The sequence below is a fragment of the Lissotriton helveticus genome, chromosome 6, assembly GCF_964261635.1.
Source record: "Lissotriton helveticus chromosome 6, aLisHel1.1, whole genome shotgun sequence".
NCBI lineage: Eukaryota > Metazoa > Chordata > Amphibia > Caudata > Salamandridae > Lissotriton > Lissotriton helveticus.
In genome coordinates, this window is record NC_136067.1 from 133,097,898 (window position 1) to 133,386,255 (window position 288,358).

At 43.8% G+C, this 288,358-nt stretch overlaps 1 long non-coding RNA gene and 1 pseudogene across 1 annotated transcript; one reads left to right on the forward strand and one right to left on the reverse strand.

Annotated features, from left to right (window-relative positions):
• Window positions 1-7,665: 7,665 nt before the first annotated feature.
• Window positions 7,666-229,287, reverse strand: LOC144761246 (uncharacterized). The gene is made up of 4 exons (XR_013595643.1): window positions 228,164-229,287; window positions 70,325-70,586; window positions 44,368-44,613; window positions 7,666-8,503 (listed from the first exon to the last, which is right to left on the reverse strand). It is a non-coding gene; the product is annotated as an uncharacterized LOC144761246 (long non-coding RNA).
• Window positions 229,288-238,997: 9,710 nt separating this feature from the next.
• Window positions 238,998-239,140, forward strand: LOC144764716 (5.8S ribosomal RNA; annotated as a pseudogene).
• The last annotated feature ends 49,218 nt before the right edge of the window (window positions 239,141-288,358 follow it).

The window sequence follows — 288,358 nt, forward strand, 5'->3', positions numbered from 1 at the left end:
TCCTGCCTTCCGTGGCCAAAATCTGTTTGTGTCTTTGCTGCTTTTTAAATTGTTTCAAATTGTGATTTTAATGTTGAGCATGTTATGCCTGTCATTTGCATATAAAATGTTCTAATAATTGAATTTGAAGTGCTCCAGGGAGGTTGGAGCAGCTAAAATCTTTGGGGAATTTAGCGAGTTGTATTGGCCATTTTTTCTCCTTCAGGACATTAGGAGGCACCATTTTTAGAAGTGTGCGCTCTAGTTCCTGGCCTCATGTACTTAAGGAGAGGTGCTGCGCGGACCCAATAGGGTCTCCGTGCCTTCCGTGGCCCAAATCTCTGTTCATGTCTTGACTGCTTTTTAAATTGTGCTAGACAACTTCAGGCCAATCTCACTTCTTCCAGCATTCTCGAAAAATCTAGAAAAGCATGTTAATACACAGGTTTCGAGTTACCTCGGGGAATGATAACCTCCTGCACCTGACTCAACCAGGTTATTAAGCCAACTGTAACACTGAAATGGCCCTCATAAAAATAACAGATCATATTAAAGGTACGTTAGACAAAGGGGGTAAGGTCATCTTGATATTATTAGACCTATTGTCGTCTTTCGATGCCATCCCCCATGAAGGACTAATTGCTTGCCTTCAGGACATTTGAATTAAAGGCTTAACCCTGAAGTGGCTAACCTCACTTTTAAACAACAGGATTCAAGAAGTATGGAAACCTCCATATGCAGCCCAATTCTTGAATTGGCAGCTGGTGTCCCCCAGGGATCAGCTCGGAGTTCCACACTATTCATCATGTATTTGAACACCCTGGCCATGCTAGCAGAGGCTTTGGGGGTGAAAGTAATATCATTTGCAGACGACACTCAGCTACTTTTTACATGTGAAAAGGTGAATGAATTAGATGCAAGAGCCATTAAATCATGTCTTTCCAATGTACTCAATTGACTCGGTTACAGGTAGTTCAGAAGGCAGCAGCCAGGTTCATTCTTAAACTCACTCCAAGAACACATATGATCCCTCATTTGAGGACTCTTCATTGGCTGCCCATCAAAAAGAAGATTATTTTTAAGACATTGACCCTGGCGCATTAAGCTCTCTATGGGAAAGTATGGAACTGATAATCTGAGGAGGATATGTGCATATACCCCCTCATAGAACTGAATTCCTCCCATAGCTATCTAGCCAGGATTCTAAAAACCCATCTGGAAAGAACGGTCAGAAGATCGTTTTCTTTCTTGGGTTCAAAAACATGTAATAAACTTCCTAGAGAACTTTGGGCCATCCCAGAGCTGCAAGCTTCTGAGAAAAAAATGAAATACCTGGGGGTTCCAGTAAAATGAGTAACACGATCATCCTTTTTGGCAGATGGCAGGTTTTCCTCACTGTTCGGTGCAGGGACACTCCTTGGAGTATGCATGTTATATAAATGCCATTTCATTCATTCATTCATTGTTCATAAAGGAGGTCAGCCAACTGACGCTTTAAGTCACTCAGGTGGTCTTGGAATTGTGGAGCAGATCCAGTCATGCCTCTCAGAGTTCAGGGCATGCCTCAAACAACAGGACAATCCTTTCAGAGACAAGGCAGTCCTCACAGCAGGGCAATCCTCTGGAGAAGAAGGCAGGCCTCAAGCAGCAGAGCAATCCTCTGGGGAACAAGACAGACATCAATTGTAAGGGTGCTCCTCTGGGGAACAAAGCAGGCCTCAAGCAGGGGGGCAGTCCTGTGGGGAAAAAGCAGACCTCAAGCAACAGGGCAGTCCTCTGGGAAACAAAGCAGTCCTTCCATATAATGGTCGCATGTCCAGGAGTGTACTGAACAGTGGCTCTGGTGCCAGACTTTGAAGTGAGGGGATTCCCCCACATCTGGTTCTGGAAAGGTATTTCAAGGCTCCAATATGTCTGGGGTGGGAAAAGACTAATATCAGGTTCCTTTGTGTGTACTGGAGGCAAAGCCGTTTGAAATGTAAGTGGGGATGGCTACAATCTCCGCTGACCATCTTGACAGGACAGCCGATCCTTTCCACATCGAAGCCCCTTTCTGTCACTGTCTGGAAGGGATAGATAAAACCCAAAAGCTGGGCCAATCACATTCATGTGACCCAGAATACTGACAGAAGGCACAAATGGTTAGGATAAGAAAATCCCAAATTTCTAAAAGTGGCATTTTCAGAATTGTGACTTAAAATCCGACTTTACCATTAAAAGGCATTTAAATTACAATAAATTTGAGTCTAAAGGGCATATCTCTATCTGCTCCCAATCAAACGCTATCACTTATTAAATGTAATAATGTAACCCCATGTTCGTGTTAATTTCAGTGAATACGATGTCAATGCATGCCATGATATATGCACGCATAACGTCAATACCAGTAGAAACGATGCTGATGTACGCTTTGACAAATGCAAGCATATTAATGAGATTGTCGATAAATCTAATATCAATGACCACTATGTTATATATACACTTAATAACAAACTCACATCATTGCTGTTGAATTCACTTGAGATCACCTCCCCATCAACTCTGAGCCAGAGATATGTGGTCAGACTAGCCCTGCAACCCAAACCCAAGCCTACCAATAGATATGTCACAGGTGGGATTACACTTAGCCCGAAGACAAACATGCAACCAGGGAAAATCCTTGTCAATCCCACAGATAGGCAGGTAGACCACAAAAAGGATTGAGGAGATTGGCCCCACTGAAAGATGTTTGGCCAAGGACGTGCATTCCCAAAATACCACAAAGTCAGATGCCAAATGTAGTTAGGAACACATAGCCAATCAGAACACAGCATGCATACCACACACAGTGATCATGGACTCCCCATGCCAGATAACTGGTCACATACACACTGGTCCCCTCTAACTCTTCATGAGGTCGAGAGCCACATGTGTCATCCTTAACAGATGGTTGTCTTTATGGTTCATGACTAGGCCCGGATCTTTATGCTTTCTAAGAATGTGTAATTGTGCCAAGCAGAAACTAATTCTGGTATTTTATTGACCTTTACTGGTCGTTTTCTATCAAGACAGTTAAACAGAGGCAGTTGAAAAGAAAAAAAGTCCCTAATCGGAAGCAGACAAGTCCTAGGACTGATCTTCAGAGCCCACAAAGTACATACACATATAAGTATATACTAAAATATATATATAAGAGGTCTCAAATGCTCAACCTAAAAAAGGGTGATACAATTAGGATTCATATCACATTACAACCTACAAGGCCTGATAACCTGACAGCAGCTGCAGGAGAGAGGGGTAAAGATGCAGCTGCTCCTCAGTGCTCAATTTGTAAAGAAATAAGTGCCAGGGCCCTCGTTAGGAGACCACTTCAGCTTCACCACCCATAGCCCCTGCCAATTACAATACAAATACAACTACTAACCATCACATTTCTACAAGTGGGAACATTCAGACTATTCCAGGCCCCCAAAGCTATAAGAATGACTTGGATGGTGGGCAATAGTCATTTTCTATGTATATTGAATTTATAAACAACTGTTTTTGTGCTCATCTCTAAATAAATAAACAGCGCCACCATATGGCAGACTGTCATAGGTGACGGTGTTGACAATTAAGTGCCAGTGTCGAGCACAGGAAACCACCCGCTCAAAATAAGCACTGCTCCTCATGCTGTTAATAGAGGTGCATTAAATGTAGGGGGTGCAGCAGGCCTGGACATGCATACTGTGTAAAGTGGAACCATGAGTTTTTTTGCACTCTGTTAGGATGCCCAGCTGAAGACGAAGATGTACCACTTTTTGAAATGGTGAGGCAGATTCAGATCAGAAGGGTGGCAGGGCTAGAGACATTGCTGAGCGAAACAGACTATAATATCTGCTAATACACCTAGTAAGCTAGTCAAAGACTGGTCCAGAGACTGGGCTGAGGCCCAAGCAAAGGATTATGGAAAGGAGTAGCAGTCCATGTTACAAGAAGACTTCTTAGCCAATGATCTAACTGAGATGCCTGATCCAGTGACTTTATAATTATCACCACTCATGCAACTGCAACAAACACTAACTGGGCCAGACTAAGCTCTATGCACACAGTAATATCACCCACTCTGTCATCAATTTATAATCTGCTTTGCCCTCATAGAGAGGACTGTAAAAAGGATTCAGCTGCCCTAAAAACATCCCATTCAAAGATACAGATAGCAATATGACACATGTCTGCTATAAGAACCAGAGTATCTGAGGTAGAACAAAGGATTTCTAAATTAGGGGGTTAAGCACAGAGAGGGGCACACATGATTAGTTCTTCCCTCCATATAAGTGTCTATGAGCTGTTCTTATTACAAAGGGGGTTAAACATACTATCATGGAATGTTATTGGTCTATGATCTCCTACAAACATTTCTCAAATCAGGGCAGAGCTGATGTGAATTAAGTAAACTCAAAATATTGTGTCTACAAGAGACTATCCTTACAACGGTCATAGATTGTGATACATTTGATATGATTTTGGGTGTGAGGCAGGCCATGCTAAACTAACTAGCAGGAAAGCTGTCTTAACCTCTCATAATTAATGGACCTGTGTAAAAACTAAAAGGGATAACTCTGGAAAATGAGTAACCGCTTGCCTAAATAGACAGTAGCTATCTTTCACAATATGTGTGGTATTCGGTCCGAATAGCGATGACTACATCATTCCAACAACTTCCAATTGAACTGTTCAGCTGTGAGAACCCATCAATTCTATGCAGGGATTTCAATATGGCACTCTTTCTTCATATGGATTCTACTAATAAGGATAGTAGTAAATGAAAGCACCAAGTTGAGCTACCTTAATACATGCATATTGTCAAATAGTTGGCTCTATAATCAACCGAACGTGCTAAGGTTCATCTATAATAGAGCACCTCAAAACCGTTACTCAATGATTTGACATGATATTTATATTTAAAAGTTACATTCCATATTTCTCAACTTGTTTATATCCATGTATTCTATCAGATTACAACCCTTTGGCCATAACCGGACTGTAATGATAGAGTGTTAATGCATTTTTGGAAATTGTTTGTCGTGTCGTGTACCCCCTTGTTTCATATGCACTTCTAAGTAGATTGGTTTTCAAGTATATCACTTAATTCACCTGTTGTTCTGTTTATGTATTTATTTATTCTTTTTTCTGCATTACTGTGTATATTTTTTCATATTGTCTCTCCTTAGACGCTTGCCAGAACAATATGACCTTTTACTTTGTTATTGGCCCTCATCATTAAGGGGCTTATTACAATGTCAGTTGGAGTTGCCTCCGACCGACACCGTCTCGGTCTTGGGACCGACCGACTGACCTCCGGTCGGTTGTTCGAACCGCCTGATTATGATGTGACTGAACACTGTTCGATCAGATTCTCACTTTTCTTGATGGGAGCTTGTGTTAAGGCCGTAAACCGGCCTTAATACAGGCTCCAATAGAAAAATGGGTGTTTGTGTGAAACCTTGCACCCTATGGCAGTGCCTACCACACAGTGCAGGGTTTTACGGTGGGATACCCTAGGATCCCCCTTGACCACCAACCGTAGGCTGCTGATGCAAGTCACAGTTCGACAGTCTTTCCATGTCGGAAAGGCCGACACAGAAAGGCTGTGGGAAATGGACATCATAATCCTGACGGCGGTAATGCCATTCATAGGGGATTACCGTACTGTTCCGACCACATGGAAGACTCTGAGAGTCAGTTGGAAACCACATCAGAATGACTGGCCAGTTTATGTTCCAAACTTCAATATTGTAATCGGGCGCTCAGACCGCAAACTGACCATTTAGGTCAGAAAGGCTCCACACGTCGGACAGCTTCTGAATAGCGGTAGGAGGCTTTCCGACTGACATCGTAATTGGCCTGTAAGTATTTATACAATTGAGTTGAAAGGAATTTGAATTTGTTTTTTGAAAAACTTTCTTTGTCAGGTATTTACCTTTCAATAACCTACACTCAAGCTCACAAGGGGTTATTGGGTTGCCCATTGTTTGTATTTGTGAGGGAATGTACGGGCAAAAGCTGTCAGACTAGTATTCTATATCAAAATTTCAGCAGGATCCAAACATTATGATTTGGATGCTAATACCCCATCTGTTTAAGGTGGAATCTTTGTTCTGAAATAAGTGAGTTAGAAATGGCTATTTTTAAGGAAACCCAGAAAGAAAATAGCTTAAGCAAACTTGGGCCCTGCTGATTTTTCACCTTCCTTAACTTTATTTTTGTACTTTTGTATTTTATAACTTACCTGTGTGTGTGATGGATGTCATGAGAGCATGTAATTCATGTTAAATTATGGATTTATTTCTGTGTATCACCTGTATAATAAATATTTTTTCAATCAAAAACAAAAAATGATTGAATGTCTTTTTTCTTCATGAAGTGTGCATTTTGTCCCTCAAATACACATTAAGTAAATTCTAGATTCCCTTTTGTGCATAGAAAAGTCATTTTGCCTTTAAATAGGAACCCATTTTATATAATGCAATATTTGCTCTTAACATTATAGGACTGTTGCATGCTCTGTTAAAGTGAAACGTGACTCAAGAAGAGGGGATGCAGAAAACCTAGACTCACCTTAGGCATTAGAAATGGGTCTTTTCCAATCTTGTAGTAAACACTTCCTTCATAATGATATGATAAAGCATCAAAAATGTGAGCACAGAGCCACAAAATGTGGCTAATTTTACTGGCTCAGTAAGTCCATTACCTTGTGGAATTCAAGACTGATCAGCCTAACCAACACATTAAAAAAAACATTAAAGAAAAGCCTTTAGTCCAAGATTCTCACCTTTAGAAGCGTGGCTCAGTGGTTAGAGGCGGCAGACCCGGAAGCTGAGAGGAAGCTGAGATCAGCCGTGGACCAGGGTTCGATTCCCCGCCTCGGCGGGTCTCGGGCTCAAAATTCCACGGGCTCAACAATTCTTACTCCGGTGCCTACTCGACTCACGGGGTCACACTCTGCGACTCTGGGCAATAGCTTGCTTAATCTCCACTACGGCCCCTCGCGGCGGGATGCCTGGCTTTCACCTTGTGGATACCCTCCCTGGGTATCTCACAGGGGAATACCAGGACGCGTTCCCTAAGCAAGCGCCTTGATACCTTCGGGTGATACGTGCGCTATATAAGTTGCAATACAATACATTTACATTTACATTTAGAATTCCATAGACTCTTACCTGGAGGCAGTGTCATTGTCAGGATATCTTTGAGGTCTTAGTTGTGCTTTATAAATATTATTTCAATTCATTTTAATATTTAGCATCACTGAAACAAACGTTGAAAGCCAAACTTTTCAAAGAGGATTTTGACTTTAAATTAAGCTCTGTGGGATGATCCCCACTTCTTGTAAAGACCAAGAACCCACATAGCTACTGGCCTTCAGGGTGCCCCAACCTCAGGGCATTTGGTAGCTTACTTCAGCAGTCAGTGATGTTTTTATGGGGCCCCCAGGTTCTCTGTAGGACATTGGGTTACTCATTTAGGTTGTGAAACCCTACTCAACCAGGAAACATAATTTATGTCAGGTTCAGGACACAAGCAAACCCCACATTAACCTGTGATTTACCCTTTGGTAGCCTGGCTGAAACACATGCAGACTCATCATAGAGGCAGTGTGCATGGTATTTATGCAACACTTCAAACAGCAATAAGTGAATACACAACACAAGAAAAAGCGCACGTACATTTAATACATTATTGGACACCAAATGACAAATATCTAATCAGTAGAACCAGAGATATGCAATTTTAAAGATTTCTGTGAAAATAGTGCCTAGAAGCACAACGAGTCAACTATGGTCATGCCGAACCGGGACAAAGTCTGAAGTTCAGGCTGACCGCAGTGGAGCACGGGCAGGGTACATGGGCCAATTTAGGCCACCAGAACATAATACCTGAAATCCTGGTTTGCAGACTTTTGTGAGGTCATGCACCAAGTATGCATCAAGCAGCCCTGTTTCTGAGAAACTTGCTGGGCTCCGATGTTTAGTCCTGCGTCGTTGTCAAGGCTGCTGTCATGGAGGAGCTCGTGATGTGGAATCCTGCGTCGGGGATGCATAGGGTCTCAGTCGTTCTGAGGAAGCTGCGATGCAAGGTTGCGAGGTTCCGCTTTTGGGATGCGTCATGCACAACTTTTCTGATGCGGTTGCAAGGAGATGCATTGCACTGCATCAGTGCTGCTCACAAGACCACAGCTGGTCTGTTAGAGCATCTTCAGGCTCACTTTCAAGGGTCCAGGGTTGGGATGCCACCATTTGAGGAGTGCAACTCACAGCAGAGAGATACCAGGTGATGAGTTCAGGGCCATTGGAGCCTTTTCTGTCTCTGGGGCTCTGATCAGGAGGCCAGCCAATTAGCCCTTGGAGTCACTCTGGCGGTTCTGGGTTCAAGATGCAGGCCCAGTCCTTCTTACTCAGGCAGCAGCCCAGCAGGAAATAGGGCTACAGAGTAGCAGGGCAGCAGAGTAGCAGTTCTTCTTGCAGCAGAGCAGCACAACATTCCTTCTGAGTTTTCTTCAAGTCTAGAAGTGTAAAGAAGAGTTGGGTCAGAGGGTGCTAGCTTTGAAATAGGAGAGTAAGTAAGTAATTTAATTTATTTAGTTACTTACAACTATATCAATTTTTAAATAAAATCAGAAAAAATATCAAACTATTACAAGCTCCTTTCTTAAAATGACACATGATAAAACATTTAATCTAACATTAAATCAATGTGCACAATGGTTCAGTAACTACTCATATTACTGACCCGTAAAGTGCATAGTACAGGCTGGGGCTCCCTTGTTAAACACTGGCCATTAATTTGCCCATCCTGTGCCCCTGGGCACTTGCCAAAAAATGTTCAGCTTTGAAAATTGCAATGTGACATCCAGGGAAACCATGATATATGACTGTTAAAACTAAATGTAAAGACAACATTGCTTAAATCACACCCTTCTGTGCATTTGAAGTTCCATACAGACAGAACAGTCTTGTTCAGAACTTTGCAAACATTTCTCAGGAATTTCAAAAATATCATGGTTAACTGAACATGAAACCCACTTAAAGATGTTTCTATCGCAATTTGACATTGCCTAATTCCTAAATGACGGAATACTGGAATTAACCACAAATGCCTCAAATCCTTCAGCTTGTTACAGGTACAGACTACATGCAGCAACGCACAGCATGCAGTTTAAGGCCTCTGTCATTTTCAATCGACCGTATTTGTAGGCTTCTAGAGGTATAATCCTGCATCGTATCCTGATTGGATCTTTTTTCATTTCGAAGCTCATATGACTAGATACATGTGCGGTCCTCCTGTTCGACGATACTTAAATTTGCATGGGCCTTTGCTTAAAGATCCTGTTGATCATCATCAGCAGAATTTAGTTGTGCATGTTTAGTGAGTATTTTAGCACATAGTTTCAGTGGAAAGTTCAGGTCAATAATATTTCGGGCGCCCATGACATTGATTGGATTTGTCCCATGTTAATGTTTTTGAGCTTGTAAAGCGCACTGCTACGCGTCCATAGGTCTCCTGGCGCTGTATAACTCTGGGGAACCCGTCCTGGCTTTCCCTGTGGGACGGTCCCTTGCTGGAAGTCCCCAAGGTGGAGCCAGGCATCCCCGGAATTGGTGGGGCCGTGGTGGAGATTAGGCAAGCTAATGCCCAAAGTTGCCGAGTAGAACCCCTGATTAGAGTGAGCACCGAAGCGAGAATTATCGAGTCCGCTGACCAAGGTCCACAACCTTGCCGCGTCGGGAATTGAACCCTGGTCCCAGGCCGACTTCTGCTCTCGGACCTGCAGCCTCTAACCAGTGAGCCACACTACTCTACTATGCTCCCATATGCTCTCCATGAGAGCTTACTATCCTGTATACTTGACCAGATTATCTCCCTCAACAAGCCGGGTGGGCAGCCTTATGTCTAATATAATCGTTTGAGAATCCTATTTTCTCCATGGCCACTTGCTTGCCTAGTTTACATTCTAGGCCAATTTGCGATGACAGTGTGGCGTCTGGGAACTGGGATAGTCTCCTATACCAACGCCCCTGTGCCTTGCCCAGCCAGAAACCGAAAATGTCTTAAAAAAGGAAGGAGCCGTATGACAGTATTGGCATGAATTTGGCATGAATGACTTCACAAAATGCAGTCTGGACAGGTCTTCTCATTTGATTTAACACCTTTTGAATGCTTATGATCATTACAACCGTCATTCCTTTCATCACCTCAATTTTGCACATTCGGCAAGCTATACTGATTGAAATAGATGCCAAGATATTTCAAACTGGGTACCTGGTCAATATTTGTCTGCTGAAAAGTAAATTTGGTTTTCTTGATCTTCTTCATCCCAAACACGTTTGTTTTCGAGGCATTGATGGAGATCTTGTTTTTTGCAGTAGCGAGGCAAGGCCTACAACGATCATTGCCGACAAACAGCAGTGTGGTCAAATAAAATTGTGTTGTTGGCATATTGTAGAGATTGAAAAGAACACCCGCAAATTTAGGTGGAAATGTGTTCACTCCTGTTACGGTACCATTTAAGTCTGCCAATTAAAGATTAAATGATACGGGAGCCAATATGCATTCCTCTTTCAGCCGTTGGATTGTCCAGATCTTCTGCGACCTTACTTTTTCGGCAGAGACCTTGGGGCAGATTTATAAGCCCCTTTCGCGTCACTTTTCCCATGTTAAAAGTGACGCAAAAGTGGCGCACGGGGCTTGTATATCTGCCCCCTTGTCTCTTAACATACAGGCGCATGATGGCATTCAATCAACAATGTGGCCGGAATTCCCCACTTCTGGAGCTTCTGCCACAGCCTTGCTCCATCTACTCAATCCAAGGCACTGGTGTAGTCGATGAAAGCTGCATAAGGGGTCAGTGCTTATTTTATATTTGATGCTTCAGTCAGAGAAGAAAGAGTTACCAGGTTGTCTTTCATGCTTCAGCCATGTATAAAACCTGACTGTATGGTCGGTATTAATGCATTGACTGATGCCCATTCTTCTAGCTCTAATTTAAGTGCTTTAGCAAAGGATTTCCTGTCCACGTTGAGCAGGGCTATTAGCCGGAAAATGGCTGATTGACTTGTCGGGCCTTTTTAATGTATTTGGGATAATATGAATTCCCTTCAGCTATAAGGAACCTCATTTGTTATGATGCATTGTTTGAACAGCGGGCATAGAAATTGTGCAATTTTGAATATTGTAGCTGGTGTACTGTTAGGCCCCGGTGCTCCCGCCGAGTGGAGGGAGGTGATGACTGATCGTACTTTGTCAATATTGTTTTTGTTGGCCTCTCTTCCTGCATGGGTGGCCACAGGGGGCACCATACCAAGGGGCATAGTCTCATCGGATGAAGTTTCTGTGTTGCAGAATACAGGCTTGTAACATATTTAACCCAGTTTGCTGCTGATTTGGAAGGCTGTACTCCCAAAACGTTCCCTTTTGATCTCTACTGCACCTGAAGTAGGAGAAGGTTCTGGAGGTTTGCACCTTCAGACGTGCTTGGAATTTCCTGCCTCCTTGCCCCGGCCCCAGCTTGCCTGGGGGCACAAAAGACTAATCTAAACCCTTTGGGAGTTTGCTCAGGCAAAGGCTTTGTGATAAGCAAGTGTAGCAGGTGACACTACCCCCCTTCATCAAGTCATGGATGCCCCATCGTCCCAACAGCTATTCCCCCTTTATGCCACTGTCTGGGAGCAATACACAAAAACCAATTAAGAGATACTTGCAGTTTAATACTGCATACTTTACCTGGTAAAATAACCCTTTTTGACAGAACTAAATCTTTCTCTTATGTATGAATGAATGAATGAATGAAGAGATTTACACAGCGTGTGGTTACGCCGAGAGGTGTCTCAGCGCTAGAGGAGCAGATAAAACCTCAGGTACACACTACTAATGCACACCTTACTGTCCCACTGATAAAAGCCAGAATTTCTGTTTCCTACAGAAGGACGTCTTGAGGGCAATCAGACACATATCACATGGGAATTTGTTTCAGGCTTTGGCAGCCAGGAAGAAGAAGCCTTTACCTCCCTGTGGTCACATTTGAAGTGAGGAATCGATGGAAGGGAGGCAGATGAAGAGTGCAGCATTCTGGGAGGATTATACTGAAAAAGTATCTTCGCAAGATAATCCAAACTGGCCAGATACACTGCCCTATGAAGCACTGGCTTTAAAAGAGAGCAGTTTCCTGATAGGCAGCCAGTGGAGTACCTTCAAAGCTGATGAGATGGATGAACCACTAGGAAGACACAGAAGGAGCCTGGCGGCCACATTTTGGCCCATCTGTAGTTGGCTCACCAATGCCTCCACAGCTCCTAAATAGAGGATATTGGTCTGATCAAGATGTGAAGTGATAAACCCATAAATCACCACTCTCCTTGCTTGCTAAAGGAGGAATTCTTTCAGAGTACGGAGCACAGAGAAGCATTGGCCCACCTCTGCCAAGATCTGCGGGCACATAGAAAGAACAGTGTCCAAATTCATCCCTAAGTTTTGAACCACTGCAGCTTGAGGGGGTGGGACCGGCAGTATGGGAGGGCCAAAGAACTTCCCACCAGTTAGACCGATGGATGAGATCCAAATGGGATCATTTCCATCTTCTCCGAGTTGCATTTAAGTTGGCTACCCAGCATTCAGTCAAAGACAGCGTGCATGCAATCCATAAAGGAGGAGATGCATGGAAGTTATCAAACGCAAAAAATAACTCCTAGGTACGTCTCACTGGTATATTTAAAGGAAACAAACACAAAGAGATGATGGACAGAGCGCTGAAACTTTTCTGACAATCATCCCCAGTCACAGATCTGGGTGGAATTCATCATAGTTCTTTAGCTCACTTCCCCACCCCAGTTCAGACCCAGTTTTATGCAAATCAGCCTTGACCCTGTGCATCATGGGAACAGTCCAGCCAGAACTGCCAAGCCAGGTATTCCCTGGACTAGAATGAAGCATCCTGGGACCAGTTTGGGGGTAACACTCGTCAGTTGCCAGGCTAGCTTAAATCCAATGGCAAGTCAGCAAGGGACCCACGTCAGGGCATACCCTGCCAAATTAGGACAAACAAAGCAAATACAAGGAGATGGTGGACAGAGCACAGAAACTTATCAGAGACTCACCAGTCCCAAGATGCTACACTGATACTACTATATCTAAAACTACAATCTAATTGTTACGAATTTAAAACACAACCCATCCTTATCACACAAAAAAATAAAATAAGACCAATATTGCACAAATAAAGTCTTAGGCCCTTATTTAGATCTTGGTGGATCGAGTCCCCCCGTCACTTTTTTAGCATTCTGCCCGCCCACTGGCTTGGTGATCAGCCCTTCCTATTGAGATATTAGTGGGTCCATTGACTAAAGAACACAGCGGACCCACTGTCACCACCTGGAAATCTCAACCACGTTGACGGCGTGATAGGCAAAAGTGGATGTCGGAGGGAGCAATGCCAGTTTCCCCGACGGGCCAATCTCGATGTGCCTTCCAAAAGACGTGACTGTGGCAGTAAAACCTCCTCACCTGAGTTGGCAGAATGGAAGGGATATAAGGCGACACTCACCATTTCTCACTTTGACATTTCCTGATCCACCGTGGATCCGATCTTGCAAGTGCTGCTGCTTGATGACGAACAAAATCAACTCCGTCGTGGACACAATTGATGGTAAGCTCCACTTTTACCTGTTACCTATTGACTTGTTTGTTAACATTTGCAGAGGACTCATGCATTTATAAATCTCTCTTACAAGCAATAGCATATCAATGGGCAATGCATATGTCTATAATGCTGATGGTTAAGCAATTTGAGAAACACACTTGTATGATCACATTGTGTCTATAAATGTGTTGCAAGCTGCCTTAAAAAATGGACAAATGCACAATAAAAGATATTCAAAGAGAAATCAAAAAGTCAACATGCAGGTGTGTTTACAGAAATTTCTAAAATTCCGACATTAAAAACATATGCAACACACATCATAGGAATATGTGCAAAGAAACATGATGTAGAAATTGCACTAGATAAGGTGTAACCTTTATCTTAAAAATTAACAGTAAAATCAATGTTAGTCACAAATTATAAGTATTCAACATATACATTTATGTAACATTTCCCCTTGTCTAGTGCAAGTCTTGTACTGTATCTAATTTCAATGGTCACAAAATTGTTCATACTGATCAGTGGTTAAGGTGAAATAAACACACCTGTAGTAACACAATCAAAGAAATGTTGTAGCATCAATTAGTCTGTGCACGTGTCTATTTCTATGATGTATGCGTGCATGTAAATTCAAATGCAAATACAATAAGATGCTGGACGGAGCACTGAAACTTTTCAGACACTCACCCCCAGTCACTGTTAGACCTGGGTTGAATCCATCATCGTTCTTTTGCTCAATTCGCCACCCCAGTTCAGACCCAGTTATACGCAAATCAGTCTTGACCCTATTCCTCATGGGAACAGTCAAGCCCGAACTGTCAAACCAGGTCTTCCCTGGACCGGAAACAAGCATCCTGGGACCGGTTTTAGGGTAACACTCCTCATCAGCCAACCTAGCTTGAATCCAGTGGCAAAGTCAGCAAAGGACCCATTTCTGGACATACCCTGCCAACTTAGGGCAAACAAAGCAATCACAATATGATGATGGATAGAGCACTGCAACTTTTCAGACACTTACCCCTAGAGATCTGGGTTGAATCCATCATCATTTTTTTGCTCACTTCGCCACCTCAGTTCAGACCCAGCCATATGCAAATCAATCTTGACCCTGTTCCTCATGGGAACAGTCCAGTCCGAACTGACAAGCCAGGTCTTCCCTGGACCAGAAACAAGCATCCTGGGACCCATTTCAGGATAACACCCCTCATCAGCCAGGCTAGCTTGAATACAGTGTCAAAGTGAGCAGGGGTCCCACATATGGGCATACCATGCCAACGTAGGGCGAGCAAAGCAAACACAATAGGATGATCGACGAAGCGCTGAAAATTCAAATGATCATCAGATACTATGTTAACCAGTATATGCACTTCACAAAGTAGACATTTAAATAAACAGTTGTATTACCAGCCATCATGGTAAAGAAAAATAAGTACTTCACATTTTACTCAGAAAGACTACTGGGAGTCAAACAATTGATAAGGAAAATTAATGACAGGGCTAATTGGGTGAAATCAAAAGTGCTGATTAATTCCACAAAATAAGATAAGGTTCTCAAAATAATATTAAAGCCAAATGGCAACAGAAAAAGTCCGTAAACCGAATGGTGTGCAAGTGTCCACCAAACCTGAGCTGCACAGCCTGCTGTAATGCTCATTTAAAATTGAACCAAATAGTCCGTAGTAATCGATTGTCGCTTCTCTTTTATCATAGTACTGGAATGAGGTTTGGGATGAATAAGAGAGTGGATTGGAGAGAGTCAAAGTTTTTTTTTTCTTTTTTACAGTAGGAGTAAAGTAATATATATATAGATACATGAGTACGTATTACCTACTGGTGGTTGCCAGTAGGTAGTTATAGTTAGGACCAAGTTTCCATTGGAAAAGTATTTTTTGATTTGCTTATAACTTTAGCGTCGTTTGACGAATCTTTACGAAATTTTCCCAAAATATTCTTTTCCCAAATCAGCTCCTATCTTGAAAGTTTGGGGATGATTCATCAAGGGGGGGCTGAGAAAAAAGGGGGGTCCCCAAACGTGTTTTCTCATGCAATTTCCATTGGAACATTTAGACAAGGCTACAGGCCAAACTGCTGAACGGATTTACACCAAATTTGGCAGGGAGAAAGGTCTTGGTCCAGAAAGCATGTTTCTGTTTAAATGGTGTAAACCCATTCAGTAGTGTTTGAGAAATATCAAAATATACAGATATCGATATTTGAGAATTATGACATCTGATTGGCTGAGCCGTTATGAGCACAAGCTTGCGGCTCATTGGCTGTAAACGGCTGAAACTAGGAAGTGTTGGCAGTCATTTTGTGACTCAGTTGAAAGGAGTAGGGAGAAAAAAAGAGAAAAATTGTATAAGAGGGTATGGTAGGAACACTGTGGACTTAGTTTCAGCAGTCTATACGGTGCAGAGGCAGGGAGTTTGAATGTTGCATAGGCCGTGGAAATAACATCTGCAGAACAACGGTGTGCGGTATTGCGGCAAGGTTGAGTTGTCTCTGGAAATCCCATCGGGAAAACAATGCGCCATATTGCGGCAAGCAGTGTGTAGGGTGCACACACAGGTAGTGTGAATGTTGCTTAGGCAGTGGAAATCATGTCTGCAAAACAACGATGCACAGTATTGCTGCAATATTCAGTAGGCTTGTAGAAATCATATCAGGAAAACAACAATGCGCGTATTACGGCCTTCCTTTTATATAATGCTCAGTATTGTTTACTTATAATGTTGTGTTCACTTTTATAACGGATAGTGTCACTTTGTTAGAGGAAATTTAATATTATGTGGGAGGGTGTGTTCTGTCTCTGTGTGCAGAACAAAATTAACATTTAATTGGCTGAGGTGTTCCATTAACGAGCTTAATGTTCGTTGGCTGCGAACCATTGAAATTAGAAGTGTTGCTAGCCATTCCCTCCCTCTCAGCGGGGTAGCAAGGACATCTGACTGGCTCCCATGTTCCAAGCAGGACCTTCCAGAGCTTCATGTTCATTGGCTGCGAACCATTAAAAGTAGAAGTGTTGCTAGCCATTCCCTTCCCCTCCGCAGAGTAGCAGTGACATTTGATTGGCTGACGTGTTCCAAGCAGGACCTTCCCAAGCTTAATGTTCATTGGCTTTAAACCATTGCAAGTAGAAGTGTTGTCAGGATTCCCTCCCCCTCTGCGGAGTATCAGGGACATCTGATTGGGTAACGTGTTCCTAGCAGGCCCTTTGTAAGCTTAATGATCATTGGCTGTGAGGCATTAAAAGTTGGAGTGTTGGCAGCCATTCCCTCCCCCTCTGCTGAACACCATGGACAGTTTATTGGTACAAGTTTGCTCCTTATTGGCTGGGAACAGTTCACTGTTGTCAGCCATTTTGTGACGCACTTCAAAGGAGTACAGAAAAAAAAGTAGTGAAGGGTAGAAACATTATTAACTCTATACAGTGGTCACAAGGTGGTGGACTGGGACTGTAAAGGTAAACATAGTTTTTTTTATATATTTTAAGGGCCATATATATAATTTGCGTGGGGCCTACAAATCAGGGCAGGAAAATAACATAGTGTGTTGCTGTCTTCTTTTTATTAAGTCCACAGGTGGGACACTTCCCAGGAGCACTATTTACTTAGAATGCGGTGTTTACTTTTATGACGGGGAGGTGTGGTAGCGCTGCAAATATTTCAGCCTAGGTTTGAAACAGTTTTTATAAGGCCCTCACAAATATACTTTTAGGAAACTGACGCTGTACATATCAGAGATGTGACAAATAAAAACACAATTCATAAAATATCCCTCAAGCGTGGCCAAACCCTGCCTTTTTTTTGTCGCCTATAGTTTGTAAAAGTGTTGCCCCATATTCATCTATTAATTGCCGTAATTGTAAATAGAAGACATAAAAGAAATATTGTTCGGAATGGAAGAAAACAATATGTGCTAATATTTCTCTTCACTATGGTTTTAAATTTAAAAAATGCCAGTATTTTTAAAGCATACAGCAACCTCCAGAGAGGTGTCCCGGCGCTCAGGGGCGTCGGCAAGATTAAGCAAGGTATTGCCACACAGTGGTGGGCTAATGTGCCGCCACAGCCGGGAATTGATCCGTGAACGCTGTTGTTCGAAGTCAGGTATCATAACTACTGCATCACACTTTTTCCACACTTAGGGCCTCATTAGGATGGCGGGCGGACTTTGCCCGCCCGCCATCCTCGTGGTAAATGGAACCACCTGCCATAAGGGCGGGGGTCCCGTGGGGGGTATTAGGATGTGCCCGCCACAGTGGTGGGCACATCCTGTATTTTTAGTATTGTGGCGGGCGGTGCTCTCTGCACCGCCCGCCACAATACTAAAAATGCTTTGCAGCATTTACATAAACAAAGCAGCAGGCACCGCGCAGTGCCCGCCGCTTTGTTTGTGTAAATGTGGGGGGTACCACAAGTACCCCCCGTGTGCATGTCCCCACTCTGCTTCACTCTGGGGGCCCTCAGGGGGCCCCCGGAGTGAACACCGCCTGCCTTTCCGTGGCGGCATTGCCGCCGCGGAAAAGCATGAAACACAGCCCATGTTAATATGGCTGCCGGTGTCTTATAGACACCGCCACCATAATAATCATTCTCCGCCCCGGCTGCAAGGCGACCGGGGCGGAAAACAGGCAGGCGGTGTTTTCTCCCGCTGCGGTCTGAGGCAATCCGCCAGACATCCTAATGACCCTCTTAGATGGTAATTAGTGCTAATTAAATTTTAAACATAGTTAAATTATAACTTATAACAGACTACTGATACAGTTAGTTTTTCACTACAAAAAGTATGCACTGTTTTAAAAAAATTTATTAAAACAATATAGGTTTCAGGGACATTGTAGTTAGAAATTAGTATTTATAAAACCTTTGAAGTTCACTGAAAAAACCATAGGTTTTAAAAAAGTTATAGTTAGAAATTATCATTTAATAAAACCTTAGAAATTCACTGAAAAAAAACATAGGTTTTAAAAACATTATAGTTAGAAATTAGCATTTAAAAAACCTTAGAAATTCACTAAAAAAACATAGGTTTTAAGAACATTATAGTTAGAAATTAGCATTTAAAAAACCTTAGAAATTCTCTGAAAGAACCACAGGTTTCAGGCATGTTTAGTTAGTTGGAGTTTTCACTTGTACAAAACCAGAAAAATGTGGCCATTATAGTTAGTTCAGCTAACTATAACTTGCGCCCCTGCAGTGCACTGATGATGACGTCACATATTACATCATTCATGACATGGTCAGTGACATCACTGATGACATCTCAAATGACATCACTGATGACATCACTGATGACATTGTTCACATGAAAATCTGATGCACCTCCTCACACTCTAATATAACCTTTGATACACCCACTGTAAAGTACAGACTACCATTTTCAAAACCATCGACACATCAATACCAGTTACTACATACGCACTCACTTATTCCTAAGGTCTACACACACATCCACTCATTCACCCATACAATCACTCATACATGCAGTCACTCATCAATACAATACTATCATATATATACTCATACACCTACACAGACACTAACACACCACCACTCATCCAGAGTTACTCACACACCTAATCAGTCCTGTAAAGAATCAATCACACTTCCATGTACTGACGTATACAGTTATACACACACCACATCACTTATTCAAACAGTTACTAACACATACTTACTCGATTCGATTCAATTAACTTTATTTCGATTCATACATAGAATCACTAATACAAGTACACACACATCCATACAACCACTCTCACAATCACTGACTCTCATGTATAGTCATTTATATACTCCAACTCTCACATACACTGCCTTTCATATATGCAGTTACTCACACATGTACCACTGAGACATCCATTCACTCACCAACATACCCATACACACACTCACCCACCATACAGCTGTTTCCATATGCACTCTTGAACCCATTTACCCAGTGAATCAATCACTCACACATCGATTCACAGTCACATACCTTCCACCCACACACACATACACTCAGTCTCCCATACAAATACTCAGGCAACTAATTAATAACCCATATAGACACTCATGTAGCTACTGACCAACCCATGCAGCAGCTTACACACCAACAAAAAGAAAAAAGCCATTCACACAGTTTAGTTATTAACCCATGCATTCACTAAGACACATTTAATCATTCACTTATACAGTCAGTCATGCACCTATTAAATCCTCCATCCAGACACTTACATACGCACTCATTCTTTAATGCGCCTTGGCATATATATAAAACATATTAAAACTTTAAACAAACACACAGTCACTGGATGATGTCAACAGTGATGTGATCAGTGATGTCATTTGAGATGTTATCAGTGATGTCACTGACCATGTCATGAATGATGTGATATGTGACGTCATCAGCAGTGCATTGCAGGGGCGCGAGTTATATTAGCTGAACTAACTATAACTGCCACATTTTTGTGGTTTTGTATGAGTGAAATGTCCAACTAACTATAACGTGCCTGAAACCTGTGGTTTTTACAGTGAATTATTATATATATTTATATCATGAAATACACATCTAGATACATAAATATAATCAAGTTAAATGTTTATATAAACAGAGGTTTGCTGTACATTTGTGTTTGAGTATTGTGGTTATGAAGGAAATAGACAACTCTTGATAGTAATCTGTGGATTGGGGGTAATGAATTCCATAGTGTGGCTGCTTGAACGGAGAAAGATGTGCCACCTGTGTTTTTTTTGTTGTATGGTGGGATTTTGAGGTGAGGTGCCAATCTGGGGTGGAGGATCCTTTGTTGAATGTATTTGGTGATTTTGTTCCTGATGAAAAGCAGCCCTGTTAATGTACTGCTTTGTGGGTGATATAAAGCAGCTTGAATATGGATCTTTTGGCAACTGGTAACCAATGAAGGGCCCTCAAGGCAGGAGAGATGTGGGCTTGTTGCTTTACATGTAAGAGGGTGGGAAAATGAGTAGGCTGTTTGGCAGGAAGCTGGTTTGGGGTTTGAGAAATTGAGGTAGTGGCAGTGTCTGATGTGTATGTGTCTGTTGTGGGCGCAGGTGCCTGTGGGTCTGATGTATGTCGTTCAAGTTTGGGTGTGTCTTTCATAATAGATGTCTGTTGTTTGCTTGAGTATGGAAGTTTGAGTTTTTTGGGTGTGTATTCTAAGGTGTGTTTGTGTGGAAGGGTATGCTGTTGAGGTGCTGGGTGTGCTTGTGGTGCATGAGGATGCGGTGGTGCTTGTGTGTGTGATGGTGGGTATGGTCTCTGTGGGTGTGCTGGTGGTGGTTATGGTGAATGTTTGTAAGGTGGTGGGTGCAGCCTCTCTGGGTGTTCTGTGGTGGTGCATGTGGGTGTGGTGTCTGTATGTTTAGATGTGTGCCTGTGTTTTGTGTGGTGTTTGCGTTTCTGTGTGGGTATGCTGCTTGTGTCTGTTTGAGTGGGTGCGTGAAAAGTTGTGAGTGTGCTTGGGACAGGTCTGGAAAAAGGGAATTCGGATGCGGAAGGAGCAGGAGGTGGGACACAGGGTTGGGATGGTTGTGGGGCTGCAGTCAGTTAGGAGGCTAGACCTTGAAAAGACCTTTGCAGGCCGTACATAGCACTATGAATGCCTAACAGGTAGGCTAACATTTGTTGTAATTGGTACCCAAGCCCCTGGAAGGCATTCAGGGTTCCAGTCTGGCCTACGGAGATTTTCCAGATGAGGTCAATAGCCTCTTCACTCAGCCCAGTCATGGGGACAGTGGCAGGGGGTGAGGTGCCTGGAGTAAAGGAGATGCTGCAGCTGTTAGAGGGGCAGGGTTAGGTTAACTGGGGTACAAGAGGGATGGGAGTGATGGTACTCTAGATGGTGGATAATAATACAGTTGGTAGACTTCCTGTTGGGTCCGCCACCATTAGGAGTGCTCACTGGTGGAGGCCTCCAAACAGGATGTCATGGAGTGGCATCCTCCTTTGCACTTCCCTCACCCTTCATGCCTCTGGGTCTCTGGGTGTCAGTGGTGTCAGCACAGGAACAACAGGGACAGCTGCTTATCTGCCTCCACCTGCCTCTGAGGATGCTGACATTACATATACAATAGTTTTATTGAATCTTTGTAAACAGAACTGATCATGAACTTTGATCACAAGGCAGTTTCCAAGTTTTCATATATCACCTGCTTCAAGTCTCACAAACTTTGATTCTACATTAGCATACGCACATGCATGTATGCAACATTTTCAGAAACCGTTTGGACACAATTTTGTCAATCCCCATGATAGCTCCTATATCATGTATAATCTTGTCTCTTATCCATTGTTGTATCTCTCTAGGAACTGGTTAACTCTTCTGAATGATTGGCTTTTGTTGATCAAAATAATGAACTTATATCACCAAAATAGATTTCAACCGAAAATACCTTTGTAAAATGTTTTCACAAGGCCCAAAAGATATGCGTTATTTTCATTCTCAAAAAGTTTAGTATGAATAAATGTGTGTAGACAAATACTACAAGGTTGTACCAATATTTGTATAAACTACAAATCCTTTGATTGGGCCTTTCACAATGGTAACATTACTTCAAGTAACAAAAGTATTTGTCAAATGATAAAAATATTAAATGAATTGTGTACAGAAGTGGCTAATCAATGTATTACACAGTATGTAGATACCCATGCTGGTGAAGACATTAAGAAAAATATATTTGTGAGGATTGACAAATGACTTCGACAGCATAAGTGTACACATGGGCCTTGATACATATCAAATCCACTTCAGTACAGATCAAGAACATTTTCACATTTGGAGCCAGATGTAGGTGGCCAAATACCGATCGCTAACGCTGAAATTCAAAGAATTTCAGCGTTTGCGATCGGTATTTGGCTGAGAGCAATGTAGGTGAGTTTAAAACTACTAGCAAAATAAGGAATCTCAAAATTTGCGATTCCTTATTTTGTTGTTGCATTTAAGGAATCCCAAATTGCGATTCCTTAAATGCAATGTAGGTAGCACAATAGAATGTGTACTTTAGGACTAAGGAATCTCTAATTACCACCAACTTCAAGTTGGTGGTAATTAGTGATTTCCTGTAATAAAGCAGGTTTTTGCTTTTTTTAAAGTGCCATGTGGCACACATTCATGCCCTTAGGGCATGTATGTGCGCCACATGTGCACACATGCACATTTCAGGGGTGCAGCAGGTTGTCCTTTTGACTCCCGCTATTTGCGATTCTTTATTACCGAATCGCAAATAGTGAATATCCTCCCATTCATTCCTATGGGCCTCCTAGCCCATAGGAATGAATGGGTAGGTATTCCTTATTAAAGAATCTCAATTTGCGATTCGTTATTAAGGAATTTTAAGGAATCGCTAATATTTTAGCTATTCCTACCTACATTCAATTTAGCGAGTCCTTAATAGCGATTCGGTAAAAATCGCTATTAAGGACTCGCTAAATTGAATTTACCTACATCTGGCCCTTGGTTCCTAAATATCTCTTGTAATTTGACATTTGTACTCCATTGTGAAATTGGTTCACACAATATGCTGGCTTTCACTGCAGGAAATAATTGGTACAACATCACTGTAATTATTACATACACTGATTCATATATACATGTATACTTCAAAAATTCTAATGTAAATCACAATATGCAACATATTACACCTTGATGCCTTTCTACATTTGCCTAATGAGAAATGAGTTGGGTCTGATTCTGAGTTTTCCTGATAGGATACTCCTACATATATGTGATAGAACATTCCATATTCCAAAATCCCTTTAAGGTACCCACTTTTCCCCATCATTGATTTATCATCTGGACATGAAAAAGTACATTGAGAAATTGTTTTGGATATGTGTAACTCTGTCACCAATATGTACACAATCCTGTCTGTCGTTTAACAACAGTATGCCATTCACAATTAATTGTCCAAAAACAGACTGGCTTACACACACATATGTGAAGGAGTAAAACCTCATGTAAATCTGTCACTTTTCATATGTATGAAGCAGTATATCTGATGATAAACACAATTTGGATAGGTTTTTATTCCAAACCGTAACCATTCATTCTGATGTCACTAGTCATTTTGGATCAAATGCTCACTCCTGTTTCTGTAGAATCCAAAATTACCATTTGTCATTTGGTACATCCACTGTATTATAAGTGCCTATTATGCTATATGTCACATGTAATACTGGTCTACCATTACATCTTCCACAATAGTGAAGGAGCATCACACCTACCACAATAAAGGCTATAGGCCTGTTTGGTACAACTGTCCATCATGACATCAAATAACCTGATGTATATGTGGCTTATAGGCAGCCATGAGTCTGCTTAGAACGGTCATTTGGTTGTTAACAGTAATCAGGTGGGATCTTTTACAGCAAATTAATAGACAAAGCACATTATCATACACATTGTGCAAAACTTACACCTTCGAGAACTCTTCTTTGGCATTAGACATGGTTTACCCTTATTGTTGATTGGAAGAATACTGTCTATAATCAAAAATTAGTCAAGTATAATGTGAATCTCTGATAAGAACGTACCCCCTATTGCTGCTGTTGGACCCTAAACTGCCCATAAAACTCTGGCTAGGCCACTGAAAGAATGCAGGCCATTGTGGGGGTCAGGGTGCTGTTGTATGCGATTTAGAATACGAGTGAATTTTCCTGATTCATGCCCTTATATAGGTACAATTCACATTGCCCTAATATAGGCATATAAATCATTCCCTTATTTAGACATAGCCCATGCAGACCAAATACAGGCATGGCTACTTCCACCGTACCAAAACGTCACAACAATTTCTTGGAAAATCGGCTTAAGCAGTCAGGGACCTTCCCTTGCTTGAATATTGATTTGTCCAAGAACGCATGTACTTTACAAAGAACTACTATTCCCTTGGGGTTCTTCCCTGACATTATTATGCACGACTTTACGTCAAACTAGACACCTTCAAGGTATAAATATGCCTTCAGTTCCTCTAGCAAGACACAAAGGTTCGGAGCAATTCGACTATCTACTTGCCCGACGCAGCTCGCTACAGCAAGTGCCGAAGGAAGCTGACTCTTCATCTGACGCACTGATCAAGAGGCTGCATTTCTCTTGGCGAGAATCCAGCTCCAGTGTTTCCAAGCTCCCCTAGCGGGGTGTTGGGAAATCGAGTCCCGAGACTGAGATACCAGACAGCCTTTATTCTAAACTAAAGGTATGGGGATGATTAGAACCTAGAGAAACCTTGGCTAAATTCTTGGCAAAGAAAAACTAAACCTATGCTACACCACACGTACTCCTTTCCGCGTACTAGACTTAGGTTAGGTACATTGGGGTAGGCATATTTTAGAAACACTAGTTGAGTACTTTTAGCCATTGTTATTTATGTATATTTATATATGGTTTAGAAACCATACAATGCTCTTACAGTATTATTTTAAAATATTGTTCTCGCTGTACGCATTATACTTTGCAGTCTGCATTATGATTGTAGCAGTTCACTCTACTTGCATGAGAAAGAAGACTACTCAATAAAACCTTTTATTGAAAACGCCCGTCTCTCTATTTCTCTGCACCTCTGTAGAAACTAAGCATGCATGAGTGACTAGGTGAAATACTTATCTATTGTTTCCGCAACTCAGATACATTTCTTATTCTTGGGAAACAAAGTTGTCATGTATATGCGGTTGTCAGAAACTAATCCCTTCTTGTGAATTCGAGAAAGTTTCTAGTGACCTCTGACTAGCTGGTATTCACTATTAAGTTTAATATATTTGATAGAGACCTAGTTGATCTCAGTCCTACGTATAATCTATAGGATATATTATTCCAATGCGCAGAGCCTATTGGGAATATAGGAACTACATTACATGGCGCCCAACGTTTGGTAAGGCACTCATATAAAGCTAGATACTAAATTAACTCAGTCGTGCTTTTCTCAGAGACCCTTTTTTCCCGTAAAATACTCCAATAGACGTCTGGAGTGGGTAAAAGGATAAAATATCCGCCATAACTGAGAAGGACGAAAATCCTATGTATTAGTTTTTGTTTTGTTCAACGTTGAAGGATACAGTGTTCCAAAATATTGTGCACCTTATCTTTGTTTCCTTGAAACTTGATCTACAACTTTAATTAAACAATGTTGGTTAAGGGCGACAACAATGCAAACGGTGGAGCTGCAGCAGCTGCAGACCTACCAGGCTTAGACATTACAGGTTTCCAACAAGATGACCCGGATGCTATAATCATCCCAGAAAATTTAAGGAAAACCATCACTATACAACTTATAACAAATGAACTAACATCAAGAGGTGGTAGGGTAATTTTTGTTATTGAGACACACGAATATCTGCAGAGAGAGGTATTCTATTCATGGATTATCTTCCCTGATGCAAATTCAGTAACACATGTGTTTCACTTCTACAAAGTAGAGGAACATCCAACGGAATACATTCCTTTCGAGGATATTGAAATTCCACTAACTTACCAAGAGCATGCACTCTGGTTTAAAGGTGCCCTACAACATCAAAATCACATTACCAAGCTCGGCCCACTAGGTAGACCAGGAGCAACATGGCCGGTACTAGCCAGCTACATACCATATCCTGACATTGAAGAAATGACAGGTGCGGAACTATTAGTTCAACTAAAACAACTAATCAAAATACATAGACAATTGGTTCAATATGTCATGCGGACTCCAACAGTCCAACCTCCTATATGGATTCCACAACACACCTCTTACCAGGGGAACACAAATAAAATCACACCACAGACTATACAATCAGTCATTGGTAAATTATCCGCAAAAAATGGAGCAAATTTCATTCTGGATAGCTCAAAAAATTACTCAAATGGAGGCAGTATTTCCTGATACTACCCCTCATGAGAAAAACAGGATTTTTACAATCTGTTTACCAATGGGGATCGCACCACACCTGGAGGACTGCAGCACTTGGGGTACAGTCTTTGCTGCAATCTACACAAAAACACATGGTGTTCCGTCTATGGCGGTAATACCAGATGTCTTGAAACAGATTCAAAAGGGATACGGGGCAGAGCCTGCTTTAAATTTAGGTATGAAATTACTGAAAGATTTCAAACAGGTCTCAACAATAATATTAGCTAATATTAAAGGTGAAGCAGCATACGTGGTGATCTGCCAAAGTTAAGAGAATTTGATGTAAATGAGCAACCTCAAGAACTAGCCAGAATAATCTAAAAATCCTATGAAGAACTAGGTAGAGACAGTTTGGCTGGTAAACCAGTAAACCCCCAGCTGACAAAGTCCTGAAAAGTTCTTTAATAAAAACACTCTCACTGTTCCTAAAAAGAAGTGGGAGAACACTAAACAAACTTCTAAAGAGAAGCGTTCTCAATCCCGAGGTAGGTCTCCTCAAAAGGAGCCCTCTGAAAGGAGGTATAACCTCAGGAATAGGGATAATTTGAGAAAACCTGATAGATATCAGGATACTGATACACGTTCCTCTCGTACCTTTCAGACTTCATCACAGAAATCGGAAAGAAGAGGACGATCAGAACATAAGAAAGAACGCGTGAAGTCCAAAGACGATCAACACGTTCCAAGAAATAAGAAAACTCAATTCACAAAAAAGAAGGTAGCAGGCCTAAAAATCAGACATGCCGAGTATCTTGAGGATACAACTCAAGAACGGGGAGTGGGCTCATACAATGTTGGACAGCGCAGCAGAAGTAACCGTAGCTCACAAGATCTTGAAGGATCATCTGGAGACAGTGGACTTGAATGAGTACATCCAAGTTGAAACTGCTGATACCAGGGTCAGTGTCTCACACAAGTTATATGAAGTAACACTCCGGATGGAGGGGGACATAACTAGAAAAATAGGAGCACTCTTTTGGGAGAAGCTCTCTAAGGGTTATGACATTGTTCTAGCTGAACAAGACTGGCCACCTGAATTTGTCAGGGAGTGCCCACATGGCAAAGACATCATTATGCCAGCCTTTTCCAACCATATTCCAATTCATAAAAAATACACATATGCCAGGAAATGGGCAGTCGCCCAGGCACCTGCATTATATAAAAATCATGTGGGATGGGATGAGGATTCTCCCCAACATAAAATCCAGTTAAAAACTCAACCAACTGCACAAAGGCAGTATCCTGTTAAGCAAGAAGTTAAAAAACAAGTCAGGGAGATCTTAGATCAACTTGAATACCAAGGGGTAATTGAAAAATGCACCTCATCAATGAACAATCCTTTGTTTCCTGTATCCAAACCAGACAATACAAATTGTCTAGTTTTGAATTACAGACATTTAAACTCCTGTTGCAAAACCTTTGCAGTACAAAATGCACACAGTGCAGCACTAATAAATAACATTGTGCATAAAAAATATAAAACTACAGTAGATATTTCTAACGGTTTCTTCTGTCAAAATATTGCACCGGAAAGCAGGTATTTGACCGCTTTCTCAAGTATGTGGACACATCGTCAATTCTGTTGTCTCCCCCAGGAATTCAAGAATAGTCCAGGTTTATTTTCAGCCAGAGTAACAGAGTTGCTACAAATGTATGATGATGAAGTATTATCATATGTCGATGACATCTATCTAACAGACGATGACTTGGATAGGCACTTGAACAGGGTGAACAGCATAATATTGGGCTTCGCCACTGAGGGGTACAAATCCAATTTCGAAAAATCACGAATTGCCCATCTCAACATCCTGTCTCTAGGATATGAATTATCAAGTGCAGGCAAAAGCGTGGCAGCAAACTTTCTGGAGAAATGTGCGCTGCTCCAACCTCCAAAAAGGCTGAAAAACTTACAGTCAATTCTAGGTTTCCGAAATTTCGGAAGAACTTGCATTCCAAATTACGTAGAAAGGGTTAAACCTCTCTACGAATGAATCAAACCAGATTTCAAACAAATTAATTGGACTAAAAAACACACAGAAATTTTACGTTCAGTGCAAACATACATTTTAGCAACCACACATTTACAAACACGCGTAAACATACGCAACTTAGGAATCCGAATCATTCCAGGAAGATGCGGATTCACGTATTTAACCTTTAATGAAGGGGAAAAAGTACCAATTGCTTATAAATCACACTTGTACACACAAGCAGAAATTAAATTCACTTCTACAGAAAAAATTCTGACAGCGGTTCAAACTGCAGTAGGAAAAGAGAGAGCCCTCGCACAGGGAAAACGCATACTGGTCGTTACTCCTGTACCTGCTTTAGAAGCAGCTACAAAAGCGAGCATTCCAAATGCAAAGGCTTTACATCCAAGATGGATACAATGGGTTAATTCTCTTGCTGCATCAGACGTTGAATACGTTTTTGACCCGTATTTGAAAACACAAGAGTTTCTACAATACTAACAAGAATGTCCTCTGCCAGCTGAGCTTCTGCCGCTTGAACAGTATGAGTGTATAATTTATACTGACGGATCAGCACAACCCGCAATTGGGGGTAAACCAGCTTATAGTGCTGCGTGTGCGATCGTTAAGGTCACTGGCGCGATGGTAAATTCCACCCTATGGTCACAAAAACACAATCTCTCGGAGATTGTACAGCTCAGTGAGCTGAACTACAGGCATTCAAGATGGCGCTCGAAAATACAGATTCGAATTCCCCACACTCATAGTGTGCGATTCCTATTATTGGGTTCAATCTTATAATGAATACTTGCAGAACTGGATTGAAAACGGTTTCAAAGATGCAAAAGGTGGCACAATCAAGCATCTCGGCCCGCCTGACCCCAAAATGGCGGGCGATATCACATCCCTTCACACAGGAAGAGTGCAGGAGGCTTCCCTGTAGTCCCTTGAGGGTACGTGGAACTGAATTACAGCTACCTGGTGTGTTGTAGACAGTTGGGAATGAAGACTCAGGATCAGTGATACACAGGAGCACATACCCACTGCCTGACCTTAAGATGGCTGCCGTGTGACATTATTACCTCCAGGGGTCTTCCATTACAGGCAATACTACTAGATGCTTATTGTTAATCCTCATCCCTTTTCAGCCATATAGCCTTGGGCAGACTCTGACAGGAGGGCGCTTAACCCAGGGGGATAGGTGCGGAGCACACTAAACGCAATCTGATGCCTCAGGTAGCTCCCACTGTATCCGGGGGCACCCTGGGTGTGACGAGAGCCGAATCTCACGGGTGGGAGATGTCCATGAGAAAGCAGCAGAAGCCCCAGCAGGTCATCTCTGACTGCGAGACTCCACCGGCTCTGAGTATGGCACTACAGATGCCACCTATCAAGTTCAGGCAAGAGTCGCGCCGTGACCAGCGCCCATGATGAAACTTTTTAACGATGCCCCCCTAGGCAGAATCTAGAAACCTCTGTATGAACTGCGGTGCCCGAGCAACCTTTGGCCGATGACCGGTGGAGCTGCCCTATGCAGCTAAGAGGAGTTTGGCTTGGGTTCACCCCTCGGCCGTCACCTACCCAGCCGGACGTCGGATACTGTTTTTCCTCATCCCCCCGTTGTATTTCTTACCCCCTCCACCCTATGTTTATGCTATGCTTTTGTAACTCATGTAACTATTCTCCAGCACCTATTTGGCCGTCACCTACACAGCTGGTCTTCTGATATTCTTTTCCTCATCTCCCCGTATGTGTCTCCTTCCCTCCCCCTCCTCCTCCCTCTTTAGATCCTTTGATTCAAACTGATGTAGCTATATAACCCATAACTCGCTGATTCAACTGATGTAAATTACAAAACTGTTTGAACCTACCACGGAGCCTGAGCAACCGTGGCGGATGCCCAGTGGAGCTGTCCTGTGCAGCTATAGAGGAGTCTAGCCCCTTGGCTGTCACCTACCCAGCCGGTCATCTGACATTGTTTTTCCTCGTCTCCCCGTTATATGTCTCCTTCTCTCCCCCTTCAATGGAACAATGATGACGCCCCCTGGGTGGATACCAAATCTGTTTGTACCTACCGCGGAGACCGAGCAACCATGGCCGAAACACGGTGGAGCTGTCATATGCAGCTATAGAGGAGTCTGGCCCCTTGGCCGTCGCCTACCCAGCCGGTCATCTGATATTGTTTTCCTCTTCTTCCCATTCGTGACTCCTTCACTCCCCCTCCCTCTGTGATTCTTTGATTCAAACGGTTGTAACTATGTAACCTGTGACTCGCTGATTCATCTGATATAACTATGTATCCTGTAACTTGCTGATCCTCATGTAAAGCGCTCTGATACCTCCGGGTCTAGCCAGCGATATATAAAACTTTGCAAATAAAAATAAAGCAAATAAGTTGCTTTGGGAACAAGTAGTTCAGTTACGAAAAGAACTACAAAAAGCTCACGTGATCCATACACTGAGTCATCAACGTGAAGGCGTTCACGTTGCAGGGAATTCATTGGATGATGAAGTCGTGAAGGCAGTTGTGCAAAGGGCTTCCGTAGCTGCAATCACTCGTTCAAAAACGAAAATAGACAGCAAAATAATGCAAGCCGTCAATGCTTCAAGCAAAGATAGTGGTAAAACATTACCAAAAGGCTTTCCGCTCAAATACTCGTATATTACTGATGCAAATAATGTTCAGTTTGCTCAAATCCCTGGAGTGTGGGATAGAGTAATTCCAAACATGGAACATAGATTAGGACTAATCTTGGCAGCACATGAAGGGCTCGCTTCTGCACACGCAGGTGTTTCTGCTACAGTATCATTATTAAAGCAGCAATACTGGTGGCCGCGCATGAGGAAACAGACCAGAAACTATGTTTTGGAATGTGAAATCTGCCAAAAGATGAAAGTCTCTACAGTGAAACGCCCAGCGCAGACGCCCCTGTTAATTTCAGATATACCATTAGCTTTCGTTTACCTGGATCACTGCGGTCCCTTACAAAGGGATGGTAACTATAAATATATCATGGTCGCAGTGGATTCATGCTCGAGATTTTTTTGGATGTGACCCCAGCACTCGGCTGACGCCCAAACTGTTATAAAAGATTTGCGAGTCTTTATTGGCACATACGAAGTCGGCATGCTACATTCTGACCAGGGTCCTGCGTTTAGCTCAAAGGCTTACAAGGAGGCCATGGCCAATCTGGGTGTTGCATTGCGGTATTCTAGTCCATTCCATCCTGAGGGAAATTCGGTTGTGGAGAGAAAAAACCGGGACATAAAACAATCTATAACTGCTAGGGTACTACGCTCGGGTGACGGATGAGTCAAACATTTAATAAGTGTCCAACGTAGTCTTAACAACCGGCCAAGAAGTTCTCTAGGGGGAATCACTACATATGAAATCACTTTTGGAACTAGAATGATTGTCCAGGACCTTGATCGTCACACTTCAGTGGTAGAACAAAAACCTTTTGATATCAAAGACTGTTTGGCTGTTTTGCAGGACTTAAATGAAACAAGAAAAAGTCAAAGCAACGTATTCCTGAAGCCAACGACCACTGAAGAAAAACCACCTGTCCCAGCAAGGCCTGCCTGGATTCCAAAGATTGGGGATCTGTTCACAGAAAAGATCGCGGACAAGAAGGAATTTGAGCCTTCATACCAGTACCTGTTTTAGCAATTAACGGATCAAGAACAGTATTACTGCCACCCCTTGCTGGAAGAAAGGAGAACAGGTTTATATCCATCAAACTGGTAAAACCACATCATGTGGCCAATCATAAGTGGTAGGCTGAGTGGACTCCAAAGATGTAGCAGACGCCCGAATCTGGCTACAATCCAAGAGGTTCAGACTGAGAGACGGATAACATTCGAAGACTCTGCAGCACAAAGGACTATGTAACAAAGCCATGGAAATTGTGCCTCTTGATACTCAAATAAGAGTTCGTCAAAAAACACCTGTCTACAATGATATTGCATCTGAGTATACTAATATGACAAGTGATCAAGTGATTCCATCGATTTCATCGAATCCAGAAGCAATCCCTACAATTGACAGAACTGCCTCTGCTATTTCATTAACTTTGATACATTTTCCGAGGATCCGAAACGCCGCCAGCTAAAAAAACATTCAAAATACAAAAACAGATCTCTTTCAACAACTGGAAAAGATATATCTGGTTTTACCATGGGTTGAAGTATGGATTGTCTTAGGTGTACTTTTTATTCTACTATGGTTGACTATGGTATTTACCTTGGGAATGCTGGTCAGTGGGAAATATAGTACAAAGGACACAGTAAGAAAGAACATCAACTTCCTCCTCAAGCCGCATAAATCATCCCATCGTGAACAAAGAGACTTGTCAGCAGTAAACATCACAGCCATTCCTATACCAGGTGGTATAGCTTGGGACAGAACTGAATATGACATTCTTGGTCCGGCGGAGCTGCTGAAGATTGCACACCAATTTAAGATTTTCTTGAGTGATTTTGTATCACCCAGCACATTTACATTTTCTGATGATTGGGACTTTGAGACTGTTAATAATATGATGTCAGACTTAGAAATGTCTGGAAAATCATGAATACTTAGAAGGTTCATCAGATTATGAACAAATGTACTGTTATAATCACTATGGTCATCATTTCTTGCATAGATCTGCAAACCCTAGAAATGTTTTTACTTATAACCAATGGGAACACTGTCCAACGCCACCAAAAGGTAGCTCAAAAACATTTTATGACAAATTTCCGTACTTTTTGGGCTTTCATATTTCCAATCCAGAATCATTTTACTTTAAAAATGTTAATAGGACAGGAATGAAAACTATGTTGACAAATACAAAGCAAATTTATTCTGCGGCCTTTTATGCTCAGCTGTCTACATTAGGTTTTGACTTTTCGAAAGACATCATTGAGACAAAAACTGTCTAGGGCACAAAAGACTGGCAGGTGCAGGGCTTAGAAGCTTTATTTAGAGCCTGCATTATCCCAGAAGAAATAATGTTTTTGAATGATACTGTTCAACAGGCATCTTGTCTTGGATTAGCTAAGATAAAAGATTTAAACAAACCATCAGTACCTACACCTGAAAGCAGTAACACTTCAGAAGGGGTGGGCGACGTAAAAACTATTTTACTTAACAGCAGAACAGATCCTGATTGGAAAAAATGGTTAATCTGGCCCATGGACACAAACAACTGTCAAGATAGATTCCTGAATAAAACACAAGGGTTCACATTCACTAGGCCAGATCCAAGATATTTCCAGAGACATCATCCGGGGATAGTAGCATCATACAGTGTGGGAATACTGTGCCTTGAGTGGCTACAAAAATCTATACTAAAGGAAGTAAAACAACACTTATCTTTACTTAAAGATAGCTTTCATTTGAGGGACTTCTTACAAGGACCTGCGAAACCGCATCATAAACGTTTTATATGAGCCGATATCTATGCCATGAATAATGAAGCATGGAAAACAACACAAGCAGAGACTGCAGAACGGATACGGAAAATTGATCGTATTAATTTAGAGAAATCTCTCTCTGTAGTTGACAATAGGTTAACAACTCTGTCATCCAGAATATATTCTTTGGACAGCATAGTATCCTCTGCCATTGACATAATAGAACAGGACTTGGTCATGTTACAGCATGGTCAGTTACAATTGCGTTCTATAATGCTTTTAGGCTGGACATTGCAAAACCTTCGTTCTGGCTATGTGGTATGGCGTCTAATCAACGCCACGTCATTGTTTTCTGAGTTTAACCTTACAGATGAACAAATCACTTTGGCACAGAGAGGGGCAGACTATACGGTGCTGAGCATTGAAAAACTGGAAAGATTACCATTAATTGTTTCTGAGAAGCCAACGACAGAATGGATAATGCATGCTACAATCACTCTGCCTGTGACGATTTTCCATTTTCAGTATTATACCAGCGGGCGTATATGAAAGGTTGGGTAGAGAATACATCAAGACATCCTTGGGTTTACCTTATACACACAAATGTTGGAGTGGGGGAAAAGAAGTGTTGCTTAGTGGTACAAATTGGGAAAACACAAGTGGTTCACTCTTATGTCGGGGTATTAACTTACACGGGCCTGCGATGGTTCCTTGAACAACTTATCCTGCCACCTGCAAGGTTTTCCAGCTGCAGTGATAGATCCAATTTTTATGCAGCTTTCTAATGGGAGTTACATTATGTTGAATGATCACAGCAGTTGTGGCATGTCAGCCAGGGTCACTTGCTGTATGCAAGTATTGTTTCCTAAAACGAAGACAGACGCGGAGTCGCCAGTATGGCCTTCACTGAACATCTTTTCTATTCGAATTGATACTTTAAGCAGACTGAAAGCCATTCTATTACAAAAAACTGCACTACTGACCTCGGTCAAAGAGACGCAGGATCTGCAAGTTGCAAGGACTTTTGCAGAGATACATACTCTTTTATATACAAACTGTTTTCCCCAAACAATGACACTGACTTTTGAAGTTAGCACACAGTGTTCTGACTCTGAATTCGACCTTCACTTTCCAAAACATACTCCTAAATTTGGTACTCTATTTTTCTATGATTTGATTTTTTTCCAAAATTGCTTAAAGTAGAACTATTTCTAGAGAACAAGAATTAGTTGAATACTTCTTAGGGACAATATTTGACCTTGTCCACAAGCAAACAATTTATATATTATGTCATGGAATGGTCTCAACCTTTTTCTTCTGTACTTAAGAGCCATTTCATAAATGTATGTTCATGATTCATTTGGATAACGTTTTCGAAATTTCATTCATTTCCTTTGAATGAACCATTGCCTTTAAATGCGTACAGCACAAATGCTCTTTTTGTGTACAACCATTTTTCGAATGCCATTTTCTTTTGTTGTATTTAGGATGGGTTTTTAACACATCATGTTTTAGATATGTTTTATGTGTTGAGAACTTAGTAATATTGTACATAAATAAGTGGAGTGTGTGTTGTATGGTGTTTTAGGATCAGAGTGAATTTTCTCAATTCATGCCCTTATATAGGTACAATTCACATTGCCATAATATAGGCATAGAAATCATTCCCTTAATTAGACATAGCCCATGCAGACCAAATACAGGCATGACTACTTCCAACCGTACCAAAAAGTCACAACACATTCTTGGAAAATCGGCTTAAGCAGTCAGGACCTTCCTTTGCTTGAATATTGATTTGTCCAGGAACTCATGTACTTTACAAAGAACTACTATTCCCTTGTGGTTATTTCCTGTTGTTATTATGCCCGACTTTACGTCAAACTGGACACCTTCAAGGTATAAATATGCCTTCACTTGCTCTAGCAAGACACGGTGGTTCGGAGCAGCTCGCTCCAGCAAGCGCCAAAGGAAGCCGACCCTCCAGCTGACACACTGATCGAGAGGCTGCATTGCAGTGTTTCCAAGCTCCCCTTGCGGGGTGTTGGGAAATCGAGTCCCGAGACTGAGATACCAGACCTCCTTCATTCTAAACTAAAGGTATGGAGATGATTAGAACCTAGAGAAACCTTAGATAGATTCTTGGCAAAGAAAAACTAAACCAATGCTACACCACACTTACTCCTGCCCGCGTACTAGACTTAGGTTAGGTACATTGGGGTAGGTGTATTTTAGAAGCACCAGTTGAGTACATTTAGCCATTGTTATTTATGTATGTATTTATATATGGTTTAGAAACCATACAATGCTCTTACAATAGTTTATATAATATTGTTCTCGCTGTACGCATTATACTTTGCAGTCTGCATTACGATTGTAGCAGTTCACTTTACTTGGATGAGAAAGAAGACTGTGCAATAAAACCTTCTATTGAAAATGCCCGTCTCTGTATTTCTCTGCACCTCTGTAGTAACAAAGCATGCACGAGTGACTGAGTGAAATACTTATCTATTGTTTCCGCGACTCTAGAGAAACATTTCTTATTCTTGCGAATCAAAGTTGTCATGTTTATGCGGTTGTCAGAAACTAATCCCTTCTTGTGAATTCGAGAAAGTTTCTAGTGGCCTCTGAACTAGCTGGCATTCACTATTAAGTTTAATATATTCTATAGAGACCTAGTCGACCTCAGTCCTACATCTAATCTATAGGATATATTCTTCCAATGCGCAGAGGCTATTGGGAATATAGGAACTACACTACAGTGCAGCGCACGAGCTTCCCACTTTGGGAGGACTGACAGAGCTAGACTTCTGCTGACTTTCTGGTCCAGCAACAAAGGTTCTCACACCTGTTGTGGCAATGGATGCTGCACCGCTTGTATACCTCGAGGGTCCACACCTTCCTGGTGATAGCCTTCCAAATGCGGTACAAAACAAATGGATGTAACAAAATGTTTCTACATCTATCACTAGCATGAATCATACGTTAGCACGCAACATACGTATTGTCACATGCTGACCTAAACAAATATCTGAATACACAGTTTTGCAGTGGCCTGTTCACTACCCTCATATCATGTCATTGCCTAAACTCACTATTCCAGGCCTGGGATATCATCTAGCCTAGGGGGCTCCTACATATTTTGTAATGAGTCCTATTTCTGTTCAGTGCAAAAGATTGTCAACTATTGAAGGCTAAACATAAATACTTACAACATAGTGAATACTGGCCTCTGTGAGTAAGGATCCTGCTGTTTGGACATGACAACGTTGAAATGGGAGTAAAATGAAAGGAAGTGTTAGCTCAAGAAGATAGGTAACTCTCCCTCTCAACTGTCATCCATTTAAAAGCATGCAAGGCATATTTTTTAGCATTCCTCAAAATTTGACCTGGCAAGGATATATGTTTATGAGAGATATTCCTCAGTGCTTCAGTTGTTTGTCCCTGTGACTCAGTGCCAGCCTGGCCCATTATTTTTGAATGAGCACTGCTCATTGTCAAGCCTTGTTACCTGCAGCCTGATGATAAGGATGTCACCCGCACACAGTCTTCCCTTAACTTTTACATGAAACAATGCCCATCTAATAAATTACCTCAAGGAGGTGTGCTACTCTGAAGGGGTCTGGAAGATACTGTAGCTCCCATACAACTGTTTAGAGAGCCCAGATCTAGGCTGAGTAATTTGTGGGCGAAACACCTAGTTAATATCATTTTCATTTGGCTTGTACAGAAAAAAAATGTATGTGCAGTTGCAAAGAGTATATAATATATTATCTAATTTCCATGATATGAGTTTTCAACTTATCATGTGTAATTTAAACATATACATAGATATCTCTCTACATACACACCAATTAGAATCTAGGCCGTTAAACACAAAACACATACTAATGTTGTTTTTTAAACATTGTGAAGTGCTTAGAAATCCCCAACATCATTGTCCTCTGTAAAGAACAACATTTAAGACACTTCACATGGGGAACTACATTTCACTTAGGAACTCAAATGGACATTGTATCCTGTATTAATGGAAAAAACACAGTTAGACAGACTCAAATATACATTACAGACATGTGCCTGTTCCTCTGGCGTGCGTAGAGCTGGCCAAACAGGGAGCAGACCTCTTGCGACAGCAATTCCAGCTCCACTGGCAAGAAGGCAGGGGCCATCTGACCTGCTCGACCTGGCACTGTTGCTCTCAGAGGTGATAAACAGCAGCAGAGGAGGAGGTCTACATGGCAGCAGTGTTAGGAGACCAGTGAGCTCGTTTTTCAATGGCAGCATACATGTATGTGCCATGTACGATCATCAGCGGACCTGGACATAGCCAATGTCCTTTGTATGTTAATTTCCTCAATGCTTGCCTATTGCTGTGTCTGTCATGGAGTTTACTGCCTGCTATGGGGTCAACTTCCACCACACCCTTCTGATTTCAGATGTCCTATCGGCAAGTTAAGGCACCCACCATTTTAGAAGTGAAAAATAGTGTGTTGGTGACTGTTAAGTGCATCACCACCATTCAAAAGGGGTGCTAGTTTCTTTACATTTTTAAATGTGGATGATAACTCATTTTTTTAAAAATAAATATTTATATGTAGTGCCTTACTGTGCTGAATTGTGATATTTGTGTGGTGTTTACACCTCCGTTGACGGTATTTTGGAGGTAAAAATGTGTCAATAATACTTTTGAAATGTAATATTTACACTTCATTTATTTTAAATGTATTTATGGCCATAACTGTCATTTGTGAAGAATAAAGGACAACAGGTTAATGTTTGATAATATGCAGTAAAACCATATTTATTTTCTCAAACTACATGACTGTAGTGTTAATTATCAAATATGTTACTGTGGAAAATGTAAAACATTTTCAAATGTTTTTCCAATGCAGACATCCAAACCCTAGGTGAGTGAGAAGATAGCCTCAGATGTACCACCCATTTCCAGACCTTGCCACTATGGAAGAAAGTGATATAATCAAGAAGTTCAGATTGAATAGGCCATCCGATCCTTCCAAAACACTGTGTCAGTATCTGGTGGAATGTCAGTGGTGTGATACAAGAAGTTATACCTTCATTGATGAGATGCATCAACAGCTTCAACCAGTTTCCTCAGCAGCAGGATTTAGCCAATGTGAAGGGGGACTTTTACAATTTGGGCCACTTACCACATGTGGTTAGAGCAGTGGATGGCACACAAATTGCTTTAGTGCCACCTCACACCAGAGAACAGGTCTACTGGACTAGGAAACACTTCCATTCAATCAACGTGCAAGTTGTCTGCTTACCGGATTTGTACATCACAAGCGTTTGTGAATCTCTGCCCATGATTCCTTTGGACTATAGAACAGCTCCCTACCTATGCAAATGTCTCAACTCGATCTGAGAGGGCATGGCTTGTTGTTCAGTACAATCTTTCACAATATTGTTTGAGAAATTTCCATTAGAATAATCTGAAATTGTGTTACATTTTTGACACTTTTTTGTCTTCCTTCTAGGAAACTCAGCTTATCCCAACGGACGATGGTTGTAGGCACTGTTGAGGAAACCAACAACGCAATCGGAAGCTCACATCAATGAGATTCATGGAAGAACATGGCAACCAGTGTCGCTGACATTCAAGCTCTTAAATTTCAGATTTAATTGTCTGATAAAAACTGGTGGAGCTCTCCTCTATTCACCCAGCAAGGTGTGCCAAATCACAGTGGGCTGCTACATGCTCCACAACATCGCCCTGCGATGGAACATCCCTAACATCGCAGAGGATGGATACCATGAAGAGCCACCGGGTAAGGATCGAGAAATGGCAAATGAAGACGATAGTGGTTAAGCAGAAGGAGAGGACTTACCTCAACATGTCATTGATGAATATCTTCTCAAGAGGGTAAATATATCTTTACATATTATCATTTTCACCAACAATTGATGTGATGATGACAGAAGTGTGTGGTAGTAATTTTTTTAGAAGGGCAACATCAAGGAAATTCTGGCCAAAGGTGTTTGCTGAGCAAAGTTTAGGCAGATTGATTACTCTATTCAGTTACATTATTTATATCTGATTGTTTTGTGAAACTGTGTCCTCCAAAAGTTGACTTTGGAAAGTGCCTATTATGTAATGTTTGCTTGGTAATCATTTGTTCTGATCTGTTTTAGGTTCCTTCACTGTGTCAACTTAATTTGGACATTTCAGAGTTGTGACATTCTCAGGATTATGATGCTGTTTCGAAGTACAAAGGAACATGGGTTGATCTTTGGAAAGATAGACACAGACTTTGGATGTACAAACCCTATACCAAGGCACTGTGATTAAATGGAAGATTTCAATATCACATTGAACTTGTTCTATGTTGTATGTTGGCCCTAAGGCAATATGTGTGCCATTATTATCTCAAAACATGTGGTAACCGATCCAAATCATGCTAATCTCCCTTCACACTGGTAAAATCCTCATTGTGTCTCATCATTTTAGGACATATGTATTGTGACACACCACTGAAACATTGGTTGTGACATTCTACCAGATACTGGAACAGTGGATTGGAATGTGTAGTTCTGCAATGTTTTTGTCTATTTGGAATTATTGATGTGGGATTCCTTATGTGAGCCACAAGATCTGGCTCAAGCTAATGACATGAATCAATGATAATTTGGTTATCAAATCGTATTCTTTTGGCTATATCCCCTTCTTTCATATTGGCCAGGTCTGGAACTTGAAATGTGAAAACTGGCACCGAGTGTTAGTGTCATGTATGGATTGTTATGTTAGTTAAAAAAATGTTGACAGACAATTATTGGTCAAATGGAATAAACATAGTAGTAGATGATTTAATGGTGAATTTTTGGGGGCAGTCATGGTGAGGAACTTGAGAAAAACATTATCTACTTCCAAATATCTATGTTTACACAATCATTTGATTCTTGTCATTGTAAATATATAATTGAAGGAAACAAATGCTTTTATAGAGTTGAGATATAAATGTGAAGAAATTAAACAGGGGGAAAATAAAAAAGCAAGCCCAGTGGCGTAGCAAGGTCCGGTGGTACCCGGTGTGGTAAATTTCTTGTTACCCCCGGCTTGACAAAATGGCTAAAATATGTGTTTAAAACACACGTTTTTGTCATTTTGTCACCCCCCTCAGTGATGACACCCAGGGTGGCCCACACCCACGCCCCCCCCCCCTTCCTACACCACTGAGCAAGCCAAAAAGCGAATACACCAGTCATGGGGAATGAAACCATAGATGTAGAGCCAAAATTGTTTGAAATCCAAAGTCCAAAATACGACTGGCATCAAAAAGGTAAATGAATGAATGAATGAATACGCATTTATATTTATAAATGTGTCTATAAATAGTTAACAGAGTGAAAGGTAGTCACACACTGGAGGAAATTAGGGTTGGGGTTTCTTGCTGGTGGTGGTGGTAAAGTTATTGCCATCCTCTCCTCCTGATAATCTGGGGGGACGTCCCCTTCTGTGGGGTAGGGGTATTTATAGCTGCTGGGCCTGGGGGATGCAGGTGGTTCTTCCTGTGGCAGGGCCTCCCTTCCTGTGGCAGATGTATATGGGCCAGATGTGGCAGACCACAGCGAGGGGTACACAGTGCTGGGAAATCCCTTCACATATGGGTGTGAATCTCCTACAGTATCCCAGTCAAGGAGCTCATCTTGGACTTCTGATAATTAATCTCCCTCAGCAAACTACTTCATTTCCCGGAACTCAGTGAGTATCTGGCCCATCATGTCTTAGGACTGATGATAGGCTCCCAAGACTTAGTCAATAGTGGTCTGGGTGTGAGTGACCTCAGTGGCCTGATTATGCATGCCCACAGAATTCCTCCCACAGCCCCTATCCCCACTACCATGTGCCCTTAGCCCAGTGTACCCCATCCAACTGGGTCCTGGCTGAGCTAGAGCAGATGGTGCTGTAGTCTCAACATTAACTAGGACTGGGGGCACTCAAATGGTGTTACGATGGTAGGAACACAGAAAGTGAAGGCTTCAGTTAGCTGAGGTTTTATAGCTGGGGTGAGATGTGTCATTGTGGACACAGGGAAACTCACTGGAGCCGTCTGCCCAGGCTGAGCAAATGGACCATAATACTCATCGTCATACAGATTACCAGGAGTGTTGACCTCACTGAAGACTTGACCCTGAGCTGGAATGGAGGTTTCTTTAGTGGCAGATTCCTGGGAATGTGCTCTGCCAGTTGGACCTATTGAGAAGTGTTTTATTAGGAAAAGTGTGGATTATACATCCAAATCTATTGAGACAAACCATGTAGATACCTAGAAATAAAAAAGGTAGAGATTATTTTGTATTGCTTTCAATGGTATTAAACATAACACCCTAAAGGTTTGCAATTTCAAAAAGTACATCCTCAAATAAGCAGGTGACAATATGTCCTGAAATGTTTATGAAGTGATAAAGAAGTATACCAAACATCCTAAAAAACATTCAACCCAACACAGTGGATAAGTCTAATGTGTAATTGACAATTCCAAGGCTTAGCTGACTTCAAAGCACACATTTACACAACTTGGATGGATGGCTAGCAGTAGTCATCATGTGAACTGTGCAGAGTACATTTTTGCAATTCCCACTTATATTCAGGATAGAAATTTTCATACCCTCAAATTTTTGGAACAACACAATTTTATTTTTGAAACTCATGACATAAAGTCAATTGGTTGAGAATTACGAGATAACATTCCGTAAACAACACAAACCATTTTCAGAAGAGAGTATTGAGTAGGGATTGATCAATACATGACACTTTACCACATGTGGAAATATGTTAGACACAAGAAAATGAGCAATATGATATAGCAATATTCTTTTGACAAAACAGAAACAGGGCATCAGGGTTGTAGTAATTTCAAAGACAACTTCCCAATAGTAGCAAAACGGTTGGTGGGACATGCCTATGGACAATATGCAGTTGGACACGGACAGACACTTACAATATGACACATATATAGAAAATGGGTTATTTGGTGTTCTTTGGTAACATCATGTGACTTGTAATGATGATTGACACCTGTAATCTTAGATGCAACACAATGCATTTACACAAACAATTCAAATTAACTGATACTAATACTGTGAGATTTCTATGTTAGAAAAATCTGTGCAGAACATATTGGCAACAGCTGAGTTGAGAACAAACAGGACATTGAGGTTTCGTGAGACTTTGTAAAGTGTAACTTGCTAGACTCCACCCCACCTGGTATTCCTGTCAAGCCTCTAGGATGTAGAATGTGCAAGACCTTCTCTTCCCAGGGATGACACGGTGTTTGGGGCTTCGGAGAAACACCACTAGTCCTGTTGGCATCCAGGTGCTGCTTGGAGGCCAGGGAACTTACCCTCCCCTGCAGGTCATTCCACCTCTTCCTAATTGCCTCCTGTGTGCACAGGTTGTTCGCTACAGCATTCACTCAGTTGAATATTCTGCCCCACAATTGTCTTTCCTGAGATGGGATGTATTGTGGATCTGGGCTCCAAACAATTGTGGCTTCATGCACCATGCTTGACAATTCTCCCTCAGTTAAACAGGGATTAGGGGGGCCTGGCATTGTGCACAAAATCATGATGAAATCAAATTAATTAACCACAAGGAAATAAATGAAAGACGTAATAGGACAAGAAACTGTCAAAGCAGCAAAATTACCTCACTTTACTGGCAAATGTTCTGCTAGAAAATGTTGTGGTGCAGTGGAATGGCAAAGGATCATGGTCTGAAAAGGAATTTGTTTAATAGTGTGGTATGCAGGTGTTTCTATTTGGCCAATGGTTATACTAGCATCCATCCAATGGCCACAGTGATGGTGCTTTGTTAAATGTGTACAGCAACGGACTCCCTCTGTCAGGGAACCACCGCTAGTTGACCACCAGCACAACGGATGAATGATAGTACAACGCGATCATTTTGATCGCAGTACTTTACATCACGGATTTTACAACGCAAGTTGTTACAACGACTTGCGTTGGAGGGCGCGGATTGTGGAGTTTTATAATTTTATATTCCAACACCAGTCCACGTAACAGTAGGGAAGGTGTTGGAATATAAAATTACAATATTCCTTAACCAACGGCGCCATCCAGCGCAAGTCGTAGTAACGACTTGCTTTTTAATGGCAGCATGGTAAAGGTCGTGCGGTGTAAACCCCGCGTTGTAAACGACGTTTACCCAGCACAACTGTGAAATCTAATTCTGCTTGTCTGGAACCTGCCGCCCTACAATAATGAATCACTGTCGACTTCGTTCTTGAGAACACCACCACAGCGGCCTGGCGGTAAGACCGCCAAGATCTAAAACAGGCCTTAATTCTTAAATCTTAAATTTGTTGTGCACTACTATACAATGCCTCTTGGCATCTGTGAATTTAAATTTTTAATTGTCAGAAATGGCTGTTCATGCTTTGTAAATAGTTTTCTATGTTTAAGTCTTTCGGAGTTCATCATTATCATTTTGTACACTTTTTACCTTAAACCACTTCCTTCTTGGCTGCTGTGTTGCAGGTATTGGAGGATGTGCTACTGTTATTGCTGGTTGAGAAGGTGCTTCTGTTCGAACTGTTGTCAGTGCTGCTCCATCATGCCTTACAGCTCATTGGTCCTCTGTTGCTTTGTCGTAAATGCTGTGCATTTTTCGAAAGCCATGGGCCCAGGCTTGCAGTCTGTGAAAGTGGACTTATAGCTCTTTGCTTCTTTTGTTTATTCTCAAAATTGCCTGCAAAAAAATCAGATTTGTTAATCAACTCTGAACACAACCACCCTTACAAAGCATTTCTATGTACTTACTGACAGTAAATAGTAATTCTATGAAGAAGCATAACTTCTCAGCAGGCAGCCTATTTGCATTCTGCCCATCAACATGTAAATGCTTTTTGTGTACGCTTCTGCAAAAAGCATTTCAAAGGCTATACATTGTAAAATATTTATTAGTATTATCTAGAAACCTTGGCTTGCATTACATTTTTAATACAAAGTAGGTAAAAAATGTTCACTGTCATAAACTTCTCTATATGAACACATCTTTTAATTTTTGCGCTGAAGCTTGTTAGCATTGTGCATTTTCATGTTCAGAATTTCACATGCATGCCTCACATTAAGATAACCCTCAAACAAGAGCAAATTTGCCCTGTTCAATTTTACATTTCGTTAGAACTAATGCACTGCCTTTTGTTGAAGCATATAAACCTGATTAATAAAAGCCTATCAAACGTTTGACACATGTAATTAAGAATTATCATGTGCAAGATCAATCTGAGACAAAATTAAGTATATTTTTATTCTGTTCCTGTGAAAGTTTTAATAAAAAGCACAAACAACACAGGAGTGGCTAGTGCAGGTAAGAGTGGTGGGGCCGGGTTGGGGGGAAATTCGACAGATTACCATGAGGCAAAATTAAATAAATAATGGATTTTCCCTCATCGTCGTTGAAATCACCCCCCACCTGGCCCCTCTGCTCTTACCTGCACTGGCAGCAGCTGATACATCATACCACTTCTATGATATTGGTTCAGTGAGAGGCAAGACACATACACACAGGATTGGACAACTCATAAAATGAGCATCTCAGGAAATATTCTGCTAAACACTCTCCAACTGTACAAGCACAGAGGAACAATAGCACATGCTGTTTGTGACCTGTGATGAGGTGGATGTTTTGTTCACACCTGTATCCAGGACTGTGTTTCACATTTCAAGGCTCTCTTGGGTGACCTCTTGTGTAAAGCACCGGTCCACAACAATATCAAAGATTCATTCTCTAGAAGTGTTCAGCTGATCAAACTCTGTGACACCTGGACCCTGGCGTTTGGCCTCTGCTGGAGAGAGAGTTGGCACCCTAGAGGTGTTTTACTGTTTGTGGCAACCTTTGCAGTGTCAAATTTGAAATCTCCAATTACCTGTAAAAATCTACATTAGAAAGGCTTTTACCTCAGGGGGTGTGGCCAGCTATTTAAGATGGTGGACGCGTTTCAAATATGCTCTGTCTCCTTCCCCTGTTTATCCTGCAAAATCTCCCTGATCTGTATACTGGTCAGGACATCGGCGGCTGTGGATGCTAACCTAGCACAGCCGGCCTCGGCGATTACATTCCGGACCCCTCTGAAGAAGTGGCGGCAAAGTGGTGGCTCCATGCTGCATTGGTGTCTGGGCCCTGTTACTGCTGCGCTGCCATTGCCATCCTACCGCACCTACCTGACCTGGATGGGGGGGGGGTGGTAGCGTGAGTATCAACCATGCAGAGAGTGAAGGGCAGCCGCACCTGCCCCTCCATGCAGTAACAACCTGGATGAGGCCTGGGACTTATGGAGCCGTGCCCGATTTGAGGATCGGGACAGCAAGGCTGTCTGTGGCTGCACCCTGCCCAGGTGTGATGACTCGTGGTGCTCCGGGGTTCTGATCTTCAGTGTCCAGCGGACCGGGTGTGCGATTGGGTGTGCCCTGAGCCCGCATCCTGGTCTCAGACTACGGCTCACCCATCGAGCTCCTGAACTGGCTCCTAATTGCAGTAGCAGTGATGTTGAAGCCGCCACTCACCAGACATCTTGGCCCAAATGCCCTACGCTCCACACGAAGTGAGTCCTGCCCTGCCTGGCCCCAGCCAGAGGCCCGTGGGTGCTGGGTGGGGTCTGGAGGTCGATTGGGCCTAGGCCCCTGCCCACGCAGCGGTTGCGACCACTCTCGGGTTCCCTCCCCGCTGAGGCATGAGGCTGTGCTGCTAATAGCAAGAAAAATGGGACCCCCTCAAATTGCAATTAGGTCAGGGAAGGAGGGGAATGAAAAAAACACAGCATAAATAGATTTCCCTCTTAGACCATACTCATTTCAACACGAGATACTTCATCTGCTTGTCTCCAATAAGTCTCAGAAGTACAATGGTGACAATCACACAAGATATATCATTACAATGATTATTTATTCTGTTTTTATTTTTACAAACAATATTTATTCATTTTTACTATCAAGGCCTCACAAGGTCCAAACTATTGTTTGTCCTTTTTTTAAAATATGACAAGAGTATATTTCATTTTTTCTTTGATATCTCATTTCATTTTCATTACAGAAATAGCATAATTACATAATTCATATAAATAGAAAAAGAAAAAACAAGATATTATATACACAATATGCAAAAAACAAAATAACAATGCCCTCCCTGGATACACAGCACTCATCTACCAAACATACTCATACATAAGTTCACCCTCACCAAACACATTCACACACAAATCTGTACAAGGTTGAATTCTAATTGACAAAGAAAATTCTCTGTCAATGTATGTGTCATAAGACACTAGATGAATATCCGCACTTTAGAGTGGTCGACGCGCGTTTCGGTGGTACTGATGGAGCGAGGTTTGAAATTAAATTTATTTGGACTCGCAAAATCATACTTCCATAACATTGAATAAAAATACTAATGTTGTATGTTATATGTTAATTAACCCAACCTAGATTAAGTTTGCACCACACATGAACACGCGGGAATTAATTACATGTGCTCTTGTTGCATTTGCAAATCTGTTTTGTAACATATGATTAACATTGTTTTGTTTGTCATGTCTGTCCTATTGTCTTTGTCACTACTAAAATGCAGCTGATTATTCATGGCATGTGCTTTATTATATGTGCTTATATGTTTGTTATATGTTGTGATTGTCTGTCTGTGTATCATTTAATCATCTTTTAATTCTTTCAGATACATAAAGCTGGGCTATATGAAGAATGGTAAATATTTTATGTGCTGCTTTATTTGTTTGCTTCTGCTAGTTGTCATTTATTAATGGGATAATCACTAGCAGGGAAGGGTGGGGAACAGAAGGGTTTGTTTTATCTGAATTAATCACTCTTTTTGTGTTTGTTTAAATAATAGGCCTAAAAGTGATTTGAGGCCTAGCTTTGGTTCTGAATCTGAAGAGAAGTTGGTCGGCCTGTACGTGAGCAGAGTTGGAGCCAAGTGCAGTCATCTTGGAAACTTTCCATGGAGAGTTTTATTTTGCTTATTTCATTGAAAAGACTGTGGCTCTGACATTTGAAAAAAAACTGTGGTTCCTCTGACAATGGAACTTGTTCACGGACTGCTCAGGATGTTCTTTTCTTAAGGCCGAGGAAATGGCAGGGTTGATTTTGTCGAGCTCTGGTGGAAGTCAAGAGAAGCAACTTTTTAATTTGTTGCAAAGACACTCGGAAGCTGATGTCACTCTATGTCAATGGACAATGGCATGGTGACGCTCACACCCTGGACGTAGTGATTTTGGTGGACTGACAGACAGCAACCAATCAGAGTGCTGAACTTTTAGAAAGAATTACATTTTAGTTAGATTAGCGAGCAAATAGGGTATAAAAATTGGCCTCTTGTAGGGATCGGGGCTGACTGATTCCTGAGGGCGAAGTGCTGTTCGATTTCCCATGGGCTTGTAAGCATTCAACTGTTTATTCATTTATTTTCCCTTTCAGGTCAGAAAGCTAACTTAGGGTCTAGGGCTATGTTTTCTTTAATTCATTATTTTATGCTGAGTTAAACTGTCAGTTTTTGAATCAATGATTAATGCAATAAAGCTTACTTATAAAAAATTAAATGCTGATATTAATAAAAAGCTAATTGAATTTATGCAATTTTGAGAATTTTAAAATAAACCTTTAACATGACAAGCTGGTCTTGTTTATTGAAAAGAGTTTAAAAACAACATATTAGATCCAATTGCCTCATGTTTTAGCTGCTCTGTTGTTTCTTATGGGCCTGGTTTTGATTAGTAAGTGAGGTAGTAGATAGTGATGTCATTTATAAAGAATTTCTGTTGAAGCGCTACACCAATTTGGTAGCATTCAGACGGTTATATGTTGTTTTTGACATGCATGTTACATACATGTTGGTATAGACATAGGATCAATGTTTAACATATGTTGAGTTTTTTTTTTGATTTTGTCAAACTGTTATATGTAGTCTTAAGGAATTTTTCCAGTAGTGTGAAAAGTTCCTGGTTAATTGCCGGCAAGGTAGTGTGACTGGAAGAGTTACACAGTGCATTTGTCTGTTTCAAAATTGTGGTATAGAATATATCACGTGTTGTGGACGTACAACAAGTTTAGGGACCTTAGATTGCATGGTTGAATGTATAGTGAGGATTGCCTATGAAATTGTAGCATTAAGCAGAGGGACCTGGTGAGCCTGTTTTAAAACTTTCTGTGAAAAGAGTAGTAGGATTTATCCAAGCTTGAGAGAAGGGTGAGATAGCGTCGTCTATTCTTATCAACGCCTGACGTTTTCTGTGGTTGGTTCAAGTCCTGCCAAGAATCCGTGTATGCATGATTAGGGTTTTCTTGTTTGAAAGTGTATGAATGTTTTTGTAAACTGAAGGGTAGGGTAAGAATTACTCTATTGACAATTGAAACTATTCTGTGAGAATAGCGTCGTCTATTCCACACTAAGAATACTTGAATGAATGTGTAAAACTATCTCTCTGTTAGAGAAGCAGACAAATGTTTTGTTTCCATGTTGTTATTAATTGCGTTTTAAAAAGATAATTGGAAAGTGTTTTTGAGCCTTTATGGTAAAGAATACGCTATTTTAGAGTATTGCGCGTTATTTTAAACATCCTAAAAGCATTCTGCGCTCTTTAAATACATTTAAAAGTGCCCCGATCGAAAATTGTAAGGGAGGGGCTGTTTTAGGAGTGAAAGCGTGTGAGGAGAGACTGAAGCTGCAGCAGCTGCCTACGTCAGAATTGCCGCGCTCGGATTGGCTAAAGTGTCAGAATTGTTAATGAAAAGCTGCCCTCTGATTGGTTGAGGCGTCGCTATGCTGTAACAAGCTAAACGTCCACTTTTGCTCCCTTAGTTTTAATAATGCTGCTAAATTAAAAACTGATGCGTGTAGTAAGTGCACTGCTTAAAGAATAAAAATAGCTGTCAAGTACCCAAAGCGTCACAATAAAGTTACACTCCGATTAATTAAAGTGTTTGGAGTGTCTTCTGCCGAAAATTTTTGTTTAAATAAACGTCTTCGAAATAAATGCCCGCTTTATTTTAAAATTACTTCTTCCCAAACGCTATTATTTATAAAGAAGAGTATAGCGCGCTCTATTCAAAAAAATAATTTTTTGTGAGGGAGGGGTCGTTTATTGAGCGAGGAGAGAAGGGGAGAGCTGCCCCAGCTGCAGCGGCTGTCTACGTCAGCCGCCGCGCTCCCATTGATCCAGAGGCAGACGTGTCACAGATAGAGCCGCGCTCCTATTGGGCGAGGCTCCGTGAGCCCCGCTCTGATTGGGCGAGGCTCTCCCATTTGATAAAATATGACTGGAGTGTCTAAATAAAGAAGCGATATTATGGATTGAGATGCGATTAATATTGAAAATTTTGAAAGTGTTCCCTGTTTGAATTTTGTTTTTCTTTTGCAGACTGCGCTATTTTTTTTTTTAAATTATTGGTTAATTACATATAGTGAGCGTAGCGTTGTGAGCTCGTTTGCACTTCACTTTTAAACATCCTGTTCGATTTGATTTGTTAGTTACATGCTGATGTTTTAGATTGAAGCTAACTATCGCGCGAGCATTTTTTGTGAAGGAGGGGGGCTGGAGCGAGTGAGAGAGCTCTGTCAGCTGCAGCGGCTGTCTACGTCAGCCACCGCACTGTCATTGGGTAAAAGGCCGACGCGTCATACACGGAGCTGCGCTCTGATTGGGCGAAGCTCCGTGTATTAAGTGGAGACTGAACCTCTGTGTAGGTTGCATGGGAGAGCCGCGCTCTCATAAGGCGAGGCTCCGGCGAGGCCTTTGTGTATTAATAAGCTGTATTTCCTTGGCCTGCTCGCCTCCCTCGACATTAAAACATTTACGAAGGGGCCGCGCTGTGATTGGTTAAGGCCTTGCCAGATCGTACACCTATTGGCTATTGACGTGCAGCGTCACATAAGGGCTGCAACCTCATTGGCTGAGGCTCCGTGAGCCCTACTCTGATTGGGCGAAGCTCTCCCATTGAATCTCGGTGTCAGGGAGGAGTCGCGCATTAGATGGTCGTGACGTCTGCTGTCACGAGAGAGGAGCTGCGACCTGATTGGTCAGAGCTCCGTGTAGTTAGACTTCCTCTTCTTCTTTCAGAGGGAGTACTGGCGAGCGGGGACTGGCTTGGATGAAGATTGATTAGTCTGTTGCTATTGTGAAGCGCTCTGTAATGTCCGCGCTATAAAAAAAAAATAATGTTTTTTTTTTTTTTTTTGTACAAATAAATAAATAAATTCATTAAGAAAAGGCTTGCTGTGTCCTGATTGGCTAGGGACACTGCAGTGTCATACAAAGGCCGCAACCGGATTGGTTGAGGCTTCGGCAGATATTGTGGTTGGTTGAGCACTGTGTAACCACAAGCTGATTGGGTAAAAACACTCATATTGATGCACATTGTTTACCTTTTGTCGAGTACGCTAGTAAATGCCCAGAGGTTTATTTTAGTAACTGATTAACATTAAAAAGTGAAATTTTATAAAGCATTAAATATTACAGCAAGTAGGTATCTTGATTATTTAACAATAGCAACAAAAGTGAATAGAGTTTATTAAATAAAAGATAATTAATAAATAGTTATCATTAAAATTGTAAATTGAAAAAAAAAAAGTTATAGTAGAAACAGAAAAACATTGTGTCACAAACATGAGTTTTTGGGATGATTATGAGAAGAAGCCTTCATGGTTACAAAAGGTGAAAAATTATTTTAAGCCTGACAAGAAAATTGAAACACGTGGTGGTAAATTACTTCATAAGTATAAAACACCAGCAGCATATATGGAAGGCGAATATGGTTACCATACTGTAATTTGGTTTGATAATTGGATGCATTATACTAAAAATGATGGCGTACTAGCCTGGCCAGAAGATGGGTCATTTAATTTGAAGGTTTTACAAAATTTAAGAGGAAAAATGATGGATCTTGTGCCAAAGCCAAGACCTACACAATTTGAAGCCTTAGTAGAATGGGAGGTTGAGATGATGGAACTTGAATGTGAAAGTAAATGTACAGCACCTAAATATTCAAAATATGTTGTAAATAGAGAAACACATGAAGAAAAAGTAAAACGCTGGAGAAAGGCAAACATGTATGAGGGTTTGTATCCAGTGAGAATAATGATTACTGAAGATTTACAAGGAAAAGTAGCTGGTAAAAGAATTGATGAAGAATTAGATGATGCAGTTTTAGAAGATATTTATGCAACCAAAAGCAAACCGCCTCCTTATCAAGTAGGTTCACAATCTACCCCGAGAGTTTCTACAGAAACTTCTCCAAGTGCACCTCCTAGAGAAGTTGAAGAAGGTTCTCCAAGATTTTTGAAATTACCTGAAAGAATAGGATCAGTAAATAATTGTAGTACACCCAGAGAGAGCAGAGTCTCACAGGAAAATAATTTTGTGAAAAATCAAGAAAGAATACCTGTTAGTATTCCAGAAATTTCTAATTACAACAGAGCGAAAGAAGATTTAATTCAACAATTAACAAAAGGCATGGAAGCAGTGACAGTACCAGTTACTATTGGTCCTGTTGTACCAGTTTTTGAACAGGGAATAAATAGACAAACAGCTTTAACAGTTCCATTAAATACAGAAATTCAAAAGGTTGCTGAGAGATTTTATTCAGAACTTTCAGAGATTCATAGAGAAAAATCTATGATGCCAAATTTAACTTTAAATGAAAACTTGTCGAGTTCACAAGCTCCATCAGTGGCAGTTTCAGATTCAGGTTTGTCTGAGAAAAGTCTGAACAGAATGGAATCAACTCAGAATGGAATGAGTCCTGAAGTTCCTGATTATAAAAAACTTGATGTTGCTAAATTAAAAGCTGATTTGGAAGAATTAATCATTGGCACAATTGGTACTGACAATTTGAAATTATATCAGGATGATGAATTATTGTTCATCTGTAAAAGTATTCAGTGGAAAACAAAAAATAGGTATGAACAACTGGAGGAAATGGCTGCTGAATTAGAAATTGATTTGAGTAAACAGAAACATTTGCAAAAACATTACAGAGTGGATTTCTCTGAAAGGGACATTGACAATCTAAATATTGCAGGAAGAATGACACATATAAGAGAATTAATACGTTTTCTCAGAAAATTAGGGGAAATAGGTAAATGGAGAATGAAATGGTCTAAGAAGGATCAGGAAAAAAAATCAAGAGATAATGTTGTTTCTGAATTTCCAATGAGGGAAATAGCTGGAGGAGGGTATGTACATGTTCCTTGGTCTAGACAGGATATTCTTCTGTTTACTAATGATTTTCCAAGGTTGAGAGAGAAGCCAGTCGAGTGGTATCGACAGGTAGACAGATTTATAAAAGTATCAAAAGTTCTGTGGATTGATCTGGATGGATTCTTTGACATTGTTGTCCCATCAGATCTCTGGACAGAATGCAAGATTTCTATAGATTGGCCAAAAGAAGAACCTCCTCGAGATCCAGTTACAGGTGCACCAGCAAAGGATGTCATGGACATTTATAATAAAGTGATTTATTGGTTGAAAGGGAAAATTCCCCCAAAAGAAGTGGATTGGGTTAAAATTGATAGAACAAACCAGGAACCAAAAGAATCAGTTCATTCATTTTATGAAAGGTTACTGTTGGTCTTTAAACAGTATAGTGGTTATGAAAAATTAAGTGAAAAGGACATGAGCCACTTTATATACAGATTTGTATATGGCCTGAGACCTGAAATTGGAGACATGATTAGAAATGGAATTGTATGCTGGAAAGCACTTTCAGTTGATGACATTCTGAGAAAGGCAAAATATTGCAGTGATGAAATAGATGTGAAGCAGAAAAATCTCAAGGAGAAAGCGATGTGGGCACAAGTGAAGGTAGCAGAACAGCAACAACAACAGTTAACTTCCATGCAGCAGCAGACTCAAGGGAAATTCAAAAACAATTTTAATAATAATAAGCCAAAATTTAATGTAAATTTTGAAGAACTGAAACAAAAGCTCCCATGTTTTAATTGCGGTGAAATTGGACACTGGAAACGAGAGTGTAAAAACCCGTCCAGAAATTTTAAAAATAATTCATTGAATCCACAGGTGCAGTGTGAGTTAAATCCGCAGCAACAGCAACAGCTACAACAGCAATTAAATTAATTGAGTCAACAGCGACAGCTACAGCGACAGGTAGCGAATCAGCAGAGCCAAATACAGCAAGGCCAGTTTCAGCAGCAGAATCAGGTACAGCAAAATCAAGTTCAACAAAGTCAGATACCTCAAGCACCTTTTCCCGGTAGAGTTAACACACAGAGATTTTCTCCTGAAACAGGTTTCTGTGGAGGTAATTTGGTCAAAGATGTGTCAAAAGTTAACATGTCAAATGTTTCTCAATTTTGGTTACAAGACAAAAGTGAGAGTGATTCTTCAGAAGATTACTCATGACGGTGCCTGAGAGAGGAAGAAGAGTGTGTGCTTGGACCCGCTCTTGAGGTAGATCAGTCTGGTCCTTTTGTGAATGGTAAAGTGAATGACAAAGATATCACTTTTCTTGTGGACACAGGTGCTACCCGTTCTACTGTTAGATCAGCAGAAATAGAAAACCTTCCTCTCTAAGGTGAATCAATTCAAGTTGTAGGTGTAGCTAATCATCAAATTAAAACAAGCTTGACAGAACCAGTGAAAGTGGAAATAGGGAATTACAAAGACAAACACAGATTTCTAGTTTGTGACAGCAGTCCTGTGAATCTGTTGGGTCGTGATATATTATGCAAGATGAATTGTAGAATATATTGCTCACCAGATGGTATTGAAATACAGACAGCAGAAGAAGATGGGCTTTATAAATTAACTATGTTGATGGTTGAAGAAGAGAAAACTTCATTATTTCCTGTTTTTAATAAAATTGATTTGCCAGAAGAACTCAAAAAGCCAGTTAATCCAGCAATTTGGGACCTAACAGGAAATGAAATGGGTCTTATGAAACATATTGATCCGGTAAAAATCACTGTTAAGCAGGGAATTGATTTTCCAAATGTTCCCCAATATAAAATGAAAGCTGAGACAATAGAGGGTGTCATTCCAGTGATTGAAAAATTCATAAGTCAAGGTGTGTTAAAAGAAATTGAAAGCAGCCCATGTAATTCACCAATTATGGGTATTAAAAAGCCAAATGGAACATATAGAATTGTTCAGGACCTGAGAAAAATTAATCAGATTGTTGTTCCATGTTGTCCAATTGTTCCAAATCCTGCAGTAATTCTTTATCAGATTCCACATGATGCAGAATGGTATACAGTTATTGACTTGTGTAATGCCTTCTTTACTGTTCCCTTACACCCAGAAAGCCAGCAGATTTTTGCTTTCAGATTCCAAAATAAAATCTTAGCATGGTGTCGTATTCCTCAAGGGTATACTGAAAGTCCATCTATCTTTAATCAGTTATTAAAGAAATCTCTGGAAGATTTGGTGTTGCCAGGTAATTCCACATTGGTACAGTACATCGATGATTTGCTTGTGGCTGCCAAAACACGAGAAAATTGTGTTGCTGATACCATTACCCTGTTAAATCGTTTGGCAGATGAAGGACACAAAGTGTCACCTGCAAAGTTGCAGTTTTGTAAGCAAGAAGTGAAATACCTTGGTCACAGAATTGCAAAGGGAACGAGAAAAGTGACAGCTGAAAGGATAAAAATGATTCGAGCAATTCGACCTCCAACAACTCAGAGACAGATGAGAATGTTTCTGGGAATGGTTGGATATTGTCGACAATGGATCAGTGGATTTTCAGTAATTGCAAAGCCATTGCAGAGGTTAACAAAATCAGATGTAAAAGATCCGATTGTACTGAATGACATTGAGTTAGAAGCCTTTGAAAATCTGAAAAGATGCTTGTGTGAAGCACCAGCATTAGGCATGCCAGATTATGACAAGGGTTTTGAGTTATATTGCAGTGAAAAAGAGGGATGTGCCTTGTCTGTGTTAATTCAGAGACATGGTAATTTGAGGAAACCAATTGCATATTTTTCAGCAGTCCTTGATCCAGTTGCAAAAGCATTGCCTGGTTGCTTAAAAGCAGTTGCAGCAACAAGTGTTAGCTTGGAACAAAGTGAAGGGATCATAATGGGATTTCCTGTGAAAGTTTATGTTCCACATTCAGTTGAAATTCTTCTTACCAGAAGTAAAACACAACACCTTACGAGCAGCAGATTAACAAAGTATGAGAAAACTATCTTGGGAGCAGATAATGTGTCAATATCAAGGTGTGTGAATTTAAATCCTTCCACACTGTTGCCTGATATTAAGAATGTTGATGAAAATTTTGAGGAACATGAGTGCTTGGATGTCATGGAATATTGCACCAAGCCAAGGCAAGACATCAAAGATGTACCTTTACCTGAATCTGATTTGGTCCTTTTTATAGATGGTTCCTGTTTAAGATCAGAAGGAAGTGTATTAAAAGCTGCATATTCAGTATGCACAGTGGCAGAAGTTAAGGAAGCTTCATGTCTTGAAGGAATTCGTTCAGCACAGGTGGCTGAATTAATTGCTTTAATTCGTGCTTGTGAAATTTCAGAAAATTTGAGGGTTACCATTTTTACAGACAGTCAGTATGGGTACGGAGTTGTGCATGACTATGGACAGCTCTGGTCTCAGAGAGGCTATATGACATCAGCAGGTTCTCCTATTAAAAATGCAATTTTTATTAAAAGATTAATTGATGGTATACAGTTACCAAAGGAAATTGCTGTGGTAAAATGCGCAGCACATCAAAAAGGTGAAGATTTTATCACCAAAGGCAACAATTATGCAGATGAAATGGCAAAATTCTGTGGGAGGAATAATGTAGTTAAGGTGGAAGAAAACAAAGAAAGTGGTTCAAGTTCAGTGATGCTAACATCTGTTGTTGAAACATGGCAGGAAATTAGAGATTTGTAAAATGAAGCTGATGATGAAGAAAAAGATACATGGCTGAAAGCAGAGTGTAGGCCAAGAGATGAGGATGGAGTTTGGACATACAAAGATGGCAGGGTAGTCTTACCAAATTGTATGATTGCTGACATGGCCAGATTGTATCATGGTCCTGGTCATATTGGGAGAGATTCAATGATCAGACTTTTTAAGGAAACATGGTTTAATACTAAGTTTAGGACAATTGCAGAATCTCTTTGTCAGAGGTGTGCGACTTGCCAACAAATGAACCCAAACAGGAAATCAATTGTGGGAACTGGAATCATAGGTCGGGAGGGTGGTCCTTTCACCAGGTTATAGATGGATTTCATTGAAATGCCCATACACAACTGCTTGAAATACGTTCTGGTAATTGTTTGTTTATTTTCAAGATGGGTAGAAGCATTTCCTACACGTCATTGTGATTCAGTTACAGTAGCAAAGTTACTTCTTAGAGAGATAATACCAAGATACGGTTTCCCTGTCACTATTGAAAGTGATGGAGGAGGACATTTTGATAACAATCTCATGAAATTGATTTGTGAAGCACTACACATTGAGCAGAAAATACATTGTGCATACAGACCAGAAGCATCTGGGGTGGTTGAGCAGATTAATGGAACAATTAAGAACAGGATTGGTAAAATGTGTCTTGATACAGGTATGAAGTGGACAGATGCTCTTCCACTTGTTCTAATGATTTTGAGAAGTATTCCTGATAAAAAGACAGGTTTGAGTCCTCATGAAATTATTATGGGTAGAGTAATGAGACAGGCTTTTGTACCAGTGGGAAAATTGTTGAGCATAAATGACAGTGCTGTTTTGGAATACTGTAAAATTTTGTCTGAAATAGTAACTTCTGTGTCTGATCAGGTGGGAACTGAGGTACAATCAAAGGACAAAGTACAGACACACGATTTGAGACCCGGAGATTGGGTTAGAACAAAAGTTCATCGGAGAAGAAACTGTTTGGTACCGAAGTGGCAGAAACCTAGACAGGTGATACTTGTGACAACAAATGCAGTGAAATGTAGAGGATTGAAGAGGTGGATACATCCAAGTCACACTATTCCGATACCTACACCTGATAACTCTGATGAAGAGAGTGACACTACAGATGATTCAGATTCTGAAGATGAAACAGAGGTAATTCCAGATACTGAAGATCGACAAGGAGGTCGACATCTGGAAGAACAGACTGTGAATGGAGATTTGATCAGAAAGAATTTGGAAATCATTGAAATCAGTTCTGAAGGTGATGATGATCTGATAATTGTTGAATCTGATAAAGAAAGTAAACAAGAGAAAGAGACAATAAAAGAGTCTAATCAAGTTCAGAATAAAGACCTGGAGAGTATCGAAAGGCAGACAAGCTCCAAAGGCAGGAACGAAATTTCTGGATCTGGGAAGTTGAAGGTGATTGAAGAGGAGAATGAGAACGAATTACCAAGTACCAGTGACGGAAGGAAAAGTGATGTTCCTAATGGAGTGAAGTCGCTGACTAGAGAAGATTCCAGGTCAAAAGTTCAAGTTTCTGACAGTGACTCTGGAGATAGTGATCCAAATTCTTGGAAAGAAAAACTGAAGAGGTCGTGGAAATCGGAATGTAATGTGACTGAGCCAAAAAGGAAAATTCTGAGGAAAGGAGATAGCTGGCCAACAGAAAACAAAGGGTTGAAGGTCAGATTAGTGAAAAAGTCAAAGGAGCAAGTAAATGAGATCTCAAGTCAAGGAGATCCTGAAGGGAAAGTAGAGAAAGGAAGGAAAATAGAAGTGGTTTCTAGAAGAACAAAGAGAGTACTGAAACCAAATCAAAAATATAAGTCACCTGAATGGACTTATATAATAGTACCACCTATAATTGAAATAAGTAGCAGTAGTCAGGAAGAAGTAGAGGAAAACAGTGACAATGATTGAGACATTGATATGTTAGAATCTGGAGTTTAGGGTTAAATTTAGGTCACTGGCATAAGGCCGAAGAAATTGTGTTAGGAGACATTAGGTCGAAGATTGAAGAAAAAGTGTGACGCTAGGTCGAAGAAAACTTGTTAGAAGGGTTTAAAAAATAAATAAATAAATAAATAAATAAATAACATTTTTTAAAGGGGGGTGTTTAGTTACTTTTTGAAAGAAAAATATTAAAAAAAATTGTTTTCCATTTTTGAAAAAAAAAAAAAATGCCTTATGTTATGACACATAGTACTACCAAATGTTCAATCTTCAAGAGATGCTGTAAGATGACTCTGGTGTGTGTGCTCATGTTAATTCTGCTCTTATTAGTTTTAGCTGTTATTTTTCCTTTTGGAATTGATAAAGAGGGGTACAAGGTTAACATGACAAGCAAAGCTTCAGTTAGTCAAGACAAACATGGTGCAACAAACAAAGCTAACAAGATAATTGATCATAGACCTGAAATTCATCAAGATAGATCTGTTGGTGATTTTTCTAGCAATACATTTTCAAGGCTTTTGGGAGAATATGTTAAGGTTATGGGAGTCAAAGACTGCTATATTTGTGTAAAATTGCCTGCTTCTGTTTCTGAGGGAGTGACATACAATATGCTTCCTCTTACTTATGGCATAACTTGTAGTGTGATAGCTAGCTTATTTTATCAAACTGGTCGCCTGGAATATTATTATTCAAATTATGATGAAATCTTTGCTAACCTGAAAATAGAGAATGCTTTAAATAAACATAAGAAAGCTAAACAGATGAGGGAATTTTTCCTAGTTACTAATGAGCTCACCTATGAATATGCTTATAGAAATAATCTAACTTGCAAATTGAGGGCTGAAGAAAAGAATTTTCTGAACCCTGTTGAGGAGAGAAGGGCAATTTATAAAAGGAACGAGATGGTCAAACAGACTAAGTCAAAATTCTGGCAGAAAGAAGATGAGAAGTTAAATGGCAAATCTTTTGATAATGTTGCAATTCACATAGATAAACCAATTAGTGGTAAGCTTTGTATTAGAAGAGACAACACACTTTTTGATAATTATTTTGTAGGAGCTAGCAACTGTGAAGATACTTATCAGATTATGGGAGGATGGGGATTTAAAGGTGGTAAAGATCCAATTTTTCCTGGGATTTATTTTATTTGTGGAGATAAAGCCTATTATAATCTCCCAGACCACTGGTATGGGACATGTTTTGTTGGGCTTGTTTTCCCAAAGGTTTTCCATGTTGACAGAAATACAGAGGGGTCTTTTGAAATTAGTAATCATGTAAACAGATTTAAAAGAGAAAGTTTCACAGAGATTTTGGGAGATATTTTTGAAGCAGTGATACCCATAGTTGGTATAACCCTGAATGCAGGAAGAATAAGAAAATTGTCCACAATTGTTGATAGACTGTCCACTGACACAGCAGGTGGTTTCCAGTTATTAGATGTTGAGGTTATCTCGGTTAGATCTATGGTGATGCAAAATCGTCTTGCATTAGACATACTCCTAGCAAAAGAGGGAGGAGTCTGTGGCATATTACATGTACAGCACTGCTGTACCTACATACCAGACGAAAGTAAGAATATTGAAATGTACATTAGAAACATCACAGAGATGCATTCGGAAATAGTTCCCCTAGAAGAGAATGATTTTTCAGAACGTCTTTCAAAAATATTTGAAGCAATCAAAACCTGGTTTCAAGAAATTGGTAGTTCAATTCTTGGCAAGATTCTAACACCTTTGATCGTAATAATTTTTGTAATAATTTTGACAAAGATCAGTTGTATGATACACAAAAGAAAGAAGCAAATGAAGGAAAAGAGAAGGATTTACAAAATAAAGAAAGAACAAGAGAAGGAAATTGAGCTTGAGGAGATGCGCAGGGCTCGATATGAGAGTTGCAAAGATTCTGCTGAAACTAGCTTTTAGAAATACTAACAGAATGAAATTGAACCATTTTCTTTGAAATAAAATTTTACTAAATTTTAGGTATAGTGTGGTGATTAGTTAATCACCAGATGAGGGAGTTGATGGAGCGAGGTTTGAAATTAAATTTATTTGGACTAGCAAAATCATACTTCCATAACATTGAATAAAAATACTAATGTTGTATGTTATATGTTAATTAACCCAACCTAGATTAAGTGTGCACCACACATGAACACGCGGGAATTAATTACATGTGCTCTTGTTGCATTTGCAAATCTGTTTTGTAACATATGATTAACATTGTTTTGTTTGTCATGTCTGTCCTATTGTCTTTGTCACTACTAAAATGCAGCTGATTATTCATGGCATGTGCTTTATTATATGTGCTTATATGTTTGTTATATGTTGTGATTGTCTGTCTGTGTATCATTTAATCATCTTTTAATTCTTTCAGATACATAAAGCTGGGCTATATGAAGAATGGTAAATATTTTATGTGCTGCTTTATTTGTTTGCTTCTGCTAGTTGTCATTTATTAATGGGATAATCACTAGCAGGGAAGGGTGGGGAACAGAAGGGTTTGTTTTATCTGAATTAATCACTCTTTTTGTGTTTGTTTAAATAATAGGCCTAAAAGTGATTTGAGGCCTAGCTTTGGTTCTGAATCTGAAGAGAAGTTGGTCGGCCTGTACGTGAGCAGAGTTGGAGCCAAGTGCAGTCATCTTGGAAACTTTCCATGGAGAGTTTTATTTTGCTTATTTCATTGAAAAGACTGTGGCTCTGACATTTGAAAAAAAACTGTGGTTCCTCTGACAATGGAACTTGTTCACGGACTGCTCAGGATGTTCTTTTCTCAAGGCCGAGGAAATGGCAGGGTTGATTTTGTCGAGCTCTGGTGGAAGTCAAGAGAAGCAACTTTTTAATTTGTTGCAAAGACACTCGGAAGCTGATGTCACTCTATGTCAATGGACAATGGCATGGTGACGCTCACACCCTGGACATAGTGATTTTGGTGGACTGACAGACAGCAACCAATCAGAGTGCTGAACTTTTAGAAAGAATTACATTTTAGTTAGATTAGCGAGCAAATAGGGTATAAAAATTGGCCTCTTGTAGGGATCGGGGCTGACTGATTCCTGAGGGTGAAGTGCTGTTCGATTTCCCATGGGCTTGTAAGCATTCAACTGTTTATTCATTTATTTTCCCTTTCAGGTCAGAAAGCTAACTTAGGGTCTAGGGCTATGTTTTCTTTAATTCATTATTTTATGCTGAGTTAAACTGTCAGTTTTTGAATCAATGATTAATGCAATAAAGCTTACTTATAAAAAATTAAATGCTGATATTAATAAAAAGCTAATTGAATTTATGCAATTTTGAGAATTTTAAAATAAACCTTTAAAATGACAAGCTGGTCTTGTTTATTGAAAAGAGTTTAAAAACAACATATTAGATCCAATTGCCTCATGTTTTAGCTGCTCTGTTGTTTCTTATGGGCCTGGTTTTGATTAGTAAGTGAGGTAGTAGATAGTGATGTCATTTATAAAGAATTTCTGTTGAAGCGCTACACCAGTACAACGCCACCTTCTTCAGGACCTCTCCAGATTCAAACATGCATATCCCAGGGAACATACAGAGAAGGCAAGTAGCATCCAATATCCAAGATCATGGATGAAATATCTTGTAAGAAATAATTTCAAAACATCTCCTTCTTTCTTCACAACCGGTGATTGGGCTATCTTTGTAAATGTAAGTGCCTTCCGTTTGATTCTAGCAGCCGGTCTACTTTCAGCTGATGTAAATGAGCATCCACAATTTCTGGATTAAGAAAATTCCTTATGTATTTTAATCATTGCCAAGCCCGTCCAACGAATCACCTTCGGAGATGAATCTTATTTCAGTCTACTATAAGGCAGATCCCGACTCACAGGTATATGGTAACCTCCTCATGGGTAAACCGATCCAGCTGTCGTGTCAGCCGTCATATACACGCATTCGCCTTAATTTATGCTATGAGGCTGTGCTGCCCCTATGGCACCAGCCCTCCGCTCAGGCTGTAGCCATTTGCAATCTCCTTCGCTCAGATTTCCCCCAAGGTGGGGCGACTCAGGGGTGGTGTCGGGCCTGTAGTGACCTGCTGGACACGTTCTAGTTGTTTCACTATGTAACCCCACACTTTACACCCACCCACCACTGGTGTCACGAGTCACGTGACCCAGTCAATTGAAGTACCTAAATTTCACCAACCCCCAACGGATTATACTTACAATTACAAAATGTCATTCATCAATAATCAGTCGATTGGCAGTGTAGAAAGTTCAATCGTTTATTAACAAAAAATACTCTGCCAGAGGAGCTCCCAGCGACGTCACACCCCGAGGACCACCGAGAAGACTGCTGGCACATTACCAGGACAAAACACATATACTATCACATTTTGCAACCGTCTACCTAAGATGGAAAAGTACAAGTTGGTATAGGAGGTGGCAAGGGATATGACCATATATGGAACACAAAGCTTCTATCTGAGCCCAGTATAGCAAGGTCACGCTGGTCGACTCCCTTCTGGTAGTTTCAGTGAGAGTCCGTACAGCGCTTGCAAGAATGTGCTTATCTGGCCGGCCCCCTCCTATAACCTTGACAGGCCCAAAAGCAGAAGCAACTGCTTGCTACATATGTTAAGCTAGTTCTCATGAGAACAGGGAAACGTGAAAACGCAGAGCCATGGAAGATTTCAAACAGCATTACAGGCTGACTAGGCTTAAAAGGGCGCTGGTCCTGCTAAGCAGCGCTAACCTATTTACAAGGAGGGGTTAGAGTATGATTTTCATAAGGGATGGCAGAGTGTAACTAAAAGGGTTTCTTAGGCCATAGAGGCATACGTAGCATGCTAATTAGTTGCATCACGCTGAACACTAACTAAGAGACTACGATCTAAGTCCCCGTGAAAGGCCTAATTGAATTCCTATTCCTCAAACCCTACTTTAAGCGTGACGAAGCTAATAACAGAGGACACTAATCGTCGAAGAGATCTTCGTCGATTGCCATAAGTTCGTGTACCTCTTGCTGGAGCATCTGAGCTTTGGAGGGGGTCGAAGAAGGGATGACAGCCGCTGTTAATCTAGAGGCACAATAAGAACAGCACACAGGACCGCACTGTAGACAGAGACAGCAGGCGAAAAGGACACCTGCCGCTCCAACCAAAATCAGTAATACCTTCCATCCCCAAGTACATAGAAGACCCCAGAACCACCCAGACAGAGACCAGGACCCATTTTCTACATGCAATTCTGCTGCTATGCGATGGAGCTTCTGAATGGCCAAATGAACCGTAGGGGCGGAGTCTGGAATGTAGACACAGCAAGAGCTGCCGATCACCCGGCATGCACCACCGCGATCAGCTAAGATAACGTCTAAAACCATTCGATTCTGAAGAGAAACGAGTCTAGTAGCCTGAAGCTCCTCTGTGATGTTAGCCATTATATCAGTAGTGATGTTAATGACGTTTTCTACTACCCTTGACAATCTCCTAATCTCTCGGCTATTGAATATCGGACCCCAGAATGGAACCAATCCCTTAGTGAAATCGGTGAACTGTTGCAGGGAGGTATCTGTCTGATCAACTTCAGTCATTGTAAGCTGTCTTCGCTGCCTGTGAGGGGCCAATTCGGAGGTATACAACTGATGCGTTTTATGATAGTCGGATGGTGCAATGTAGACTGGGGCATACAGAAAAGACAAATAACACTGGCCCGCCCAACCCCGAGGTAACCAAATATAAGCATTTTCTCCACAAACAAAATACACATTCGGGGGTGACAGCAGAGGCGGGCTACTGAATATTTGCAGATCATACGTGTAATTACAAAGGCTGATACCGACTCGCACATGACCTGTACCTCTGATGCAGAAGGGGGAAGAGGTATTCAGGATAGGAATAGGCATAATACGTGTTAAGAAGGATACTCCACACAGGTTGAGAGAAGAAGAGGAGTTTAATAGAGCTGGATTCTTCAGTGCCAACTACTGGAGTGAGCTCCCCAACATTCCAATGCGAGCTTCACTCCAACATTCTACAGGAGGGAGAGACCAAGTAAGGGGAGAAGGGCAGGGAGGGGGAAAAGGGGCGTACCATGTTATAACACACCTCCCTCTGTAACACAACAATTTTGATAAGTGCCAAGAGGAGGTGAAATGGCAACAGCCTAACTAAAATTAAAAGGAATTATATTTGAGTGAAAGGTCCAATACAAGCAATAAAATACAATACATTGAAATTGCATAAAAAAATCACAGGCACAAACACCAGTAGGAGGAACAGCGGTGAGAGCACTGAAATATATACTTTACATGCTGTAGTCAGCTTGCCATGCCGGACACCTCCGTTGCCGTGCAACTCTTCCTATACTTGAATCACCCACCGCTTCGCCAGAGTCATCATTGCTATTAGATTTGGAGACATGAACATTAGTGCAACGAGCCAATCTATCCATGCTCCACAGATTGCCATCTTCTAACAAAACAGAGTTATTGTTTACCTTCCTTATTCTAAGGGGTTTAGAGAAAACGGAAGGTTTAGACTTCACTGGAGTGGGTTTCCTGACCACCACCCAATCCCCGACCATCCACTCTCTGTCCTTTGTACCCCATTTAGCATCATACTTGTCTTTATACTTTGCTTGATTTTCTTTCACCTTCTCTGAAACATAGTTCCTGTCAACCCACACAGGGGAACCTCCATTTAACCAATTGGGGGTGAGCTTTGAACCTGGGTTCCTGCCTTTAAGAGAGGTAAACGGGGAGACTCCGGACACTGAATTAGGTGTGATGTGATATGACCACAACATCTTCCTTAAACAGTCTACCACGGATTATTTTGTCGACACAGCTAGTTGAATGGTATCCTTCAGCATTCTATTAGACCTTTCCACTAACCCATTGGATTTTGGTGAGTACAATGGAGATTTGATGTGAACAATAGATAAGTCGTTCAAGAATTTCCTCATCTCATCTGAAGTGAATTGCACCCCATTATCAACTCACTGGGGATGCCCTCTTTTGAGAAGGTCTCTTTAAGAAACTCAATGAGAAAAGCAGTGGAGATGGAAGGGACGAACTTAGTGGTTATCCAATGGGAATGATAATCGATTAGAACGAATATGAATTTTTGAAAAAGATTTAACATATTCAATGGGCCAATAATGTCCATCCCTAGTTTGTCCCAAGGTTTGGTAGGCACAGTGATAGGAACCAAAGGAGCTTTGCGGACATTCTTGGATTTGTCACTAGTACCACACTCAATGCAATTTTTTACAAGTTCTTCAATTTGTGTGTCCATTTTTGGAAACCAATAGCTTTGACGAATTTTACTTTTCGTCAGACTTCGACCCGGGTGACCTTCATGCCCTATCCGTATGATGTGACCTATCATTCCAGACGGAGGGACTATCTTGTTACTCCTCCAGACCAGGTCTTCCACTATAGATAATTCATCCTTCACGCACCAGAACTCTTGGAGATCCTCTGGCACCTCCTCTTTTTTCTCCGGCCAGCCCTTTGAAATAATTTCTTTCAATTTGTGCAACACATCATCTTCCTGAAGTGACTTCTCCCACTCATCTTTTTTTATGGCCAGGACATCAACAGCAAGGATGGTTTCTTATACTTGGATCTCTTCAGGTTCATTTTCCAATACTGCCATACACGAAAGACAGTCTGCCAAGGAATTTTTTGAGCCAGGGACATGTACAATGGAATAGTTCAACCCTTGCAGTCCTAGAACCCACTTGGAGATGCGTGGAGTAGTATTTTCTAGCAGTTTGGTAGCAAATAGCGGGATCAAAGGTTTGTGATCCGTCCTTAAGCAGAACGGAATTCCCCACAAAAAGTACTTAAAATGGTGAATAGCCCTGTAACACGCGAGTGCCTCTTTCTCGATGGTGGAATAATTTGCTTCCGCAGCCTTCAAGGCAAGTGAATAGGAACAGTTAGGTCTTGTACATAAGGTCAAAATATGTTTGTATAAAAAATCAAGTGAAATGTAAAATAATTCAATGTGTATAAAGTGTTACTGAATAAAACATAAGAAGTAAGAAGAAAATAAAAATCCAAAAACATCTGGTTTTATTCCAATGTTTGCAGACTGAAGTGATTGTTGTTGAAACTGACTAGCATCAGCATCTTCTGTTGTTTCTCACAAGCTTGTGGCTAAGCTGTGCTACTGGTAGCCCAGACCCAGTGGTGGTATTTTTGGTAAGACTTCATATGCAACATTGTCCAGTAATATTTTACATTCAGGATATGCATTCACATTCTATTCACCAATGTTCATCACTTGAAAAATAATGTCCCCTTGCAACGGTTGGTCCAACTCTTGGACCACCATGTGAGTAGTACTTTTCTTTTCGTGGCATACCCTCGAAAAATGACCCCTTTTTTTGCAATTACTGCAAGTGACTCCCCTCGCTGGACACTTTACATCATTAGCTAGATGGTTTGGGTTACCACATCTGTAGCACTTTGGCTTGTTGGGCTGTGCACTGTGTTTATTCACCTGAGGTTGGTTAGACTTAATTTTAACATCTCTCTGAACTACTTTCTTCACACCATTGTCATTAACTTGTTTAACCTCACCAGCCTCCTTCATTTCATTCATACAGTAGCTTGTGTGCTCAATGCTGATGGCAATATCAATAGCTCTTTGTAAATCAGGGGCTTTTTCTAGGAGTCTCTCCTGAATTTTCTTTTCACATGTGCACCTAACTAATTGGTCCCTGATTAAGGACTCAGAAAGAAGAGCAAAATCACACGTGGCTGCCAAACCCCCAACACAGCAATATAATTCTTGACTTTCTAATTTTTTCCTTGAGCCCGCAAGAAAGATTTATGATGCTCAAGAACTATATTAATCCTGTCCCCAAACTGTTCTGCCAATTTTTTTTACGGTAGCCTCATACACATCAGGCTGAACCCCGCCATCTCCACCCACATTGGCGTTAGCACCGTCAACGGCTACTTCAGGTAAGTCTTCGAATACATCCCTTCCATATTTTCCCAAATTATGCAGTAAAATGTGTTGCTTCCTTAAAGATGAAAATCTATTTCCTCCTATAGCAATCAAATATGATTCAAACAAATTAAACCATTTTTTCCAGGGAATAATGGATCACCTGCTTCATCCAAAAATGGTGGTGGCTGAGACATATTTAAGGATGTCATGATAATAACTAGAGAGAGAAGAAGAGAAGAAAACAAAAATAGAGAGAGAACCAGAATGATGAAAATTGAACACCCAGTGTGGGTAGAAATTGAAAGGTAGAGGCAAAACCGTCACAATAGCTTACCACCTAGGATACACAAAATATTTTCAACAGGCCTAGGTAATAAAAACAGAATGGCAGTGCTGTGCCAATCAGTGAAGAAAACGCCAAATGGCTTCTATGGGTAAACTGAATACAGCTATATCTATACTGAATTGATGGTACCAAAAGAATACAGATTAGCGCTATGTAGATATTGTAAATAGATTACTTTTGCAAACACTACTGATTTATAAAGGAAAACACACAACATCAGTATTTACCACCCAGAACTCACTTCAATAATAACTCAAATGCACATTTGATTCGAGAAAACATGTGCACCCCACTCTCCTTGCAGGTCAATGGCCACAGGTGAAAACTTCAACAATTCCTGACTGACTAAAATGACATACCTATAAAAAGAAGGAAAGTCACAGTCTCCCTACGACATCAAAACGGCCGTCAGCCGTCGTGTTCCAGAAGCAAATTACCGTTCCCTTGACAGGAGCGAAGACGCCTTACAGTCATGCACCCATTCCTTGTCAAAAGGATAGCCCAGCAGACCGAAACAGTTAAGAGGGGGGAGGCTTCCTACACAATGTCTCCTACCTCACTTTTGCCCATCAACAGTAAGGGCTGGAAGATTACTGTTAAGTACGGAAACAAACCGGAGGATTCCGAGTTGTCACCGCTGATCAGGTCGGGATAAGTGGACACGAGCGCTAACTTTTCTCGTTACCTCAGGGTGGTTCACCAATGTGGAACTGAGGAACGAAGGGATCAGTCAGGCTGCTCCTACTATGCCGATGTCAATTTTCCCCACCACCTGGAGCTGAAAGCAATCCGTCACCGATCGCTGTCCTTCGCAGAGGAACTGACGTGACAGGAACCACACGAAGCGGAGCAGGCTCTCTGACATAGATTTCCCGCGCCGGCCACCAGTCGGAACAAAACAAGCGTCCCATTGCCGAGGAAACTCCGTTGGTAAGGAACTGACGTGACTGAAATTGCAAAAGGTCGTAGCAGGTTCACCGACGTAATGTTTCAACGCCGACACCAGGCAGAACGAGTTCAGCGTCCCGTTGCTGAGGAAATACCTTTACATCCCCAGTCACAGTGCTCATGTGAATGAGACGGCTGCTGCTTAGATGTTGAAACGACAGGGTCTCTTAATCTATTCCTGCTCACCGAAGTGTCACAAACTACGGATAAGCTCAATGGATTACTTCACAATGGTTGAACCGTGACAGGGGTGAATGGCGTGCCGCTACGCCTCTCTTATGATCGGTTGACTTTTGTAGTTGGCAGCTATAACTGGGGAAAGAATCCTAACCGTCCCCAGCACGGTATCAGTCGCCAAATTGTTAAGAAGGATACTCCACACAGGTTGAGAGAAGAAGAGGAGTTTAATAGAGCTGGATTCTTCAGTGCCAACTACTGGAGTGAGCTCCCCAACATTCCAATGCGAGCTTCACTCCAACATTCTACAGGAGGGAGAGACCAAGTAAGGGGAGAAGGGCAGGGAGGGGGAAAGGGGCATACCATGTTATAACAATACGTTCACTGGTAACATTTCTAGAAATAAACTGCTGAAAATATTGCGAATGGTTAAAGCTAGCAAAATCAAACAATTCATCTATTAGCCAAGTATCATTTATATTATCTGTATAGACATTCATACAGGCACTAGGATCTAAGGATCCTTCCCCGTGATTGCCCTCGGGATCAAAACCTTGATGTGTCTCAATGTAGGCCAAAACCATTTCATAGTCCCTCTCGGAGTACTGTTTAGGATGGGCCACATAATGGTTATACATAGCAGATAGCATCTGAAACCAGGCTTCACAGCTTCCTAGGAATGACATAGGCAAAGAAAGGAACAAATCGTGCTTATGCATAACGGATGGCAACAACCCACAGACCCAACATTTTGTCATATTCGTAGTACTGTGTGTCTGATGAAGCATTTCTATAAAAACATTCTTAGCATATGTCTGACGGTGTCTTTCTTTATGTGGTGCTAAAGTGAACATAAAGTGTTCAGGAGGAGCAGCAGTCGACATCATCATTGATTACTACTTTTATCCGAGTCTTTCCTCATCTCCTAACAGTGTCACCTGAGGTACTGTGATGTTTTCTTGGCCGCAGGTTGTAACGGACATGACCGGGCATTTCCTGATCAGGAAATAACAAAGGGGAAGGTGCAATACCTTCATCAGAACCACCGCCAACCAGATCAACATGGACAGGGCCAGGGGCGATTGCTGATTCTCCAGAGACTGCCCCGTCTGGCCCTGTCTTTCCTTCAGCTCCGATTTCACAAGCGTCGGAGAACGGTACCAATGCAACAGCTCTCTCACCCTCTTGGGTCAGGATTCCATCGGGGTGTCGCCGGTCATAAGGAAGTGGAAGAGGGATTCTTTTTAGATGCGACACATGGATCCAGTGTCGTTTTCCATCCACCTTGACCGCCGTCCGTGTGGCCAAGAGTACCTGATGTGGCTCAGACCACCTCGGAGCCAAGCTGGTGTCCCGATCGTATTTCTTAACCAGCACCCACTGGCCGGGTTCCAGGCGATGTCCAGGGCCCTCTGGCAGGGGTTGCAGTACAGACGCTACCTGCTGATGAATAGAACGAAGGTTTTTAGTCAAAGTATATAGGTAATCGCTCAACATAGGATATTCAACATCAGTAAATGATCTTGGTCTAGGCACACCCCATACATAGTGGGTCGCCCAAAAACTATCTCATAGGGAGACAAGCCAGTGCGTGAATGAGGGGTGACCCGTAGGGACATAAGAGCTAATGGGAGGGTGTCAGGCCATTTTAAACCAGTGCTCTCTTGGATTTTTGCCATTTTTAGTCTCAGTATTCCATTATATTTCTCAACTAGTCCTGCTGACTGGGGGTGTCTAGCTGCATGAAACTTTTGTTTTATCTGGAGCCCATTGCATATACATTGCACAAGGGCCCCATGGAAATGCCCGCCGTTATCAGACCAGATGAAGCGAGGCAATCCGAAGCGCGGGATAAACTCTTTTATCAGTGCTTTTGCTGTGGCTAGGGCAGTATTTTCTTTTGTAGGGTACGCCTCAACCCACTTGCTGAAGGCACATACCACCACCAATACGTATTTCAAGTTATTGACGCGCTCCATATGGATGTAGTCCATCTGGAGCACCTCAAATGGCAATGTCGGGGGTGCAAAATTCCCACTCAAAACAGGTTCTCCTTTCCCCGGGTTATGTTGCAGGCAAACCATGCAATATTGAACAAGACGTACAGCTGTTCTCTGTATATTGGGGTTATTCCAAACTGGATCCAGCAATGCACAAATGCCTTTAGCTCCAACGTGGGCTGGTCCATGGGCCATAGTAACGACAGCCTGCACCATGGCATTGGGCAGCAACCATCGCTGTTTGTCTGTCAGATCCACCCAACAGTTATTCTCATCCAATCTTCCTACTTCCTGTTCCCATCTGTCCAACTCCACTGAGGTTGCTTCTTTCTGAATTTCTCGCACACTTTCAATAGTATTATCGAACAAGTCGGACTCCCCCACCCACCTGGCAGAGGAGTTCACATACATAGAAGATACCATGGACTGGGCTGTTTGTTTAGCTACCTGGGAGCAGATTTATGTTAACTGGCGCATCCCCAGGGATGCGCCAGTTAATGTGCGCCACAGTGCGCCACAGCTCCGCCACCCATGGTGCGCCGCATTTACAATGCGGCGCACCATGGGGCAAAAACGGCACAGATGCGTGACGCATCTGTGCCGTAAAGGCGGCGCATTGCTGGAGTTGCGTCGCAAGCGCGACGCAGCTCCAGCAAGGCTCGGGGGTGCCCTATCTGACCAATGCTGCATCAAGACCTACGCCTGCTTCAAGCAGGCGCAGGCTTTTGACGCAGCATTGGCCTGAAAGTGACTGAGTGAAATCTTATAGAAAGTGACTGAGTGAAATCTTATAGATTTCACTCAGCCACTTTTGCGAGGCGCACCAGCCCCGGAACGCCCACCCTGCGCCTGAACGCCCACAAGCGGCGCAGGGCTTTACAACGTGACGCATCTGCCTAGATGCGTCACATTGTAAATCGTTCGTAGGGATGCGCCACGTTTACGCCGCCTTGCGTGACGCAACAGCGGTGTAAACGTGGCGCAAGGCCTTCATAAATCTGCCCCCTGGTCTGCAAAGGCATTACCCTCACCTACTTCATCCACCACTGTCTTATGTGCACCACATTTTATGATTGCTACTTTCTTAGGGAGAGTCAAAGCTGCAAGTAATCGTAACACCAAGGGGCCATTCTGTATCTTCTGACCATGTGAGGTGAGAAACCCTCGTTCCCTCCACAGCCTCCCGAAACTATGGGCCACGCCAAAGGCGTACTGGCTGCCCGTGAAAATGTTGACCTCTAATCCCTCACTTAACTCACAGGCTCGTAGTAAAGCCATCAACTCAGCGACTTGGGCTGATCGATGGGGTATTCGGAATGTTTCAACTACTGTTTTTAGAGTGGTAATTGCATAGGCAGCTGTCGTTGTGCCATCTGCTAATTTGAAACAAGAACCATCCACATACAATTCCCCTTGGGGGTCAGATAAGGGAGTGTCTGTGAGATTGATTATTTCCTTCGTTTCCTCCTCTGTCCTAAAAATACAATCATGGACATCATTCGCCTGTTCCCCCGAAGGGAGGGGCAACAGTGTAGCCGGATTCAACGTGGCACAACGCTTAATGGCCACATGCGGAGCAAACAAAGTCAATTCATAACCCGTGAGGCGCGCGCTCGTCAGATGCTGTGTCTTAGTTTTATTTAATAATGCTTCCACAACATGCGGCACCATCACGGTCAAATTAGAATTTAAAACAAGCCCTTCCGATTGTATGATGGCTGCCGCCACAGCCGCAGTGGCCCTCAGGCAACTGGGAAGTGCTCTGGCCACATTATCCAATGTGACCGAAAAATAAGCACACGGTCTTTGCTTACCACCAAAGCCCTGTGTCAACACTGAAAGCCAACAACCATCGACCTCGTGCACATATAGTACAAAAGGTTTACGGTAGTCAAGAGTACCTAAGACAGGGGCAGAACACAGAGCAGATTTCAGAGAAGCAAAGGCAGACTGACATTCATCAGTCCAAGGGTGGGGTTCATGCACATCTTTAGTGGTTAAGTGTAGCAAAGGTTTAGCAAGAAGAGAAAAATTAGGAATCCATTGGCGACAATAAGAGGTAATGCCAAGAAAAGCACGGACTTCACGTTGAGTGCAAGGCACAGGCATATTAGAGATGGTAGTAATTCGTTCAGGCGACAGACGCCTACCCTCCTTAGACAGTAAGTTGCCTAGGTAGGTCACTTCCTGTCGACAATATTGGAACTTGGACAAGGAAACTTTATTACCCCTGTCCGCCAGATGGTGCAACAATTTAACCGTGGCCTCTTTACAACCCTCTTCAGTGTCAGATGCTATCAATAAATCATCAACGTATTGCAAGAGCACGCTACCATCTGGCAAGGACAGGTCATCCAGGACCGCCTTAAGGGCTTGGCTATAGATGCTAGGACTTTCGGTATAGCCTTGAGGAGCGCGACAGAATCTGAAGCTTCGGCCAGATAATGAGAAGCCGAAGATCTGCCTGCTATCAGGATGAATAGGGATACTAAAGAAAGCATTCTTCAAATCGATAACAGAGAAATACTTAGCAGTGGGAGGTATCATAGTAAGGATGGTAGTGATGTCAGACACCACTGGGAATTGGGGCACCACTATCTTATTAACTTCTCGTAAATCAATTACAAAACGATAGACATCAACATTTTCAGATGTCCCTGTCTCAGGAACTTTTTTCAAAATAGGCAGGATAGGGCTATTACAAATATTTGATGCCGTTTCTTCCACCACCCCTTTATCAATTAGATCCTGTATAGTAGAAAGCAAAGCTCGCTCTCCCGCTGGGGAGATCTTGTATTGGGGTATGCGAGGTAGCCTAGCACCGGGCTTTCATATAATATGGACAGGAGGGATATCTAATTTACCGACATCCGCCTCTCCGGTTGCCCACAAACTGGGCGGTTTGCCCGCAAATTCAGGTGGCAATGGGTCATTTTTTGCAAAACACTGCTTCGTGCCTACATCGGGATTTTGGATTTTCAAATAAACACCATCTGGAGAACAATTATTTTAGCGTTCAGTCTTTTTAGCACATCAAAACCCAAAAGATTCTCCCCACAACTGGAAGTTAAAAGGAAGGGAGAGTCCATGGTAAACGGACCAATCATAAAGGGGAGGGGCTGAGAGATGGGGCTTATTACGGGATCTCCTGAAAATCCCACTGAGACGTTATTCTGCCCAGACAGAGCGGCCCCTGGGACCAACGAGCGAGCAACCGAACTATTGATTGCTCCTGTGTCAATTAAGAACTTATCGGTGGTCCCCATCAATTCCCCTGTCACATAGGGTCCTTGTTGAATGACCGGTATCGACACTTGGCCCCCACTCTGTCCTTGGCTGTCCTATACATCTCCGAATCTATCCTGATCTTCGTAACCATAATCTTCATTGTAGTATTGCCTACCTTGGGGTTTATCGAAATGATTTCGCTCGTGGCATCCCTGCACTGCTTCTTCTCTGCGCATATCACTATGGTCCGGGCCGCATCATCCTCGACCTGTGGAAAAGTAAATTTTGCCATGTTCTGTGTCCCTACGTGTCATCCATCATATGTTATGTGTGCATGATTAAATATGCATATGTACTCCCCATGTTCGATTAATGACGCAATTACAGTTGTGTCCACCTCTAGTATGCCAGTTTCCAGCCCTCGTGAATACTACGAATATCAGGCCTATGTAAAGCTACGTTGCCACGTTTCTCAGTGTGCACGTTATTCTATTATAAAGTCCCCGTTTCTAGGCCTCAAAAGGGCCTGGACACCAGATTCAGCTCCTGTCTCCTGAAACCTCGCTGAGGAGCGATAAAGCCCCCACCTGTATCCTCGACCCTTCACTTACTTCCTGCCTCGCAGTGCCCGGTCCAGCCTGGCTCAGCCTCTGAGTCTGCCAAGAATATGTTATGATTCCAGTTATCAGTTCAGTCCTCTTTCTCTGCATTCCTAAGCTACTGAACTGCATCAATAGTTTCCGTCATTGTCTAGCCTTCACGTCTCCACGTTAGAGAAATACTGCATTTAATGGTCATTTAATATTCTTCATTTCGCACTACATGTAGAATAATGCATGGTCCAGTCTTAGAATCAAGTCAGCCTTTCCTCTCCTGACTTATAGTTTATATCAACATGTTCTCTAAACACCAGATACTAGATACTGTTTAGGTACATGTCGCCCTGACTCTCCAGACTTCAGTCTCTGCTCCTAGCACAGAGTTCATAGCCCCCAGCTTCTCCTAGTAACGCGTCATTGCTAGTTTGCGCGCACCATCAGGTTAGAGGTCCCGGCTCCTTAGGTAGCCCCCTCCATGGTTTCCGCCCCATTCATGACATAATCTGTTACGTTTGCATCACATGTCTATGTATACGCCCTGTTACACCTACTTTCACCCTTATCTTTCGCGACTGCTACGCGTCACACCTTCTGCTCCACCCACTGCTACGCCTACTGCAATGTAATGCTATGTGTTTGCGTTATGTATATATGCTCATGTATTGTTATTAAAAGTCAGCGCGCTCATCCCAGATCCAGCCCCAGCAGCTGCTGGGCCCTGTCATCCTATTCCTATGCAGGTTGTCCTGTTCCTGTCCTTATGCTGTATTAAACCTGCAAAACTCCTACTACCTCGAATCTTGACTCTTATTTATTGAGCTATCTGTTATGATATATGTCTAGTCAAAAAGAGAGGTATTATTTATTTATTTACCACATAATGGCGCCCGAATAGGGACTTTCCCTAATACTTGACTGTGAACATAGGGACCTTCTTGATCTACAGGTATCTCGATGAGAGGCAAGCCTACCTCCCTCTCTAGGCTGTTTCATGAATACTGCTGGTACTCTGGATACTCCGACTGTGCATACTGGTACATCTGCGATGCAACATGCTGTGTTGCAGCAATAGGCTGCGGTGCGGTAACTGTCTGTGGTGCATTCTGTGACTGAGGAATCTGTGAAACTTGTTCTTGTCTAGGCGGACGTGGTCTTTCTTTAGTCTTACCAGTAGCTATGTTGTGTTTCAGAACTGCACACTCGTTTATAAAATGACCTGGCTGTTTACAATAATTGCAATTCCCTTTAACGGGAGCTGCAGGATGACTGGCTTGATTCGGACCCCTCTTCTGACTGTCTTGAGGAACAGATTGTGCAACTAGTACTTTCATTTTCGTGTCTTTCATACGTTTTCTCTCGTGTTCTTGCTCTTCTCTGATTCTATTCTGATGGTATTGAAGCATTTGCAACATCTGGGACGGGGTATTAGCTTGCCAGGTACTTTCGACTTTCAAAACTCGATTTTTAATTTGTGGACTTGAATTCTCGACTAATTTAGTAACAAAAAGGTGAGGGTATGACTCACTACTTGTCTTGAGGCCACTGTTGATGCTGAAACATTTTTCAAATCTAGAATAAAAATCACTAATATCCTCCTCTTGCTTCTGTTTACAGGCTGAGATTGCATCCCAGTCTTCTTTTCTAGTTGTCAATAATCTGGGTAAAACTTGTATTAATAATTCCGGTAATTCTTTACATTTATCTCCAAGACCGGTACCTGGTACTCGTGCCTTGTCTTCAGCTTCTAGAACTGCCCAATCGATCTTTTTCTCTCCCACCTCCCATTCTTTTTCCTTGAGCTTTTCATACACCCCTGCGGGCAGCAGAACCTTTAACATTTTAATTATATCTGGATATGTGTATTCACCCATACGGAGCATGTCTTTTAATTCTCTATGGAACCCTGCTGGATCTTTATCATGACAGGGAATTAATTTCTTCATCTCGAGGAGTTCCATCTTTGTTATTGGAGTGTATACAAACACTCGCTGCATTTCGCCACCCGTTCCTTTAACTGGGTGGACTTCTCGTAACGGATTCTGTCTCTCCATGTAAAATGGTTTACTTTCTGGGGGTGAGACATGAACAAAATGCGGGTTCAGAAACGTTCTATATTTGTGACGCTGTTCTAGAATGACACTAATTAAGTCGGTACCTAGACCTTTCCATCTATACTGGAGTAACTCGTTCAGGATATCATGTAACGGGCCTGGATCAGAGTGTTGACCCTCATACAAAGTAATGAGGTGCTGGATCATATACATACCCGCCAGCCGTTGTTCGGCTGGGGGCAGTTTCAGAAACATTTGTGCCACTATTTCGTCTGGAAAAGTGGTAGAATCAGTAATCCATCGGACTGCTGATCGGGCTAGTTCTTGTTCATGCATGGTACTTAACTCACTGTAACCGATTCGTGATTTCAGAATGTGATCGGTAGCTTGGAATACTTGTTCTAGGGAACCTTGTTCTGGTGCTGGAGAATGAAAAATAGACTTGTGTTCTAGGCGTAAATGGCGATCTGGAAATCTAGATTTTCCTACATACGCTATTCTGGCGGGATTCTCGTCCTCTACCTCTTCAGTATCAGAGTTACTTTCTTTCTCGCTTACTTGTGCTGCTTTACGTTGTTCGTGTATCTTTATTATTTCTCTACGGATTTTCTTGTACATACTCTCCACAGCACCGACGGTCTTGTGCTTACCCTCGGCTATATTATCACTCCACCTTGTCAGGATTTTCATTTCGGCTTGATCTTTAGACGGGTAATCTTGTTCTCTTATTAGACAATTGATCAGAAACTTTAATATCATGAGCTGGATCTCGGCTTTCCTTTGAGACATGGCCTCGCTAATACTTTCTGGATCATCCCCTGTACGGATGAAACAATATATTCTGTCTAGATCTTCTTTCATATTCGGTAAGGTGACTAGATACTCGGCCACCTTTCTTACGCGGAATGAATATAAAACCATATTATCCTCGCCTGGGACTGGATCATAACCGCATTCGGCAAGGGATTTTCTTATTTCTGCTACAGTCTGATGTCTGGGCGTACGCTGTGACGCTTGTGCATGTAATTCGGCTGTCGTTAAACGATTACGTGGCGGCGGGGTTTGAGGGGCTCCGCTCTCAGGCTCAAGAAATGTTTCCCTTGGATTTTCAGGAAAACCTATCGTAAATGAGATTTCAAAGCCAGTTACTCTAGAAGTAGGTCCATTGTCCCGCACTACTGATCTGTTACTTACTAAGTCATGTCCAGAAAATCTATTAGGCATTAAGACACTGAAAGAGTTAGGTGCAGTTATATGCTGTTCCCCAGAGGGAATACGATTGTTCCTACGTGACTTCAAGGGTCACTATGTATTACGTGATTTTGATTCAAGACTGTCCAATGTTCCGCAGCATCTATGGGCGCAAGGTCCAACTGTGACTACGTGTGACTCTCAAGCCAGGTGTAGTGTTACCACGAATCAGACAGTACAGATTGCCACCAGAGGCTGTAGCAGCCTTATCCAAAATTATTGACGAGCTCATGGCTCAAGGAGTGGTTGTAGAAACTGACTCCAATGTATGTAATTCTCCGATCATTCCAGTCATGAAACGTACTGATCCAAATGCACCCCCAGTATATCGATTAGTGATTGACCTACGAGAGCTTAATAAGTGTATTATTCCTCAGTACCCAGTTGTCCCAGACATCTCTTCCCTATTAACGGCCATTGATTCCGAAGCCACGTTCTTCACTGTCATAGACCTCAAGAACGCATTTTTCAGTGTCCCTATTCATCCAGACAGCCAGTTCCTTTTCGGATTTTGTTTAAATGGAAGGAGCTATATGTTCACACGAGCTCCTCAAGGTTTCACAGAAAGTCCTAGTATTTACAGTCAAGCACTCAAGAGACAACTAGACAACATTCACATGCCAACTGACACTGCCCTGCTCCAGTATGTCGATGATCTACTGATCACAGCCCGTTCTGAACGTGCTTGCGAGCAAGCATCCCTTACAGTTTTGTATTTCCTAGCCGAGATGGGGCACAAGGTGTCCCCTTCTAAGCTTCAATTCTGTGTCCAGCAAGTGGTCTACTTAGGACACTTACTGTCCAAGAGGGGTAGGCAGTTGACTCCAGACCGTATCCAGTTAATAGCGAGTCTTCCTCAGCCCAAGACCCAGAAGGAGGTACGTGCTTTTATCGGCCTCACTTCTTACTGCAGACAATGGATTCCCCAGTATGCATTTCTAGCCAAGCCACTGATACAGTTAACGACACAGGAGGCAGCCGTATCGACTGTCCTCCCTTGGACATCTGAACATACACTTAGTTTCAATGAGTTAAAGAAAGCCCTATGCCAAGCTCCAGTTCTAGCGACACCGAACTACAGTAAGCCTTTTACACTTTTCGTTACTGAACGTGAAGGTACAGCATTATCTGTTCTCACACAAGATCAAGCAGGACAATACAAGCCCTGTGCTTATTTTTCGAGCACATTAGATCCTGTAGCCCAGGCTCTGCCTGCGTGCCTCAAGTCAGTTGCAGCCACAGCCCTAGCTATCAGACAAAGTGATTCCATAGTCTTAGGACATACCTTGACAGTACAAGTTCCACATTCCGTGGAAGTTCTTTTAAACCGAACACAAACTCAGCACTTGACAATTGCACGTTTAACAGGTTATGAACTGACATTGTTCCAGCCACACATAGAAATCAGACGCTGCAACATCCTGAATCCTGCTACATTGTTACCATCAGTTAATTCAAATCCAGCCACACATGATTGCGTGGAAGTAGTTAACATTACGACAAAGCCAAGACAAGATCTGACAGATATTCCGTTATTAGATCCCGACCTGACACTTTATGTGGATGGTTCATGCCTAAGAACTAGTACAGGAGAACTAGTCGCCGCGTATGCAGTGACTACTGACACTGAAGTTATTGAAACACACCGTATTGATACCCTGTCCGCTCAAGCAGCAGAGCTAGTTGCTCTGACACAAGCCTGTATACACGCCAAGAACTTGAAAGTTAATGTTTACACAGATTCACGCTACGCATTTGGAGTCGTACACGACTTCGGAGTGCTCTGGCAGGAGAGAGGTTTCATGACTTCTCATGGAACCAAGATTCAGCATGGTCTCCTTATTCAAGCTCTGTTAGATGCCATACATTTACCGACATCTATCGCTATCATGAAGTGCAAAGCACATACGAAAGTTACTGACATTATTTCCCAAGGTAATGATCTAGCAGATCGCACAGCCAAGCTTACAGCACAGACTCCAGACATTCCAGTTAATCAGACACACACTCCAGATCCGATTACCTGTATGACAGTTAAGGACCCTACACAAGATGTCATAGACATACAGTTACATGCTACTCCTGAAGAAATCAAGAAATGGTCCGAACAAGGAGGGGTCCAGACAGATCAAGGATGGTTAACGAAGGGTAGAGCCACATGGTTTCTCCCCGACTCTATGGTTCAAGTCATTATTAATACCGCACATAGTCCAGCACATTTAGGAGAAAAAGCTATGTTAGACAGTATCCAGAACATTTGGTTCAACAAACATTTACGAGCTGCAGCCAAACAGAAAGTCCGTACCTGTATGATATGTTGTCAGTTTAATCCAGGTAAAAGTGTCCCGGTGGAACAAGGTGGATTCCAGCCCCCTGACCACCCTTTTGAAGTCCTCCAGATGGATTATATTCAGATGGAGCGATGTCGAGGTTTCAAGTATGTCCTTGTAGTTGTATGCGCTTTGTCCAGGTGGACGGAGGCATATCCAGTCCCAGATTACACAGCCGCGACCACTGCCAAGCAGTTGGTTCGTGAATTCTTCCCTCGTTATGGACTCCCTAGAGTCGTATATTCTGATAACGGTCAGCCATTCTCATCTGAACTCATGAAGCATGTTTCCCTTTTGCTAGGGTACCAGTGGAAGTTTCATTGTGTACGCCATCCTGAAGCAGCCGGTCTCGTAGAGAGACATAACCAGACTCTGAAAATCCGTATTGCCAAAGTGTGTAAAGAAAAAGGTGTGGACTGGCTAGTAGCTCTACCAGTCGCTTTATTTTATATGCGCATGGTCGCACATTCCAGATCAGGTCTGTCCCCGTATGAGGTCGTTTTCGGCCGCCCCCCCAACATGTGGGGTACTCCTAGACCCCGAAGTATTACCGATATTTCAAGTAATATGCTGACAGATTACCTAGCTTCCTTGATGTCTGCCCTCAACTCATGTCGTTCACAGGTTGCTGCCGCATTTCCAGACAATACCGAAGTGGTACCGCACGAAATCGTTCCAGGATCCATGGTGATGGTCCGCAACTTTGACAGATCAAGTCCGCTGGAGCCTCGTTGGAAAGAGCCCCGACAGGTCCTCCTCACCACCCGTACAGCCGTGAAGTTGGAAGGACGCAAAGGCTGGGTGCACCTTTCTCATATTAAACTTTTTAATGGACTGAAACCCGTCTTAAAGAACATTTCCCAGGATTTGAAGGATTGCCAAAACATTGTTCTCAAGGACTGTCCCGCAAAAGACATTGCTACAACCCCTCCCCTGTTAGAGAAAACTCCGCAACAGGAGTACAAGCTAAAACTTCGGTCTAGTAAAATAAGTCAGTCAGTTTGATTGTCTAAGTCCTCCCCTAGGTGAAACGGTTAGACTGTTTCTGACATGTATAAAATAGACCCCCATAGTGAGAGAGTTAGTCAAAACTCAATCCGATGTATCGTTTTTCTATGTTTCATATTGTTTCTCAGCATTATGATTTCCTGCACCAGTTATGCATTTTACTTGTATTTCCCAGTTCTTCATGTAAATAAGTCTGCTAATGCTACAGTAGAGCACACGTTTAGTGATCTGCCTCCTCATGAACTCTCTTACCGCCTCGCTATGCGAAACAACTCATTTATCCGCATGTTACATTACTCACACCAGACCAGCAATGCCACTAATTGTTGGGTGTGTGGTCGACTCCCCCCTTTCCAGACACCGAAGGGAGTCCTGCCACTTTTTCCTTATCCATTCTCACATAATGGTTCGTGTGGAGCATGGTCCACGTTAACGTCATCCTCAACAGATATGTCTTTTCTTAACAGTACATGTTTTCCAGACAAGCAAGGTCTTCCCCACAGAACAGGTTTAGATCTAGAAAATGAAGTGTATAATTTAGGTAACTATTCGTCGAATTTTATGGTCTTGAATGTTCAGTCTGATACTACTCCAGACTTACCTGCTATTTCAGTACTACCAGTCAGAGGCGAATTATGTGTCCGAAATAATGGTTCCGTACATGTAGGACATAGTGAATGTACTACTATTGTCAAGTATAGTGACAGTGGGAAATCTATCTTCAAAGCTTCACGTCATTCTTATTTTATTTGTGGTCAAACCGCATATGTTCGTCTGCCCCTCGATTGGGAGGGAACCTGTTACATTGCCTTCCTACTGCCACCTGTTTTCCTAGCCCCACCTGATTATCATAGAAATACACATCTAGTACACGTTAGACATAGAAGGGAGTCCCCAATTGTCGATTATACTGAAACTGCTCTAGAACAGTATACAGATTTCAACAGAGGTTTCTTTTTCTTTATAGGACCTATCCAGAATAGTAAACTGATCCGTAGGTTAACCAGAACCCTCGAAGCTGTAGTAAATGAGACTGCCTCTGCTCTAGGTAACTTAACCGAAGAGCAATCTGCTATGAGATTTGTCGTTTTACAGAATCGTCTCGTCCTTGACGTCATACTGGCCGATAGGGGCGGGGCCTGTAGAGTCATCGGATCTAGTTGCTGCATTTTCATTCCAAATAACGCGCCGTCTGTTTACTCAGCTATAACCAGACTCCATAAAATTGCCCATCTGATACACCAAGACCCAGGCACCTGGACATGGTCCGGTTGGTTCTGGAATATAATTTCCGCATGGGGATGGAAAATATTGTCCTTTCTAGGTATTGCAGTAGCGATCATATTTAGCTGCTGCCTCTGTATACAATGTGGCCCTGCGATTTGCGGCATTTGTGCTACCTCTTGTATTCCTAGTCCCAAGCCCCGTTCTAAATCCCGTTCCAGGATAATTCGAGACGAGCAAATGATACTGTACGAAATGATAGATGGTATCATGAAAATTGATGTTTCCTGATGGAAACGTAGTGACAAGGAGGGAATGTGGAAAAGTAAATTTTGCCATGTTCTGTGTCCCTACGTGTCATCCATCATATGTTATGTGTGCATGATTAAATATGCATATGTACTCCCCATGTTCGATTAATGACGCAATTACAGTTGTGTCCACCTCTAGTATGCCAGTTTCCAGCCCTCGTGAATACTACGAATATCAGGCCTATGTAAAGCTACGTTGCCACGTTTCTCAGTGTGCACGTTATTCTATTATAAAGTCCCCGTTTCTAGGCCTCAAAAGGGCCTGGACACCAGATTCAGCTCCTGTCTCCTGAAACCTCGCTGAGGAGCGATACAGCCCCCACCTGTATCCTCGACCCTTCACTTACTTCCTGCCTCGCAGTGCCCGGTCCAGCCTGGCTCAGCCTCTGAGTCTGCCAAGAATATGTTATGATTCCAGTTATCAGTTCAGTCCTCTTTCTCTGCATTCCTAAGCTACTGAACTGCATCAATAGTTTCCGTCATTGTCTAGCCTTCACGTCTCCACGTTAGAGAAATACTGCATTTAATGGTCATTTAATATTCTTCATTTCGCACTACATGTAGAATAATGCATGGTCCAGTCTTAGAATCAAGTCAGCCTTTCCTCTCCTGACTTATAGTTTATATCAACATGTTCTCTAAACACCAGATACTAGATACTGTTTAGGTACATGTCGCCCTGACTCTCCAGACTTCAGTCTCTGCTCCTAGCACAGAGTTCATAGCCCCCAGCTTCTCCTAGTAACGCGTCATTGCTAGTTTGCGCGCACCATCAGGTTAGAGGTCCCGGCTCCTTAGGTAGCCCCCTCCATGGTTTCCGCCCCATTCATGACATATTCTGTTACGTTTGCATCACATGTCTATGTATACGCCCTGTTACACCTACTTTCACCCTTATCTTTCGCGACTGCTACGCGTCACACCTTCTGCTCCACCCACTGCTACGCCTACTGCAATGTAATGCTATGTGTTTGCGTTATGTATATATGCTCATGTATTGTTATTAAAAGTCAGCGCGCTCATCCCAGATCCAGCCCCAGCAGCTGCTGGGCCCTGTCATCCTATTCCTATGCAGGTTGTCCTGTTCCTGTCCTTATGCTGTATTAAACCTGCAAAACTCCTACTACCTCGAATCTTGACTCTTATTTATTGAGCTATCTGTTATGATATATGTCTAGTCAAAAAGAGAGGTATTATTTATTTATTTACCACAGACCCCTTCCTCGGACAGCTCCGTTCTGTGCTAACAGCAACGGACACTGATCTCTCCAATGGCCCTCCTGTCTACAATACGCACACTGATTGGGTCCCCATCGGGAGGTCTGACCCCCTCCTCCTCCCCCTCTGGAGACCGGCCCGCTGGCCACGGGCCCTCTGGCGCCTCTTCCTGCCCCTCGACCCCTCATGACTTGCTGTAACAGCACTCGAGTTTTAAGGTCCTTAGCTTTCTTTTCAACTTTATCCTTACTCTCGTTTTCCCTGTGTTCATAATACTGAGCCATGCTTAATATGATAGAAGGGGAGGACGTAGTCCACGTACTTTCGGCAGCTTGCAGTCGGGCTGAAATCTCAGGAGTCAAATTTGTTACAAATCTATTTACAAACAATCGTATTCCTCCCTCGCTAGCGAGGTCCTGTCCACTGAAATCAATGAAAGTTCCCTCGAATCTAGTAAAGAAATCGGAGACACTTTCGTCTTTCTTTTGTCTACAAGCAGTCAGTTTATCCCAATCAACCTTTCGCGGAGGAATCAAGGTATGCATATAAGCTATAATCTTTGCTGGTAGGGCAATTATTCCAGCCTTCGGCTTATCCCCCGGCTTACGATCTTGATCCCATGCCTTAAGCTTTTCCCAGGTACCCCCCAACTCGGCCGCGTGGGGAGTATAATGGACTTGCCGCCATATATCTACGGGAACCAACAATCCGAAAAACAACTCAATATCTGCTAAAGTCATGACAGCGGAAGATGCTGCCTCTGTTAATTCCTTATAGTAGGCAGTGGGATTCTTGCGGGGGACAGGGAGTTGTGCTTTCAAAGCCAACACTTCACTTCGTTTCCATGGTGTGTACACCCATTGCTCTTGGAACCTGGCTTCTACTCTGTCCCGGGTTATTATATTTTGATCATTGCGCAGCTCAGGTATCTCGGGATGATAAATGGGGTGCACCTCCCTCATGGGGTGCTGAGAACCCAACTCAGGGAACCTTGAGAATAGTCTGCCTCGATAACTCACCAGTGTCAACATTCTTGTACACTTCTTCTGGGTTTAGTTCGAATCTATGGACACGGTCCTTAATGTCATACAGAATCTTCGGGGCCAATCCTGTTTCCCCAAAACACTGTTCCCAGATTTCAATAAGAAATCGGGACATGTGTCGCAGGGCAGTCTGCTGCATCACTGGCTCAAAATCTTTCATAGTACTCCATATATCGGGCACTGTGTATATATCCCTGTACATCCATCTAACTGCTTGGTCTGCTATTGCTTCCTTCTCTCCATTGCCCACACACCCTCTCGTAAATATTCGTCTGATGTGGGAGCCCTCTGGATCCCCAATCGGAGCTCGACTCCTGCTTTCGGGGGTCGTGCTGGCTGACTGGGAAGTCCCTATGGGGCTAGGCATTGTTAATACCATCGGGGAGGCACCCGCTGCCCCAAGGGGCTGCCGTGTGTCCGGGATCAGAGTGGCTAAGTTCCTAACAGAGGAAGCAACGGTGCCTGGCACATCTGCGGGAGCCCAGGGCGGGGCTCTCCCCTGAGCCGGCGCTACAGGGGCTGTGGGTGCCAAGAGAGGCACCGCCGGATATATACGCTGTGGAGCATATGGCGGAGGGGGGCGAACATCCAACAGATCTTCTATCTCGTCGTCGGCTTCCTTACGGGCAACATAACTCTTGTCTACCTGTAACCGAAATTGTCTATCTAGATACTCAATGTTCTGCTCAGTCTCGTTTTTGTCATACTCAATTGCTTTCTGAATAATGGTCTGTCCTTGCTTCATTTTTACTATTTTCTCGGCCCTCATTGTCCTGCGAGTGGCCTCATTCTGCCATGTCCTCAGGGTATCGAACATGGACTGCCTGCTGCGTTTCACAAACAGACGTTCCTGCAAATAACTGATCTTTTTCTCATCGAAAGACCCTGTTAATGGCCACTGCAATTCTACATTATCCTTGGTGTACTTATGCCATATACGATTAAACACCAAGGGTCCAATCCCGTGCTTACAGTACATGTCATGACTGGGAGTACCTTCCGGAGGGGCTGGCTGACTTTCATCTAATCTAGTGCTATTTCGGCTGGTACAGCCAAAACATAGTTTACTGAAGCACTGCATTGCTTTGCTATGTTCTAATTGTAGCTGTGGAAGGAAAAAGGCAAGTTATTATTTACCATACTCTGAGACACATGGCCATGTCCAATATTCACTCAAACACTCATTTCTATACTAATAGACATATGACAATCCTGAACACAGGCAAACACAGACAGAACACAGACAAAATACAGACAGAACGAACCAATACGAACCAATGCTAGCCCATATAAAAAAAACGGAGCCCGTCGACTCTCGTCTGTGGAGAACCGGTATATTCCAAAGTTTCAAAGCAAAGAACCAAAGATCAAAACAGCCTCACCATAAGGGCTGCCTAGAAATAGCCACACAGGTTTCTCAAAACCACAGACCGACCTACCGTCCATCCGATGCCTTCTTGGTTCACCTGCCAGACTATGCTGGCTTAGCCCACTTTTTCAAGCACCGCTCCAGATCTGTCCGAGTGCTACCCAAGCATGACCATCAGCATTTCAGAGGGCAGTCCGGCCAGGTGTGAACTCTTCACAAGTCACACTTAGGCGTCTGAGTCATATCTCTATCAAATACCAAAATAGGGGTGTCCGCCCGTGCAGTCTCACTACTGCCCCGTCAGACCCCCTTCCAAAATACCAAGATCTCCGTGGTCTATGACCACCAAATCCCAAACCGAATGCAAAAGGATATCCGACATGAAACAAGACAAAACACTCACCTGGTGCACTCAGGTCCGATTGCAAATTTCTCCACTGCCAATCGATCTGCTCTTCCGGGTTTCACCCATAGGACTCCGGCGTGGGGCCACTAGCAGCCAAGGCTTCTCCCGATCGGAAAAGCGGAGAAACCCTTTTCCTTCGGTCAGTCCACCCCCCGACCGAGAATACCCCTCTTAATGTCCCGTTATTTTCCAGATACGGAGGGACGACCCCAACGCGGAGTCCCGGCGGAGTCGCCAACTGAAGTACCTAAATTTCACCAACCCCCAACGGATTATACTTACAATTACCAAATGTCATTCATCAATAATCAGTCGATTGGCAGTGTAGAAAGTTCAATTGTTTATTAACAAAAAATACTCTGCCAGAGGAGCTCCCAGCGACCTCACACCCCGAGGACCGCCAAGAAGACTGCTGGCACATTATCAGGACAACACATATATACTATCACATTTTGCAACCGTCTACCTAAGATGGAAAAGTACAAGTTGGTACAGGAGGTGGCAAGGGATATGACCATATATGGAACACAAAGCTTCTATCTGAGCCCAGTATAGCAAGGTCACACTGGTCGACTCCCTTCTGGTAGTTTCAGTGAGAGTCCGTACAGCACTAGCAAGAATGTGCTTATCTGGCCGGCCCCCTCCTATAACCTTGACAGGCCCAAAAGCAGAAGCAGCTGCTTGCTACATATGTTAAGCTAGTTCTCATGAGAACAGGGAAACGTGAAAACGCAGAGCCATGGAAGATTTCAAACAGCATTACAGGCTGACTAGGCTTAAAATGGCGCCGGTCCTGCTAAGCAGCGCTAACCTATTTACAAGGAGGGGTTAGAGTATGATTTTCATAAGGGATGGCAGAGTGTAACTAAAAGGGTATCTTAGGCCATAGAGGCATACGTAGCATGCTAATTAGTTGCATCACGCTGAACACTAACTAAGACACTACGATCTAAGTCCCCGTGAAAGGCCTAATTGAATTCCTATTCCTCACAATAAAGAGGGCGGAGCGCACGTGCTCTGGGCCCATTCACTAGCCCACTATCCTGGTGTCCGTGTCTCATTAGCATTACCATAATGAGGGCCTAGGGCCGGTCATTACAATGGCGACGAGGTCGGAGCTGTACCCATCGTGCCACAGCTGAAAATCATGGGGAAAAGGGGAGAGAGCTGCAGGACGACATCGCGCCCCCCTCCCCCGCATGATCGCCGCCGGCCGCCGAGAGGCCCGCCGGGCGTGTGACAAGCCCCGGGCCTGGACAAAGATGAGGGAGTGATCGGGAGCCTGCCCCGCGCCTCTCCAGCCAGAGTGACGAAGTGCGGACCGACCAGAGCCCACCTGCGCCGGCCGCAACTGAGCCCCGTGAAGAGGCGTGATGCGCCGAGAGGCACACGGCGCGACCCGAGCTGACCGTGAGCCTACCCCGCACCTCGTAAGCCCGCCGAGAAGTGCCCTGGAGAAATCGGACCGACCGGAGCCCACCCACGTCGGCAGCAACAGTGTAACCCCGGCGAAGAGAGGCCCACAGGCCGAAGGTGAGCCGGCGCAAGAGGGGCGGCCCACAAATGAAGCAAGGCCAGCTCAGCCCACTCGCGGCCTGCCAGCTGCGACCCTACCCCCACCGCGCAGCGTGTGACTGAGGCTGCTGCGGCGGCGGGGTAGATGTGCCCGCTGCGTGTGGAGAGCTGCCGGGCACTGGCCACTAAAAGCGAAGCCCACCCGCATTGAAGTGCCGACGCTGCCTGCAAGGCGGGAGCCTACCCCGCAACCGAGGTGCCGACCGGTCGCGGGTCGAAGCATATGGTGAGAGGCGACAGCGGTGCTAAACCTCCCCCGCCACCGGGAAGCACGAGAATAGGGAAGCTGCTGTGGGCGGGGAGGAGAAGGCGAAGATAGCGTGTGGCTGTTAGCGTGCATTGAAGTGAGGAGGTACGCGGGCGCTAGGAGCGCCATCAGCGCCCCCGCGTGGCCCATGCAGTGAAAGGCCTGCCAAGGGTGTGTTGGAGGAAAGACAGTGAAGGTGCCACAGCAGGAGCCCACCCCGCTGCTTCCAGCCCCAGAGTAAAGAGCTGATCAATAAAGCGCCGAGTCTGCTCTAAGATAGCCGGCAGCGCCGTGGAGCACACGTCACAACAGTAAGGCACACGTGCAATGCCCGCAAAGAAGGGTGAAGAGACTCACCACATCAAGGGGAGTCCCACGAGGGTGCAGCAGTGGCCAGCCAGCGACAGTGTTTCCCCTGCCCCTTCCCTCACGGAGACTCAGGAACAGACACTGCCGGGAGCAGTAAAGTCAGGCAAGAAGATAACGCAACACTGCCATCTGGTGGACAGTCTCCATTGATGCAGAAAAGAAGGTGCAGACAAACAAGCATTCGACAAACCAAGAAAAGGTTTCCAGTGTTAAGACAAGCCTGCAGCAACATAGACCCAGGGCTGCAGCCAAGAGATCTCAGATAACAGCAACTCACCTGAGATCGCAGGCAGGGCGGATTGCAACAAAACGCCCTCCAGCAAAACAGAGAAAGAGTGCGAGACAAGCACAGACGCAGTCAATAGGGTACACTGGTGCCATATGGTACACAAGCGACAACAGCAAAGAACGCGCCAAGCGCAAGAGAGCACCAGGAGAAGGACGATGGAGCAGTGGCACAGACCACCGGACGCACGGAGTCAAACGCAGACCCACCAAAGGCGAAGCAACGACGCACGTTTAACGCCCCAAGAAGTTAAGACAAGCCTGCAGCAACATAGACTCAGGGCTGCAGCCAAGAGATCTCAAAAAAAAGCAACTCACCTGAGATCGCAGCCAGGGCGGATTGCAACAAAACGCCCTCCAGCAAAACAGAGAAAGAGTGCGAGACAAGCACAGACGCAGTCAATAAGGTACACTGGTGCCATATGGTACACAAGCGACAACAGCAAAGAACGCGCCAAGCGCAAGAGAGCACCAGGAGAAGGACAACGGAGCAGTGGCACAGACCACCGGACGCACTGAGTCAAACGCAGACCCACCAAAGGCGAAGCAACGACGCACGTTTAACGCCCCAAGAAGCACAAAAGCCTCACCGTCAGCGCGCGAGACAGCGTGCCCAGTGGGGAGAAGGTCCAAGGAGCGGTGACATAACACTCCGCACCCAATGAAGCACATGAAGAGCGCTGACAAAAGCGCGCCAACACAAAAGCACTGCAACGGGAAAAGAACAGTGATCACACAGATCACCGGACAGCATGAAGACTCATGAAGAGGAAGGAAAGCCGGCCACCCAGCCTGGTCGCAAGGAGAAGAAAGCCGGCCACCCAGCCTGGTCGCAAGGAGAAGAAAGCCGGCCACCCAGCCTGGTCGCAAGGAGAAGAAAGCCGGCCACCCAGCCTGGTCGCAAGAAGGTAAAGCCGACCACCCAGTCTGGTCGCAAGAATGAAAAGCCGACCACCCAGTCTGGTTGCAAGAAGGAAGCCCACCACCCAGTCTGGTCGCAAGGAAGGAAAAACAGACCACCCAGTCTGGTCACCAACGAAGATGAAGTCGCAAGGAAATAGGGAGAGTGTCCGGAAGAGGACCCGAAGAGACGGACGCAACACCTACAAGAACCAGAAGTAACAGGAAGCAAGAAAGATCGCTTCGACCGGTCCAGTCACAGAAGAGAAGAAGACAGTGTCCGAACGCCAGGACAAGACCAGTGGGAAACAGGCGGAGTGCACGCTGCCTGGAGAAGCCTGGTCAGGAAGACAAGGACAGCGAGATGACCAGACCGTTTCACGAAAAGGAAAACGGAGAAGAAGGGCACGACACCATGAAGGAAGGAGAAGAAAAAAGGAGTCATGTGGCAAGAACAACAACATCCAGAAAGGTGAGGAGAGGTGCGACAAGTCCACACACCCACCAGAAGAGGAGGTGACACGCACCACAACACCGCGTGCAGTGACCCACATGTCCAGGAGAACATAGATGGCACTAGGAACAGAACAGGCATCAACTTACAAGTTCCGCGACGACCGGTCGACTACAGGAGAGTACAGGCTGGACCATTAGTGACACCTACCTTTGGGATTGAGCGGAAGATTGGATGCGGAGAGCTCTCAAACGTCCGGCAGAAGGAGAACTGACCACTCCACACCAGCCCGTGGATATCCAAGGGGAAAAGGCCTCAGGGACACCGGTGGCAGAGGGTCCCAACAAGAGAGATGGATCCACCGCCGTCTATCCTGCACGTCCTGGGAAGAAAAGGAACTTGTGCGCAAAGGCAAGAGTCAACAGCCACCCTCCAGGTGGAGCCACGGACTGCGAGGTAGTAATCTCATCGCCTCCTCCATTCACACCCAGACTGTGGAGTTGGAGCAACGCTGCAGAGAACACCCAGCCCAGCGGAAACCTGAAGACAAGGGCCTCCGGGACATCTTGTGGCAGGAGAACACCCGCGAGAGGGGCGTCCCAGTGAGAGGGATGTCCTTCATCCACTCCCTCCTTTGCAATGTGAAGCCAAGCTGCCTACAGTGATGAAACCCGACGGACTAGTAGAAGACAACCTCCATCAAGTCTACCATCTGGTCATCCTGTTCGGCGTCACCCCAAAATCAAGATCTCAATGGACTGAAGAACACACTGCTATGGCGCAAATCCAGAAGAGCACGCCCACCGAGGACCAGGACGCCGAGCCCAAGAAAACAAACGTTTCAGCTGAAAGTTTCCACCGTCGTCATCTAGCAAGCAGCTGAAGAGACTCCTTCTAAAGTTAGGAGATTGCCTATTTTTATGTTTTTCCTCCCACAGATTCGGATTTTTGTTTTATCTCAACTTTTATTAAAGTTTAGGAGGAATGCAGTGTCCTGCTGGACACGTTCTAGTTGTTTCACTATGTAACCCCACACTTTACACCCACCCACCACTGGTCACGTGACTCAGTCAATAAAGAGGGCGGAGCGCACATGCTCGGGCCCATTCACTAGCCCACTATCCTGCTGTCTGTGTCTCATTAGCATTACCATAATGAGGGCCTAGGGCCCGTCATTACAGGGCCTAAGCTCCTGCTCGCACAACAGCCATAAGACCACCACAAGGTCTCCCCTGCTCGTTATATGGAGTGGCATAGACAATTCAGAACCAGCCCTAAGTCTGCACTCTCCAACACAAGGACCCTCACTAAATTTGGGGTGGCCCGGGGGTCGTGTTGGGCCTAGACCACCCCCTCCTTTCTTGTACACACAGTGGGGGATAGGCGGAAGACCTGAGCCTATAGGGCCTAGGCTCCTGCTCACATAGCGGCTGTGATTGCCGGCAGGACCCTTCCTCACCTCTAAACCGAACAGCACAGCTCCTCCGAAGCCAGCCATTATCTCAACCTGTAAGAATCTGCAGCCCTCCTACACACCATCCTTTCCCAGAGTGGGGGCGGCTCAGGGGTCGTGTCTGGCCTAGTCCACCCCCTCTTTTGCCACATCCTGCCTCCATACCTCATCTCGCTCTCCTGTCTTTTGCACATTGTGACGACTACCTGAGATAACCTACACCCTCCCAACCCTATTTTGGCCATAAGCAGTCGTACCCTCAAAACCATGGCCCATGATCTACAGTGAAGCCCTGCAGGACTACCATCTTCTGTGTATCTCTAAGCAGATCCGATCTCCCATCAAGTTCGCTTGGTAGTACAGAGCTGTAGGAGCCACATATGACTCTACTACTGCCGCCTAGCTCATCTATAACCAGCTGTGGTCACTAGACACTCACAAAACCTGCTGGTGACCCCTATGACATTGTTAATCCGCTCATGCATTCCCACCACCCAAAAAAAGCAGCTCTTCACAAGAATTAAAACTCTGCAGCTCTTTTGAAACTGAGAGGAATTAAAGTGTGCGATATTGGCTGTGCCAAACCAAATCTTTCAAGGTTTGGAAATATCATAACATAGTGAAATGAGGTGTAGGCCGTATTAAAGAAATGCTAGAATTTCTGTTAAATTGCATACGTAGGCTGTCTCTTAAAAAATTGCAAGCTGACTGACAGAACATTGTAAATGGTAGCTACACTCCTGACTTGCAGTAGCAGGTTAAATGGTTTAAGTGGAAATCCACATGCCTGTTTTAGTGTTCTGCAGTGTCAAATCACAGTCAACTGTCCATCCAATTCTCTTAATGCAAGGGCAGCTGCACTCTCCACGTCCATCGCCAACAAAGCTATTTCTTTTTAAGTAGGTTAAACGTTTTGTGTCGTTTCCATCCATTAAACACTGCTTTCATCCTACACACCAGCGTTTCCAAAATCAATGTACACAGTCAATCTAGTTGAAATGAGAACAAGGCAGACACAGGATTTGCGACTAAACAGTGTCCAAGCTATACTGCAAGTCTGACTATGTGCTCTTACAAAGAGTCGTCACTTGTTAACAGTAAATGAATATTCATGGAAAACACATTTCAAAATGTACTGAGCTCAATAAATTGATCATACAAACACAATAGTTAGGATTTACATTGTTGACAATCATAGATGTGCACCTTTCATAATTATGGCCCAGATCAGATTACCTTGGGAAGTTTTTTTTAGGACAATGTTTTTGACATAGTTCTAGGCAGGAAGCTACAAAGTAGAGCCCCAAAGCTGCCCCACAGTGCTTTAGCTTTTCTAGTGGTATTAATAGTCTGCACTGAATATCGAACAACATACTTTCCATTGTTAAAGTCTATAAAGAGAACTACCATGACAGAACATTAAAATAACTTGATGATATGGCATGAGGCCAGGGAAATTACCAGAGGCTGGTATTCATTCATGCATTCCTCTTACTACTTGTTTTTTTTTCTTCAGTCATATACCACAGTTTTGACTAGTATGCCCTACCATGGGCCCGGGGTTCCCTAAGCCAGAGGCCTCAGGGTGAACCTCGCTGATGAGCCCAAATAGGCCATAACTGGTCTTGGGTTCCATTTATGTTTTTTGTTACCATTTAGAGGAGTCCTAGCCTGGTAGGTTAGGCTGGACTGTTCCTATGGGAGCAGGACTAAGGCTAATGTGGATATAGTTGGTTTTTGTCTGCAATGTCATTGGGCACAAAATGAAAGACTGACATATGGCTTGAGTGAGTAATCAGAGGCAGAGATTATTTCAAGCATTGCAGTCACACATTTTTGTCTTTCCTTTAGTAAAACAGTGGGGGGAAAAATAAGATGGTAGCTCTTCACAAGGAGTAAAACTTTGTAACCATTTTTAAACTGTGCAGAATGAAAAAGTTCCTCACTGTCATAACAGAAAGTTTCAATTCTATTAAGGACTCGGAGGCGAGGATTAGGCTTTATCTTTCTCAACTTTTAATGATCGCAGCTACATTTCCCACAAAACACTGGGAATGGTAGAAACACAAAACTTCCAACAGTTCCACAATGCTACAGGTCCAATCAAAGGCCAGCAGTCCTTCTCCTCTGTCACCAACCCCTATTTTGTTTGGCAAGTCACCCTACAGCTCAGTTCCTAAGGATCCGATTTGCCATTGTCCATTACTGAGAACAACAAGGTAATATTCATAATTTGAACTCTACCAGGTTCGTAAGACCATTAAGTTGTCAGACATAACATACCTGCAAAAGCAGTTACCATGTAGCTTTCACATTATTGCAAAATTGCTATATCCTAGCCAACACAGTAAACATACATTTAAGGTTTAAACCAGAAGCACTGTATCATATACAGGAAGTCGAAACCATTACTTACTAGTTATGCAGAGGGTTTTCAGGATGCATAATCCGTAGATGGGATAATCCTCGCCTCGGAGTCCTTAATAGAATTGAAACTTTCCGTTACGTTCGCTAGGAAATTTCTCATTCTATGTCAGGACCATAGGCGAGGATTATGCTGGTTCAAAGCTTACTTACCACTCGCCGAGACATAGTTAGTACTGCCTTAAAATAAAACTGCTTAAAAGTCAAGATCAAAGACCAGACGAGCCCCAGAAAAAAAGCTTAAGACGCCATTGCTCCACGGGCAGAATGTGCCCCAAAAATCTTAAGGTCTATTCCCACTACCTGCATCACCCAACACATCCCGTGGGCTATGGTTAGAGAGGACACTGCCTTGCGCTGTCTACTGAGGGTGATTAGAAGCTGGCGTTCCCCCAGGGGCCGAAACTCTTCTGACATTGACTCATAGGCTTTGAGACACTCCACTACACACAACTTTGGTGATTCTGGAAAAGCTGGGTATTCAATGACCCTGGTATTATACTTTGTATGTCTAGTCACCATAAAGGCAACCCCTGAGGGAGAGAAGGATCTTCCCATGATGTCAAGGCCTAGAACATCTGACACCCTCCTGCAAGACACCAAGCAAAGTAACATTGGGAGCTTCGTAGATAACTCCTTCCTTGAAAGGAACCGATTAGTTTGCCATGAGAGAAATAGGTTTAAAACCTTATTAACATCCCAAAGGGCGAGTACCATGGTTCCGGAGGTAAGGATAGCCTGACACCCCATAAAAGTATGCACATAAAAGGATGTTACCCAATTAGGACCCCTTCTACCAGAACATGTCGCGCCAAGATCGCTGAGCAAAAGGTATTCATAGAGCGGTACGCCTGATCCTTCTGAGCCAGGTCAGCCAAAAAAATGTAAGACTTGTAGAACATCGGTGCACACGGGATTGATGTTCCTTTGCATACACCAATGATACCACCTGTTCCAAGTTTATCTATAGTGTCTGATTGTGCCTTCAGACCATGCCTTAGGCAGGAAGTTCTCAGCTTCGCCAAAAGCTCTGGGATTGACCAATGTCCCCTGTAATCTTCCATACTATGAGCTGAAGTGACCCTGCACGGACCATCTGATGTGGATTGAGCATGAGAGTCGGAAACAGGGTGAGTGGGATTGGAGAATCCCAAGACAGTTAAAAAAGAACCGGAAACCAAACTCGAACCCTCCAAATTGGGGTGATCAACCCCACATCTGCCTCTTGGCGTCTGATCTGGGCCGAAGGTCTGGTGATCATCGCAAATGGGGGAAACACATAGCCCCTCTATATGTGCCAGTCCGGCAGGAAGGCATCCGTGACTGTCGCCAGATGATCCGGCTTCCAGCTGAAAAATCTGGGAAATCTTGTGGTCCAACCTGGAAGCAAAGAGGCCACCAAGAAAGGGCACCATTTCCCTTGAAGATGGGCAAATACCCGAGGAGGAAGCTTCCAAAGACTGGAATCTCTGAAGAGGCGAGACTGCCAATTGTCCACCGTGTTCTCCTGCTCTGGAAGGAATTTGGCTGTGACCGATATCCGTTGTTCCAGCCAGAACTGACAAAACCTGATTACTAGCTCTGACAGAACCTTGGAACCTAGCACCTCTCAGTTGATTTATGTAACAGATGGCCAAAACATTGCCCATTTTTAAGAGGGCACATAACTGCACTCTGTCTCGTATCCAGCAGCACGCTGTAAATGAGCCCGCCAGTAGCTCTAGGCCGTTGACATGCAATTTTGCTCCTGAGGGGTCCACGAGCCGCCAGTGGAATATTCTCAGCATAGAGTGCCCCAGCCTGATCTGCAGGCATCGGACTCTATCACGAGGTCCAGGGAGCAGCCAAAAATTGCTCTGCAATTCCAGGCTTCCATATGGGAGAGCCACCAATGGATCTCATCAAGGACGTCCTCTGAAAGGGTTACCATTTGAGAGTACAACACTCCTTTCCTCAGGTGTCTCGCCTTGCTGAAGAGCACATTAGTGCAAAGGGCCTGAAAAAATTGGCTGGATGGATGAGGACAGCAGTCTCACCAAGAAGGCAATCTGTCTCAGAGACATTTTCTGCTTGACCAAAATACGCCTTAGCTTGTGCTCGATTTTGGGCACCTTCCTCGAAGAAAGACTCAAGGTAGTCTCTGAGGAGTCTGTGACAAACACAAGAACAACTCCGATTCGGTAAAATTACCGATTTGGTAAAATTACCGAATATGTACGTTTTTTCAGCCCCTACATCTCCATAGCCCAATACCAGTCGGAAACGGCCGATAATCGGTATTTTCGGCCGTTTCCGCCCGGTATTGGGCTACCTACATCTGGCCCCAGGTTCCTCATCGCAATGCAAACAATCTGGTTTGTCAATTCATTTTTCTTTAAATAATGTCATAGGAGACCAATAATCATTAAACACAACATAGACATTAGTCTGGCATAAAGAAGAGGGATACCTGCTATAACAATTACATGATCATTCCTGTAGTGAAAAATTTCCTTGCAGAATATGATTCTAAAATTCTCTTAATTTTGATAAATATGGAATGCCATTATATATCAGTTTTATATGCTTTAAATACACTATGGCAACAAATTCTGTTAGTGCTAATAAAAATGTCCTGGTCTGATTATTTAGCAAGTGAAATACAATACCCATAGGCACTTAATATAACATTACACAATATTACATTGATAAAATTCAGAAGAGGAAATATTACATTTGATCTGAATATTCAAAAAATAAAAAATACATTACTTCAACATATCTCTGCAATATAAAATATACCAGCTTTAATCCATTTTCAATTAAGAGACTAGTGTAAGCTATTTAATTGGAAGATTATACCATAAAGACGTTTTATTAGATTATGCAATTCTAGTATGAAATATAAAATCTAGTTCTGATAAAGTGAGTTTCGTTATATTAGTTATTGGCGGATATGGTCTAATTTTTTTAGTGTCCACAGCTAATGTTGCTAGTATCTTTCTCAATTGAAACCCATTTTGGTAACATATTGGAGTCTGAGTCACAGAGTCAAAACATACTTTGGGCAACAAAAGCAAAAACCTGTATGAAAGTTAGGAATACCAAATCATCCTTCCTTTTTTTGAATCTTGTAACAGTTTTTAGCTGATCCAATGGACTTTATTATTCTAAATACATTTGGTCAATATTTTATTCAGATTAATATAGAAGGAAAAGAAACACCATTATTGATAACAAATATAATACTTGGGAAGAAATAAACATTTCAACAGCACCCTATCCACCCCACGATGGAAAATTTAATGAAGACCATTTGCAAATTCCTCATTCATTTTTTAAGCTGTTGTTCTATAGTTGAGATTGAGTTCATCATTAATTGTCTTTGAAATATAAATATCTGAGTATTTAATATCCGATGGAATCTACAGTACATCAGCATTATTAAGCATATCAGCTGTACAATAAATATTAAGAGAAAAAATATTCAGTTTTGCTAACATTTTATGTATATCGTGATACGGATGTATTTTTCTTAATAATAATTAATATAACTAGAATGGTATATATAAGGTATTAATATATAAGAAAATATCATCTGGGTGAGCTGACAATTTAAGAACCGTGTTCTGTATATTAATACCTTTGGAATCTTCAGAATGACAGATGACATAACAATGGTTCAATAACTAATAAAGAACATGGGGGTATCCTTGACTTGTACCGCTATATAAAGATAAAAGAGATGAGGTAACACCATTAACATATTGATGCAGATCGTGATGAATATTATGCTTTAACCATCAAAATAAATCTTAGCATAAATTGTTCAATTCTGGTTAATTAACAATATTGGGTAAAAATTAGCTATTACTGTGTGGTCTTTTTCAGGTACGGGAAGAACAATGATTGTAGCCTCTTGACAAGAGACTTCAACTCAAGTATTACGGGTGAACATCTTTTATATCTTGACGTTTCCTATAGAGACTTAAGATAAAATTCCTGAATCTCTTATTTACTTCAGAACTAGGCCAAATAGGGCCATTTGAATACCTTAAGGCAGTATCTGTTTTTTATCTCTTTTAATATGCAAGGGTACAACCAATAGCATTGGCTTGAAAGTGTATTTTTTGTTTGTTAATAATGAGACTAGCTCTTTTACTATGGAGAGTGATATATTCCTAACAAAGGAATTGAAGTTGTGTTTTGAAATTATTTGAAGAATAGGTAAATAATTTCTCAATTTTAGCAGTTTGTTCCTCTAAAGAACTCAATTTAGAATAAAATATGTTATGTTCATGTGCCATGATGTTGATAATGACACCTCTAATAAATGGTTTCAAAGCATCCAATTGATTTTTGGAAGAATCCACATGTTTATTGCTTTTAAAATAATAAGTTGTGGCAGAGGGTACTCTTTCAATGTTCAGGTTATAATACAGTCTCAGGGTTCATTCTCCATCTATGGGTTCATTTTGGAATATAATCTAGTGTGAGTTTGAATGACATTAGGGGATGGTCTGGTATAGTAATGGGTTCTATAGTGGGCTGAGAAAGTATATATATATATTTCCAATAGATTGTAAATAGTCAAATAGGGAGCATGGGGAGTGAGCACTTGAGAAGAAAGTAAAGTCTTCAGTAGGGGTAGGTACGTTTACTACCACCAATCACTATATTATTAGTAAAGAATGTCCGAAGTAAACAAATGATTTTGAAGGATGAAATGTAACTTTAGAAATTCTATCTAAAAACTGAACTGAGATTAAATTAATATTTCCACCAATAATCATAGGAATATTAAAAATATTTAGAACATCTGATTTTATTGTCTGCTAAAAATTGGTGTCATCCTGTTAGGAGGATAAATGTTGCTTAAATGGAGGAAACATTTTCTTATCTGCTTATTTACCATTTTCCAATAACAACATGTAGCCATAGTATATCATACATCAGTATATAGTAGTATTACACAAACAAGCAGTCCAACCATTGAAAATCTCTCCACTCACTAGATGATGTAGTTCCTGTACACTCGGTTAGCAACAAATATCTTCGGATATGAGTGAAAGACTTGCACATCTCGTTTACACTATTAATTCTCTCATCTGGATCCTCCCCAATAGCATCACCACCAGATATCTTCTCAGAAGACTCCAACTATACCTTGGGTGAGACGTGACAGGGAGAAGCATATTATAGATCTCAAAGTGCACATTAGAGTGGGCCAAATAGTTAAAACAGGCCTCTACAGTATGCACAGTTATACCATTCCAGGTTATTGCCATAAGTCTCCCCCCAACAGCAATGCTATACAAATGTCCTACTGCTTTTGGGAACTTATTTCTCATGTCCAAAAGTGGCCATAGGGATTTAGCTACCACTATTGGCTCTAGTTTCTTACTAAGAGCCTTATGTTGTCAGTCGGCTCCCCAACAACCCGTCAGTGGCTGTCTGACTGCCGACAGCCCTTCAGTCCAATGACAGCATTAAGATACTGGTGGTCTGTCCCACAGCTGTCTCATGCAACACCACAGCCTCCGGGAGGATAATAGATTCTAACAGTGTGGTGGTTGGAAAAGCGTCCAGGAATGGCGGCACTACCGAGGCAGGCACTGTAGTCGGGATTGCAAAATCCCTTTCTGACAACCTTTGCATGGTGAAAAACCCTGCTATGAAAAGATTGTTGGAACAGGATCTGGGGCCCTAATGAGGGGCCATGGCCATTCTTGCCCCCCGTAAAGTGTCACGGGGGCACATGTATTCCCTCATTCCATAGCATTTATTTCTGTGCAGGAGGTGCTGCACTACGGCAGCATGTGCTGCAGCCCTTTTCCATGACTACTGCATGCCCCCGATGTATTAGCTCTGACTTCGGACCACCAACCCAGCGGTCCGATCATAATACGGCGGCCAGACCAATGCATGTTCATCGGGTGGTCTCCCGACCACCGTAATGGCTGTCAGCAGTCTGCCCACCAGATATCCTAATCGGGCCCTTAGTGTTAAAAATAGTTATTGCCAAACAGCAGCTATTTTTGGGCAGCACCAAGCCAAGTGTAGGAAATCCACCTGGTGGGCATAGTTTCCTGTAAAATCATTACTGCCCCTCCCTTCATATCTTAACATAATTACTAGTGTATGAAAGGAGTATTATATGCTGACCATTCCTAGACACTTCCTTGGATTGTCAACAGCAATATTCCCATTGCTCGTGCGGTATCTGTATTCCTAAATGATGTACCAATTGCACTCTTCCTCTATTATCTTGTAACTTCATAGTAGTCTGCACCATATCATACATCACTGTGACAAGCTACCTGAAGGCCGGTCCCTCACCTGCCAATGACAGCAATTTCCATTCCCAAAGTTGATATGGAAAAGTAGGGAGTGCCTGTTTGACCGAATCTTCAAACATTTGAAAAACTCGAGGGCATATGAACTTCCTCTTCTCATACAGTCAATCCTGGAAATAAACTGCTTGTTTTAGAGGCCTCCCATCCTAAAAGGTTTTCTGATCTGTAAGTTCTTAACCATAAATCTTTCCCTTGTAACAGCTATTCTGGAGTTACCTTTGAGTATATATGGTGATGTTACTGTCTCAATATCATATAACTGAACTAGTCTGGCCCATGCCCAAATTCTACAATGTGCAGTATGTATTTTACCTCTGAGTCTGATCGTTTGAAGCATGCATAGCTGGACACAAAAACATTATGGTTCAATGGCTTTGAGTATGTTCATAAATAAATACAACTGTGACAAAATCACCATCTTCATTAATGCTGTTCTACACACCATGGTCGAGGGCGGCTGAATCCATTTCTCACCTGTGGCTACTATTTTGCCCATAGTCGAAGCATATTTTCCTTAATCACTGCTAAATAGCTTTGGAATTCTATACAGAAATATCCCACTGGGTCATTTTGCCTGTAGCAGATACCCCACCCTCAGTTGTGTGGTGATGCTAGAAAGTGGCATCATTCCTGATGGTGTCCAATTTATACGCAGCCCAGACAGTTATGCGAAGTCTCCAATCTCATCAGTCAATGGAATTACATTTATATCTGGTTTTTTTTATCAACAATAAGATATCATCGGCACAAACCAATACTAGTATCCTGCAAGGCTTAAACTGTATAGCCCTGTAAACGTAAACATATAACATTAAAGGAAGCAATTTTTAAAGAGTATTGGCTAGTGTTAAAGCTGTCAGCCTCAGGGTGGTCTTCCCCCAAACCTCTTGCCTGCTTGCCTCCAATTTTGTATAATTCTAATTGGTGACTTTAGGACTCTGAGCACTTTACCACTGCCAACCAGTGCTAAAGTGGCTGGGTGCTCTCTCCCTGAAACATGGTTTGATTGACTTCCAAAATTAGAATATTTGATTTACATATAAGCCCCTAGTAGAGTACACTATATGTGCCCAAGGCCTGGAAATTAAATGCTACTAGTGGCCCTGCAGCACTCATTGTTCCACTCACACAAGTAGCACTTCAAACATGTCTCAGACCTGCCACTGCAGAGCCAGTGTGTGCAGTTTACACCACCATTTTGACTTTGCATTTAAAACCCCTTGCCCCAAGTCTTAAACTTTCCTTATATTACATATATGACCCTAGGTAGCACCTAGATAGCCCATAGTGCAGAAATTTGTGTAAACAAGAGGTAGGCATATACTTTTAAGTTTTGTGTGTCCCGCCTGGTACTGAAAAAACACCCAAATGTATTTTTCACTACTGTGAGGCCTACTCCTCTCATAGGTTAAAACTGTGAATTCCTTAGTACACTTTTAAGCTATACTTCCTGATTGAGAATGAGTAGGTCTGCCAGGTTTCATATAATTCGAATGGTAATAATAAATGCTCTTTACTGGTAAAGTTGAATTTATCATTACTTTTTAAAAAATGCCACTTTTAGAAACATGCAGAAATAGCAAATGATGGACCTGGCTTGGCAGTTCGAGCTGAACTGTTCTTATGAGGAGCAGGGCCAAGACTGATTTGCATATGGCTTGTTCCAAACTAGGATGGCATTGTGAGCAGAAGAACAATGGATTCAACCTAGATCTCTTAACGGGGGGTGAATTTTTGATGTGTTCAGCATTCTGCTCATCGTTTGTTTGTGCAGCATTTTCTGCCCTAAGTGGTATGGGTATGCCCACACTTGATTCCCTTGCTCGCTATGCCACTGGATTCAAGCTAGCCTGGCTGCTGAGGGGTGAGATCCTGAAACCAGTCCGAGTATGCTTAGTTCTAGTCCAGGTAGGACCTTACTTGGAGCTTGGATGGAGGACATCTGTGCACTTAAAAGGTTCTTCTTTGAAGTCACCCCCACTTTAAAAGGCACCACAGGGTATAAGAACTGGAATTCTCTTCCTACCACTTCAGTACACTACTAGACCTGTGAAGAACTCTGACAGAACGAAGGACTGCTGTGCTGCTACAAGGACTGCCACTCTCCTGGACTGCTGCTCTTGAAGAACTGTGTTTACACTGTGCTTACCTGCAGCCTGCTATCCTCTGCTCTGCTTAGAAAGGACTGCTTCCAAGTCACTTGAACCCAGACTGACTCCGAGGGCATTCTGGCTTGACCCCTGTTCTAACACTGAGGGACATCAAACGCTTCTAATGAACCTGCAAAAGCACCTAGACTTTGTTTGCTGCAAGTCTTCCAAGTGGGGCTAATCTAGTCCTAGGCCCTTCGAAGGGGGTATAAAGTGCTGCAACTGCAAGATTCCATGCATCGATAACGTTGCACTGACTGGAACCGGCACATTTCCCTCAACACCGACGCATCACCGATGCTGCATGGACCACGGACATCAAATCGCCAGTTTCCGATGCTTCTCCGTCTTTGTACGGTTCGGCACCAACACATTACGTTCAACCCAGCAATTAAAGATGATGATTTGCCTCCTTGCTCCACACATCCCAACACTGTCTACAACGCATCTAAGGTACTTTTCAGTGGTCAAGGCTGGACCCTGATTCCGACCTGCGCTCCATTGCGGTCGTCCAGTAGTTTTGGATTCACCCCGGTCTAGTGTGGCCAGATAGCTTCAGTTGACACTTTAAGCATTCAATTTTGATTTATTGATTAAAAAATTCTGGTTATACTTATGGGACTTTTGTCGTATCTGGCAAAAATAATTAAATAGGCTGTCAACAGCCACTTCGTCGCCTTCATTGAAGTAAATAACATCCTCAACACTTCCCAAATGGCATTAGGAAACACCACAGCACCGAAACCGCCATCCTCGCCGCAACATTCGACATCTGCTTTGTCATCGACAGAGGGGAGACTGTGACCTCTCCACATTCTCAAGCACAGTATCTCATTGCACCAAAGCCCACTCCCCGGCGCGAGGATCTGGAACAAGGCCCTTGACTGGATCCGCTCATTCCTCTCTGGTAGAACGCAGCGGGTCAGACTCCCAACTTTCCTCTCGGAACCCACACCAACCACCTGCGGAGTACCCCAAGGATCCTGCATCAGCCCACCCTGTTTACATCTACATGGTCCTGCTAGCACCCATTGTCATACTGACATTGTAACATTGTATCCTACTTAGACGACACCAAACTCATCCCCTTTCTCTCCAACAAACCCAACATATCTAAATGCAACTTTCAAGAAGGAATGGAAGCTGTCGCCAGGTGGATGAAGAACAGCTGCCTACAAAACAACTCGGGCAAAACCGAAGTACTCATCATGGGCCCCCACCTTGATGCCTGGAACGACACCTGGTGGCCCCTCTCCCTCTGGAAACCGCCCTCTCCCACGGACCATGCATGCATCCTTGGAATCATCATGGAGTCCAAACTCAAAATGGACTGCAGAATCAACGCTGTCTCATCCTCCTGTTTCCAAACCCTCTGACTCCTTTGAAAGACCTTCGTTTGGATCCACCTTGAACACAGGAAAACTTTAACCCATGCCCTCATCAGCAGCAGACTCAAAAATGTTAACACTCTCTATGATGGAGTCGACAAGAACCTCACCCCCAAAGTCCAGAACATCCAAAATGCCTCTGCCAGACTAGTCCTCAACCTACTACGCCACATCTCCCAACACTGGCTTCACATTGCGGAGATTATAACCTTCAAGCTTCTCACCCACACCAACAAGGCCCTCTACAACACCAGACCTGCTTACTTAAACCACCGCCACTCGTTCCACGCACCCCAGAGATCCCTCAGTTCAGCTCAGCTCTCCTTTCCTATAGGACCACACATCAAGAAGACTAAAACAAGACTAAACAGGAGGCCACTCCTTTACCTTCCTCGTGACCAAGGCATGGAATACCCTCCCACTCCACCTTCGACAGACACCAGCACTCTCCAAGTTCACGAAGGATCTCAAGACCAGGCTCTTCGATGGACCACCATTAACTCCCAGGATCCGTGCATATCCCCCCCCCCTCCCCAACCCACCCCAGCGCCTTCAGACCCTTTCGGGTGAGTAGCTGCACTTAACAAACTCATGATTGATTGATTGATTGAAATATAATCATAACTCTTGTTATACGTATTGGACTTTTGTCATTTTAGTCTTGTTTTGTTCATTAAATTAGAAACTATTTTTCTAAACTGGTGTAGAGTCTTTTGGGGGGTTTCACTGTTTGAAGTGTTGCACAAATACTTTACATATTGCCTTTAAACCCTGCCTGCTCTGTGCCAAATTACCAGAATGTGAACATAGGTTAATTTATGGTATGTATCTTCCTCACCTTGACTAGGATTGTGGTGCCTGCCAGAACAGGGTGCATACCTCTGCCAACCAGAAACCCAATTTCTAATGGTTGGCCATAACAGAAAGTCTGTGAACATTGAACAAACAAACAATAATTTGATACACAAACAAAACAAACAGCACATACAAAACATAGAAAAACTCGGGGGTGTGGCTTGAGCGCCAACGGGGATGGCAGCAGGCTGATCTCACTCTGTATCAAGATCAATTAAATCAAGAAGGGAGGCCAATGGAGTTGCTTCCCAGCGGCATTTGAAGTTAGACTCGGCCGTCGGAGTGTTCGCTGAGTCTAAGGACACCTTTTTAGAGTAGCAGGGATCCCGCAAACACCCGCAATTAACCTCGGAAATGCAGAGCGCTCCCTGAGAGGATCGCGGCCGCCATTTTGTGTGTATTGCGGCTCCGCATCAACTCGGCCGTTGGCACCATGCAGGTACCCCACATTTTCTGCACTTTGTGAACTGGACTGTTGCCTCTAAATTTTATGCCTCCACCTCTAAGTATCCTGCAAGTTAACTTTATTATGAGGTGTGATTCTTCAAATAAACATCGCAACCGCCATCTTGTGTTCCCTCAACCTTCTGTACGCCGGTGAAAATTTTCTCCTCACAATGTTTCTTTTTCTCAGGAGGTTCTCTGCGTAGTTAATGCTTTGAAAATGCTTTAGAATGCCAATATCAAGTCATATGGTATATTATTGCTTTGGCTTCTGCAATAATTTTTCTGACTGATATATTACTAGTTTGTGACTGACCTTTCGAAAAGTCTGCTATATGCCGGAATTTCTGGTCAGGTTATACCGCTCGCTATAGCTGTGTTGATGCAAGGTATGGAAATTTGACGGCTGCTGTAAGATTCATAATTTGTTTCTTTTGCGCTGCACATTTTTGAAGGTCTCAGTTTTTCAGTATTTTTCTATATATGGAGCCTTCTCCCTTGCCTGGTCAGAAATCAACTTCAACAAATATGTCTTCATCTCGTAAGGACTCTAACCTGGTCACTCCTGCTAACAGACTGTCATATAGCTCCTGTATATCCTTATATCGTGTTAAGTTAGCATAGGTACATTTGAGGTTTAAACGTCATTTTTCTTTCTTGCAACTTCTGCACACGACACTTAATTGTTGACTTAGCTTTCAACCTAGTAGTTTGCCGTGGTGTATGTGAGAATAATATGTTATTGCTCTGATATCAGCTTTGCTTAATAAACTATGTCTGCACGAAGAGTGCTGAAGTTTCAGGAACAACACGATATGGAATTGTTATGAGGTCTGATCTCCACGCCTTTATAGTCATAACACAAGTGCAGCCTTTGCCAACTCTGGCTTCAGGCGGGATTGATATTGCTTTGCACGAGGCACATAGAACACACTTGATGCGGTGCACATGCAGAGAGAGCTGGTGTATGCTGATGTGATTCCTTTCATGCTAGGACACTAAGGTATGGGCCCGCCCTAAAACAACCCAAAGAGACCTTCTTAGCTAATAATATAATATATGTGTTAGGGTGGGTGAGATATAAGTGTTGTTAACTCTTATTCATTACAGTATGTTAACATGCTGTCACCATTCGCTTTTTATGTCTTAGTAACTATGCTGGTAATTTTGCTACTGATAATAAGTATACTTGTATTATCTAAGATACTGCGCCTGAGAAGACGGCATTAGTAAATAAACATTTCAAATGCACATGTGTCTTCTTTACTCCATGTTCTGGTTTGTAATGATAACATAACGAAAGAGTGTTCATGAGTCCCACGTACCCTGAGGTACAGTAAGTTCATGTTCTGGTTTGTCTAAACATTGGGAGTTTGATATGTCCAATGAGACACTGTAGCTAGCTCGGTAAGGGGTGAGTTGGGTACTAAGGTGTGTTTTGGGTCACCCTAATTCGCCGAGGTTCCACTCCTCTGTGCACAGTTCTGTGTGAGAACAGAAACCCTGCGACATGGCGCCCAACGGTTTCGGTGGTCTTATATCATGACACTCGAGTAGTATATCGTTCATACCTTAACCCCTTCACCTTCGTTTCCAGAAAGCGGGGTGTCGGTGAAACCTACCTATTTTTTGAAATAGGTCTTATTCAAGCTTGATTCTTTCTTAAACGGTTTCTTTGAATTACTACCCAGTTGTGCTACAAAGTATTCTTTGTATTTTCTTGTTTCCAGTGTTGTCATGGCGGCGGTAGCCATTGCGCAGCATAGTCGCGTGGCGGTGCGCAACCATCTTCAGACGTACCAAGTACCGGTAGATGGGATGGCTGTGATTTTCGTGGTGTGTGCAGATCCGGCGTTCCCTTTCGAGTTGTTTTACTCTTGGGTTACGTTTCCGGCTGTGGACGCAACTTCTGGTTTGTTCCACTCCTACACCGCCTCAGCTGTCCCGGCTGAGTATACACCGTACAGGGCATTGGAAATACCTATTGATCATTGGCAGCATCGAGTTTGGTTTGATGGCGCCCTCCCCCACTCTTTGTCCGCTGCGAGGTTAGGTCCACTCTCAATTCCAGGTACAAATTGGCCTGCGTTGGGTGGTTTTACCCCGCACCCGAATCACGGCGCTTGTACCCTGCAGGAAATTCGTAGGCTACATGTTGTTTCCATTTCCGTGATTCGAGCATTAGTGCAATACATCGGTCGCCACCTGCCTGGTGGTCCCCAGGGGGGTGCGGCCGTTCCCATGGATCGAGGCGGAATGCGTCTCAATCCAGTGATGGTAAATTCGGTTTTTGGTGCACGTCCAGTTGACAACGATGACTTCCCGTTCTGGCTAGCAGAGAAGTTACTGGAGGCGGTTTTTCCGAATTCTACTCCTGCTGATAAGCATAGAATGTTGACGATTACTTTACCGAAGGATTTAACTCCTGAACTTGTTGACTGTAAAAGCTGGGGAAAAACATTTGCGGCCGTTTATACGAGGTGCTTCGGCACCCCGTCTATGAATGCCCTGCCTGACATCATTAAACGTGTTCAGAATGATCACGGTCCAGAGGCGGCGGTTGAATTGGGTGTGCGCCTGTGTGGTTCTTTTGAGATTGTAAGTGATCTCATACTCTCCAATGTTAAAGGGGATGCTGTGAACTTTCAGGTGTCGAACGCTTTGGCTGCTCTGCCCGATGCCCATAAACCCCGTCAGTTAGCAAAGATTGTTGTGGCCGCTTATAAGACGATTGGCCGCACAAGTAGAGGTCTGAAATATTTTACAGTAAAGGAGAAAAAACAACCTCAGGGACAATCTGCAGTTGCAGATGTCCAGCCTAAATCCAAAAAACAGAATTGGCCTAAAAAACAGACACAGGGGAAGCAATATAAGCAGGCTCAGGATTCTTTTCCTGCACTACAGACTCCTGCGCCGACAGAGAAAGTTTATGATTTGCGCGATCGCGCGATGATTAAATCACCTGATCGATTTCAGGGTTCTGATCAACGCTCTCCTCGTTCCTTTCAGGAAACATCGGCCCCGAAGACCGGTGGAGGAGGGGGTGGACGTGGACCTGGTGGCCAACAGGGACGTGGTCAGTCCCGCCAAACGGACGGCGCAGTGAAGCAGGAGGATTCTACGCCTAAGAGACCGCAGTTTGCGAAAAAGAAAGTCGCAGCCTTAACAGCGCATCGATATGCCACAGATAGTGAGAACGCGGCTTCGGAATCTGACGTGGGCTCTGACCTTGCTGGACAGCGCGGTGGAGATAACCATAGTCAGAGAGGCGCTGCGTCCACTACTGAGGGTGACAGCGACTGATGTCTACGTTGTGATAGAAACAGCGGATACAAGACTTGCTCCCCCAGAAAGACTTTATGAAATTGTCCTTTTAATTGAAGGTGACATACAGCGTACCGTTAAAGGTGTATTTTGGGAAAATCTGTCTTCTACGTATGATATTTTACTTTCGGAGGCTGACTGGCCCCCACCTTTTGTGCTCGCGGCGCCGTGAGGGGAGGAGGTGATCCTCCCCAGTTTCGCGAACACTGTCTCGAAAGAGCATGCGCAGCATTTTGCAGAAGAGTGGGCTCGAGCTCTCGCGCCGGCTCTGTACCGTAACCAATGTGGTTGGGATAAATTGTCGCCTTGCCACGAAATTCCGTTGCGGTCTCAGCCGCAGCCTCAACCTCAATATCCCATTAGGCGTGAAGCAAAATCTTCCGTCGCGGAAATCCTTGAACAATTGGAATATCAGGGAGTTATTGAAACGTGTGTGTCACCGATGAATAATCCCCTTTTTACTGTGAACAAACCTGACGGATCATATCGTTTGGTTTTGGATTACCGGCATTTAAACTCGCATTGCCGTAAAAGTGCAGTACAGAATACTCACGGCTCTGCCCTTGTGGATAGTCTCGTGCGTAAGCGTTTCAAGACAACGCTTGACATATCCAACGGTTTTTATGCCCACAGATTGGACAGCTTTAGCTCCCAATGGACCAGTTTTACGAGCGCTGGAGTCCAAAAACAATTCCGGCGTCTTCCAATGGGCTATAAGAATAGTCCTGGTATATTTACCGCTTGAATTGTCTCTATTCTGGAGGCACTCGACCCTGATGCTTTTTCGTATGTGGATGACATATATCTCACAGACGACGATATTTGGGAGCATCTGTGTCGTGTAAATTCTGTCATTTGCAACTTCGCTGACATGGGTTACAAATTTAACTTTGCAAAATCGCACATTGCGAACACACAGTGTTGTTTTTGGGCTATGAGCTCAACAATGAAGGTAGAGGTTTGGCTCCTCACTTCTTAGAGAAGTGCGCACAATTGCGCGCTCCTACAACACTGAAAAATTTACAATCTTTACTGGGCTTTTTGAATTTCGGAAGGACATACATTCCGGAATATGCCCAGCGTATCAAGCCGTTGTATGCATTAATACAACCTACTTTCTCAAAATCATGCTGGCTGCCTGAGCATTCAGCCATTTTGCAATCCTTGCAGGCTGATCTGCTCGCTTCTAAATACTTACTGACTCGTGATAACCACACCAACCTGGTGATAAGAATAATCCCAGGGGCGGTGGGTTTCACGTACCTGACTTTTAATGAAGGAGACACAGTGCCTATTGCTTACAAGTCACACTTGTACACTTCGGCTGAATTGCGGTTTCCCACTGTGGAGAAAGTTTTAACTGCTGTACAGATGGCGATTCTTAAAGAACGAGCTCTGTCACAGGGGAAGCGCATGTTAGTGGTAACACCCTGTCCTCATTTGGACGCAGTCACGAAAGCCAGTGTACCAAATTCTAAAGCTTTGCACCCACGGTGGATTCAATGGGCAGCGTCATTGACGTCCACGGATGTCACGTTTATTTTTGACGCCTCTTTACGGTCGCAAGAGTACTTGCAGTATGAGTTCGTTCATCCTGCTCCTCTGGCTATGCGACCTTTGGAGGACCTCCATTGCATCATTTACACTGATGGGTCGGCGCAGGTTGCGCATGGCTCTAAACATGCCTACGTTTCCGCATGCGCTATTGTGGTTGGTGCTATGTTGAACGATGAATTAATTTCCAGGGAGGTACACACTTTGCCCCTGGGCGATTGCACTGCACAATTGGCTGAGCTTCGTGCTCTTTTACTAGCGTTGGAGTACGCAGATCCAAGTGTTACTACTCTGATTGTAAGTGATTCTTACTACTGTGTCCAGTCTTACAATGAAAACTTGTTCTTTTGGATTCAAAATGATTTTCATGATTCCAAGGGTAGCACAATAAAACACAAAATGATCTGGGTTCGAGTGGCAGAGCTTAAGGCTATGTTGCCTCTCGTTTATGTGATTCATACTCTCGGTCATCAGCGCGTAGGAGTTCACGCTGTTGGCAACTCGCTTGCTGATGAAGCAGCGAAATCAGCAGTATCTACATACTTAGTTGCAGCGGTTACTAGGTCAAAAACCAAGATTGATAGCGACATCTTGGCGGCAGTTGCTGCCTCTGAGAAGGGAAGTAAGCATCCTGCGGGATTCCCTTCAAAGTACAAATACCACTTAAGTCCCGAAAAGGTTCCTTTTGTGACAATTCCTGACGTTGGGGAACGGCTGATTCCCAACTCGGATCGCAGAGCAGACTTGATTACAGCGGCACATGAAGGTGTGGCGTCTGCGCATGCGGGCGTCTCGGCCACTGTAACTCAATTACAACAACGTTTCTGGTGGCGGGGACTGTACAAACAGACGCGTGATTATGTCCTTCTTTGTGACATATGCCAGCAGATTAAACCTTCAACTGCTACGCGTCCGCCACAGACTCAGTTGTACATTTCTAATAAACCGCTAGGTTGTGTTTATTTAGATCACTGCGGTCCTTTTTCATCTGATACTGCGTATAAGTACATCTTAGTAGCAGTTGACTCATGCACACGCTTTGTGTGGGTATGGCCACATCGCAGCGCTGATTCACGGACTGTCATTAGAGATTTGCGTGTCTTTATAGGGATTTTTGCCTGTGGTACCTTCCATTCGGATCAGGGTCCGGCTTTCGCCTCTAAGGCGTATAAGGATGCCATGACTTTGTTGGGGGTCCAAGTCAAGTTTTCGTCTCCCTACAGACCTGAGGGTAACAGTGTAGTTGAGCGAATGAACCGTGATTTAAAGCAATCTTTGACAGCCCGAGTTATAGGAACTGGCAGAAACTGGCTGGCTCACCTCTATGGCGTGCAGCGTGCTCTTAATAATCTCCCTAGAAGGTCTCTGGGTGGGCGGACCCCATACTCTTTGGCATCAAGATGTTCGTCCCTGACCTTGACGGTCTAGACTGTGTGGTTCGCGCCACTAGCTTTGACGCAGATGAACATTGCACTGTTTTACAGAATCTACAAAAGACCAGAGACAGTCTTGCAAAGGAACATTTGCCCTCCATGTCGGATGATGCGTTGCAGATCCCGGTAGTTGGCTGGCTACCCCAAGTTGGCGAACTGGTTCGAGAGAAGATCGATAACAAGAAAGAATTTGGTCCTTCCTATCGAGCTCCGGTTCCTGTCCTTGGAGTGAAGGGCACAAGAACAGTCATTTTACCACCACTTCCTGGTCGTAAGGAAAACAGGTTTATTTCAATTGACAATGTCAAGATACACAGAGTGGCCGATTCTTCTTAGCATGACACCGGCTGTTTCCTGTCCTTCCATTGTGAGAAATTCAGTTATGCCCACTGCTTCTAATATTGAACCTGAAGTGGCCATCGAATTACCTGCTGTTTCCAGTCCGTTATTAAATAATTTACCCGGAACTAACATTGATGAGATAGACTATACCTACCCCACTTATTTGTCCATGCCTGACCTGCAAGCTCGTTTAGCCACGGAATCCAGATTTTCATTTGACTCTGCTTCCCTTGCCTCGAAGAAACCCTCTCGAATTGCAGTTTATGCTAGCCTGTTTAAAAAACATTTTTTGATACCCCCTTGGACATACATTTGGCTGGTCCTTTTTTCAGTTTACCTTTTTATGTCAATTGGTTTTGTGTTTTATTTTTTTCGAATCATGAATGGACACTATGTCGAGGAGAGAACTTGCATTACTCATCTGAATGGAACTTTGGCCCCGCTTTCCTCGTCCCATTCTACACACAGATTTAAAAGAGACTTGACTTTGGTTAACATCACAGCATGGCCTGTCCTTGATGGAATCGTGTGGGATGCAGTTCGGTTTCAGATTCATGGCCCAACGGAAGTCGTTAATGTCCCTAATGTACTTAGAGTGAATATGGGGGATGTGGTGAAACAAAACATTCGTTCTGATGACTGGGATGTCAATGCTGTAGAAAGTTTATTTTCTGATTTGCAATACTATGCTGCATTTGATGCTGAGGATTTATATTTAGAATCTGCTAATTATGGTGAATTATTCTGTTACCAACATTATGGCAATCACTTCTTACACAAAACATCCTCCAGAAGGGATACTGTTAACTTTACTCAGTGGGACCATTGCCCAGCGCCTCATCAGGGGAGTTCTGAAACATTTCTGAGAAAGTATACTTACTTCACTGACTTTAATCAGTCCAATCCCGAGTCCTTTTATTTTAAGTTTCGAAAAATGCCAATGTCCAAGGTTAGACTTACCGATACTAAATTGTTGTATTCGAAGTCCTTCCTTGATCAATTAGTTACTGGAGGCTATGAGTTATGGAAGGATACAATAGACCTTAAATCAGTTTGGGGTTCAAAGGCCTGGCAGGTACAAGGCACTGAGGCTTTGCACCGTGCATGTCTCATCCCGAATCATATGCTGTTTCTGAATGAAACAATTTCCCAGACCACATGCTTTGGATTGGCTACTTCTAAAAAATTAAACGCTCCTTCTTTCCCGGAGTTGGAGGAATATGATGGTTGGAGTAATTTTACTCAGTTGTCCATTAGAGAATTACAGACTCTACTTCTTAATTCCTCCTTTAACATTTCCAGTGTGAATCCTAAGGGTTGGCTGCTTTGGCACCGTAGTGCTGATTCTTGCCAACATAGATTTTTGAATTTAACTGACGGTTTTAAAACTGTTAGATCTGATCCCCGTTTTGACTTAGGTCATACTGTCACCTCGTATTCTGTAGGCAAATTGTGTCAAAACTGGCTGAAACATTCAACTTTACCTGCGGTTAAGAATCACCTTTCTAAACTAAATGCAGACGTGGACTTGAATGATTTCATTAAAGGCCCGGCTAGTGGCAGGTCGAAAAGGTGGTTATATGGGGTTTACAATGAAATTTGGAAGCTATCACAGATTGAGGCTGCTACACGCCTTAGGGCTATTGATCAAGCAAATCTTGAGAAAGTGCTTGCAGTTGTTGACAATAGCATTAATGTGCTTTCCTCTAGAATTTACACATTGGATAATATTGTGTCGTCAGTCGTCGATATTGTACATGATGAAGTGTCAGTATTATACCATGGTCAAAATCAATTACGATCAATCATGCAGTTTGCATGGACCCTTCAAACACTAAAAATGGGTAAAGTTCCCTGGGGGTACATGAACGTTTCTTCTTTATTTGCACCGTTTAATTTGACTGACAAACAACGCTTACTTTCAATGCGTGATGCTTCCTTTTCTATGTTACATATTGAAAGGTTGGAATCTTTACCTTTTTCCGTGGCTGAAGCCACTGCTGCAACGTGGCTTATCCACGGTTTAATAACGCTGCCTTTTGCTTTATATAAGTTTTCAAATTGCATGAAATATGTACCCATAGGTCGTTATGAACCTTTAGGTAGCGGTTTCCTTCATGAGGTCTGGTCACTCCCATACACATACAGATGTTTTAAGGATGACCAGGAATTTATCTGACAGGGGAGGAGTGCACTGAGACGCCAGATCATTCTTTAATGTGTAGACACATACAGTTACACGGTTCATGCAACAAGGACCGACCGAATATGGCTTGCGTTTTACAGGGCACGCCAGTTCCTGCTATCATCCCCACGTTTAAATTATTAGAGAATGGTAGTTATTTAATGCTCAATAATGAAAACTGTTGTGGGTTAATTAAAGGTATAGCTTTCATAGTAACAGTAAGTGAGCGGGTTATTTGCTGCACAAATGTGCTTTATCCTCCCACACGTGAACATAGGGAGTCTTCCATCTGGCCACAGATACCAACCTTGGGAGCAGAATTCAGCGGCATGGCAAGAATAAGGGCTCTTTTGTCCCAGAAAGAGGTGGCCTTGAGCTCGGCCCGTGAAACTTTCGTGCTTCACATTGCAAACACCCGTACAGAGGTTCGGGCTCTTTTGAATACTGATTTGCCTTTGCATTTCGGAGCGATGGTTCGAACTATCTTTAACGCATCCTCCACAAAAGGCCTTGCACATTTTTTTAAAGTTGTTAGCAGTGGTCTCGTGACTTCCTTTGAAAAGATTTTTGGAGTCATCCCTGCTTTCTTCCATTCTATTTTTTCATCCTTGTTTGGAGGGTTCCCATTTTTACTTGCATTAGCAGCTGGCGCGCTAGTGGTTTTTTGTCTCTTTAAATATGGATGTCCTTCCTGTGCAAGACCCCGCGCAACAGCTACTGACGCGGTTTCGCAACCGCATGCTTGAATATTATGGCACACTGCCGTTGGCGACATTGAGCACGGCATATGGATTATCTTTTCGATTCTCCTACTTCACCTGTGTCCAGCCTGTATTTCACTGCCTGACCTGTGATTTCCATTGGGCCATTGATTTGTGTCTCTGCGGACCGGTTTCTCATGACGTCGATTTTAATCAGCTGATGAGTCCTATCATTGCTCACGAGTTGGTTTGTTCTGACGAGAGGATTATGGCCTTAGCAGTGGAGCATGGACTAATGGGTCCCTGGGATATATTGTCGGCAGCACAGACTTTCTTGGAACTAAGTTTTCTTGAAAACCCACCGAGCTGTCCTCTGATGGTTATAGAGGATCCGGTGCTGGGAGAACACGTATGTTCCTTTCATCTTTTAAATTGGATGGCTGAACTATTTTCGGATGAGGACAGTGAATTCCTGTTAGAGGCAGTTGCTGCTTACTTTTCATATACAGTTTTATCATAGACACTGCCTCGGATTGACGCGCTGATTAATAGCATTTCATTGATTTTATTGACTTATTTGTCAAGAAATTTTTATTTTACTTGCCTATTGGCTTGAGCCACGTTATATTTTTGGGCTATTTTTTAGCATTACTTTTTAAAGTTTAGTTTCGATTCATGCTCGTTTACTGTTGAGTTCTGCTCTCATGTGATGGCACTTCTGTTGTGATATTTAGTCCGTTCTTGGATCATGGGGGGGTGTCATATAGCTCCTGTATATCCTTATATCGTGTTAAGTTAGCATAGGTACATTTGAGGTTTAAACGTCATTTTTCTTTCTTGCAACTTCTGCACACGACACTTAATTGTTGACTTAGCTTTCAACCTAGTAGTTTGCCGTGGTGTATGTGAGAATAATATGTTATTGCTCTGATATCAGCTTTGCTTAATAAACTATGTCTGCACGAAGAGTGCTGAAGTTTCAGGAACAACACGATATGGAATTGTTATGAGGTCTGATCTCCACGCCTTCATAGTCATAACACAAGTGCAGCCTTTGCCAACTCTGGCTTCAGGCGGGATTGATATTGCTTTGCACGAGGCACATAGAACACACTTGATGCGGTGCACATGCAGAGAGAGCTGGTGTATGCTGATGTGATTCCTTTCATGCTAGGACACTAAGGTATGGGCCCGCCCTAAAACAACCCAAAGAGACCTTCTTAGCTAATAATATAATATATGTGTTAGGGTGGGTGAGATATAAGTGTTGTTAACTCTTATTCATTACAGTATGTTAACATGCTGTCACCATTCACTTTTTATGTCTTAGTAACTATGCTGGTAATTTTGCTACTGATAATAAGTATACTTGTATTATCTAAGATACTGCGCCTGAGAAGACGGCATTAGTAAATAAACATTTCAAATGCACATGTGTCTTCTTTACTCCATGTTCTGGTTTGTAATGATAACATAACGAAAGAGTGTTCATGAGTCCCACGTACCCTGAGGTACAGTAAGTTCATGTTCTGGTTTGTCTAAACATTGGGAGTTTGATATGTCCAATGAGACACTGTAGCTAGCTCGGTAAGGGGTGAGTTGGGTACTAAGGTGTGTTTTGGGTCACCCTAATTCGCCGAGGTTCCACTCCTCTGTGCACAGTTCTGTGTGAGAACAGAAACCCTGCGACAAGACAGAAGCAAGAACCTAACTCGCCTACCAAGTACTTCCATTTTAAGTCATTACAATGGAAGACCTTATGGAGGAGATAAAGTTGTTGAAACCTTTTGTCATTGAGACTAATGCTACCCTTCAGAGGTTAGATGAGAAGTGGTCTAACTTGGACTCAAGAGTGTCTGCGATGGAACAGAGGATCAGTGACGATCAGGATTTGATACCTCAAGGAGCGGCCATGTCCAAAGAGATTGCCCTCTTCAAGAAGCAAACAGAAGACTTAGAAAATTGCAATAGGCACAATAACCTTCAAATTTATGCTATTCCTGAGGGTGAAGAGGGGTCCGACATGTAGACCTTCTTACAAACACACATCCCCAGGATTGTTGGTCTCAAGGATGGCACAAATCTCAATTTACGGCATGCCCATCGTGTCAGCCCTAAATCAGCAGATTCATCTTCAATATTTTCTGTACATCATCCTTTAAGGATAATTGGTTTGTTTTTGGAATACACTGACTTGTTAAAAGGTCCTTTCAGCAGCAAAGTCGAGGAAGCAGATGTTGTGGTCTGGTAAAAAAATGTTCTTCTCCCAAGAAGTGGCCTACGCCACTGCAGCTCATCGGAAAGACTTCCTTTCTTTTTGCCTGGCTCTGCGATCCATGAAAGCCAGATATGGACTAGTTCACCCTTGCTTTTTCAAAGTTACTATTCTTTTGATCGTCCTGAAGATCTGTGACAATTCATATCTCGCCATAAAGGTGACGATATGGAGTTTGGAGGGCCTTGAGGTGTATAGTTATTCTGTTATGTGTTTCTTTTTCTGAGATTAATATCTCTATTCAAACGTTCTGAAGATTCTTCTCTTTTATGTTGTTGTAGTTAATGATCTGATGTTGTTGGTCTTCCCTTCTTTTTTATAGTCTGGTGGCCTTTTTTCAGCTGATATTTCACATTGTGTTTTTCCATAGTTTTCCTTCATAGCTGCTCCTCCTCTTGTATCGATTCTTCTCCCAGATGTCTCCTTCCTCCCTGCCCTTTCATTCTGACCCTGAGGTTCACGGATTTCTCTTATGTTTGGTAAGTGTTGAGTATCTTATTGTTATCTTGGTCGTTGTTGTCCGCTAATTTTATTCCATTTTACGTTGTTGGTCTCCCATGATTTGTTATTCTATGTTAGACTTTTCATTTAATTATCCTATTCAATAGTCTTGATGGATCACAGTGCCGAAATGGGTTCTTTCTTCTGTCTTATCTCTCAGCTCCCTGCCTCCACATGTTAATTTCTTTAACATGGATATCTAATCCGTCGCTCTTGACTGAAGTCTCTCGACTTATAGTCAACTTTTCTTTCTATATCACTTGCTTCTTGTACTTTCTTTTTTCCTCTTCTCCTTTCTTCCATTTCATTCTTTCTCTTTTACCTTCTGGATTTAGTCCTTTATTTCTTTATTTTTGCATGTTTTTCTCTCATCCCCTTTCTCTCTTTTCCTCATTTTTCTCTTGACTTTTTCTCCCTTATCACCTTCTTCTTCTTGTTCATTTATCTTCACTATATTGCAATTATCTATATTTTTATGTTCATTTGTATATTTCTCAATGCATTCATGGTTTTGTTCTTGGTTTCCTTTAAACTGATTATATAATCTGGTTGAATTGTTTATTATTATTAATACTAGTACTGCCTTTATTTGATTTGTAATGACTGATAATGTTCGCATCATTTCATGGAATGTAAAAGGTCCGAGTAATCCTGTTAAAAAGAAACGGGTACTTACCCATCTATCTAGACTCCAGTGCAAAATTGCTATGTTACAAGAAACCCATCGTACGGCGAGTGATATTAATTCCCTTAAAAAGTAATGGGTGTGTCATGTTTACTATTCTCCCTCCAAAGACAGGAACAATGGTGTAGTAATACTCCTTCACAAATCCTTATCCTTCACGATAGAAAAAGAAGACAAGGATGAGGATGGCCGTTGGCTCCTTCTTCACACTATTATTAAGGGTACCCAGGTTTCCTCACTTAACATTTATGACCCCACAGGCACTGTCTCACAATTCTGGCATTCCACTTTACATATAGGCTCGAGCACTAACCTCATATTGGGTGGTGATTGTAACCGAGTCATGGATCCCTTCACAGATAGGAAATCCTCCTCTAAGTACATTCCCAATAAAATGCAAAAAAACCTGTGCTAGGACCATTTCTGGTGGATGCATGGAGAATATTCAATCCTGATAGTTTAGAAAATACATTTTATTCCCCTACTCATAACTCTACTTCTAGAATTGATTACATATTTTTAAGCCCACACCTTCTTTCAAACCTCATACATGCAGAGATTGGCCCTATTCTTATTTCTGATCACGTTCCTGTCCTGATAAGTTTAGATCTTCCTTCTTCGTCCCCCAAATCTCGTCGTTGGCATTTTAACAATTATCTTCTTTAAGATCCTACCTTTCTCAGCAGCTTTAAAGATTTTGTCTCTGAATTATTTCTTCTTAATTCTACCCCTGATATTTCCTTCCATACTGTCTGGGATTACTTTTAGCTACAGTTAGAGGTTTCATTATAGATTATGTAGCTAGAAAAGGGAAACAGTTTCGCAAAGAATCAGCGTCTCTACTTTCTTCTATTAAAAAATTAGAACATGCGTATTATTCATCTAAAAATGCTGACTCCCTTAAGTCTTTGATTCAAGCAAAACTCAACTTTAATAGGAAATCCACAGAAGAGGCTTTGGGGACATTGCTAAAAATAAACTCTAAATTTTATGATGGTTGTAACCGAGCTGGCAAATTATTTGAAGGTGAAATCTCAAAGATCTAGAGTTGTTAAGATTATTGTTGACCATGATATTCCCCGTTTCAAAGATGAAAAAATATTAACTTGTATTACAGATTTCTATAAGTCCCTTTACACTCCTGAATCTTCCCCTTCTGACGCTAATTTGGAGTCCTTTTTTGATTCATTACCTCCTCGCTCTTCCCCTCTTCCTGATTGCTCTATTTTAGAAGGGGATATTTCTTTATCTGAGATTAAATCTGATTTGTCTATGCTACCTAAGGATAAGGCCCCTGGTCCTGACAGTCTTACTGCTGGGTTTTATTCTTGTTTTTCGTCTGTTCTTCTGTCCCATATGTTATCTCTTTTTAAATTTGTAGCTCTTAATGGAGAAGCTAGAGGCTCTTCTTCTTGAAGCTATGATCTGCCTCATACCCAAAAAAGATAAAGATCCTTCCCGTTGTGCTAATTACCGTCCCATATCTTTGCTTAACCTTGATTGTAAGCTATTTGCCAAGATATTAGCCTTTCATATTAATCAAGTCCTTCCGGATTTAATTGGTTTTGAACAAACAGGGTTTGTTAAAGGAAGGATTATTTCTGATAATTCCAGAACTTTCCTTAATATAATTCATCTTGCCTCTAAGAGTTCTTCTCCTATAACCACCATAACATTGGACGCGGAAAAAGCTTTTGACCGTGTTCACTGGCTATTTATTATGCGCGCTGTCAAATAGCACGGTTTTAGTCCTTCTATACTATCCCTTATTGAATTGTTATATTCCTCTCCAACTACCACAGTTTTCGTTAATGGCTCTCAATCTTCCTATCTCACTTTACAAAGAGGTACTCGTCAGAGTTGCCCTCTTTCCCCATTACGCTTTATCCTTTCCCTTGAGTCCTTTCTTCACTCTTTACGACACTCCCCCACTTTGAGGTTTTACACACAAATCTGTTGAAATTAAATGTACTGCTTATGCAGATGATATTATGTTATAGGTGTCCAATCCCTCTATTTCTATGCCTGCTTTTACCGATCTTCTCTCCTCTTATGCCGCCTTGTCAGGCTATAAATTGAATTTTTCCAAATCTGAAGTGCTCCCTTTAAATAAATATTGTTTAAGAAGTATGTTTGAGGATATCGATTTTAAATGGAATACTAACAATATTATGTGCTTAGGGATTAAATATTCTTCTACTTTTGCAAAAACGATTCAGGTCAATTTGGAAGAGGTTTTATCTAAAGTTAAAAGTATAGCTGACAGATGGTCTCCCATCTTTTTGTCATGGTGGGGTAGATTAAACACTATTAAAATGATGTTGCTCAGAGTTATTCATTTTTATTTATCTAGGTTACTTGTTAAAATACCTTTGAGATTTTTTATAACCCTTAATAGTATTTTGAGTAAATTTCTTTAGAATGGTCGGAAAGCTCGTATTTCTTTGGCCCTTCTCTCTGCTCCTAAAAATTGGGGCGGTATCCAGTTTCCTAATTTCCGACAATGTCATTCCTCTTTTCTCATACACCAAATGTTACCATATCTATCTGCTGTGGATGGACCTATCACCTCAATATGGCACAGATTAGAGAAGTCTTTGATTTCTCCTTTCCATTTTTCTCTTTAAGCAAATTTTACTCATCCTCCTCGATCTTTTAATTGCCCAACGATTTCAAAATGTATTTCAACCTTTCATCCTATTAAATGTAAATCTCAAAGTCCTTTACAGATATTTTTGGATTCACCTCTTTGGCATAACAAAATCATTAAACTGTCCAATCGCACTATTTTTTGGAAGACATGGGCTGCCAAAGGGATTCTTCAAGTTAAACAATTAATACGGGATTTTCGATGTCTCTCCTTACAAGAAGTTCAATCCACTTTTGACTTATCTGCGTCCTCTTTATTAAGATATGAGTCTCTATGTTTGCTCTTAACAGAACAGCTCTCCCTATTTTTTTGGATCGTCTTCTCACTCTCAAGATCCTCTGTTAGAACCTTAACCCACTCCTCTTTTCATTAAAGCTTCCCAAGTTTACAAGTATCTACATTTTTCTTCCTCTAGCCGTCCTCAAAGTAAAGTTGAGCGCATATGGAAATCTGATTTACAACATACTCTTTCTGTTCATACTTGGAATTTCATCTGGACACGTATACATCACACGTCTTTGTAACTCCAGTACCACTCAGACCCTTTATTACTTTTACCATAGACTATTTTTAACTCCTTTATCAATCTCCAAACATAGGGGTCGATTAGGATCGCGGACGGACTTGAGGAGGAGGGAACGTCTGCATGGGCTGCGGCGTTCCCTCCGATCTGATTAGGATGTGACCGCCAGGGTGGCGGTCACATCCTCTATCTCTAACATTGCGGCGGGTGCAGCTTCAAGCTGCACCCGCCCCAATGTAAAAAATGCATGCACAGCATTTGCGTGCACAAAGCGGCAGGCACCGCGCGGTGCCTGCTGTATTGTGCACGCAAATGCAGGGGGGTACCATAGGTACCCCCCATGTGCACCCCCCACCACCCCTTCACCCAGGGGGCCCGCCACGGGCCCCCGAAGTGAAGGTCCGTATGCTTTTTCACGGCAGAAAAGCCGCCGTGGAAAAGCATAGAATTGCAGACATCCTACTTCCGACCGCGGCGGAAAAGCTGCGGACAGATTATCAGACCCACCAGCCATCCTAATTTGGTGGTGGGTCTGTGGAGGCTCCGCTGCGGTTTTCCCGCATCCTCCGGGCCGGCGGTGGCTTCCGCCGGCCCGGAGGATGCGGGAATTCCGCAATCATAATGACCCCCATAGTTCCAATTTATTTCAAATTGTTGGGTATGCCCTCCTACTCCCGGTTCCTTTATGCACTCCTTTTTTCTTTGCCCTAATATTGCTTGATTTTGGACTAATGTAGTGAGTTAATTTCCTCTATTTGTACTATTAACGTCCCTTTTAACATATATTCCATATTTTTGGGAAGTAACTCAGCAGACTGGTTTAGCTCTCGCAAGGTGGGCATATCTGTGGATTCGTTAATTGCTATTGCTTTTCAGGTAATTACCTCTAACTGGAAAGATGCCTCCAAGGTCTCCTTCTCCGCCTGGCGGAACCTTCTATGTTACCACCACAGACTGGACCGAGCTTCTCCCAAAACTTCTCAACAACTTATTTGTAAAGAAACCCTCTGATCTCCACTTACTAATTACTTATCAGCATTGTCATTACGTAATCAAGATACTTTCTTCGTTTATCAACCACCATGACTATTTTACTCCTTTCTTCTTCTAGTTTCTTGTCTTTCATTATATTATTTGTACAGTCATTATTCTGATTTTGGAAATCAAAGTGTTTAATTTAAGATACATTTTTTAATATAATGTTAGATGAAGATACTACTATATCTTCAGTTTCCTTTCACTTTCTTTTTCTTTCTGCTCTTTTCCTTCTTCTCTGTCTTCTTTATCTTTCCTACTTTTTCTGTTTTCTTTTTCCTTTCGTCCTTATTTAGACTTTTTCTTCCTCTGAAAAATAAAAAAATGTAAAATGCTACTTGCTCTTTAGGTACATGTTTTCCTTAATACTTTTTCCCCTTTGGCTTATCTTTGGTTTATGATAGCTTTATTATATTAGTTATTCAGCCAAATTATATTTTCAGTTTGCTTATTTAAGCTTCTTGTTTCATATGCATTGATATATATATTGAACCCATGCTTCTAATTACTTCAAAAAGGCTCTTTAAACACAAAAAATAGAACAACTCTACAAGGGAAGTGCATGGAGTAGAGTTGTGAGATAACAGAGGAACAATCCAACAAATGAGATACTATGTTAAGGCAACTTGCAGTCTCATGCTGATCTAAATACACAAATAAATCTGTAGAAGAACTGAATATTTTGGAGCAGTCATTTTTCCATATTCTCATAAGCGAGGGTTCATGAAGGCCATACTTATAGCCAGCCTTTCTAAGTCTAGGATTCAAGGCAGAGCATTGTTTTGCTTTAAGTATACTTGGCAAACTCTTGATGACTAAATATCTTATGGCCTTCACCCACTGATGCTGGCAATTTTCTGACTGGTTTCTGATGTTGTAATAATGTGACTATTATGTGCCTAGGTTTTGGGTGGTTAAGCTTCTGATGTGAGGACACATGATGACAATTTCAGATTGTTCTAAGAATTGTAATTTTTTTTTTTTTCACAACATATTTTATTGTATTACGCAGCACATCAAGGCCTGGTCGGCCTGCACATGAATATAGAATCAAGAGTAATACAAGACTCGATGATACCAGAAATATATATATATATATATATGTAGCAACAAATATTGTAGAATGTAATGAGGTTTATCCTCAGGGCTCAGTCCCATATGTCCGGATTTGAGAGTCAATCTGAGCTGTACTAGGCTTCACTGGCGCCATCATTATGACCCTGTATTCAGCCCAAGATGCCAAATCTTTTTTTTTTTTAAACATCTTTTTATTGAAAAAACAAAGAAAAGCCAATAACAGGTGACTTACATCGCGGAATGAAAGGATGAGCAATATACATACAGGGCATAATGGATAAAGAACTATCAATAAAGCATACTCACAAGCTACATCGGGTATGCGGCCGCACGACATTCAGGATAATCAAACAAATGCCAACCACCAACCCCACCTCCCCTGGAAACAGGATAAATATTGAGCAGAAGTCCAGAGTAGAAGGGAGGGGGGGGGCGCAGCAGTAAAAAGGTTACGAGACTACAGCCGCATCCCGAATACAATAACGGATGACGCAACAGTTGGCTAATTTATGCTAATAATACCCCCACCAGAGCCCATCCACCCAAAACACAAGTTCGCGCCTCAATAGGACCACCTATATCAGGATTCGAAAGGATTTCAAATATAAAAACTACAAACACTAACAAGACGAACACCCCTCCCCTCACCCTGCACCCCTGCATATGGCTTGCGCCTGTCCCCAACTAGCAGTGTGCCTGTCGCCCCATCTAACTAGGTACTAAAAGTAGAAAAAGTGGAGGAGGACACCTCAGTACGGGCCCCCGGTCCCCCCTCCCCCTCTCCAGAACCAAGAATCCCCCAGGATAAAACCCGCAATTCTATTAGAGCGATATAAAACAAAACAGGGGAAACAGTAAACACCACCCGACCTCCCGTAAATACAATGGTAGCGAATCCCACTTCAGCAAGTCCACGGTGCCAAGCCCCAACAATCAGTCTCATCCTTGACCCTTTCGATCAGTCGTGCAAGCCCCTTCCAGACGGACTGTCGCCTCCGCAGGATAGTCAAAATGCCGAAACAGTTCAGTAAAGTTCCTTCCGAGGCGAGGCAAAGTTTTCATCCCGTAGACAGTTCCCACCAAGAGTATCCGGAAAGGAAGCACCAATTAATCCACACACAGTAGGCAATGATGGTGGGCTTGACAATCCGTAGAGAGCACCGAGTACACGGTCGTCGGCCATCACACTGCCATGAAGCTCCGACACCCCTCGTGGCACAGGGCCCACTGCCATTACAAGGACCTCCGTGGGTGGTATAGGCCAATCAGGATATTGCACCGGATCAGGGTGCGGTCCCTCATGCCCATGTCCGTATGTGACCGTTATCATTTTCTGGACAATGGACTCCACATGGGAATGTAGTACCCCGATAGCTGTCCGTACAGTCCGCATCGGCGGTTCAGACTCAGTCCGTCCCAAACATTTCGTTCCGAGTCGACCATAATCGCGTCCCCCAGAGGCACTGGACTTCCCCAGGGGAACCGGCAAAATTGGGACGGACTGTCACGGAGGGAGACCCAGGGCGTACCAAGGCCACAATCTACGCTCCGCTACCGCAAGCGAAGACCACGACTCAGCGAACACCAGCGGCGGCAAACCGGGTCTCCGGGTCAAGGACCTCCACCCACAGCCACAATCGTGCCTCGTCAACCCTCCGTCGATTTTTAGCCCAGAGTAACAACCGCCGTCAAAATCGGGCTTAGAAAGTTCTCCACATCCAAGGACTGGACCATGTCGATCATCCGCGGCCGATGTTATTCAACTGGAACCCGGCTGGGCCAGTACTCGAGTCCCCGGCTCACAAGCTGGTGTAGGCCCCAAACTGAAACTCGACATAACTCTGTCCACCAAGCTTGTAAAAGTCCCGGGATCGCTCCAAAGTACAGCACAGCAGTTCACACACCCGGAGACAGGGTGTAAATTCAGGATTAGTAGCAGGATCATCTGGCGGGGGACGGAGGTCGGCGGAGCCGGGAGCCTAAGCGGCCATCTTGGTTGCTAGCGTAGCTCCTTCTCAAGAAGAATTGTAATTTTAGTAGTGACGGTAACACGTTCTCCAGAACAGCTCAACAGTTTTGAACTTCTGTTTTCTGTAAGATTACAGATGAGAAAGATGTGTTAACAATTTCTATTTTCTAAATCAACATTTTCTTCATAGATGTTATTTGAGACACCTGAGGAGGAAGTTGTTTAATTGATGCTTTATTACCTCTAATTTTAATTTCATTGTCTGATACTTTCATAATAAGACCCGAAAGATTTAATTGAATATGCCTAATATGAGAGAATATTGTTTTAGTATTGGTGTAAATCATCTGAATTTCTTCAAGTCTAAAGCTATTGACTCACAAGTCCTATCAGTAGCTAAAATGTTAGGTCTTGTGAGTCAATAGCTTTGGGCTTGACTGAAGGTGGTGACACAGGATGCTTTCTTTTATTGGAGGATTTTATTGGGGGCTTGTGTTGTAACTTGAGTCCCTATAACTAATCCATTCCCTGCTGTTCAGCCAGTATGAATGTGATGTGTGTGGAATGTTAGAATGCTTGATGAGGTAGTGAAATGCTGGAGTGCCTGGTGGAGTGGAGAGAGAGACAGCTGTAGTGTGTGGGCTGAGTAGCAAGGATGCTGCTCCTGGTGGGACTGAACTTATTATCCTACTTACCATCCTGTAACTAAGCTTAATAAACTTCTTAACTATAACTTACTTCATGGCTACCTTTGGACTTCTTATGAAGTGTAACAGCTTCATGTCATAAATGGACTAGATATTTTAAAACATGATAGTAATGAAGGTCACGAAATAAATCGCTATTACAAAAAGAAATTAACAACACCAGTTATAATACACAATTCACTAGTGTGAGAGTCCAAGAACTGATACAAAAGAGAATATAACTGGTTTTGATAAAATTAGTAATAAAGAATCTTCTCCTCCTTTGTAATATATCTGGCAAAAAAGACAATAGAAATGTGACTGAAAAGTCAGAAATAGCAAGCACCTTTAAGAAAGGAGAAAGTAGTCTGAGCCCACCTTCATCAACAATAAAATCTCTTGTGGCTAAAAAACAATTACCTGACAGGAATCCATTCGACACAAGCAACTCCAGGAATAGAGAGCAGCGCAGAGAAACTCCAACAAAAGAAGCAGCAGACCTTTAGACACCTCCACACACTGGTGAAAACTTTATAAAATGTTACAAGAATCATAAACATTATCATTGTTTATGCAGGTTTGCCGGAGGTGAGGTAGGGTCTACCATTTTTGATTGCACATGCTACCAATCTCCCATAGTTTGTGACTTGGGCTACGTCATATTAAACCTTTCAGGATTTTCAGATATCATTACATAGTGAAATGGAATGTAGGTCATATCAGAGAAATGCTAAGACTTCTGTTGTTAAAACTGCAATACAAAGCTTTTTCCTTACTAACTGTGTAAGCTGACTGACAGAATCTTGGAAATGTATTCCATATCTCCTTGTACTGAGAAACAGTGAAGTATTGTTCTGCCTTGGAACATTTTAATCTCATAGACTCAACTTGCATAGCAGAGTCAGGAAATGGACCTTTGTAATACACAAACAGGGACGGAGGAGTACTCTGCCATTAGTACCAAAAAACCTGATGGTTTATCAGCTGCTAACTGTAATATACAACTAGGATCCAGAGACAAAGGCGAGAGTCTGTCTCCTCTAAAGACTGTGCCTGGCTATATACTAGAAGAGTGAAAGTGAGATTTTGTCCCTCGCTGGCACAGTGGTTTCTTGGGGTTCAGCCATAGTATGCTGTCAAAATTAGAAAAAAATGGCAACTCTTTTTAGAGGAAAATCAACTGAGTTTTCAGACGATATAGATGAGATCAAGTTTTACATTTTTAGAATTCGTAGGATCCTTCATGGTATACAAATATGTATATCATACAATCGTTATATCTTTCGACCTTTATCTTATAACTTTTATTTTAGAACACGCGGAACAAAGGGTGCATTTAATATATGTTCCTGACCATTTTAGTTAAGAAAGCAAACAGTGGTAAGATCTTGGTAGGGAACCTTTTTTCGTAGATTTATGGGCAGACTAAATAGCCATGTGTGTGTGGAGGATTCAACGTGAGCAAGCATCCATCTGGAGTACTCGTGTGCATTTTTTCAAAGGCCCTCCAGTATCAGCAGCAGTACAGCCTCTCTCCAAACTCTTGTCCACAAAGAAACTATGTGGTATTCTGTGATGCTACACATGCTATATATATGCTCTTGATTCATTTCTGAAAATCTTCACCCTCACAATCTCTTCTTTTCTTTATTGAGCCCATTACATAAATACAAACTCAGTACATGCTCCACTACTTCTTGGCTTTTGGCCCAAATAAAAGACATGAGAGCGTGATTTAGAGTTTGGAGGACAGGGTTTTCCGTTACAAACATGACAGAATACCTTGCTTGCTAAACCCTTGGTCTCCTGTCTTCATTTAGGGATGGGCAGGCCTTAAATATTCTGCCAAATGGAACCGTCTTTGGCTCAGTTCATAGAATACTTTCTCTGACAGCCCAGTAGAATCGTAGCCATTGGAGGAAAGTCATCACACCGCTCACCCGATTTACGGTGGAAGGTGTAATGTCTCTTTTTTTCCTGTCCATCACTACTAGGAAAATCATGACAAACAAACTACAATGAAATCTCCCTTGTTTAGAGGTCATTAGCTTCTTTTTGTAAACCTGAAAAAAGTTACAAGTTTGGTGAATGGCCGTCAAAACCATTGTCTGTCCACCAAACTTTTACTACATTTAAAAAGGGTCTACCGTAATTGTCTTTCCCTTCAATGCATAGAGACGACTGGTGGTCATCTCTAAATTTAGTCTGTTGGTATACTGGAGGTAATGCACTCCGCCACCCTGATGGATTGAATTCCATCTGCTAAACTATAAATCAAACCATACTATAGCCCTATAGCCCGCTGTAGCGGGCTATACCAGCCATTAAAGGCCCGCTCCAGCGTTAAAGGCCCGAGCCAAAGACAAGGGCCTTCATCAAGTGAGCAGGACTTTAATGGCAGGTATAGACCAGCTATAAGGTGTTAGAGGGCAGAACGTTCTAACAAATAAAAGAAAGGCCTCTCGGAGCCAGCGAGGGTTTAAATCCCCTTGGGCTCAGAAAGGCCTTTGTTCATAGCAGCAGCTGTGAACAAAAACAACGTGGAATGTTGGTCTGTGGGCTTTTACCAGCCCGTAGAAGCATGGAGCACTCTGTTGTATTTAATGGAGTGCTTCACATTCCAATGTTCTAATAATGCTTAGACATTTCACTTCGTATAGAAAAGTTTCATTTCCAAGGTTAACAATAACTTTCATTTGTTCTCACTCACTAAGTTGATTCGTTTTCATTAAACATTTATTGCTAGTAAGTACAAAAAAAATTGCCTTTTTATTGAGCTCAGTTTGCAACAGGCATTTCACCATTTTTATAAGTTGTTGAATCCTTGTGTCTCTACACATCATCAATTCCCAATACGTCTACATATACGCTGTCATTCTCAGAACCTTTGTAGTGAATAAGGAACAGCATACTGACTAAATACAGATTAGAACAATCTATTAATTTAGAATTTACAAATGAAAAAAACTCAGATATCTACCCCTGACAGGATTGAGATGATTAATTACGCTCTATCAATCAGTGGTCATTTAAACAAATACCGTCCCCTTCTAATATCGTCCCTCTTTTACATATTTCACACCTCGCATACGACATTACTGGCTCTCTCCATCTACCAACCATGGCAGGACCTCCTCTTCATATACTTAACCTCCTTCTCTTACTTATCAACAACAATGAGAAATAGAGATCATAGGATGTTTAACATATGTTTCTATTTGCAGGTGCCTAATGGCAGAGCAGCATCAACCATATGCACAGGATGTAACTGGAGCAATGCTTGGCTCTACCTCTCACCGCTACTACCACTGAGGACATATGAGGGTAAAGGTAGAAGCAGGGAAAGAGAAAACTTAGACAAAAGAATCTACATTTCTGCGTTGTCACTTGGCTGGTCAGTGAAGTCTGTGGAACATATTGGGGCATATTTTATGATGGAGTTGCATCACCCTTGTGCCACCCAATAAGGGCACAAGACCGTCACCACACCTAGGGCTTGATAAACCCAGAGTAACACAACGCAGGGCAAATCGCTGCACTGCATTACTCTGCTTCAGGGAGGTATTCCAGGGTGGCAGACTTAATGTACACTGTCACCCTGAGAGATGGCATGCCACCCGTCAAACTGTGAATCAGGATCTTAATCTCTGAAATGAAGGTCAAAATCTTCCAGCAGTGCAAAATTCAAGGCTGTGGTTGGATAGAGTTCCTCAAAGTCAGGTACATCATCATTGAGCTCCCACTTCAGCCATTGGACTAGCACAACAAGCTCCGAGGAAGACAACCCGAGATTTCATAGCAAACAGTGTTTAGCAGTAGAAGAGATTTGCTTCTTGTAGAAGAGTAGGGTCTGCTTTCCTTTGGTCACCCCACTTTTTGCTTTTTGCTTCACTGGTTTTCGACTTAATGTGGCTGTGGGCCTGCTAATCAGACCCAAAGCCCTGCTGTTCTCTCTCTAAATTCACACCATGTACTTTAGGTACATCACCAATTGGGAATTGGGTCACTCTTGTGAGTCCCTGTATACTGTACCATAGGTACCCAGGGCATAGGTGCACCCAAGGCCTACCAGGGGCTGCAGCATCTCTTTTGTCACCCCTGGCTGGCCATCCAAGCTGACACAACTGGCTGATCACTCAGCTGGGGAAAGGTTGTGTAATCACCCCTTGCTTAGGTATAGTATTCCTATATCTAACCTTATATCTAGACACATATACACCTATAAGTCACTCCTATGGCAGGCCTTAACAATCCTGGATTTATGTGAGATGAGGCTCTAGCATGAGCTGAGCCTGTCTGCAGCTTTCGGAACCATGTCCTTATAGCTGTTCTAGGATATTGCCATACCATATGCTCTTAAGTGCATTATAATCCTCGCGGTTGAATGCTAACTTTGGTTTGGCTTTATCAAAACATGTCGTGTAAGTTGTCATACGCTTTGGAATACTACTCCCTCACCAGTTCTGGCGACGGGGGTAGCATTCCACCCTTTTAGAGGGAGAAGACATGTTGTTCCTCCTAATCCCGGTTAAAGTTAACCAGAGACTCAGCATCACAAAATGGATGCTGCTGCCACAGACACAAGTCTGACCTCCTGCTGCTGGGAGTCCTTCCAGCGAGGGAGGCTTGGACAATAGATTTCCTGTCTTGGGAGGTGCTAGCACCACCCCAGGCAGGCCATAGTGTATTGGGGGCCGGGAGGGCTGAAGGAAATGAGACACTGCCTGGGGCACACAAGGTGTCCCATGCATAGTCCGGTTCAGACCGGTGCTGGGGCACTCCAGCCCCAGCTCTGGCACGAAACTTGACAAAGGGAAAGGGGTGTAACCACCCCCTTCCCTGGTCCCACCCATAGGAGGGACCTAGCAGGTAATCCAGCCCCTAAATTTGGTATATAGGTAGGAGCTGAGTCCCAAGACTTTAGATTTATCCTGACTGAAACTTGAAACGAAAATCTGGACCTTCGACATTCTACTTGAAGACAGAAGACTGAAAAATCTCCCTTGTGGTCAAGGAGTGACCACCCTGTTCAAGCAGGCACCATCAAGCGATCAACGGTTTGCTTTGTCGACGCTCCCGCCGGAGCCTGAGCACAGAGCCTTACAAGACCCGGAATTCCAGACTTTCAACAGCCCGATCCACAGTCACAGCAGAGCTGAGACCCGTGGAGGCGACGAGAGATGTGGGATTGGCCATCTTGGAAAGCCAGCTAATTGCTTTCCGTGCAACTTCTGAGGCACCTTCGACGTTGTGCATTGGGGATTAAGAAGCCCCAGCCTGGAGCACCAACTGCACCGTAGTTTCAGCCCTCCGCACTCCACGAGTTCTGCTTGGGGTCCTTCTGCATTTTCCTGCTCGACGCGTCTGTCCGGTAAGTTGCCCGTTGGCTAGTGGCCTCTGTGACGACAAACCTTTTGATTTACACCGCTGGTCTGGTTGCACCAGACTGGCCCCTGCTTCCCTGAAAAGGAGAAGCCCATCAGACCTAGCTGGTCTGATCCGTAAGCCATCTTTGATTCCTGCGTGGGTTGCCTTTGCCAAGGCTTGTTAACTCCAATACGGAAGCCGACACCGTCAACAGCGAGAGTCTTCATGGGACAGTCCATATCCAGCTCCTGGTTGTCGTCGACACCTCCTGGTCCACGCGGCTGCAGAGACAAGCTTCTCGACATCACCTGATTGCTTCCCGACATCGCCTAGTTCCTTCCTGGTTCCTTCCTGGTCACTGGCTAGTGACCCAGACTCTGTCGCCTCTGCTTTCAGATACTCTTCATTCTCAATCCGCCCTTGGATCTACCCGGACACTTCCCTCCTGGTCGCCTGCAGCATCTTTCTCCAAGGCTCCATAGGATTCAGCGACGAAACCCGACACACTTTGACACCTATGCACCCGCTTCCTGTGGGTGAGGTAACGCGAGTACTTCGGTGCTTCTGTGGGTATTTACTATCCTAGTGTCTAACTTTCAAGTAGCTTTCTCCTTGTCCATCCCGAAGTGACCTAAAAGAACTAATTTCCATTTCTTTCGTTCCCATTATAACTCTATGGTAACTCGCGTGTGTGTAAAGACACTGCACACGCATCCCGTGGGCCTCCTGCTCCCTATCCTTTGGTAGTACAGCGTAGCCCCAGCGATTATCCAGGCCCTAGGCCTATCCTTTGTACGTGACGTGGTTCTTATACCACTATTTTAGTATATGGTTCAAAGTGCCCCTAGGGCATTACTGTATTTTGTGCAACTTATTGTATGTTGATTACGTATCTTGTTATGTGCTTGTGCCTCTGACCTCATAAAGAGTTCAGAGGATTAATTTAGTAATAAATACATATATATTTTATGGTGCACAGACATAATATCGACTCCAAAATATTGTTTGGACAGAATATCGAGTTTTAAATATCGTTTGGACAAAATATCGACAGGACAGAATATCGACAGTCAAAATATCGTTTTTAAGGTAAGTGAAGTAATATCGACTGTAAATAATATAGAAAGTGAAAATATCCAAGTATATAATCTAGATAGTAAAAAATATCGTTTTTTAAATAATATTTAATTATTTATAGTGTTTTTATGTTATAATATGTGTGAAAAGTGTCATTTTATGTTATAATTATTTTTAATTAATGATTTTTTTTTAATTATTGTGTAATTTTATTCTGTAGCGGGTTGTGGGTTTATAGGGGAATAGGGAGGGAAGTAATTTAATTATAATTAATTAAATATGTAAATTTATTAATTGGTAGTAATAATTAATTAATTGGTAATTAAATAATATTTGTTAATTATTTAAAATGTAATTGGTAATTAATTTAATTTAATTGATTAATTGCTAATTATGTAAATTAAAATAATTTATTTCCTGTAGCGGGTTGTGGGTTTATAGGGGAATAGGGTGGGAAGTAATTTAATTATAAATAATTAAATATGTAAATGTATTAATTGGTAGTAATATTTAATTAATTGGTAATTAAATATTATTTGTTAATTATTTAAAATGTAATTGGTAATTAATTTAATTTAATTGATTAATTGCTAATTATGTTAAATTAAAGGGGTATTTTTAGGGTTCAGGGTCAGTTTTTGGTTTTTGGGTAAAGGGGTATTTTTAGGGTTCAGTGTCAGTTTTTAGTTTTTGGGTAAAGGGGTATTTTTTGGGTTCAGGGTCAGTTTTTAGTTTTTGGGTAAAGGGGTATTTTTAGGGTTCAGGGTCAGTTTTTAGTTTTTGGGTAAAGGGGTATTTTTAGGGTTCAGGGTCAGTTTTTAGTTTTTGGGTAAAGGGGTATTTTTAGGGTTCAGGGTCAGTTTTTAGTTTTTGGGTTAAGGGGTATTTTTAGGGTTCAGGGTCAGTTTTGGGTTTTTGGGTAAAGGGGTATTTTTAGGGTTCAGGGTCAGTTTTTAGTTTTTGGGTAAAGGGGTATTTTTAGGGTTCAGGGTCAGTTTTGGGGTTTTGGGTAAAGGGTTTTTTTTAGGGTTCAGGGTCAGTTTTGGGTTTTTGGGGTACAGGGGTACAGTGTAAAAATAAAGTAAAATTAAATTTACATTAATTTAATTTAATGAAATTAAATTAAATTAAATTATACTAAATTAATTTTAAATAATTTAAAATATAAAAATTATTATATACTTACCAATACTTACGTTGTAATGGTAGTGCGTTGTAAAAGTTGCGTTGTAACGTCATATATCCACTGTTGCACTCCTTGGAGTGGGAATAGTAATTTTAACCCCTACGCTATCCAACGCTTTCCCTACTGTTGCACCCACTGGAGTGGGAATAGTAATTTTTACTCTTTTGTATTTGTACGTTAATATTATTGGCTATTATTTAATTAAATTTTGTTACTATATATATACATGTTTTAAGAAATATGATTAAAAAAATATAATTTTTTTACTTTCATTAATTATTTAATTATTAAAAGTTATTTTAAGTATTGTTAAGTATATTTTAGTAATTAATTTTTTATATTAATGTAATTAAACATTGTTTTTATTAAAGTCGATATTTTTTACAACTATATTTTTGTAAACGATATTTTTAACTCGATATTTTTGTACTTACCTGTTTGTAGATAGAAACTCGATATTTTGTCTCTCGATATTTTGTCAACGATATTTTTGTTGGTCGATATTCTGTCCCTCGATATTATTTCAGTGATCCATATTTTATATATATAACCTGTGTGGTGTCCTTCCTTTCATTTGGTATTAAAGGGGTTAATATGGTAAAACAGCTGGCTTCACATGCCCTCTTGAGTTTAGCCTAAGACTGCTTTGTCCATGCTACCACTAGGATAGCTGGTCTATAAGGTTGACTTTACAACCATCACCATAAGTGTTGTTTGGACTGATACAGGGTGCCCACTAGAATAGTGGACATCACATATCAGGCCAATTTCTCACACTTCTCACCCCAATCCACCTTATTTTTTCAAAGCTAACATCCTCTAGCTGGAAACTATAGCTGTTCAGGGCCATGAGGCTGGATACATTTACAGTGAGATCCTGTTGAACCTGTTGTAAGCCTGGTAAAAAGCTCCAAGCTGACCAAACTTGGTTTCCATGCCTTCCTTGACTGTGGCATCTCTGAACATGCCTCATAACCTTATTCTGGTCCTCTGGGGCTAGAAAAATTGACTAAGACCCACGTTTCTACTACTGCTGAGAAAGTTCCTTCTCATCAGTCCTGCAGACCCTAACTCCTCATGGCAGACTTCTAGGCTGGTAGTGGAAAACTTTTAAATTTGTTTTTCATTACTGCAAGGCCTACCTCTCCCATACATTGGAGTTAGCTTATTAAATTTAATGAGCTGTAATTTACAAATGGGAACAGATAAACAGCTCATGTTTAGTGTCTTTGAAATTGTAGTGAAAAAGGTTAACTTATGGTGAAGTTGGATTTTAAGTTACAATTTTGAAAGTGCCTTTTTTAGAAAGTTGACATTTTCTTTCCTTACCCATTTGGGGTCTGCATCCTGTCTCCGGATCACATGACTGGAAGTAGGTGACAGATAGGCTATGTATATTCCTTCAGCCACACATAATAGGGAGCTTTGGTGTGCCTGGATGGGTCATCACTGGCAGGGTAGGAGGGAAGAGCTCAGCTCAGACCCACGTACACTTGAATAGGCTGCCTCCCGACAAAGGGTTGCACCCCCCCCCCGTAGTTGGTTTGGAGCCAGGACCTGGACGTCAGGGCACCTGTACAATTCTAGGCCCTGCTTCTAGAAGCTTCTCTCCACTTCAAGGCACAACTGGGTATAAAAACTGCACCTCTGACACAAACCCTTCAGTACACTTCTGGACCTGTGGATACTCTTCCATGAAGTAGGACTGCCACTCTGCTGAACTGCTGCTCTGAAGGACTTCTACCCTCGTGTGCTGACCTGCTGCCCTCTTTGCCATGGTGCAAAGGATTGAACCTGCATCTCTTGAACCCAGAACTCCAGAGTGGCTCCAAGGGCTAGTTGGCTATCCTCCTAATGTAAAGCATCGGAGGCACAATAGGCTTCCACATACCTTACACCTGCACCTCGGCTCTGCATTCTGTGAGTCTGTGCTGGCAACTTGTGCCACCTAAGTCCTTGACCCTTGGAAATAGGATTACGGTACTCTGCCAGCCTCTGTGATCCAGCAGAACTGACACATCTCCTTTGCTGCACAGCGCAAAACCCAAGCAGGACTGATGCATCGTTTCTGCCTGGATTGGCTCGTCGCAAAGTCCGTATCGCACTGCAGTCAATCCGAAACGCTGCTGGCTGATGCATACTCAGCTCGGGCCTTGCATACTTCGTCGACTACAGCCTCGAAGACAATGCCAGACTCTGCATCGCAGCCTCACTGTTTTTCTGAACTGACTCATCGCCTCAATTACGTAATGCATCCTAAGCACCAGACTTTGCATTGCAAGGCATGTGCCTGGTAATTGAAGGAGAGAAAGAAGTGAATGTTTCAGTGCAGGGTGATGAGTGTGGCTGTGTGAGTGCAAGGTAAGGCTGTCAGTGCAGGGGAGTGGTATATGTGTGTCAGTGCTGGGCAAAGGGTGCCTCTGTGTGAGTATGGGTTGAAGGTGTGTTGTGTAACATCACAGGAAGGGGTGCAGAGGGGTCCATGTGAGTGGCATTGGTGAGAGGTGTGCTTGTGTCAGTGCTGTGTGGGTAATTGGATTACAGAGTGAGCAGGGTGCCTGTTAGACGACGGAGAGAGATGTGCCAGGTGAAGACAGGGCAAGTAACGGGCCTGGTGTAGAGTGCAGGAAAGGTATGAGTATAGTGTGAGAGATGTGTATGTGGAAGCAGGGTGACAGTTGTGCATATGTAAGTGTAGGGTTAGAAGTGGGACTATGTGAAGGGAGGGTGGAAGATGATGTTTCTGTGTGAGGGCAGGGCAAGGTCGTGCACACGTGACTACGGGGGGGTTGCTCCCATATGAAAGCAGGGAATGGCTGGGCCCACGTGAGTTCATGGAGAGGGCTGTGCCCATGTAATTGCATTTTGAGCAGTGTGTCTCCAAGTGCAGGGCTAAAGAGTGCTTCTTTCAGTGCTGTTTCCGTCACATGGGTTATGGTAAAACGGTACCTTTGGGAGTTTTACCTTGTGTACTTGAATGTATTTCCATATAATCATGAATGCATCTTATACCACTGTGTCCCTCTTGCCACTCATTTTTTAACAATCTGAACGCCATGACCATTGTAAAACTGGGACATGTCACAGTCCCCCTGGTTTATTGATCTGTTAACCATTCCATGTTGTATTTCCATAGTGTGGTCACTCAAGGTCATGATGCGCATTCTGTTTTTTATTGTAACCTTATATGTCTCCTTGCAAATATTTTCTGGTATGTGAGATATGGAGCACTAGGTACAGTATGTTGGACCATGGAAAATAGTTGATCCTCGAAATTGTGTCTTTTGCAATTATTGCCCCAGATACATAACTATTTCTAGATTATTTCATGATGTATCCCATTATTAAGATAGGATGGTCATACCTAACAGGGTTTCATTACTAGATTTCATATGTAAAGGTTAATCGTCCTTTTAAATCAGTATTTCTCCAATCCTCAGAGTTGCCGATAATTAACATCAGCAGAATCAGTTAGTACAGCAAGTCACATACCACGTCCAGGATGACCGTCTCGTACGTGTTCGGTAATCGTTTTTCCGGAGACAGTCTGTTGAAAATGAGCCGTTCTCGTATGGAACGATGAGGTGTGTTGCATGTTTCAAAATACATTGATAGGGTTCAGTTGTTTAACCAGGTTTAAATACAGAACCTTTGGCCCTAATAGTGGTTTCCATTTCTGCCCACCAGGTTGAATGTATTCTTCTACAATGACAAGGCTTTAAGGTATGTCACGCTGTCATTTTGTTGCAGGTGTCTACTCACACCAGCGTATCGGCCTACATGGTTTCTCTTATGTTATGTCATTAAAGGAATTAACCATTGTACATTAAATTAACAGGTCGTGTTGGACTTTGCCGACCACCGAACCTGTGCGTATGGGTTAGTATAGATCTTCACGTGACTTTTTACATTTTGCACCATTACTATCCTTGCCCATGATGACCAGAACAGTTCATGCTGGACCATGGGACATTTTAACCAGTGATTGCTACTAGAACAATTGGTTCAGTGATTAGTATTGAAAGTTTTTTCATGTTAGACACAACATTTCTGTTCCCTTTACCGGTGCTTATATTGACTTTATTTATTTACAGCGAGCCCCCAGTCCTTTTCGCCTCTTTCACGTGGGAGCCTACGGGCTTGTCTTCTTCTGAAAGCGGTGACTTGATTCATTAAGCCGATTGTGAATGGTTATACATTCCTTGTCCTTTTACTTAATCATCATTAATCTAACGTGTTCATCACCAGATAATAAGATTGCATCCTTAAATTTATTGCAGGTGTCTCCTCCCCTCTTTTGGTCCTGATGAAGACCCCATTGTAAGGATTAATCTACCTACACGAACCAGGGGGTCGAAACGTCGACAGTCCTTGTCAGGGTGGAAGAGTACAGACAATGGAAATTGATTATCTAATTCAAATGTGACTATGTCCATATGTAATAATTGCCTTTATGTAGTTGGATAGGGCTCTATCAGTCCACCGGTTTCACGAGTGCACACTTCCTTTTGAGCACTTTCTCCTCACTTTCTCTGGAGCACCTGCATTTTATATATGAATGTACATACTTTTCTTGCTGTTTCATTGAATAAATAAGCATATAATGAAATTTGGTACATTGTAAGATTTGTTTTCAGGGTGATGTTACATTTTGTTTATTTAATTGTGTACCGCTGCAACCTTTTCTCTTGTACTGTTTCAGTACTGGTCTGGTGTGAGTACAGGGTGCATTAAAACAAAGCTAATTGGATTTGCCAATGCTTGTTACCTGTATTAGTAACTTTCTTGGTAATGTATTGATATTGCACTTATTTTATATTTCGAAAACACCATTAGTGTTGTAACTTCCTTTGTTGGCATCAGGGTAAAAATTAATTTGACATCACCTGCTGTGATGACATTGGGAGGTCAAAGGGTGTGTGAAGTCACTTCTACCCAGCATTATAGTAAATTGACGTCAATGCACTGATCTCGCCTTGACTGCCAAACACCTAGTGAAGGCAGGTTTGTTAATATAATTAATCAAAAGGGAGGGATCACTTGTCCTGCGTGAACCAGGGTATGCAGGAGATCGAACAACGGTGTCTCCAAAATTAAACCCTCATGCACGTGTAGGGTAGCGTGGCGTGGTAAGCGGTATATCTTGATTCTCCGCTTTGCTGACACGTGTGTGCATAATCATCGGGTTTTTCGGTATGCAGCCTCCACCAGGAGGATCTTACCCTCGGTAAAAACAGTAGTGACCCAGTGATGTGGAGGGAGTGTAGGACAATAAAAATCCCCCGGAGACCCAGTAAATGGACTTTTATTAGATCTGGGTTCGGGTGGATCCCATTAGGGGAATGCTCCAATCGTGTGCGCTCTATTGAAAAAATTAAGTTTTCAGGACGCACTAGCATTCAGAAATGATTTAAAATGGCCAACATGTTTCAGCCCTCTATGCCGTGAGTCGGACTTTAGGGCTTTCTTCAGGACCCGTGGTGAAAGGTGATAGTGATGCTAAACTATTAAATTTATAGCAATCAGGTGTGTAGAAAAGGGAAATTTTCAACCTGTTTCTTGGTTCTCGAGGTCGCGATGTACCTATAGTTCAAACATAATGATAAGAGACACACACAAACATACACAAATACATAAAAAGGGTAAGGGAGACATATAATGTAGTGAATTCACTACTAGTCAATGCAGATTGTTGCAACTTAAAATAGCGATACTTCATAACCCCCAGTAATTGGCAGTGTCAACTCTCTCTTTCTCCAGCAGGCTAATGCATGCAAAAAGTGGTTCATAGATAGTAAAGCATATTCATATGCCAATTTTCTGGGTTAAGGAAACCCCACCACTTGGAGGACTATCGTGATAAGTCACAAGTGGTAATTGTTTGTCATGTGGCATGCAGTCAATACTCATTCACAAGTGCAATTTCCAATATCTTTAGTATGAAATGGAATGCCCCGCGTAGTGAAAATCTTTCATACCGCCGTGCTCTGTGCGTCAGATTCATACCTGGAATAAACAATAGTTACACCTCCTTCCGTTGTAACCGGGGCATATATATACTCATATGTAAAATGCTATGCCAGTAAAATAGTACCTGTCCACTAGGACGATTTAGGTGATGGATCGTGATATGTGGCCATTGTATTTCAAACATCACATGCAGGATTCTTCATTCGTGAAAGAAATCTCTAATACATTACTATGTGGGGCTAATAATGGTTGCTTAACGTAGTGACGAAAACAATCATGCCGATGTGCTTTTATGCGCCCTACGCGCCCAAAACATACCTGAGATATATAATAGTTATACCTCCTTCGGGTGTGGCAAGGGCTTCGAGGGGGCTAGACGGAAGGAATAACGCACTGTTAGCGTGAGGCCTGGCTCAGTATACTTGCGGTTTAGTTGCTGAAGCGTCTCGTGGAGATACCTAACGCTCCTGTCCTCGTGCTTCGCGTTGCGCTTCTGCTGCCTCTTGCGACCCGGAAGTAGCAGTGATGACCTTCCGGGTCGTTATTATTGGGTTTTTCATGAAAATAGAAAGCGGACTTAGTCGTCCTGCGTGTTTTCAATATTATGACTCTAGGAATCTTGTTCTTCATGCCGCTTTGTTTTAATACAAAATTACTAGTCCAAAAAAGGATATTGTGAAAAATCGATACAACCAAAGAATTTACAAAGGGGCTAAGTAATTATAAAAAAATTTAAAAAAAATTTTTTTTTTCAAAACGGGATAGTTAGTTTATTGGTAAAGTAGGTAATGAAGGGGCACAGAATACGTCTAAGATGTTTACGTGATTCGTATTAGAGATGTAGTTGATATTGTTCTGAGAGGCGCTCTTCTTGGGGTACGCTTCTCATTTCAAAACTTGGAGGATGAAAAGGTAATGATTGAAAAATGGCAAAATGGACCAATTTTGTAGTGATCAGTTGTACAGTTTTAAATTAGTGAATTCTTGGGGCCAGCAACTTATTAGCATAAAGTGCACTGATCATTTCTGGTATTTTTGGGTATTTTTTTACGCAGAGCAGGTTTTGGGTTGTCTCTCATTCCGAATATGTTCACATTAGGTATATAGTTCATCCCTGATGTTTTGTCTTCACAGTACGGCATGGCGGTATCTCACATTATGAAGTAAGCTTCATGGTAGGCAGTCTTATTTCAGCACACTCAGCCACGGGATATTATCATTGAGCCCCCTGGTATCTGTCCCCAGACGGTGGACCCAACGTTGCTCTTTTTCAAAGAGGATTCTTTCTGCGTTGCTGTCCTTAGTATCCAGTGTCTCCAGGATGACCCAACTGAGGTCGTCCACTGTATGGTTTTTTTCCAAAAAGTGACTAGCCATCTTGGTTGTGGTTTTTTTGCATTTGACATTGCTTCTGTGCTCAACGATCCTTTGTTTGGCTTTTCTGCAAGTCATGCCAATATAATGCAGTTGGCAAGGGCAGGTGATCATGTAAATTACATGACTCGTGTTGCAGTTTGTGTGTCTCAGCATTCTCCATTTAAGGTTTGGGAGTAGTTGTAACTCCTTTGTTGGTTGGGTCAATTTACACACTGAACAAGAACCGCAGGGATAATGTCCAACAACGGGGGGGTTTTCCCACAGGTTGGATTGTTGTCCTCGTTTTGTTACAGGTGGTCTCGTGTGTACCAGGATGTCTTTTAGGTTTCTACAACGCCTGTTGGCGAATCTCGGTTTTGGCCAAGAGAGAGCGCCAGAGGTGAGGATTCTCCAATTCTTATTCACAATTTTCTTGACTTTGTCAGTTACCGGGCTGTAGGTCGTGACACAGGTAGTGAGATCTTCAGGTTCTGTTTTTGGAAAGGTCTCTAGGAGGCTTTCTCTGTTCTGATGTTGGGCTCTTTTTTTGCATTTATTTACCACTCGTCTTGGGTAGTCACGATGTTGGAGTTTGGTGCAAAGATCTTGTGCTTGCGCCCGGTATTCAGTGTTCTTGCTGCAGTTCCTCCGCAATCTGAGGAACTGGCTGTAGGGAAGATTTTCCCTCAAAGGGCGCGGATGGAAGCTCTTAAAGGAGAGGAGACTATTCTTTGCTGTTTGTTTGAAAAAGGTGCGTGTTTGCAGATGCCCTTCTTCTGCATATATTGTGATGTCCAGGAAGTCAAGGCTTTTTTTATCTGCACTGTAAGTGAACTTCAGACAGTTGTCTTTTGTGTTCAGCCATTCGTGGAAGTCTTTTAGGTCCTCCTCACTGCCTGCCCAGATTAGCAGGATGTCGTCAATATACCGCTTCCAAAGCAGTATATGACGGATATAAGGGTTTGTTTCTGTGTGTATATGAATGCCCTCAAAGGTGCTTACATATAGCCCGGCCACGCTCGGGGCAAAGGTACTACCCATCGATGTCAATGTGAACAACAAGGACCCCCTGTTCAAATACTGGATTTGTAATGCAGGGAAATGAACAGTGTGTAAAGAGAAAAACGCATTTGATAATACAACTAGGGAACAGACCAATATGTGAAGCACAAAAATCAATTAAAAATTTAACAAATTCAATTTATTAATAAAATTACAGTTTCAAATTTTAAAAAACATAATCACTACAATGTTATTAAAAGATACACAAAATTATGTATGAAAGAAATATTCGTGACACAATTATACAAGAAAAATACATAAGACGTAGGTGGCAAACAATACAATTTATCGTAGGCGTTTCGGCGTTGTCAGAACGCCTTCATCAGGAGCCACATTCAATCTGTAAAACATGTTTTAAAAAAGAGTTAGAAACAACTCACAGGCTGAAGTTGCGGCTTGCATTCCTTATATCCCGGGTAAGCCAGTAAATGGGCAGTACACAATGTAGCCGTTAAACCAGTTACATGATCCACAGCAATAATTTGAAGCACAATAATTATTTACGCTTTACAACCCTCTTAGGAATTGACACATAGATACCAACGGCTGCGAGACGCTACTAAAACACCACAGATTGTGACCTATTTGGCTCTTGACAGGTTGAAGCCACGGCTCGCCTTGCCAGTGTTTTTGGTAAGCAATACGTGATGTTGCTTTGATGTTATCTACCATCAATGACTCGCTTGATAGTAATGGTATATACCTTTTATCTTTAGCACGTTGTAATCATATCGGTATTACAGCAGAATTTTGGGTTGTGATCGCGTCGACACCGACACTTTTTAATATATATGGTAAGCATGTGCCATCCCAGATATTTGGGTGTTATGCGTGACTATTCACCTAACGTAGGAGAGATCCTCGATACCTCCCTCTTCTCTAAAAACGTGAAATAAGGGTGTTCATTTTTTCTGTAAATTCCCAGAAAAAACCAGACATAATGAGAGACTGAGTAGAAGAGCTACCTGTTAAATGATCCTTTACAAAATAAGCACTGAAATTATAAAAATATGCTTGTATCTAGAAGTGCAGCAAACTGATTTCAATTTCCCCCCCCCCAAGAACAACTTTTTGATCATAGGGGTACATATGGTTAATTAATATATCTTTTTCAGACCAAAACTTTTTAACCAGGTGACTCAGAGTACCGTTAAGAAAACAGATGTTGGATTTTATCCAGAACCAATAGAGAGCACCCATCCAGTGTTCACTAGGTAAGAAGACAGAGAAGAAGTTTTGTCTAAACTATTACCATCTAACGGATGTAATAACCTTAACAATGGCATAGTGCACACACTTGATACTTACCAGTTGATAAACGACAGATAGTCTGATGTCATTTAGACCTTGAAAACACCTAAAACCCCCCCCTCTTCCCCCCAAACATAATTGTGGGGTTGAATTACTGCTCAAATATACATTAACTAGTTTGTATCAGTTGCAGCTACATATGGTAACTGCTTCTTGTAGGGATTTCCTTGTTATGTAAGCACAATGAGATGTTTTAAAATATTGTTTATTGGTTAGGAATTTTCTGATCTAGAGTTGTTTCTAACTCTTTTTTAAAACATGTTTTACAGATTGAATGTGGCTCCTGATGAAGGCGTTCTGACAACGCCGAAACGCGCGTCGATAAATTGTATTGTTTGCCACCTACGATAAATTGTATTGTTTGCCACCTACGTCTTATGTATTTTTCTTGTATAATTGTGTCACGAATATTTCTTTCATACATAATTTTGTGTATCTTTTAATAACATTGTAGTGATTATGTTTTTTAAAATTTGAAACTGTAATTTTATTAATAAATTGAATTTGTTAAATTTTTAATTGATTTTTGTGCTTCACATATTGGTCTGTTCCCTAGTTGTATTATCAAATGCGTTTTTCTCTTTACACACTACCCATCGATGTCCCATGGCGTTGTAGGTATAGTGTCTCTTTGTATAGAAAGTGATTTTCTGTCAACGCCATGCGGCAACATTCCAAGACGAAGTGTCTAGGCGTTTTGTATGTCCAGTCCTTTTCAAAGAGAATTTGTTCAAGCATATCTAGGGTCTCTCGTTGTGGTAGACTCGTGTAAAGACTTTCCACATCGAGTCCTACAAGCATCATGGTATCTGGTGAATATTCTACATCTTTCAGCAGGTTCAGAAGATGTCGCGTGTCTTTCAAGTAGGTGGGTGTACTCTGGACCAATGGTTTGAGGTAATGATCAGCAAACTGTGAGAGAGGCTCTAAAACTGACCCAATGCCTGACACTATAGGTTGTCCTGGGGGTGGCATTCGGGCCTTATGAATTTTTGGCAGTGAGTAGAAGTAAGGAATTTTCGGGTTTTTTGCTACTAGAAAATCAGCTTCTTTTTTGGAAAGCCAGTCATGAGCTTCTGCTTCTTCGATCATCATTTGTATTTCTCTCTGTAGCCTCGGGGTTGGATCCATGGATAGTTTCATGTAGAATTTCTCATCTGAAAGGAGATCAAGACACTGCTTGTCATAGCCTTCTGCAGACAGGAGGACTACCCCTCCTCCTTTGTCGGCCGGTTTGATAATGATTTGGCCGTCGTTTTTTAATTCGTCCAACGCTGTCTGTTCAGCTCTCGTTATGTTGTGAAACGGTTTCCTTTGGTCGGATGATAAATCATCTACTTCTCTCATGATGGCCTGCTCAAAGGTTGCGATTTCTATCGGAACTTGAGAGGGCAACGGGCAGAAAGTGGACTTGTTCCTCAATGAGGTATCTCCTTCGGGGACGTACTTAGGTTGATCCTTAAAAAAGGCTTTTAGTTTTAAGGTTCGGCAGAATTCTGCCAGTTCGCATTTTATTTTAAACACGTCTGTTTTCGGGGTAGGGACGAATCCTAGACCTTTATTTAGGACATCCTCCTGTTCTGTAGTTAAGACTTTGTCGGTCAGATTTACGATGAGGGAACAGTGTTGGCTTTTGTCACACTCCTCGTTTGGACCTGTCGGGTCTGGTCCGACCAGGTTACACCTCGGTTCTTTCCTCGTTGTTGTTGTTGGCCCCTCCCTAAAAAAGGAACCCTGGGTGTGAAATTTTGTCCTTGTTGTTGGGGTCCTTGATGGTTCATGGGCGGGGGACCCGCGAAGAATGGGTTCATCCAGCCTTGAAAATGTGGGTTGAAGGGTTGGAAAGGGATTCCTTGGTGATCTACTTGGAAGAAAGGAGGACGCCATGTGCTCCTGCCTCGTCGATTGTTCCTCCTGTTTTGTGGTCTTCCTCTGTTGTAATTGGAAGAGTCATCTCCACTCTGGTCTGATCCATCAACCGAGGACCCACTGGTTGACCCATAGTTTGATGCATTGTCATTAAATTTATGGTCCTTATTACTATAAGGATGGATGCGTTCAAGTGAAAACCTCTTCAGTTCTTTTGCTAGTTTTTGTAGCTTGGTCTGTGTGAGATATTCTTGGGTGTCGTCCATTTCTTTATTAATCTCTTCAAGTCTTTTTTTATAGATGGTTACATTCACCGTATTGTTCAGTTTTGTTTCAAGAATTTGAATTTTGACAGTGAGTTCATCTGCCAGTCTTGATGCTGTTTTGATTATTAGGACTAAATAGTCTCTTGTACACTTCCAAGATATGGCCGACCAGTCTTTTCTAAAGGCCAGGTCTTTCAGAAAAATGCGTGGGGCGTTGGTAACCCAGAGGCCTCTGGGAGCTGCATTTACCCTTAGGTATTCCGTCATGATAATGCCGTGGACGGCAGTTCTTACTTGTTCCTTTTTTACTTCGGTTAGTTCATCCCAGTCTGTAGTGCTAGCTAGAGTCTGAGTGAGGTCACTGTCCAAAAAACGTAGAGGTTTTGCTAGTATGGCGTCGATCTCTTCGGTTGTATAGCTTAGTCCGAAGTTTTCAGCCATGGTTGGTTCGTGCCAAGGCAGTAGGCTCAATCTGGTAAGGTTTACCAGAGAGTCTGGATCTTAGAATTCTCCCACAGCTGTGCGCTGCTTAGAATATGCTAATCAATTGGGGGGGGGAGAAGGAAAGTACTGATCCCTCAGTTTCCTTGGGTAATTACAATTAATCAAAAGGGAGGGATCACTTGTCCTGCGTGAACCAGGGTATGCAGGAGATCGAACAACGGTGTCTCCAAAATTAAACCCTCATGCACGTGTAGGGTAGCGTGGCGTGGTAAGCGGTATATCTTGATTCTCCGCTTTGCTGACACGTGTGTGCATAATCATCGGGTTTTTCGGTATGCAGCCTCCACCAGGAGGATCTTACCCTCGGTAAAAACAGTAGTGACCCAGTGATGTGGAGGGAGTGTAGGACAATAAAAATCCCCCGGAGACCCAGTAAATGGACTTTTATTAGATCTGGGTTCGGGTGGATCCCATTAGGGGAATGCTCCAATCGTGTGCGCTCTATTGAAAAAATTAAGTTTTCAGGACGCACTAGCATTCAGAAATGATTTAAAATGGCCAACATGTTTCAGCCCTCTATGCCGTGAGTCGGACTTTAGGGCTTTCTTCAGGACCCGTGGTGAAAGGTGATAGTGATGCTAAACTATTAAATTTATAGCAAGCAGGTGTGTAGAAAAGGGAAATTTTCAACCTGTTTCTTGGTTCTCGAGGTCGCGATGTACCTATAGTTCAAACATAATGATAAGAGACACACACAAACATACACAAATACATAAAAAGGGTAAGGGAGACATATAATGTAGTGAATTCACTACTAGTCAATGCAGATTGTTGCAACTTAAAATAGCGATACTTCATAACCCCCAGTAATTCCTTCCGTCTAGCCCCCTCGAAGCCCTTGCCACACCCGAAGGAGGTATAACTATTATATATCTCAGGTATGTTTTGGGCGCGTAGGGCGCATAAAAGCACATCGGCATGATTGTTTTCGTCACTACGTTAAGCAACCATTATTAGCCCCACATAGTAATGTATTAGAGATTTCTTTCACGAATGAAGAATCCTGCATGTGATGTTTGAAATACAATGGCCACATATCACGATCCATCACCTAAATCGTCCTAGTGGACAGGTACTATTTTACTGGCATAGCATTTTACATATGAGTATATATATGCCCCGGTTACAACGGAAGGAGGTGTAACTATTGTTTATTCCAGGTATGAATCTGACGCACAGAGCACGGCGGTATGAAAGATTTTCACTACGCGGGGCATTCCATTTCATACTAAAGATATTGGAAATTGCACTTGTGAATGAGTATTGACTGCATGCCACATGACAAACAATTACCACTTGTGACTTATCACGATAGTCCTCCAAGTGGTGGGGTTTCCTTAACCCAGAAAATTGGCATATGAATATGCTTTACTATCTATGAACCACTTTTTGCATGCATTAGCCTGCTGGAGAAAGAGAGAGTTGACACTGCCAATTACTGGGGGTTATGAAGTATCGCTATTTTAAGTTGCAACAATCTGCATTGACTAGTAGTGAATTCACTACATTATATGTCTCCCTTACCCTTTTTATGTATTTGTGTATGTTTGTGTGTGTCTCTTATCATTATGTTTGAACTATAGGTACATCGCGACCTCGAGAACCAAGAAACAGGTTGAAAATTTCCCTTTTCTACACACCTGCTTGCTATAAATTTAATAGTTTAGCATCACTATCACCTTTCACCACGGGTCCTGAAGAAAGCCCTAAAGTCCGACTCACGGCATAGAGGGCTGAAACATGTTGGCCATTTTAAATCATTTCTGAATGCTAGTGCGTCCTGAAAACTTAATTTTTTCAATAGAGCGCACACGATTGGAGCATTCCCCTAATGGGATCCACCCGAACCCAGATCTAATAAAAGTCCATTTACTGGGTCTCCGGGGGATTTTTATTGTCCTACACTCCCTCCACATCACTGGGTCACTACTGTTTTTACCGAGGGTAAGATCCTCCTGGTGGAGGCTGCATACCGAAAAACCCGATGATTATGCACACACGTGTCAGCAAAGCGGAGAATCAAGATATACCGCTTACCACGCCACGCTACCCTACACGTGCATGAGGGTTTAATTTTGGAGACACCGTTGTTCGATCTCCTGCATACCCTGGTTCACGCAGGACAAGTGATCCCTCCCTTTTGATTAATTGTAATTACCCAAGGAAACTGAGGGATCAGTACTTTCCTTCTCCCCCCCCCAATTGATTAGCATATTCTAAGCAGCGCACAGCTGTGGGAGAATTCTAAGATCCAGACTCTCTGGTAAACCTTACCAGATTGAGCCTACTGCCTTGGCACGAACCAACCATGGCTGAAAACTTCGGACTAAGCTATACAACCGAAGAGATCGACGCCATACTAGCAAAACCTCTACGTTTTTTGGACAGTGACCTCACTCAGACTCTAGCTAGCACTACAGACTGGGATGAACTAACCGAAGTAAAAAAGGAACAAGTAAGAACTGCCGTCCACGGCATTATCATGACGGAATACCTAAGGGTAAATGCAGCTCCCAGAGGCCTCTGGGTTACCAACGCCCCACGCATTTTTCTGAAAGACCTGGCCTTTAGAAAAGACTGGTCGGCCATATCTTGGAAGTGTACAAGAGACTATTTAGTCCTAATAATCAAAACAGCATCAAGACTGGCAGATGAACTCACTGTCAAAATTCAAATTCTTGAAACAAAACTGAACAATACGGTGAATGTAACCATCTATAAAAAAAGACTTGAAGAGATTAATAAAGAAATGGACGACACCCAAGAATATCTCACACAGACCAAGCTACAAAAACTAGCAAAAGAACTGAAGAGGTTTTCACTTGAACGCATCCATCCTTATAGTAATAAGGACCATAAATTTAATGACAATGCATCAAACTATGGGTCAACCAGTGGGTCCTCGGTTGATGGATCAGACCAGAGTGGAGATGACTCTTCCAATTACAACAGAGGAAGACCACAAAACAGGAGGAACAATCGACGAGGCAGGAGCACATGGCGTCCTCCTTTCTTCCAAGTAGATCACCAAGGAATCCCTTTCCAACCCTTCAACCCACATTTTCAAGGCTGGATGAACCCATTCTTCGCGGGTCCCCCGCCCATGAACCATCAAGGACCCCAACAACAAGGACAAAATTTCACACCCAGGGTTCCTTTTTTAGGGAGGGGCCAACAACAACAACGAGGAAAGAACCGAGGTGTAACCTGGTCGGACCAGACCCGACAGGTCCAAACGAGGAGTGTGACAAAAGCCAACACTGTTCCCTCATCGTAAATCTGACCGACAAAGTCTTAACTACAGAACAGGAGGATGTCCTAAATAAAGGTCTAGGATTCGTCCCTACCCCGAAAACAGACGTGTTTAAAATAAAATGCGAACTGGCAGAATTCTGCCGAACCTTAAAACTAAAAGCCTTTTTTAAGGATCAACCTAAGTACGTCCCCGAAGGAGATACCTCATTGAGGAACAAGTCCACTTTCTGCCCGTTGCCCTCTCAAGTTCCGATAGAAATCGCAACCTTTGAGCAGGCCATCATGAGAGAAGTAGATGATTTATCATCCGACCAAAGGAAACCGTTTCACAACATAACGAGAGCTGAACAGACAGCGTTGGACGAATTAAAAAACGACGGCCAAATCATTATCAAACCGGCCGACAAAGGAGGAGGGGTAGTCCTCCTGTCTGCAGAAGGCTATGACAAGCAGTGTCTTGATCTCCTTTCAGATGAGAAATTCTACATGAAACTATCCATGGATCCAACCCCGAGGCTACAGAGAGAAATACAAATGATGATCGAAGAAGCAGAAGCTCATGACTGGCTTTCCAAAAAAGAAGCTGATTTTCTAGTAGCAAAAAACCCGAAAATTCCTTACTTCTACTCACTGCCAAAAATTCATAAGGCCCGAATGCCACCCCCAGGACGACCTATAGTGTCAGGCATTGGGTCAGTTTTAGAGCCTCTCTCACAGTTTGCTGATCATTACCTCAAACCATTGGTCCAGAGTACACCCACCTACTTGAAAGACACGCGACATCTTCTGAACCTGCTGAAAGATGTAGAATATTCACCAGATACCATGATGCTTGTAGGACTCGATGTGGAAAGTCTTTACACGAGTCTACCACAACGAGAGACCCTAGATATGCTTGAACAAATTCTCTTTGAAAAGGACTGGACATACAAAACGCCTAGACACTTCGTCTTGGAATGTTGCCGCATGGCGTTGACAGAAAATCACTTTCTATACAAAGAGACACTATACCTACAACGCCATGGGACATCGATGGGTAGTACCTTTGCCCCGAGCGTGGCCGGGCTATATGTAAGCACCTTTGAGGGCATTCATATACACACAGAAACAAACCCTTATATCCGTCATATACTGCTTTGGAAGCGGTATATTGACGACATCCTGCTAATCTGGGCAGGCAGTGAGGAGGACCTAAAAGACTTCCACGAATGGCTGAACACAAAAGACAACTGTCTGAAGTTCACTTACAGTGCAGATAAAAAAAGCCTTGACTTCCTGGACATCACAATATATGCAGAAGAAGGGCATCTGCAAACACGCACCTTTTTCAAACAAACAGCAAAGAATAGTCTCCTCTCCTTTAAGAGCTTCCATCCGCGCCCTTTGAGGGAAAATCTTCCCTACAGCCAGTTCCTCAGATTGCGGAGGAACTGCAGCAAGAACACTGAATACCGGGCGCAAGCACAAGATCTTTGCACCAAACTCCAACATCGTGACTACCCAAGACGAGTGGTAAATAAATGCAAAAAAAGAGCCCAACATCAGAACAGAGAAAGCCTCCTAGAGACCTTTCCAAAAACAGAACCTGAAGATCTCACTACCTGTGTCACGACCTACAGCCCGGTAACTGACAAAGTCAAGAAAATTGTGAATAAGAATTGGAGAATCCTCACCTCTGGCGCTCTCTCTTGGCCAAAACCGAGATTCGCCAACAGGCGTTGTAGAAACCTAAAAGACATCCTGGTACACACGAGACCACCTGTAACAAAACGAGGACAACAATCCAACCTGTGGGAAAACCCCCCCGTTGTTGGACATTATCCCTGCGGTTCTTGTTCAGTGTGTAAATTGACCCAACCAACAAAGGAGTTACAACTACTCCCAAACCTTAAATGGAGAATGCTGAGACACACAAACTGCAACACGAGTCATGTAATTTACATGATCACCTGCCCTTGCCAACTGCATTATATTGGCATGACTTGCAGAAAAGCCAAACAAAGGATCGTTGAGCACAGAAGCAATGTCAAATGCAAAAAAACCACAACCAAGATGGCTAGTCACTTTTTGGAAAAAAACCATACAGTGGACGACCTCAGTTGGGTCATCCTGGAGACACTGGATACTAAGGACAGCAACGCAGAAAGAATCCTCTTTGAAAAAGAGCAACGTTGGGTCCACCGTCTGGGGACAGATACCAGGGGGCTCAATGATAATATCCCGTGGCTGAGTGTGCTGAAATAAGACTGCCTACCATGAAGCTTACTTCATAATGTGAGATACCGCCATGCCGTACTGTGAAGACAAAACATCAGGGATGAACTATATACCTAATGTGAACATATTCGGAATGAGAGACAACCCAAAACCTGCTCTGCGTAAAAAAATACCAAAAAATACCAGAAATGATCAGTGCACTTTATGCTAATAAGTTGCTGGCCCCAAGAATTCACTAATTTAAAACTGTACAACTGATCACTACAAAATTGGTCCATTTTGCCATTTTTCAATCATTACCTTTTCATCCTCCAAGTTTTGAAATGAGAAGCGTACCCCAAGAAGAGCGCCTCTCAGAACAATATCAACTACATCTCTAATACGAATCACGTAAACATCTTAGACGTATTCTGTGCCCCTTCATTACCTACTTTACCAATAAACTAACTATCCCGTTTTGAAAAATTTTTTTTTTAAAATTTTTTTATAATTACTTAGCCCCTTTGTAAATTCTTTGGTTGTATCGATTTTTCACAATATCCTTTTTTGGACTAGTAATTTTGTATTAAAACAAAGCGGCATGAAGAACAAGATTCCTAGAGTCATAATATTGAAAACACGCAGGACGACTAAGTCCGCTTTCTATTTTCATGAAAAACCCAATAATAACGACCCGGAAGGTCATCACTGCTACTTCCGGGTCGCAAGAGGCAGCAGAAGCGCAACGCGAAGCACGAGGACAGGAGCGTTAGGTATCTCCACGAGACGCTTCAGCAACTAAACCGCAAGTATACTGAGCCAGGCCTCACGCTAACAGTGCGTTATTCCTTCCGTCTAGCCCCCTCGAAGCCCTTGCCACACCCGAAGGAGGTATAACTATTATATATCTCAGGTATGTTTTGGGCGCGTAGGGCGCATAAAAGCACATCGGCATGATTGTTTTCGTCACTACGTTAAGCAACCATTATTAGCCCCACATAGTAATGTATTAGAGATTTCTTTCACGAATGAAGAATCCTGCATGTGATGTTTGAAATACAATGGCCACATATCACGATCCATCACCTAAATCGTCCTAGTGGACAGGTACTATTTTACTGGCATAGCATTTTACATATGAGTATATATATGCCCCGGTTACAACGGAAGGAGGTGTAACTATTGTTTATTCCAGGTATGAATCTGACGCACAGAGCACGGCGGTATGAAAGATTTTCACTACGCGGGGCATTCCATTTCATACTAAAGATATTGGAAATTGCACTTGTGAATGAGTATTGACTGCATGCCACATGACAAACAATTACCACTTGTGACTTATCACGATAGTCCTCCAAGTGGTGGGGTTTCCTTAACCCAGAAAATTGGCATATGAATATGCTTTACTATCTATGAACCACTTTTTGCATGCATTAGCCTGCTGGAGAAAGAGAGAGTTGACACTGCCAATTACTGGGGGTTATGAAGTATCGCTATTTTAAGTTGCAACAATCTGCATTGACTAGTAGTGAATTCACTACATTATATGTCTCCCTTACCCTTTTTATGTATTTGTGTATGTTTGTGTGTGTCTCTTATCATTATGTTTGAACTATAGGTACATCGCGACCTCGAGAACCAAGAAACAGGTTGAAAATTTCCCTTTTCTACACACCTGCTTGCTATAAATTTAATAGTTTAGCATCACTATCACCTTTCACCACGGGTCCTGAAGAAAGCCCTAAAGTCCGACTCACGGCATAGAGGGCTGAAACATGTTGGCCATTTTAAATCATTTCTGAATGCTAGTGCGTCCTGAAAACTTAATTTTTTCAATAGAGCGCACACGATTGGAGCATTCCCCTAATGGGATCCACCCGAACCCAGATCTAATAAAAGTCCATTTACTGGGTCTCCGGGGGATTTTTATTGTCCTACACTCCCTCCACATCACTGGGTCACTACTGTTTTTACCGAGGGTAAGATCCTCCTGGTGGAGGCTGCATACCGAAAAACCCGATGATTATGCACACACGTGTCAGCAAAGCGGAGAATCAAGATATACCGCTTACCACGCCACGCTACCCTACACGTGCATGAGGGTTTAATTTTGGAGACACCGTTGTTCGATCTCCTGCATACCCTGGTTCACGCAGGACAAGTGATCCCTCCCTTTTGATTAATTGTAATTACCCAAGGAAACTGAGGGATCAGTACTTTCCTTCTCCCCCCCCCAATTGATTAGCATACAGGTTTGTTAATATGCCTTCACATGCATAAATCCCACTGGGCATTAAGTGGTACTTCCAGCCTGGCTTTCTGACACCTAAATGTGGGCTAAATATCCATTGATGTAAAAACATAACAAGGTTATCCGTGACAACTTTATCCATCAACCTGCATATGTGCAAGAAAAAAATATTTGAATGCTGATATTCTCTTGATTTGATTTTCTGTACAACGATCGGAGTCATTGATTGTTTGTGTACTGTCTTCTATGGTACTTGGTAGATGTTGATGGCTTTGTCAATTGGTAAAGAAATGTAAATTGTAGAAAATGTTGTTTTCCCATTTGAGTGCTTAATAATAGCACCTTCTCATTTAAATGTTGGTTCAACTATTCTTTTTTTTTCAGTTTAAGAGATTTTTATTAGGTTTTAGCAAATACAAAACAAAGCCATACAATAACAGCAATGAGTATAATAAGATAAAACAGAAGGCAAAAAATGACTATAAGATAGAGATTAAACCATGAAAGGAAAAGAGAATAGGGAGAAAGAAGATAAAGAAAGGAACAGAAAAGGGCAAGGGTTAGGAGGGGAGAGAAAGGGGTAACCCAGGGGCAAGGGGAATATATGTAAAGAGGGAACAAATCAGGTAATTAGGTGGGATGTGTAGAAGAGAGGTAAGTAACAAAGGGGAGCCATAGGAGATCAGATTTGATTTTTAAAGAAATAGAAGAGGATGAGGCAACAGCAATCCTATGCTCATCACATATGAAATTCCACCAGGCAGTTACAGATAATTTGGAGTTATCTTTCCAACAGGATAAAATCACTTTAAATGCAATAGCAATGAAAAGGTCAAGTAATCTAGTATTAGATGGATCAATGTCTATATTATCCGATATAGAACCTAAACATACATTCAATAGTGTTAAAGATGAAGAACATTGAAACATTCACATACATATATTCCAAACAGAATTCCAAAAAGAGAAAACAGAAGGGCACTCGTATAATTGATGCTTAAGTGTACCTATTTCGGAGGAACAAGACCAGCATAAAGAGGAAGATAATGGTGAAAACTTGGAAATACTTGCAGGCATGAGAACAACTCTATGAATTAGCTTTAATTAAACATGCAAAGCATAATTTATACCTACTGGGTTTTCTACCTAGAAACACTGGATGATTGGGGGCTTTCCTTTTTCTTTTTGGGGGTTCTTTAGCGTATCATTGTGATTATGAAAAGTGCTTATTATGTTTTTTGTCTTATTTGGTAAATTGTTTAAAGAGGAGGGAGGGTGGGGGCTTCTTAAGGTGACTTGTTACGCTTGGTGCCTCTCCAGCGGCAGCCGTTGCTGAAGGGTGGTTCTTCCCCGGCTGGGGCGAGAGCTAGGGGGGAGGGTTGGTCTCTTTCTCCGCAGGATGGGGGGTTAGGACGAAGAAAAAATTTAGAAAAATTGGTTTACAGGCTGATGGGGAAAAATGCTACGAGGACATATTAGAGGACATATTAGTTAATTTTGTCTGGTTTACTATTTGTATGAAGAACAGGAAACTCACTACGACACTTAGAGACGAGTTCAAGGCTCTCACTATTTACAAATGTATGAAATAAAGTGCCTAGCTTGGAACGTAGCGGGGCTAAATAGCAAAAACAAAAGATCTCTGGTCACAGAAGAACTAAAACTACATAACCCACACTTCGGTCTTCTATCCGAAACACATATTGCTGGGAAGGACAAGAAGCTACTTAACCAATTGGGATACGGCATCGTGGTTTGCTCTACCTTCGGGTATTCTATAAGAGGGGTGGTCATTCTTCAGGATAGGCGATTTAGGGCTGAAATATTACAGACTGCTTGTGACAAGGGTGGCAGATGGGCCGTTGCTCAGATCAGCTTCGAGAATCATAAATATGTCTTATGTGTGGTGTATGGTTCTAACACAGATGAACTGATGCTTTTTGATCAGCTGAATATTAAACTTTTGGATTGGGAGGGAGAACTTATCATCATGGGGGATTTTAACTGCATTATGGATTACAAAATAGATACAACTAGGTCTGGTAGTCACCAAAGGATGCATAAAACCAGGTCGTCTATCCTTGACCTATGCCGCATCCACAATATCAAAGACGCTTGGCGGTATTTATATCCAAAAACACCGGGATATACATACTACTCAGCGCCTCACAAACTCTGCTCAAGACTGGATATGGCACTAATTAGCGATAACTTACTAAAGGTAAGCTCCATGGTTTTATGCCCCCGAATAACTTCGGATCATAATGCAATAATGATGATTTTCACTATACCACACACTAGGACTCCTCCTAGACCATTCTCCTTCCCTAGACACTTAGTCTCAGACTCACTTTATATGACGCAGCTTAAATCGTATCTCATAGAATTTATAGATATTAACATGGACTCAACTGCATGCTGCACGGTATGGGACGCTTGCAAAGCAAGTATTAGGGGCTTTACTCAGGCTTATGTGATTAGACAAAATCGGGAACGCAGAAAGCACAACGCCTTGTTGACTTCAAAAATAATTACTCAAGAAGAAATACTGGCTTCAGCACTCCGACAAAATTTGTTAACAACTACAGAAATTGGCCTTAAACTTGGCCTATTAAAAAGCGAAGCAAAGACTAAGCTCATCCAGAAGAGCAGCGCTAGCATTCATAAATTTAAAATAGCACAATACGAGGGGTGGGGATAAAATCGGCAAAATCCTGGCCTATAAAGTTGCTGAGGACAGAGCAGGCACTTTGATCACAAATATTCGGGGGCACAGCAACAAAATGTATAACCAGCCACCAGATATGATAGAACAATTTGCTGATTTCTATAGAACATTATATACTCCAGAAACTGCGCCCAATCTAGACACAATAAGGGAATATGTTAATGAGCACTTAACAGACACACAGAACATCTTAGGAATAGACTCACTGTCTGACGATATAACTATGGCAGAACTACATCAGGCCATTGCTTCATTACCTGCAGGAAAAGTGGCGGGGGAGGACACAATACCCTTGGAGATCTATAAAGCGTGCTTAGCGGAACTGGAATCTTTGTTGCTGAAGGTAATGCAATTTGTTGGGCCAAATGGAAAAGCTCCTAAATCATGGAATCGGGCGAAAATAATCTTTTTTTTGAAGAAAGATAAGCCAAAGGAGGAGAGAGGGTCATACCGACCCATCTCCCTGATAAATACTGACGCCAAAATATTTGCAAATATTCTAGCATTAAGATTGGTCCCTACCTGCCTCAAATTATTAATCCACGACAACATGGGTTCATTACTGGGAGAGACACTACAACGCACGTCAATATGGCCATCACGGCATTTGATGTTGCAGAGACAGAATCCACCCCACTCGGCATGATCCTATTAGACGCCGAGAAGGCTTTTGACCGAGTGGGGTGGGACTATCTCTGGTGTGTACTGACTAAAATGAGGTTCGGGGGGCAATTCCTGCGGGGCATACAGGCGCTGTATGATAACCCAACGGCCTGCACCAGCTATGGGGGCCTGACCTCCCCAGAGTTCTTAATCCAACGCGGCACTCGTCAGGGATGCCCCCTTTCACCTCTCTTATTTGCCCTTTCATTAGAACCTTTTTCGTTTGCTCTTCAGTCCCAAACCCAGATTGTACCTTTTCGATCTGGTTCACAGGCGCTAAAAATAACAGCGTATGCTGACGATATTGCGGTTTATTCACAGGATATCGTGGAGGCACTGCAAGGTATTGCTCTAGAGGCTGGTAAATTCGGGAAAGTGTCGGGTTATAAACTTAATCTACAAAAGACGCAAGTTATAGCTAACTATACCCCAGCCATGGCGGTTCCCGAGATTTGCAAAGTTCCTACATATCTAGGGGTCAAAATAACGGCCAAATTACAAGACATCAACAATTTAAGTTATAATGAACTAATTAAATCTACTATTTTACTATTAAAAAAGTGGCACAGACTACCCCTGAACCTAATTGGTAGAATCAACCTAATTAAGATGAAGGTATTGCCTAAATTCCTATACATATTTCGATCTATCCCACTGGCACTAAACAATTTGTTTTTCAAGCAACTAGACGGAGCATTTAGAAGTTTTATCTGGGGCTACAAAAAAGCGAGAAGGTCACTGAATCTTTTGAAAAACAACACGAGGGAGGGAGGGCTTAATTTTCCTGATTTTAAGATGTACTTTTGGTCTGCTTTTGTTATACGCCTCCGCTCCTTACTTAACAGAGGAAGGGCACTGTTTTTTTCACTTTTTTATGTTAAAACATGATTCAAACATGTTTTTGCTACGAGCAAACAACCCTAATTACTATAAAAGGGTCAAATTCAAGACCGCAAGGGACATAATAAAGATTTGGGGCAATATATTAACCTCCCGGAAATCTTCAATGATAACAGTGCTCATAGCTGGTCTAGATCAGGAATTAGCGTCTTTGGGGACCTATATGGCACACAAGGGTTTCTTGATTTTAACACTCTTAAATTGATATACGATTTACCTGAAACTATGAGATACAAACACCTACAGATACACGATTATCTGATCAATAAAAAACAAGTTCAGGAGGTCTCGGATTGTGACATATGGACTTGGCTATACTCTTTAAAAAGCAAGTCAGTTATAAGCGAATCTCATAGTTTCTTAATTGGTCTTAAATCAAACGACTGTCCTAAATTAGCTGATAAGTGGGGCAGACTACTGGGTCTAAACATAACATCAAAACAGATAGAGTGCTCCCTGTTAAATATTAATAAGCGAGTACGGTCATCTAGTTTAAGGCTCCAACAATTTAGAACGACTTGCATGCTATATTACAAGCCCGAAAGAATCTCCAAATGGTCCCCTAATAACTCCTACAGCGATCGCACGAAATGCCCCAAATGTTCTATCGAGGCAGCCGACTTGGCACATATCTTGTTTTTTTGTCCCAATCTTAAGATCTTATGGGGGGATATTCAGAAGGTTCTGAAAATTAAGCAGATTCAGCTGCCCATATTTACTGCTGCCTCAGTTTGGTTAGACACCTATCCTGCCTCTTTCCCACAGGCTGCTTTGGTCACTATACTCATGTCTTGTGCCAAATTAACTCTGGCCAGAGCTTGGACCAGCTCCGAACCACCCACGGTCTGGGACTGGTGGGCACTTGTAACCGAGATTCATTCGATGGAGTTAGCTTTAGCGAATATCAGGGGAACACGCTCATTGAGTAAATATGAAAAAAACTAGGGAACCTTTGTGGAACGATGATGCTCTCTCCAACTGTTAAGTATAGGCAAACACTGAGCTCTAACGCTCCTAATAACGAGCTTTTCCTTCTTTCTATATAATTTGTCTCCAGGGCAACTTACTTTGGTTGTGCGCTGAAAGAATGTTATAATCTCTTGCACATGTATTAGAGAATTTATCTATATTTTTTTCTTTTTCTCCCTCCTCGACCTTTCAATTTATCTCTGCTCATTCCTTTTTTTCTTTCTTTTTTTTATATATGCATGTCCGCTAGTATATGTATTAATGTATGCTTTCCTTGTCAGCTTGTTAATAATAAAAAACAATAAAAAAAAAAAAGATAGAGATTAAACCATGAAAGGAAAAGAGAATAGGGAGAAAGAAGATAAAGAAAGTAAAAGAAAAGGGCAAGGGAAAGGAGGGGAGAGAAAGGGGTAACCCAGGGGCAAGGGGAATATATGTAAAGAGAGAACAAATCAGGTAATTAGGTGGGATGTGTAGAAGAGAGGTAAGTAACAAAGGGGAGCCATAGGAGATCAGATTTGATTTTTAAAGAAATAGAAGAGGATGAGGCAACAGCAATCCTATGCTCATCACATATGAAATTCCACCAGGCAGTTACAGATAATTTGGAGTTATCTTTCCAACAGGATAAAATCACTTTAAATGCAATAGCAATGAAAAGGACAAGGTAGCGGAGCGCATTGCTGCTCGGAGCGTCTTGCGCGCTCGTGTTTTATTTACTATTTTAAAAATTGTTTTCTTTGGTTTACGGTCCTTTGGGCTGCTTGTTTTAAAAATTCCCCTTACCTGCACTCTAAACTGTGTCCTCACCACCGCTTGGCGGGCTTGGTGCCTGGGTGTCGACATCTTCGATTGGGGCAGAGGAGTTTCCATCCGCCAGCGCTTGACTGCGCATGAGCCAGCGAGGGGACGCCTACTTAAGGCGAGTCCCGGCTCTTCTCCTCAGACAAGGTAGCGGAGCGCATTGCTGCTCGGAGCGTCTTGCGCGCTCGTGTTTTATTTACTATTTTAAAAATTGTTTTCTTTGGTTTACGGTCCTTTGGGCTGCTTGTTTTAAAAATTCCCCTTACCTGCACTCTAAACTGTGTCCTCACCGCCGCTTGGCGGGCTTGGTGCCTGGGTGTCGCCATCTTCGATTGGGGCAGAGGAGTTTCCATCCGCCAGCGCTTGACTGCGCATGAGCCAGCGAGGGGACGCCTACTTAACGCTCCTCCCCTAGCGTAGCGGGACCGCGTAGCGGGCGCGCCCTCGCGTGGCCGGAGTCGTGCCAGAGTCCTGCCCGTCTGCGCCCGTCCGCGACAGGACGTGCTGGACGGGGCTGGACTCTGACCCATTCTGTGGCTGACTCTTCGGCCATAATGCTGTGCTATACCAGGGACAGACTCGTTGCCATCGATCAGTCACTTGGGACCTGTGGGACAACGCGGGTGGACCCCTTATGTGGCCCCCTCTCTTGTGGCTGTGGGCGGTTTACTCTTCCCGCTCCCCTTGGAAGGGGTTCCAAGGAACGCGTCAATGTGGCTGTCAGTTCACTTCCTTTTATCAGCATTTGGAATCTGAACGTCAGGTCGCTTGTAAAGCATCATCTGGATATCTCCGACCTGCTAGGTCACGATCCGCCAGATTTATTCTGTCTGACAGAGACTTGGCTGCAGGATGCTGATACGGCCGTTGTCAACCTGGCCTTCCCGCCTGAATACTCGGTATTCACTCTTAACCGAGTCTCTAGAGGTGGAGGGATAGCCCTTGCGGTTAAGTCCTGTTACTCGTGTACGTGGCAGGGACAAAGTATCTCTGGCTGTGAAAGTGCAATGTTTAAGGTGGCTATTACGCCTAACTTTACTCTGTCGGGGTTACTGATCTATAGACCCCCAGGGAGTGAAGTTGCCTTTAGAGCTGCATTACCAGACGCCATCAGTAAGCTGGCTGTAGGGTGTTCCAACTTCTGCATTATTGGGGACTTGAATCTGCATTTCGATAATCTATCTAGCCCGTCGGTGTCTAGCTTTATGGCAGATCTTGAAGCGCTCCAGCTGGCTCAGATAGTGTCACAACCTACCCATATAGGGGGTCACATCCTCGACCCGTTTTTTACCAACTTTGCGGAAACCAGCATTTTTAGCCTTACACCGTTGGCATGGACCGATCATTACTTGATACAGATCCGGTGCCCCGTACCTGCTATGCAGCCCAAACCAGTGGTGTGTCCAATTCCCAGACGGCGCTGGAATAAACTGAAGTTGGACGAGTTTTTCCATCTCTTGTCGTCCGACCCACTAGATATAACTGGGGCTGTAGATCAGGGTTACGATGGCTTCTGCAACTGGGTGGCCAGGGCATTAGATTCCCTTATCCCTATAGTCTGGTGTAAATCGGGGGCCAGGAATTCCAGCCCATGGTACGACGATTCGTTACGGGCACTGAAGACCACTTGTAGGCGTGCAGAGCGGGCCTGGCGCAAAACCTATAACATCGAGAAAAAGGTCCTGTACCTGGCCACTGTGAAACTCTATCATCGGGCAGTGTGCAGAACCCGCGCTGCCTTCTATGCCTTACAATTTCGGACTAGTGCTAACCCCTCAAAAATCATTTTCAAGGTGTTGAAAAACCTTACCGCCAAAAAGGTGACTGCGATCCACCAGAGCTCTGTTGAGCACTGTGAAATATTGGCGGATTTCTTTTTGGAAAAGGTCAATGCTATTTATCGGGCTTTTCCGTCGGCTATTCCATCTGCAGACATACCTTTTAAACCTTTGACATCCGAGGAGTTGCACTCTTTTCCGAATCTAACATCTGAAAGCCTTGGTAAACTGGCTTGCCAAGTGAAGTCGGGGTCCCCAGCGGATCCGCTCTGTCCGGCTGTGTTCAAAGACTTAGCTGTGCATGACATCTCACCGCTATGTTCTTTGATCAATACGTCGCTTACATCCGGCCTAGTTCCACACAAGTGGAAACAGGCCATGGTCCGGCCTATTCTCAAGAAACCTAACTTGGATGGTAGCAAGCCCGAAAGTTATCGGCCAATTTCACTCCTGCCGTGGCCTGCCAAGGTGACTGAGGCGCATGTCAACGCGGTCCTCTCGGAACATCTACACCAAGCCGATATCCTTGATATGACGCAGAATGGGTTTCGGGCGGGTCATAGCACGGAGACGGCTCTACTGTATATGGTGGAGCATTTGCGCTCCGTGCTCGATGCGGTTCAAACGGCGGCGCTGGTGCTATTGGATCTGAGCGCCGCCTTTGACACCGTATCGCACCCCATCCTTCTGCGTCGTTTAGAGGAGGCTGGTGTCACCGGCATCGCTCTCCAATGGTTCCAGTCTTTTTTAGCCAATCGGACCTTTAGCGTGACCGTCCCACCGTATCAGTCCAAATACCATCCGTTGGATCTGGGGGTCCCTCAAGGCTCCTCGCTGAGTCCTACGTTGTTTAATCTATACATAAGGCCGCTAGCTGAGGTTGTCCGGCAATGGGGTATGACAATGGTGTCATAAGCCGATGATACCCAGCTAGCGGTCACGATCAGCGGGGATGCCGATGTGGATGCACCCAGATTCCAACAAGGACTGCGGGCGGTCGCTGGCTGGATGACGTCCAACTGTCTCCAGCTGAACGCTAGTAAGACCGAGGTCATGATTTTTGGCAAACAACCGGAACTTTGGGGAGGGAGATGGTGGCCAGGGGATTTGGGTCTTACACCTACCCCAGTCTCTGAGCTTAAAAACCTCGGGGTATGGTTGGATCCTTCCCTTACGTTTGCCTGTCATACCAAACGTATGGCGGCCTGTTGTTTTGGCATTCTACGGGGGCTCCGTCCTGTGCTTAGGTTTTTTGATGCCGCCACCAGGCAACTCGTGATCCAAGCCACTGTCATCTCTAGGCTGGATTATGCGAGCTCCCTATTGGCAGGCCTGAACCAGGCAGAAATTGGACGCCTGCAGCGGATCTAGAATGCCGCAGCTAGATCGGTGGTAGGGTTACCTAGATCGTGCCCCACTTCCAGTACCCTGCGCTCGCTGCACTGGCTCCCGGTGGCTCAACGGATTCAGTTCAAGGTCCTCTGTGTTGCCTATAAAATACTCAAGGGGTCTCCGGCCATGATTCTCTCCAAACTTCTGGTTCATTATATTCCAGCGCGAGCTTTAAGATCTGCTGATTTAGAACTGGCTGTTGTTCCTCGTTTTAAGCGGAGTAGAGCTGGCGGACGTTCCTTCCAAGTCCGTGCGGCGGTGCTTTGGAACTCCCTTCCCCCGGCGATTCGCGCCCTTAGGGACCTGTTTTCCTTTCGCCGTGCGGTGAAAACCTTCTTGTTCCCTTAGTTTTACATTTTTCTGTTTGTTGTCACGTTGTGTTGTGCTGCTACCTTGTCGGGTGCCAGGACGCTCCTTTGCTGGAGCATCTGTGCGCCTCATAAAAGCGCATAACATAACATAACAACATAACAAGTAATCTAGTATTAGATGGATCAATGTCTATATTATCCGATATAGTACCTAAAAATACATTCAATAGCGTTAAAGATGAAGAACATTGAAACATTCGCATACATATATTCCAAACAGAATTCCAAAAAGATAAAACAGAAGGGCACTCGTATAATTGATGCTTAAGTGTACCTATTTCGGAGGAACAAGACCAGCATAAAGAGGAAGATAATGGTGAAAACTTGGAAATACTTACAGGCGTGAGAACAACTCTATGATAAATTAAAAAAAGTGATTGAGTAATGCGTGCAGCAATAGAAACTTTGAATATTTTGGACCATAGGCGATCCCAAACTCCAACAGGTAAGGAAACATTCAAGTCAGTTTTCCAAGCAATCTCAATAGAGGATTTGGGTCGGTCACTAACATTTGCTAACAATATTTTATATACAAGGGCAGCTTTAGGTAGATGTAGAGAAAACAAGGGATAAAGTGGAGTTGAGGGAGATAGAGAAGGTAAAGTATTAGGTGGGGAAAGGGTAGATAGGTAAGATTGTATAGCAGTAATTATGTTAGTATACTCAAACAAGATATGGGCAGTTGATATACATTTTGCAACTCCTGAAAAGGAAGAATAGAGTTATCCAAAAAAAATTGATGAACAAATAGAATACCCTTCTCTTTCCAGTGTTTGTAATAGAAGGACTTGTCCTTATATTTGGGAAACTTATTATACCACACAATGGATGACAGAAAACATTGGAGAGAAGAAAAATCCTTAGGGAATGTGTCATGCAACAATGTTTGAGCATATTTTAAAACCGGGTGTTTCGTCAAAAAAGAACAATTAGACATAAAAACAATGTGTTGAAACGAAAAGTCCTTTAACAGAGATTGTTCAAGTGCAACCCAACCAGGTGTTGGTGAATCCATAAAGTCATATGCTAAAGAGAAGGATTGTTTAACCAGAAAGGCGGAGTGGTAAGTTTTAAAGTTGGGAAAACGGACACCTCCTTCATTCTTGGGGTGAATGAGTTTTTGTAAGGCAATGCGAGGATGTTTGTCATTCCACAAAAATTTAGAGCAAATAGAATTTAAGCGAGCAAAGTACAAATTAGGAATTTTTATGGGGAGCATAGATAAAGTGTAAAGGATATGTGGTGTAATCATCATTTTGATAGTATCTAGTCTACCCCACCAGGATAAATACAGGGGAGACCAACTTTGGAGGAGGGATTGGAGTTTCTTAATAAGGGAATCAAAAGTGAATTTAAGTGTGTCAACAAGGGATGAGGAAAACCAAATGCCACGGTATTTGATTTTGGAAGGACACCAAGCAAAATCAGTAGAGTTGAACATGTATTGAAAACAGATGGGATTTAAGGGTAAAACTTCAGTTTTTGATAGGTTAAGTTTGTATCCTGAAATGGAAGAATATAAACGAACTTCTTCCATGTAAGGAGGGAGAGATGTAACTGGGTTAGCCATATAAACCAGAATGTCATCTGCATAAGCAGAAATTTTTGTTTCAACGGAGGCTAATTTAAAACCCTTAATATTAGGATTATTACGGATCCGTTCCAAAAATGGCTCAAGACAAAGGATAAATAATAATGGGGAAAGAGGACAGCCTTGTCTTGTACCCCTAGATAAGGAAAAAAAGCTAGAAAATTGGTTATTGACAAAAATACTGGCACGGGGAGAGGAATAAAGGAGTTTAACTAATGCAATAAAGGAGGGACCAAATCCAAACCATTGCAAGGTACGGAACATAAATTGCCAATTGATGCGATCGAAGGCTTTCTCTGCATCCAAAGACAAGGCTGCTAGCGAGGTTTTGAAGTTTTTGCTGTGGAATATAATATAAGAAAACATACGGGCATTATCACAGGCCAATCTGCCTTTTACAAAGCCAACCTGGTCAGTTTTAATCAAAAGCGGGATGAGGGAGTTGAGGTGGGAAGCAAGAATTTTAGCAAAAATGTTACAATCATAATTAATCAGGGAAATCGGGTTAAAGCATTTACATTGGGAGTGATCCTTGTCGGGTTTGGGAATTATGATAATGAGTGCATCCAGGAATGATCCTGAGGCCTTGGCATTAGAAATAAAAGCATGAAAAAGTTGAAGTAATTTGGGCCGAAGATGGCATGAAACGAAGAGTAAAACTCAATTGGCAGCCCATCAGAACCCGGAGCTTTGGATTTGTTCAGAGAGTTGATAGCCTGAACAATCTCTTGAAGGGAAGTGTCTTTCTCTAGCTGAGCAAATTAGTCATGAAGAGATGGCGGCGGAGGGATACGATCAAAGAAAGATGTTAAGTTTTGAGCAGAGGGGTGAGTGTCATCAGTATAAAGGGTTTGGTAATAATTTTAAAAAACTTCTGCGATGTCTTCATCTGATGAGACCAATTTATTGATAGATTCATTAAAAATAGGGCCAATCGTTTTCCGTTCAGATTTGATTTTGAGGTAAGTTGCCAACATTTTACCCGCCTTGTTTTGGCCCCCATGATACTTTGATTTAATTTTTAGTAGGGTATTACACGCTTCAACCGTAGTGATTTTATTTAACTCAGTTTTTGCTTTAATGAGGTTCTGAAGGGCGTCAGAAGACTTGGAAGAAAAATATGAATGTTCAAGCTGCTTACTATTCTTGAGTTTGTCGTCATATTTGATTCTATTTGCTTTTTTCTTTTTGGATACATAGGAGATAGTAAAAGCTCGAAGGGCAGCTTTAAAAGCATCCCAATTATTAGGGATAGAGGTGTCAGATGGGACATTAAGAGTGAAGAACTCATTAATAAACATCTTGACTTCTTTTACAAAAGTAATGTCAGACAACAAGAAAGTGTTGAATTTCCAACGGCTAAATTTGGAAGATGTGAGGGTAAGGTCAAGGGTCGCATGAACAGGGGCATGGTCCGAAATAAAAATAGAGCCAATGTCGGATTTTTGAATGGAGGGAAGAAGGGACTTACTGACCAAAATGTAGTCAATCCTTGAACGAGTATGGTGAACATTCGAGAAAAAGGTATATTCCAAGGAATCAGGATTGCAAGTTTTCCATACATCATATAAGGGGCGCGAGGCAATAGCAGATTGAAAACATTTATGAGATTTGTCAGGGTGAAATTTGCTTGAGCATAGTCTATCGGAGAAAGGATCCAACCATTGGTTAAAGTCACCAGCAATTACCATATTTGGACAGTCAATAGTGGAGATAAGGATTTTGATATCATTCCAGAATTTGGGGTCTGGTCGAACTGGACCATAAATGTTTAATAAAACCAAAGTCTTATTTTGGATCACAACCTTAGCCATTACCCAACGCCCCTCATCATCATTTTGCGAGGATAAAATTTGGACCGACAACCCTTTATGAAACAAAATAGCAACACCCCCTTTTTTGTTAACAGCAGGGGAGAACACAACTTGACCCACCCAATGTCTTTTTAGTTTAGAAGATTCAATATCTGTACAGTGAGTCTCTTGGAGGAAAACAACTTGTGAACTAAGTTTAGATAAATGAGACAATACCTTTTGACGCTTGACAGGATGTCCAAGACCGCGAACATTCCACGTTACAAAGTAACACATGGTGGAAGGTGAGGAGGAGGTAAAACACGTGGGGAAAACACACTGCAGGAGAAGAGCTACAAGAAAGGACACATCAAAAAAATACATTACATAAGAACAAAATACCCAGTACATGCACATTAAGAGGCTTAAATACATCCAAGATCATTGTGACCCATGACAAGAAACATAGAAACCAAAAATAGAAAAACAGAGATTGCCCAGGAAAAGAAAGGTAAAAGAGTGCACACGAAAGAATGGGAGGAGAGAAAAGAAAGATGCAAGGAAGAAAGAGGAGAGAAAGGAGAGACATAACAGGAAAGAAATAAGAAGACAGATCAAGGCAAAGATGCCAGGTCTGAGAAAAAAGAGATAACCAAGACATCGGGAGCGAGGAGACGCCAAAGAGGGCACGGACCCCATCGAGCAGCAGAAAAGCAGAGCTGGGTAAAAGAAGGATGAAGAGACAGAACCTCAAGAAAAAGGATGACACAAAAACGAAACCATGACTAAGTCATTACAATCATACAATTCATGACAATTTCAAGCATGAGGAGGAGAAATATCAATCATTAGTGTCCATGTCAGGTGAAGAAACACTCTGTAGATATGCGTGGAGCTTCTGAGGATCATCAAAGGAACGGGTACGCCCATTGTGAGTAATCTTGCAAAACCATGGGTGTAGAATGCCATATTGGATATTCAGTTGTCTCAATTGAGGGCGAAGATTCAAGAACTCTTTGCGTCGGGCATTTGTTGCATTCGAAAGGTCTTGCGAAATAAAAATATTATGCCCGGACCAAGTGAGACGTCGTTTGAGTTTGGCAGACTTGAGGACAGTCATCAATTCAGTAAATTCAAGAAATAGAATGATAATACCACGAGGTTTAGATGCAGTGGAGTTAAGACGACCTAAACGGTGAGCTCGTTGGATGTTAAGGGGATGAGACTCAGGTTGGAGGTCCAAAAGATCATGTAGAAATTTTCGAACAAAGGACACCATGTCAGATCCCTCGACATTTTCCGGAACACCATAAATGCGTAGGTTGTTCCTACGATTACGATTTTCAAGGTCCTCAGTGTGAAGTTTAAGCATTTGAATCTCCTTTTCCAGTAGGGGGATTTTAGATGATACATCCTGAATATCATTGACGCGTTGCTCTATGTCTAAGACTATACTTTCCATAATGACCCACCTCTCTTCAATTAGCTTGAGCTTTTCATTGGTGGCGGACATAAAAGGCTGTAGACCCCGTACCTCCTCTAGGATGGAATCCAAAATAGGATTTGGGGAGATAAGAATGGGGGAAGGGGGTCATTCTTAAGTCTCTTAGGTTTTGTTCCTGTGTGGGAGGATTTAATATTGATCGCATCATGAGCCATTGCGATACCAGGAAAGAACACCAAAAATTTGAATGCAGAGTGTGGTCCCGGAATAGGAGTAGAACTCTTATATACCACAGAAAAATATAGTCAAGAGTATATTGTCACAGACCACAGAGCAAAAGTCACAATAGATGGATAAGAACTGCAGCTCCCACCTTGTGTAACAATGTAGATACGATGAGGATGACCAAAATCAAGGGGGAGACATCAAATCATGGCAGCAGATGCATCATATGAAAAACACACCTCCATGCTAGTTCCTAAAATGGCTGCCGTAGTCGCACAGCTGAGAGAAAGGACAGGATGCAAGTCAACATAGTCTAAGAGACGCTCTACTTGCCATACCTTGCATTTTAGTCAATAGGGTGTGGCAGCGCTGTATCAAAACGCTGAAGGGAGCAAAGACGGCAGTTGGAGGAGACTCGATGACTGGTGACAGGACGCGGACTCGGCAGCTCTAAATGGCGGCCGCCCGCGTCCCGAGGGAATGCAAAATCGCCGATATTCGGTAAACCACAAATACGGCACAAAAGCCGTCGGTGAAGATGTCAGCAGGGGCGGGGCATATTCCGTCACAAATGCCTCCAATATTCAGGTCTAGACTGCGGTATTAGAGGTCCAAACGGCTGCAGGAAGCCCATAGCTCCACGGAGCTCACAGGAAGTCCGTCCTCCCTCAGCGGCGCGTAAGCCACGCCCCATTCAACTATTCTAGTATTGAGAATTTATCGCTTAACTCTAATTTGGACAATGCGGTTCTCTTTAAACTTTGGTCATGTATTTTTCTGTTCATTGTTAAAAACCTTACTGTTCAATAAAAATAAAATATGGAAAAAGACAATTGTATATTTTCTGTAAATGTATGGTTGTGCGCTAAAAGAGTAGTTGCTTTGTTGCTTGTAAAGCGCCATGACATTTTCTAGAACTTACATTTCAGAAAAAATAATATATTCATGAAAGTCTGCCAAGCTAGCTGAAATGATTTCCTTAGGTTTGTTTCTGTGGAATTTTATATGCAAGGGTCTGGGTGAGTTCGGTTGTTGCACTACCAACCCCTTTCGAAACTTCCGACAGCCGGATTTCGATCACTTCCCTTGCATGCCACAAACTCCTCATGCTATATAATACTGCTAATGCAACAATTATACAGAGATATTTTTGGCTCTTTCATGCAAGATACAAAATTATTCTAACTTTCATCACGGCTCTGAATACTGAAGATCCGAAGTGTTCGTGGAAATTTAGGAAAATCATTACGTGCATTCTCTACCTCATCCAATTATGCATTTCAGTTTCTGGATTATAAATACCAGGCGGCATGAAGCCACCAAGAAAAGCTGCTGTTCTGTTATCAACTTCCACATAGCATCCATTGAGTAGACTCTTTAACATCCCAAAAATAATTAATTTCAGCTAAGGAAAAATGCAGCCAATCCCATTAAGGACTGTACACAATACACCCACTTAAAAGAGGCTTATTATTGTATTGCATTACACACCATACGTGTTTAAGTTAATTGTGCAGAAATTAAATTGTGGTTAGGTTGAGAAGATTACCAGGAGGTTGAATAAAGCATTTTTACTACCAGGAGTCATTTATTTAATGCAAATTTTCCTCGTATTGAGTGCTCTAACCTATTCAACACCACAGTCTTTCCATTTTCTTAAATATGTTTAATAACATTGTTTATTTAGTCGTTGCTCTGCCCCAGTTGTCAGTGGAGTTGTTCTCTCAAGGCGAGAAACCCCACTGTCTTGATGTGATGTGTGACTAAGCACCCTGAAGATTGGTCTCTAAGAGCAGAAAGGCCTTCCTTGTAGACAGAAAATGCATGTGCTATATGAGTAACAATTGGCCAAACAGCAATTTTGAACAAAATTAAGAAAATAACATTTCCACATGAATTGAGTTAAAAAACAAACGAAATTGAAAAATAAAATCAGCCAGTCTTTTTTAAAAATAATAATAATTGATGTATTAGATTATTAATGAAAACCGTTGCAACATGAGTTAAATAACTGTCCTATTTGGATAATAACAAGGATTGCACAAACTTTTAAAAGTGATTTGGGTAGAGGAATGCTTTAAGTATTTTGGTGTAGAAGCCTGATGCAGTATGTGGGAGGTCGTGCTAAGATGTGCCTCACTTCATATGCTCATACAATTCACCTCCCTACCTGGCAGAATATATATCTCCTCATTGCTAAGGGTTGAAAGCCATTAATCAGAAACATTTGAAGGAATACCTTACTGCATACGAACTATACTTTCATCCTTATTCCACATTGTGTGTTTGCTACAGACCGCAGCACACATGCAAAGAGGAAGTCATGAGGTAAAATAAAGATATTTCTACTCCATATCTCAGCCTGGAGTAGGGACACATTTGGTACTAAGCCATGTTTACTGACTTTAGTAAATCTGAGTTTGCATCAAAATACATGGGTGGATGCATCAGAATGCTTATGATCAGCCCATGTAATGCCTCCCTAATGCAAAGCCATGCACGCCAGCGCTTTGCCCTGCATTATTTTATTTTTTTAAAGCCATGCAAATTGGGAATTTGCATGGTTTTCTAAATCATGAAATACATTTTGCGTTGGGGCTGTGCCAAAAAAAGTGGCGCACTTGTGACCTGGAAAGCTAGTCTGGGCCCAGATTCAAAAGTTGGGAAACCCACCTATGAGGGTCTTAAATATTGTATACTGTCGGGAGTACTACTCATTCTTGCTTCTGAGTCTAGATTTGTGTGTTTTAGTGGCCTGCAAGTGTTTTATTTTAATTGCCGTCTGGCCATTATGTACCTTAGAGTGACAACTGTATCAGGGAGAATCACAAGCATCAGCCCCACTGTCTACCACACTATCACACAATGTTAAGGTAAAAAAGTCTGTTGTAGAGGGGAAACTTGAATCACATTTTGTCAACCATCTGAAACATAAATAAACATGATTAAAGTGAAGGAGCTTTAATTAATAATCAGCTGGCTCTGCTCAAGAGAGTGAATCCCATTTTACTGGAAGAAAATCTCAGAACTGTCGTTCGGGCAGCAACTCTGATCCTCTTTTTGGAGACAAGACGCTGCTGACCAGATTCCATGATACATGAATTTTCCCTAAGAGTTTTCTTTATGTAGCAACCCCTCCCATCAAAACACAACAGAATCACATGACCCTCAAAGAGATACATGGCCTCCGTTGAGTGGGGTAGCAGGGGTGGCCAGCATTCAGGGTAACTAAAATATTGCGCCCCCTAACCCATGGACTGTTAGCACTTCCTGGCACAAAATGTTGAAATAAAAAAAATTGTAGAATGAATTCTTTTTCTTTAAAAATTTTGAGCCACCTAAGAATTTTTCACCTGGGGCAACGGCCCCTGTAGCCCTCCCCACGCTATGTCACTGCCTCCATCTTATTCTCAGCTTCACACTGAAGAGACCTGCCGCAATGCTTACACAGCAGTCACCTCCTGCAAGATAAGTACCTCAGGTTGAAATAAGAACAGTATCAGTAGCACTCTAGCCAGGCTGGGCATGAAGAAAGGCGGGAAGGAGAAGAGCAGGTAATAGGCTGTGTGCTGTCATGCTCTAACTGATGGAATTCTGTTAGAAAGATGAAAGATGAGTAGACCAGGTGATGTAGAACAGGATCACAGTTTTATTGACAAGATGCCTTCTTAGTTACAAGAACCAGATGTTAGGTAGATCCTTTAAAGTGCCCCACCAGGAGCAGCCTTCTCACTGCTCAACCCATCCACACCAACTGCTTCTCCCTTCCAATCCAAACACACTCAACATTTTATCTGACCTCATCATAGTCTGAGCAGCAAGGGAGATAACTTCTGTAGAGAGAGAGAGCATTGAGTAAAAGGTACATTACAACAAATTCCACAGAGCCCTAATCTGTAAGGCTGCATTTCCTTTTTCCTCTTCGAAAAATAGATAAAAAGTTGCCTTTTCAAAGTTCATCCTGAAGGCCTATGTACAATGATTTCTTCTATGCCCTGATGCTCTTTATCTTGACATTAACAAGACAGCCCATGCGAACCTGCAGCTAATCCAGAATGCAGAGGCCAGACTGATCCTTGATATCATTAAATCTCAGTCAGTCTCTGTAGGATTTGCAAGCTCCATAGGATTCCTGTTACCAAGTGAATTACCCTTAGGCTCTTTGCTTGGTCCATGACACCCTCAATAACAGGGGCCCTCTACAACTCCGGGATCTATTTCATAGATACACCCCCCCCCCCAAACCTCCCCACGACAGTTTCGGTCATCAGGAGAAGATATTTTAAAGACATCTAGGTTCAAGAGATCAAGATGGTAAGGTTGAGCTTTTTCATTGGCAGTATCCATGTTGTCGAGCACTGTTCTACATCAGTTTCTAGCCTTCAATCTCACACCTCATTTTGCAGGCATTAAAGACCTGGCTGTTCACTTCTTAACAGCCATTAATCAGCCTTTCCTACTTCTCTTCTTATGAAGACTTCCTGCTAATAGCACCGTGAAGCCTTTTGGCATTTGCTGCGCTCTATAAATAATTTTCATTCATTCTATCCCTTTCCCACTGACTGCAGTCATTACTGTCTTTGGTTCCCAGATTATTGCAGTGTATTTATACAGTCTTACAAGATATCAACTATTTTGCGAGCTAGATGTGGACATTGGTCAATTCTTCCTGGGATGCTTGCCCAGTGTGATATAAGTTTTGGGTGGATTTACATGCTTTGGCTCAGCTTAGGATAGAACTCGGATGTGCCATCTAAATATCTTGATGACATTGATTTGCCATGCACCTAGCATTCTTTTATTATATTTTTCTGACTTGTGCAACACTATGTATATAATACCTTACATCTACCTCAGAGTTTAGGTTTGTGGTCCACTATATCTTTTCTTTTGCTGTCAGCCTTGGATGTTGAGGAGTCTGCACTTCCATTCCAAGCCCACATTGGCTTGGTGTCCTAATGACGGTGCTAACAGACAGGGAGCAATAGGTTGGCAAACAAAACAAAAGGAGCACAGGGCTGCTCATAAAGGACAATAGTATTTCACTAGTGTGATTCAATCTTAGCAAAACTGAAAATATTAACCCAGATTTTAGAGGCAATACCTAGGTGAAATAGTAATGTACAGGAAACCTTCAGTGGAAATAGGTGCACATCAACCCTATTAAGGCCACTATTACATATTACCCTCTAAGGCAAAAAAATGATGTTTAGTTTCTAAGACTGCATCATAAACTGAATGTGCTAGGGGTTGCTGAGCTATTGTATACAGGTATTTTCTAATTTGACTGTCTTTATGACTAACAGTTTTTTTCATGCTATCTTTTGTAGTCATATTTCTCATTTGTTTACTGAAAATATAATTTGCAAGTAATATATTTTGCCTTTTATTTGACTCATACATTTCCATTCACCCTTGGATGTCTGTATTGTTTTAGTTCTCAAAGCCGACATACTCAATGAAACAATGCACTCTTCAGATAATATTATCATTCAGTGACCATCAATGATACTTCTTTAGTTATGAATTGTTATCTCTTTTTAAAAACTCTACATGCTATCACTTTGCACATATATTGACCTGGCAGTCATGACTGACTGTAAACTGCTGGTAGGCTTACTGTTAAAGCATGCAGTGAGCTGTGGGCCACCGATTTGAACCCGGAAGTGCCAACACAGCCTTGCTTTCTGCTTACACTGGTAGATTGAGGACCATTAAAGTGGGTTGTATAAGCGTTGTTGAGTTACTAATTCACAGCAGGTCAGATTTATTAATGTGCTGCTCTGCACTAACAAAGTGACAAAAGCCCATTAGGTATTCTATACTGGAAGGATGCCCTTTTGGTATCACCAAATCCACTTAGCACTGCTTTCTATCTAAAGGGCATTTGTGGGGAGGATCACGCCAAACACACATTGGTTTCGAGGCAAAGGGTCTGATTTCGAGTTTGCCGGAGGGGATACTCCACCACAACCATGACGGATCCACTGTATTACAAGTTCCATAGGATATAATCAAAATGTAATACAGTGGACAGGATATTCGACACGTTTGTAACGGAGTAACCCTGTCCACCAAACTCGTAATCAGACCCTAAGTCAGAGTGGACGCATGCACAAACAAGGGAGAATCCAACACAAGAACACAGAACACAACACACATGCAATCTGCCTGATCCTGTTATTGTTGGCTACGGATAAGAAATTGTACTGAAAGTGCTGCTGGACAGTTTACAGTTGCCCTTGTGCATGTCTGTGCCTGTTTGGGTACTGGTGCACGGGGATGATACCAACAGTAGGCCAGTATAAATAGGTTTGGCTCTGTGTTCTGTTTTCTCCTTGTGCAACAGCATAATTGGATGCCACCCTGGGTTGGGTGAAAACTTAACAAATTTGGGCCAAAGTGTTTTATTTAGTAATGGCCACTTGATTTACCATTCTTTGATAGTTTAATGAACTATAACCCTAATGACCTTGAACGCGATTCATAGTCTTGGTCGGAGTTGAAAGTAGAGTCTGCCACACTGAAGGGCACATTTTCAAGCCCCTAGCCTCACAGAGTGTCTTTTGTTTTTAATGCTCTGGTGCCACCCATATTTACAAGGCCACGCTAAGCCAGTTTGTGTGGCTTAACACAGCCTTGTAAATATGGCCCTCTGCAACACAGTTTTCTGTGACAAAGGAGCATGCAATGGGTGTTGCTGTGGGCGTTCTTAGCAAAACCAATTGCTTTTTGACATTGCTCCAGATTTATAAGGATCTGAAAATCTGAGGCAGTGCCCAAAACTAATGTGTTTCAAAAGGAGGCATCAAAGTGGTGCAACGAGGAGAAAAAGCTTTGTTTCTCCTCATTTTTTTCTCTTTTTCTGTGTGCTGCATTCCGCAGCACACATAGAAGGAGCAAAACCCATTAATGATTGTTATTGTGCAGGAAGTTGTTTCTTCCTGCACAAACACAATCATCCCTAAAACGCAGGGACCCTTGCACCATATTTGCCTTTTGAAAATGGTGCAGCTCGGCTCAGCAAAATTGCTTGCAGCACCGTGCTGCACCATTTTCATGTAACTATTCCACTAGGTCCAGTTAACCAGGACTTCCTATCGATCACAAATGAGTAAAATGTGTTCAATTAGAAAAATAATATAGTATAAACGCAGGGATAGAAGCTAAGAACCTGTTACTGACGATATTGATCAAATCATTGCCATGTATGGGGATAATGCTGTTTTTTCCAAGGAGAGAAAGACAGAATATTGACTTTAATTTTGTTTCATATTAACATAGATAGCTCCAGCCTTGTAGCAATCTCATTTCTTCATCACTAATCAGAGATTTTCTGAGAAAACTAGTCAGCCTGAAATCTGAAAATGATGACAGATAATTTTAAGTGTACTGAGATGTTTGAAAGCAGACGTTTTCTTAATCATCTTTGTTTTTCAAATGTGAATAAGAAATAATCATTTATTATTGTGTACTCACATGGTACTTTAATATGAGTTATCAAACTTATTATTTTATCAAAATTACTGCAAGTTGATGATAATGTCGATGGTTCATTGAACTGTAAGAGGCGAATGTATGTACATAATGGGCGAATTTGTTTTGCCATTCTGTTGTTTTCTCTATTAATTTCTAACATTGTATGGTTACTTAAATGAGGCTGCCCGCGGCCCACGCAGGGCGCCTACCTAGCAGGGCAGCCCCTTAGTGCCGCATTCAGCACTAGAACCCACGATCCCACTTTTGGGCCCCTGCTGGGAGCCCCCTTCTTCCAGTGCCGCTCTCCCACGCATTTCAAGCGCCTGAGGCTCCAGGCCGAGGGAGTTATACTAGCCCATCTCTGCCCTTGGTTTACATGTAAGTTAACCCACCACGTTAGCATATTTCACTTATGAATTAAATTAAATAAGCATGCATCAAACTGTATTTCCACCAAATCATGGGCCCCATTAGGATGTTGGGCGGATCGCCACCGCCCGCATGGCAGGGGTGATTTGCCCGCCATCTGCCCCCGCCCGCCACCCATTTCACCCCGCCATATTACTATGGCGGGGGGGACCACGGTGGAAGGAAAGACCATCTGCCGCTTTTCCGTCGGGTCAACAAGTTGACCAGGCAGAAAAAAATTAAATATGGTATCGGTGTCTGTTAGACACCGCCAACCATATTATGATGGGGGTGGACACATGCCGTTGCTGCCACTGAAAGGCATGCCCGTTGCGGGCCCCCAGGGATTCTGGATGGTGGAGGGTGCACATGGGGTGTACCATAGGTCCCCCCTGCATTTTAATATAAAAAGTGGCAGGCACCGCGCAGTGCCTGTCACGTTGTACATTGAACTGCTTGACATGCATTTTTTGCATTGCGCACCGCCGGCCGCAATGTCAAAAATACGGGATGCGCCCACCACTGTGGCGGCAGCATCCTAATGGCCCAAACGGGACCCCCGCCCTTATGGCGGGCGGTCCCTTTTTGTGTCAGGATGGCGGGCGGACAAAGTCCACCCTCCATTCTAATGTGCCCCCATGTGTTTTCTAATTTATTGCATTTCTTGTGTGCTTAGTAGCTATCAATCTGGTGTGTGGGGGAGTGTTGCTGATATCATAGTATTTGTTTCATATTCTGGCACCTGGTTAAGTGGATATGTTGCTGAATATCTAATCGTATATTTGTCTGTACTAATCCATTGAACTAAGGACAAATAATACCTCCCAGACCATCGAACTCATTCAGCCTTTTCTTCGTGAGAAGGGTCTACAGCGGCACCAGGCATCCGCTTCCCTTTATATACATTTGTATGAGAAGACTCTTGCTTAGTTGTTGTCCTGATTAGGATTCTTAAGCCTTTAATCTTCTAAAGTCTATCCGCACTAGAAGTAGATTCCCATTGTATCTAGGCAGAGGTTGCGGCTGGGGCTGTCATGCATGCACAGTGGGGGTCTATGGAGAATCAGAATAAAAGTACATGGAGGAGAGAGGCTGCAGCCATTTGCAAATATTTTTGAGAATATGAGATAATATACGCAGTATTTACCCGAGCTACGACATGGCCCAAGGAACATGGCATACATTGCTTTCCTTTGGTAGCTTGGTACAAGTATCAAAAGCTCCCTCCCAAAAAATACATGTAGTACCTGCGTAACAACAAACCCAAAGAACAAATTAGTTTAGAAATTAAATGGTTGAAACCTAAATAGTTAGAATACTAGAAAATGGAGCTGTCATTTAAAAACATCTGAAATGGGCTTCAAAAGATGTAAAGACAATTGCCAATAGGAAAGCATCGTAAAAAGGAGTTCAATGTTATCCTATGGTAAGTTTAAAAAACGAACAAAAATGTAATATTTATCAATATACCTAACCTAAAACACACAGGTAAAGACATTTACACGATACATGTTGATTTTACATCTGATACACAAAAGCATATCAGACCTTCCACCTCATCCACGGGCCTTCCACCTCAGCTAAATACAGTGAACCATTATGACACAAAATGAGGCAGCCTTATGATATCAAATCTTCTTTATTCAGATGATTTAGTTCTGATAAGCAAGACAACACTGGGATCTCAACGACTCCTGTATGTAACTGTAGAATACTCAAATTAAAACAGTTTAACTATCAATCTGACCAAAACTAAAACCCTCATGTTCCACATAGCTGGCAACAGAAAAAGTGAACACAACTGACGTATACAAGTATCTGGATGTACTATTTTCTCCAAATGGGAATTTTGTAGCTTAAATTGAAGAGATGAAGAGGAAAGGGCAGGCGCTTGGAGCTGGCCTAGGAACACCCCATAAGAAAATAATAGGATTGTCTTTCAACCTTATACTGCAGGTGGGCAAACCCAAAATTCTACCTTCATTAACTTTTGCAAGTGAGGCTCTGAGACGCCTGGACAGCAAATTACTAGATAACATAGTCTAAAAAATGTACAAAGTAATTTTCAATCTACCTACGTACATGCCGCCAGTGCAGTAGTGTGTGGCTTGGTTACACAAGCCCTGGACAGACATGCAGCTTTCTTGAAAGGCTATCAAATTTTCAGATATGCAAAAGAGGGCTACCTGCATCATTAACTCTGGTTGGAAATACTGGGAAGAGAACGATAAGCCGTGAGGGTATACTTACAAAAATCACTCAAGATCCTGGACCAAAATATGGGACCAAAATCTGAGCAAAGATGCACTGAAAAAGATTAAACAAATCAGCACTAAAGCTCTATCTCAATTAGAGGACAAGAAGGTTATGGCAAAAAGTAGGACTGGCTGAATAAACCTTCGCAAAGAGTTCATCAGAAGACAAATAGGAACGTGCAGGGAGGCAGTGATTGCATGCTTTGAGCCAAATGACCTGAAAATAAACTGTGCCCTAGTAAAGTTCCTTGGGAGAGTGGAGAAAAAGATCAAGGCTCTAGACATTAGGAAATAAGCAGGCCTGCCACTGCGAAAATTTTTTTGAAAGACGTTATTTTGATCTGAATCTTACTGTTTACTATGACAAATTTGCACATACCACGTTTATATATTATGATAATATTTTTTTAAACAGACGTTTTGTGTTGTTTTAGGAGAAATATAGGACTTTTTTAACTTTTTTATTAATGTTCTGTTTCGGTAGTAAAGGACAAAAAGTATTGCAATGGTTTTAATTACCTACGCAAATACAATTTGAATTCGAATTTCAAAAGCATATCGGTTTATGGCTTTATTTTCAGTTTTTTTTTAATTCGTAAATTTGAAACTAGAAAAAATAAAACAATGTAAAATAGGACATCTTTTTAGGGTCTTGCTTTTATGTTGCACATAATACTGTTCTCTGTTTTTTCTCAGACATTTACATAAAATAAATCTTACTGTTATATCCTTTATTGATTTTCAATTTACATGCAGTTGACTAATTCGTAAACACACTTTCTGGCCAACCTGCAAATGATATTGGACAGGTAAACGATGGATTTTGGCCCCAATTATTGTACTTTTATACAAAAACTTTTATAAGTTTCAAATTATTCAGCGTGCCAAGCCTGGGATCTGTAGACAGACAAAAAGTGCTTTGAAAGTGCATATGTTGATTGAGCCATCCCGCTGTGATATATATGTATGTATGAAGTTTCTTCACAGGACAAACCTAGCCAAAGGCATTGAAGCACTGCACAAGGCCAAAGGCAAGGATGCAGTGAACCAGTCTATCAAGCAGTAGCTGGCGTGTGGACTGTTACTGCATTGTGATGCAGTATTCTTAATAGAGGTATGTTTTAAACTCTTTCCCGAGTTTGTGATGGGATGGCGTGGCCCTGATGGATATAGATATGTAGTTCCACATTCTGTGTATGTAGGTGGAAAAAGCCATAGTTTTATTTTTTTTTAATTTCCTCACCTCTTTGTCTTCTTTCTCATCCTGTCCTGGCTGTGGGTGTGCCAAGAGCCACCAGAAATGGCGATCTTGTCAGGCAGATATGCAGTGGTGCAGTCTGTTATGACTTTGTAATGATGCAGCTAATTGTCAAGATGGTGAAGGCCAGCAAGGGAAGCCAGTGGAGTTCCATCAGGATGGGGGATGTTATGTTTATATTTCTTCAGGAATTGAATGATGTGGTAGAGAGACAAAATATCAAAATTAAAATATCGATATATAATGATATTGATGTTTTAATTTCGATGGTATAGAATATCGATGTGCAATAATATCAATAGACAGAATATCGATATTAAGGTATGTATGTTAGTAATATCGAAATTTTGTTTAGTGTTATGTTTTTTATTATGTTGTTTATATGTTTGTTAAACATGTTTTTTAATGTATGTTTAGAATTTGTAAATTTGTTTACATTTTGCGTTTTAGTACCAGAGCGGGTTGTGGGTTTATAGGGGAATAGGGTGGGAAGTAATTTAATTATAATGAATTGATTAATATGTTTTAAAAATATTTTTGATTAATAAATAATTATTAATTAATAATTAATTGATAATTAATTATTATTAATTAATTAATTAAATTAATTAGAGTTAATGTAGTAATGTTTATCAGTTTTTGTTATTGTTAATTAATAATTAATTGGTAATGAATTATTATTAATTAGTCAATTAAATTAATTAGAGTTAATGTACTAATATTTTTAATGTTTTGTTATTGCTAATTAATAATTAATTGGTAATTAATTATTATTAAGTGATTAAATGACAATTACATTTTTATGTGATTTATTTATGTGTAGTGTGTTGTGTGTTTATAGGAGAAAATGGTGTGAAATAATTACATTAAATTATTTAAAGAGATTGTATTTATTTATTGGTATTTATTGTTAATTAATTGTTAATTAATTAATTGGTTATTAGTTTTTTTTAATTATTTGATAATATTAATTATAAATAATGTATTCATAAATATTGTTTATTCTTGTAAATATCTTGTTAATTAATTGGTACTTAATTGTTAATTGGTAATTAATATGTGTTAATTGGCTAATTTATAATTACATAAATGTAATATTAATTGTTATTAATTTTTAATTGATATTTATATTAATTGTGTTTTTTTGTATGTGTAGTGTGTTGTGTGTTAAAGGGGGAGTAGTGTGGGAAGTAATTTTTACCCCCATGCTATCCAACGCTTTCCCTACTGTTGCACCCTTTGGAGTGGAAATAGTAATTTTTACCCCTACGCTATCCAACGCTTTCCCTACTGTTGCACCCTCTGGAGTGGGAATATTAATTTTTACCCCTACGCTATCCAACGCTTTCCCTACTGTTGCACCCTCTGGAGTGGGAATAGTAATTTTTACCCCTACGCTATCCAACGCTTTCCCTACTGTTGCACCCTCTGGAGTGGGAAGAGTAATTTGTATCCCTACGCTATCCAACGCTTTCCCTACTGTTGCACTCTTTGGAGTGGGAATAGTAATTTTTACCCCTACGCTATCCAACGTTTTCCCTACCGTTGCACACTTTGGAGTGGGAATAGTAATTTTTACCCCTACGCTATCCAACGCTTTCCCTACTGTTGCACCCTTTGGAGTGGGAATAGTAATTTTTACCCCTACGCTATCGAACGCTTTCCCTACAGTTGCACTCTCTGGAGTGGGAATAGTAATTTTTACCCCTACGCTATCCAACGCTTTCCCTACTGTTGCAACCTCTGGAGTGGGAATAGTCATTTTTACCCCTATGCTATCCAACGCTTTCCCTACTGTTGCACCCTCTGGAGTGGGAATAGTAATTTTTACCCCTACGCTATCCAACGCTTTCCCTACTGTTGCACTCTCTGGAGTGGGAATAGTTATTTTTACCCCTACGCTATCCAACGCTTTCCCTACTGTTGCACCCTCTAGAGTGGGAATAGTAATTTTTACCCCTACGCTATCCAACGCTTTCCCTACTGTTGCACTCTGTGGAGTGGGAATAGTAATTTTTATCCCTACGCTATCCAACGCTTTCCCTACTGTTGCACCCTCTGGAGTGGGAATAGTAATTTTTACCCCTACGCTATCCAACGCTTTCCCTACTGTTGCACCCTCTGGAGTGGGAATAGTAATTTTTACCCCTACGCTATCCAACGCTTTCCCTACTGTTGCACTCTCTGGAGTGGGAATAGTAATTTTTACCCCTACGCTATCCAACGCTTTCCCTACTGTTGCACCGTCTCGAGTGGGAATAGTAATTTTTACCCCTACGCTATCCAACGCTTTCCCTACTGTTGCACTCTTTGGAGTGGGAATAGTAATTGTTACCCCTAGGCTATCCAACGCTTTCCCTACTGTTGCAATATGTAGAGTAAGTATATATATCAATTTATATGTAGTTTTAAATTTATTTTAAATGTGTATGTATTAGTTATTAAGTTTTTTAATATGTTTTAATGTGTATATTTTTAATTTGGTAAATTATATGTTTTTTTAATTATTTTTACATTATTATTAATACATTTAATAAAACGATATTTTTAACTTCGATATTTTTGTATTTCTCTATATTTGTTTCGATATTTTTGTACTTACCTTTATGTAGACAGAACTCCGATATTTTTGATTTTGATATTTTTGTGTCGATATTATTGTATGTCTATATTATGTCTGTCGATATTATGTCATAGATTCGAATGATGTCTGCCGTAAGGGCAGTCAGTGTGCAGTCATGGAGCTAAAAAACGGTGTTGGATCTAGCCCTGATCTCTTGACTGGGTGAGAGGATTCTGCTTAATTCAGAGACTCTGTCCATCACCACCCCTTGTTGTAAATATTTTTGTCCACCCTAAGCGTGGAAGGGTATACTCAGATGTGAGTCCCTTGCTCATTGCACCATCAGGATTCAAGCAAGCCGGGCCGAAGACGGCTGAAATGCCAGAAACCGGTCCCCGGAAGCTTGTTTCCTTCCCAGTGTAAGAATTGGCTTTTGTAGTCTGGTCTGCCCTGTTCCCATGATGCACTGGGCCAGGGACAGACTAATTTGCATACAGCCAGGTTCTGAAACTGGGATGGTGCAATGAGCTAAAAAACGGTGTTGGATCTAGCCCTGATCTCTTGACTGGGTGAGAGTATTCTGCTTAATTCAGAGACTCTGTCCATCACCACCCCTTGTTGTAAATATTTTTGTCCACCCTAAGCGTGGAAGGGTATACTCAGATGTGAGTCCCTTGCTCATTGCACCATCAGGATTCAAGCAAGCCGGGCCGAAGACGGCTGAAATGCCAGAAACCGGTCCCCGGAAGCTTGTTTCCTTCCCAGTGTAAGAATTGGCTTTTGTAGTCTGGTCTGCCCTGTTCCCATGATGCACTGGGCCAGGGACAGACTAATTTGCATACAGCCAGGTTCTGAAACTGGGATGGTGCAATGAGCTAAAAAACGGTGTTGGATCTAGCCCTGATCTCTTGACTGGGTGAGAGTATTCTGCTTAATTCAGAGACTCTGTCCATCACCACCCCTTGTTGTAAATATTTTTGTCCACCCTAAGCGTGGAAGGGTATACTCAGATGTGAGTCCCTTGCTCATTGCACCATCAGGATTCAAGCAAGCCGGGCCGAAGATGGCTGAAATGCCAGAAACCGGTCCCCGGAAGCTTGTTTCCTTCCCAGTGTAAGAATTGGCTTTTGTAGTCTGGTCTGCCCTGTTCCCATGATGCACTGGGCCAGGGACAGACTAATTTGCATACAGCCAGGTTCTGAAACTGGGATGGTGCAATGAGCTAAAAAACGGTGTTGGATCTAGCCCTGATCTCTTGACTGGGTGAGAGTATTCTGCTTAATTCAGAGACTCTGTCCATCACCACCCCTTGTTGTAAATATTTTTGTCCACCCTAAGCGTGGAAGGGTATACTCAGATGTGAGTCCCTTGCTCATTGCACCATCAGGATTCAAGCAAGCCGGGCCGAAGACGGCTGAAATGCCAGAAACCGGTCCCCGGAAGCTTGTTTCCTTCCCAGTGTAAGAATTGGCTTTTGTAGTCTGGTCTGCCCTGTTCCCATGATGCACTGGGCCAGGGACAGACTAATTTGCATACAGCCAGGTTCTGAAACTGGGATGGTGCAATGAGCTAAAAAACGGTGTTGGATCTAGCCCTGATCTCTTGACTGGGTGAGAGTATTCTGCTTAATTCAGAGACTCTGTCCATCACCACCCCTTGTTGTAAATATTTTTGTCCACCCTAAGCGTGGAAGGGTATACTCAGATGTGAGTCCCTTGCTCATTGCACCATCAGGATTCAAGCAAGCCGGGCCGAAGACGGCTGAAATGCCAGAAACCGGTCCCCGGAAGCTTGTTTCCTTCCCAGTGTAAGAATTGGCTTTTGTAGTCTGGTCTGCCCTGTTCCCATGATGCACTGGGCCAGGGACAGACTAATTTGCATACAGCCAGGTTCTGAAACTGGGATGGTGCAATGAGCTAAAAAACGGTGTTGGATCTAGCCCTGATCTCTTGACTGGGTGAGAGTATTCTGCTTAATTCAGAGACTCTGTCCATCACCACCCCTTGTTGTAAATATTTTTGTCCACCCTAAGCGTGGAAGGGTATACTCAGTTGTGAGTCCCTTGCTCATTGCACCATCAGGATTCAAGCAAGCCGGGCCGAAGACGGCTGAAATGCCAGAAACCGGTCCCCGGAAGCTTGTTTCCTTCCCAGTGTAAGAATTGGCTTTTGTAGTCTGGTCTGCCCTGTTCCCATGATGCACTGGGCCAGGGACAGACTAATTTGCATACAGCCAGGTTCTGAAACTGGGATGGTGCAATGAGCTAAAAAAACGGTGTTGGATCTAGCCCTGATCTCTTGACTGGGTGAGAGTATTCTGCTTAATTCAGAGACTCTGTCCATCACCACCCCTTGTTGTAAATATTTTTGTCCACCCTAAGCGTGGAAGGGTATACTCAGATGTGAGTCCCTTGCTCATTGCACCATCAGGATTCAAGCAAGCCGGGCCCAAGACGGCTGAAATGCCAGAAACCGGTCTCCGGAAGCTTGTTTCCTTCCCAGTGTAAGAATTGGCTTTTGTAGTCTGGTCTGCCCTGTTCCCATGATGCACTGGGCCAGGGACAGACTAATTTGCATACAGCCAGGTTCTGAAACTGGGATGGTGCAATGAGCTAAAAAAACGGTGTTGGATCTAGCCCTGATCTCTTGACTGGGTGAGAGTATTCTGCTTAATTCAGAGACTGTGTCCATCATCACCCCTTGTTGTAAATATTTTTGTCCACCCTAAGCGTGGAAGGGTATACTCAGGTGTGAGTCCCTTGCTCATTGCACCATCAGGATTCAAGCAAGCCGGGCCGAAGACGGCTGAAATGCCAGAAACCGGTCCCTGGAAGCTTGTTTCCTTCACAGTGTAAGAATTGGCTTTTGTAGTCTGGTCTGCCCTGTTCCCATGATGCACTGGGCCAGGGACAGACTAATTTGCATACAGCCAGGTTCTGAAACTGGGATGGTGCAATGAGCTAAACAACGGTGTTGGATCTAGCCCTGATCTCTTGACTGGGTGAGAGTATTCTGCTTAATTCAGAGACTCTGTCCATCACCACCCCTTGTTGTAAATATTTTTGTCCACCCTAAGCGTGGAAGGGTATACTCAGATGTGAGTCCCTTGCTCATTGCACCATCAGGATTCAAGCAAGCCGGGCCGAAGACGGCTGAAATGCCAGAAACCGGTCCCCGGAAGCTTGTTTCCTTCCCAGTGTAAGAATTGGCTTTTGTAGTCTGGTCTGCCCTGTTCCCATGATGCACTGGGCCAGGGACAGACTAATTTGCATACAGCCAGGTTCTGAAACTGGGATGGTGCAATGAGCTAAAAAACGGTGTTGGATCTAGCCCTGATCTCTTGACTGGGTGAGAGTATTCTGCTTAATTCAGAGACTCTGTCCATCACCAGTCCTTGTTGTAAATACAGTCATGGAGCTGGGCATTTAATTTGACCATCCAGATTCAGAGCATGATGGCTTTAGCCACAGTTCTACAGTTATTTCCTGGCAGGAACGGTGTAATTTTTCTCAGTAGAAACAGCTTATTGTTCTTGGCAATGCGTACTTCGAGTACGAGTTGTTGACCAGCATTAATCAAGTGAGTTTGCTTTAGGTGAAATCTGGGGTTTGGAGTCATCAAGGTTCATGTCATAATACCAAGTCTGTGTTATTTTTTTGTTTGATGTTCTTGCAAATAATAGACATGTTCTCTTGGTGGGGCTGAGCTTGAGGTAGGTGCTGAACATCCAGGTCTAGTTGAGGTACAGGTAGTGTTAGAGTCATTGGATGCATTATGTGGAGTAGACTTTCAGGAGCCTTGTGTATCATTTAGATATTGGTGAACTTTGATGTTTGTATTGGTGTGCAGAAGAAAGTGTTCAATATAGAAGTTGAAGCTGAAGTTGGACAGCATGAACCCCTTAGGGACTGTGGGCAAACTAGTGTTCATTGAATAGACAGGAGAAGAACTATAAAAGTATGCTGCTTTCGTGATTTAAAAGTAATAGTGTAATTCCCCCTAGGAAATCCACTTTTCTGTGAGGTCACCACAGATTTCTCACCTTTTGCTGGACCCTATTTCTGATGGTTTTAGGGCTCTGAGCACTTTATCTCTGCTAAGAAGGAATAGAGGGCCTGTGCTACCCTTTCAAACATGGGTACATTGGCTTGTTCCTAATTGGAAAGTTACCTGCCTGTAGTTTCATAATATATGGTGCAGAAAGTGCACACAGTGCCTGAAAGGTAAATGCCACTTGTGGACTGCAGCATCAATTGTGCCATCTACTACATTGGCAGTGTATGACTCTAGGCCTACCATGTGTAGCAGGATTGCTACCATTCAAACAATGCAGTGCAACGTGTCAAACTAACATTTTTGACAGGTAAAAACATCCCTTTTTATTAGTATTAAGTAACCCCTACGTAGGTCTTGTAGTCAGCTGATCCTTGCAAGACGTATGAAAGAGTTGTATAATTCCTCCCAGAAGCACACAGAAGGCTAACATAAATGGGCAGAGATGACTCCTCTGAGCTCAATAAAATATGCAGGGTGAGGACATTCTGTTGACATCAATGTGTGAAATCCTTCTTGAAAGGTCTGTTGAGCCGCATGTAACACTTTGGCACACTTGAAAGGGAGAAAACAGGATGCCAAGACAAACTTCTGTATTACCTGATTGGTAGCTGAAGGACCGTGCTTTTGTCTGGATTTGTTGTGGATGCAGAGTCTGCTCTGAACTGGATTTTAGTATAGGATGTGATTGCCCTAGTGCACTCCCCTACACACCACACCACAACTCTCAGAGCAAATGTTTAGCATGGCCAACAACTTTGCCATCTTGAAAATGCCATGACACATGGCACTTTGGGCATGCTTGCATTAAGGCAAACCAGAACTACTGAAAAGGAAAGTAGGGTTGCTCCTGGGAGCTTATATCCAATGTTAGAGAGAGGGCAGGAGTCAAACCCCCCACTAGCTTCTATGAGGCATGAATGTGCCAATTCTGTCTCACGTGTTGCATAGGCAACTGGTGAGCACATATTCTGAACCGGTGGAACAGAAAAGGACTGAATCTGCTGTCTCTGAGCTGAAAAGTACACGGAAAGACTGGACTTTCTCCCCATTGTTTCCAGGGCAACGAAGTGACCTCCAGAGGTTAGTTGGCTGACCTTTGTGTGGCTAAAGGGAGATAACAAGTTTCAAGAAGCCTTTTCCCTGGAATGCCCAGCTGACCAGGAGCAACTAAAGCTGCAATGGACCTTGCTGGAATGGCCCCTGTCGGAGTGAGTCCTGGCCCGAAGTGCTGCCTCTGAGATTCTGGGAGCTTTTAGAAGTGACCTGGAGAAACTGCTCCAGAAACCTGATATGCTGGACCTTAAAAGATTAATTCAGGATGTAAAATCTTTCATTGGGAAAAACCTGGTTGGGGTATCTAACCCGTACTCCACTGTGGTCAGCCTATAATTGACCCTAGCTTCTGTTCTACTGCGACCATAGACTATCATTGGCTAATAGAGCTTTTTGTTATTATTTGTACTAAAAACTTCAAAAATTCATATCTCTGGTTTCCATCATTGGATTTTAGTTGTTTGGTGTCATTTTGTTCATTAAAGTTTATTTTAGTTTTTTTGTATTTGAGATTTTAATTTCTTGGGGCACGATTCACAGAACTAACCTAAGGCAAAATCCTAAACTTACTACCATTTTGGTATTCACAGAAGGAACTTACTCATGTCGGTATTCATAGAAGTTAGGATTCCTAACTTTAGGACTCCTAAATGCCTTCTGTGAATACCTAAAGTCTTAAAATTAGGATTTTTCTCAGTTTAGTAGAAGTAAAGTTAGGACTCCTAGCTGTAGGACTCCTAAATGCCTTCTGTGAATACCAAAAGGCTTAAAACTAGGATTTATCTCAATTTAAAAGTAGTAAAGATAGGACTCCTAACTTTAGGACTCCTAAATGCCTTCTGTGAAAACCGAAAGTCTTAAAATTAGGATTTTTCTCAGTTTAGTAGCAGTAAAGTTAGCAGTCCTAACTTTAGGACTCCTAAACTGAGGAAAATCCTAATTTTAAGACTTTCGGTATTCACAGAAGGCATTTAGGAGTCCTAAAGTTAGGATTCCTAACTTCTGTGAATACCGAAATGAGTAAGTGTCTTCTGCAAATAACAAAATGAGTAAGTGCCTTCTGTGAATACGAAAATGGTAGTAAGTTCAGGATTTTGTCCTAAGTTAGTTCTCTGAATCAGGCCTTTGATGTTTTTGTCCTCAATTAGGCCTGTCTGATCTGTGCCATAGATACCAGGGGGTTGACCTCATGTCAATCCAGTGACCTTTGTGATTCTCTCCTTAGAATAATGTTTTTATTCCTTGAGGTGGGTGTCTGTCAATCCTACATATGAATCCACTTTCCCTCACTACCGTTTCCTGGCAAATAACTTGTTTGAAGGTTCTCTTGCACTCCCAAATCAAAGACAATAAGCTTAACAAGAGCATTAAATGTACTGATTCCACCAGCAACCATTTTAGTAGAAATAATACCGTAAAGAATGTAAGTTGAGCTAACAAGCAAATTTTATTTTTTAAATCGTCACCTTGACATTCACAAAGTAAAATCAGCTAACTAATCTCTCAGGACACAAACATTTAAAAATATACATGTTCCATATATCACAAATAGGTGAAGATGGACAAAGTGGGTGTGTTAGATCTGGGGGTCTCTAGTTGACAGAGGTAGGTACCAATGTCCAAATAGGAACCCTTGCTCTAGTCAGGGTAAGGGGGATACACTATTTGGATAACCCCTGCTCACCCCCTTGGTAGCTTGGCACGAGCAGATAGGCTCATCAAAGGCAATGTGTAAAGTATTTGTAGGGACACTCACAGTAACACAGTGAAAACACAACAAATGGACTCCACAGCAGTTTAGAAAAATAAAGTATTTTTATCTAGACTACACAAGACCAAAACGACAAAAATCCAACATACACTGTTACAAAATATGATTTTAAAAAGAGTTCAAGGGTCTGCACCAAAAGAATCCACAGTTGCGTCACTTTTAGCCCAAAGTACCTGTAGATGCGACAAAAGTTCCAAGTGGCAGCTGCAGCATCAGAAAACAAGCAGTGAGTCACTCCTGAGACGCTGGGAAGGCGACGAGACAACCCCGCTGCACGCAGCGGGTGGGTTGCATCGAATCCGGTCTGTATGGGGGCGATGCGATACCTTGTATGGATTATGGTTTGCAGGTTCTCCGGTGGAAGCGTCTCGCACAGGTACGATGCGACGCTCTCCGGGAGGCGACGGTCTTTGGTGCCGCAGCGATGCACGGCACATCGTTGATCCTCTTCTGTTGTGGCCCCTTGATGCGTATGTGCTGGACTCTGCGACGATGTTCGCAGCGACGGGATGCGTTTCTGCAGGCAAGCGGTGCGTCAGGTCTCGCAGCAATGACAGGCTCTGCGATTATATTCGCAGCTACAGGAATCTTCCTGCACTGGGGCGATGCACTCTGCAAGCGAGCGTCGCATCGGGTCTTGCAGCGGCAACAGGTGCTGCGACGTTCTTCGCGGCGAAGGGAATTTTCACGCACTGTCGACAATGCGCTCCGCAAGCGAGCGCTGCATACAAAATTACAGATCTTCTTTTCCAGCTCCCCAGGCAAAAGGGAAACAACCTCCAGAGGCCCCACAACTGGATCAAGCACTCTAGGCAGGTCAGAACTCACACAGCAGAGTTCAGGGGGAAGCTGGGTTGAGGTTCTTTTGTTCCTGGGACTACTTAACAGGAGGACAGCTCTCCTCAGGCCCTTTGAGATCTCTTCAAGCAGAGGACACAGCAACAGCAAAGTCCTTCCCCTCTCCTTGGCAGAATAGCAACTGCCAGTCAGCCTACAAACCCACAGCAGGTCAGTCCTTCCTCTTCAGTCTTCCAGTTTTTCTCCTTGGCAGAGGTTCCTTCTTGATGTCAGGATGATGTAAAGTTCAGGGGTTTGGGGTCTTGTAGTTATAACCCAAAATGTCTTTGATGCCTTTATGCAGGAGGGCTCTGAGCCCGGTCCAAATCAGTTCTGGGTGCTTCCTGCCAGTGGACACCTTCTTCCTTTGAGAGAGAGGGACAGGGTCGTCAGCAGCCCAGCAGGAGGGGGAGTCAGCATTGTGGAAGGCAGGCACTACCCTATTCAGGCCCAAGTGCTATCCCCTCCCACCACTCAAGATAGAGATGAGCTTTTCAGCCTAGTGCTGACTCACCCAGCCTCCTGGAGCTACCACAGCCCTGTCACTCACAAACCAGACAATCAATTCACAAACAGGCAGAGGCACACAGAAAGGGCAGACCAGAAAACAGCCACTTTCTAAAAGTGCTGTTTTCAAAGACAGGATTTAAAAAAACATCCCTCCTAAAAGACGGGTTATCAAATTCTGAATTCAGGGATACCAGACTTCAATTTTCTATCTTGCTCCTATGGGAAGAGATGCAGGTAAACATTATACACAGCATTCCCCATTCTAGCCTATGGGCAAGATAGCCTTTCAATAGTGAAAAACGAAATTGGCAGTATTTCACTATCAGAGCATGTCACCCACACTAGTACATTTTCTACCTTGCACATACACTGCACCCTGCCCAGGGGTGTACCTTGGGTCTTCCAGAGGGGTGTCCAATGTGTACAGAAAGGGAAGGGTCAGGTCAGCAGGGCATTTAACAACTGCACAGAGGCACTGCGGTGGCAGGCCTGAGACACCATTTTATGGCTACTCATGTGGGTGGCACAATCAGTGCTGCAGGCCCACTAGTAGCATATAAAACACCAGCCCTGGCACACTCAGTGCACTTTACTAGGGACCTACTGATGAGACAAATCTGCCAATCATGGATAACCAATCATAATACCAATTTACCCAGGGAGCACTTGCACTTTGACACTGATCCACAGTGGCAAAGTGACCAAAGCATCTAAAGCAGCAAAAACGAAATCCAGCACAGCGTCAATAAATACAGGAGGTAGAGGCAAGAAGTTAGGGGAAACCACGCCAAAGATGCCAAGTCTAACAGGGTGGAAAGCATGCCAATGTAGCTTTTCGAGGCCATGCAGCGCCTTACTCCCAGTTTGTCCGAAACCGATCACTCCCAAATCCACATAGATCACATCATGGATAATTGCCTATTCCCCTTCAAGTTCATGTTTAGAAGAAGATGCCTGCCATTACCAAAATAGTTACCCTCTCATCTTTATTAGAGCAGTGGAAGTGAAGAATCTCCGCTAGTGAATAGCTGCCACTGTAGTACAGTAGTACGCGCATGGATCCAGTGACTGATCCAACCATTACGAAACCCACTTTAAGACCAATGACAGATTTGCTAATTATATGTGTGTAAGAAATTATATAAAACACGTCTGATCACACTGAGATCTCTGTGGTGTCTTCAATAACAATGACCAGGAGACATAAAGTGGTAAGTGAGATAGCATTCATTTATGCACCTTCACCAACCATTTAGTATTAGAACAATGGTCCTTAAAAACAACAGTATGGTCAGCAAGAGACATATAGACTCCAATCAGTGCTATATTAAGAGTTTCCAGCCGGGCAATCAATTTAATCATTCAAAAATGTAAAAACCAAAAGTATAAACACATCAATAGAGTGGGACACAATTCTGCATCCCACATAAACACATGACAAGTACACTTTAGGACAGGAACATATCAGGCAAGAGAGGGTATCTTGTGGAATATTGAACACAATTTCTAACAAGCTTGAGGAAACAGTAATTACACTTTTTTATCAGATTTAATTATCCCCTTCCATGCGCCTGTCGGCCAACAGCCATCGCGAGCACTACCTACGTAGTGCTGCGAATGTCCATTGGCCGACGCGGCCCTGCCCACCAGATTAAACCACCGCACCGCGGCGGAATTGCCGCCGCGGTTAAGCGGTTAATGTGCAAACTGTTTACATTAGTCCCAGCTGTTTCAATCCTATTTGAAAAATCGTAAGATCATCATCAGGACAGTAAGGGTACAAGCCTGAATAATTAGAGATTGCCTCAATTAGGCTTGCACTACGCATTTGTTGGCGGTGGCCGAATGATTAGGATTTTCTGAGGAGGAGTAACTGTGAAATATCGAGTTCCAAAGCAGCAGGTGGCGATGCACACTGTAATGTTTGATCCAAAGCTCGATGGCATGCCAACTGTTATCTCCCCACCTGAGTTCTATCACATAACAATCCACTCTGACCTCAGAACACTCCGGGAGAGATGGATTCATTCTACTAGGCTCTATGCTATACCACTCCCTCCCAACACATCACTGCATAAAATACCTAGATTAGCATTAACAATACCCATACCTACCCCTTACACAGTAATTGAAAACAGCTAGTAGTGTATTGGGAGGAAAAACAAAACAACCTACAATTTAGAAAAATATGTGTAATATAGAAAAAAAGTAAAACATGAAAATAAAGCAAGAAAAATTGATATGAAGAACTTACTCTACAAAAATCTCTGAGGTACATTGGACTCTTAATAACCCTATTGCTCCTCCTCTGCCCCACCTGAGCCCCATCATGTCCCTTCTGAGCACCACTGCTTGGCAAATTTCTGAATGTATGATCGCCACTTGGTTTGACAAAGGAGGGTTCTTTGAGTTTGGTAACAACTACCACTCTGCTCTTGTTCCAAATGCGACCATTGTTTGTTTTTACAGCATTTTGAAAACATTTGATCACTTCCAATATTCTAGTGAACTTTGACCATTCGGCACACCGTTTGGGCACCCTCATCTTCACAAAGTCACTAACTCTAGCAGACATACTCCTCACTTTTTTGGGAAAAATCATCAAAACTCTCTTTTCTCCTTCTTTGGGCAGCAATCTCCTTGCATCTCCACTCTCCAACAGTATTGTGTACATACCCCTTAGTGCAATGCATCCAACCAGGATTGACATTATTCGATGGAGCCCTTCCTTTTAACAACTTGAAGGGGGATTTAACAGTGGTTGTGTGTGGTGACATACAATAGCAAGACAACCAATTGAACAATTCTTCCTTCCAATCTAAACCATAGGCCTTTGCCATTGTATGCCTTCCTTCAAAGTTTTGATCACCCTCTCAATGGCTCCATTTGTCTCAGGGTGATACAATGCAGATGTTTTGTGCTCAATGCCACACTCACTCAAAAAGATTTCAGTTTTCACATGAACAGAACTGTACACCATTGTCTGTTGGTAGGAATCGTGTAAAACTTTCTCATCTGAAAATGTTTGGCAAAAATGTTATCACAGCAGAGGATGAGATGTCTTAAACACACAACACCTTCATCCATCTGGAGTATAAATCCATAAGAACCATGACATAGGGAGTGGCGTGCTCACCTCTCACAGGTCTCAAATTATCCATTGCCACTTCTTCCCATGGATATTTTGGGAGTGTCATACAGACCATAGGCATTTGACTAGTTTTCAACCCTTTGTCACATCCTACACACTCTGTACATTCCCTAATCATACATTAAACATCATGGTCAAGTCCTGGCCACCAACAATCTCTGCGAAGTCTCCCTTTAATTTTCACAATACCCATGTACCCCGCATGAGCTAACTGTCAAATTCTTACTCTTAACTTAGGTGGAATCAACCTCGTACCTATCAATAAAGTAACGTCATTTGAAATGTGATCACTGATATCACTGACCATGTCATGAGTGATGTGATTTATGAGGTCATACGCAGTGCATTGAGGGGGCATAGGTTATAGTTAGTTCACGTAACTATAACTGCTGAATTTATTGATTTTGAATGAGTGCAATGGGAGCCTAACTATAATATCCCTGTAACCTTTGTTTATATATATATGCACACTGCCTTCTTCTCCAAGGACAAGAATATATATATATATATATATATATATATATATATACATATATATATATATATATATATATATATATATATACATATACATATATATATATATATATATATACATATATATATATATATATATATATACATATATATGTGTATATATATGTATTCATTCACTGAGAGAGCCAAAGGTTACTGGAATGTCATAGTTGGGAAATATAATTTTTAAGTGTGTGCCTGAGTGTCTAAGTGAGTACGTGAGTGGGTGTGTGAGTCTCTGAGTGGGTGGATGAGTCACTGAGTGATCTGTTAGTGGATACGTAATGGTCTGTGACTGGGTGCATGAGTCTCTGGGAGGATCTCTAAGTGTGTGCGTTAGTGCCTGAGTGGATGTGGAAGTCAGTAGATGATTCTCTGAGTGGGTCAGTGTTTGAGTGTGTAAGTGTCTGAGTAGGTCTGTGAGGGGGTGCATGAGAATCTGAGTGGGTCTACGAGTGGGTGCATAAGTGTCTGATTGGGTCTGTGAGTGGACGCATCAGTCTCTGAATGAGTCTGTGAGTAGGTGCATAGGAGTCTGAGTGGGTCTGTGAGTTTGAGTGGGTCTGTGAGTGGGTTCATGAGTCTCTCAATGGGCAGGTAAGTGGGTGTGTGAGTCTTTGACTATGTCTGTAAGTTGGTGTATCAGAGTGTGACTGAGTGGGTATATGAGTTTCTGATTGAGTGTGTCACTGAATGAATGAATGTCTGAGTGGCTCTGTGAGTATCTAAGTAAAAGTGAGAGCCCGTGTATGAATAGTGTTCAGGCTATAGACATGTTGACAGATCCTATGACAATTAACATTGCAATTGCAACCTTTTTTGACCCAGGTGTTTCCAAGCCCCTGTTTCACAGAATGCACCACAACTTTCAGTTTGCAACAAGAATCACCAGAACACTTTGTTGGAGACATTTAGTCGCTAAAGTTATAGACTAGTCAAAAATCGCTTTTCCTAACCTGGCATACGGTAACCAAGAAAATGGGCTGGCACAACAAAATCACGCTACGCACCCGCCTGTGGGAATTCGAATGACTAGGTATACTGAACAGGTGTCCGGGGTTCGATAAATGGGACCTTATTGGACTCTCCTTGGTGGGGGACCTATGGAAATGCAACGTCATGGTCTCATTTGCAGATCTCCAAAAAGAATATCAACTAGGCAAGTCAGAGGCTTACTGTTACCTTCACATCCGACATGCAAGTACTTATGTGGTCCCTAAGGAGGAGACTTTGCCTCAGGCCTCCCCGCTGTAGAACAGTCTCTTGACTGACCCCCTGACAAGCAAGGCGATCTCACTCACCTACCGTAAACTTTTGAATAATCAACCTGATCCATTAACTCGACTTCACCAACAGTGGGAAATGGGAAACGGACATTGGTTACTTAGAGGACGATGACTGGCAGGAAGCCCTCTCCTCCCCCGGGGTGGTTGCCAACCCACGCGCCGTTTGGTCCAGCCCACGAGTTTACATAGATCCGACCTGGCTGCACACACGTTGGTTAAGATGGGCCGTCGGACTGACCCTAGTTGTTTTAGGGGGTGTGCTTCGAAGGGTACCTTCTTTCGTAGAATTTGGGCATGCCTGCAGTTACAACCTTACTGGGGGAAATTAGTCTCTGAGTTGGTACGGGTGAGTGGGACAGCTATCACAATGTCCCCACAGCTTTGTTTATTGGATGTATGGGAAGCTATGGACCTGACTCATACAGAACGTACATGGGCATCACTAGGGTTTGCGTTGGCGAAAAGAAATATTGCTCAGGTGTGAGGACTGGTATCCTACTGAAACACTCAAAATAGGCCAAGGATATGGACAGGACGGGGGCACACAACGTAATGACTGCACAGTAGTGTCGCTCGGCTAGTTGAGACCACTATCCTTCATTAAACAAGTGGCTTGTCCAACGCCTGATGACCGTAGTTCATCACATAATGCAGCGGAACACGGCGGCTCCCCAATGTTTTTATCCTGAAGACACAAGCGCCCGTAACTCCTGCTGAAATCCGAGGTGAAAGCAGAAGCCTGCCGGAGATCTGGAGCAGCATAAAATGGCGGTGCCCTGTGATGTTGCCGACTGACTGGAGCGCGCTGTGAATATCACTGGTGTGTGAGCATCTGCTAGTTTTGCCATACAGCACCACTGAAACAACACAGCTGGATCGCTAGAATACTGCGAGAGATGTTATCCGCCATCGCCTTCAGGTCACCCATACCCCTGTGCAGACCGACCGTAAATTGGCGAGGGGTAGTAACTTCATGCGGCGCAGTGGGATCTCCCGCAAGACCTTTAAGTGATATGCCCCAACCCGAGCACTCCATGCATGTCAACAAGAGTGGATCCATCAGGGCATGCTATTCGGTAGGCATACGCTCCTGCAATTCCTGCTGCACTCTTAGGTGAAAGCAAGAAGCCGCCAGAGATACGGGTGGCAGAAAATAGCGGCGACCTGGATTGGTGCCCGGCCTGGCTGGAGTGCGCTGTGACTGACACTGGCGACTAAGTACCCCCTAACCTGTCACCCAGCGGCGCTGTAATATCACACTCCGTTTGCCAACATACTGCAGGACCTGCTGTCTGGTGCCACCTATCGCTTGCCCATGCTCCTGTGCTCACTGTCTGTGACTTGGCGGGGTGGTGGAATGCTTCAAGTGGCTTGGCGAGCTCACCCGCAGGTTTAATATGTAATTTGCACCGTCTGCGTGCACACTGCACACCGCCTGGATTGTCTCCCTCAGGGTACATGGGCAGTAGACACAGCAGGGTGACATAGCCTGTGTCATGCTGTGGGCTGTGAGGGACTGCCTACCAATGGTTGGATATCTGTGAGCCCAGCGTGGCGAAACAAATCCTGAGATTTGCACAACGAATATCTCCTGCATGTCTTTGCCAGCCATTTATCAAATGCAACGCTTGTGTAATATGATATGCCCTTTTGCCTTGTTGAGACTCCCCCATATGTACTATCTGCTGTAGGCTGTGCAGTTGTACTGCTGGCCACCATTTTCTCGTATTGCTGTGGGCGCAGACTGTACTGATTGGCACTAAAACTGCAGGTGCTCCTGAGCTAAAACTGTAACTGAGCTGCCTTTAGATTTCAGGTGTGAAAACTAAGGAATCCGCCCTTGCCAGACATCTTGCATTTCAGCCTAGACAGTGTTTACATTTAGAAATCTCTTATCTACACCACTAATCAGATCTCTTTTCTGGCTGATCCTTCCTGTTACCACTACGACCCCCCACTTTACAGGCTATCCAACAGAGTTTGCAGGTTATAGCTAACAAGATTGACACCCTGACAATACGTGTGGATAATATGGCAACCAAAATTGATAAGCAGGGCAAACGCCTAGATGATGCAGAGTTGCGTATCTCAGCAGTTGAAGATGAATCCACATACATTACTCGAAACTGCTTAGAGAACGAACAAAATGCTAGAAGTTATCAAGAACAAAAACAAAGATTTGGAGGCAAGATCGCGACGCAACAAAGTTCGCATTGCAGGAATTCTAGAAAGTACAAACACCGGCCGCATGGAGACATTTGTGGAAGACATGGTGCGCGTGGTCTTTGGAGCGGAGGCATTCTCCCCTGTTTTTTATTGTTGAACGGGCGCAAAGAACTCTCATTTCGAAACCAGTTCCAGGTGCCCCAGCGAGGCCTATTATTGCCCGGATCCTTAATTACAGGGATAGGGACATGATCTTGCGTTTGGCTCGAGAAAAGCAACAAATCAACTATAAGGGTAATGCAGTGGCATTCTATCCTGATTTTACAATGTCCGTACAATCAGCTCGCAAGGAATTCGCGCCCATGAAAAAGAAGCTGCGTGACATGGGAGTGGAATACGCCATGCTCTATCCATCGAGACTACTTATGTCTCACGGAGGACGAACTAAAATACTGACCATGCCTAAAGCTGCACAAGACTTCATTAAAACGAATGCTAAAAAACATAAAGACTGGTCAACTGCAGCATCAGGCTCGAATTGATGTGGCATGAATCTCTGGTAATGAAACTACTGGGTTTCAGTCTTGCATTGCATTACCTGCAGCATAGTGATTTACTGTGGGTCTGCTGTCACTATTTTCCATGCATCAGGCGCGGAGTAATCCGGCACAACGAGGGGCATTAAGCGTCCCGCTGCATTGTTGCTGTAGTTATACATGGATATGGTTCTGCAGTCATCGATTGGTAATGTTCGGGACAAATTTCATCTAGCAAGTTATTAACTATTGATTGTACTTATGCTACATTTCCCCTTGTCATTTGCAGATTGTCTGGTCTGGTGCACCATTCTATGGAGTGTAAAGTTATATCTTTAAATTTTGTAGGGCACTGCCTGCACATTTGTAGTTGTAAATCTCCAAATGTGACTTATTCTGCTGTAATGACTGTATGTAATTTCTGATACTATAAAGGCCATGTTATATTAGTAACCCCCCGACCACATCCACCTATGCGGATGCTACTGTGAGCAATTAACGGCCCCGTATTGGGTGCTCCCCGTGACAGTTGATATGATGTTCATTTTGTTTTTCTGGGTATGTCTTTGACATAATTGGGATGCTGAAGTGAGTGGGGGGATTTGGGTATTGTTAGTTTGTTTATCAGTCAGTTGCACAACGCAATTTAAGGCAGCAAACTGGGCTGCTGAAAGTACGACTCTAATACACCACACTTTATTAGGTGCTCTGGCGCATGTACACAACCAGGAGGCACACCCATACAATATAATATTTCTTACTCATCATAATGAGCAGTAAGGTGTTGCCGACAAACTCAGGTTGGTTACCTGGAACGTTCGAGGGTTCAGCAACCCCCCAAAAAATGCCAAATATTTGCATATCTTGACAGACACAGCATAGATATTGCCCTTCTGCAAGTGCAAATGCCGCCAAACATCACTTAGGACGCAGATGGGCTGAAGCCATTTTCACATTGTCATATTTCTCCTACTCCAGGGGTGTTATGATCCTAGTGAAAAAAGGATTCAGCATTACCGTAACTCACACACACACAGATGATGTGGGGGGGTATACATTGTATCTGGTCAACTTAGAGGTCACCATTTGCGCTTAGTGAGTGTCTATGATCCCAAAATAGATGACCCTGATTTTTTCACTCATATCCAGGAACGGTTGAGAGAGTTACCTGAGATGGAAACATTATGGGAAGGGGACTTTAACCTGGCATTAAATGATGATCTTGATACATCTGGTACCACTAAAGAACCGCACATTCGGGCCGTAAGAAGAATGTATGACGTTACTTAGCATGCTATTACTTAGCATGCCTTTTCTACGAAGTTTTTACTTCGCAAATGCCTTTACTTAGCAGTATTTTAATACGCATACCATTACTTCGCGAAAACAATTAAAAGCATTAAATGGGCATTACTTAGCAGTACATTACTTCGCAGGATTTTACTACGCATAAAGATTATTTTTTTTATTTTTTTCCCTACACACCAACACTACCCTCCACGCCCCCTACTCTTCCAAAAACCCTAAAACACTACCCTACACTACACATACATCACTACCCTAAACCCTAAAACACTACCCCCTACACTACACATACACTACAACACTACCCTAAACCCTAAAACAATACCCCCTACACTACACATACACTACACCACTACCCTAAACCCTAAAAGACTACACCCTACACTACACATACACTATCACACTAACCTAAACCCTAAAACACTACCCTACACTACACATACACTAAAACACTACCCTAAAACCTTACCCCTACACTACACATACACTACAACACTACCCTAAACCCTAAAACACCACCCTACACTACAAATACACTACAACACTACCCTAAAGCCTAAAACACTACGCCCTACACTACACATACACTACAACACTACCCTAAACCCTAAAACACTACCCCCTACACTACACATACACTACAACACTACCCTAAACCCTAAAACACTACCCTACACTACACATACACTACAACTCTACCCTAAACCCTAAAACACTACAACACTACCCTAAACGCTAAAACACTACCCTACACTAAACATACACTACAACACTACCCTAAACCCTAAAACACTACACCCTACACTACACATACACTACTACACTACCCTAACTACACTGCCCCACTTACCTCTCTCTGCCCGTGGTCCCTCTCTTCACCTTCAACCATGGATCCACTCTTCTCCTGCGAAGTAACGGCATATGCTAAGTAAAGGCATATGCAAAGTAAAGGCATGCTATGTAAAAGCATGCAAAGTAAAAGACTATGCTAAGTAAAGATGCTAAGTAAAAGAAGTGCGAAGAAAAAGATGCGAAGTAATGGTTGTTTACCTGTAAGAATGCTACATGAAGGAATGGTGGAATTACATTTAGCAGATGTGTGGAGACTAAGAAATTCTTTTGTTATGCAAGCCACACACAGTGCCACAATACATAACAGCTTGTCGCGTATAGATTATTGGCTCACAACCACAGCAGCAAGTACTTAGATCGGTGAAATACACCATATGTCAAAGACACTATCGGCTCATAACCCAGTATTGCTTTCCATTGACCTGCCCAACTATATTCCGCCACCATATTTATGGCGGTTTAATGCCAAAGCGTTATTAGATGAATCCTATAGAGTGGCCATTCAACACGCCATAGAGGAATATTTCCAATGCAATCAAAACCCTTTAGACGATGCTAGCTTAGTGTGGGAAACATTCAAAGCCACTATACGAGGAGCATGTATCAGTATCACTGCGGGCATTCTAAAGGACATTCGTAACCAGATCACTAAATGCGAAAACAAACTCCAGCACTTATAGCAGGAATACGAATACCAGAACTTTGCAGATAGTGAACTTAAATATCTGACGAAGAGACCAATAGCAAGAACATATGGGGAAGGTGGCAGATCAGGGCATGTGATAGCATATAAAATCTGTCATGAACGTACACCACAAGCGATAACGAAAGTTAAAGATTTACAAGGTAACCTAAGATATGATATTCAAGGTATATTGCAAGCCTTCATGTCCACATATGGGGAACTATATGCCACACGCAACACAGCTCAGCAGCCTGAAATATTAGCATACCATGAGGACATTGCCATAGCTTGGTTATCAGATAATCAATGAGAATATCTAGTACAACCAATTGCAGTTGAAGAGGTCACAGAAATAATAAAACTATGCCCAATGGAAAAGCACCCGGCCCAGATGGGTTCACAAGTGAATTTTATAAGGCATATGTTGATCTTTTGGCACCTCCCCTTGGTGCAATGTATGGTGATGAACATGAAAAACAAATCCTCCCACCCACACTTCAAGAGTCCATGAATATAGCCCTCCTGAAGCCTGATAAGGACTCCGAGAACGGTAAGTCTTACCGCCCACTTTCTTTAATAAATAAAGATACAAAAAAACTGGCCAAACTTATAGCCATACGTTTGCAGCCACTCAAGACCAACATTATTCTCCCAGATCAATCGGGATTTATACCAAATTGCTCTAGGGCACACAATATACGCACCCTTTTCGCACTTTTCCATCAACTTAACCTAGAGCTCAAGGTGGTGGCGGTCCTGTTAGAGGCCGCCAAGGCATTTGACTCGGTAGAATGGACCTACTTATTTACAGTACTACAAAAAATGGGTTTACCCCCAATCCTGTTGCAATGGATTAATATCCTGTACATGAAATCTATCGCACGTATTAAAATAAATCAATGTGTTTCCGATGTGATACAATTTACATGGGGAACTAGGCAGGGGTGCCCCCTGTCACCCCTCCTCTTTGCCATTGCTCTTGAACCGCTGGCATGTAAAATTAGGCCGCATCACCAACATACAGCATTGCGCTTTTTGCAACGACCTATAAATATCTCCCTATATGCTGATGACATGTTGCTTTATGTCAAGGAACCGCAAGATAACTTATCTCCCTCACTACGGGAATATGTTAAATTTGGTAGGCAGTCGGGACTCCAAATAAACTGGAGCAAAACCCACCATCATCCCCCTGACCGAAATCACAGTGCTGCATCAAGCAGACTTTCCACTGGAGTGGCAATCAGATCCTGTCCGACACTTAGGCATCTGGTATCACAGAGATCCAGCAGTGGTCATAGGAACCAACTATGGCATCGCCATAAGTAAGCTGGGAGACAAAGTAGACAGGTGGATACACCTCCCGCTGTCCCTGGCGAACAGAATAGCTATAATACAAATGCTCATACTACCACAATTTCTATATTTATTTAATAATATTCCAATAACCCCACCAAAAGCAGTATTCCAAAGACTGACATCCAGTGTAACTCGCCTTATCTGGGCTAGTAAGCAGGCCTGCATTGAACTGCGTGCGCTGACAGTCCCATACTCTCCAGGCGGTTTTAAGGTCCGTGACTTTCTGCTCTATTATCTTTGTGCTCAGGCACAATATGTGCATTTTTGGTACCATCCAATCAGATACCTCCCACATACGGCGGTCGAGGATAGGGATGCCCACCCAATACTGCTGTAATATATTTTGCTGCACCCTCGAGCACATGTATTGAATCAAGAAATAAATGCCATCCGAACGACAAATCTGGCATGGCAGAGGATGGGGAAATTGGCGCACAAGCTCCCGTTGTATGCGCCAGCGTTACCTTTGCCTCAAAATCCAGCCATTTCGGTAACTCGGGAAACGGTGGACATGACACTATTGCAGCAGGTTAGAATAGACAAGATGGGAAATGTATATAACAACGAGATATTTACAGAAATTGACGACCTTCAATATATTAGCAAGCAAACGCTCCTTTTTAAATTCACCTATCACAAGTTGCTTGGTGCAATCAAAGATTTCTACCCCACATTTCCAGCACAACCACCGGTTCTTCAAGCATTACAAATGGTCATCACTAATCCATACAATATTCACTTAGTGGCCAAGCTATATATCCTATTACAAACTGACATAGCAGAAAACACATGCAAAGCTTGTAATCGATGTGAGAGTTTTAGACATGTCTATCCTTGAAGAGGAGAGTTCCAAGTGTTGTGCCTTGCCTGACCTACTTACACCGGCTAAATTAAAAAAATGTGGTCTCTGTGCGGGTGCGTGTTGCAAACGTTGCGAAGCAGACGAGGCAGATTTTATACACCTAGCATGGCATTGTCCACATGTTAGTGACTATTGGTAATCTGTTACAACAACATTAAGCGCTGTGTTGGGAATCAAAATCGACGGCACAATCTGTCTATGTCTACTAGGTCTGGTGTCCAATCTGAGGTCCAATAATCGTAAACTCTGTGTGATTGCATTGTTATTGGCTAAACAAAGGCTGTCTATGTACTGGAATGGAAAGAAATACCCCACATGTTAACAATGAATACAGGATATGGGGGCATATGTAGGTAGGTGTTTTGCGATCGCAAACCCTGAGATTCGCAGAATCCAGGGTATTTACGATCGCAAAAGTGTGTGATACGATGTAGGTAAGTATTGTGCCATGCAAAATTGCTAATCGCAAAATTAGCGATTAGCAAATTTGCGTGTCATTGATTCTGCGAATGAAATTGCAAATTTGCAAGCTGCGTCCCAATAATTGCAAAATTTGCAACAACCGAAATGCAAATTCGCAATTTGCTTTGTAGGTAAAAATCGCAAATTGCGATTATACGAAATTCGCAATTTTGCACTTGTGAAATACCACCAACTCAGAACAGGTGGTAACCAGGTGCAATCTATTTAAACTGGCCCACAATGCCAGAGTGGCTTCTCACAATGGCTGGCCTTTATGTAATAGCCAGGCGGCTGCGTATCCGAGAGGCTGAAGAGAGAAGGAGACGCCAGGATCTACAGGACACGCATCACCCTCTTCCAACTCACTGAGAAGGACATCCATGTACACTACAGGCTGCACCCAGAGAGTATACTGGAGCTAACACCCATGCTGGAGCACACCACATACAGGGCACACACCATTCCCACCCACATACAGGTGTTGTGCTCACTGCACCTCCTAGCGTCAGGGAGTTTTCAGGGGGTAATAGCCGCAGTAGGAGGGGTCTCCCAGAGTGCACTTTCGCGCTTCTTTCACGCTTTCCTCAATGCTATGATGCAGAGGATGAATTACCACATCAAATTTCCAAACACACAGCAGGAACTTGACCAAACAAAACAAGATTTTTACCAAATTGCTCAATTTCCCCACGTGATTGGCTGCGTAGACGGCACCCATGTCGCACTGTTCTCCCATCACACAATGAGTATGTTTTCAGAAACAGAAAATCATACCATTCTTTAAACATCCAGGTAGTCTGCAATGGTAAACATGTAATCACAGATATTGTAGCAAAATTCCCAGGAAGCACTCATGATTCCTTCATTTTTCGACACTGTGGTTTACATCGCAGACTCACAAATGGCGAGTTTGGAGAGGGATACCTGCTAGGTAATTGAATGGCACACACAAACACTAGTATGAAACATCTGAACTTGGAGTATCTCACTAAAGAGACAGTGCTTATGCTGTGCGGGAGTACATCCTCACACCCTACCAATCCATCTATAGCAGCAGAGCGGAGGTACAACACTGCACACAGAGCCACAAGATCCACCAGTGAGAGAAACTTTGGAATCCTTAAAAGCCGTTTCTGGTGCCTCCATAAGAGTGGAGGTACCCTACAGTACAGCCCGGAGACGTGTTGCAAGATTGTGGTGGCCTGCGCAATGCTACACAACATCGCTACCAAGAAGGGCACCTCAGTGGATCTAACAGATGCAGACACTTCAGATGAGGATGATCCAGCTCCTCAACGCTGACTTGCTGGTGGAGCTGGGGCAGCTGCTGGGCACCTAAGACGTGATGACATCACACAGAACTACTTCTAGGTGAGAAAAAAGACCACAATGCCAAATGTTGATGCAAAGAAAATAGGTTTATTTCCTTAACTGCAGGATGTGAAAAGTCACACAGTGTGACTGTAACTGTGTTGGTAGCACATGTTATTGTCCTCACAGTGCCATCATGGAAGTGAGTCATTTTGTCCTCATGGCATGTGTTGCCCCATCACATAATCAGTTGCGAAATCAGATTATAGCACAATCCTTTCAATGTTACACAGCACAAGTGTTCAATATCCAATTCTCAAATTTTATTTTGGTTAAAACATTTCATTGTATTTAAGACCACAATTTTATATAGCATTTCATGTTACTTTGTGATCAGGATCCTGTGCTCTGGTACATATATACACACTATTCTAACAATCCCGATTTACGGTTTACTCAATCAGAGTCACTGGTCCTCCTGTTATTAAACAACAATTATGCTCAGATCACAATATAATCCATAAACCAAACATTCAATTATTAAAATAAAATTACATATAAAACAGTCCTTTGTCGACGCGTTTCGGTGCTGTTTGTAGTATTATAACACCTTCCTCAGGACGGACGAATTTTGTTAAAAAAACAGGTTTGATCTTCTTTCTATGAAGTAAATGCACATAATTATTATAAATTTATAAAGGAGAACGTATGAACAATACATATTGTGTGCTAGTTGTAACATTGGGCTGCAATGTGGTTCAGTTTCATTGATAAAACTAACAGGCTTACTTAGGTTAGTTGTATGTGGGTCCTTCTTTATCTTTAAGGGCCAACGAAGATTCATGTATGATCAGGAATCATTTGGATGTACGTACAATTCCACGATAGAAGTTTCTATAATTTTAGAAAAACTATCTTTAGCATAGAACCAAAAACGATAACCGTAACTATCTTACATTGGGAATTGGATTATAATGCCCACTTACTTAAAAACGGGTCAGCTTGATTTTGCGGTGTCTATGCTTTGGGTTACTGCGTCTTTCAATCTGCGCACGATAGTTCCTTTAGTTCAAGTGTCCCAATTGCCTGTGTAATTAATCAAACATTTGCTTTCAATAATAACTTTACTCAATTTTGGCCCCATAGTTCTATAGCTTTAACTGGAGGCTCCATACCTGTTAGTTCGCGGTATGTCGATTACTACGTCTTGACTGTAATCCCACATCAATCACCTTCGGGACGGCGATACCACTGTCAAGTTGATATCTAAATAGTGAGATTCACTTATTACACACATTTTCTTGGCATGTCATATTCAGCTACAGAGTTATTTCGTCCTCACTTTACTTATTTCTCTGTTTCAGGACATACTCCATAGTTTGTTTAGTCTATAGTTGTATATTTCTGCAAGATAGATGCAAGGATCGTATAAATCGCATTTCTATCTTGGGCCTCCAAATACCATGTTTTGGGGCTCACTTGTACGTCCTAGCTAGCTGTCATTGCAGAGTATATATCTCTACATGGCCTGTAGTCCCTCCAAAATGTGATCACTTCCATTATATTGATAGTTCCACCATATAGTTCAAGATGGCGTTTTTTTAACCGCATGCGTGCGGGCGGAATTCCGCCCGCACGCTGGGAATCTGTAAAGTGCACTTTCATGACGAGCTGGGCTCGTCATGAGCGTGCGAGGAGGCTACCTCATGACGAGCCCAGCTCGTCATGAGCGTCGAAGGGGTTAAAAATGTATATATTTTATCTCGGGTGAGAATGGTGTTTTTCTATCTATCACCCCTCTTTCCCTGTATCTATTTAAAAGTTCACTACACTATAACCACGTTTAAGGGCAGGGTATCTACCCGGCGAAATTACATAACGCTCCCATGCCCCCTCGGGTTTCCTCGCGCTCCTTACCGCTCGTTTCTCGAACCGCTCCCGTCTGACACCTTTCTGCTTCCCGTGCTGTGTGGGAAGTGGTGCGTGTTCCTCTCTATTTATGCGGACCACCTACTCACTAGTAATTGGCGTGATTGGCAAAATTAACCTCCGTTAATCCGCGGCGCCTGTGTGTAAAATACGGTCGCCATGATTGTAGTTTTTATCAATGCGTGCCTGTAGTTTTTACTAACTCTTCCTCTCGACACGAAACACTTCTTACGGCAAAACATTACCGTAGTTTATGTCTATAGCTTTAAATCTGAAGGTTATTTTCATTCATATATCTTTTAATTCACACACGGAATAATTATTGGGAGTTGTTTGTGCATCAAATTTAGTTTCCGTGCACAACAATATTTTTATATATGTAACTACGGAGTTTATTATACCGGCTCAAATATCGTTTAGTTTCGGCACAAGAGAGCTAATGTTTATTCAATTGAGTAACTATGCGGATCTCATCCCAGGGGCGTATATCAATGAACCTTCGTAGAAAGAGAAATAAACCCAATACTTCTTTCATTTCCGCTTTTTCACCCTCGCTCTGCCTCGTATTCTCTACAGTTTGGCTTGAGTAGTGCGAGATGTTTATCGTATTTCGATCATTGTATATTCTCAAAACCACAAGCTATCATAAGGTGTGCGAGGAATTCAATACATATATATTTGTTTATCTCACAATTTAGCATTATTAGTGAATTTCAATGACATTGCACAACTTAGGTACACACAGTATTGCCAAAAAATACGGCAGCCTATTCATAATAATGAATGCACTACAGAATACATTTTGTGGGTACTTCCAATTTGGTCATTCTCATGAGTACTTTCATTCTCATCATTTTCATTGTATATTGTATCAATGCATTTCTTATGGTTTATGTCATTAATGATACAACAAAGTAAAATGTAGTTATCAGTGTAATCCTCTAGTCTCATTATCCAAATTATGTCTATATATGTTCAGACTACAGGTGAGGGAATTGATAAAGACTTCATTTTATCATTCTATCCCATTCTTCACGTCCATTCAGTCCTAAATAATAGGATTTGAATTTGGACATAAAGAATTGTTCCCTCTGCTTACGTTTCTTATTAGGGTCACCACCTCTGACTGAAATTTTGATCTTTTCTAAGATGAACCATTTGATGTCCTCTATATTATGTTTTTCCGTGATCCAATGCTCCACTAAAGGGGCATTTCTTTTTTGATTTTTTATCGCAGACCGGTGTTCCGTGAGGCGTAACCGCATTTCACGGCCCGTTTCTCCAATATAGCACTTCTGACATGGACAGATAATTATATAGACTACGTTAGATGTACGGCAATTTACATGCTCATTCATCCAATGAACGATGGCTATTACTTCTAGTTTGTCTGTTTTTACAACATTTTTACAGTGTGTACATGATCCACACGGGAAGTTTCCTCTAATTGGGGTGTTGTTTATAACATTTTTTTGTACCGACACTTTTGGTTCTCTAAAAGTCTGTACTAGGTGGTTTCTGATAGTTTTATTTCGCCTGTATGCATAAGTCGGCTTAGCTAAAGCTGTCGTCCCTGCTTTATTCAGTGTGCTCCAGTTTTTGTTGATCAAATTCTTAACCTTATTACTCATGCCATTGTACTCTGAGACCATAATGATCCCGCTATTTAGTTCTTTCTTTTTTGCTTGACCTTCCAGTAGGCTTTCACGGTTATAATATTTCGCTCGTTTGTACGCTTCTTTTATTAAGCGTTTCGGATAGCCTCGTTGGGCAAGTTTGATTTTCAATTTTTCAGCGTGTAGTTCAAAACCTATTCTGTCGCTGCAATTACGCCTAATGCGTAAAAATTGACTAAATGGTATCCCATCTTTCTGGCATTTGGGATGATAACTGGTGTGGTGCAACAGAGTGTTGCGGTCCGATGGCTTTACATACAGTTCCACATTCAAGAGACCACTATTTTCATGGATCTTGATGTCTAGAAAATCTACTGTCCTCTGGCTCTTAGTGGACGTGAATCTGAGATTTTGGTCACCACGGTTCAACCAATCTAAAAATTGGTCAAGATCCTCTTCAACTCCATCCCAAATGAAAAAGATATCATCTATGAATCTTGACCAATTTTTCACATTTTCAAAAAATGGACTCATCTCGTTGTATATGTGCTTGGTTTCAAAATTGCCCACATATAAGCAGGCCAGGCTCGGAGCACATGTTGCTCCCATGCTGGTCCCTTTGATTTGACAAAAATAATCCTTCTTAAACAAAAAAATATTGTTTTTCAGAATTGTATCAATGCATTCTAGAATAAATGTATCGTGAGGGGTCAGATCACCCGACTCACCCCTCAAGATCTCTTCCATCATGCTGACTGTGTCTGCTTGTGGAATGTTCGTATATAAGGCTTCAATATCGAGACATACGAGCCATTGTTGTTCTTTATCGAACGACAGTCCTTCAATCTTTGAGATCATGTGTGTGGTATCCTTAATGTAAGATGGTAACTGAACCACTAAAGGTTGTATATAATGGTCCACATATTTACTAAGTGGCTCAGTTAGTGAGTCGATACCGGATACTATGGGCCGCATAGGGGGATCATCCATACTCTTGTGGACCTTAGGTAGCCCATAACTCTGTAGCTGAATATGACATGCCAAGAAAATGTGTGTAATAAGTGAATCTCACTATTTAGATATCAACTTGACAGTGGTATCGCCGTCCCGAAGGTGATTGATGTGGGATTACAGTCAAGACGTAGTAATCGACATACCGCGAACTAACAGGTATGGAGCCTCCAGTTAAAGCTATAGAACTATGGGGCCAAAATTGAGTAAAGTTATTATTGAAAGCAAATGTTTGAATAATTACACAGGCAATTGGGACACTTGAACTAAAGGAACTATCGTGCGCAGATTGAAAGACGCAGTAACCCAAAGCATAGACACCGCAAAATCAAGCTGACCCGTTTTTAAGTAAGTGGGCATTATAATCCAATTCCCAATGTAAGATAGTTACGGTTATCGTTTTTGGTTCTATGCTAAAGATAGTTTTTCTAAAATTATAGAAACTTCTATCGTGGAATTATACGTACATCCAAATGATTCCTGATCATACATGAATCTTCGTTGGCCCTTAAAGATAAAGAAGGACCCACATACAACTAACCTAAGTAAGCCTGTTAGTTTTATCAATGAAACTGAACCACATTGCAACCCAATGTTACAACTAGCACACAATATGTATTGTTCATACGTTCTCCTTTATAAATTTATAATAAGTATGTGCATTTACTTCATAGAAAGAAGATCAAACCTGTTTTTTTAACAAAATTCATCCGTCCTGAGGAAGGTGTTATAATACTACAAACAGCACCGAAACGCGTCGACAAAGGACTGTTTTATATGTAATTTTATTTTAATAATTGAATGTTTGGTTTATGGATTATATTGTGATCTGAGCATAATTGTTGTTTAATAACAGGAGGACCAGTGACTCTGATTGAGTAAACCGTAAATCGGGATTGTTAGAATACTGTTTATATATGTACCAGAGCACAGGATCCTGATCACAAAGTAACATGAAATGCTATATAAAATTGTGGTTTTAAATACAATGAAATGTTTTAACCAAAATAAAATTTGAGAATTGGATATTGAACACTTGTGCTGTGTAACATTGAAAGGATTGTGCTATAATGTGATTTCGCAACTGATTATGTTCTATGGTGTAGGCCCTTTGGTCACCAACTAAAAGTATAATAGCACAGAAAGGAAATTTTTGTTTTATACTGTTGATACCCGGTCCTTTCTGGTTTCTGGGAAACTCTCTTATTTTTTAAGATATTTCTACAGCTCCTGTAGCTGGAGAGTTAGCATAGCCATACTATGGATACCCTACGAACCTTTGGTTTTTCTGAGGATGAATTTAAGAAACTCATAGGAGATTCAGCCAAAACAATTAATTCTATAACATTAACTAAGAATGATGATGAGAGATGGAACAAGTTGTGGAATCTCAAAAAAAAGATGATACGAACCGAATTACATTCGGAATTCATCATCCAGTACTGCAGAAAGGGCATTATCCCTATAGGACTCCAAATAAGAAATGAGCCTGGCCTTTTTGTTGCAAATGAGAAATTTAAGGAAAGTTGGACTCTGATCGCGAACAGAGCAGTCGCGATTGGATGCTGCTAATAATAGAGACGGCTCAAAACATCATAATCATAGAAAAGGAAGAAATAGATACCCTAGAAAAACAACTAAATGAGAGCACAGCTCTTGATGATGCAAGAGCGAAGTTAGAGGAAATCCAAGATGATATCAAGGGATACCAAGAGTATATGATTAATAAAAAAGCCAACAAACTACGTAAGGATGTAGCCAATTATAAAGTAGAACTGGTATACCCTTACATACAGAAGGATTATTTTGAACAACCAGCAGCAACTGAACATAATGGTAAACAATATAATTACAACAAAAATAGATATTTTAAGAAAAACGTAACATTCTCAGACACCTCATACAATAGTACAGATTCTGAAGGAGAAAGAACTAATGACAACAAAAATAGAAGTGAGACAGTTGAGGCCAGTGTCAGCACAAATAGAGAATATCAACCAGTTTTTTTAGGCCAACAACACAGACGCCAACAGAGAGGTTACAGGACGCGGGGGAGGGGTCGTCCAGGCAACCCACAGACTGGGGGAACCATGAGACGCCCATACATGCGAACCCGCAGCCACAAAGACTGGGATTAGAAGCAGAGAGCCTCAAAGCCCCAATAATAAACCTTTCTGATAAAATACTTACAGTACATGAGATCAGTGTTTTAGAAAAAGGATTAGGTTTTGCTCCAAGTACAACAGGAAGTAGATTTGCTATAGAAAGGGATGTGAGGGACCTTTCAGAAAAATCCGTATAAAAAAATTCTTTGAAGGTAAAGAAAAACCAGAAACAGATAATAAATCAGGCCTGAAACCACCATCCTCATGGACACCTAATGTAGCCATGGTTGGTCAAGAAGTAGACACCTTTGAGAAAGCGGTGACAATAGGTCTGGAGAAATTACTAGATACCAAAATATGGACTAATAACAATTTGTCAAAATTAGAGAGAGAGACATTAAAGAACTTGTCAGCTTGTGAAGAGATCACTGTAAAACCTGGAGACAAGGGGGGGAGTATAGTGGTATTGAACACTGGTGATTATGAGAAGAGGATGTTAAAATTATTAAACAATCCGACCCGCTATAAACCATGCAAGGCAAAGGACTGGGACGAATTAAAAAAGAAAGTCAGGGATTTGGTAACCTTCGCCAAGGACGATCAAATTATTTGTGACGAGGAATACCGATATTTAATTAACGATTTTCCAAAGATCCCCGCCCTTTATGGGCTACCTAAGGTCCACAAGAGTATGGATGATCCCCCTATGCGGCCCATAGTATCCGGTATCGACTCACTAACTGAGCCACTTAGTAAATATGTGGACCATTATATACAACCTTTAGTGGTTCAGTTACCATCTTACATTAAGGATACCACACACATGATCTCAAAGATTGAAGGACTGTCGTTCGATAAAGAACAACAATGGCTCGTATGTCTCGATATTGAAGCCTTATATGCGAACATTCCACAAGCAGACACAGTCAGCATGATGGAAGAGATCTTGAGGGGTGAGTCGGGTGATCTGACCCCTCACGATACATTTATTCTAGAATGCATTGATACAATTCTGAAAAACAATATTTTTTTGTTTAAGAAGGATTATTTTTGTCAAATCAAAGGGACCAGCATGGGAGCAACATGTGCTCCGAGCCTGGCCTGCTTATATGTGGGCAATTTTGAAACCAAGCACATATACAACGAGATGAGTCCATTTTTTGAAAATGTGAAAAATTGGTCAAGATTCATAGATGATATCTTTTTCATTTGGGATGGAGTTGAAGAGGATCTTGACCAATTTTTAGATTGGTTGAACTGTGGTGACCAAAATCTCAGATTCACGTCCACTAAGAGCCAGAGGACAGTAGATTTTCTAGACATCAGGATCCATGAAAATAGTGGTCTCTTGAATGTGGAACTGTATGTAAAACCATCGGACTGCAACACTCTGTTGCACCACACCAGTTATCATCCCAAATGCCAGAAAGATGGGATACCATTTAGTCAATTTTTACACATTAGGCGTAATTGCAGCGACAGAAAAGGTTTTGAACTACACGCTGAAAAATTTAAAATCAAACTTGCCCAACGAGGCTATCCGAAACGCTTAATAAAAGAAGCGTACAAACGAGCGAAATATTTTAACCGTGAAAGCCTACTGGAAGGTCAAGCACAAAAGAAAGAACTACTTCGGTCCGCTAAGATGAACGATCTGGTAGTGCCACGTACTAAATTAGTTAACTGGGGAGATAGACGCTTTCTGGTGGCTGCCCCTAAATTGTGGAATACACTACCGCAATCCATCAGATCTAGCCCAAATCTGCTGTCATTCAGGAAACAGCTGAAAACATGGTTGTTCAATCTCTAAAGTCTAGAAGCCAAAGTTAGGAGAGTCAGCAGAGTACAGCGCCGAGACGCCTGCGGGCAATTGTTCACGCTATATTAAATGCCAAAAAATAAATAAATAAATAAATACCGGGATCATTATGGTCTCAGAGTACAATGGCATGAGTAATAAGGTTAAGAATTTGATCAACAAAAACTGGAGCACACTGAATAAAGCAGGGACGACAGCTTTAGCTAAGCCGACTTATGCATACAGGCGAAATAAAACTATCAGAAACCACCTAGTACAGACTTTTAGAGAACCAAAAGTGTCGGTACAAAAAAATGTTATAAACAACACCCCAATTAGAGGAAACTTCCCGTGTGGATCATGTACACACTGTAAAAATGTTGTAAAAACAGACAAACTAGAAGTAAAAGGCATCGTTCATTGGATGAATGAGCATGTAAATTGCCGTACATCTAACGTAGTCTATATAATTATCTGTCCATGTCAGAAGTGCTATATTGGAGAAACGGGCCGTGAAATGCGGTTACGCCTCACAGAACACCGGTCTGCGATAAAAAATCAAAAAAGAAATGCCCCTTTAGTGGAGCATTGGATCACAGAAAAACATAATATAGAGGACATCAAATGGTTCATCTTAGAAAAGATCAAAATTTCAGTCAGAGGTGGTGACCCTAATAAGAAACGTAAGCAGAGGGAACAATTCTTTATGTCCAAATTCAAATCCTATTATTTAGGACTGAATGGACGTGAAGAATGGGATAGAATGATAAAATGAAGTCTTTATCAATTCCCTCACCTTTAGTCTGAACATATATAGACATAATTTGGATAATGAGACTAGAGGATTACACTGATAACTACATTTTACTTTGTTGTATCATTAATGACATAAACCATAAGAAATGCATTGATACAATATACAATGAAAATGATGAGAATGAAAGTACTCATGAGAATGACCAAATTGGAAGTACCCACAAAATGTATTCTGTAGTGCATTCATTATTATGAATAGGCTGCCGTATTTTTTGGCAATACTGTGTGTACCTAAGTTGTGCAATGTCATTGAAATTCACTAATAATGCTAAATTGTGAGATAAACAAATATATATTTATTGAATTCCTCGCACACCTTATGATAGCTTGTGGTTTTGAGAATATACAATGATCGAAATACGATAAACATCTCGCACTACTCAAGCCAAACTGTAGAGAATACGAGGCAGAGCGAGGGTGAAAAAGCGGAAATGAAAGAAGTACTGGGTTTATTTCTCTTTCTACGAAGGTTCATTGATATACGCCCCTGGGATGAGATCCGCATAGTTACTCAATTGAATAAACATTAGCTCTCTTGTGCCGAAACTAAACGATATTTGAGCCGGTATAATAAACTCCGTAGTTACATATATAAAAATATTGTTGTGCACGGAAACTAAACTTGATGCACAAACAACTCCCAATAATTATTCCGTGTGTGAATTAAAAGATATATGAATGAAAATAACCTTCAGATTTAAAGCTATAGCCATAAACTACGGTAATGTTTGGCCGTAAGAAGTATTTCGTGTCGAGAGGAGGAGTTAGTAAAAACTACAGGCACGCATTGATAAAAACTACAATCATGGCGACCGTATTTTACACACAGGCGCCGCGGATTAACGGAGGTTAATTTTGCCAATCACGCCAATTACTAGTGAATAGGTGGTCCGCATAAATAGAGAGGAACACGCACCACTTCCCACACAGCACGGGAAGCAGAAAGGTGTCAGACGGGAGCGGTTCGAGAAACGAGCGTTAAGGAGCACACAATATGTATTGTTCATACGTTCTCCTTTATAAATTTATAATAATTATGTGCATTTACTTCATAGAAAGAAGATCAAACCTGTTTTTTTAACAAAATTCGTCCGTCCTGAGGAAGGTGTTATAATACTACAAACAGCACCGAAACGCGTCGACAAAGGACTGTTTTATATGTAATTTTATTTTAATAATTGAATGTTTGGTTTATGGATTATATTGTGATCTGAGCATAATTGTTGTTTAATAACAGGAGGACCAGTGACTCTGATTGAGTAAACCGTAAATCGGGATTGTTAGAATAGTGTGTATATATGTACCAGAGCACAGGATCCTGATCACAAAGCAACATGAAATGCTATATAAAATTGTGGTTTTAAATACAATGAAATGTTTTAACCAAAATAAAATTTGAGAATTGGATATTGAACACTTGTGCTGTGTAACATTGAAAGGATTGTGCTATAATGTGATTTCGCAACTGATTATGTTCTATGGTGTAGGCCCTTTGGTCACCAACTAAAAGTATAATAGCACAGAAAGGAAATTTTTGTTTTATACTGTTGATACCCGGTCCTTTCTGGTTTCTGGGAAACTCTCTTATTTTTTAAGATTGCCCCATCACATGCCATAGATGCATGCCGGACTTTACCTCCGGCGTGCACGCTCTGATGCCCCTCTTCAGCCTGCGCACTTGCCCTACTGTTGTCATCCACAGCTCTGGCCTGACGTCCACACCTGCGCCTTTCAGCAGGAATTGGTGGAGTTGGTGTGCTCCTGCTGGACTGCCCATCTGTGTCTAAGCTCCCTGGTGTTCCAATTCCACCAGTGACAACAGCCCGCAGTTGATCCAGTGCATGAGTGACCTGCACCAGGCCCCTGCCAACTTCCTGGCAGAAGTGTGCCATCTCACGTTGAATGCTAATGCATCTCCATGCTAGCATGGAGATTGCAGTTGATTGGCAGCTGACAGTTCTAATGAACTGGTCCAGGCGGGTGTGTAGCCGATGTTCCTGGCGCCTGGCCTGTCTATCCCTTCTATTCTCCCTCAGATTAGCCTCCGAAGCTTGTGTGATGGTTGCCACCCCCAAGTCTCAGCTCCAACATGTGTCAGTTATGTTGTGCTAGCTGGCGCTGAATTGACATTATCCCTTTGCTTTGCAGGCGCTCTACACGCAACATGTTGCCCTCCAGGCCTACGAAGACCGAGTCTGTATCCGAGGAGGCGTTGCTGGTGGTGGCCCGTGCCCTCTGTCTTGCACCACTGCCGGTTGCGGTTGGTGCGCAGGATTGTGTTGTGCCCTGCCTTGGGATTGGGGTTTGAGCAGCCTGTGTGTCCTCATCAGCATCCGTAGACTCTGATGCCATTGCTTGTAGTGCTGGAACAAATCGGCGCCGTTTGGGTGGCGCTGATGGTGTGTCCCTTGTGGCACCCTGCCTCTCCTGCCCTGCCCGGTCCTCATCTGTTGCTGTCTCCCCGACTGCAGCCACTGTGTCCTGTGTTGTTGGTCCAGCTGAAAAAATAATAGCACACATGAGTTGTGTGTCCAATTTTTTTTTCATGACATTAAAGTTATTGATACTACTAATGACATGACTACTTGTCTATTTTGCACATTGCTAGTATGATTGTTCCCTATGTACCCTTTGTATGTGTCACAGGACCAAGTTACAGTGCATGGGATTACATTTCCCATAATGCAATTCTGGGTGACCCTCAACACATGGACTGGATTTCTAATCATGCATGGGTATTTTGGGCTGTGAGTTGGATGGGTATGTTTTGGGGATCATGGCATGCATCTTACCTTCTCTGGTGTCTCTATTTTCGGAGCTGTCACGATCAGCCACACCCGTCACTGACTCTGGCATGAGTGTGCCCTCCACCAACGCCTCCAGGGGCGCGAATCTGGTGCAGTTGAGGTCCCACCTCCAGTCATCTTTGCCTCTGCCAATCTGGTGGCCACCCTCTCCTTTGATCTCTGCCTCATGTCGTACCACCTCTTCCTTAAGTCCTCAGTGGTACGGTGGGTTATGCCTAAGGCATTGACCTTTTCTTGGATGTCACTCCAAATTTTTCGCTTCCTGGCCTCAGGAACACAGAGTGAGGCTTTCCCAAACAGGAGGTCATGTTGCCTCACAACCTCCTCAGTCAACACCTCGAGCTCCCTCTCTGAGAACTTTTGCTTTCTCTTCCTGCTGTGTTCCTCAGCCTGCTTGTTCCCACCCTGGGATTCCATTTCAGCTTGTATGAATTGCAGAGACAAAACCACACTCCCTCCTCACTGTCTCTCAGGCAGCTACTGACTCAGGAACAGGTGCAGGCAATCAGGTGCAGCATGGGCAGTCACACTTCCTGGTTGTGATGTCATCATTCTGCACCTGAATTGTTTTTTCCCGTTTTTGAGATTCTTCATTAGCGAATTCGCTAATAAGGAATCGCTATTTGAGTACTCTGCTTCTGCGATTTTTTGGTAATCGCTATTTTATAGCGATTTTTTATCTACATCGCTTTTAGCGATTCCAAAAGTGCGATTTGTAGAAAATCTCATTTTCAGAATCACAAAAATGGATTTACCTACCTATGGTGTATTGTAAGGACACACTGAAAACCGATGAAGAATAGCTTCCATCAAGATCAAAACAAAGAGTCTATTGGCAACCGTTAACACTCTACCTACAGTCCATTCCGATTGATTAATCCCCCCTCGATGTATATTGTGTTGTAATCTGGATTATACTTGCGTCAGTAATGTAAGGAGTATTCTACTATTAATGTGTCAAACCCACAGCTTGCCAGTTGGGGTGAGTGTGTATACTAGCCTGTATGTTTATTTTGCTTGTGTTTTTCTTCCCTTGAAAGTCTTTACAATGTATGACTTTGATTGAATATATAATAAAACTTTTTTTTTTTAAATGATATGGACAGGGTCATGCTCGCAGAAAAAGATGTGTACAATCGAGGGTGCCTGGCGAAGTGGGATAATAAATAGGCAAAGTGGAATGTTTCCATATACGAAATCTGTATCTCTCCCTCAGTAGAATTACGCAAAAATGTGAAGGACATTGATGTTCTTCCTGTCTAATATTATAATGTGCTGTGATAGGTAAATATGTACAACTGCCCTGTTCAGGCTTCGTAGGTACCGGGTGGGCCTGTGTCTTGTTACTGTAATATCAAAAAGAAAAGAAAAAAAACCAATCGCTTTTCTTATGGAAACATGGGCATAACGCTGTGGGGGCAAGATGGCGTCTGACTAGCGGTACTCGAGAACGCTCCCGATGCCTAAACCTGAAACAATGCGTGTAATGGTGTATTAAGGCTACATACCCCCATGGAAGCAGCCCTCAGGGACGGCAATTTCTGGTTAGTGGCCGAGGGGCTGGTTTTCGGACTTCTGGCGACGGCGGCGGCTGTGCTCGCGGAGCTGCAAGAGTTGCGAGAGTAGCGAGCCGGGCAAATCCTGGGCGTAGTTGGCGTAGTTAGCGGAGCCGGCGGAACCTCTTGCGAAGCCGGCAGTGACTGCAGAGAGAGAGCTACTACTGACGCTGAAGCCAGGGAAGCAGGCGGAGTTGCGAGAAATCGACACGGAGACAGCTTGTGGAGTGCGTACTCCGGCAGAGATTACAGAGACGGAGCAAGAGGTAGTTACACTCGACATACACTGGAGAACAGCCTGAGCAGCTCGAGACCCCCCAGTGGCTTAGAAATCAGTGGGATGGCTCCACAAATTATGCGAGGAGGGAAAGGGAAAGCTCCGGAGGTGGAGCAAGCGGTTTCTAAACAGGCTGTGCCTCAGAAGGACCGTGGGAAAAGCAAGGATATGAAGACGCCCCAGGTTAGAGCGGGGGTGCAACAAATGATGCTGGGGCATGGAGCAACACCAGGGGGAAGAAAGGTGGGGCACTGCTTCCAGGGATTTTAGCAGGCACTACTAGTGTGGCTAATGTTGCTAATCCTGGGGGGAACGCAGGGGGCACCAAAACTATCACGGGCTATTTTTCCCTAGTTAGCCAAGACATTACAACTAATGTAGCTAATACAGCTAAGGTAGCCGAGAAAACCTCACAGGCCCTGGAAAAGAAAAAAGAAAAAAATGCGGCTATACGCAAGGGCAAGACAAACATACAGGAAACCCCTCGGACGGTATCTGAGGCGCAGGATGCTAACCCTGAGACACAATGGGGGGAGATTATGGAGGCCCAGGAACACGATAAAGGAAGCAGAGAGCCAGATCCAATAGATTCAGCAGATCCAGCAGATCCGCCACAACTAGGGAACCCCTCAGGAGTCGGAGTAGTGGGGTCTGAAACAGTAAATCTGTTGGGTGCAATAGGCACAGAGACACTGTTAACTGAAGTGCTGGTCCAGGAGATTACTGCAAGTAGCGGCCCAAGCGGCGCCGAGGACAATCTGGATGTAGCCGATAATTTTTACTCAGTCACCGATGGGTCTGAAGATACTCCATCCGGGCTGGATGGGAGTGAGGGGGAGAATTTAACAGATGTCAGCCTTGGTCTCAGCTCAGGAGGAAACAGCAGAGCCTCTCCCAACGAGAGGGATATAGCCACTAGGAGAAAAAGGCTGTCAAGGCGACAAAGAGACACACAGTCACAGGAAAAAGCATCTAGTGGGCAACGACGCACTAGTGGAGGCAACAATGCAACAACTCTAAAATGGGATTACTCAGCCACTCGGGGTACTTATCCGGAGCATATGTTGCAGGGAGGCACCGAGGGGCCGGAAGCTGAAACCCCTCCACTGCAGCAGATACTAGACTCAATAAAACAATTGCAAAACGCAACAAAGATAGAGGGGAAAAAATCGACTTGCAACCAGGAATCTACCAAGCTCAGTCAGTCTGCGCAGACACAAAAGCAAGGGTATCTCACCTGGAGGACCGCACAAGCACCCTGGAAGATCAACAAGCAAAGGACACAGTCAAGGTTAAGGGACATGTGCAGCAACTTGTTGACATCCAATGGAAATTGGAAGAATTAGAGAATCGCCAGCGGTAAAATAATCTCAGGGTCTTGGGTATTGAGGAAGGGAAGGAAGGGGATGACGTGAGAGCTTATGTCCTGAAGCTGTTGAAAGGAGCGTTCCCAGAGCTGGGCCACTGGGTGTGGGATAAGGAAGTCCAAAGAGTGCATCGATTTCCAATGACCATGAAGAAAAATGCAATACAAGCCCAGGGAGGAACTCAGAGACCACAGAGGCCACGAGCTATATTGATATTCTTTGGGAACTTTTTATTGAGGGAGGAAGTGTACGCTAAAGCTCGACCTAATGCTAAACGCTCGTTTGATAATCAGTCCTTTTTTACAACCCCAGATTACTGTCATATGACAGTGGAAAGGGGATGGAGATTGAGAGAACTGCTGGATCCATGCCACCAAATGGGGCTGCAGGCATACCTAATGAACCCTGCCAGGCTGTAGATCATATATAAATCTACGGTCAGAGTCTTTTTTTCTTCTTTTTTTTTTAAACCTTTATTTTGAGATTTTGAGCGAACATAGATCAAGAAGCAAAAGGTTCATCATCGTGTACACATTTCAATCATAGTCAAGACAGTGAATGTAGAGAAACAGGCAATCGTAGTGCAAATATTTTCATCATATCATAGTCAAAACAGTGAATGTAGAGAGACAGGCAATTGCAGTGCAAATATATTCATCATATATTCACTGTGCATCAATCATGTGGTCTCCCATATAACCTTCCAGTAGCCAGACTATACCTAGAGGTGCCCTCCGTCTATTCCTCTATATAACACTAACATGTTCCTGCAACATAGCCTCTACAAGGGGAGAAACAGCAAATAGGCAGTGTCTGAACATCAATAGCTTGAAGGCAGTGATTACGTTTACATGTTTCTTAGTACTTCAGGAGGGAGTCTCTAGCATGTACCTATGTGGACATCCTGTCTTTAGCGGCATCATCACCCTCTAGTAAATAGCAATGTAATGGAGCCCAGATATCTGTGGGTCGTGATGCTATCGGTAAAAGTTCAGAGTATGTGCTGATTTGTTCCTGACAAAAGGTAAGATCTCTCATCCAATCCTTGAATTTCGGGGCTCTGCCCCTGCCCCATCTACATGCAACTCTTCTTTTAGCAACCAGGAAGGCAAGCGCAGCGAATTTGCGGTGCGCAGCTTGTATGGGTTCTACGTACCCCAAGAGGGCAAGGGTAGGGGAGGGCTCAACCTCCGTGTTAATCATTGTAGACAGTGCTGCAAAGACTTGGCACCAGTATTGATGTACCTCCTCGCACGCCCATGTCAGGTGGAGAAAATCCGCTCCAGGAGCATGACATCTATTGCACCTGTCATCGTCACGAAGTTGGTACCTGCACATCCGAGCCGGGGTGTAATATAGTCTATGGATGTATTTATAGTGTATCATTCTGAATCTGCTACTGGAGGAGATGCGTTCTGTCTGTTGTAGGCAAAACTCCCACTGTTTGTCCGTCAGTGGCACTAACAATTCCAGGTCCCATTTCTCCCTAGCCGCTAGAGGTGGGGTGTCTATCAACGAGTGGACCGATCGGTAAATTTTAGAGACCAACTTGGCCGGCGTTTCGTCATGGAGGATGCGTTGTAACGGTGCTACCTCCGGGGGTTCCTGCGGGAAGTCAGGTGTGAGATCTTTAATTCCCTGCCGGAGCCTGATGTACAAAAAAACGTCAAGGGGAGAAGGTTGTATGCTTTCAAATAATTGTTCCATAGATCGGAAAGTGCCAGCATGGTACAAATCGCCCCACGTCGTAACGTGGATAGAATGGAGTAATTTCTGAAATCTCGCTTCCTGTAAAAGGGGCATGCTTGGATGGTAAACAAGGGGCAAGAGAGGTGCATATAACATGCTAATCTCTAACTTAGTAGTCAGTCGGTTCCATGCAGACACCGTACTCATCACCGTTGTGGGCGTCTTATCCCTTCCCTGTACTGGAGTATATAAAGTGCCTTCTATGGGGATCGGGTGTGCCACCCAGTGCTCGGCCGCTAGTTGGGGCATGTATCTAGGTTGACGTATCCAGAAATAGGCATAGTGTGCCTGAGCCGCTTGATAGTGCAGCTCAAAATCGGGAACGCCAAACCCGCCTTGACCGTATGGTCTGGTGAGGACATCCCATTTGAGTCGGGGCGATTTCCCGCCCCATACTAGTCTAATGAGCTCCGTACGTAGTTGCTGGAAGAAAAACCTGCCCGGAGAAAAGGGAATGTTCAAGAAGAGATATAGCAACTGCGGTAATATTACCATTTTAATCAAAGACGTCCTTCCCGCCATGGAGAGGGGTAGTGTAATCCATCGAGCAATGCAATCTGTAATACGGGTCATCGTTGTGCCGTAGTTGGCCCTCAATAGCTCATCCCTGTCTTTTTCTATGTGTATGCCTAAATATTTAAAGTCGCCTTCGCACCAGGTGAGAGGATAGTCCAGCACAAACCGCCCGGTGGACGCCGTAAGGGGAAAAATACAAGACTTGTTCCAGTTGATCTGGACTCCTGAGAGCCTGCCGAATCGGATAAATTCTCTGAGAATCGGATTTAGATTATCTCTAGGGTCACGTATATACAAAGTGATATCGTCTGCGTACATAGATATTAATATTTGCCTCTGGAAACACCTCAATGCTTTGTCCTTATGATGTTGTCGCAATTTTGCAGCAAGCGGTTCTGTAGCTATAGCGAACAACAGAGGTGACAGGGGACAACCCTGTCTGGTGCCCCTGGTAATGGGAAATTCAGAGTAAAGCCTGCCGTTTATCAGTACTTTGGCCATCGGAGATGTGTATAATAGTCTAATCCATGAAATAAATATGATCGGAAACCCCATACGTTCCAGCACCCGAAATACATAGTCCCATTCTAGAGAGTCAAAAGCCTTCGTGGCGTCCAGGAAGATGGCAGCCATCGGTTGGTCTTCATGTACCGTGTTTAGGATCGAGAAGAAGGTGCGCAAGTTATGGGACGTCGCCCTACCAGGCACAAATCCTGCCTGGTCGGGTAAGATCAAGTTGGGGAGTAGCAGATTAATACGGGTAGCAATTAATTTTGCAAGGATTTTCACATTGCAATTGATCAATGAGAGGGGTCGGTAAGAGTCACATTTCTTTGCCGCTTTCCCAGGTTTCAAGAGTGATGTAATGAGGGCCATGCGCATAGAAGGGGGCAGATGGCCCACCTCCAGGGCATCTTCATAGACCTCCCTCAGGACAGGTGCCATAAAGTCAATGTAAGTCTTGTAGAATTCTATTGGTATCCCATCCAGTCCCGTAGCCTTGCCTGACTGCATGCGCATAATAGCCTCACGCACCTCGTCCAATTCAAAAGGGGAGCTCAGAAACGCTCTTTGCGCATCGCTAAGCCAGCCCAGGGACACATCCTCCAGGTATTCCTGCACGTTCAGGTCACCAGCCCTAGTCGACGTATACAATTTGTTATAGTGCCTGTCTCTATACATTTCACCATCCAAACCTTCAAGTTCTAATATAATGTTAGGGGGACGTGTTAACCTCATCGTTGCGGCCAGTGCTTTTCCTGGTCGTTCGCCCTCGCCATAGTGGCGGGCAATCCAATGTTTACCCCTAAATTTAGCCTCTCTAGCGGCCTTGTCGGTATATTCTGTCACAGTTTCACGAATACGTGATAGTGTGGTGTCATCAGGAGTGTCAGCCAATGATGTCTCAAGTGTCTTAAGATCATTTTCCAGTTTCCCTAGTCGCGCCACTATGCTCTTCAGTACACCTGACCCCTTAGAAATGCATATTCCCCTTAAAGTCACCTTGAATGCGTCCCAGATAGTTTCAACATCTTTCACAGAGTCTTTGTTGCGCTTGAAAAATTCCAAACAGTCTTCCCGCAGTTCCTCCTGAAATGGAGTATCTAGTAGCATCGTGGGTTGCAGACGCCAGTTTGTCAGTGGGGGGCCAAGGTCCGCAGCCCTCAGTGTAATGTGTACAGGTGAGTGGTCAGGGTACTTTCTTGGGAGGTGTTGCGCGCGCACAAGCGCCGCGTGAAAGCGTGGGGATATAAAGGCATAGTCGAGCCTCGCCCAGGATCTTGCCTGCGCCGTGAAGTGTGTACCCTCCCGCATGTCAGCATGTAGGTGTCTTCAAGTGTCAATCAGTTTATGATCATCTAGTGTCTCAAGTAGCGTTAAACGGGCTTTAGTATAATGATGTGGGGCCGGGTGAGGCCTGTCTCTAGTTGGATCAAGTGTAGTGTTGAAGTCTCCACCCCAGATAAGGTGCTGTGGACCCGTGCCTATTAAGGTCGCTCTGAGGTCAATGAAGAACTGCGGGTCGTCTATGTTGGGGCCGTAGCAGCATATCAGGGTGCCTGCCATATGTCCTAGTCTACCCCACATCAGACAATATATGCCCTGGACATCTATTTTAGTGCCTATCATAATAAAGGGCGTACCTTTTTTCACTAATATCGCAGTACCCCTAGAGTATGATGAGTAGGAGGAAAAGGCAGTGTATAACGCCCATCTACTGGCAAAAGAGGGAACAGCCAGCGCTTTAAAATGGGTTTCCTGGATAAAGACTATGTGCATTGCATGACGGTCCAGATAAGAGAGAGTTTGTCTCCTTTTCCTCGGGTCCCCCAGGCCTCTGACATTCCATGTAAGTATGTTTAGATCAGTGTCTCCCATAGTTAAGTAGGTAATATGAGATGTTGCAGTGCACCAGTGAGAGTCTCCCTAGCCAGCTCTCTCTGGTGTCTCTGTTTAATAAATGCACTACTCTTTCAGCACCGCAAGAGCGCAGCCTACGTTTTGCCCTATTACACATAATAATGCTGTGTCGTAGGTGAATGATTGTGTGTACTACATGCACTACGAGGGATCCCCCTCGCTCGTCTCCATCATGCAATCCTGCTGGATCTGTAAATAGCATCTCTTTGATATGCGCCTCGCCCAATTCTATAACATCATTTTCAAACATTCCCATCCCCCCTCCCCCTACCTTAGATATCCCCAACTTGCAAATTGCAACAGTCTCAACAACCATTCTATCTGATGATGTAATATTATCCATCCAATACAGTGTGGAAAGTTGAGCCCACCCCACCCACCAACTGGTAGTTCTCAAATATATACACCTCTTCCTAATGCCCGAGCCGTAGTAATAGTTGAGCCTAACTCCCCCCACCGCCCTCTCATTACGTCTAGACAGACGTCAGTCAGCCCTCCTCCACTATCTAAGTCGTACATTTCCCATCTACAGCCGTCAGGTACATTTATATCAGTAGGAAGCAATTCAGAGAGCTCAAGACCTTCTACCCTACCCCTCCCACTGAAGCATCCCCAACTTGCCAGAATCCCCACCCCACCCTCCTCCCTGACTCTCCCACTGAAGCATCCCCAACTTGCCAGAAATCCCAACCCTTCCCTCACCCTCAGCAACAATCAAACATCCCAACACTTGTAAAGTAATCAACATGTCCAATGGGGTATACCCTTCGGGGGTCATCTAAAGTATGCACAAATCCACCCCCCTCACCGTGCCCTTCGTCCTGTACGGCCCCAATTGGACACCATCAAGGGGAAGGGGGGTGGTGCCTGGAATACATTACCACCGACAGTCCATACCCGTCCATGGTATTCTCGTACAGCAGCGAAGTTTGTTCTCGAACGACAATCTCATAAGGCCTCTTAAGTAATGTCGACAGTACATCCTCTCGCTGTATCAGTGAGGCCAAGTAATCACAATTCCTCATGTAGGGAACGCTCGTCATCTCGTTCCTCATCGCCGTTGTTTCTGTGGTCAGGCCTCGCCCGTCTCAGAGTTTTCAGAAAGTCTTCCACTTGCTGTGGATTCGTAAAGAAGTGTTGCTTAGCTTGGTGAGTTACTCTCAGTTTCGCTGGATACAGCAACGCATAGTCGATTTGTACTGCGCAAAGTTTTTTCTTCACATCCAAGAATTTCCGCCGCTGTTCCTGCACTACAGGCGTGAAATCAGGGTAAACGGAAAATCTAACACCATCACACTTTAACTTTTGGTTTGCGCGGGCTGCCCGCAACGCAGTGTCGCGGTCACGATAGTTGAGGAGCCTTGCTATGATGGGCCGTGGCGGGGCTCCAGGTCTGGGTTGCGGTCCCAGTGAGCGGTGCGCCCTCTCAACAATGAACTGTGTGGAAATCGCCTCAGGTCCAACCGCAGCAAGCAGGATTTTTTCCACATAGTCCTCCATACGCCCCGTATTGGTGGATTCTGGCACACCTACCACACGAATGTTGTTTCTTCGGCTGCGTGCCTCCAACTCCTCATTCTTCGCTGCAATGAGCCTGAGGACGTTGTTCATTCTCGAGAGCTGCGCAGTATGAGAGGCAGTCGTGTTGTCATTTTCGGATATGCGTCGCTCTGTTTCCGCGATCCGCTCCTCGTGGACGTCTATTTTCTGTGCAATGGCGTCCATTCTAGACGATATCCGGTCGACCTTATCCACTATTGTGGCAAACCCCTGTCTCATCTCCTGCATCATTTGCTGTATGTCTGGCGTGGAGGATCCAGCACCCGCCACAACCGCTGGTGGGCTCTGGGAACTATCCATGTCCGGCGCACTACGCAATCCCTTCTTGTTGCTCGCGGCCTCAAAGGTTGCCTGTTATCATGTGTACCCATCGTAGGCCGCTTGTAGGGACTCACGGTGGTAGCAGAAGGCCGTTTTTCCCGTCCCTCTCGGCTAGGGAGGGAACTTGCAGACATAAACACGATTCAGAGCAGGTCGGCACTTTTTAAAGTGGTGCGCAGCGCGGTACAATTTGGGCGTGCCACTGCGCCGCAGGGTCGGGAGAAGGTGATGCTGCCCCGCCCCCATCAGATCAGCACCCGGTGCACCCAGCCCTCCGAAACGATATACAGTCAGCACAAGTAGTACCACTAGGAGCTCCTCTAATACGTAGAAACGCCGTGGGAACGCAGGGTCCTTGTTCTTGGAACTGCCAGTGTAACCAGGGGCGCCAGGGTCTGCATTTTCGAGCCACTCAAGAACGGCGACCAAGGTTATTACAGCCAATGTCACAAACCTCACCAGCCTGACTGCACAGCTCCTGCACCACCTCACTGCAGATCCTCCTCATGTGATGTCTAACAGACCCTGGGTAAATCGTGATGCCCTAATAATCAATGTCCCTTCATGTAGCGTAGCGTGGAATTGAAGACTGTCAGACGCTACTGTCGAGTTATTGAAAGGTACAGAGTATTGTTTCACATGCTATTAGGCTCCCCAGGTACATGCACAGCTTCCACGAGCATTGCCAAGCACCACACGGAACCAAGAGGCGGCAGCATCGTTTGTAGAGCGACGATCACCTGCAGTATGTGGCTCCTCGAGGTCTCCTGCCACCTATAGCAGCCGGGCCGCCAGCACACCCCGCACTCAGTTACCGGCACTCACCGGGGTCACACACGGGTAGTCAGAGCTCTCCGGTCGTCTCCGTGGGGGGCGCCGCTCCCCCCCCTTCCCTCGGCCTCCTCCACACTCCGGCCCGGACTGGCTCAGCGGTAATTTCAGAGGGAGGGAGCCGCCCGCCCGTAGACCGAGTCTCTGCTCCTCACCTCAGGTCCGTTGTCAGCAGGGCGCTAGTCCTCCGAATGCAGCTCTGGGACCGTTCAGGCGGGCAGCCGTTATGCGCGGCTCAGCTCTTGCGTCCCGATCACCGCGCCGAGATTAGGGCTCCGTCCTGGCGCCAATCCTTCATGAGGCCCGCACGTCTCATGGTGCGCCACGGCCTCGTGCAGATTCTCGGCCCCTGCCTCACGCTCCTCTCAGCTCCAGCTCAGGTCCCGGCTAATACTCCGCTACTTCTATCTCGGTCGGGATAAGGCGCAGAACCGCCAAACTTTCTCCGAGGCTGCAGAGCTGTGTTCTTCCCCCTCAGATGAGTTTTGAACAGGAAAGGAGTCGGTTACGAGGATAATAAAAGGATTATTGATCCAGGCTGCAGGAGCCTCACGGTAGTGCGGCCAGTCTGCGTGTAGGCCCTCTAGCGCCCCCTACGGTCAGAGTCTTTACTTCCGAAGTACAAGCAAAGGCGTACATGGATACACTAAAAACAAGCGGCTCAGCGAACACCACAGCATGAAGGGGTTGCTAGACTGGAAATATCATGGATGTATGCAGAAAGGGCGGTTTATATGTACATTTGTAATGGGTGGGCACGGTGACAGCATAGAGGGCCTAAAAGAACCGAACAGAAAATAAACAGCCGGGCTGACTCACAAATAAAAAAAAAAAGGGGGAAAAAGGGGGAGGGGGGGAAGATGAATAGTCGATAATACAGTGGCATAATGCACCAGAAATATAAGCTAAAGGATGTAAGGTAGAGGGAGGCTGGCGGTCAGACTCCATCACAGAGACCTTAGGCCTGCTTGCCTCAATAGGCGGGGGGGAAGGGAGGGATGAATGCAGGGGGGGTTTCTTGTAGAAGGGGTGGGAAAGGGGGGGGGACCAGAGGTAGTAAAGAAGAAAAATCATCATCATCGAGAAATCACATGGGAGGAAAAAAGGGGAACGGAAGGGGGAAAAGGAAAAAAGTTTTATGCGGATAGTCACAATTAATATATGTGGATTGAACGATGCTAAAAAACGAAGAGAGTTGAAGGAATATTTAAGGACAACATACGCTGATATTGTATGCATACAGGAGACCCACATTGAGATAACTCTCAAATTTTTGCTGGAACAGCTATCAGCTATTATCATGGAGTGGTGTAGCCTTCGAAGGCACCCGATTGGCCACTATAAAAGGGACTGCGCTGCATTGGTTCTCTAACCTGTAATGACTGACATTCCCTCCTGAGGCGTGAGCCGGGAGGTCGCTGTTTTTTGTGTTTGTTAACCTTAATTTGCACGCTTTTATCAGCTGTTCTTGCAGCCTTTTAATCTCACTTATTTCAGCTTGAATACGAAGCTTAGTTGCACTTATATGCTATTCCCACCGCTTGACTAGAAAACGGTGGTGTTATTTTCTCCTTGCCCCCCCCCTGCTGCTCGCTGGTTAGAAAATTGTTTCCCCCGTCACCAGACCCTCACTCACCTCAGCCGATCTTAACGCTGTCTTGGGTGATCGGATTTACTCCGGCGGCCATCTTGGAGTGGGGTAGCCTTCGAAGGCACCCGATTGGCCACTATAAAAACGGAAGACTATGTCTCCGCGCAGCGGACGCGAGCAGCGGACGCGCCGGACCTGCGCCGGAGTCGTGCCAGAGTCCTGCCCGTCTGCGCCCGTCCGCGACCAGACTGCGACCACAGATGCTGGCACAGCTATGCCTGGCATTCCCTCTCTTTTGTCCTACGACAGTGCTATGCTCAAATCCCTGCGGCCCCGACATTGTGTTTTACCACTAATTACTTGTACAGCTGCCATCCCCCTTTTTCCTTTCATAAAGTGCTCCTCAGAAAAAATTTGGCGATGTAAAGCACAACTGCCTTTTTCTGCAGAAAACCCCGCCCCAGACATGATTAAAAGCTGGCTTGCTAAATTGTCGGTCCTTAGTAAAACATTCTCTTGATGTATTCCAAACTCTGGAAGAGGACAAATGGGACTTGTTGTTTCTCACAGAGACGTGGTTAGGAGATGATACTAATCCTGCGCTACACTTAGCAATCCCCTCGGGCTATAGTATATTGTGTGCCAATAGACAGAGTCCCCACCCTGGGGGAGGAGTGGCCCATTGGACCATTTCCTCTTTTCCCTATAACCAACTGGAACGCATTGAAGCGCTCCCTTTCTGTATTAAAATCTCGCCTAATTTTACCTTTTCGGGTCTCTTAGCCTATCGACCCCCCAACTCTAAATTATCCTATCTCCCAGCATTTTTAGACTTCGTCTTACAAGCCTCACTGCGATATGCCAACTTCACTCTCCTTGGGGACTTTAATCTCCATGTTGATAACACCGTGGGTACTTCCTCCCTTAACTTTCTGTCCACCTTGGCAGATGGAGGGCTGAATCAACTTATCAGCTGTCCTACCCATAAAGCGGGCCATACTCTCGATCTAATCTGTACTAACCTGGAAGGCTTAGATGCTCTTGACCCCGTCCCAATAGTTTGGCCGGATCACCTGCTTGTCCCTTTCTCATTCCTCTGCCACTGCACAAATCAACATATCTGCCCGGTTAAACAACAGGGCAGAAATTGGAGTAAGATTTCTCCTGACAGCCTAGCTCCTCATCTCCAACTTATTAACCTCTCAGACACAAGTCCAGACCTCGATATTCGATTGACCAACTTTAATGATCGGATTACCTCGGTCATCGACCTTATTGCCCCAGTCAGGCCCATAAAAACCTATCGCTCTGCTCCATCGGCCCCATGGTACTCGAATGATCTTCGAAAGCTTAAATCGGAATGTAAGCGTCTTGAAAGACGCTGGAGAACCACCTTCTCACCTGACCGCAAAATCCTTTATAAATCCGCCTTAAAAACTACAGGAAGAAGATCATTGAACATAAAAGAATTTTTCTTGAAGAAAAAATTAATCGCTCCCAAGGTTCATCTAGGGAAATATTTGAGACAGTTAGATCATTTACGGATCCCCTAGCTTTAAAACGTCCTCCAGTGGTATTACAGATTCTCTGTGACAACCTATCTGTCTTCTTCGAGAACAAAATAGCTACCATCTATGATTCTTTCCCTAACAATGCCCATGCAAATAAAAGGCCCACTAACCCCCTTCCTCCGGCCCAGAGTCCATCTTCTCTGATTTTGCAGGGATTACTTTGGAACAATCTCTCGCGGAACTTCTTAAAACCAAATCTGGCTCTCCGCTGGACCCATGGCCCGCTAAACAATATAGGTCTTTAGCCCCCATTCTCAACCCCTCCCTGAATGGGATCTGGAATGACTCCTTACAGTTGGGGCTGTTCCCAGACACATGGAAACGAGCACGACTAGTCCCTATTATTAAGAAGGCTAGTGCTGACCCCAATGAGCCCGCTAACTACAGGCCAATTTCCTTGCTACCAGCCCCTGCTAAAGTACTTGAAAGACTCGCTCAACAACAATTAGCGGGTTTTCTTGAAACATCAGGTGCTCTCCATGATTCTCAGCACGGCTTTAGGACAGGATACAGTACGGAGTCGGCACTAACAGAGATGTCAGATGCAGTAAGATGGAGGTTGGACGAGGGATCAAGAGCGGTGTTGGTGCTGCTGGACTTGTCAGCAGCATTCGACACCATTTCCCCCCCCTCCTCCTTGAACGCCTCCAATCGAAGGGCATCCAGGGCACGGCCTTAAAATGGATTTCATCTTTCTTGTCCAACCGGGCCCAGGCAGTGTTTACCCCCCCATTCACTTCAGAAATTCGTCCGCTCCGGTGGGGAGTCCCTCAGGGCTCCTCGCTGAGCCCTCTTTTATTTAAAGTTTATTTTTCCCCCCTCTTCGATATCATCGCCCAAACTGGTATAAAGGTCACCTCTTATGCTGATGATATCCAGCTTCTGTTTTCATTTAATGGTATTACTCCCACAACCTTTGACCCCTTAAAAAACTGCCTCTGTACAATTGCCCAGTGGATGGACAATAATTTCCTACGGCTGAATGCAGGAAAAACGGAGGTTCTCTTCTTCCACCAGCCATCCCCACTTGACCCTAACATCTGGTGGCCTCTTGATTTGAGTGCTCCCCCTTCCCCAAAAGACTCTGTGAAAAATCTAGGAGTTAGATGGGACTCCAACCTCACATTCCACCATGAAGTTCACACAGTCTCCGCAGCATGTCTAGCCAAGATCAGAATGATAAAAAGTTCATTCATTTTTTGCCCAGTAACACCAGGAAGATCATAGTACAGGCGTTAATTACTTCACACCTGGACTACGCCAATGGCCTTTATACAGGTCTGTCTGTGGGGCTCTGTCATCGCCTCCAGACAGTCCAGAATGCTGAGGTGCGACTGGTGGGCGGTATCCCCTTACGTGAGCACATTGCTCCCCATCGTCGTGAACTTCACTGGCTACCGCTGCACAAAAGGGCAGAATTCAAAGCTCTGGTATTAGCACATCGGGCGTTGCGAGGCAAGGGCTCTGCCTATCTCTCCACCTGCTTGATCCCTTATAACAACATCAGGACCCTACACTCCTCCTCAAAAAACCTCCTTACTGTTCCCAGATTCAGGAAAACCCGCTCAGGCGGGAAAACTTTCCCAGTGTTGACTGCGGCCCTCTGGAACAAACTACCAAATGCCATCCGGCTGATCACGGATGAACAACCTTTCTGGAGAGCCCTAAAGACTTACCTGTTTTGTTGATCATCCTTCTCTTTAAATAAACATCTTAGGCAGCATGTAGTCACCCAGGAGCGCCGGGACACCCCGTTGGGGTAGCTGTGCGCGATACCAAAATACACTAAAAATAAATATCATGTACAACTCAAGGGTCTAGGACTTGGGGAGTGGCTATATTGGCACGGGGTAGGATGTTGACAGTAAAGAAACAAAAGGCTGACCCCTATGGTCGATGGGTCATGATCGAATGCAAGGCACATGATTGCAACTTCACTCTCTGCTCCATTTATGCTCCCACAGTAGATGACCCGGAGGTCCTAGACTATGTCAATGCACCAATGACAAACTGGCCTACGCCTATTATAGTTTGCGGTGATTTGAACATTAACGGCCTGCATGGCCTGTGGAAAAATTATCCGGCCAGGTTTCTGGGCCGAAAAAAAAGAAGTCATAGGGCCTTGATACAAATGATGCAGAATAACAGGCTCATTGACATATGGGAGCAGCAAAATACTGGTGGAGGGGGGAGCACGTATTATTCAGCGCCACATAAATCCTTAGCAAGATTGGACTATTTTTTGATTTCACCTGCGCTGATATCTATTTCCAAAGTTAGAAAATTACCACGGGTGATGTCAGATCACAGCCCTTTGGTACTAGATATCTCTATTTCAAATTATCAAAAGGAAAAATCTAACTGGACTTTTGAGAGAGCCCTGCTACATGATCCCAAGTATGTGTCCCAGATGGACAGCTGGCTAAAAGAATATCTAAAGATAAATAGAGGGTCTGCCTCCCCCATAATAGTCTGGGATACTATGAAGGCTGGTATAAGGGGGGAAAACTTCAGCTTCTCGATAAAACGAAATAAGCTAGAGAAGGAAGAAATAGAGAGCAAGTTAAGAACAGTTGCTGTCATCGAAGAGGAATTAATTTAAGGAATTAATTTAAGCAATTAGGGCCAAACATGATGTAGCAGGGATATTACAGAATCTGGCTACAGCAAAGGTAGTTGTAGGCGAGCCACTCGCTGTCAAAGCAGCAGGAAAATATCTGGAGTGGAAGCAGGACCAATATGAGTTCAGTGAACAGATAGGTCGCATATTAGCTATTAGAACCCGACAGGCGGCTACCAAAGGGGAAATCTGACAGATCAATTCAGGGGCAGGTTCTTCAGCTACAACACCAAGGTGGATCTGCTCAATGTTTCAGAATTTCTATCAGAATCTATACAATCCTGATAGCGGTGCTGATAGCGGTGAAATAGAGAGTTATCTAGAGAGTGCGCAAGTAGAGAAGCTGACAATGGAGGATAAAGCGGGGTTGGAAATGGATTTCACGCTAGAGGAGATACAGGCAGCAATCAAAGATTTACCTGTTGGGAAAGCTGTGGGCCCAGATCTCATCCCGCTGGAATTTTATTAAAAAATTCTTCCCAGTCTACAAGAGGACACCTACCAGCTTATGGTGTCTACGCAAAGAGGAGCGGCACCTCCAGAGTCTTGGGGGGAGGCCACTATGGTGGTATTCCTGAAAAAGAATAAACCCCCCACTGATCCTGGGTCTTACAGACCTATAAGTTTGATGAATAGTGATACAAAGATCTATTCTAAGATTCTGGCTAACCGGCTACGTTCGGTTATAGGTAAGATCATATCCCCGCGACAGCATGGGTTTATCCCCGGCAGGGGGATCTGCCGTCCCCCTGCCGGGGGGCAGGGGGGCAGAAGAGTGTGTACGCTGTTTGATGGGACGGCAGCCTCACAAGACCCTATGGCTCTAATATTGTTGGATGCTGAAAAGGCATTTGATAGGGTCTCGTGGGGTTTCCTCTGGGCTGCATTAGGGAAGGCAAATATAGGTTATGTCTGCATCGGGGCTCTGAATGCCTTATATAAGAATCCGACGATAAGACTAAGGATTATGGGAGAGCAGACTGGGTCAATAATTATTGGACGGGGAACCAGGCAAGATTGCCCCTGCTCCCCGCTGCTTTTTGCCTTTTACATAGACGCCTTCATAAGAAAGATAGAGTTGAACGAAAACATCTCACCAATTGTTTTGAATGGATTCGAAACAAAAATCTTAGGGTATGCCGATGACCTAGCCATAACAACTATGGACCCGGCAGCTGCAGTATTGGAAATAGAAAGGGAAGCAAACCTATATGGGGCGCTTTCGGGTTATAAATTAAACCAGAGTAAAACCCAAATTGTAATCAACAAAAAGGTAACGATGATAGATCAAAGAATAACAGATTCAGCAGTCTACCTAGGGATAACAATAACATCAGATCTCTCTAAGGTATTCGAAATGAATTTGGGGCCGGTGATCAAAAAATGCTAAAAGGGACCTAGATGGATTAAGCAACCTGCATCTAACAACAATTGGCCGATGTAATTTAATAAAAATGATATTTTTGCCTAAAATATTATATTTGTTTCACACTATCCCGTTAAAATTCAATAATAACTGGTTAAGTGAAATAGATGGAGTCACGAACCGTTTTATATGGGCCAAAGGAAGAACACGGCGAGCATTACAATTTCTGTCACTATCAAGGGAACGAGGGGGTCTCGCGGCACCTGACTTCAAGGCTTATTATTGGGCGTCTGTCTTGCAACATATCAGAGGGCTAGTGGGTGGGAGTATGGAGGATCGGTGGAGAGTGGAGTAGAGTGTCCCTGATATATATGAGTTAATAATCAAGGATTCCAACAAGTGGCTCCTCTCGTTCAATGAAGGTAGTTACTACAAGAAAGTCAAGTTCAAGACCCTTGGGGCGGCAATATCAATCTGGTCAACTTTCAGGAAGAAAATAAAAATGGGGAGGATGAACTATTATACGCCCTTATTCAAGAACCATTTGCTACCAGCGATATTCCATGATCAAGTAATGTAGAGATGGGATACACTGGGAGTAAAAACTATTGGGGACCTTATGGATATGACTGGCCTTATGACATTTTATCAAGTACAGCAGCTATATCACTTAGACCGCAGAGATTTTTAAAAATATTTACAAATAAGATCAGCACTGGTAAAAAAACAGGGAGGGGACATTAACTATAAGAGAGAAGAAATCATGGAACTCTTAAGGGATAAGAAGGGCTGTTCGATATCCCAGATATACGGGGAATTGAGCCAGTATAAGGAGGACGACTGTGGAAGGGTGGTAGAAAAATGGAATACCAAGCTAAGTTTATCCGGTAACGAGGTTGAAAAATCGTTCAAGCTTTTAAACTCAGTGCTAAGAGTAGCCAGCTTACAAGTCCAGCAATATAAGACCATGTATGAGCTCTATTATACACCATATAGAATTGCTCAATGGGGTGGAACAACGGGGGTAGTCTGTCCTGGATGTCAAGCAACGCAGGCGGATACCATACATATGTTTGCGGCATGTCCAGCCCTGGACTCATTTAAAAGCTTATTAGAGAAATTTTTCGATAGAGCATTAGGGATCAAAATTAGTATAACTAATGAAGTTATGGCTTTAGGGGTAACCAGAGACGGTGTTGAAATACCTCAATATGAGTTTGTATACCTAGCGATGACCTTAAGCTGGGTATGTATCGCAACACTGTGGAAAGATCCAAATCCGCCAACATTCCAACAATGGCTATCACGGTTATTAGCGGTATATGTATTAGAGAAAGCGCTGTATGACAAAAAGGGCTGGAAGACAAAGCAATTGGGGAAACGGATATGGGCTCCTATAGCTGATTGGAAACATAGGCTTGAAAATGGTTAGAGGAGTACACCCTCTTCTGGCTCTTCCCTTCTTCCTTCTCTTCTTTTCTTTATTGTTTGGGGGTAATCGGATAGCCTTGCCAGTAATCAATGTATGTTGTTTAATTACGTAGTTTTTTTGTATATTTTCCTCTTTTGCATCTTCTTTCTTTTTTTGTAAAACTGAGAAGTATAACCTTGTTGAAGCAATGGAATAATGAAATGCCTCACTTGATGATGATGAATAAAAACAAAAAAACAAAAAAAAGGAAACATGGGCATAACTATAACTACCTACTGGCAGTCTTTTTTTTTAAAGGGAGCGTGGCTTCCCACGCTTTGTTACTAATCGGCTTCCAGGTAGGCCAGGTCCTCAGGACAATCTTATAATAGGTGAGGGGTGGTGCACGGGCCCCCCTCCTGGGGCCTATTAATTACCCGGGGACCAGCCCCTCCCTGGGACATGTCTTTTTAGAAATGGGGGCCTTTCTGACCCTGTTTTCTGTGACTTGGCATTTGCCGCTCCTTCCAAGCCACAGCAAATGTTCCGCTTTCAACTAACAAGAACATTAAGAAAGCTCTTGTTTGCTGTAAGTGGAGCAGAATTGCTTTTACAGATAGGGAGCTGCCTTTCCAGCAGCTGCCTGTGTGTAAAAGCAATGCCGGCTCCCACAGGAGATGGGCGGCCAGCAACGACCCCACGGTCCCTAACGAAATTCAGTGGGTCCACGTGGGACCACGGCACCCAGAATAGAGGCCGGGCCAGGGGGGATCGGGAGATGGCTCTCTACTCCTACTTTATTAAAAAATATATAGGCTTGGTCCCCGGCACCAAAATCATCCCATTCCAGAAAGGCCTGGCCCGGGGGGATGGGGTCCCTTCCAAAACGAAACATAAAATTTAAAAAGTCAGTCCAGCAGGTCACCTGAGGCCCCAACCCCTTTTGCCAACATTCTGTTGCACTTCTACTTGGGTAATAAAGTCCCCTTGACACCTGAGGGTCCTTGGGGGCCAACTACCCCTCCTGTTACCTCCAGTTAGTCCCACACAGTGGGATTGCTGAAAGGTCATCGGAGGCCCCTCCCCCTTTCTCCACCACTCTACAAACATGCCTCCTTGCACTATACTGCACTCACACTACACTGAACAAATCAGTGTCTGTCTACCCTTCGCCAACAGGTGCGAGTAATCAGCTGAATCCTGTTTGTGATAGGGGTTTGCAATTATAGCCCATGAGCAAGGAATTACCAGTAAGTGTGGGTCATAAGCTTGCGTTGATTAAGTCCCTGCCCTTTGTACACACCGCCTGTTGCTACTACTGATTGGATGGTTTAGTGAGGTTCTCGGATCAGCCCCGCCAGGGTCGGCAACAGCCCTGGTGGAACGCTGAGAGGATGATCAAAGTTGACTATCTAGAGAAAGAAAAAGTCACAACACGGTTTCCGTAGGTGAACCTGTGGAAGGATCATTAACGGCGGAGCGGCTCGAGCTACTGACAGTGCCAGGCCAAAACCCTTGGCTGCCTGCTTCTGCTGCTGTGGGAGCCTCCCCTTGCCCATAGGGGAAATGGGGCTCCCGGTCTCAGTGCCTAGATATGCTCTTTAAATCATGGAGGCCGACTCCCAGAAGGAAAACCCTGATGGGGCACCGGGCCGTCTTGCCAGGCAGACGGTGGATGGATGGACGGCTCAGCCTTTGTCCCAACTCTCCTGAAACCACAGAAGGGCAAACGTTGAGAAATGTTTCCTGTGACTTTTGGTGGTAGGTCACTTGGCTCAATGAAGAATGCAGCTAGCTGCGAAAAATTTGTGTGAATTGCTCCATGATCATCGACACTTTGGACGCACCTTGCAGCACAGGATTCCTTCCAGGGATACGCCTGCATGAGAATCGCTCAATCGTTAATCACACTCTTGCAGCTGTGGACATTGCAGGATAGCTCTCCTTCCTTCATCCCACGACAAGGTCAGACCCCTGAACACCTGTCATAGTATCCCTCCCCTCCGGTCCTGTCGCAAAGGTACGCAACTGGTACACCTAGCCTTCCCATTGCCTCGGGTGCCCCCATCCGCGGCTGGGTTTCCGGGAGAAACACCCCCCCTGCCAGGCCCATGGGTGCTCACCTTCCCCTTGCTGGCCTTGGTCTTTGATCCAGGAAAAAAGGTGCACTGCTGTGACCTTGGTCCCTGCAGCCCTGATGCCGGTGTTCCCTGGCTCTTCCACAGACTACAACCTCTGACCAGACATGGCGACACACTGTATTTAGTACAAGCAACAATGGTCCCATGCATACAAGAGATATGTAAAGAATAAATATAGACAGAGTCAATCTATATTGCGAGTGACATGTCCAGCCGGACAGTGGTCTTCAAAGTTTACTCAATATACAGGTCATTAAAACACAAGAAGTACCTTCCACAATTCAACCAGTGTGGTACACAAGCCTGTGCCCAGCACTAACAGAACGGGTACAGAAGGTGAATATAGAGAGCGAAGAAGTGCTTTTTAAGGCGGGTGTGCTCCCTGGCTCCCTGCCGCCGACCGACTCACCCGGTTTCCCTTGGCTCTGACGGATACCATTACGTTCCGCGGAATTGTGCGCTCTATTGTGAGCGGTCACATCCCAACATTCCAAACTGCCGGTTCCGATTGGGCTTTATCGGCATTTAGAGGCTAATTATTGTTAAGGCTTTCATTGAAATGTCCCGATGATGGTCCCCGTGATTTACTAGGGGGTCCGAAACGCCGTCGACCTACTTAGCACCTAATACTAAACGTGATTACTATGTGATGTAATGGTGCTATGTTTACAAATTCTGTACAACTGTATTTATGACAGAAAACGTCCTTTTGCCTTAAAAAGCCCTTCTTCGCTCTCTATATTCACCTTCTGTACCCGTTCTGTTAGTGCTGGGCACAGGCTTGTGTACCACACTGGTTGAATTGTGGAAGGTACTTCTTGTGTTTTAATGACCTGTATATTGAGTAAACTTTGAAGACCACTGTCCGGCTGGATATGTCACTCGCAATATAGATTGACTCTGTCTATATTTATTCTTTACATATCTCTTGTATGCATGGAACCATTGTTGCTTGTACAAAGTATGTTCCCCGAGGTCCCTGCTGACTAATTTGGGGCCCCTTGTTGTTGTTAACTTAACGACACACTGTATTTAAGCATATTACTAAGCAGAGGAAAATAAACCAACCAGGTTTCCCTCAGTAGCAGTGAGCGGCGTGGGAAATGTGGCATACAGAAGACCGTTCCTGCAACATCTCACATGATAGATGGCTACACAAAACTCATCTTGTTTAGATGTTTCTCAGTGGGTTGTGTAACGGTTGCTGTTAGACCCAATGGGTTCTGGGAGTCTGGGACACATCAAAGAAAGGCAGAAACCACCATCCTGGATAGGAAGAGAATGATACACTTGTACAAAACCCCTGTGCTCACCCGTGTGTATCTTGGCATAGACATAGAGCAGTGAGGCTCAAATCGTAAAGTATTGATACAACCCCAACCCTTGTGCAATACACTATGCACTATATTCCACACTATATGTACAAATCACTGGTCTTTGTATTACACACACATTGAAATCGAAAAGACAGACGCACTGACATACAACTGACACTCCATCATTGGATACAAAGAGTCCCCACCTCTAGAATGTCAGAGCACGGTAGATGTGGAGAATACTTGTAGATGTTTCGCAATCAAAGAGAGAGCAAGGGATTTTGCCCACTTGAAAGTGGACCCGAGATTACTCCTATTCCCCTGGGAGGAACTATGTGAAAACAAAAAGAGGAGTATCCCCAACGAAGATATAGAAGAAAAATATCTCTGGAGTTTTTTGGCAAGAAGGAGAACATTCATCCTTTTGTTTAAAACCCCTCACTCACCAGCCTAGTGGTGACATGCTTCATCATCGGGGTCCACCCTGGTGACCTAGCGCCACCAGGATGTGCTTCAACACCTGTAGTACAGTGGAGCGGGTTGTGACTGTAAGTGCAAAAAAATGTTAAAAATTGTCCTGGTTTAACTCAAAAATATGATTTTTATTATGGAGCAACTGAACAATATTAAAAACTTACTTGGCGAGATCCTGGTAGGAGAGTTACGACCAAGAGATCTCTATATGTGTTTGTGTGGATTGGTCAACATGTTTCTACCATATGGGCGGTTGCCCGGTATTCCTCAGGACCAAAAAACAGGTGGACGGAAGGTGTGGGCCCCCTAAAAGGCGCACCCTGTCCTGATCCCCTGTGTACCTGCTGGTAATACTTGTAGATGCACATTGCTTAGCCAGTCTTGAGGCTGATGCTAAAGCATTCCACCACTGTACTATTGATGAGAATGACAGGTCTAAGCTTGAGATGCATTAAAGACATCCATGCTTTCATGATTTTGAGGCATTATCTTCAGAATTGTATGTCAGTAATGAAAAAGTTGAATGTCATTTTTGTTACCATTAAAGGAAATTTCTTGTTTAGGTCGTAGAAACACCAGAAGTTTTAAACGGCTGTAGAGGATTGCAAGATATTGGGTTAGTACTTGAGGGAGATGAAACCCTACTCAAGCAGAAACCACAATCCTCGTCAGGGTGAAGTCACAAGCAAACCGCAAACTTTCCTGTGCTCAACCCTCTGGTAGCTTGCACAGAGCAGTCAGGCTTAACAGAGAGGCAATGCGTACAGGAGAAATGCAGGACTTCAAACAGTAATAAAGTGAAACACAAGACAAGAAAAATCCCAAACCAATTTAGACAAATAGAGCTAAATGTCATACATTATTTAAGAAACAAACAGGGATCCAATCAGTAGAACAGGAGATATGCAATTTTAAATATTTTAGTAGATATAGCCCGAAACCTGCGTCACATGCCCGCTGTTCGGAAAACCTTGTGGGCCTTGTTATGCGGAGTACTGCATCGTTGTTGAGTGTGCCGTTGGCAAGGGCCGTACAATGCAAAGGCCTGCTTGGAGGATGAGTCACACAGTTGGCGTTCTGATGAGGTTGCTGGCTCTGATGTGAAGTCCTGCCGCGAAGTGTATACTTGATCATGATCTTCCATCTATTACCAATCCATTATCATAATAACCACAATATTTGTAACTGGTTTTATTGACCAGGAATGAATGCATGTGCCCCACTTATAAGATAAATCATATTTTAGCCTGTTAATCTAAGCCTTCAAAAGTGTTACTATGTGTGAAGAAATGCATTCTGTTCTTGTTTGATTGGAGATGCTCATCAAGACGATAGGGTAGTTTAAATAAGTGTTGATTGATGGTTACAAAACATTCGTGCACCACCAGAGACCAGTGTATTAGGCAGAGCAAGCTGCAATAGGTAAGTGTTATTTTTTCCTGCCCGACCTGTTACACACAAAGCACGTGAGGTGCCAATGTACTGCATGCTGGAAACTGCGCTGCCAGAGAAATACATTATCTATTTATCAAAAATAGTTCATATTTTTAATTCAAAAATCCCATCTGCTCATCGCGTCTGAGAAGAGGGATGCTGTTACATTTTTAAACAAAAAAAAATATCAGATCCGGGCTTTGATTTTGAAGTCGTCTGAAGTGAAATCCATCTTTGGAATTGTTTTAATGAATACATTTACATTCTCAAACGCTGGCACGTTACCTAGGCGTCTAGCATGGCAGTAGCAGAAGTTAATTGGGCTTCTGTCGCTAGATACAACAGCAGACACCCGTTAACCATCACGTTTCCTTGCAAGAACACGATGTTACGGAACTGGACATCTTTAGTAGCATGTTTAAAAATATTTGGGTTATTTACAAGAACTGGCTGATTGCACTGCACCAAAGATCTCGGCAAAGCTCCTGCATATTTAGGGTTTCCCAAAAGATACTTTTTTTTATTGTGATGACAAACAGCGAACAGTAACAATTCAGACGGACTAAACATTTTTGCTGGAAGTAATTCTTTTCGTCTTACCGGATGCATACATTTGGCACTGAGCTGGTCAAATGGAATCCCCCAAAACCCGCCTCATCAATATTCATGAGGCAGGGTTCCTTCCAGGTGTCCTGGCTTCGAGACGCGCAGGTAGAGGTGGTGGCCTCAAAGCCAGGCTCCCTTTTAAAAAAAAGAGGCACCCATCTCTGCCTTTGCCTTCTCAAGGTGTGTTTGCACCATTACTGCAAAATCGTGTGGCACTTGGTGAAACGGACATGAAGGGTTCTTGCAGGTGTCACCAGAAGGCTGTGTTCTCTATCCCATACTTAATGCGGTTATTCGCCTGCTTCTCATAATCAACTCTACTATGCAGTTGGTTCCCGGCTGGCAAGGGCCACTAGTAACCTTTCAATGTTTTGTGATGGCCAAAAAAACGTGCTTTTAATTCCTACAAGTCTGCCACTTTGCACATTGGGCGAGAGGGCAGAGCACAGACTGACTCGTCTTAGTGTGGAAAAGGCCACATTATTGAAACAGGTGCACATCAGAAACAATGAACGACCCTAGGCAATTTGCTTTATAAAACTACTGTGCTCGCTACGAGTTTCATCTACCACTTCTCCAACGCCCAACCCCTAGAAGTAAAACCCTACCTACCTCAACCCAGGAACCTGCCCTGTATCTACCTTGCGTATCTGAACTGACCAGAACCATAACCTTTTAACTTCCTCCCTTCATCAACAGTACACATATCCCCCTCCCCGCTTGAAACCTCTTCCGCCACCCCAACAGCAATAAGCTGATTGAACCATGTTAACCTCTGGGCGAACCGCCACCCTGAACTCCCACCTCCCTTTTGATGCCCCCCAACGGCCTCTTCTGACTCCCCTGGCAGACACATCCCTATACTTACCTCCTCGCCTAACAGGATGCCAATAGCACCACCCCCAGGGCATCCGCCAATTCCAATCTCCTCTGAAATTAATAAAAGTCCATGCCCATCTCCGACAAATGTACCCCATCTTGGCAAACTCACTTTGTCGTATCGCAAATCTGGGTGAACTATTCAACCGATTCCCTCTCCCCTGTAAAACTTAAGCATTTCTCAATTTATTTTCCTCCTGCCATTATCAATACCTGCTGGCCTGTCCACACCCCACTATTCCCTCCTGGGTGTTAATTCTGACCACAAGACAAATGGCCCTGAACAGTTCACCTTCACTTCCCTCAAATCATGTTGATTTGCCTTTAGCAACAGCAACCCCCTTACCTGCCCCATTTCATTCACCCCATAATGCACTACCAGAACATTGGGGCAGCCACTTTCCTCCAGGAATTTTTTCAATGCCAGCAAAAGCTCTCTCCAAAACATACCCCCTTTCTCGTACCACAGGACCTCAGTTGTTGGAACAGCAAACCCCAATTGAGTCCCATGTCGCTGATTGTATGTGTGCCATTCTATTCAATAAATCAATGAATGCCCCATAAGACATACTATCAGTGCTTCTCTCTCTGGGCCCGGTACAGAGCATACAACATACACCATTGCCTTTCAAACTGTATGACAAGAAGCTCGAAGTCATGAAGGTGTACAGTTAGCAGGCAAAACTCAAACCTAATTTTACTCTTTGCCAACTTCGCACCCTTCTTTACTGCATTCACACACGTGCACTGGGGAACAGGACACAGAAAACAACTCACCTGCTATATATTCATTCATCAAATGGCCCTCTGGCCATCATAAAAGCAGTATCAGATGGAACTGTCCTGGAACTTGGGACCACTCCGATCATTGACACTATCAAATTCTCTAATGGCCAAATCTCATATGGACCTTTCAATCTACCCTCCCTAATCTCCTTCCAAAGCATGTTCTTCACCTTCTGGGGGTGGTCTTTTACAGATTCTAAGTTCTTTGCATTCTTTAATTTTATATGCAGTCCAGTATACCCCAATAGGAAACCTATCTCAAAACCATCCAGCAACAACTCTGCATATTCTCTATTGTCATTTAGTCAGCAAATGTTGTAATCTCTGCAGTTTAACTGGTCTTAAGAGCCAATTCCAGCAGGTCCCTGTGCCCCCACCCACCTCTCAAGTATTGTTGCTGCCATGCGCCCCCAAAGTCCCTTTCTGGCTCCCATGCTTCTCCTTAACCGCATGCGTGCGGCCGCTATTTTTGCGCTGCGTGGCTTTTTTCAATAAGCCGCGTTACATGACGAGCTGAGCTCGTCATGAGCGTGCGAGCGGCACAACTCATGACGAGCTCAGCTTGTCATGAGCGCAGAAGGGGTTAATGGATGAGCAAGTATCATGCTGCAAACTTGAAGCACTCATGCTGAAATTTTTTCTCGAACTCAACCCATTGTGCTACACCCAGCAGGACCCTATCTGACCAGCCTGACCCCTCGCCCAGTGTCCCTCCCCACCGTGGATGGGCTGCCCATGAAAGGGCGAATAAACAATGGGCAAACCACTGGCCATAAACACTGTCGATGTTGGCCTGACCGGACCCATGTAGGGTGACCAACTGGCATTGGTGCAAATTCAGGACGGTGAGTGTAAAAATTCAGGACAAAGGGTCAAAATTCAGGACACAAATTCAGGACAGGAGGTCAAAATTCAGGACAAAACTTCAGGACAATTGGATAAGTTTTACAGACACATCAGAGGTCGCGCAATTTGTATATAAGTACGCCCAGCCATATCTAGACATATCCAGCCATTTGCAAACCTATCCATCATGTATCCTTCCATCTATCATTTCCCTCATCCATTCCTTCATCAATCCTTTCACTCATCCATCCATTATCAATCCGCCCTTTCACCCTATCCATCTGTACACTCATCCATCCACTCTTCTAACCATCCATCCATTCACTCATCCATCCAGCCATTTACCCTTTCACCCATCCAGCCATCCTTTCACTTATTCATCCATCCACCCAGTCACGAATCCTTCCACCCATCCACCCTTTCAGTCATCCATCATCCTCCCTTTCTCTCTCCATCAACTCTTTCACTTAGCAATCCTTCCTTCCATCCACCCATCTACTCATCCGCTCATGAATCCATCCATTGACCCTATCACTCATCCATCCGTTCTCTCATCCATTTATCCTTTCACTCCTTCACTCATCTATTCATCATGTTGTCCATCTACCTTCCCTTTCACTCACTTATCAATCCTTACATCCACCCTTTCACTCATCCGTCCATCCATTCGCCCTTGCACTTATCAATTCGTCAATCCATCCATCATTTCACTCATCCATCCACCCACTCACTCATCATCCACCTTTTCACTCATCCATCCTTTCACTCATCCATCCACCCTTTTACCCATCCAGCTACCCATACCCCATACAAAAATCTATTTCCCTTTCTCTCTTCCATCCTTTTTCACTCACTCATCAATCCATCCATCATCTCCCATTATTCATCTATTCAATCTTTCATTCATCCATTCACCCTTTCACTAATTCATCCAGCCATCCCTTCACTTACTCACTCGCCCACCTTTTCATATTAATTTTGAGCTGAGCCTTTTTGAGAAAGGCCCATCAAGAACTTCACCCTCGCTGCAGGAGCCATTCCAGGACTGGGACAGGAGCCACCCAGGGCAGAGACAGGATCCACCACAGGGGGGGACAGGAGCCATCACAGGCTGGGGGTAGGGGGGACAGGAGCCATCACAGGAGGGGGAACAGGATCCACCAGGGTGGGCACAGGGGTGGGCATGCAGTATTCTAGTATCATCTTGGTCTCTTCCAGGGTGGGGTAGGGCTCCTCACCCCCTCCTGGACAAGACAAGGAGAAGACAAGCTCTGTTTCCAAAATGTTAGTTTTGCCCCCCTCCCCCCCCACACTGATGTACAGTACTGAAAGGAGATACTCCAAGAGAACTGATTTAACTGATTGTCCTCCATACTTTGTTAATCAGTGTGGGTGCGATTGTGCCATTTCTTTATTTTATTACAATATAGACTGCATGTTTGAAGAATCGAGGTTTGTTTACAATTTAGTGACAGTAATTGAGCTCTGTGAAAAGAACCACCTGCTGCCTCGGTGTAATCAAGGCCGGTTCTAGGATGTTTGGGGCCCTGGGCAGAAAGGGAATGTCTCACACCAATTGCAGATACAAGACGCATTCAGTGCTGTTTGCATCTGAATAGATGCCCCTGCTCCTGAAGCTGCAGCCCCTCCCTCTCAGTCACCTTCAAGCACCTCTTAACAGCTAATCAAGGGCTGAAGGTGTGAGAGTTGCTGCCATCACGCTGTGCCTCTCCAATGCTGCTGATCGGAGTCTGTTACTCCCGACCTCAACAGCATTGGAGTCAAGAAGGGAGGTGGGTGCCAGCTGTGCGACCAATTAAAATTACGGACAAAAGGCGTCCGTTAAAGAATCCTTCACGGACAACGGACAGACGGCCATAATTACGGACTGTCCGTGAAATTTACGGACGGTTGGTCACCCTAGACCCATGGTATGTAGCCACAGGTCATTTTCCAGCTCTCCTCATTTGCCTTCCGAATCCGTCCCGAAAAACGCTCTGAACTCCTCATCATAGCATACCTAGGCAAACCCACCAAATGTAACGTGTGCTTTCCTGAACTCATCCATGTACTTAAATAATACAATACACCTTTTTAGGAAATTTTCACAGTTTATTCTGGCATAAATTAAAAACGCAGCTGTCCAGTTCTCAATAGTGATCAGAACAACTGGTCTCATAGCCAACACATATTCCTACCCCTGCGAGCCTTGCTTTGACCTCATTTCCATGTAAGAATTCAAAGACCTTCACTTCATGTATTCCCCATTTAAATGTATTCTTTTGTTGATGACCTGAGGGGCGCTCCCAGAGGTTTCACTATCCCCATATTGGGGAGTATCTTAATCTTTAGTTCTTTGCTCTCCTTCTTGTCCCCCTCTATCCCGTCCCACCCCCTTTGTCATTTCCTGTCACCCTCTTATTGGTCTATGCCTCCATGGTGTCCCCCATACCTGATGCCCTTTTCTCCCCTTCCTTTCCTTCAACTGTCCCACTCCCTTGTCCATCACATACATTCCCTTTCTCAGCGCATTTTCCTGTCAACCCCCCCAGTCATTACAATCACAGGTTTCTCAGCCTGCCCGGTCTGTTCACCTTATGCTTAAGGTCGACATCTGCACCAAAGCCTGCCACTATGACAATCTTGCTGCCTGCGTCGTACCAACAGGAGCCACCACCACTGTCAACTCACTGCCCTGCAACATACTAGCAGAATGTGGGTTAGCCACACCTCTCATCAGACCAGTGCTTCATGGACCACCACTTCTGCACTTCCTGTGAACCTTCTGGTGCATTCTCCATCAACTCCCCATCTTCCTCATAGTCCAGCATTAATTCCTCACCATCTCCTCTTAATAACCGTGACTACTCAGGCTAGGTGCTGGGTTGGACCCAAAATCATCATCCTACCAAATATTGTGTGCCCTTGGAGCTCTCCAATCGCAGTCGGCCTCACTGTGGCTCACTGCAGCTCTGGCTGCAGAGGAGACCTCACCAGACCTACCTACCTACCATCCACCCACCAAAGGCTTCACCAGACCTTCCCCAACTCTTCGTGGTCCTGTCCATCGTAGTAATCGGTCACCTGGGACCCTGCTGTCACTCCTCCTTGGGGTCTACAAGCCACAGTATACTCTCCCACACCTGGAACAATGTCTTGACATAGAACACAATTACACACAATGATGGCCGGTGTACTGGCATTCCTCCTCCTCTCTTTAGCCCCTGCTCAGGCATCCTCTCCCCCATAGGACCCTTTGACCCCTTACTGTGCCCTCCTCCTTGCTGACCGCCCAGGGAATTTAGTCATGCACCCAACCCCCTCCCCATGTAATTCCCCTTTTTGCAATATCTCCTTTGGCTGTTTCCTTCATCCCACACACCTTCAAGGGTTTGGAAAACCCTTTCTCCCCAGATTGTCACCCTTCCTGCTCTCTGCTCCCTGTGCCTTCTCCTGCATCCCCCACCACTCATCTCAAAGATGCAGCCAACAAGTCTGGTCCCAGTCTCTGCCAATGCTGGCCCTGTCCTTCCAAGCTGCAGGCCCCCTGAAAGAGGGATGTAGCTGTCCCTCAGGTCATCAGCCTCATCCCATTTTCACCACTCGCTACAAGTCCTCTGATAGAGTCCCCCCTTAACGACCCAGCTGCTGTATGCCAACCACACTCAACCCAGGCTCCTCATAGGCCCCATCTGTACCCTGCTGATCCCGATGCGTCCATTATCACTTTGTCATTTGCCTGAAGGCTCAGCCCCCTGCGCTCCCACTAGCTGCCCAGCCGTGTCCCACTTCAGAGCCCCCACTAGCCATTGTCAAGCCCTTCACTCTCCCCCCGAATATGAACGGACACCAGGAGTGGGAAACCTGCTGCATAACTGCCCGCCGCCTCCTGCTGACAAGCCCTGCTGGGGCCTCCGCTTTCCCTGGCCTCACCTGCTTTCACCTCCTTGGTTTGTGGTGGTGTGCAGGGAAGAACAGCCCTGCCTTCAACCGCACACAGTGTGGGCTCTGCTTGGCTGTACTCCTGACTGTCCTATGCCTTGTCGGACAAAGAATCTTCCCATTCCGCCTTTTGCAAGAGGCAGAGCTCTAGCTCTAATTTTCCGTCCATTGCCCGGTGAACAGGATGCCTCAATAAATGCCAGTCAAGTAAGCTTTATTCGGCTTTTGAATTTAAAACCATAAAAGCAGCAAAGGAAAAATACAAACATACACAGAACTAATCCAGCAAATCAAAACATAATTAAAAGAAAAACAGACTGTTTAGGACAAGCTAAAACAGTTTGACGAAAGAACTATTCAAGATCCCAATCCATAATACACAGAATCCTCCTTTATCATCAGGTATGATAGTGATTTGGTACACCGGGGCCAGGATAAAAGTCATGCAGATCCCAGATACGGATGGAGCCATCTCCAACCTTGTGTTGGGTAGAACGTAAAAAGGGGGCAATGTTTCTGTCTTTAAACTTAATTAAAATCAGATCTCCTGGAACATTTTTGGGCAGAGAACCAAGCCACCCCACCCTCCTGACGCTCAATATCCCGCCGTCTAAAACAGATGGTAAATGTCTATGGTTTTTAAGCCAGAAAATGGCTTTATTCATTAGGTCCTGCTGTAGTTCACGTTTACCCGGGGTGAGTTCAGGGACCCCAGAAAGCACAGTAACGTATGGCGCGGCTTCCGGGGGTAGGTCTATTTGATGCATTCTTTCCCGGAGTCTGTGAGGGGTATGTTTTAGATTAAGAGGAGCGTTGCGACCACTTAGAGTGGGTGGTATAGGAGGGGGGTCACAAGTGGGAAGTATGCTAAAAGCATTGTTCATAGCCCTTTCATGGATGTTAGTAAGGGTAGAGGATGTGGATATCATGGTGTTGGCATTTGGTGGGAGGGACCTTGTTACAGTGTTTTCGATCCTGGTCAGCCTCTCCCCCAGATGATTAATTTTTACGACCAGTGGTGATAGAGCACTGTTTAACATTCGTTCAATTTGGGCCAGCAGGGTCAAATGAAGGGGGGATACGGGGTCATTTGATCGAGTCTCCGCTTTATCCGAAGTTAGTGAGACAGGGTTTGGGGCGGATAAATGGGGGCTGCAGAAAGTTGGTTCGGGGGATGCGGGAGGTGTGAAGTTTATTAGTTCATTGTCTCTGACCACTATGGGGGGAGTTAATAAGTCCTGGGCATAGTTTGTACCGCACATGGCATTCAATTCTTCCCAGATTGACATCGTGGTTGGGAAACAGGATAACGGGGGCAACAATGTACAGATCAAAGCAATAGAGGGGGAAAGGTTAGCATCTGACTGTACCTCCTCCTGTAGTACAATCAAGTGTAGTGGCCCGTCCCGTCCTCCTTCGGCCTCTGAGGGCCACAGAGGGCCCGCCCTTTGCCCGGGCTTCGCCCGGCGCGTCCCGCGCGCGTCCTCGCGGGACGAGAGGCGTTCCGCTGTTTAGTAGCGCCCCCGGGCGCAGGCTGTGGTGTCACCGGTGCGCCGGTGAAACTCCGGGGCACCTGGGAAATGAAGTCCCTGGCCGTTGCCCTCACGGCGCTGCTGGGAGAGCTGGTGTCGGTGTCTTAGCCGTTCCCCTCACGGCGCGGTCTGTGGCCTCTGCTGTCGGGCTTGCCTTGCCCCCCACTGAGCGCTCGGCGCTCCGCTGTTTAGTAGCGCCCCCGGGCGCAGGCTGTGGTGTCACCGGTGCGCCGGTGAAACTCCGGGGCACCTGGGAAATGAAGTCCCTGGCCGTTGCCCTCACGGCGCTGCTGGGAGAGCTGGTGTCGGTGTCTTAGCCGTTCCCCTCACGGCGCGGTCTGTGGCCTCTGCTGTCGGGCTTGCCTTGCCCCCCACTGAGCGCTCGGCGCTCCGCTGTTTAGTAGCGCCCCCGGGCGCAGGCTGTGGTGTCACCGGTGCGCCGGTGAAACTCCGGGGCACCTGGGAAATGAAGTCCCTGGCCGTTGCCCTCACGGCGCTGCTGGGAGAGCTGGTGTCGGTGTCTTAGCCGTTCCCCTCACGGCGCGGTCTGTGGCCTCTGCTGTCGGGCTTGCCTTGCCCCCCACTGAGCGCTCGGCGCTCCGCTGTTTAGTAGCGCCCCCGGGCGCAGGCTGTGGTGTCACCGGTGCGCCGGTGAAACTCCGGGGCACCTGGGAAATGAAGTCCCTGGCCGTTGCCCTCACGGCGCTGCTGGGAGAGCTGGTGTCGGTGTCTTAGCTGTTCCCCTCACGGCGCGGTCTGTGGCCTCTGCTGTCGGGCTTGCCTTAAATGCATTTTCCCCTATCTACTCTCCACCACCTGTGCTACCAGCCACTGTGATCCACAGCTTACAAAATGGGTACTGGTAGCCCAACCACACCCAACATTTAAAACTGCCTGTTGGACCTGGCCCTTTTTGCAGGGTTATCTCCAAACGTTTGCCTTCCTCCTGTATTTTTTCGGACCTGTTTTTGTTCACTTTAGTACTCTGGGCATTTCACCACTGGTATTCAGTGCTGAAGTGCATGTGCTCACTCCTTTACACTTGGTATGATTGACTTACACCTGTTTGGCATATTTAATTTACCAGTAGGTCCTTTGTACAGTGGTATCCCTTATACCCGGGGTATGTAAATTAAATGCTACTAGTGTGCCTGCAGCACTGCTTCTGCCACTCGACGAAGTAGCCTTTCAAACCTGTCTCACGCCTCTGCCACAGTAGGGCCTGCATGTACAGTTTACTGCCAAATTGACTTGACATTTGAAGTTACTTGCCAAGCCTGTAACCCCCCTTTTTGCTACATATAGGTCACCCCTAAGGTAGGGCCTAGGTAGCCCTTTGAGTAAGATGAGGTGTAGGTAAAAGACAAGACATGTGCCTTCATTGTGGGGCATGTACTGGTAGTGACAAACAGCCTATTTGGGTTCTCAATTCTGTGAGGCCGGCTTCTCTGATAGGTTTGCGTTGGTAATTCCCAGATGTGTTTTTCAGTGATAATTTCTGATCTGAAGGGAGTAGCATTAGAATGGTAGTGAAAAATCATGCTTCTGGTGTAGGTGGATTTTTTATTATTAACTAGCAGCCGCCCCGACGTTGTCCGGGTATGAATTGCTGCCGGCCAGTAGTATATTGTTTTGTAGGATTTCGTTTTGATAGCATTTCTTATCAGTGACAGGCCTGTGAAACGCTCCGATTCACAGTGCACTGCTGATGCACTTAAGAGTGTGCGTTCAGTAGTGTGTGAACTTGAGTTTCCCTACTTTATTTTTCCTTGCAATATTATATAGCTCGAACTCCACAACATGGCATGAGCACAATTTACATTACAGAAGAACACATTCATTTGTGGTAGGCACAGGGAGACAAAGCGATTTGCCTGGAATCACAGGATGTTGAGCTGATGCCGAGATTCGAACGTAGCTCCCCAGCTCTAAAGTTCGCAATTCTAGAACTTGTGGCGGGAGGTGTGTCTAAAAGTGTATATCGGAGCTGGCCATCAATGAGACAGACCTGTGCATTTTTCAAATGGTTGGTGAAAAAATATGTGTATGTTGCTGGAGATGTGGGCCGCCGTGCCACCAATGTACTTACCGAGGGAGGGTAAACACCCATTATTCCGCAACTTTCTTTCCGCATACCATCACTCCGCATACTTTCATTACAAAAGTACCATGACTCCGCAATGCCATTATAACGCATGGCATTACATTTTATATGCTTTTACCTAGCATACATTTACAACGAAATTCGTTGTAAATGCATGAATGGTAAAAGCATGTTTTTTTTTAATGTTTGGATAAGGTAAGTATTGGTATAGGGGTATATGTTTTTGGGGTACTGAGGTACATGTTTCGGGGTGTTTGCGTATTTTAAGGGTTCAGATATAGTTTTGGGTTATGGGGTACAGGGGTAGTTTTAGGGTTTAGGGATAGGTATGGGTTTTGGGGTACAGGGGTATTTTTTGGGTTCAGGGCTAGGTTTGGGTTTTGGGGTATAGGGGTATTTTAAGGGTTCGGGGCTAGGTTTGGGTTTTGAGATACAGGGGTGTTTTTAGGGTTCAGGGCTAGGTTTGGGTTTTGGGTTACAGGGGTATTTTAGGGTTTAACGATAGGTATGTTTTTTGGGGTACAGGGGTATTTTTAGGGTTCAGGGCTAGGTTTAGGTTTTGGGGTACAGGGGTATTTTAGGGTTCAGGGGTAGGTTTGGGTTTTGGGGTACAGGGTTGGTATAGGGGTATATGTTATTGGGGTACTGAGGTACATGTTTCGGGGTGTTTGCGTATTTTAAGGGTTCAGATATAGTTTTGGGTTATGGGGTACAGGGGTAGTTTTAGGGTTTAGGGATAGGTATGGGTTTTGGGGTACAGGGGTATTTTTTGGGTTCAGGGCTAGGTTTGGGTTTTGGGGTATAGGGGTATTTTAAGGGTTCGGGGCTAGGTTTGGGTTTTGAGGTACAGGGGTGTTTTTAGGGTTCAGGGCTAGGTTTGGGTTTTGGGTTACAGGGGTATTTTAGGGTTTAACGATAGGTATGGGTTTTGGGGTACAGGGGTATTTTTAGGGTTCAGGGCTAGGTTTAGGTTTTGGGGTACAGGGGTATTTTAGGGTTCAGGGGTAGGTTTGGGTTTTGGGGTACAGGGTTATTTTTAGGGTTCACAGCTAGGTTTGGGTGTTGGGGTACAGGGGTATTTTTAGGGTTCAGGGATAGGTTTGGGTTTTGGGGTACAGGGGTATTTTAGGGTTCAGGGGTGGTTTTGGGGTACAGTGGTGTTTTTAGGGTTCAGGGCTAGGTTTGGGTTTTGGGGTACAGGGGTATTTTTAGGGTTCAGGGATAGGTTTGGGTTTTGAGGTACAGGGGTATTTATAGGGTTCAGGGCTAGGTTTGGGTTTTGGGGTACAGGGGTATTTTTAGGGTTTAGGGATAGGTTTGGGTTTTGGGGTACAGGGTATATTTATAGGGTTAAGATGGGTTAGTGTTTAAGGGAGTTGGGGTATTTTAAGGAGTAAGGGTGGGTTATGATTATCGGGTGCAGGGGTATTTAAAGGGAGCAGGGTGGGATTAGCACACAATAGGAGACATAGCACGAAGGGCGGAACGTACCACACGCCCCCAGCGTTTGTCACGCCCCCAGCACACGCCCACAGCACAACACAGACACGCCCACAAGGGACTACTTTGCTGGCACGGTTCTTTTACCTTTTAAATGTAGATGGTGGGCGTCTGCATAACCCATGTCCTTCTGCTGCAACTGCCCTTTCCAACGCTGTATTGGGTGTTGTGATTGGTGCTGTGGTTTCTGAGATTACCCGCCTCAAAGGCTTGGGCTCTCTCTTTATTATATTAGTATAGATTTATGAATGCCACTTTTAGAATGTGTATCAGGTAAAAGTGCCTACAATGGATTTATTTGAAAGGGATTTAGATATACATTTGTAATTACTTACTGAAAATCTAACTGTGACATCAGAAGACTAATTTGAAGCACATTGGTCTATATTATTTAAAAAGCAGAAATAAATCAATGCAACTGGGTGTATCTTAAATCCTTATAATAAATAATAATAAGATGCTTTCTTTAGGCGTTCAAAATGAAAACATACTTGAACAACATTGATAATAGAACAGACAGGAAATCCTTCACAGTTAGATTTTTCTAGTTATCAATGCACAATAGCCCATTTCCAATCACATATAATGTGGAGACTGTTTTAGGCATAGGAAGAAATTCTCCCAGATTAAATCTTAACAAAGACTAAAAGTAAATTGGGTTAGGGCGTTGACGGTTTGGTCTCTTCTGAGATAAATCTATTAGACCATCATCAGGACAAGGTGTTTCATGTGAAGATCCATGACCTGCTAGGAGTATAATCCATATAATTCAAAAGTAATCTCGCAGATAAGTGGCTGAATATTTACGCCGAGTGAAGCTGGTGTTCCATAACAACAATAACAAATTGGTCCAATACTGTTATTTCAAACAATGATGCCGCAGCCACAGTCAGCCTGAGTTTCAACACGCTGTGGAAAGTACAATGAGACCGCTGATGTGGCTCTGGCATAAATCTTTGAAAAAAAGATATCATACCAATGGATAGAGTTGATCATGTAATGCTCCTGCAATGCCTCTAATCATATAGGCGATATGACTGCCATGCCTGTGGTGATTTAGGATGTACTGCCACCCTGGTAGATGTAGTTGATGTTGTGATCCCACATTCGACAGAAAGCTTACAAATTGACGTGCAACAGGCACACAGGTGCCTTTGAGCCCCTCACTTGTGCTTCAAATTACAGTATTGCTGGTAGAGAGTAGACCAACATTTCTGTACCCCACATTTTCATGCCTAAATGCCATATAAAGCTGAATGGGAGCACAATTACGTCTTTGCCCTATGATTTCATGACAATATGTGGTGATTAATGTACTTATGGTAATACCTAATAATGTATATGTTTTCCTTCTAAATAATTTGCTGCATGTCAGGCCCTGATGTATAATGTATGTTATTTCTATCCTTGTCAGGATAATGAGTGCTATATCACGGTTTGCATCATATGTAGAGTATTGGTGATTAGTGTCATGTTTTGTGTATGTTATATGAACAATATATTATAAATTGTTATATATTCCTGTGTGTACTCTCATTTGTGGTCTATGACTGGCATGAGTGTGTGGTGCAAACGCTTTACACATTGCCTCTGGGGATAAGCCTGATTGCTCTGTTCCAAGCTACTGGGGGTGAGCACAGGTTATCTTTGGTGTGTAGTTTACTTCCCTTGGCTAGAGTGGTAGGTTCTGCATGGCTTAGGTGCATACCCTGTCCAACCAGAAACCCCATTTCTATCGCTACCATGCCCCTGCCTACTAAAGCCACAGAATGTCTTCCTCAGTTCTCTGGACTGTACCACCCATCCAACCTTCCAGGGGGGCATACCTCCCCCGTCCGGCTGCCCCTAAGTCCCATTTGTCAGGTTGTTGGAAATCCTTCAATGCACTGGTCTTAACTAGGGTCAGCTTTATTACTGGTGGCACCCCGTGAGACAAACGTTGTTGGCACACCTCCAATGACCTTCTTCTCCACAGATTCCATCGCCACCAACCTCCAACAGTGGCCCTCATCCCTCTATTGTCTGCCTCCCACATGCAATTCATTTGTTTCATAGCACTACTCACTAGCACTTTACATCACACATACATTATACAAAGACAATGAATCATTTATGTGTAAATCAGTCTATAGGAATTATTACATAAAACAATGAGGATTACACGGTGTGAGAATCACACGTCATCCATATTGGTAGGCTGTATGTTTTAAGAGTGCTGGGTCTGTAGTAGCACAAACTCAGGATTTACATCAAACGACAGTGTTTGTGGCTGGCTTTTCTAATAGTGAAACAAACCCTTTTTAGCAAAATTAGGAGAATGACAGAGTAGGGAAAATTCATAATGTTGCCTTGAAATTTGCATGCAGCTCTTTAAAGACAGTTCATAGGTCACTGTGTTAATTTAGTATTGTAACATATGAACTGCAAGTAACAAAGGGATATCTGTGACAAAAGCAGTAACCCACTGAGCTATCCACATACAACATTGTTCTGTGATCTGCATGCTACATGTTCTTTTACAACAGGCATATTTATCCTCTGCACTATTTTATGATGAGCCAGAAAGGCCGCTAGACACAAACAAAAACATTAATCACAAGAGTTATCTTGACATTTTGATTGTTGCCTGAAAAGGGCTGGACACACAATGAACTCTACAGCAGATACTTTTAAATCCATAACTTATTTCTAAAAACGGTGGCCCCGGAGCTTAGTGGCAGGTGCAGCAACACCCGTTGTCCCAACCGAAAACCAGTCCTGGCCCTACGCGACCCATCCCTGTGGAAGGATCCATCAATGTGATTCTGAAAAGTGCTACTTAACTGGAAAAAGGGGTTATTGTGCCCATGTTTTTTTACAAGAAAAAAATGTTTGGTGGGACATAAATCTGTTTAGCTTGTAAAGGTACTGATCAAATAATGGTAGGTGTCCTTGCCACTGCTTGTATTAACCACACTGCAGCTCACATTGATCAAAACACATTTGCCTAATCTTTGGATGACATGGTGGAGCACAATTGCGTGGAAGGAAATTGGTGGTTAGTTTGGTGTTACTACTTTGGAAAATATATGTGATCTTTGTGTGAGGGACCAGATAAGTGCTGTACTTGAGGTGAAGCAGCATGGCACGCAGAATGACCAATAGGAAGTGGAGGAGCTCATGAGCAAGATCGGATGCTTAGCAAGGAGATCAAAGTGGGAATCAGGGAGTGATTTAATGAAAAGGTGGTGGGTGTGGGCCTGCAACCAGAGCTGCCATCTTTGGAACTGGGGACCCAGGTTCGAGTCAACATCTTGTGATTCTGGGCAAATTACCTAAACTCCCCCTCCTAACCTCCTAAAAGATGAATCTGACCCTGTGTAATGTAACTTGTGAGCATATAAAATCACTCAAATATCTTCAAGTCAAATCTTCCATATATAAGCCCTCAAAAATGTATTTTAAATGGTAGATCCTAAATGTGAGGCACATAGCTTGGCTTTGACTGTGGTCTAGCTGTGTTGAGAGTTGGCATGGATGAACAGTGATTATAGATGTGTTGCGGGTACCTGGGAGTGAGCCAGTATGAAATACCTGGACAAGAATTTCACAGTTTAAAACAATACACATATGTTTCTGATGGCCTGAAAGTGGTATGTTCAAGAGATTGCCATTAAAAATATAAATCGATGCTATGAAAATAAAATCTATAAGATTTTGTGAAATTCCTCTTTTGGCAATAAATGTGATTTGTGCTGCCAGATATAATCCATCGAAATCAGATATTCCCAGTCTGACAAAGAGAAGCATCTCTGGTTAGAGCATATACTATATAAGAAGTGTCTGGTACAATATTTAATCCAGCAAACAAGGTATGGAAGCGAGCTGGTAATGCAGTGATGCTGGAACAATTCTGAGATTGGTGGTGATTTGATTAAAAGGATCCTGACAAATCAAAGCATTTCACAAAGAACAAGTACAGCAAATGAGCCGCTTCCATTCAGTAGGAGAGTGGGAAGGGTGTGGTATGTAGCCAGAGGTGCATTGTGGAGCACACTATCACAATTCTGAATCCTAAATCATGGTGTGGTAGCATACTATTATCTACACACAGCACATTTTCCATTGAAATGGCCACTAAGTTTACACTGATACAGTTTTATTATACAACTATCTAGCGCACAAAGGATATTGTGTGGAATTCAGGTTTCATCAAATATTTATAATTTGCACCTCGCCAAGTAAAGTGTCATGATTTGGTTGGTCGTATCAACATCTTTCTTTCCATCACACTTCAGAATTACAAAGAAAATGTGCTTCATTTGTGCTTTCATAACTGCAAATATACTTTGAAATGTTTGTTCACATCATTTACAGGTATTTACATTTTGTTAAAAAACTGACACCCTTCAACCCTTCCTTTAACACTCCCTGTACACCAGCTAGAATGTCTTATAGCTCACTTTACAAAATCATCTTTCAGTCAGAGAAAGAAAATAAAATAGCAATCTCCATGTTAAAAGAATAGGCAGTATTTGTCAGAATACCTGGTCTGACATTTGACCTCAATCTTTGAACACACAGCAAACGTTGATCATATAAAAACAGATTTTAAAGCTCTACTTATTGCTCATCCACCTTCTGAACTCCAGCATGGTTATTTTGGGGGTGCTTCGTAGCCCATACTTACTGTGGTTATATGCTAATTTCATCATCTCCCATGCTATTCGAAGTTTATCCCGCCTGTCTGCAGTCCTAGTATAGAATGAATGCATTTATTGATCATGGCATATATGATTAAAAACAATATGTATGAGAGCAAGAAAAGATTAAGAAATAAAAACAACGGGCAGTACGCCATGTGCCTATTCAAAGAAAAACTTGTGAAAGCATGTTGGATCAAGTTTTTTCAAAGTGGGAAAAATTACAGAAAAAAAGAAAGAGTCTATTGTGCCAGCTTATTGTACGTTCCAGCAAATATACCTTTGCTGTGAATGTCCTGTGATGGTGCAGCGCCACAGAATTAAGGATTAATGCTTAAAGACGTCAACTAGACACGTGCATGATGCCCAGGGGGGACTCTAATGGAAGTCTGAAGTGCACTCAAGTGAAAACAGGATGTGTCGTAGCTGCTCTCACGACTGATTCCATATTAGCGAATGCAACAGGGCATGCACCAAACACTGTGGATCCCAGGGGCATATTATCAAGGGATTTATCTCCGCTTTTTTGGCTTTAAAACCCAACAAAGCGAATATAAAATTATCTCCCTATCAGCAACAGGGTGCTAACACGCAAATTCGCATGTTAGCACCCTTTTTCTCTACGCTTCCCCTTGCATCTCTAATGAGATGCAAAGGGGGCGTTCCAGAGAAAAATAATAGGAGAAATGTTGTTAAGCGACATTTCTCCTATTATCAAGGATTTCGCTAACCCTGTTAGTGATAAAAAAAGCAGCGCTAACCGCGGTTAGCACTGCTTTTTTTACACCTGGTATTTTCCTGACTTAGCCATGATATCCTATGGAAGGTGGATATCATGGCTACGTTTGTGAGCCCCTATCATCAAGCTAACGCCAAACTTCGAGAGATTATCGTTGTTTTTCCAGCGATAATCTCTCATTTGGCAGTTAGCGCGAGGATTTTTATCACTTATAAGATAAACCTTGCTAATAGCAAGTTATCTCTGCGATAATTTCCGGCGATGCTTAGCGTTAAAAAATGTGTTGCTAAGCCTCGTTAGCGATAAATATCGCTATTCGTTGGTAATATGCCCCTTAGTTCGGTCATAAAGTGCACCCTTATATAGTGAGAGTATTTAAAAGTGCACTCAAGGAAACTCGGAATGTACAATGAGTACTCTGTCGACTGGTTATCCATATGACTAGCGGGCACCGCTACCATTAAGATGTTGCAGCAGTTATCCGATGATGGTGCACTGCCTCGCGAGTGAAGTGCTAAGTGCTTGAACATTTCAACTAGGTGAGCGTCAAAAAGCCTGTCTGTAAGACTTACTGCACTCAGATGTAGTCAAGATGTATAAGGTTTTTGTGAACACTTACATGTGCAGTGTATATTAGGTCCTAATTTGAGCAGTTTCTCAGAGGTGGCAATTGTTAGAACCGGGGTCCGTTTCCGACAGGGTAGCTTGGCGCAGAGCAGGAAGGCGTAATTTAGGAGGCAATGTGTAAAGTATTTATGCAACACAGACCGACAGTAAAAGCACCCACAAAAGGGACACCACACCGGTTTTATGTAAAAATAAAAATAGCTTTATCTGAAAATTTTGCAAGATACCAAAAATAGTAGACTCCACAGATAGCATCCAAAGGCGTCAGTCAAGTGTCTTTTGGGATGGATGTTACTGTCTTTTAGTAGGAGAACAATAGGGCCAGCAAAACAATTCCTCAGTCACCCGCAGTAAAATAAGCCAGTCTCTGATCCTTTAGGGCGCACAGTTCCCCATGGGCAAAACAGTTCCTTAATTGAGGCAAAAGGAGGGTGTTCCGACTGTTCTATATGCTTTGCTACTGCTGCGCTACTTATTCTGGGGTCACTCACAAAGGCATCAGGCTTCCCCAAAACAGGTTCGCTGAGCCAACCCACACAGATTCGCGCCAGCCCCAGGCGGTCCCGCATTCCCGCTCCCCGGACTCCGGTCTGGACTTTTATCTGGGCAGTGCTGTCTCTTCTGTCCCTTCGGGCGGCCAACAGCTGATAGGGGAGCAAGGTTGGGTTGCTTGGCGATGCCTCGTTTCTCTTGCACTTCGACGCAGCTGCTCACTGGGACGAGCCCCTCGTTGCAGGGCAACTCCCGCGCCTGCACCAAACACAGCACGGCACCTTGCTTACGTCAACGGTGCAGCGCTCAAGGTTCCCAGGCTGGCAGCGGTGATTCCGAGGGCAGATCTGAATGCGCTTGAACCCGGGCAAGCGGTGGTGACTCCGGGAGCAATTATAATTGACTTTCCGTCCCGAGGCCCGTGGCGGTGACTTCAGAGATAATTTCAGAACTGTTTTTGGGAGCGCTTTCACCATGGCCTGCGGCGGTGATTTCGGGGGTGAAAATGAATCAATGTTGCGCACCCGCGCTGCAGAGACAGTCCCTAAAGGTGGTAGTGCCCGTGCCGCTGAGTGCAGGCACAGCCTTGCAGGGCAAGTCCTTAAAAGCGGTGTTGTTCCAAGAAAGGCAGTTTTTAAAGAAGAAAACACTGTTGTCCTTCTGAATTCCCCACCAGGCAGGGGAACAGCCATCAAGAGATTATGGAGACACTCTGGTGTTGGTTCTTCAGTCTCCATGGCAGGGAAAGATCAGCAGGCAGTAGGGCAGCTCAGCAAGTTGGGGCAGCAGTTCCCAGGAGCAGTCAGCCTCAGCAGTTTGGCAATCCTCCTGGCGCAGCAGTTTTCACTCCAGCAGAGATAATTCCTGGTCCAGTAGTTTAACAAGGTTGTGAGGCCAGGACCCTCCCTTATATACCCTACAGTCTAGTTACTAGAAGGGGGCAGAAGTCTCTGGCAGGGTCTGGGGGCAGGGGCTTCTGAAAGAGTCCAGGGCGTTCTGGGATGTTCCCTGCCTTCCCTGGCCTGGCTGTCACAGTGGCGAAAGGCAGGGCTGTTAAGGCTACAGTGGGCAGCCATTCACAGCCCATTCAAGGGGAGAAGATGTGAATCACCACTCCCACCTCACAGCCCAGGCAGCTATCACTGTGTAGATGGGAGGGGGAGTCTGCAGTGCCCAGACTAAGTGTAGGCAGGAAAATGTCCACTTTTAAAAGGGTGATTTCTAAAGTAGTAGTGCCCAACCTCAATATATCATAGGAAAGGGTTCCCCACCCCTATTCCAACAAGACCAAGCATGACATACTTATTAGGTCCCAGTCAGAAATTATCCCATAAGGGGGGTCCCCAATGTTAACCTATTATGGGTTAGGCCTCACTGTGGTAGCAGGGGTCTGTGACAGGTATGCCAATGTCACAATGTTTTAGGGGAGAGCACCTGCACCTCAGCACTGTGAAGCAGTGGTGAGGCGCCCAGAGTCCTAAGTCCAACAAAAAGGTACGGTGACAATGGGAGGCACAAGGGCAAAAATGTAGAGGAAGACCACCAAAAAGCTGACAGGTCCAACACATGTCCCCCCCAGCTGAAAATGGGGAGAACTACCCAACCTCTAGGGAGTTCTCATCACTAAGGCGTAAAAACCTAGAGAGACCGTCAGCATTGGCATGGTCTACTCCGGGTCTGTGTTCCATCCTGAAGTCCATCCCCTGTAGGGAAATGGGCCACCTCAACAATTTGGGATTTTTGCCCCTAATTTGCATAGGCCATCTGAGGGGCAGGTGGTCAGTCTGATTAGGAAGTGGGAGCCAAACAAATATGGCCTCAGCTTCTTAACAGCCCAGACCACTGCGAAAGCTTCTCTCTCTATTGCACTCCACCGCTGTTCCTGGTGGAGTAGCCTCCTGGAGACAAAAGCCACTGGTTGGTCCAGGCCCTGCTCATTGAGTTGCAAAAGTACTGCCCCTATGCAATGCTCTGAGGCATCCGTTTGGACAATTAACTCTTAGGAGAAATCAGAGGCCGTGCGCACAGGAGCTGTGCACATGGCCTGCTCTAGGGAGTCAAAGGCTCTTTGGTAAGCCTATGTCCAGATTACTTTCCTAGGGTGTTTTTTGGAGGTTAGTTCAGTCGAGGGGGCCACAATGGTGCTATAGCCCTTGACAAATCTGCAGTAGTACCCTGTGAGGCCCAGGAAAGCCCTGACCTCAGTTTGCGTCTTGGGAGGCTCCCAGGCCAGGATGGTTTCTATCTTGGCCTGTATGGGCTGCACCTTACCCCATCTACCAAGTGTCCTAGGTAGACTACCGACCCCTGCCCTATCTGGCATTCTCTGGCTTTGTTAGCAGGGCCTGAAGCACTTCCCATAAGTGACACAGATGGTCCTCCCAGCTGCTACTGAAGACAGCTATATTGTCCAGGTAAGCAGCAGAGAAGGTCTCTAAACCGGAGAGGACCCAGTTCACCATCCGCTGGAATGTGGCAGGAGCATTTTTCAGTCCAAAGGGAATCACTCTAAACTGGTAGTGGCCCTCTGGGGTGGAAAAGGCATACCTCTCCTTGGCTCCATTCGTTAGGGCGATCTGCCAGTACCCTGGTGTGAGGTCAAAAGTACTCAGGTATCGGGCAGCCCCAGCTGGTCAATGAGCTCATCCACCCTAGGGATGGGACGAGCATCGGTGCTGGTTGCAGAATTTAGCCCTCTGTAATCCACACAGAACCTAAGTTCTGGTGTGGTGCCCGGTGGGGCAGCTTTTGGTACCAGCACCACCGGACTGGACCAGGGGATGTTGGAGGGCTCTATCACCCCAAACTCCAGCATCCTAGTGACTTCACTCTGGATGCTGGCTTTCACCTTGTCTGACAGCCTGTAAGACTTGGACTTGACAGGGAGGCTGTCTCCTGTGTCTATATCATGGGTACACAGGTGGGTAATCCCAGGGATAAGGGAAACACAGAGGAGAACTGCTCCAGGACCTGACAGCAGTCCCTCTGTTGCTCAGGAGTCGAGGATGGGGAGAGGACCACTCCCTCCACCGATCCGTCCTTCTCTTTGGAAGCAAAGAGGTCCAGGAGAGGTTCACTTTCCTCTTCCTCGGCCCCATCAGTTACCATCAGTAAGGTGAGCTCAGACCTCTCATGGTGGGGTTTGAGGCGGTTGGCGTGTAGCACTCTGTTGGGTTGTCTGGGGGTCTTAAGGTCCACCATGTAAGTGGCCTTACCCTTCTTCTCCAATATCTCATAAGGGCCTGTCCAGCGGTCCTGGAGGGCACTGAACTCTCCAGGCTCCAAGACCCACACCGTCTGTCCAGGCTCTAGCTCCAGAGGGTGAGAGTTTTGGTCGTACCATTCCTTCATCACCGCCTGGCTGGCCTCTAAGTTGTCAGAAGCTTGCTTTCACAACTTAGCCATTTGGCTGTGGAATACCAGCATGTAGCTCACTACATCTTGGGGAAGCCTCCTTGGAGTCTTCTCCCACCCATCCTTCACTAAACTGAGAGGTCCTCTAACAGGGTGACCGTACAAAAGCTCAAAGGGGCTGAAGCCCACCCCCTTCTGTGGTACCTCCCTGTTGGAAAACAACAAACAGGGCACGAGGATGTCCCACTTTTTCCTCAGATCCTCAGGCAGACTCCTGATCATGCCTTTAGGGTCTTGTTAAATCTCTCCACGAGACCATTGGTCTGTGGGTGGTAAAGGATGGAAAACTCCTTCCACATGGCTTGCATGTAGGCAGACATAAAATGGGTGCTCCTGTCAGAAACAACCTCTTTGGGGAAACCCACTCTGGTAAAAATCCCTATCAGGGACCTGGCCACCGCAGGTACAGTGATGGTTCTCAGAGGAATAGTCTCGGGGTACTGGGTTGCGTGGTCCACCAGAACCAGGATAAACCTGTGACCAGAAGAAGTCGACGGATCCATAGGCCCAACAATGTCGATGCCCACCCTTTCAAAGGGGGTGCTAACGACAGGTAGTGGTTCCAGGGGAGCCTTCAGCTTAGTCCCTCTCTTCCCACTAGCTTGGCAGGTCAGACAGGTCCTGCAGAATGTATCTGAGGAGATCCTCATCTGTGGCCAATAAAAATGTGGGACACGCCTAGCAAAGGTCTTGTCTTGGCCCAAGTGTCCTGCCAATGGGATCTCGTGAGCCAATTCCAAAAGAAAGGTCCTGTAGCATTGCGGGACCACTAAGGCCCTTGATGACCCATGCACAGGAGCTTTGGGCTCACTGTAAAGGAGGCCATCCTCCCAGTAAATGTGATACTTCCCGGAGGCATTGCCTGCTGCTTGGGCTTCGGCCTGTCGCCTCATGCCCTCAAGGGTGGGGCACTCCTTCCGTGCCCGACAAAACTCTTACCTGGTGGGCCCTCCTTCCACCTGCCACTCTGCAGGGGTAGGTAGTTCCCCCAAGGGAGCAACATCCCCCTCCTTTGACTCCGGTGTGACCTCCTCAAGTGCCCCATCCATCTCACGGGGTGACGGCCCAGGGCGGGTTTCCCACGCACTCGGGCTCCTCCCTTTTTAGCAGCTCGCAGGGCCATTGTTCCAGGCTCTAGCCCTGGCTGACTCCCTTTCCGGGCAGCCATGGACCGTGTGGTAGCACAGATCCACTCTGGTAACCCCAGCATCTCCACATGCACTTTGAGCTCTGCTTCCTTCCAGGCAGTGTGCTCAAGGTCATTTCCTAACAGACAGTCCACTGGCATGGCAGGGCTCACAGCAACTCTTAGAAGGCCTGAAACCCCTCCCCACTCAAAGGAAACCTGTGCTACAGGATAGTGACCCTCCCTGTTGTCAGCCATCACAGCTGGGTGGAATGCATTGGGAATTATTTGTTCTGGGGACACCAGCTGACTCATTGCCATAGTCATGCTGGCACCTGTGTCCCTCAGGGCCTCCACCCCCAGACCATTGATGGTGACCCACTGCCTATACTTGGCAGTATTTGAGGGCACATGGATCTTAGGAACCATCTCACTGTCTCCCACAGATACTAGAAGAAGCCCTGCCCCCTCACTCCCATTATCTAGCGACAGCTCCTCCCCAAGCGCTACACTAGCCATCCCAGGGTTTTTACCTCCAGAGGGGGGTGGTGCTCTCTTGCGACACTTGGGATCCCCCTTGTAGTGTCCAATTTCAACACACTCATAGCACCGGACAATTCTGGGCTGCTGACCTCTGTCAGGATAAGTGGGCTTTTGGGGGCCAGATTGGGGCTAGGACTCAGACCCTTTGCCTTATGAATTCTTTTGGGGGCCCTTGGAGAACTCTTTCTTTTTATCTCCCCCCTCTTTATTCTGGTTGGAACCCTGACCACCCCTTTGAGAGTCCCCCCAGAACCCTTGTTGGACACCCTGGTACTGACCCAGGTGTCCGCCTCCAATGCAAGCTTCCTAGGATTGGTCAACTTGCGGTCAACCAGGTATTGGCGCAACTCTGGAAAACATTTCTCCAGAAGGTGCTCTCTCAAGAACAAGTCATACAACCCTTCATAGTCATGCACATTGCTGCCCCGCACCCAGCTCTCCAAAGATTTACTAGCGTAGTCCAGGAAATCTACCCAGTTCTGTGCGGGAAGTTTGTGGCTATTCCTAAACCTCTGCCTATACCTCTCGGGGGTAAGAGCAATCCTGCTTTCATGACAGAATAGTTTGTCTGGTCTTCCTTTTCTAAGTAAAGGAGTGTGTCCCTTACTTCTGAAGGTATGTACTTGTACAAACCACCTCCCCCAGAAACTCTATGGGACCCCATGGGCTCTTAAGGACACCTCATAGGCTGCTAACCACTTGTCAATATTTTCCCCCACCTTAAAACTGGCCATCACATCTTTAGGAATAAAGACTTTGGACTCATGTGATGCTTCAGTAGGTATGCTGCCACGATTCTTGTTGCTGTTCGTCCCTACTTCTAGGGCTCGAATTTCAAGCTCCTTCAGGCTGAGCTCATGGGCAAGTTTACATTTCTCGATGGCCCACCGTTCTTTCTCACACTCCCTTTCCAACTTGGCGAGCTCCAATTTAAACTGTCTCTCCTCTCTTCTGTCGTCCAATCCCTCTGAAGACACGGTCCTTACTGACACAGTACTGCCTGCCCTGGAAGGTACCCTTGTACCTGGTAACAAATTGCCATTTTCCACCAAGGGCAGTAGGTCAAGATCTCCTGCGGCGTCGTGCTCTGATCCTTGCCCGTCCCCTTCTCCTTCTGGGTGGGCCATTACCCATGCTCTCAAGGCTTTCTGAAGCTCTGCCTTCTTGGCACTTAGCTTCAAGGGCACCCTTTTCTTCTCGCAGAATTCTTTGAGCTGCGCGACTGTGTAAGCTTCCAGGTTGGCCAGCGCAAATTACATCTTGCTAGGACCTCAGACGTTCGTAGAGAAAACCAATGGGACTTGGCAAATAGGACTTAGAAAAGAGCAGCCAGTCAGGGAGAATTTACATTTAAAAATGCCAATTGGAGAGGGAAGACAAAAGGGTTTCAGTGGAGTCAGGCGTAGGATTGTGGTGTACACTAAGTCACTGTGTGGTGTTACACAAGCACAAGTCTTAATCCCACCACTTGATCACCAATGTTAGAACCGGGGTCTCTAGATGGCAGGGGTATGCACCCTAGTCCAAGTAGGGATCACCGTTTCCGTCAGGGTAGCTTGGCGCAGAGCAGATAGGCGTAACTTAGGAGGCGACGTGTAAAGTATTTGTGCAAAACACACAAACAGTGACACAGTGAAAACACTCACAAAAGGGACACCGCACCAGTTTTATGTAAAAATAAAAATACCTTTCTCTAAAAATTATGCAAGATACCAAAAATAATAGAATCCACAGATAGCATCCAAAGGCGTCAGTCAAGTGTCTTTTGGGATGGATGTTACTGTCTTTTAGTAGAAGAAGAATAGGGCAAGAAAAACAATTCCTCAGTCACCCGCAGTAAAATAAGCCAGTCTCTGATCCTTTAGGGCGCACAGTTCCCCAAGGCCAAAACAGTTCCTTAACTGAGGCAAAAGGAGGGTGTTCCGACTGTTCTATACCCTTTGCTACTGCTGTGCTACTTGTTCTGGGGTCACTCACGAAGGGATCAGGCTTTGGGAATGTTTCGGAGTTCCCTCAAATTCAGGAGTAGGAAGTCCATGTACGGGCAGTAATTGCTACGAGGCAGAGGTGGTGGGGTGTAGTCCCCGCATTCCGGTGAGTGTCCCCACAGGCCCGCTCTCAAGTAGCTTCAGTCACTGGCAGTTTAAAAATACCATAGACACCTCTAGGGCAGAAGGGCGAGGTTAGACTGTCCCAGGCCCCTGGCTGTTGCTGTACTACAATCCTTTTCTGAATCATTTTTGGCCACTATAGGTGTGGCAGGGTATACTCAGACATGAGTCCCTTGCTCACTGCTCCATCAGGATTCAAGCAAGCCGGGCCGACGAGGCTGAAATGCCAGAAACCGGTCCCCGGTAGCTTGTATCCTTTCTGGTGAAGAATTGGCTTGGTAGTTTGGTCTGCCCTGTTCCCATGATGCACTGGGCCAGGGACAGACTAATTTGCATTTAGCCAGGTTCTGAGCTGGGATGGGGCAGTGAGCTAAATAACGGTGATGGATCAAGCCCTGATCTTTGGACTGGGTAAGAGTGGTCTGCTTAATTCAGACACTCTGTTCGTCACCACCCCCTTTTCTGAATCGCTGTAGTACAATCGGCTTGCCAATACGAAAATGTCCCCAAAACAGGCTCGCTGAGCCAACCCACACAGATTCGCGCCCTGCCCCAAGCGGTCCCACACTCCCACTCCCCGGACTCCAATCTGGACGTTTACCTGGGCAGTGCGGTCTCTTCTGTCCCTCCAGGCGGTCAACAGCTGATCGGGGAGCGAGGTTGGGTTGCTTGGCGATGTCTCGTTTCTCTTGCACTTCAATGCAGCTCCTCACCGGGACGAGCCCCTCGTTGCCGGGCCGCCCCCGTGCCTGCACCAATCCCTGCGCAGCTCCTTGCTTACATCAGCGGTGCCAAGCTTAGGGTTCACGAGGTTCTCAGGCCGGCAGCGGTGATTCCGGGGGCAGATCTGAATGCGCTTGAACCCGGGCAAGCGGTGGTGACTCAGGGAGCAATTATAATTGACTTTCCGTTCCCAGGCCCGTGGCGGTGACTTCAGAGATAATTTCAGAAGTGTTTTTGGGAACGCTTTCACCACGGCCAGCGGCAGTGATTTCGGGGGTGATAAATGAATCAGTGTTGCACACCTGAGCTGCAGAGACAGCCCCTAAAGGTGGTAGTGCCATTGGGCGAGTGCAGGCACAGCATTGAAGGGCAAGTCCTTAAAAGCGCTGTTGTTCCAAGAAAGGCTGTCTTTAGAGAAGAAGAAAAGAGTGTTCTCCTTCTGAATTTCCCACCAGGCAGGGGAACAGTCAGCAGGAGATTATGGAGACACTCTGGTGTTGTTTCTTCAGTCTCCCTGGCAGGGCAAGATCAGCAGGCAGTAGGGCAGCTCAGCAAGTTGGGCCAGCAGTTCCTAGGAGCAGTCAGCCTCAGCAGTGTGGCAATCCACCCGGTGCAGCAGTCTTCACTCAAGCAGAGATTCCTCCTGGTCCAGTAGTGAGTCCAGGACCCTGCCTTATATACCCTACAGTCTAGTTAATAGAAGGGGGCAGAAGTCTCTGGCAGGGTCTGGGGGCAGGGGCTTCTGGGAGAGTCCAGGGAGTTATGGGATGTTCCCTGCCTTCCCTCACCTGGCTGTCACAGCGACGAAAGGCAGGGCCGTTAAGGCTACAGAGGGCAGCCATTCACAGCCCATTCAAGGGGAGAAGGTGTGAATCACCACTCGCACCTCACAGCCCAGGCAGCTATCAGTGTGTAGATGGGAGGGGAGTCTGTAGTGCCCAGACTAAGTGTAGGCATGAAAATATCCACTTTCTAAAAGTGGATTTTCAAAAGTAGTAGTGCCCAACACCCATATATCATTGGAAAGGGTTCCCCGCCCTGATTCCAACAAGACCAAACATGACATACTCATTAGGTCCCAGTCAGAAAATATCCCATATGGGGGGGTCCCCAATGGTAACCTATGGAAGGTTAGGCCTCACTACGGTAGCAGGGGCCTGTGGCAGGTATGCCAATGTCACAATGTTTTAGGGGTGAGCTCCTGTACCTCAGCACTGTTTAGCAGTGGTGAGGAGCCCAGAGTCCTAAGTCCAACAAAAAGGTACGGTGACAATGGGAGGCACAAGTGCAAAAATGTAGGGGAAGACCACCCTAAAGCTGACAGGTTCAACAGCAATGAACTCTGCCAGGGTGCTTCATGTGTGTAAACAAAAAAGGAGGGCGGGATGGCATGTCCCGATTCCGTAGGTATTAAAGATGGCACGTAAGAGCTTTCTATGTTCAGATTGCAAATGGGGGCAAATGCACAGTATGTGCAAGGGAGTTTCTTCGTCCCCATGGCACAGTCTACATGACGTTGAGGTAGGTGTGGAAGACCATTTGGGTAGAGCATTGCTATTAGGTGATAGGCCAAACTACAGGGCTTGAAAGCTGAGTTTATAGAAACCTTTGATTATTTAAAAAAAAAAAAAATTATTGCGGGTTCAGTGATTTGCATGTGTTTATGCATGTCCAAAAGTGCTTGCGTTTTTTAAAGGATTCCTTGTCTTTGAATTTGATTTGTTGATTCATGGTGAGCTTAAAGGCATTGTGGAGTAGATTTGCTTCCCAGAGGTGCTGACCATCCAGCGCCTTGAGGGTCTTGCTATGGGCCCAATGATTCGTTCTACTGCCTTCCTGAATCTTGCGAGATAAGAGGACTTGGGCGTCGATTACCATTTGTCTGACCACCATTGTTGCGGGAACGGGACTGACCGACTGGTAGTCAGTGGTCCGGCACGTCGTGGAGGTGGTCAGAAACATGCTTCTTTGTGTTGTGGCTTGTGCTGCGGCCCATAAAAGGGCCCCAGCACAAGCCCCAATGCAAAGAGGCATGTTTTCCAACATCCTTGAACCCTGTGGCAGGTATAATGTGGTGCCTGCCACAGATGCAGGGATGTTTAGAGGGGCACCACAGGTGCCCCACAGGGCCCTCAGCAGAGGGCCACGGGAGATAAGGACCCTGCTAGGGGACACAATAAAGCTTTTCCGGCAGCCTTATCACATCAGAAGAACCAACATGAAATGGCTGGCAGAAAGGTGGATCGTAATCCCCAAGGCGGTGCCTTATTTTGGGGAATGTGATCGGACCGATTGAGAAGCCTGTCGGAAGCTGCTGGTTGTTCCCTGGGCCAATGCGGTCTGACCAATTGCATTCTAGTGGGGTGGTCTCACAGCAATTAGAGATGTCACAGTGGGACCAACAGCATGTCGGTGTAGGTTCCACCGACATCATAATCGACCCCTAAATGTATCTAGCTTGGCAACTCTTAGCGATGACGTTGTTAGAAATTGGGTTATGTTTGGCAGAGGTATGCACCCTGTCCAAGCAGGAACCACTATCCTAGTCAGGGTAAGTTAAAAACTCTCTGTAAATTAACTTGTGCTCACCCCATGGTAGCTTGGCACAGAGCAGTCAGGCTTAACTTAAGAGGCAATGAGTAAAATATTTGTGCAATGCTTCAAACTGTAAAAATGTGAAAACACCTCACAAAAGATACCACATCTGGTTAGAATAATAGAGCTTAATATAATGAGCGAAACAGGACCAAAACTAAAACCGGAGTTGCCATTTTTTAAAAATAAACTGAAATACAGTGCTTAAAATCATAGAGCACCAGCTGGGCCTATCTATTCACACTATACTGGGTCAAATCCAAAAGTTGAGGCTGACTTTGAGGGAGTGTGGGTCAGATACAAGGATCAGTCTTGGCCCGCTGCAAAGTACCTTGGTTGCATCGTCGGCGAATATGAGATGTGGGGAGCAGGAGAGGCGATGCATTTTTGACAGTTAACATAGGAAGGTGATGTGTCAGTTCTGAGTCGCGCCATGACGATGATGCGTCTGGAATGGAGTCGAAGTGCTGCGCAGTCAGCAATGCATCAGAGTCAATCCTTGCAATGGCAGCGAGGCGTCAGCAGTGGAGGAGATGCGGTGATTACCAGTCCATGCGTCAATAGCGATGTGTGGGCACTGCTGGGGCAGCACTTTAAACCCACTTCCAAGTGTCCAGGACTGGGTAGGCACCACTTGGCTGGGCAGACTCGCAGATGGCAGAGTCCAGGTGCTGAGGCAGGTGATTTAGAAGTTTTTTATGTCTCTGAGACTTCAATCAGGAGACATGCCAGCAAGTCCTAAGAGTCACTCTGCTTTTGGGTTCAAGCGATGTAAGTCCACTCCTTCTCACAAAGGCAAGGAGGGCAGCAGGTCAGCAAAGCAAGAAAGCAGTTCTTCCACAGCAGCAGTCCAGCAGAGTGACAGTCCTTCAGCAGGACAGCAGTACTTCTTCCTTGCAGAGTAGCCAGTTCCAGAAGTGTACTAAAGTGGTAGGGTCAGAAGTCAACCTCTTATACCCAGTGGTGAATTTAAAGTGAGGGAAAGTTCAAAGAAGGACTTTGAAGTGCAAAGAGGTCCTCCCTTACTGCCCTGGCTCCAGACTTCCTACAGGGGGGTGAGCAGTCCTATTTGTGGGTACAGGATACAGCCTATTCCCTTGTAAGTGTGAGACTGTACCCAGCTCCTCCCTCCCATCCTCCCAGAAAGGCCCATTAAGTCACATCTAAACTCCAGTGTGTGTGGCTGTCCAGAGGGAATGCACAAAGCTCAGCTGTCACCATCCCCAGATGTGTATTGGAGGCAGGCTGCAGGCACATAGCGCTAAGAGAAGGAAAAGGCCAAATTTCTAAAAGTGGTATTTTCAAAATTGTGATAATAAATTCATCTTTGCCATTAAAGAGGATTTATCATTCAATCATTTAATCAGGGGGTTGTAAGGCACGCTACTCACCCGTGAGGGTCTCAAGGCACGGGGTAAGCTCTGTTCAGTGGAAGAGCCAGATCTTGAGTGTCTTCCTGAAGATGTTCAGAGAAGGGGCCATCTGCTGTTTATCAGGAGCTCGTTCCAGGTCTTAGCCATAATGCAGGAGAAGGATCTTTAACCTGTTCTGACTCTGCAGATGCGCGGGGTTTCGGCAAGGTCGAGGTCAGCGTATCGGAGGTTTCTCTTGGGTACGTGGAAGGAGTTTCCCTCGTTAAGGTATTGGGGTCTGGTGTTGTGGAGGCATTTGTAGGTGTGGGTGACTATCTTGAAAGTTATTCTCTTCTCAACGGGGAGCCAGTGGAGGTCCTGCAGGTGTTTAGTGATGTGTTCGTGTCGAGCGATGCTGAGGACGAGTCTAGCTGCGGTGTTTTGTATGGTCTGGAGTTTGCAAAGCAGAGATGTGTTGATCCCAGCGTAGAAGGCGTTTCCGTAGTCTAGTCTACTGGTTATGAGTGCATGGGTGACGGTCTTCCTTGACTCGGGGGGATCCATTTGAAATTCTTTTGGAGGATGCAGAGAGTGATGAAGCAGTTGTATAATTCCATAGCTACTAACCGTGACAGACTGCCTCCTTCCAATTGGGAATTACAACTTATTAAACGTAAGAAGGAATCCCCAAAGTTAACCTATAGCAGGGGTAGGTCTCACAGTAGGGGAAAACGAATTTGGGAGGTTTTTTTAAGGCTTGGCCAGGGGGTTTTAAATGGCAAGACAACATGGCAATGTAGTCTGTACATCCAGGGCCTGCTTTGCCGCACTTGAGACATGTTTAGTGGTCTACTTATGTGGGTGGCAAATTCAATGCTGCAAGCCCACTAGTAGCATTTAATTTACAGGCATTGGGCACATGTAGTGCACTTTAGAAGGGACTTATAGATAAATTAAATATGCCAATTGGGGATAGGCCAATCAAACCATTTTAATCAGATAATGGATCTAGATCAACCTTTGGTGGATTGATTAGTTCACAAATGGTCTGGAAGTCACTTTGCCAGCAACACTTAAATCTTCTCAGAGAATTTACCCTCCCACCCCATGGTTCAGTGAAGCATTGCCGCTAGAAAAAATAACAATGGAAGGGCTTAGACAGAGAGTGGAGGAAGTCCTACAGTGAGGATTAAAAGGCCGCTTACAAATTCGGTTTAAAAAGTACCATAGGCTTTGCAATGCTAATAGAGCAGGTTGCCACTCTGACAAAATACCCAATGCCCCAAATTGTCCAGAAACATTTTCAATATGGTTAAGAAGATCTCAGGCCCCAACAAAACATCTCCCTCACTGTTGCTGTCTAAAAATCTTTGTGAAGAACTGGAAAACTTTTTTGTCAAAAGTGTGGCCAACATACAGTCTCTTCTTGCAAAGATTCCATCGGCCGATGAGTTGGCATTCAGTCCTATTTACAGAATGGGTATGAAGGAAGCTAGTCCAGGAAGGACTAAAAACCTGACACCCGTGCTTGTGGATGCTCAGAAAATGGAGCAGTGGTCATTATTGTACACTTTACAATTTTTTACTAATTTAAGGTCAATTAAATCAGGATCTCCTGTTAATATCGGTGAATGCAATGTCAATTTACACAATGATATATGCATGCACAACTGTGGCGATATCAATAAATGCAATGTTGAAGTATGCCATACACTATGCACACATAATGTCAATACCAGTAAAAGTGAAGTTTATTTATGCTATGACTACTGTACACATAATGAGAGTTTCGGTAAATATGATATCAATGACCGTCATGTTTTATGTACATGCAATATCAAACTTGTATTATTACTGTCGAATTCACCCATCATGACCTCCCTATCGACTGAGAGTCAGGGATATGTTGTCAGACAATCCCTGTGACCTAAACCCAGGCCTACCGATTGATGGTCATAGGTAGGGACATTCAGCCAATCAGGACATCGCATGCACACCACACATAGTGATCACGTTCTCCATGCCGGACATCTGGATGCATACACATTGGTACACACTAGCTCTCCCACCTCTCTGCCTCTGCCTGATGGTTGTATGCATTATTTATGGCTAGGCCCAGACCCACATGCTCTCTAAGAATGGTAAGTCAGTTTATTGTACCTCACAAACTGTATATATGATTGGCCAAAACTTCTGTACTTTGAGACTGTCCTTAGACACGACTCTGTTGTTGCTCTCTGAACAGCTGCATTTAATTACACTAACTTGTTCCTGTTTTGCCACATGCTTCTTGTCTTTTAATTCTTTCAAGGTAAATTCCGATCCGAGCCACACTCTTCTCAACCTGCTCCATCCATCTGCAGTGAGCCTCCTAGACACTGAGAGAGGGATGCATCCCAGAAGCCTGGAAAAATGCTATGGTTTTACCACTTTAAAAAAGCCCAGCCTTGACCCCAAAGATTGGTTGAGTTTCAGACCAATCTCTATGCTAGCCATCTTCATGAAGATTCTGGAGAAACATGTCAACTCACAGCTAACTTCCTTTGTGGAAGATCATAATGGTCTGCATCCTTCACAGTCATGTTTCCAGGTTGGACACAGTAGGGAATCTGCTCTCCTGGGAGTCACAGAACATCTTAGACGGCTACCGGATGAGGGCGTAACAGCTGCACTGATGGTATAAGATCCCAGTGCTGCATTCAACACTGTGTCCCACTCCATTCTCCTGAAAAGGCTGGCGTCTTCAGTGCTAAAGGGTACTGGACTAACATACCTGTCTTCCTTTCTTGAAGACTGCTCTTTCTAGGTTTTCTCTGGCAGTACTAGATCAGAGCCCCATGCACTTGCGCATTCCACTTCCCAGGGTTCGGCGCTGAGCCTGATGCTCTTTAACTTCAATCTACGCTCCCTTGCGGAGGTAGTGGAGAGCTGTGTTTTGACTTTGTTCTCGTATGCAGACGGCACTCAGATCATCTTTACTTTATCGTCTTCACAGGGTAACATCACCAGTTCCAGGTCTGAGCAGGATCTCCAATTGGTTGGACGCAATTCACCCAAGCCCAACAGTGAGTTGACTGAGGTTATGGTTGAAACCACCGCAATGGAGCGCACACCGCTAGCCCCTCCTCCGGATCGCCCCTCGGGATTCTGGTACTTGTAGTGCAATAGTGGATCACCCAGGTGGGTGCAAGTCGGTACTTGTTGGACTGATGAATCTCTAGACCCGATACATGTCCCGGGTTTTCGGGTATCGCCCGAGACATGGCTCGGGTTTCGGGATAACTTCCCTCATCAGTAGAGAAATGGTTAGGGGTGGAGGAGAAGGCCGCCAAACAACCGTCAATGGCCTCGATGCCCGAACCGGCACGCAGGGCAGCATCCAGGAGCCCGTCGGCTCAAAGCTCAAGGGAGCCAATTAATTGAAACCACCGCAATGGAGCGCACACCGCTAGCCCCTCCTCCGGATCGCCCCTCGGGATTCTGGTACTTGTAGTGCAATAGTGGATCACCCAGGTGGGTGCAAGTCGGTACTTGTTGGACTGATGAATCTCTAGACCCGATACATGTCCCGGGTTTTCGGGTATCGCCCGAGACATGGCTCGGGTTTCGGGATAACTTCCCTCATCAGTAGAGAAATGGTTAGGGGTGGAGGAGAAGGCCGCCAAACAACCGTCAATGGCCTCGATGCCCGAACCGGCACGCAGGGCAGCATCCAGGAGCCCGTCGGCTCAAAGCTCAAGGGAGCCAATTAATTGAAACCACCGCAATGGAGCGCACACCGCTAGCCCCTCCTCCGGATCGCCCCTCGGGATTCTGGTACTTGTAGTGCAATAGTGGATCACCCAGGTGGGTGCAAGTCGGTACTTGTTGGACTGATGAATCTCTAGACCCGAAACATGTCCCGGGTTTTCGGGTATCGCCCGAGACATGGCTCGGGTTTCGGGATAACTTCCCTCATCAGTAGAGAAATGGTTAGGGGTGGAGGAGAAGGCCGCCAAACAACCGTCAATGGCCTCGATGCCCGAACCGGCACGCAGGGCAGCATCCAGGAGCCCGTCGGCTCAAAGCTCAAGGGAGCCAATTAATTGAAACCACCGCAATGGAGCGCACACCGCTAGCCCCTCCTCCGGATCGCCCCTCGGGATTCTGGTACTTGTAGTGCAATAGTGGATCACCCAGGTGGGTGCAAGTCGGTACTTGTTGGACTGATGAATCTCTAGACCCGATACATGTCCCGGGTTTTCGGGTATCGCCCGAGACATGGCTCGGGTTTCGGGATAACTTCCCTCATCAGTAGAGAAATGGTTAGGGGTGGAGGAGAAGGCCGCCAAACAACCGTCAATGGCCTCGATGCCCGAACCGGCACGCAGGGCAGCATCCAGGAGCCCGTCGGCTCAAAGCTCAAGGGAGCCAATTAATTGAAACCACCGCAATGGAGCGCACACCGCTAGCCCCTCCTCCGGATCGCCCCTCGGGATTCTGGTACTTGTAGTGCAATAGTGGATCACCCAGGTGGGTGCAAGTCGGTACTTGTTGGACTGATGAATCTCTAGACCCGAAACATGTCCCGGGTTTTTGGGTATCGCCCGAGACATGGCTCGGGTTTCGGGATAACTTCCCTCATCAGTAGAGAAATGGTTAGGGGTGGAGGAGAAGGCCGCCAAACAACCGTCAATGGCCTCGATGCCCGAACCGGCACGCAGGGCAGCATCCAGGAGCCCGTCGGCTCAAAGCTCAAGGGAGCCAATTAATTGAAACCACCGCAATGGAGCGCACACCGCTAGCCCCTCCTCCGGATCGCCCCTCGGGATTCTGGTACTTGTAGTGCAATAGTGGATCACCCAGGTGGGTGCAAGTCGGTACTTGTTGGACTGATGAATCTCTAGACCCGATACATGTCCCGGGTTTTCGGGTATCGCCCGAGACATGGCTCGGGTTTCGGGATAACTTCCCTCATCAGTAGAGAAATGGTTAGGGGTGGAGGAGAAGGCCGCCAAACAACCGTCAATGGCCTCGATGCCCGAACCGGCACGCAGGGCAGCATCCAGGAGCCCGTCGGCTCAAAGCTCAAGGGAGCCAATTAATTGAAACCACCGCAATGGAGCGCACACCGCTAGCCCCTCCTCCGGATCGCCCTTCGGGATTCTGGTACTTGTAGTGCAATAGTGGATCACCCAGGTGGGTGCAAGTCGGTACTTGTTGGACTGATGAATCTCTAGACCCGATACATGTCCCGGGTTTTCGGGTATCGCCCGAGACATGGCTCGGGTTTCGGGATAACTTCCCTCATCAGTAGAGAAATGGTTAGGGGTGGAGGAGAAGGCCGCCAAACAACCGTCAATGGCCTCGATGCCCGAACCGGCACGCAGGGCAGCATCCAGGAGCCCGTCGGCTCAAAGCTCAAGGGAGCCAATTAATTGAAACCACCGCAATGGAGCGCACACCGCTAGCCCCTCCTCCGGATCGCCCCTCGGGATTCTGGTACTTGTAGTGCAATAGTGGATCACCCAGGTGGGTGCAAGTCGGTACTTGTTGGACTGATGAATCTCTAGACCCGATACATGTCCCGGGTTTTCGGGTATCGCCCGAGACATGGCTCGGGTTTCGGGATAACTTCCCTCATCAGTAGAGAAATGGTTAGGGGTGGAGGAGAAGGCCGCCAAACAACCGTCAATGGCCTCGATGCCCGAACCGGCACGCAGGGCAGCATCCAGGAGCCCGTCGGCTCAAAGCTCAAGGGAGCCAATTAATTGAAACCACCGCAATGGAGCGCACACCGCTAGCCCCTCCTCCGGATCGCCCCTCGGGATTCTGGTACTTGTAGTGCCATAGTGGATCACCCAGGTGGGTGCAAGTCGGTACTTGTTGGACTGATGAATCTCTAGACCCGATACATGTCCCGGGTTTTCGGGTATCGCCCGAGACATGGCTCGGGTTTCGGGATAACTTCCCTCATCAGTAGAGAAATGGTTAGGGGTGGAGGAGAAGGCCGCCAAACAACCGTCAATGGCCTCGATGCCCGAACCGGCACGCAGGGCAGCATCCAGGAGCCCGTCGGCTCAAAGCTCAAGGGAGCCAATTAATTGAAACCACCGCAATGGAGCGCACACCGCTAGCCCCTCCTCCGGATCGCCCCTCGGGATTCTGGTACTTGTAGTGCAATAGTGGATCACCCAGGTGGGTGCAAGTCGGTACTTGTTGGACTGATGAATCTCTAGACCCGATACATGTCCCGGGTTTTCGGGTATCGCCCGAGACATGGCTCGGGTTTCGGGATAACTTCCCTCATCAGTAGAGAAATGGTTAGGGGTGGAGGAGAAGGCCGCCAAACAACCGTCAATGGCCTCGATGCCCGAACCGGCACGCAGGGCAGCATCCAGGAGCCCGTCGGCTCAAAGCTCAAGGGAGCCAATTAATTGAAACCACCGCAATGGAGCGCACACCGCTAGCCCCTCCTCCGGATCGCCCCTCGGGATTCTGGTACTTGTAGTGCAATAGTGGATCACCCAGGTGGGTGCAAGTCGGTACTTGTTGGACTGATGAATGTCTAGACCCGATACATGTCCCGGGTTTTCGGGTATCGCCCGAGACATGGCTCGGGTTTCGGGATAACTTCCCTCATCAGTAGAGAAATGGTTAGGGGTGGAGGAGAAGGCCGCCAAACAACCGTCAATGGCCTCGATGCCCGAACCGGCACGCAGGGCAGCATCCAGGAGCCCGTCGGCTCAAAGCTCAAGGGAGCCAATTAATTGAAACCACCGCAATGGAGCGCACACCGCTAGCCCCTCCTCCGGATCGCCCCTCGGGATTCTGGTACTTGTAGTACAATAGTGGATCACCCAGGTGGGTGCAAGTCGGTACTTGTTGGACTGATGAATCTCTAGACCCGATACATGTCCCGGGTTTTCGGGTATCGCCCGAGACATGGCTCGGGTGAGGGAAGTTATCCCGAAACCCGAGCCATGTCTTGGGCGATACCCAAAAACCCGGGACATGTATCGGGTCTAGAGATTCATCAGTCCAACAAGTACCGACTTGCACCCACCTGGGTGATCCACTACTGAACTACAAGTACCAGAATCCCGAGGGGCGATCCGGAGGAGGGGCTAGCGGTGTGCGCTCCATTGCGGTGGTTTTTACTAATTGGCTCCCTTGAGCTTTGAGCCGACGGGCTCCTGGATGCTGCCCTGCGTGCCGGTTCGGGCATCGAGGCCATTGACTGTTGTTTGGCGGCCTTCTCCTCCACCCCTAAACCATTTTCTCTACTGATGAGGGAAGTTATCCCGAAACCCGAGCCATGTCTTGGGCGATACCCAAAAACCCGGGACATGTATCGGGTCTAGAGATTCATCAGTCCAACAAGTACCGACTTGCACCCACCTGGGTGATCCACTACTGAACTACAAGTACCAGAATCCCGAGGGGCGATCCGGAGGAGGGGCTAGCGGTGTGCGCTCCATTGCGGTGGTTTTTACTAATTGGCTCCCTTGAGCTTTGAGCCGACGGGCTCCTGGATGCTGCCCTGCGTGCCGGTTCGGGCATCGATGCCATTGACTGTTGTTTGGCGGCCTTCTCCTCCACCCCTAAACCATTTTCTCTACTGATGAGGGAAGTTATCCCGAAACCCGAGCCATGTCTTGGGCGATACCCAAAAACCCGGGACATGTATCGGGTCTAGAGATTCATCAGTCCAACAAGTACCGACTTGCACCCACCTGGGTGATCCACTACTGAACTACAAGTACCAGAATCCCGAGGGGCGATCCGGAGGAGGGGCTAGCGGTGTGCGCTCCATTGCGGTGGTTTTTACTAATTGGCTCCCTTGAGCTTTGAGCTGACGGGCTCCTGGATGCTGCCCTGCGTGCCGGTTCGGGCATCGAGGCCATTGACTGTTGTTTGGCGGCCTTCTCCTCCACCCCTAAACCATTTTCTCTACTGATGAGGGAAGTTATCCCGAAACCCGAGCCATGTCTTGGGCGATACCCAAAAACCCGGGACATGTATCGGGTCTAGAGATTCATCAGTCCAACAAGTACCGACTTGCACCCACCTGGGTGATCCACTACTGAACTACAAGTACCAGAATCCCGAGGGGCGATCCGGAGGAGGGGCTAGCGGTGTGCGCTCCATTGCGGTGGTTTTTACTAATTGGCTCCCTTGAGCTTTGAGCCGACGGGCTCCTGGATGCTGCCCTGCGTGCCGGTTCGGGCATCGAGGCCATTGACTGTTGTTTGGCGGCCTTCTCCTCCACCCCTAAACCATTTTCTCTACTGATGAGGGAAGTTATCCCGAAACCCGAGCCATGTCTTGGGCGATACCCAAAAACCCGGGACATGTATCGGGTCTAGAGATTCATCAGTCCAACAAGTACCGACTTGCACCCACCTGGGTGATCCACTACTGAACTACAAGTACCAGAATCCCGAGGGGCGATCCGGAGGAGGGGCTAGCGGTGTGCGCTCCATTGCGGTGGTTTTTACTAATTGGCTCCCTTGAGCTTTGAGCCGACGGGCTCCTGGATGCTGCCCTGCGTGCCGGTTCGGGCATCGGGGCCATTGACTGTTGTTTGGCGGCCTTCTCCTCCACCCCTAAACCATTTTCTCTACTGATGAGGGAAGTTATCCCGAAACCCGAGCCATGTCTTGGGCGATACTCAAAAACCCGGGACATGTATCGGGTCTAGAGATTCATCAGTCCAACAAGTACCGACTTGCACCCACCTGGGTGATCCACTACTGAACTACAAGTACCAGAATCCCGAGGGGCGATCCGGAGGAGGGGCTAGCGGTGTGCGCTCCATTGCGGTGGTTTTTACTAATTGGCTCCCTTGAGCTTTGAGCCGACGGGCTCCTGGATGCTGCCCTGCGTGCCGGTTCGGGCATCGAGGCCATTGACTGTTGTTTGGCGGCCTTCTCCTCCACCCCTAAACCATTTTCTCTACTGATGAGGGAAGTTATCCCGAAACCCGAGCCATGTCTTGGGCGATACCCAAAAACCCGGGACATGTATCGGGTCTAGAGATTCATCAGTCCAACAAGTACCGACTTGCACCCACCTGGGTGATCCACTACTGAACTACAAGTACCAGAATCCCGAGGGGCGATCCGGAGAAGGGGCTAGCGGTGTGCGCTCCATTGCGGTGGTTTTGACTGAGGTTATGGTGCTGGGGAAGAATCCCCAGCTATGGGGCCCTTAGCACTTGCCAGAGGCTCTGTGCACCCTTCCGGACCTATCCGTTAGGGCAAAGAACCTAAGCTTCTAGCTTGATAAGAAGTTTACTTTGAAGGTGCAGGTAGCCAAGGGTGCCAATACCTGCATTGCTGCTCTGAGGTGGGTAAAAAAGATCATAGGTATTTTACCATTCTATGGCCAGAAAACAGTGATCCAAGCCTTGATCATGTCCATAAATGACTATAGGAACATCTTATGTTTAGAGGTTAAGAAGGCAGCAAAATGCTGAGGCTAGGCTGCTCTATCTCCTCCCAAATTATGTCAATCGAACAGGGTTTTCGTAGACAGGGAGAATTGGCGCTCAAGCAGTATTTATGTTACTATGTAAATGAAAAAAGAATTTGGTATGGTGCTGCTAGGAAGGGGAGACCCTAAAACCCCTTACTCTGTGAAGGAAAACCAAACACAATAACATATAACAATAATCATGCGCACTCATACAGGATAATACATCATGTGGATGAATTTCGAAAGCAAATGGAATGAATCCAGCGTTGAGGTCTTTGATCTTTTTAATCGGTCATCCTCGAAAGTATGCTCTGGTGTCTGATCTGCTCTGTGCACTACATTGGCTGACCATAGACAAGTACATACAGTGCAAAGCTTTTTGCTCTATTCACAAGGCTAAATTCGGCTTTGTCCAATAATACATTCAGAATCTGGGGTTGTCTTATCAGCCCACTTATACGATATGGTCATATGACCAGTTCCTCTGCAAAGTGCCAAGAATTCTTCAAGCACGGGGAGGGGGTGGGGCGGTCTTTTTCGTATCTTGGTCTGAAGCTTTGGAATGATCTTCCAGAATCTCTGCAAAACTATTCTTTTCTCAGAATATTTCACAAGTGATTGAAGACTTGGCTGTTTTAGACTAGGAGCTGTATTAACTCTACCTGACTATCCCAAATAAACGAATGTCTTCAGCTAATGCTAAAAGGGTCGTCTGTTGTAATTTGGCAGCGATCGGGGTTAGCATTTAACTGAAGCCATCTTGGATTCGGCAGCCATCTTGTCTGCCATGTGCTCACCATGTGCTCTGTCCTACCTTGCTGTCATTTGCTCTTGTACTCTGCCTAGAGACAGGCTATATTTAGGATCTGCTACTATGCACATGCACAGAGGAGACTGTAACTGTTCACATATGTTTAAGTCTGTATCTGTCAGGGCATTTTTACCCTAATTATTATACTGCTAAGCTCCACCCTATTGTTGATTGTGCGTTTCTACATGACCTTTTATGTATATAAACCTTCTGTTATGTACTTGTCCCGCCTTCTTCTGAGCCTCTGTGTGGGTATAAAATGAGCATGTTTCTTCTGTTCAGTGTGCTACTTCATACACTACCGAAGGACATTGTGTGTGAATGTAGTTCAACCTCTTGAGGTTAATAAAGCGCTCTGTTTTGTATTGCAGTTTCCATGCCAAATTCTTCCTACTGGTCTAAGGACTTTGTGCAGAGAAGGGCAAACCCCTGGCACTGATAGGCTTAGCTGACAAATGACAAATTGGCTCCCAACCAGTGGGGCTCATCGGTGACTCGGATGCCCGAAGGAGTGGTCGAAACGAAGGTTTGGAATCTCGCTACGGATGATCACCGCCCGAGGAGACCCGCGTCCTGGCAACCACAGCGTTTTTCCTTTCTTTCTTTCTTTCTGATCTGACCCTCCAGGTGGTGCCGGTCCTCGACTGAGATCTCCTCTGTTGATTCGCCATGCAGTGACCCTTTGGTCGATTCTAGAACTTGGCAGTTGGAATCTGGACACCTGGGATTGGTAAGGTTGTTTTGCAACGCTTGCTTTGGCTTTGGAATTTGTATTGGCCAATTTGGGATTTGTGAGTAGCTGATACAAGAATTGCAATTTATATAGGCAGGTAAAGAGGAGAATTTTCTCTGTTTTGAATTGATTTGAACGGCACAGTGTGCAAGCGTACTTTAAGTGCTACTTTGGGTATAATACTGCATATACTGCACTATTTTCGGCATGCCTGTTTCTAGCACACTTCGTAGAATGTGTTGCTTTTGTAGTGGTACCAGTTTGAGACTTAATGAAGCACAACCAGCTCCCCCGGAGGCGACGCCTAACAGGGATATGTATATTAAGTGTGGTATTTCTTCTATAATGTACAGCACTTTATGGAATAAATATACTCGTAATGATCCTGAGTTGCGTTGGCCTATGCATGGGTCATTTGATTTACGAAAGATTCAGTATGTAGAACAAAGTCTGTTTAAGCGAAAGGCTAGGCAAGATATGTGTGACTGTGTACGAATGTGGGAGAAAGAAGTGCGTGAACGAATGAAGCATGAGCAAGCCTTAGGCGAAAAGGAACAGCCTAAGAGCATTCATGCGAAAGCATTAGAAATGAAAAATAAAGAAATTAAAGAAGTTAAAGAGAGAGAAGATAGGGAGCGTCATTTACAGGTAAATGGCCAATATGCTGTTCGACGACCTCTCTATCCTATTCTTAATAAACCCCAAGATGATTCTCTCCTGTTAGACCGTTCTCCACCTCTGTATACTTTTTCGTCTGCTCCTTATGAGTCAGATGAGGACTCTCTGTCAGAGGAAGAGAAAGCCCCGGAAACTAGTTCTATGTTGTCTGCTGAGCGTTCGGCTGAGCTTAGTTCCACTGCTCGCAAAACAGTTCGTAGTACTGCTCCTGCCTCTGAACTTCTAGATGAGATGAAAAACTGTCAGGAAAGGGAACAGATATCTTTTATTGAGGTATTTGCTGCAGAAGTCATTGAGCGGTTTAGGAATTATTCTGATGAATTGGAGCTCGATGATTTAGCACGTGATTGTAAGCAAATGCGTGATGGTCTTTTTGTCTTCTCTCAGGTGGCTGATGCAGTCAGACGTTTGGTTGAACTGCGTGCTGACGGAGTCCGTTTGCGAGAGGAAAAAAAGGCAGCAGAGGCAGCTGTACAAACGAGCTTCTGCCCTCGGAACAGATAAGACTATGATAGTTCATGAGAAACCTATGCGGGAAGCCGCACCTTTGTATGTTCCTCCTAGAGGCACGGGAACTAGTGATGATAAGGAATCCACTGATGCAAAGGGTTATTTTGTTTATAATTGGGTTTACACTCCTTGGAATAGAGCAGATGTTATGGCTCTTAAAACTGCATTACCTGATCCGCGGAGGAATCCAGCAGCTTTTTATGAGGAAGTTGAGGGAGCGATTAGCTCTTGTACCATGACTCTGCCTGATATTGATATGTTTTTCGGATTGATATTACCCCCTGATATGTGGAGCACTGTTCGTAAAGTTGATGATCGTGCAACTTTTGGGGCGAATTGGAAAGATTTAGAACAAATGGATGTAGAAAGGGATCCTGTACAGAAACCATGTCAGCTAATTTTATATCTTCCCGCAGCTATAATAGTTAGGTTAAAGACGATTATTCCTCCTAAAAAGATAGACGGAACTGTATTAGCATCTTGTAAGCAAAAAGCAGATGAATCGGTTTCTGACTTCTTTACATGCTTTGAGGAGGCATTGAGGAGGGACTGTGAGCAGCCCTGCTAGCGCTGTTAAACTCTGGAGCATTTAATCTTTTTTAAACATTGTGTATATTTTAACTGTGGCATTTTATGTAGTACGTGTATTGGGGGCATGTGGTCATGTATTAACTTGTAACCGGGGCACTTTTCAATCTTCTACCTGAAATCAGGAGCTTTCTAGAATATACCTACATTCTGTTCAGCTCTTCTTCCGGAACCGACCCCTGTCCGCCGCGGCTGCTGTGCCGTTTGCGCGGAGGGCGGTTGCCGTCATTTGCATACTATCCCCACTTCTGGCAGGACGCGGTCTAGTCGTCCACCGGAAGGAGGGTATTTAGCCCTACATGCACCGGACGCGCAACAGGTGCGCCGCGGGCGCGCTGAAGGCGCGCCTAAGGCAAGCCCGTCTGCGCCAATCCGCGCCTGGCCCGCACCGAGCGCAGGGAATACTGCCGGTTTGCATACAAATAGGCTAGTGTATTCCTCAGAGGATCTCCAGGCTTTCAACCTTTTTAAAAAGAACTGTGAGATCTGTTCTCTTAAAGCTCACTGTAGGTGCCACAAATGTGGTTTTGCTTTTTCGACCTTAGACACTATTCACCCCCTCACATTGTCTACCGTGGAAAGCAGCCGGAGATCCGAGTTACTGCTGCTGGGAGGGCTCATGAATGCACGTTCACTGGGGAAACATAGATATGAAATATCCCAATTAATTGAAAATATGAGGCTGGATATGCTCTTTATAACAGAGACTGGGGCTGATGCTGCTTCAGACCCTGATTTTATTACTGCCACTCCAGTTGGCTACAGCTTTGTTAAGATGGATAGGCCTCTGGGCAGGAGAGGAGGACGAGTAGCTATTATATTTAGAGATTGCTATACCGTTACTGTCTATGCTGTGCAGCTCACCGGCTGAGAAGCCTTACATTTCACTGCTAAACTCAGTGCTAATTTTTCATTCAAAGGTATCCTCGTGTACCGGCCACCTGGGGTGAAAGCCTTGTTTTTAAATAATCTGGACGAAATGCTTGAAACAGCGTTAGTTCAGAAAGAGTTCACCATTCTTAGTGATTTTAACTTTCATTTAGAGGATCCCACAAATAGAGAGACTGCTATGCTCGTGGATACTTTAAGTGCTGCAGGATTGGCCCAACTGGTTGGTGTTCCCACTCATGAAGCAGGACACACGCTGGATCGGATTTTTACTTCATCTCATAGTCTTAAAGTGATAGATGGGTTTCCTCTGTCTTGGTCAGATCACTCACTTATTAACTTTACTCTTTCCATATCTGCGCACCATAAAGATAATGAGGCCAGGCCTCCGGCTTCTCCTTGTAGAGCCTGGAGCAAAGTGGACAAACCTGCTCTTCGTACTAGATTGGCAGACTCTGTTCCCCCAGGTTGTGCCAATGTGGACATAGCAGTTAACAACTATAACAACTGGTTAGCCAATGCCATCAGTGTAGCTGTCCCTATTAAGCACATCTCGGGCAACCGGGTGGCACCATCTGCTCCCTGGTTCTCTGATCTACTTCGTAGTGAAAAACAAAAATGCCATCGTTTGGAACGCCGTTGGCGGCTGAATTACTATGACGCTGATAAACAGATTTATAGGACAGCCCTCAGGTCTTATAAAATACTTCTGGTGTCTGAAAAAAGCAAATATTTTAAATCTCAGATTGATTCTGCAAAATACTCTTCAAAAGAGTTGTTCGCAGTCATAAATAAACTAACGGTTCCAAAGGCTCTGAACAAATTAGGTAGTCAACAGTTTGTTGATGATATGGCGTCCAATTTTAAAGACAAAGTGCTGGATATTGTTTGTCATTTTAAAAAGTGCGTTGGCGCTCATTCGGCCGCTACTACACAGGTGGTAGTTGCTGGGTTAAATAAGTTTCCTGAGTTCTCCCCTGTCTCTATTGATACAGTGAGCCATCTTATCTTGGCCTCTAAATCGGGCTCTCCTTCAGATCCGTGTTCTTCAGCTTTTCTAATAGACTTATCGGACCTGGTGATTCCTGTTCTAACGGACATTTTTAACGGAATGTTTTCCTCAGGCAACTTTACAACCATTTGGAAGGAGACCTCTGTGCTCCCGCTTCTCAAGAAATCTACCCTTGATGCTGTTGATCATACTCTCCTTACCCGCCGTTTAAAATCTTTAGGTGTGGAGGGCAAGGCATTGGCCTTGCTGGCTTCCTTTTTGGAGGAGAGGAGATCAACGGTGTCGCTCGACGGGTTCAACCCGGAGCTTTATGTGCTGCCTTGTGGTGTTCCACAGGGAAGTTCGTTGAGCCCACTGTTGTTCAATGTTTATGTCACCGAACTTGCTTTACTGATCAGAGACTATGGCTTCTCACTAACATCGTATGCAGATGACTCTCAGATTGTGCTTGCAGCCCATAAAAAACAG